This window comes from Ceratotherium simum, chromosome 12, assembly GCF_057802395.1.
Source record: "Ceratotherium simum simum isolate JZ-2026a chromosome 12, ASM5780239v1, whole genome shotgun sequence".
In the NCBI taxonomy this organism is placed as follows: Eukaryota; Metazoa; Chordata; class Mammalia; order Perissodactyla; family Rhinocerotidae; genus Ceratotherium; species Ceratotherium simum.
Window position 1 is genome coordinate 40,841,719 of NC_141911.1, and position 216,742 is coordinate 41,058,460.

At 38.5% G+C, this 216,742-nt stretch overlaps 3 protein-coding genes and 1 pseudogene across 3 annotated transcripts; 3 read left to right on the top strand and 1 right to left on the bottom strand.

Annotated features, from left to right (window-relative positions):
- The first annotated feature begins 31,545 nt into the window (after positions 1–31,545).
- FREM3 (FRAS1 related extracellular matrix 3) lies at positions 31,546–107,521 on the top strand. Its single transcript, XM_087437574.1, has 8 exons — positions 31,546–36,727; positions 38,148–38,237; positions 73,646–73,792; positions 77,012–77,242; positions 79,909–80,034; positions 89,634–89,885; positions 103,464–103,613; positions 107,019–107,521. Exons 1-8 carry the CDS (start codon positions 31,546–31,548, stop codon positions 107,258–107,260), a joined length of 6,420 nt encoding a protein of 2,139 aa, XP_087293700.1. The 3' UTR covers positions 107,261–107,521.
- A 2,178-nt stretch (positions 107,522–109,699) lies between these two features.
- Positions 109,700–116,871, top strand: LOC147915837 (FRAS1-related extracellular matrix protein 2-like). The gene is given in 5 exon segments (XM_087437209.1): positions 109,700–109,861; positions 114,093–114,189; positions 114,192–114,389; positions 116,132–116,225; positions 116,398–116,871. Coding segments are annotated over 5 exon segments (993 nt in total). The 3' UTR covers positions 116,840–116,871.
- A 967-nt stretch (positions 116,872–117,838) lies between these two features.
- LOC147915838 (FRAS1-related extracellular matrix protein 2-like) lies at positions 117,839–124,513 on the top strand (annotated as a pseudogene).
- A 4,078-nt stretch (positions 124,514–128,591) lies between these two features.
- Positions 128,592–170,449, bottom strand: SMARCA5 (SNF2 related chromatin remodeling ATPase 5). The gene is made up of 24 exons (XM_087437575.1): positions 169,885–170,449; positions 166,419–166,493; positions 159,827–159,993; positions 156,566–156,666; positions 154,946–155,046; positions 153,993–154,172; positions 152,262–152,417; positions 152,037–152,168; positions 150,499–150,567; positions 147,341–147,450; positions 144,957–145,183; positions 142,965–143,086; positions 142,731–142,883; positions 140,835–140,967; positions 137,918–138,066; positions 137,611–137,730; positions 136,355–136,465; positions 135,911–136,024; positions 135,600–135,722; positions 134,712–134,844; positions 134,002–134,120; positions 133,356–133,568; positions 130,668–130,775; positions 128,592–129,864 (listed from the first exon to the last, which is right to left on the bottom strand). Exons 1-24 carry the CDS (start codon positions 170,059–170,061, stop codon positions 129,799–129,801), a joined length of 3,159 nt encoding a protein of 1,052 aa, XP_087293701.1. The 5' UTR covers positions 170,062–170,449; the 3' UTR covers positions 128,592–129,798.
- Positions 170,450–216,742: the final 46,293 nt, after the last annotated feature.

The window sequence follows — 216,742 nt, forward strand, 5'->3', positions numbered from 1 at the left end:
GACTTTTATTTTTGGGGAGGTTTTTGATTACTGTTTCGATCTCCTTACTGGTGATTGGTCTATTCAAATTCTCTACTTCTTCTTGATCCAGTTTTGGAAGGTTGTATGATTCTAAGAATTTATCCATTTCTTCCAGATTGTCGAATTGGTTGGCGTATAGTTTTTCATAGTATTCTCTTATAATCTTTTGTATTTCTGAGGTGTCTGTTGTAACCTCTCCTCTTTCATTTCTGATTTTACTTATTTGTGCCTTCTCTCTTTTTTTCTTGGTGAGTCTAGCTAAAGGTTTGTCTATTTTGTTGATCTTTTCAAAGAACCAGCTCTTGGTTTTATTAATTTTTTCTATTGTTTTTTTGGTCTCTATTTCATTTATTTCTGCTCTGATTTTTATTATTTCCCTTCTACTGATTTTGGGCTTGGTTTGTTCTTCTTTTTCCAGTTCCTTTAGGTGCATTGTTAGATTGTTTATTTGAGATTTTTCTTGTTTGTTGAGATAGGCCTGTATCGCTATAAACTTCCCTCTTAGAACCGCTTTTGCTGTATCCCATAAATTCTGGCATGTCGTATTTTCATTTTCATTTGTCTCCAGGTATTTTTTGATTTCTTCTTTGATTTCTTCGTTAACCCAGTCGTTGTTCAGTAGCATTTTGTTTAATCTCCATGTATTTGTGGCTTTTCTGATTTTCTTCCTATAGTTGATTTCTAGTTTCATACCGTTGTGGTCAGAAAAGATGCTTGGTATTATTTCAATCTTCTTAAATTTATGGAGACTTGTTTTGTGGCCTAATATGTGATCAATCCTGGAGAATGTTCCATGTGCATTTGAAAAGAACGTGTATTCTTCGGTTTTTGGATGGAATGCTCTGTATATATCTACTAGGTCCATCTGTTCTAGTGTGTCGTTTAAGGCCAATGTTTCCTTATTGATCTTCTGTTTGGATGATCTATCCATTGGTGTAAGTGGAGTGTTAAAGTCCCCTACTATTATTGTGTTACTGTCTATTTCTGTTTTTATGTCTGTTAATAATTGCTTTATATATTTAGGTGCACCTACATTGGGTGCGTAGATATTTACAAGTGTTATATCCTCTTGTTGGATTGTTCCCTTGATCATTATGTAATGCCCTTCTTTGTCTCTTTTTACAGTTTTTGTTTTAAAGTCTATTTTGTCTGATATGAGTACTGCTACCCCAGCTTTCTTTTCATTGCCATTTGCGTGGAGTATCTTTTTCCATCCCTTCACTTTCAGTTTGTGAGTGTCTTTAGGTCTGAAGTGTGTCTCTTGTATGCAGCATATATATGGGTCTTCTTTTTTTATCCAGTCAGCCACCCTATGCCTTTTAATTGGAGCATTTAGTCCATTGACGTTTAAAGTAGCTATTGATAAGTATGTACTTACTGCCATTTTTTAACTTTTTTTTTTTTCCTCAGTGTTTTAGTAGTCCTTCTCTGTTCCTTACTTCTTCTATACAGAATTGATGGTCACTTTAGTTTGACCTCTGTCTGAAAGCTGTACTCTTTAACTCTCCTCCTCCCTCCTTTTATGTTTTTGATATCATATCTAACCTCTTTTTTGTGCATTTGTGTCCATTACGTTCTAATCGTGGAAATAGATTATTTTTCCTATTTGTGGTCTTCTCTTTTCCCCTTAAATCAGTCCCTTTAACATTTCTTGTAACACTGGTTTCTTGGTGACAAACTCCTTTAATTTTTGCTTATCTGGGAAAATTTTGATCTCTCCTTCCATTTTGAACGATAACCTTGCTGGGTAGAGTATTCTTGGCTGTAAGTTTTTTCCTTTTAGCACTTTAAATATATCGTGCCATTCTCTTCTAGCCTGTAAGGTTTCTGCTGAGAAGTCAGCTGATAGCCTTATGGGGTTTCCTTTGTATGTAACTTGACATTCTCCTGCAGCTTTTAGGATTCTCTCTTTATCTTTAATTCTGGACATTTTGATTATGATGTGTCTTGGTGTGGGCCTCTTTGGGTTTATCTTGTTTGGGGCTTTCTGTGCCTCCTGTACCTGGATGTCTGTTTCCTTCCTTAGGTTAGGGAAGTTTTCATCTATTATTTCTTGAAATAGATTCTCTGCCCCCTTGTCTCGCTCTTCTCCTTCCGGGACACCTATAACACGGATGTTAGTGCGCTTGATGTTGTCCCAGAGGTCCCTTAGACTGTCCTCACTCTTTTGAATTCTTTTCTCTTTTACCTGTTCACCTTGGGTAATTTCTTCTAGTCTTTCTTCCAGCTCACAGATCCGTTCTTCTGTATCCTCTACTCTGCTTTTGAGTCCCTCTAATGAATTTTTCATTTCCAGTATTGTATTCTTCATTTCTGATTGGTTCTTTTTTATATCTTCCATTTCTTTGTTGACATTCTCACTGAGTTCATCTATTCTTCTCCCCAGATCAGTGAGCATCCTTAACACTCTTAGTTTGAACTGTCTGTCGGGTAGATTGCTCATTTCTGTTTCAGTTAGTTCCTTTTCTGGGGTTTTGTCCTGTTCCCTTACTTGGAATGTATTCTTTTGCCTCCTCATTTTGCTTCTTTCCCTGTGCTTGTGTCTACGTATTAGGTAGGTCAGCTACGTCTCCTGCTCTTGGATAGGTGACCTTATGTAAGTGATGGCTTAGGAGGCTTCCAGTGTGCTTCCCTCAGTTCTCAATGTTCCAGGGGTGGCCCCTATGTGGGCTACGTGTGTCCTTCTATTGTGGCCTGTTTGCTCTCCCTGTAGGCGCCCAGGGAGGCTGAGTTATGCTCCTGGCCAGCTGTTGTAATGCTCAGCTGCTTGTAGTTGTTGTGGGCCCTTCAGTCTCTTTATCAGGTGTGGGGAGCCCCAGCACAGTTGGCTGTAAGTTCTAATACCACATTTGTGTTGCAGTATTTCTTTTAAGTGAGTAGGCCCCCAGTGTGGCAGGTTGTTTGGCTCAGGGCCTTACAATTGCTGCAAGCCTCTAGCCTATTATGTCTCTTGTCAGCTCTCTGAGGATTGCAGCTGGGTGGGGCTGGCCTCAGGCACAGGAACACCCAATTGTTTCAGGCTTTGGAAGGTGGGGCAAACCTCCTATGTGGGTCTTTGAGAAGCACAAGTCTTCTGCAGCTGACAAGCCCTGTTGCCCACAGGTCCACACACACAGTCAACACAGTCCTGCCCCGTGTGCATGCCCCGACCTCCCCAAGTGGACCCAGTCTCTCCACGGTGGGAGCCCCACACACTCTGCCACCGCCCCACACTCTCCACCCGCTCCTTGTGCACACCCTGCCCCGCTCAAGTCGGCTCAGTTGCCAGGCTGCAGAGAATCCAGCCACCAATCTATGCAGGCCCACACGTTGCCTGAGGGCTTGTTGTTGGGTGGGGCCAGTCTCTAGGGTGGGCTGCCTGCCCTGGCTGAGCTGGATTAAATCGGTGTTCTAGCGGGTGGGGCAGACCCTGGGCTAGCAGGTCTCAGGGAGAACTCCAATGGCGTCTGTGTCAGCACGCTCACACCAGGCCACAACAATGGCCGCCGCCAATGTCCCAGTCCCCGGAGAGGTCTCACCCCTCACTGAGATGCACTCAGGGCCTATTAGGTGAGTCTCTTGTCACCAAAGCACTGTGCACCTTTCTTTCTGGTGATTTTAGGATGCTTTCTGGAATGGGTGAGTTTGTGTGTGGGCCCTTTAAGAGCCAGTTTTAGTTTCTTTGTGAACCGGGTTTTCTGGGGGTACTCCCCAATGCTTTAGTAGCAGGCAAAGTCAGATATTATGCCGCTGGTGTCGATTGTGTTGGGTCCACAAAATGCCCACAGCGGGGGCGCCCCCCGGCTCAGGACCCCGCGCCTCCAGGGAGGCTGCGTACCTGTGAGCTGCTCCCGGCGGCCGTGAAGCTGGCGGCCTGTGAAGGCGGCGTTTTTCCTCTCCAGAAGGGAGTTTCTGCCTCTTCCACCTCAGTTAGGGTTGTCCGTTGTTGCAGGAGTTCCTCTCATCCAGTTTTCAGTTCTGTCTCAGGGGTAATTTTTCCACGAGTAGTTGTAAATTGGCTGTGTCCACGGGAGGAGGTGAGTTCAGAGTCTGCCTATGCCGCCATCTTGACTCCGCCCATCGACTTTTCTTCTTTAGTCGGCCTTTGGTTTTTGTAAGGTTAGAGTCCTGGAAGCAGTCAATTAATACACTGCTATGTTAATAGAGCTCCATTTTTTGAGTCATGATTCTAAGCTAAAACAAATTAAAAATATAATTTAATGATTGCAAACTTAACTGTTACTCTTTCCTATTTTCAGAGTTATTAACCTTTTTCTATCAAAAAAAAAGCCTCGAAACTGTATATATCTCAATGCGAATCTAAACCCCGTGTATATATGAGATATGCTAAATAGTAGCTCTTAGTTCAACTTAAGCATATCTCAGTTGGCTTTTCTAAATACAGTTGTTCATTATAGGATTGTAAAAGATAAAAAAGACATAAGTAATCTTTTAATTACAGCTATTTCCATTTCTGCTGAACTAAAATATTTATCTTAACTTCATAAATATATGTTAATAAACATTACAGATTTAAAGAAAAGAAAGTTTCCCCATACACTCTCACTTAAAAGTTAGAAAGCCCTACTTCTAAAATAATACAGACATTTTTCTTAGATTACACACAAGGCTTCAGTACCATTTTATGAATTCCTCACTTTGTAATATAAATAAGAATACTATCTAATACTTTGATTTTCTGCTTTACATTGCTTTTAATAAGCATTTTATACTGCATTCCAAAGAGATATAGACAAACTTTTAATATTAGTCAGTCATTCAATTGATACAGAAAGTTAACAATGTTTTATGCTGGGAGGAGAATTTTGTTGTTGGCAGCAACTTGCACTACTTTACAGAGAAGGCAAATGCTAGTAATTATTATTCACAGAAGTAAAAAGAATTACAAATATGTAGTAAAGCAGCTTTACATTTATTTCCAAATAGATTTTCTCTAATTTTTCTTCTTTAGTCCATTAGAATTTAGAATGTTCTTACTGGGGACATATTAAGGTAATATATTTTATGTGTTTGTTTTGTTTTTGTTTCTTTTTTTAAAGTCAGTTATATTGAACCACTTTTTTCCTTTTTTTATTTTCTGTTTCATACTACTTTTGTGATTATAGTCAGTCTTGTGTTTGATATCTTTGGCCAGAAAAGTATATCTACTATTTTAAATTAATTTTTCCCATTTTTGAAGGTCAGTCTATAAATGTGTCACTAAAAAAGAAATTACTTCAGTGCTCATTACTTGAAAACTGAAATTAATAACATATAAGATGAAGTAGATTTTTCTGAACAGAGTTTTTTACAATAAAAATTTTTATTTCTGGATCATAATTTGAAAGGGATGAAATTATTCCATCCATTTTTCCATTTGGATGGAAAAAAATGAAAGTGGATGTAGAAAATACCCTTTTGTGCTAGAGATAGCCACAATTCAAATTGTTAGTAGGTTTCTGTCCTGAAATCTGCTTTCTTTTCTTTCCTATACTTAATGACTTATTATTCTATTGATATTATGCAACAGCAGAGTTAAAATATCATTATACCTGTGTTCAATATGAATCCTATAGCTTTTCTAGTTATGAAAAAAATGCTCTCTAAAATATTCTTCTAATCTCTAAGTGTGGGCATTTTTTTGTGTACATCTTACCCATTAACAGTGTTGTGAATACCATTAATCACTTTGATAAAACACTGATAAGGTGTTTTAAAAATTAATAACTAGTATAAGCTACAGTCTTTGGTTGGTACTGATGTGTCAATGTAGGTTCAGCAATTGCAACAAATGTATCACTCTGGTGGGGGATATGGATAATGGAGGAGGCTATATATGTGGGCGGGGGCAGGAGGTATATGGGAAATCTTTGTACTTTCCTCTCAATTTTGCTCTGAACATAAAACTGCTCTAAACAATAAAGTCTATTTTAAATAATTGAAAATGTTACATATTATATTTGAACTAGTTGGTGAAGGGTAAGATAAAGCTGACTGACTTGAACTGTAGGTGTTCCCTTTAGTTAAATTTCAAAATTCTTAATAAAGGAACTTTCAAAGATAGATTGAAGTGCTACTGTATCCATGTAAACTAGCTTCTGTGACCTGGAAAAGACTCCCAAAAAGTGTGTGGGGGAGAGAGACGAGAGTGTATACTTGCCGTTGTTGTGGTTGTGGTGTGCTGCTACTTATGTGTAGGTAGTGACACAATGAGATTTTTATTGCCCAATAATCTAAAGTAGTTTGCTCTATGTATCTGTACTAAAATAAGTCTAAATTGTTGGAAGCTGCAAGGAGGAAACTTTTTAATGTTTCGGAGATCTAGATCCGTTTCCATGATATTTAGTATTTGAGGTTTAAAATATACTATTGCTAGAAGAAAAAAGACATAGCATTATTCCATGTGCTTAAATGAAAATTTCTTTATTCAGTTTTAGAAGAAAAATTAAATGAATAATTGTCACTTTATTAACTATATCTTTTTTGTGTGTGTGTGAGGAAGATCAACCCTGAGCTAAGGTCTGATGCCAATCCTCCTCTTTTTGCTGAGGAAGATTGGCCCTGAGCTAACATCCGTGCCCATCTTCTTCTACTTTAAATGGGATGCCACCACAGCATGGCTTGCCAAGCAGTGTGTCGGTGCGTGCCCGGGATCCAAATCTGTGAACCTCGGGCTGCCGCAGCCGAGCGAGCACACTTAACCGCTTGTGCCACCGGGCCAGCCCAAACTATATCTTGAGTTGGGAAATTGTGACATAAAGCTTAAACTTGTGTGTATCAAATGTGAACCATAGTATCACAGTGCTTTGTGTATACTATAAGGGCCACAAATATTCTCAGCACTGAAAATGTACTGATGCCTCTCAAATAAATGCAACTTTTGATGTAGGCATTTTGATATGTCTCTGATAGTCTGAGAATTTATTAATCTGTTTGATAATGAAGATAATTCCTATTTTTTGTTGAATATTTTTGTGTTTAAAATTTAATTTCTACATTTTTTACTACTATTAACTTAAATAAATTTGTCCTGTGTGTTTTGCTGTATTTTTATTTAATAAGGCCTTTAACCATTGATTAAATGAAGGAATGTATCTTTTTAAAGAGATTTATATTCTGTAAATAAAAATACAGTTGGATTCTAACTGCAAAAAATAAATCAAGATAATTTAACATATTCACAGACTTAAAAAAGAAAAACCACATGATCATTTCAATAGACCAAAACAATGCACTTGACAAAGTTCAACACCCATTCATGATTAAAAAGAAAAAACCTTTCAGAAAACTAGGAATAAAAAATCTTCCTCAATCTCAAAAAGATCATCTATAGAAAACTTACAGCTAACATCATACTTGATAGTGAAATATTGAACAATTTCTCCTTGAGTTGGGAACAGGGCAAGAATGCTGACTCTTTCTACCTCCACTCAATATTGTACTGGTTGTCCTAATGCTTCCAAAAAGGCAAGAAAAAAATGTAAATTCATAAAAATAACAAAAGAAGTAGGGGCCAGTCCTGTGGCCTAGTGATTAATTTCAGCGAGCTCTGCTCCAGCAGCCCAGGTTCATGGTTTTGGATCACAAGCACAGACCTACACCACTTGTCAGTGGCCATGCTGTGGTGGTGACCCACATACAAAATAGAGGAAGATTGGCAGTGGATGTTAGCTCAGGATGAATCTTCCTCAGGAAAAATAAATAAATAAAACTGTCTGTATTTTAAAATTACTTAATGGCTTACATTGAAAAATATAAGGAATATACAAAACAACTACTAGAATTAACAAGTGAATTTAACACAGCACAAGATACCAGGCTAATTTACAAAAGTCTGCAAAAATGTCCTGTATCTACATAAAGAAGTATCAATTTCAGATTGAAGAGTTTGTATCTGAATGGCAAAGCAGAACTATTAGAATAGACACACTTAAAAGTACACTTTTAAGAAGGAAAATAGGAAAAGATAAATCATATATTTTTTTTAGCTCTTTTTCTGGGTAAAAGCTATGATTCCTGATCATATTCTCTCACTTCTCAGCATTGGAGGAATATTGAAGACTACCTAGTTAAGTACATCTCAAACTACCTGTAGTAAATAAGTAGTTTTTTTTTTCTAATCTGTTTTGAATATAGGCTTTTATAAATATAATAAATTGTCATTGCAATGTCAAATTGCTACAGAAGTTTCTAACTGCTTAATCGCAATTTCTGTTCTTATCCCATTTGAGACTGGTAACCATGGCTAACAGATCAGTACCAGTTATAAACAAAAGTGCTGCCACTGCTAACACTCTCTCAATTTTCCCTAACCCAGGTCCTCCAACAATTACTTTTAAGTATTATTTCAGAGTTTTCCCTTTTTTCTCTACCAACTTGCCTCATCTCTTCTCACCATTTGTCCTTATGTTAAATTTATCCATGCTCATTGAATATAATCTGAGCAGTAAAGAGCATTTAACTCCATCATTCCATAAAATATATAATTGGTTTTAAAAGTCCAAAGCTGAATAAATAGGAATTGTTATTTTTTTATTTTATTTTATTTTTTTTGGTGAGGAAGATTGGCCCTGAGCTAACATATGTACCAATCGTCCTCTATTTTTGTATACGGGATGCCGCCACAGCATGGCTTGATGAGTGGTGTGTAGGTCCACACCCGGTTCCAAACTTGAGAACCTGGGGACGCCAAAGCAGAGGGTGCAAACTTAACCACTATGCTACTGGGCTGGCCCCAGGAATTATTATTATTAGACTAGTGAAGGTGACCAAGACCTAATGTATAAGCTGCTTAATTTCTCTCTGGTCAATTACATCAAGACTTATTATTAAATGCTTATTATATTCAAATTCACATCGTATTTCACATATGAATAATTAGTCACATATAAACAATCACATATTATTAACTGGGCTTGAGTTTTGAAATAAAATGAACACGTAAGGAAAACTGAAAGACAAAGTAGGTGGTCCAGACCGCAGTTGCTTAATGCAGAGACATAATCAGATGCTACCCCTCAGAAATATATAGAATAAAATATTTTTTCTTTAGAGTTTTGAAAGTACACTTCAAAAAACGGCTTTCTGATACCTATTCCCAATTCTCACTTACCTACGTGATTACAACCAAAACAAGAAGTGTAATTATATCCTATAGAAGCTTAGACATTCTACATTAAAGATCTCAATAAATTGCACTCTATAATTTTCCTTAGTACTCTAAACAATGTGTTTACATCTATCTTAACCATAGATGAATCATAGGGTTCTTCTATTCTACTGGTGATGTTGAATTTTGTATTCTGTATTTTGGCTCTGTTTAAGTGAGGCACATTTCCAGCTGATTTCTCATTAAAAGAAACCATAGCTGCTCCTTGGATTTTTCTGAACCAATCCTGCAAGTTACAGTTCTTCTCTAGAGCTCATAAAAGTCTTAGTTCTCCTGGGTGTCTTGGATTTCCAGGTTGTAGATTTACCCCCTGGCTGAATAGGAGGTGAGGAGATTGTCTCCACCCAGGTAGAGTCTCACCTGAATTTGCTCCTCATAGGTAGGTAATTCGTGATTGCTCTCCCCAGCTTTGCTTCCTCCGGAGGTTTCCATTTATCTAGAAACAACTTCATGTGGCCTAACCTATTAAACACCAAATAGGCTTAAGGCTATGTGCTTGGATGAAAAGAGGCATTCAATAAATATTTGTTGAATATAGCCTATTCACAAAATTATCTTAGAAGTTCCAACTTCTCACCTAGGTGGAGATTCTAACACTTGAGAAATAACTGTTGCTAGAAAAACTCTAAAAAGAAAAGACGATACCAAGTCCAAATTCTGTATTAAATTTTAAACTTTCAATATTTAATAATATTTCTTATCTAGGTGCCATGTAGAATAATAGCGGCATAGTCCCCCCAAGAAATAGCTGGACAAAATCAGATGACCTGATTATCATCAATTCTCCCTTTAGCCGTATAGTTTTATGATTATATAATATCCAGCATTTAAATTTAGCATACATTATCACCTTTTCCAATTCTAATCATGAATAAACATATTTCAGGGTATACCATGGAATGTAGGACAGATTTTAATATGCTATTTTGAGCCATATGTGTATATGTATAAGCAACTTGACATTGCATTGTATTTCTCTACTTTCAAATTCTTTGATGTTAACATTAGTTTCTTAGTTAGGAATAGTTTGGTTCCTATCAACAGAACTCGATGAACTAAGCTTAAGCAAAAGGAAAAAATATAAGAATGTCTTGTGGAACTCAGTGGTAGGAGATACAACCAGGCCTCACAAAGAACTGGAACCAGGGACTAAAAGTCAATAAATGAAGTCATTGGCTCTTGCTCTTCTGGAGTCACAGAACCCTCCATTTCTACTGATCCTCCATATATGCTAAATTTCTCCCTCCTTATCTCTCTCTCTCTCTCTCCCTCCCCCCCCACCCCTTGCTTTCTCTGTTTTGGTGTGCACTGGATTGCCTCGGACCCAGTTTTAAATAGTCTGTCTAGTTACAAGTCCCACAGAAATTAGCTAACGTCCCTAAATTCCAATTCTTAGGCCAGAGAACTTTATTGGCCTACTTTGAGTTAGATGTCCATACTGTTCCAGTCAGCTGTGGGTAGTGTAGGTGAACTCCCACATCCTCAGGAGAAGGGGATGTGTAGGTCATCTAGGAAGATGTTACTATGTTGATTTAAAAAGAGCATCCGCCTATTAGAAACATAGATATAAACCTACGAGAATATGTGTCTTTCCCCTTCTATGGTTACTGGTACTGAATCCAGCACATTGCCCCTCCTTGACCACTTGTCCAAGGACTGATTCTTAACTTTTTTAAAAGCTAAGTGAAGAATCTTGGGGGGAAACTCAATGACCTTGGAGGGATATAAGGTGATATAGGAAAAGTCCAGTTGTCTGAGGTGCAGTGAGGAAGCCCAGTGTTGTATCTGCCCACTCCCTGGGTTGTCCTGACCCTCCTCATATCACTAGTGACACGTCTATCAATAGTGAGGCACACACAGAACTTACAAACCCTTCTGGCATCTGTGATCTTTCTCTTTCCAAACTTTCTCTGCAGACTTATCCCTGCCTATTGAGCAACTCCTGGTATTAAACAAGGCAAATTCTCCTCTTCACAAGCCAACAGAGAAAGACATGTTATAGTGTTTTTGTTTGACACATAAAAATTAAATTTGGCCTAATCAGAGTCAGAGATCAGACGAGCTGACAAAATCTTGGCATACATCCTGCTTTCCATATTCATAGATACTCTTGCTGGCTGTCTGATCTTGGAAAAGAAAGTTCTTTGTTTTGTTGTTGTTTGTTTCCTCAGGGCTTAACTTTCTTCATTAATAAACGGATATAACTATAACCATAACTACCTCATAGTGCTGCTGAACATTTTTAGAGCAGTCTCTAAGACATGGTAAGCACTTAATAAATGTTAGCTATTATTATTTTTGAGCCAGCCCTGATGGTCTAGTGTTTAAGATTTGACGCTCTCACCACCAAGGCCTGGGTTCATTTCCTGGTCTGGGAACCACACCACCCTGTCAGCTATTGGTTGTCATACTGTGGTGGCAGCATGTTGCTGTGTTGTTGAAAGCTAGGTCATTGCTATTTTAAATACTAGCAGGATCACCTATGGGGACAGGTTTCAGAGGAGCTTCTAGACTAGACAGACTAGGAAGATAGACCTGGCCACCCACTTATGAAAAACTTGGCCATGAAAACACTATGAATAGCAGCAGGTATTATCTAATACAGCACCAGAAGGTGAAAGGATGGTGCAGAAAAACTGGGCAGGGTTTCTACTGTACACAGGGTCAGAAGTCAGAATCCACTCAATGGCACTAACAAAAAGTATTATCTTTGCCACAGATAAAGCAGTACCAAAAGAGAAAAATCCATAAGCTTAAATAGTTACATTAATAAGCAACAAAAAATAAAAAGCAAACAGAGTAAACACTAAACTCAAAAGGTTAGAAAAAGAATACAATAAACAAGAAAAGGACAGGAATTAGAAAATCAAAGAGAGAAAACAGAGAAAAGGTAGAGCTAATAAATATGTCTAAGAACTGAGTTCTTAGGGGAGAAAAGCTAATAAAATAGATAAACTATTAGATAGTCTAATCAAGAAAAGAGGGCACATAAAAGCACAAAATTAAAAAGAAAATGGTATCAAAAACCACAGATATAAACAAAATTACAAAATCATTGAAAAATAATTTTCTCAAATCTAAAATAAATTTGAAAACATGCATGCATGACTAATTTTCTGGGAAAATATAAATTACCAAGATTAATCCCAGAAAGATAAAAAATCTAAACATATGAATTACCACTAAAAATAGAGAAAACTGAGGCCAGCCCTGGTGGCCTAGTGGTTAAGTTCGGCATACTCTGCTTTGGTGGCCAGGGTTTGGTTCCCGGGCGCAGACCTAAACCACTTGTCTGTCAGTAGCCATACTGTGGCGGTGGCTCACGTAAAAAAAGAGCAAGATTGGCAGTGGATGTTAGCTCAGGGCAAATCTTCCTCAGAAAAAAAGAAAAATAAAGAAAACTACTCAACAGCAACCATTCCCCCAAACGGAGCAATATAATTAAATCATTTCAGAGTGGCATTTTACCAAATATTTAAAAAATTAAAATCTTGGTGTTCTTGAAGTATTCCAGAACATAGAAAAAGGATATTTTTTAGATTGTTCTTATAAAACTAGAATAACGTTGATTCTAAAAACCATTATGATCACATAAGAAAACTATAAACTGTACTTACTTTTGACTACTAAAGCAAAATTCTAAAAACATTAGCAAATATATCCCATCAGGAATTCAAGGATGATTCACTTGTCTTATAACTCGTCACAGTAGTTTATTAAAAGAAAAAATTCATATTATCATCTCTATAGATGCTGAAAAGGGATTTTTATAAATTAAATATCCATTCTTGTTAAAAAACAAATATACAAGTTTTTAATAGGAACAAAAGGATGCTTTCCAAAAATGATAACATTAGCCCGCACCCTGCTTAAATGGAAAAACCATGCAATTAAAGTTAGGAACAAGACAAAGATCCCACTATCACTATAGTACACAACAATGCAATAAACAAGGAAAAGATATTATCAGCATAAATATTGGGGGGGAAACTGATAAAATTATCTTTTTTTTTTGGTGAGGAAGATCAGCCCTGAGCTAACATCCGTGCTAATCCTCCTCTTTTTGCTGAGGAAGACCAGCTCCAATCCTCCTCCTTTGTTTTTTCCCCCCCAATGCCCCAGTAGATAGTTGTATGTCATAGTTGCACATCCTTCTAGTTGCTGTATGTGGGATGCGACCTCAGCATGGCCGGAGAAGCGGTGCGTCGGTGCACACCCGGGATCCCACCCCGGGCCGCCAGTAGCGGAGCGCACGCACTTAACTGCTAAGCCACGGGGCCAGCCCTCATTTCTGATAATATTATTGTACGCCTAGAAAATTCCAGAGATTCTCCTAAAAAAACCGTTCCAAATAATGAGACAATTTGGTATAGTGGTGGAGGAAATATTAATACACAGAAATCAATTGCCTACATGTACATAAACAATCACCAGTTAAAGGATATAAAATAGCTTAAAATATGCCACATTCAATAACAACAGCACAACAAAAAAATACCTAGGAAAATAATTGGCAATAAAAATACAAAATCTATATGAAGAAAACTTCATAATATGAAGGCCAAAAAAAAAAGCAAATGGAACAATTGGAAAGAACACATGGAAAGTCAAATCATGTTCTTGTGTCAGAAGGCCAAATATCATGTAATAACATAAAGGCTCCTAGCTTAATAATTTAACATGATCTCAGTAAGATATACCAACATGATTCTTTGGAAAGTGGGCAAGGTGATTATGATGTTCATATAAAAATAAACAAGCAAGAATAGCCAAATGATGAAATACATTATGACCCTACCAGATATTAAAATACACTATCAAGATGCTATAATTAAAACGGTGCAGTGACGTAAGATGGCAATGCAGGCATGGACAGAACAATGGAGGAGAACTAACAGTCCAGGTATAGATCTTAATGTATAGGGAAGTTTAGGATATGCTAAAATTGGCCTCCTGTATCAGTGGGCTATTCAACAAATGGTGTTTGGACGACTGAGTGTCCATCTAGAATAAAATATTAACTTGGTCTTCAATTTCATACACATCACCAAAATAAATGCCAGAATGATGAAAGCTTTAAATGAATAAAACATAGAACCATAAAAACCTGAGAAACAAATGGGAGAATTTTTTTAACCTCAGAGTGGGGAAGCCCTTTCTAGGTACACCACAAAGCCCCAGAAGCCATCAAAAAAAAATCACTCATTTCAAGGGCATAAAAATCAATGATTTCTGCACAGGAGGAAAAAGGAAAATAAAAAAGACAAAACAGTCAAAAGATAAACAACAAACTGGAAGAACAAGCTTAGAAAACAAATTTATAGATAGTCATTCTAAGAGCTCATACAAATCAAAGGGAAAAAGGTCAACATCCAGTAGAAAAAATGGTCAAAATATATTGAAAAACAATTTACCAAAATAGAATTACAAGGGACCATTAAATATAAAAAAAGATGTTTAATTTCACTGATAAGAAAAATTAAAATTTAAACTACACCAAAATACATGCAGAGCATATTTCTGGAATGTACACAGGAAATAGTGGTTGCCTCTAGGAAAGGAACGTGTATAAATAAATTCAGTACCGACATTTAAAAAGACCAAGTTTTCATAGAATATCCTATTGGGTTCCTTGTATTTCGTACCATATATATACAGCACCTACACAAATAGTAAGTGAAATTAACTTTTAAAAGGTACGAAAAAATACTTAGTGGAAAGAAACCAAACTTTGAAATGATATATACAGAGTTATGTCACTTAAGTGTATGTTGGGAATACAAAGTGATACTGTTGTTCATGAATGCATGCATATATATGTGGTAAATGTTTCAAAAACGGGTGCAGAAAGGACCCAAACTAGCTTCAGGATAGAGTGGCCTCCTTACAGAGAAAGCAGAAAAGGGGCTGAGTGCAAAACTAAAGAGGTCTTCCAATTTATCTATAATTTTTTTTAATCTAAAGCAAATGTTCATAATTTAAAAAGATTTTTAAAAGGTTTCAGACCCTAATCAGAAAATCAGTGCTATGAAAGTCTATGAAAGCATGCTGAGAGAAAATGGCATTTATTGCACATCATTTAAAGACAACATAATCCATCTACCCCTATGTGTACGTTAAATTTAATCTTTAGATCAAAGTGTATCAGCAGATGTCTTGTTACATACTTGGAGCAAGTCGCTTAGCCCCTCACAGAGTCCATATTACTGTTAACACTGTTGCTGTAAAATATTGTTACGGAGACTGGCTACTACATCCCTCAGGATATCCCCACATGAGAAATTTCCGTCTAGATTTTTCCTTCCAGGAAAAGCTCTGCTTCCCCTGAGGAACTTGTGCATTATTCTTTCCACATAAGAAACATCAATTGTGTGTCACTTTTTCTTTCGGCCACCTTGAATCTCCTGGTTAAATTTGAAGCCCAATTAATTCAACAATACTGTCTTTTGTGATTAATATTCATAATATCTTTTTCTGTCTCAATTTTCTATTTATATTTATTATTATATATCCTTGAGTCATTACTATGAGCCACCTACATCTACTATTAATATTTCAAAAGGCAAAGTATTAATAAATGCAGATAACATATCAAATTATCTCATCTAATCCTCAGAAATGCTCTTGTTGGGTAGATGGGATTGCAATTGGCCCATTTTATGAGGAAAACATTCTAGACGTGCTCTCCTGTGATTGCAGCCACAGGCCCTTGTCAGAGTCCAGCTTTTATTGATTGAGCATCGGGTATAGGCAGATTCTTCAGTTAGATACAATGAGAAAAAAATATCATAACAGACACACACATTCTTTTATGCAATTATATCTGGCATTATTTCTGGCAGAAAATTTTTAATTCAATATTTAGTCATTAAATATGTTTGTGTTGAATTGACTAATTTATGAAATTCATATGTGCCTTTGCACAAACTATTCTTTTTCTTGAAGTGTGCTTCCCCTCTTCTCCAGGCAATTGTCTGCAGATGCTTTGAAACCTTTCCTCATGCCCCCAGGCAGAACTAGGGGTACTCTTATGGGCTCCTGCATTCCGGTGGTCACCCCTCAGTCACAGCACTAGGTGATATTTGTTCCTTTTATGGAGACACACTAGTGACAGATTGATAAAGTTAAGAGTCCCCACTTACATTATTTTTTTATATAATATTGTTATTCCTTGTCCATAATGTGTTTCCTTCTAATAGAGAGCTAGACTCGATTATTATGTGTTCTCAAAGCTTCTATTGAACTCTGCAGTCCATGATGTTAAAAGGATCTGACTATTCAGTAGTATTTAAAAACAAACCACATACATTAGTTTTAACATTGAAGAAGGATAGAACAGTGCTAACTGCTATAATGTAAGTACTGTGCGAGCAGAAAGCTTCACTTTAGTTAGCATTGTTTTCATTTTCTCTTTTCTCATTGATATATCTTGAACACGTAGAACCACAGAGTAAGCACTCAATAAATATTTGTTGAATTAACAAATGCTGATGTGGAAGTGAGTTAATACTTCTTGATTCAACTTGAACAAATACTATTTCCCAAAGATTTGAAATACTTTCCTAGCAAGCGGAACCCCCTTGCTGATGACAAATTTAAAAACCTGCTGCCCTTTATACATAAAATGAATAACTGGATTTATGTCTTGATGTTGAATAGTGTAATTGTGATTTACATACTTGAGTGTTCAGAAGTTAAATTCTTGGTCTAAAGAACTTGGTAAAATACCACTTGATTACTTTCATATGTGTTTACAGTACCGTTTCATTTAACCAACAAATATTTACTGAGGCCTGGTCCGAATCAGGTACTGTTCTGGGAGTTGCACACTTAGTAGTAAGCAGAAGGGTTAAGAGCACAGACTCTGGAAAGAGAAGGTCTAATTCTAACCCTGGTTCCGCCATTAACTAGCTGTATAACCTGGGACACGTTAATTAAGTTCTCTATACCTCAGTTTCCTCAACTGAAAAAGGGGAATAAAAATTGAATTGACCTCTTAGAATTGTTATAAAGTTTAAATGAGTTCATCTCTACAGAGTCCTTAGAATAGTACCTGGCAAATAGTAGGTACTATATAAGGGCTTATTAAATAGAACTTTAAAAATCAAAATCTCTGCTATCAGGTAGCACACATCATAGTGGGGATGAGATGGAACAGAATGACAATAAATGAATAAGCAAAGAAATATACAATTTGTCAGGTGACGATAAATGTAATAAAGTAGGGTGAAGCAGAGAGATAGAGTGGGCCTGGGAATTACTTTTTTAGGTGGAGTGGACAGGAGAGGCCTCTCTGATGAGATGAGGGATGAATAAAGTGAAAGAGTGAGCCACGTGGAGTTAAGAACAACCACCCTTAAACATGTATAACATCCATTCTTTGAATGTCGTTATTAGTCATTCTCTCAGTCTTATTTTTGCATGGTAGAATATATCATTGTAGGAGAAGTATTCATTATAATGCTTTGTCCAAAATCTAAATATAGACATCGATTTGAAAACTCTAAAAACAATCACTCTAACATCTATTCTCAGATTTGTATTGTCTTAAAAGTCGGGTATAAACACTGCCATATACTTCTGTTCCATAAATGCCAGAGATGTCACATTACCATAATTACATGCTGGCTGTCAGGGAACCAAACCCACGGCTTCATTTCTGAGACGCTATTTTCCTTTGAGCTCTTGAAAAACTACACATATTTTCTCCAACATTGTAGATTCCTTTTATTTTTGAATAAATATTAGAAATAGACTTCTTTCCTAAATGATGACGCTCACCAATAGTCTCATGTTCAACAAAAGCTTACAGATAGGGCCGGCCCTGTGGCTTAGCGGTTAAGTGTGTGCGCTCCGCTACTGGCAGCCCGGGTTTGGATCCTGGGCGCGCACCGACACGCTGCTTGTCTGGCTGTGCTGAGGCCGCATCCCACGTACAGCAACTGGAAGGATGTGCAGCTATGACACACAACTATCTGCTGGGGCTTTGGGGGTGAAAAAAGGAGGAGGATTGGCAATAGATGTTAGCTCAGAGCCGGTCTTCCTCAGCAAAAGAGAAGGATTGGCATGGATGTTAGCTCAGGGCTGATCTTCCTCGAAAAAAAAAAAAAGAGAGAGAAAAGAAACAAGGGACCTCCTGGAATTGTAAAATACAAAGATGATCATTTCTTTGTGGTATTTTCAAAGTGAATAATACCAGGAAGTGAAACATGGTTGGGAAGAAAAGGAAAATTGCCTGTTTTTTGCAAAATGTAGAGTATTAAAGCCAAAGAGAAATGCTTTAAAAGATAAAGAAACCATAAGACCCCTTTCCACCAGTAGCCAAATGGAAGTTTAACTAATACATAATCCAAAGGGCATACAATAGTGAAACGTAGACATTTTCTCCAGCACATTTTGTTTGTGATGTTTGCCAAATTAACTAGTATAATCCTAGTGAAACTATTCCATTCTTATCAATAAAACTACATAACATAAAATAATGCTTTACAAATCCACTGGAAGTTATATTACTCCCAAATGTAACACAAGTAATCAAAAACCACATAAAAGGTCTACTCTCAATGACAAATACTTTAATTTTATTTCATAGTCCCATTTCCTCTTGCAGAAAGATCAAACATGCTCTTTCTGTCTGTTCCCGAAGACTTAGGTTATTTTGCAATAGCACACTGGGGAGATAATTATGATGCAATTTCTCCATCAGCAGACACTCAATATATAATTACTTCTACTTGCTTCACATTCTGGAAAACTTGGCACTTGTTCTTTTTAAGGAGTAAGTCCCAGTCTCCCAACACACAGTGAAAATTTTAACTCATTTCTATTTTTGCAAACATAGAACTGAGGCAAAGACCACATTACCTTCCTAATTATTATCAGTGTCATTACCTTTGGATGAACTAAAATCCTTTAGCTCTACTGAAGACCCTGAAGTTTTGAACTGCTTAAAATGAAGTGTTGCTGCATTTAAAAATCAGAAAGGATGGACTAGTGACAGCTGACTGCAAAGTTGGGTAAAATTTCAGTTCCAGACATTGGTGACCCAGAGACAAATAAATTCTCCTTATATTTAATGTTCAAATGCTGATGTGTTAACTGGATCTTTTGTTGTCTATGAAAGGGTAAAGAAGGCACATGGTGAGGGCAGCATCTAATCTCATAGCCCTTTACCAAATGTCTCTTTCAGGAATATAACACATCTGCTAAAAATTCGCAGCTCAACATTAAAAAACTACCGTAGATGTAATCTGTTGAGGAAGGGGATGCGAATGGGGGGAAGACTGTAGGGAGACGTTAATTTGTTGAGAAAAGCCGAATGCACCAAGAGTAACAGAAATTAGCTCAAGCCAGAGGACAGAGGACAGTCCCAGAGGACATAGGTCAGTGTGCAATACGGAATATGGGAAGGGTGTGGAACCTCTGGAGAGGGATGCAGAAAACCGGGCTCCAGATCTGGTTGTTATTTACATTATAGAGGATCTCATATACTACAAACAGCTTTCATGTACATACATTACTTTATTCAGAACTCCTTGTGGGGAGGAAGGTACTATTAACTACATATTGCAGATGGGAGAACAGAGACTCAGAAGGGGACTGTGAGCTGTGGCACTTGCCTCAGGGAACAGAACTAATAAGCAGAGTCCAGATCTTCCCACCACAAGCCCAGTGCCCTTCCCAGTACCGCAGATTTAGTCTCCACTGTCATAACCCGAGGCACCAATTTTACTGCTGGCAACTACAACAACTTCACTTAACATAAATTTTAGCTTGCCTCATCCGTGTAGGGTCCAATTTGTTTCTTTATTCTGCTTTGATTGCAGTAGGTAGGAAATCTGATTCAAACTGATACACAGTTGTAAACGATAACAGTTTTTTAACAGCTCCCCTTGCAATTTCAGGAAAACTCCAACTAAACAAAAACAGTAGGAAAAACATTTTTCCAATAACTGCACAAAAATGAGTTAAGCTGGCAGCACAAATTATAGTGTGGATTGTCTCCAATATGAAGGTACAGAATTCAATTCAATGTACCTATTGTTTTTATGACACAGTTTAAATAGTGTCTCTTTGTGTACACACACACTCTCTATATAGATACATATAGAGAGACATATATAGATATATACATATATACAATGAATTGAGGTTAGAATCAAACATTTGGAAAAAAGGTATTACTCTACGTATATGCCACCAAAGTTTGCTCTGAGTCCTTGAAGAAACAATAGGGGGAATAACCAAATGACTTTATCACAAGAATTAATTGGATTGTACAAGAAAGCTATGACAGAAGCTTACAATGGTATAGAACTGGTCTTAGATAATTATATTCCTGTGTCTATGCTTTTATGAATGAATGAATAAACAAATGAGTTAATTTATCTTTATTTGAAACAACCAATACATAAATGTTTACTGAGTGACTTCTGCTTGCAAAAAGCAAATGTTATGAATTCGAGGGGATATAAAGACACAGTCTAAATAGAAGCTAATGACGAAGTACGAACAGGGACAGATAACCAGCCTTACAGGGGAGTGAATGATTAGTATCATGAGAGTAGTCTGAACAATAGGTAGTCAAGGGGTTCAGAAGGAGAAATCACTTCCATCCTGAGCTCAGGAAAGGCTTTGTTGTAGTGGAGTTCAGCTGGTCTTTGATAGATGATTGAAACTGGATTCACAGAACAATGGAAGAAGGGCATTTCAGGCAAAGGAGATATCACAAACCACTTCATAGTAAACAAAGGTAGGCTGTAGCCTTCTGTGGGAGGCATACCTGACAGCCTACAGAGTTTGAACTTTATCTGAGATGTAAGAGGGAGCCAGAGGAAGCTTTGAGGGGAGAGAGAAACACGATCAAAGTGGGAGTGTGCAAGATGATTAGAAACTTGAAGAATAATGTAATATCCAGCAGAAAGGGACAAAAGTCTGAAAGAGGGCAGTTGCAGTGGAAAAGGAAAGGAAAGCGAAGATATGAGAATTCAGTAATAACTAGCCACAGCTCTGAATGGACTCTACACCTTCTAGAGGACGGAGACGGTGCTGTATTCATCACAGTGCCTGACACTTAGCAAGCTCTGGATATTTGCAGAGAGAGTGAATACAGAAGGCATGGGAGGGGAAAGATTTTACTGATTACACTTTTGCACTTGGGCAACTAGAGGAAAGATGGCACTGTTCATTAAAATGGGAAAATGAGTGGTGAGAAAATTCTGATTTTAAAAATAACTACAGTGAAATTTGGTGATGATGATGAATTGGAATATTTCTGTTACCCTATTCTCCTTTAGCACATATAATCTGTAACTGACCCACAAAATTATTTTTGGGTCCTGCTTGCATTTCTACAATAACATGAGTCATTCCTTTCCTGAGGATGACTGTCTTCTTTCCTGAGTTCCTAGCACCCATTAAAGACTTCTGTGACTCTATGAATTAAGAAGGCAAAGAAAAAAAAGTATGGATGGTGATCTGTCTGAAACCACCGAACTAAACAGGCCCCATAGGTGGGAGTGCCGTGTGGCCATGCTGGACATCCATGGGGATAAACGAGAACCCTGGCAATGGGTCTACAGACCTCAGATTCCGAGGACCTGCAATTATCCCAAACATGAACTATATCTGGCATGCCTTGGACTGTATCACAAGTACAGAGAAGTGGTTAAACTGTTGCCCAATGAGTACTACTCATGGATTTAGCTATTTTAAAACCAGAAAAAAATATTTTTACTCCAAAAATAGATTATTGGAATTATTCTCTCAATTGTTCACTATTTTTTATTAATGCTTCTGTGGACCTTTTTATATAAAAGAACATTCTTTATTTCTGCCAAGTCTGGACACATTATCCAATTCTTTCTCAGAAACACCACAGTTTGCAAACTGAGCTCACAAATTTAAATAACTGTGTAATTACCAACCACATCTTTAATTTAGAGCATCTGACATTATAAGGCAAACAAGTAAAAGTAATGGTATTGAACACCATAAATGTCTTGATAACAAATAAACGAGTAAAAATATTACTCAAGATAATGTGTGCAATAAAAAAAACCGTAGAGAATTTATATGTGTATGCTTAAAGCATCTATTCAAAATTTGCTTTTACAATCTCTTTAAATGAATAATAAACATGTTACACTACCAAAAATAAACTCATTCAACAATGATAACAAAAGAAAATAAAGCAGCTGGTATGGTGCGTTCCTCTCCCACTGCAGCTGTTTCGTATTATTAAAATTCTACATTTTGTAACTGACACAAAAGCAACCCAGACTTTTTAAAATGCTATATTGATTTGGACTACTTTAAAATTTTCTCTCATAACTCAAAAGTATAACTTTTTAAACTTAAGATAAATTTTAATCTGTATCTTGCAATGTTCATATTGCAGTGTCTACATGTTCAAAGATATGAAATGGATGCGGTCAAAAGCTTAATCAACTTCATACACTACATATTTTCATCTGTTTACAAGACACGTTTCAAGAAGTCCTAAAGAGGAAAATAGACATAATCTTAAAAATCCAAACTGTATTTACTCCTCTGCATATTATGTAGAGAATAAGGCCAAGTCTAGAAAGATCTATACATAAAATACCATGTAATTATGTGAAATGAGCAGCTACACATAAACTTTGGAATGATTAAATTAAAAGGTCTTATTGGACACCTACTTTGTGTTGGGGCCTGGGAACACTCATAAATGGAAAGCCAGTTCTTACTCCCAACTGGAAGGAATGAGCAAGGGAACCACAGATGTTGGGGGGCCCGAAGGCCTAGATACCAGGCCCTTTCCATATGTCATTTCATTTAATTCTCACTCTGGGTGGTTTGGTGAAGTGCTTCATCCTCTCTCTCCCTGTGAGTCTTCTCTACCCTTCTACTGTGTCTTCCCCTACAATTATCCATCTCTGTTTCCCTTTCCTCTCTCTTTTCCTTCCCCTAAAACATCCTAATTTTTTTCCCTATATATCCTCCGGAATAGAATGAGGCACTGAGTGGATACTGATCCAAAAAATGGCATGCATAGAAAACTAAAGATCAATCCACAGTGTACCACCACTATGGACCCCCCTTCTAGCTTCAACATCCCTGCTGCATCACAGCCCACCAAGGTCAATAACTGTGTGCTTGGGTAGCTTCCTTGCCATCTCTGCTATAGGCTCAACAGACACAGCTCTATACCAATGGTCATTTCTCACGATCCCTATTTAAAATGAAACTAAACGTACATGGACGTCCTTTCTCCTTGGTCCATGCTACACTGTACACCTTGGTGTGCAAAACATTCCCACAGTGCCTAAAAGATGGACATCTTCCAAAAATCTTACATCCTAGCAGGCAAAAGATACTTTGTGAAACATCATTGTGTCCTTTGTAGATGAAAACCATGCTTGATCATAAAGCATGCATTTTATGTTTTCCCAGCAGAGACTGAAATCTTGTCTCTCTCCTTTATTTTCTTATACTCTGTGGCTTAATTAATTCACGTCACCTGGCTAATCCTGTAAGTATTTGAATTTAGAGCTCCTTCACATTCTCCAAACACAGTCTGATCATATCTGTTAACCTTAGCAACCCTCCAAAATAATAATGACATTTGGCTTTAATGATTCAAAAATTCAAAAATTTTAATGATTCAAAAATGCTTAGGAGTTTTTCTCCTAAGCAAAATTTTTGAAGTGACTCCAAAGTGCTCACACCTATCCTTAGTGGCGAGAGAAGAATGCAAGGTTGTGCTACCTTCTGTGGCTTCGAGAAGCCCTGTCTGCAGGTCTAAGGAAGGCTGCCTTCAGCAAGTCCAGGATGTTTCTCCCTCGCTGAAAAGGAGAGCATGCACACACATCCATACATGCAAATCTAATCTCATTTCATCATCCTGCTACTCTTAGAATCTTCTTTTAAAAATAGTTTCGATATGCCAATTATAAATTAGTCTTAACAAATGATTAAATCAATTTCCTTTGTAATCCCTAATAGAAAATGTGTAATAAACCTTGTTCAGGTTTACTGAATGTATTGGAAATGCCCTTGAAAGCCAAAATTAAATAAATAAATTTACTGCCTTAAACATATTCTAAACGTCATAATTAACACCTCCTTGCAGTTATTCTGAATGATATTTCAAAACCAACAGGTCCACAGTGAAGCAACATATATATGACACCCTCTCCATCTTCAACCCTGGATCAGTGTAAATGGGGGAGTTGCACTCGTTTTTAGTCCGATCTGAGGAAAATACACATAACTATAACCTGAGGATTTCCACATGTCAGTTAAGTGTTGCTTAAAAATTTGGCTCTATAGAAAAAAAAATCATGGTAGGAATAAGTGTGACTACAAGTTATATAATTGATCATTTTTATCATCATTATTTCTAGAAAGAACCTAATAATAAGGTGATAATTTGCTCTCATATATAAGGGCTTCCAGAGTCGATTTCCTGCCTAACCACCCACGTATGAATTTACATTGAACATTGCCTTAACTCTAAAGATGAATGAATCAGCCCCTTATTAATCAGGTAAAATTCAAATGAGATTTTTTTTCTTCCTTCAACTTCTCTGACAAACTTTTTCCTACCATGTTAGCCTTTTTTATAGGTCACAACTAGTTCAGAATATTGTTACATGCCCACCCTAAACTGAGGGGGCGGGGCTGCTACTCAGCTAGGTCCAAAAAGTGGAGCAGACAGAGCACTAGCCAAAAACGATATTCTCGGGCCTTAAAATCTAATGGAATTTGCCCTGCCAAGTGTCAGACTTGCTTGGGACCCATAACTCTTTTTTCTTTTCTGATTTTACCCTTTTGGAATAGAAATGTCTATCCTATGCCTTTCCCACCATTGTACTTTGGAAGCAGATAAAGAGGAATGTTGCCCCTGGATGAATCATACCCAAATCTCACCCATAACTGATTTAGATGATATTTGGATATTTTGGACTTAGAGTTGATGCTGGAATGGTTTAAGATTTTTGGAGATGTTGGAATGGGGTGAATGTATTTTGCATGTACAAAGGATATGAATTTGGGGATGATAAAGCAAGAGTGCTGTGGGTTAAACTGTGTCTCCCCAAAATTCATATGTTGAAGTCTTAACCCCCATAACCTCAGAATATGACCTTATTTGGAGATAGGATCTTTACAGAGGTAATCAAGTTAAAATGAGGTTATTAGAATGGGCCCTAATCCAATACGACTGGTGTCCTTAGAAAAAGAGAAAATTGGGGCACAGAGATACAGATAGAGGGAGGATAATACGAAGAGACACTGAGAGGAGATGGCCGTCTACAAGCCAACGAGAGAGGCCTGGAACAGATCCTTCCCTCACAGCCCTAGGAAGCAACCAAGCCTGCTGACACCTTGATTTTGGACTTGCAGCCTCCAGAATTGTGAGACAATAAATTTCTGTTGTTTAAGCCACTCAGTTTGTGGTACTTTGCCATAGCAGTCCTAGCAAACTAATACAACCCCATTAATACTCACAATTTAACATAGAAAACATGTTAATATTTAAATCATAATGTTTATGTGATATTTTAACAGCTATTGATCATATTTTGCAGTAAGATATTGTTAAAGCTTTAATTTCCTCATAAAACATATTTAATAAAGGTACAATCATATCTTAATAGTCCTGTATTTCCTACACATATTCTACACTTGTATCACTGATTAAAGGGAAAAACTCAAAATAGAATGCTCTGAAAGCATATGCAAAAGAAAAAATAACTGAGGAGGTAATAGTAATTAGAGTTAATTGATAAATATACTAACAAATCATTTTCAGACTTTGGCTGAGCTTTAAATTTCAGAGCGGAAACCGTGATTGTAACGTGCAACAGATCAATTCTTAAGAGAGAGAAAAGCTGATTTATTAAAAATACATAATCCCCTATCAGGTAAAACTGGTAAACAAATAACTAGGACTATGCCTGAAAGCCAGACTTCCTATTAACTCATTCAAGCTGGATTAACAGAAAACCCAAATAACAAGCAAAACAGGGTCATCTTTAAGTTATTCTGAGATCAGATTCCACTAAGACTTCTCCAGAGAACACTGCCAATTAAATAATATCACTATTCTTCATCATGAGAGCTTTTGCTTTTAGAATTTGAAACTACTTAAAAGGAAATCTCTGCTTAAACAGACATTGTACCTACATATAAATGAACAAAGAAATCCAAGTAGATTAGAAAAACATCCAATCTTTTAGCTTTGATTCTTTTTTTTTGCATGCATTCTCAATGCCTTCCTTTTAAATAAAAAATAGTTACTTCTTTTATATGTTGTATGGTTTAAAGCAAGATGATCAATTATCATCTAGCAAATTAGTGCTGAATAATTCCTTTTGTTATCCCAGGGTATTATTTTCAACCAGGAATGAGGGAGGTTGAATCAGCTCTTTGTACTGATGCCGATCAGAAGAGAGCCTTCTTCTCCTACCTCTCACTTGCTCCTCTGCTCTTGTCTCCTTCACACCCATCATTTTCCCTGAGCAGCAGTAGCCTGAACAGGAGCCCTGGGAGTCAGGGATCACACATCCAAGAGCCTGAAGGATGGCTCCTTCTGGCGTGAGAGAGCCAGAGCCACCTGCTTTCTTCCAGATGCCAGTCGAAATCTCAGAAGAGGAGGCAAAATATTCTGATTCCCTTCTCCATCTCCTTCCCCATACCACCCAGTTCCCAAATGCGCTGACAGTCACAGTGTACTTGACATTAATAGGATGACTAGAAGTATTTGTTGGGGAAGTTTTAATTTAAAGTTAATGAATGCAGCGTCATATCTTTGATACGAGCTGTGTGGTTACTCCCATTGAGCATGATGATATTCTCCTTGCCCCGCTGGGTGGAGCCTGCCTTTGACAACACCTTGTAGTGTGTGGAGGCACAGAGAACAATGGCACTCATCCTGCAGAGCATGGAGATCCCTGTCCAGATCTCTGCAAAGGAAGATGTGGCCCTGGGATACAGTCATTGAGGTGGAGTTGCAGCCACTGCATTCTTCAGGCTAGGAGGGACTGATAAGAAACATAGGTGCCGGGGCTGGCCCAGTGGTGTGGTGGTGAAGTTCGAGCACTCTGCTTCAGTGGCCCAGGGTTCACAGGTTCAGATCCAGGGAGTGGACCTACACACCACTCATCAAGCCGTGCTGTGGCGGCATCCCACATACAAAATAGAGGAGGATTGGCACACATGTTATCTCAGGGACAATCTTCCTCAAGGAAAAAGAGGAGGATTGGCAACAGATGTTAGCTCAGGGCCAACCTTCCTCACTAAAAAAAAAATAGGTGCCTCACTGACTCCTTGTGTAATGGGGGCAAAGCCAGCTTGGCCACTGAGAGACTGTATGCTTAACTTAACTTCTCTTGAAGCTGCAGTCCTGACAGATGACAAATGACTTACACAGCCAATGGGTGCTATTTTAACGCTTTCTAGGGAAGGGAGTTTGTTTGTTTGTTTTAACCTGTAGCCTCCCAGGAGCATGTTCTTCAACATCTAAGAGTCCATTGCTGGCCCAAGTCCAATTAGAGTGAGGCCTCCAGGTAGGCTTGACTGCAGTATATTAATGTTCAATATTTACAAGCAACCTCATTCATGGCACTAAACTTGTGATATTTAGGGTTTAGGACCTTTTATTTCTCCAGCTGGTAGAGAAAAAAATAGCTTCAGCAAAGATCAGGTTGAATAGCTGCCCAGTCTTTGCTCCATCAGCCTTGATGAGGAGCACGGATACTGTCGTGGAACTTTCTAGTTCAGGAGACAGGAACTTTCCCTACCTGTTCTCTGTCACTTCTGAAAGCTGGATCTGACTTTTCTGAAAATGGACTGTCTCTCTGCCAAAGCATATGCAGGATATCTGGACACATAGTCTCCTAGTTCTATGAACTATTAAATGCCATTTATGTACTTCAGGGAAGAGGCAATTATTTACGGAGTGGGGCATGACGGAAAGTCCCCTGGGGTGACAGGGGCATGTGAACAGTCCTTCCCTATAAGACACACTTTTAGGGATAGTTGAATTAATTTACAAGGTAAAATTTATCTACTTAATTCCTATAAATCTCAATTTCCCATCTATAATTATAATAATAACTTACATTTATTGAATGCTTACTGTGTGCCAGGCACTGTTCAAAGCCTTTTAGGCGTAGTAATCCACTTAATTCTTGTAATAGCTGTATGAGGTGGGATCTATTATTACATATAAATTAGAAATAAGACAACCACCTTGCAGGGTTTTGCAAGGATCAAATGACAAAGGGCATATGAAAACCTTGAGCACAAGTTTGCAGTTCTTTCTTTCCCACTTAATGACAGACTTGAAATGCAGCTCAGGTTTAAAGGATAAATTTGGGATGACAAGAGATAAAAGAAATACAATACGAATAAGTGAAATTGCCCTGTGGAAAGAAAACTTTGATAAAATAGATATTTGACTAGAAATCAAATTTGCATTCTCTAAACAGAGCTGTCACCAGCCTCTGATGAATTGGCAGAGTCTAAGGAAGAAAATTCTCCTGCGTTTGTGCTGATTTCTTCTGCCTAGCACCTAGACTTCAGAACATGTCAATTACTACTTCTCATCCTCTTTCGTTCTATTATTCATTCAATCAACAAATAGTTATTATGTACTTGCTATGTGCCAGTCCTTGGCATACGCACTAGGTATCAGGGGTGAACATCACACACTCTCTGCTCTCATGGAGCTTAAAGTCTAGTGGAGAAGACAGACCTTAATCAAGTTGTCCATGAATGTATAATTGCAAACAGAGATTTAATATGGCTTGGGGAACATAGGAAAAAGGCTTCCTGAAGAAGTAGGGCTTGAACTGAGAAGAAAGAGAAAAAACAGATTGTGTGGCAAATGGACAATATGAGAAATAATCATGGGATTTTGCCACATGGAGGTTACTAACGACCTCAGCAAGAGTTTTGTTGATGTGTCTAAAGTGGAAGCTAGACTGGCGTGTTCTAAGAGGGAGTGAGCAGGTTAAGAAATGCAGATAGTAAATTTAAAAATTTTTAAAAGCCCTCTTTCAAGAAGTTTGGTAGTGGGGCCGGCCCCGTGGCTTAGCAGTTAAGTGCGCGCGCTCCGCTACTGGTGGCCTGGGTTCAGATCCCAGGCACGCACCACCGCACCGCTTCTCCGGCCATGCTGAGGCTGCGTCCCACATACAGCAACTAGAAGGATGTGCAACTATGACATACAACTATCCACTGGGGCTTTGGGGAGAAAAAAGGAGGAGGATTGGCAATAGATGTTAGCACAGAGCCGGTCTTCCTCAGCAAAAAGAGGAGGATTAGCACGGATGTTAGCTCAGGGCTGATCTTCCTCACAAAAAAAATAAATAAATAAACTAAAAAAAGAAGTTTGGTAGTGAAGAAGAGGAGAGGGAATGCTAGCTGGAGGGGGAGGGTCACAGGACAGCAATATAAGCTTAGCAGTTTAGCTTTCTGTCATCTCAGCTGCCCACCCCATCTCTGCCTATAATGAAAATAGCACATGGACAAGATAGTTGCCCAGAGTGACCGGTGTTTGGACAGCAACCAAAAGTGCACTCATACAAGAATATTCACTTGGTAAAATTTAATATATACAGACCAATAAAAATTCTATTATAGAAAAACTCCTTTGGACAAGGCAGTAGGCTTAGGAAATATAATGCCTCTTTCATTTACAATGGAATTTTACATGTGTTTCAATTAAAAATATTTTTTAAATAATATTTTCCAGACACCCTGGACTAGCATAATTAGACTAAACATACAATTGTTACAAATTTACTATCTCTTAATATTGTGCGATACGAACAAATCCGTGTGCTAATGAGGTGGGCTAGCATTCTACTTTTAGTGGATTATATAGACCCACAGTATTTTACTGGTTGATTAAATTAAATATTCAAAGAGAAAATTAACTCTTTCAAGCCACTAGCAGATTATTTCTGCTCTGGGAGTCAGTTGCTGCTGCTGCTGTTGCTGCTGAAGTGAATAAAACAGGCATCTGCAACATTGTAAAAAAGTCAAAAAAATAACTTGAGGATGACATTCTGCAGATTTATATTCCCCTTGAAGCCATTTATATCAACACAATTTTGAATGCATCTATTTTCATTGTCTTTCAACAAGTCATTCCGGCATTCACATTAATTGCATAAGAAAGCACATTAACCACCATTTTATTTATGAGAAAAGATTACTCTGCACTGTGGCTAAATGGACACCTTTAATAATTAAAAAATGAATATGAGACTAAAAGTACCTAACACTGCACCCACAGAGGGCAGTCACCCTCACCCAAAAGCCATGAAGCCTGATTTCATTCCCAGTATTAAATAGATAAAATCATAGAAATTGATCCAAGTTATTTGTGGTATTTTCTCTGCTACTGTTTCTCTTGACGTCCTCCCCTCTGGCTACTATATATTTTTCTACAAAGAAAATAACTAGGAAACAGCATGTCTAATAAACTCAGAGGCCGAGCACTGTTGATTAGATATGGAAACCACATTCTAAGAAAATGGAAGGAAGCCAGCCTGCACACCTGATTGTGGTATGTGAGACCCACTGACTAGAAATAGATTTTTTAAAGCTATTCAAGTTGGCCAGCCTGGATGCTAATCCCTTTCCCCAAAAACTGCGCAGAAGAAGAATGCCAGGGTTATTTTGGAAGCACAGAATTACAAGATCCGGAAGAAGCTGCTTCATCAGACAGACAGCTAGAAAATCCTGTTTGCAAAATAGCTCCCACTAGCTTCTTTTATGTCCGAAATGAGACTCAATTTTGGCCAGAAAATGCGCTCCTGTCAGCGGTAAGGAAGAGAAATGGTGTCTCTCCCTCCTATCGGAAACCCCATTGCCTGGATGAATGGACCGCGGGAGCGCAGTGTCTCATACGCAGAGCTGACCCGGGGAACAGTCATTGTCGGTCTCCCAGCCCTAAGGGACAATCCCTTTGAGGCGCCCGGGGAGGACAGTATCCAGACCAGCTGGTCCGAGGCAGGCAGCCCGGGCTGCACGGTGGTGGCCACCCCTCTGGGTGCGAAGGTCAGTGAAGTAGCGGGGGTAAGGGCGCCAAGAAGCGGAGGGAAGAACTTCTGCACCCTGCTAGGTTTCGGGGCGCTAGGGCATATCTGGCGGCCCTTGGCGTCAACAAAGGAGAGATGGGACGGGGGCGGGACAGAAGGTGGGCAGAGCCCCTTCCCCCCAGCAACTTTTACCTGCTGCGGCTGAAGTGTAGCCACCGGCTCTTGCTGAGTCGGCGCATCCGCTCCGGACTGGACAGCAGCCACTGCCTGCACCTGCAGTTGAGCTGGCCCCTCTTTGGACAGGGTACCCTCCGAGCATCGCAGCTCCAAGGTCCCATGGCTGGGACTTCTCGGCGTCCTGCTGCTACGCCCCGGCAGCTTGTCGCGGCGTTAGCCTACGTGCTGCTGAGCTGCCCCGTGCTACAGGGACAGGTACTCTCGCCTGGGACTGAGCCTCACCCGGCGCCCTACCCGCCCACCTCGGGTGCACTCGGCTGCAGCAGCCCCGACGGTCCCAGCGTCCTGATCGCCAACCCTGGGCTTCGGGTGCCCGCGGGGCGCTCGCTTTGGCTCGACCCGCTCCGGGACCTGGTGATTCGAGTGCAGCCGGGCGACCGGTGCCAGGTGATGGTGCTGGACGTCCTGCCGCTGCACCACGGCGCGCTCTCCCCGCGCCGCTTCCCCTGCGCCTTCGGGCCCCGCCAGGTCCAGTACACTCATTTCGGCTCCCGCAGCCCCGGACGCGCCCGGGTGCGGCTGCAGCTGCTCTATGAGGCCCCGACTTACACGCTGGCGCTGCCGTTCACGCTGGCGGTACTCGTGGTCTTCCCTCAGCTGGAGCTGGTGACACGCAACAGGCCTTTGGCGGTGGAGAAGCGGCGGGGCTGGAGCCAGGCCATCGACGGGAGAGTGCTGGACTTCGCCTCCCTGGAGTCCCGAGCCGCGGCCGCCCGCAGGTGCCGGCTCACCCCTCTGCCACCCGAGGGCGGCCCACCGCCCAAGTATGGGCGTCTGGTGGACGCCGTGGGGGTCCCTCTCCCCAGGGGCAAGGGCGTAGACTGTGAGGCTTTTGTCCGGGCCGGGGTGCGCTACCAGCACACTGCCACCACCCCCTCGCCCAACCGGGACTATGTGCCCATGAAGGCGGAGCTGCTAGCGCCAGAGGACGGAGGCGCTGGGTCAGAGGAGGTGCTGCTCCGTGAGCACTTCCAGCTGCTGGTGAGGATCCTCGAGGGAGCGGAGAACAGGGCGCCCAGACCCAGCTTCGAGGCCCTGATGATGATGGAAGTCGATCAGTTCCAGCTGACAGCTCTGACGCCTGATGCACTGGCTGCAGAAGATGTCGAGTCAGACCACGATGACCTGGTCTTCAACATTCTCAATGCCCCCACAACCACTCCAGGGCACCAGGGCTACGTGGTCAGCACTGACGACCCCCTGGGCCTTCCAGTTTCCTTCTTCACCCAGCGGGAGCTGCGGGAGCTGAAAATTGCCTATCAGCCCCCTACAGAGAAATTGGATGGGGAGCACCTCTTCCAGCTGGAGCTGGAGGTGGTGGACGGAGATGGCGCCACCTCAGATCCCTTTGCCTTCATGGTGCTAGTGAAGTCTATGAACACCCTGGCCCCAGTGGCTAGCTGTAACCGGGGACTACTGCTTTTTGAAGGTCAATCAAGGCCCCTGTCCAGCGCCCACAGCCTTCAGGTCAGTGACAATGATAGCCTGGAAGAGGTGAAAGTGGCTGTAGTCAGGGGCTTGAGACATGGGCAGCTGGTGGTGCTTGGGGCACCTGCTGGGTGCAAGCATTTCACACCAGTGGACCTGGCAGCAGGGCGAGTGGTGTACCAGCATGACGGCAGCAACACCTACAGTGACAACATCATCTTCCGGATGGAGGACGGGAACCACCAGGTAGAATTCCTCTTTCCCGTCACCATCATACCTGTTGATGATGAACCACCAATGGTCAATGCTAACACTGGGCTCTCAGTGACCGAAGGGCAGGTCGTCCAGATCTCCCCCTTTGTCCTGAGTGCTACAGATATTGACTCTGAGGACTCAACCATCTGCTTTGTGCTGGAGTGCCAGCCTCTGGAAGAAAAAGAGGAAGAAAGAGGGTGGAATCTGGCCGCTAGTTCCTCCCACTCAGGTCAGCACCTGGGGGAGATGCTGCTGCGGCAGGTTGAACCACCTCTGTCCCTTGAAGATAAAGACTGGCATTATGTGGAAAAAGAAGGACTTTATGAGAAAGTAGTAACTGAGTGGCTTCAGCGAGACATAATGGAAGGGAGACTCTTCTACCGCTATCTTGGACCCCATAGTCCTCAATCTGTAGTGACCCAGCTGACTTTCCATGTTCAGGATGACCATGACCCTCCCAATCTATCCAACCAGCACTTCTTCACCATCAAGGTCCAACCAGTGGATCTGCAGAGGCCAGAGCTGTTTCCAGGGACTACACTGGAAATGACCGTGCAAGAATACCAACTCACTCATTTCCGGAAGAAATTCCTCCAGTACATTGACCAGGACTCAGATGACCAGAACCTGTGGTACACCCTATTGACACCTCCAACTGACACAGATGGCAACCACCCAGTCCAGGCTGGAGAAATTGTGCTCACTGATTCACCAGACATGCCCATCATGCACTTTACCCAGGCCCAGGTAAATCACCACAAAGTTGCCTACCAGCCTCCACAGAAGAAGCTGGGTATTGTACCACGGGTTGTGCAGTTCACCTACCAGGTGGAGGATGCTGCAGGCAACAGTGTACCAGGCACATTCACATTATTCCTGAAGCCTGTGGACAGCCAGCCTCCAGTAGTCACCAACAGAGGCTTTGCTGTCTTAGAGGGAGAAAGCTTTATCCTCAGCAGTAATGAGCTGGATGTTACAGACCCTGACACAGACATTGACCAGATTGTCTTCTTGTTAGTCTGGGGTCCTCAACATGGACACTTGCAGTACTTAAAAAAATGTATGATTCCAGGGGAATCTTTCATGCAAGCTGATATTATTAATGGGAGTGTCTCTTACCAGCATGGCAGAGACCAGACTACCAGTGACACCTTCCATCTGGAGGTAAGTGACAGGGTGCACCATGTACCCATCACTGTCCAGATTTCTGTGCATCCCACTGCAGCTGACAAAAGTCCCAGGATCTCTTTTACAGGTAGTTCATTATTAGACTTTTCCATAGATGTACTAGAGAATAGAGCCACTGAGATTACCATGGGCATCATCCATGGCAAAAAGAAGGGTACAAGTGACTTGATGCTGTCTTTCATTGTGGAAGACAGTCCCAAATTGGGCACTATTCTGATGAAAGGTTTACCCACAGAACGATTCACCCAAGAGGACCTCATCAGTGGGACAGTAGTCTATGTCCACAATGGAGGTGAAGTTGGTTTCCAGAAGCAGCATGATGCCTTCAGCTTTGCTGTCTGCAAAGATTCTTATCAATGGGTGGTTGGAGACAGCATAGTGGAGAGAGTGCAGGTGCAAGTGGTAGTGCTGCCTGTGGACAATGTGGTCCCCAAGGTCTTGGTGAGAGAGTCATACGTTGTTTATGAAGGTGGGAAGAGCCCCTTGACCTTAGAACATCTCAGCATTGAAGATGTGGACACTCCGCAAGATGAAATCCTATGCATAGTGACTGGGCAGCCAGCCTTTGGCTACCTGGAAAATATTGCACCAACTCCTGGCTCAGATGTGTCGCAGGCTGGTAGCCCCATCAGTGCTTTCTCTATCAGAGATGTCCAGATGAAGCATATCAATTACGTACAGAGTATCCACAGGCGGGTAGAGCCACAAGACGATCAATTCACCTTTTATTGCTCTGATGGCATCAACTTCTCCCCAAATATCTTCTTCCCTATAATCATCTTACCCACCAATGATGAACAGCCTGAACTTCTTGCCCATAAGTTTGTGGTATTAGAGGGGATGAGCTTGGTCATAGACACCCCACTGCTCAATGGGGCAGATGCTGACTTGCCACCAAATGAGCTTCACTTTCAACTCACAGCCCTCCCTCAGCATGGACGAATCATACAGCAGCTGGCCACAGGCAGCCAGCCCATCCACAGCTTCACCTTACAGGAGATCCAAGAGGCCTCCACCATTGCGTATGAGCATGATGACTCTGAGACCACAGAGGACAGTTTTGAGGTCTTGCTGAGTGATGGCAAGCATACTACCCACAGGAAGGTACCCATTGTGGTGATCCTGGTGGATGATGAGACCCCTCGGCTGACCATCAATGATGGGCTGGAAGTAGAGATTGGACACACTGAGGTCATCACAAATCGGGTCCTCAAGGCCACAGATCTTGACTCAGATGAGAAGAGCCTCAGTTTTGTGCTCCGTTCTGGGCCTCAACAAGGGCTTCTACAGCGACTGAGACAAGCTGGAAGGGAAGTGGGGAATGATCTCACCCTGGGAATGAACTTTACCCAGGATGAGATTGACAGAGGCCTCATCTGTTATACCCACACAGGCCAAGAAGGAATTCTTGACCTTATCAAGTTTGATGTGACTGATGGAATTAACCTTTTGACAGATCGCTACTTCTATGTCACCATTGGCAGCTTAGACAGGGTCTTCCCTGAGGTGGTCAGCAAAGGGGTCACCTTGACAGAAGGTAGCAGAGTGGCCATCGCTGCTGATCTGCTTAGCACCAGTGACTTCAACAGCTCTGATGAAGAGCTTCTCTTTAGCATCACACGAGCTCCTAGCCTGGGGCACTTGGAAAGCTCTGACCACCCTGGGGAACCTATTACCTCTTTCACTCAGTTTCAGTTGGCTGGCAACAAAATATCCTATGTCCACGCTTCAAATGATGAGATAAAGATAGACAGCTTTGAGTTTCAAGTGACTGATGGACACAACCTTGTGTTCCGAATCTTCAGGATCTTCATCACAGATGTGGAAGATAAGAAACCCATCTTGACCATCCATAAACTAATATTGCAGGAAGGAGAAAGCAAACTGATCACTCCCTTTGAGTTGACAGTGGAAGACAAGGATACCCCAGATGATCTTCTGCTCTTTACCATCACCCAGGTCCCCATCCACGGCAGGATTTTGCATAATAGCAGCCGTCCTGTGACCACCTTCACCAAACGGGACCTGCACAAGAACCTGATTAGCTACTGGCATGATGGCAGTGAGGCAACTGAAGACAGTTTCTCCTTGACTGTAACAGATGGCACTCATGCTGATTTCTATGTCTTCCCAGACACTGCCCTGGAGACACACAAACCTCAAGTAATGAAGATCCACATAAGCTCTCTAGACAACAGGCTCCCTCAGATTGCCATCAACAGGGGTGCCCCAGCCTTGAAGCACCTTGACACTGGACACGTGGGCTTCCTAATTACTAGCAAGTCTCTGAAGGCAGAGGATCAGGACAGTCCCCACAGGCTCCTGAAGTATAAAGTGACCAGAGGACCAAAGCATGGCTTCATTATCAACACCGGCCTTGGAAATGAGAGCACTCGAGTCTTTACACAAGGTTAGTGTACAGTGTCCCCTGGTGCTTCTGTCCCTCTCCTTGAGTGGATCGGATCTCTTAGTTCTTTGTAAAATTGGCCTGACCTCAGTCCATTTGCAGAAAGAATGAAATACAGTGGAATGTGAAATTACTCGTATAATGAAAATGGCAGCGAGTCCTTTTTCAGCTATTTCATCAGAATCCTCATTTAATAGGAACGTTCAGACACTTAATAAGGCTTGTAGTTGTGCCTTAAAACTACAAACGCAGGTGGACAGCTTCTGCTCCTGAAATATTGTAAGATAAGGTTGTGTTAATTTTGATAATGTCAGTTTAATTTTGAATTTTAAGTAAAGAATGACATATCTAGGAACCATTTGCATAGTTTATCAGTAAGTCTAGACTTCCGAAGATGATATTTGGTATTTACATTTTGGATATAAGTATTACACTGCACATGTTATTATACTATTTGAATGTACTTTCTGCATCTAAATAAAAAGCATAGAACTAAGTTTGCCTAAGTATGTGGGGGGATATGTTTTAAAGATCAATTTTCTTTTATATCTGTTGTTACTACTAATGGTGAACTAGGGGCAGGTCCCTCTCCTTTCCCAGGTGATGTGACACCTGGTGCCTTTTAGCTGCTCTTTACGTTGCCCTAGACCGTTTTTTGTGTAGCTCTATGCATGAGATGTAAAGAAATGCATGAAATTTCCCACAAATGATACATATAAACCTAGATGCCATCTTAGAGTAAAACTTATGAAGGATGTTTAAAAAACAGTTTAGCTACATTTTCAGAATTGCTTCTAAAGCAAATGAAATCACCTGTGGTTCTATAAGAATTGTTCTTATAAATAAACACCCCCAAAATGCAAATTGTCTTTAAAATACTAGTAACCACCAATACAAAAACACAATTATAGACCCAAGTGATAAATTTTTAAAAATCCAAGAGAATAGGCAATCGAAAAATACCATGATTTTATTCTCATTTTCTTGTTTATTAGAATGCAGCAGATATTCTTGTTTAATTCATTTCAACAAACAGTTAATGAGTATCCACCATTATGTCAAGCTCCATACTTGTGCAGAAGACCTAAAACCAGATGGACTCAGCTCTCTGTAGAGGCGAGGATGTCATAAAGCATGCATAGCTAGAATATCCTCCTTGTTGGGCATGATCCCAGAGATCATGCACATAGTAGCACAGTAACAAAGTTTTGAACTAAAGTTCTATTTTCACCATTGTAACTTTAAGAAAAAGTTAGATTCGTGTTCACTCAGTCATTTTTAAACATTTAGATTCGTGTTCATTTGATCATTTTAAATTTTATTTATTGTAGTGTTTTTATGACCTATTAAAACACTGAAGTTCTTAACATACTCATTTTCTGTTGTGCCAATATGACTTGTGTGGTGCTCACTCTTTTATTAGCTGACATTGATGAGATGAGGATCCACTATGTCTTGAATGAAGGCAGCAAGGCAACAGAAGATGTCTTCTACTTCTCTGTTGAAGACAACGGTAAGTCAATATTGAAACCTTAAAAGGGAGTCTTGGTTAATTAAAATCAATATGAAATTGAAAAAAATTAAATCACTTATATAGTAATCACAATCAGTAATGTCATAATATCAACAAATGAATTTTTTGTTCTATTTGTGGTCCTATGCCAAATGATTCTTGACAATCACTTTTTAGGAAGGGAAAGCAATGAGGAATTTCAATAATGAGATATGAAGTATTTTACCTGACTTGTATTATGTGTGACATCCTAGAGGCAAGTAAATGTTCTCTTCAGGGGGTTTTGAGAATCTAGCTGGTGGTTTCTACCATTCTGAAACAAATTGGAAAATCCACCTTTAGATTTTGTTAGGATTTTCAGCTCCAGAACTGAATCTTAGTGGCTCCCTGATCTCAGAATTGTAATCTTCCTGGATGGCGTGAAAAATATGTTGATTGACATAGGGGAAAACTTGCTAAAAAAATTGCCTATTTATGCTGCACCTATGTCTGTTTACTGTGTCTTCAAAGTAGGATAATGGTCAGCAACTAGGTAACAGAAGGCATTCACTTTACACAGCTGGGGATATGCTCATTATGCGGTCAAAGAAAATCGTTTTGCAGTATGACAGGATAATTGCAGAAATTATGTCTATGTGCTGCTTGCCACTCAATAACCTCTTTCAGGATAAATCATCACTCATTCCCAGTAAGCAGCATGCATTTTCTTCCTAAATCATGTGTCATCAGTCAGGACTGTATTTATTGGAAAGCAGTCCTGTATGCAGTCCTGTATGAAAGGCCATATGATGTACTGAGTTTGGATCCCAACTTGCCCCACGTAACCTTGAATGAGTTACCCTGCCTGTGGTTCATTTCCCTATCTACAAAATGGTGATCTTCATACCTCTTTCAAAGGGTTGCCAAGAGGATTAAGTGAGATAATATATGTAAAGCATTTGGCACAAAGTAGGTGCCATTAATAGTTAGTTACCTTCTCCTCTTCTGATGAGACTAACTGCAGTGGGAACCACTGATCGCTCCTCTCCATCTTCTCACTTAAAGGTTAAAAACGAATCTTTCCTTCCTTCCCCAAGTTCTCAAGAATCAAAGTCACTAAAAAGATAAGGATGAATTTAAGCCTTTTAAACTGAAGCAGTAAAGTAAAGCATATGTAAGATTCAAATAGTTTACAGCGACTAATTTCCTTTCTCTTTTTGAGAAGGATATACCCTAAAAAGACGTGCGTCTGACTTGGATGCTATGCTGTCTGGGCAACATTAGAAACGAGAATCAGTCTGTGATGATAAATAATGTGAACTTTACATAGCTACCTTTTGTGAGTGCCTTCTGTGGGCCAGGCAGGGTTTATATCCTTTTGATCCTCACTGCAAAATATGAGGTAAATGTTATGATGCCCATTTAAAAATGAAGGCACCAAGGTTTAATAACTTGCCTGAAGTGATACAGGTAGTAAGCAGGTGAGCTGGAATCAAACCCAGGTCTTGCCGATTCCAAAGCCAGGGCTCTTAACCGCTAACACGATGCCACCTCTGCTTTGGCAAGCTGAAACCACAGACAGAAGGTGGAGAACAGGGCAAAGACAGCACTGACAAAGAGGCACCTTGTAATTTAAAGTGATAAGAATGATCAAACACAGCCTGCAAAACATTTGAAGACACATTTGCTCATATGCATATCCATAAGCTAAGTAAATATTTATGCATTCATTTATTCAGAAGATTTTTTTTATTGCCTTCTGAGCGCCATGCACAGAGCTAAGATTCATGTCTGCCCATGATGAGCATTCTTGGAATAGCTTACAACTGTTGGTGAAGGACTCATGAATCTATTTCTTTACAATAGTCAACTTAATCTCTTTTTTAAAATATCCCCACTTTTAAAATATTTCCCAAATGGAATGTTTAATGAATCTTACAATTTCCTCATCCTTTCCAGCTTGTAGAGGCTGTCCCATTCCTCCATCTTCAAAGCCAGAAGTGGCGGAGTCCTTCTCATGCTGCTTACTCTGACACTCACTTTCCTGCCTCCCTCTTTCACTTAAAAGAACTCTTGTAATTACATTGGTCTCATCCAGGTAACCCAGGCTAATCTCACCCGTCTCAAAATCCTTAATTTAATCACATCTGCAAAGTCCTTTTTGCCGTGTAATATAACATATTCTCAGGTTCCTGGAATTCAGATGCAGATGTTAGCCGGCCATTATTCTGCCTTCCACAAGTATTAAAGGAATCAACACACATAAGGCACTTCAAAGAGTGCCTAGCACATAGCAGCACTCAATAAATGTGATTATCGTTAGAATTATCAGCTGGAACACCAAATTTTTAATTTTTCTTCTTCTAGGTAAAAAGAAACTTAATCATTTATTCCCAGAAATCTATAATTAGATCACTTGATTATATAAGGTCAACTTTTAGACTATTGTGGTGAATTACCTTATGGGGGTACTGCCTGGAAACTTTGGTATCTCACCTCTTTTTCTCTGCCCACTTAAAAACTGATATCATATTCGTTACAAGTCCACTAAGGAGGCAAAGGAAGAAGAGGAAGTAACTTAAAGCCACGGTTCTAGTCTTTGCAGCTACATGTAAAGCTGCTGCACACGGGAATCTCTTGCCTGTCCACGTGTTGTTTTCTATATCAATTGCGCCTTTTTCTTTTGCTCTGCTATAGTTAAACTAGGTAACATATACCAAAAATGTAATATGATGCCTAGCATATATCAATTCCCCAATAAATATGAATTTTCTTCTCTTCTTTCCTCTCACATACTTATGAACATAATTATACTTGTGTACAAAGCTTAATTGGGAATTCAAATTGGAAACTTTTAACAATGAGCTTGGTTTGTATGTTCCATCAATTTCTGCAGTTTTGAGTAATCCTGATTAAGGGGATTTCAGTATAAGATCTCAGTCTACTTTATAACATTGGTGGTAAATTTCGTTATATGCAAGGTTATCACTCAAGCCACTGGTAAGATAGCATATTTTGGATTTCTAAAGCTCTTAACTGTACCAGTTAAGCATACTGCCCAAATCAGTAATCTTCCTCTCCCTAAGTCACTATACTCATAGATTTGTCTTGAAATTTTGTGTAACTCTCCTGTATATAATAATGAATGGGTCTTTTCCACTTACCATACAACAATATTACCTTAAATTTGTATAGCACTTAATATTCTTACAAAGTGTTTTACAGATGTTATTCCATTTGATCCTTACCACAACCTGTGAGATAGGAATTGTTATCTCAAATTTTAAGGTGAGGAAATGGGCTTGTGGAGTTAAATAATCCATACAAAGGAAACATTTGAGGAACCAAGTCAGTTCTTTTCAATAAGCCACACCACATGGAATAGCTATATGGGAGTGAGACAATTTTATTTTGGGGAGGTGTTGTGGATATTTAGCCTTCTTCTTGAGACCAGTATCAGATTGTTTCATTTTCTTTTAAATTTTTCAGTGTTTAATTTGATTAACACTATGCATTTTAACATTTGAATTTGACCTGATATTTGCCTTATGATCCATATGAGTACCAACTTCCTGTTTCAGTTGGCTGTCTTTTTCAAGCAAGGTATGAAAATAAAGTAAAAGGGATAACATGGTTTTTCCCAAGCCAGTGATAGAGCTAACCATAAATGCAGTGAGTCTGCCTTAACATTCAGTTAGGGTAACATCACACTTACTTAGAACTTTAAACTCTAGAATCCGTCTAAGAATTCAAAAGCAAGGCAGAAATGTCTCTGAGTAGTCAAACTGTCAAAATTCATGGCCCAAAATTTTCACACCTGACTCAAAGAAGCCCTTGCTTGGAGTCTATTTACTCTTATTTCCCAAACAATTCTACTTTTATTTTAAATAAAAACAGTGGGAAGAAGAGAGTAGGCATTAAAGGCAAAGAATGCAGAAGACATAGATAAAAAGGAGCAGATAAAGACTTCAAATTTGTGAGAATTCAAGAGGCAACGTAGTGATGGGACAAAATGCTCAACATATTTCTACATCTACTTATTATATAGCAGAAGGCAAAGCTGTAGTAAGACTAAAACATTTTGCAGGCCTTCAAGATGATGTCATAATAAATCTATATTTGTAAATATGGGAAAAGGTTCATAATGTGTTGTTTAATGCAGAAAGCCAGGTAGAAAACTGTGTAAAGATGTAAAGGAGGATTACATTTTCATACATACATATATATACACGTATATGCATCAGAAAAGGTCTAAAGTATATGTAGCAAGATGTTTAAAATAGTTTATAATAACAGTGATAGATTATGTTGTTCTTATTTCTTTTGACTTTTCTTGTGTAAATGCTTTACAACAACTACTATTATTATCAGAAAAAGCAATTTCCATTTAAGGAAAAAGAACACTTGAATACATCACAACCAACTTGGTTCAATAATATTGATTTAAATGGCTAACTATGTTATTCTGGCTTATAAATAATTCAAAAATGTCCCCCTTAATAATGTAATGGATTCAAAAATCCAAATAAAAGAGAATTAGGGTGGATTCTTCTCGGTGGGAAGGAATCAACAATTATACTTGCTGCTGACTCTTTCTTTCATGAGTCCTTCCTGCTTGTATCTTTTATTCCTTTATAAATGGTGACCAAAAATGAATTGTTAGCCCTTGGGCAAGCTACAAGCAAGGCAGGCCCAGAGGCAATGGAGCAGACAGCTAGGGGGACAGACAAAGCTCACCACCAGTGTTCCCAGGTTCAATAGAGCCAATCTGTGGAAGAATTAGTTCAGAGCCATAAAGTGTAGGAAATAGCTACTGAGGGCTGAGTTGCTGATCCCTTGCTAATCAAATTTTATATCATCCACTCTCCCTCATGAGATATGCTAGATAATCTTCCCTTTGTGCCACTTGTGATCCAATTTGATTTTTTTCATTTTTGTTTTATGCTGAAACCATTGATTCTTTATAGAAAGATGGAAAAAGTACTTCCTATTTACCTTTTGATCACCTTACAAGCCATCCAGACAGTCACCTCAGCCATGTTTCATGTTTTTGTTGTGGAGGCCAGGCCTGGAGTTCAACTGTTGCTGCCGGCGATTTTTTGCTACAGATTAATTCTTGTAGAAATGGCGATACCTTTTCACAACGCCCAGGATTGAGTCATTTTTAGGAGAGTATTTGATGAACGAGAGAATGGTAAGGAACAATATTGAAGACTACATTATTATGGTACACTATTAGAGCCTTGTTTTTGGCATTATTAATTATACTGCCAACTAAAAGCTTTAAATCTAAAATTCTGTGTAAAAATACATGAATCTACAGGCATTTTTAACATAAGCAGTCTAAAAATTTTTAAATGGCCTATAATTCCTCCACCAGGTAACTGCTATAAACATTTTGTGTGTGTGTATGTATATGAGGAAGATTAGCCCTGAGCTAACATCTGTTGCCAATCCTCCTCTTTTTGCTGAGGAAGATTGGTCCTGGGCTAACGTCCGTGCCCATCTTCCTCTACTTTATACAAGATGCAGCCACAGCATGGCTTGGCAAGTGGTGTGTCAGTGCGCACCCGGGAACCAAACCTGCAAACCCTGGGCCGCCCAAGCAGAGCGCACGCACTTAACCTCTATGCCACCAGACCGGCCCCCTATAAACATTTTGTAAAAATACCTAATCCCTTTTCCAAAAGAGGAATTGTTTTTTCTATTTTCTTCCAAAAAGAAAATTATTCACATAGCAGAATATATATGTTTATCCTTTTTTCTTGTGAGGAAGATCAAACCTGAGCTAACATCCGATGCCAATCTTCCTCTTTTTGCTGAGGAAGATTGGCCCTGGGCTAACATCCATGCCCATCTTCCTCTACTTTATGTGTGGGACGCCTTCCACAGCATGGCTTGACAAGCGGTACGTCAATCCGCGCCTGGGATGCGAACCAGCAAACCCCAGGCTGCCAAAGTGGAGCACAGGCACTTAACCACTACACCACCAGGCCAGCCCTTTTTATTTACATGAAAGAGATAATTTTTTATGCTTGACTCTGAGCCTTGCCTGCTTTTACTTAAAATGTATGTCTATAATATATATATATGTGTGTGTATGTATATATATAATGAACTAGCACAAACAGATCTACCTTATCTGCCTTACTCTTCTTTTTTTTGTGTGTGAGGAAGATCAGCTATGTGCTAACATCTGCCAATCCTCCTGTTTTTTTTGCTGAGGAAGACTGGCCCTGGGCTAACATCCATGCCCATCTTCCTCCACTTTATATGGGATGCCGCCACAGCATGGCTCGCCAAGCTGTGCGTCGGTGCGCGCCCAGGATCCAAACTGGAGAACCCCAGGCCGCCGCAGCAGAGCATGCACACTTAACCACTTGCGCCACCAGGCCAGCCCTCTATCTGCCTTATTCTTTTTAAACAGCTCTATAATGTTTCGTTTGATGGCTATATTGTAGCTTAATTAACTACTTACCTAGTAAAAGGTATTTTTTCTCTCTAATTTTCAACGCTGCTATGAGCTTAACCTTGGCCTACATTTGTGAATGCATACTTCTTCTTAGCAAAGGAAATATTGATTTAATTTGGATATTTGCGTGTCTAAAATATTCTACCATTTTCCTAAATGTCATAGTTGCTTCAGACATGGAAGGCTTTTTCATACAAAGATGCCAAGACAGGCATGTGGCTGAGGCAGAAAATGCATGAGCAGTTTATTCCAAAATTAACTATTAATCCTTAGAAGTTAAAAAGCATGAGCAGAGAAAAAAAAAACACAAGCAAAGGCTTTTTTGCTGGTAGATGCTCCAAGAAACACCCCCAAACTGTATGCCCAGTCGGTTCTTGCCTCCTTGGCTCTGCCAGGGCTGACTCTGGAGGAGTGTCTACCTTTGGTGTTTTCAAGATCTGTCGTGGTGAACTTGTGAGGATTGAGTCTGCAGTTTCAAATGAAGTCTGCAGGTACAGTGAACTGCCCAAGATGGACTGCTCCTGTGAGTATTAGTCAAAACAGGTTTTGCTAATTTCTAGCCCACTAGTCAGTGGGGTCGTGAGCACCACTCTGCAGTGACAATGAGAGAGACAGGGCAACCTCATCCTCTTATATGTCACATGGCAGAGCTGGGTGTGGTCACAACATTTTATAAAATACTGTACATCAATCCTGCGTGCGTGACTATTGCACCTTATTCAGAATGTGGGAACAAATAGCTTTCAAACCTTCTAATTCTAGATAATGCCCACACCTTATTTTGTATGATGTTGGCTTGCTTATGCTTGAAAAAAATAGCTGCTTTTGCCATATACTTAGAACTCTTTACACCTAGTTTCCACATAGAAAATTAAGTGGGGATTCGAAACAAAAGTTCTTCAGATATTGAGGTAAAATTGAGATGATTTCCAGATGGTTTTCTCAGTTCTCTATTTTATTCTGCTAGTGCTAAAACATCTCTAATGTTTTTTGCCATATTTTTTAAAAAATAAAAATAATATGTGCACAAATAAAATAAATTAAAATAGTACAGAAGAGTATAAAATAAAAAGCAAAACTCTTCTTTCCTGTTCCCATCCATAGCCCTATTCCAGAAGAAACTAAAAACGTGTGTATATGTGCGTGTGTGTGTGTGTGTGTGTTTAGCACATACACATAGCTCCAGCTGTAATTATGTTTTCCATTAATTTTTAAAGTCCTAGAAGTCTGGAACATAACAGATAAACTTAGATTTTATTTACTTATTGTCTAAGTTTTAATCTTTATGTAAGAGGAAGCTGTTTACAGCTTGGGCTGTGTATACTAGGTAAACAGGAAGAGGAGATAATCTGGCTTATTAAATTGATATGGACTATCAAATCATATAATCCTGATCATAACTTGTGTTAGAATTAAATGCCTGCCCGACAGTACCTGATATATAATAGGTGCTCAAACATATTGGTTGAATAAAAGGTTAAACACAAATTCATGAAAAAATTACCAAATCTCAAATTCATTTTGTGCTTTGCAGAGGCTGAATGTTTAGTTGTAGTTGTGATTTAAAAAATAATGTTGATCATAATTGTAGATGATTCAGAAGGAGGCTTTTTGAAAATAAAAAATAAATGTATTGCGGAGTTTATGATCCACAACAAATAGCCTGAAAGGAAAACAGATTTGGTCTCTTTATCTTTGAATATTTGCATGAGAGCATTTTTGTCCATTTTTTTCTCCACATCATATAAAACACGGGCTTATTTTTTCACCATAATTTATTTTTTTAAACCATGCAATTCCATGTATAAAAATAGAAATCCAGCTTGAGCATGCAATAACCTATGAAAGCTCTGGAACAAGAAAATAATCACACTTCACAAAGATGATTAATGAAAGGAGAAAACATTTCTGAAAGAAAAGAAATATTATGAATGTTGTTCTTTTAATATTCTCTACTACCAAATCAATACCTACTATACTCGGGAGTGTGGCGTTTATAGCTCGCTAATGTATATCCCTTTTCGTTTTCCAGTTGCTAAATATCCTGATTACCACATACTTAAATTTAAGAAACGTTTTATTGCTTGAAAAATCAAAGCTGTTCTTGTCTTGCCTTATGTAAGCAAACTCTCAAATAATCACCTCATGGATAAATTTAAAATAAAACTTTACAGCCTCAGGATTAGGTCCCAAATTCCATGGACATACAAATGTGCCTAATAAATAGATAATTACAAATCAGTAAATACATACGTGTGTATAAACACATATATGTGTGTATATTCTATATGACATGTATATGTACACACATAGCTTTCTAAAAAGAGAAATATATTTTGACTCATTTGGAATGGCTAGTTAACATGTATCTATCTTCTTGTAATGAGGTGAAATACTTCAGTTTAAAATTCAAGTTCAGCATTTATTGAACATCTATCTTGTTCTAGGTTTTGTGCTAGACATTTAAATACCTTACCTTCCATTCAATATCCATGGTACCATCATGAGATAGATATTATCCCTCATTTTATAGATAAAGAAGCTAAATCTTCATGATGTTGAGTGAAACGGTTGTTATTATTAATGTTGTTAGCACTTGAACATTCTAGGGAGTCATGTGGAAATCCTAATCCTGAAATCAGGTCAATATTAAAATTATCCTTAAATGTATTGATCTACTCTTAGTTCAAAAATTACAGGTTGCTCGGGAATGCAGGAGACATTTAATTTAAAGCAAAAATTATAGGCAAACATCTGGAAGCTGATGTTTACATGCAGTGCACGCGTAAAGACAAATCCTTTAGTGAGAGGAAGGCAAGCAGCACAAAGGACTGAATGACGCTGCTGCAACTTTTAGAAACCAGAAATCACTGCTTCAACTTGGGTTGGATGACTCATCTATAGTCTTGATTGACTGGCGTCAATAAAGACAATATTTTTAATAGAAAAATTATCTACAGATTGCTTTCTGACTGAGCTTCAAATAAGTTGGGCTGCTGGGCATTTTGCTTATCATTCTCTATCAGGACACAGACACACTGGGTTGTCTCCATGTATGATAATGATTCAGGCTTTTTTGAAGTAATTTGCAAAAAGTAGGAATAAATATACATACATCCATCTGCACACTTTCTCTCAGCATAAACTTATGAGAAACTGGCAGAAAAACAAAATATATGTAAGAAACATAGAATGGATATCAAACCCTGGCCTCATTAGCAGGAGACCATATAGTGAAATATGCAATCATACCTGGTGCTTAACCTGGACAGATGTCCAGAGGCCCACGCCCTAGCAATAGTGCAAAACTGGAAAGTTGGTAGTGATGTGATTTCAGCCCCTTGACGAAATCTCAAGCCAGCATTAAGGGTAAGGGATAACTGACTAAGGGATCAAGAATCACAGTGCTTTGTGAATTAGGTTTGTTATTAGAAATAGGGCGTGCAAGTAGAATGTTCTGCTTTTGCCTTTGTTTTATGACAGTTGTTTGAGAAAGTGAATACAGGAGTGTCTTGTTACACAGTGTGGCATAAGCAGAGGGAGCCTTGGGGCCTGCAGATCATTGTTAGTGATGCCACCTGTATTCCAGTTCTTTGCTTTTGCTTTTTTCTCCTTTCTATCTCTACTTCTTCCGTCAATCCTCATTTTCCTCCTCATTTGCTTTTAATTTCCTCGGCTCGGCTTGTAGAATTAGTGCTGGATGCTCATCGTACTCATCGTGTTCCCTGGTCCTTGGTTCTCTTTCCGGCCCTGCAATATGCTCCACCTGTGACATTGTTTACACTGCTTAATCCCACTTATGCCTTACTCTCCATTCTGCAAAACGTTTTTAGAAAATATAACATCCTTTGGTGTATTTATTAAAAAGCATTTGTATAAAGGTAACAATTCTATTACTAAAATAATCCCTATGTTTTATAATAAACAAGTTTCATTATATCTGACCTTAGTCATATCTAATAAATGTGCTGAGGAAGGTGTGCAATTTGTTATTTTTAGAAGTAAAAATTCTCTGAAACAGAATGGATGAATGAATGAATGAATGAATTATGATGTTTACCAAAACATGCCAAGAACGTTACAACACTCTGCTAGAAAATAAAGTGCTACTAACAAGAGGGAAATTGAATTCCCTTTGAGACTGGCTATGTAGAGTGTTTCATTCGCACAATGAGCTTCAAGGAGCTAGACATCCTCTACTTAGTGCTCAGGGAAGGCACTAAGCCATCTCCGGGCAGGCACTGCAGAGCTGGCAGTATTACAGCTGGAAGCATCTTTGCTCAGGAGAGCCAATTGAGTTACTCAATTGAAAAAGCTATGATAGACTGCAAATCTCTGTTTCCTGGGATGAAAGAGAAGTGGAATATGCATCAGATGGCAAGGCATTGGGAGAAAGGAAAGTGAGTTTCTCGAGACAATGACTTTCTAGTCTTTTTAAGTGACTGGATATAACTGCTGGAGTTAAATGATTATTGGGGGGAAGACGTAACAGATTTCCCATTTCCTTTTTTTAAAAAGGTAGTTTGATTTAATATGCAATGTTGGACTAATAAATGCTGCCCAGCATTTGAGACTCAGTGGCCAAAATTATATATGCAGATGAATTAAAGAGATCAAAGGCAAATCAATGTTTTCCTCTATGTAGTATATTTTCAATAGAATAAATCTGTAGATTTTAACCCAAGAGATCTGTAGATAGCATTTGGAAGGTCAGTGAGCCTGAATGGAAAAAAAAAAATCGTTATCTTTATTTATACTAACCTCCACTTAAAATATAGCATTTCCCCCATTTATAAATGTAAGTAACAGATGATAATGCTAATTTGTTAGCAGTGCTTGTGGCTTTCCAACCAATACAGACAACAGATATTTTAATATCAGATTACAAGCATTGTGGAGATGTCAAAATATCCTTTACACTCATCATTATTTTGAAATTTTGCTAGTAATTACTATCTGAAATTTCTTTTTTAATAGCTTTATGGAGATAATTCACATACCATAATAATTCATATTCACTCATTTAAAGTGTACAATTCAATATTTTTGGTAGATTATATTACTAAATTTTTTAAATTGTAGATATATATATATAACATAAAGTTTGCCATTTTAGCCAGTTTTAAGTGTACAATTTGGTGGCATTAATTGCATACGCAATGTCATGCAACCATCACCACTATCTATTTTCAAAACTTTCATCACCCCAAACAGAAACTCTATAACCATTAAATGGTAAATCCCCACTCCCTTTTCCCCCCAGCCCCTCTGAATCTCTAATCTACTTTCTATCTCTATGAATTTGCCTTTCTATGTATTTCATATAAGTGGAATCATGCAGTATGTGTCCTGTTGTGTCCAGCGTATTTCCCTTAAAATAACGTCTGCAAGGTTCATCCGTGTTGTAGAGGTATCAGTGCTTCATTTTCATGGCTGAATAATATTCCATTGTTTCTATATACCACATTTTGTTTATCCTTTCACCTGTTGATGGATACTTGGATTGTTTCTACCTTGTAGCTATTGTGAATAATGCTGTAATGAACACTGGCGTACAAATGTCTGTTGGAGTCCCTGCTTTCAATTCCTCTGTGTGTATATCTAAGAGTGGAATTGCTGGCTCTCATATGGTTATTCTATGTTTGGCTTTTTAGGTAACTGCCAAACTGTTTTCCATAGTAGCTGCAGAGATTTCTTCTTTAAAATTCTGATAATTGTGTTACAATATAATTGGTTTCTACATAATCCTATGCATTTGCTTGTATACATTTAGAAACATTGTTCTCAGAGAGGGACCAGAGGCTTCCCCAGATTGCCAAAGGGCTTCCATGGAGCAAAAGAGGTCAAGACCCTCTGCAAGCTGGCTTCTTTTTTGTCTAAGGCAAAATAATTTAAATCTGTAAAATTCTGGCGGGTGTTTGGTGTCTAGAACTAAAACAGGCAATCATTATAAAAATAGTGCATTTTTGCATTATCTTAGAAGTTTAGTATAGATGAGCTAGACTAATGACTAAAGTTAAAGAGTGCTTTCAGAACCAAATTTTCTGTGCTGGTAACATAATAAGCATCTTTACCAAAAACACATGTTGAGAAAACATAATATGCAATTCAATGAGTAAGTATAAATTCAGGCCTTTAATATGCCAGAGCATACGGGCTAGTTAGATGAGTACACTTTGAAAAGCCAGAGAGTTCTCGAAATGTGGTTGATTTAATCAATAAGTTCTATTGGAGTTCTGAAAAGAGAGATTGAAAAATGTGGAATGCTTCAACAATTTTCATCTCTTGCACAGAACTGTAGTCAATTTAAAACATCATAAAACTTGCTCATTCACAATGTCATGCACCCATCACTGCTGTCTACTTTCACAACTTTTCATCATCCCAAACAGAAACCTTGTAACCGTTAAACAGTATCTTACTGTTAGCATTACTGTGTCATTTATATAGGGTTTCACTTAAATTCTGTGTTTTTATAATGAGAAAAATACTTTAACCTCTTACTCAATTTAAATGTTTAGGATTCAGAATACGATTGTCATCAAGTATAAAAAGAAACACATAGCTAGATCTTGGATTCAAATTTCAGAAATGGCATAGTACTATTCTGACTTGACTATAGAATTATTCATTCAATTAACAAAACTTTTGAGTACCTGCTATATGCCAGGCACATGGGATATGACAGAAAAAGTCCCTGGTCTTAAGGGAACTTACAGTCTAATGGGGGATAAATTAAAAGGCAGGGTAAATCCTATATTAAGAGTCAGCTTAGGTTGTTATGAGAACAATTGGGAGAGGCATCTTATCCAATCTTTGAGGACTCAAGGAAGGCTTCCCAAGAAAGTGACATCTAAGCTGAGCTTTGAATGAGTAGGAGGTGGCCAGGTGAAGGAGAAAGAAAAGAACAGTGGGAAAGCATAAGGGAAGAAAGAGCAGAGGCAATTTGAGGAACTGCTGAGTTCACTCTGACTGCATAGACCAGAGTACAGAGGCTGGGCAGGAGCTGAAGCAGTGAGCAGGCTCCAGGCTGTGAAGGATGCTCTAAATATTGATGGACTTCATCCTGAGGGCAAGGAAGAAGCAATGAAGATGCAGACAGGGTGGTGACATGATCACCATGTGTTCTGCACACATAACTTTGTTTTTAGTGTAGAGAATAGATTGCAGGTAGAGACTAAATTAGAAAAGGGGAGATTGCAGGAAAATACGTAAGAAATGATGTTATATAAAGTTAAGTGCAGGCAGTCAGGGTGGACAGAAATGGATGGATTTTTTAAAATTTGTAGGAGCTAGAATTAACAGTTCTTGAATTTGAGGGAGTAAAAAGAAGTCAAGAGTGATGCCCGGGTTTCTGGCATGGGCCTGGGTGACATGGTGGCAAGGAATAATCTGCTTGGAAAGTGTTGAGTGTGAAGTTCTCATTCCAGATCCAGTACTTATCAGCCCTGTGGCTTTGAGCAAATCCTATAACCTTTCTGAACCTCTTTCTAAAACAGAGATGCTGAGTCCTGCCTGGTTCATAGGGTTTGATGAGTCCTTAATAAAATTATGTATATGGAAGCCCTTTATAAACTGTTAACCACTAAACAACTAAAAAGTACTATGACTGAGATTGGTGTTTCAGTAACTGATTCCAACCTTATTCAGTATCATCACTGCTATCGTGAATTACCATTTGGAGACAGGCTTAGTGGGCAAGTACAGGCCTGGGAATCAGAAGACCTGAATATCAGTCCAGCTCTGTATGATCTAGGGCTGGTTCTCCTCTGAAATATGAAGAGGTTGAACAGTTCGTCTGCAAAGACCCTTCCAGCCCTAAAATTCTAAGAACGCTATTGACTATTCTATTGAATTCTATTGAATATTCAGCATGATCCCAGTAGGTTTAAGTGGATTATTCTTATAGAAAGCATTTCAAGAAGAATTTTCAGTCATCATTAACCTACTTCATGGAGAAAAGAAGGCTTAGGCTTTCCGAGAAACCATTATTATACAAACAAGTACATGTGTGATTAATATGTTACTTGATAAATGTGAATGTGTTGCAGAAACAGTATACTTGAGTGTAACTAAAGGATGGTAAAATGTGATTCATTTGCTGCAATGAGTCAAGAAAAGTATAAAATAATTCTAGCATCTCTTGTTGAATTTCATTTTCTTGATACAACTACATGAAGCTTGATTTTTCCTTGTGCCTTTAATTGCAACAGCAGAAAGTTTATAAAGCCTGAAACAATTCCTTTCTAGATTATTATTATATTCTGTATTCTTGAATATAAATAAATCGGCCACTCCTGGGCTTCACCTTCTTCTTAGTTTTTATTTTGTTGTGTTTTTTTGGAAATCTATTTATTTATATGAAATGCATACTATACAATATTTTTAATAGCTTTGTTGAGGTATAACTCATATACTCTACAATTCACCCATTTAAAGTATACAATTCTATGGTTTTTAGTATATTCACAGTATGTGCAACCATGACTACAATCTAGTTTTAGTACATTTCCACACCCCAAAAGAAACTGGTACCTGTTAGCAGTCACTCTCATTTCCCCACACCCTACCTCCCACCCTGGGCCTTGGAAACCACTAATCTACTTTCTATCTCTATAGATTTGCCTATTTTAGCCCTTTCACTTAAATGGAATCATGTAATATGCCGTCTTTTGTCTGGCTCCTGTTACTTAACATAACATTTTCAAAGTTCATCCACATTGTAGCATATATCAGTACTTCATTCCTTTTATGGCCAAATAACATTCCATTGTATGGATATACCACTTTTTATTTATCTGTACATTAGTTGGTGGACATTTGGATTGTTTCCACTTTGGAGCTAATATGAATAATACTGTTAGGAACATTCATGAACAAGTTTTTGTGTACACATATGTTTTCATTTCTTTTTTTTTTTTTTTTTTTTTGGTGAGGAAGATTTGCTCTGAGCTACCATCTTTTACCAATCTTCCTCTTTTTTTTTTTTTTGTTTGAGGAAGATTAGCTCTGAGCTAACATCTGCACCAGTCTTCCTCCACTTTGTGTGTGGGTCACCACCATAGCACGGCTTGACAAGTAGTGTAGGTCCACACCCAGGTTCCAAACCCATGAACCCAGGCTGCCGAAGTTGAGCACACCCTGGGGCTGGCCCCTGTTTTCATTTCCCTTGGGTAGATACCTAAGAATGGAAAAATTCCCCTCAATATTGAGAGCTTCTTGATATCCACTCTCACTGATGCCCTTGGGGAGCCTTTTATTTCAGTAGGAAGAGTAATAATGAGTGTCAACTGATGGGAAAGCAATTGGCTTTCTTTTGAAAACATATCTAGGCTAGGGCACTTTCTAAGTATGTGTGACTCACTTCTTTTCAAGTTTATAGTTATGTTGGGGCAAGAAATTTGTCGTGCAATGCATGAGAGAGGTTTAGTAACCTAAGAATGTGATCTGTTTTCTTAAGACACCTCAAAACTTCAATAGCACTTGTTGTAAGTAATACTGGTCATTAACATAGGAGTTGTGTCCATGAGTTAGTCAGTGTGGGAAGTCTCAGTAAATGGCACAAATTTCCTGAACAGTTTTGCTTTTCTATTAATACAAGTTCGTATATTATGAAGCAGAATACAAAATTCATAGGAAATTTTTAAAGATATCTCTGAGACTTCAAAGCATATAGCCTGTAGCTATGCCCAGGTCCTGGTCCTTGCCCCTCCTCAGGACAGGTTCACTCTCATATGCCCTGAGGGTTATTTTGGGGTAAGGTTTGAGAAGCACTAATGGAATTAATCTATTTTTTTCATATGGTTTTGACATGACTTCAAAATAACTTAAATGGTATTTCCTGAATGGAATCCTGTGGAACTAGTTGTTAAATGGTGTTGCATTAAAAGAAAAAAGAAATCCTGTGTTTAAATAAGTTTAAAAAATAATGGGTTTAACAAATTTATAGTTTCTTTCATTTAAAACTTCTCAGGCACCAGAGAGTTCTTTTATCTCTTGCTCAAAAGGAAAGATCTTGAAGTACTTGCTACAGCCTTCAAACCACTGACCTCTGTCGGTAGCCTTTAAGCCTGTAGAGCATTTTGACAAAGTCACACCTTTGCCTTTTATTTTAAAAGTTAAATTGACCAAAACAATTGATTAGAAAGTACCCCAAATGTTAATTTGAGAGCACTGAGAAGAGATTCATGAAACAGTACTCTCTAGATGTAAAACACTCCAATTTTATGAACCACCAAATACAGTTTTGTTCACCTATGATGTTTCTTTTCTCTTACTTTGTCATGTGTGACAGTGTTGGGCTTGGTAATGCCCTTTCCTTAACTGTTTCACCTGAGCTGTTGTCTGATAAAATGGCTTCGTGCTGGCAGACACATTTTCTGTGATTCATTAAGCATGAAAGGGTGTTATTTTTCTACATAATTTCACCTTTCATGCTTTAAATTGATGTTCCTTTGCAGCTCCGATTTTTCTCTCCTGTGAATGCATTTGTTAGGAAAAAGAGTTCTGAGCAGGAGCCTGCTGGTGCACAGTATAACGGGGATATTTGAAAAGGGTCCCTGACATTCAGATTTCTACAGAGACTGTAGGTCCTAGCCACAGCCTGACGCCCCCCAGGACTCACCTGCTGGACCACCTAATGTGGAAATGGAGGGAACAGCTCCACTATGACTATTCCCACCAGACTTTTGCACGTCTCTGCTTGCTCCATTCCCTTCACTTGCAATCTCTCTTTAACTCTAATCTGCTTCCTCATGAGGCCCAACATACTCTCTGCCCAGTTCACTGCAAAGTAACATGGCACAAGAGAAAGAACACAGGTTTGGAAATACTGTTTCAAGAATCATTGCGTGTCAAGTTCAGGAAAGTTGACTCTTCCTTTTGGGGCAGGAATTCCAAATGCCAAGGAAAGTGGGGCCACTCCAGATCAATGGATGTCATGGCTTTGTTCACAGTTGTTAGGAAGAACCTAGTCTACAGATCATATGGCAAAATGTACAAACTACATTTAATGGGAAGCTAGAAGATTGGAAGGAATTGGATTCACTCTAATTTATCTCTTTTTTTTTATTATTACCAACAATCATTTTATTACTTTTTCCATTACACTCCAAGTTACTAATGTTAATTTGTAGACAAGAGTTTGTTGTACTAAATCTATATTTAAACCAGTAGTCCTCCTAAAGATATTAGCCCACCAGCTAGACATTGTTTTGCTTGTTCAAAAATTCATACTTTATGTACCTCCTACTGAAAAGAGCTTAATTTTTTTTAGAAAATTTTTGACGTTTCAGTCACTCTGGTAATCAAAAAAGGAGGGTCCCCTACTTCCAGAATTACTTAATAGACATACATGATACTTGTGACAATATTTGTTGTATAATTAAATTACCTGAGAAGTTTTATAAAAGCACAAGTCTGTTCCCAAACTTCCAAATATTCTAATTTAATTTGTCTGGGGTAAATCCTGGACATCAGTATTTTTAGTAACTCCCCAGGCAATTCTAATGTGCATTCAGGTTGGAAACTGTGGCGGGCAAAGTTCTAAAATAGCAGTCATGCACACTTTCTGTATAACCTCTCCCCCTTGAGCGTAGGTGGGACCTGTGACTTGCTTCTAACCAACAGGTATGTCAAAAGTGATGATGGATGTCAGCTCTGTGATGAGGTTTACACATATACATATTCTTCTGCTGGCCTTGAAGAAGCAATAGCCGTGTTGCAAACTGCCTGTTGAAACATCCACATGGTAGGGAACTTTAGGGGCCTCTTGGAGCTGAGGGCAGCCTCCAAGCAACAGCCAGTAAGAAGCTAGGACTCTCAGTAATACAGTCTCAAGAAAATAAACTCGGCCAATAATCTGAATGAGCTTGGAAGCAGATTTTCCCTACTCAAGCCTTTGGATGAGAATGCAGTCCAGGTATAACATCTTGATTGCTGTTTCGTGAGATTCTGAGCAGGGAACCCAGTTAAGCCGTGCCTGGACTCCTGACCCACTGGAGCTACGAGATAATAAGTGTGTGTTTTATTCAGCTCCTATGTTTGTGGCAATTTTCACATGGCAGTAGAAAACTGTTATCGGAACCAGTCTCTAATAATTATATCAGAGCCATTTGTGCTTCTGTTTTGCTCCTTATACCTTATAAAGTTTGCCCAGAATGTAAAAGAAGAGAGTTAAGCACCCTGATTTGCTGGACTCTAGGTTCAATTGTGCAGCTTTTTCTCTAAGTTCTTCATGTGCTCATTAAAAACAGGCGGGCAAGCATGCACGGTCTTCACTTCAATCCACCCAACTCACAAGACCCAAAAGGCCTGAATGGGCTTTATTTCTATATTCCATTTCATTTGCCAGCTTCATTTTCTATTGTTTCTATTCATTATGGCTTTTAAGACCCTTATGTATTATTCTCTTCTGTTAAAGACAAAAAAAAGCCCACTTGAATGAATAGCTTTGTTATTTTTAAAATTATTTCTTTAGGGCACACCAGGAAAACCAAATAAACAGGCAGGAAACTGGCAGCACCTAATGTTAAGCACAAAGTGGTGAGATGCTATACAGAGCTGGGGACTTACTTATGCAGAAATACTAAACATAGAAAGAAATGTTAAACTGTTTGTTCTTCAGAGACTAAACAATGTAGCTTCATGGACTGGCCCCTTGAAATGAAAATATTAATAATATTGAATTAAAGTACACAATTCCATTCAGCACTTAACTGATTCTTTTGTATGAAAGCAATCTACGCTATCTTTACCTCCCACTCAAGACCCCTTCATTTTCTAAGAGGTATAGAAAGAAATACATTTGACTTTAGGGTGACCTTTATTACTTTCTCACAGGTCAAAATATTTTCTGATGTCCTCGTTGAGTGCACACAATTCCAATTAATGTAGAAGCCAGGTCCTTGCAAGAGTCCTATCAACTCATTAATAAAAGAAACAGATTGATAGCATTTTTGGCTGACCACTTTCCTAATCGGTACCCACTGAAAAGAAAGCCAAGTTACTCTCTGTTAGAAAATGAATTCTAAGGCCCTTCAGGCTCCAGCATCCTGGTCTCTGTCTCTGCATTTCCACATCCCCATCAAGGTCAGTGGGGTGCTTGCCAGTAAAACTCTGGACCACTTTATCTGAAGTCTTTGAGTATATGAAAATTGGGATGTTGGTCTTTTGTAATGTGTTTCCACCCATCCTCTGAACTCCTATTGAATTGAGAGAAAAAAAGTCTCTCTCTTGCTTGGTTCATGTACAGCAAGCCAAATGCTTGAAGAGATTTAGAGAAACCATCTAATAGATGAACATTAACAATTTGCTTCTAGAGTCTGTGACATTTAGAGTAAAACTAGCAACAGTTTAAAAAGAGAGTGTGAGTGGAATGTGTTTTAAACACTACTCAAGGAATCTGTTGTTTCTTAAGTCCTGGTTTAACACTATGGAGGTATATAACTTGTCTGTGCTTGTGGCAAAAACCAAATAGGATTATCTCCTATTTAGACAGTGAGTAACATAGAAACATATATGAATATTATTAAAAGAAATATTAAGACCACTACAGTGATCAAATAAGTGCTGAGCTTATTGACTTGCCAGGTAAGGAAATACACAGCAGTGAAGAAATTCAGAGTGTTTCACTGAATAGGAGGAGTCAGGGACCGGTGTATCCCAGAAAGGGAAAGTTCATTGTGATTACGCTAATTAAGGACCAAAGTCTGCACATCAGAGAGGGTGGAATGATTCCACAGTGCTGACATAATTGATTAAAACAAGTCCTATTGTTCATTGACCCTTGAAGCCTCTTCATTTGGATCTGCTGGAAGTCTAGGATACCAAAGTCATTGATCTTTGGCTGGTGGATGCTTTAACTGCACAGTAGTTTATCAGCTATGGCTGGTTAGAACCAACTGTTAGGAGGTACAGCATCCAATTTTGAGATCTCCTAGGCAAGAGCTACTGCTAGTGGAAAGTTCTTTTACAGTCCCTCCTCTTAGTTTGCATCCATCCGGACAAAACAAGATGACTACAGAAGGATAGGCAAACTATCAAATTCTCAGGTTTATGCCACTATTTTGGTGAGGGGGGCTAATTTCACACAATATCATGTCTTTATCAGAGTCACTTCAGACTATTTGTTGTAGAATCATCAGATGTATGAACTGGTGGAATGGTGACTGTGCAATAGCATTTATGAGTTTGCTAACAGTTGACATGTCAACAGCCATGACAGATAGAAACAGCATAATTAATGTGTATAGAATACCCCCAACTAGCTTCCTGTTTTACCAAGCCTAAGCCGTGAAAGTAGATGCCATGAAAAATTGAAAGGAGTTGCTCAATTTGAACAACCAATTGGCTTGTTCTTAAATTTTATTTAAAGTCCCCTGCACTGGTCCTGAAACATTCATCCAGAAGCAACAGAAGGTGTTAACCAGTGTGGAAACAGAACCTCGATTTGCCAGTAAAGAATGTGGAGCAATTCTGCGATCTAGTACCATTGTAGCCAGCATGTAGATGCTCATTTGTTACGCCTACATTGCAGATGTAGTTTTACTTGCAACGACAGACAAGGTGTGAGAAAGATTTATATACGGCTTTATAATGCAAGTACTCCAAGCCAGGGAAGAAAGCTTCATGGGAAGTGATGAGTGTCTTCAACTCTTCCAGGAAGGCCTCTCTATCATCAAAAGTGTGGTTAGTAGGTATTATGAATGCCTCAAGGCAATGGAAAATTTAAATCTGGTGAAGGGTCTTATTAACACTCCCAGGTTGGCCTTTCTCTTTCCCTGGGTTGGCATTAATATATTTAATTTCCACAAAGGAAAAATAAACAAGAGTCTCTACACTCATGTATGGTGTCAGGAGGAATGCAGAGGTTTCCAGAAAGCTGAAGTGCTGATCTGAAGGTTGCCTGATCAACATGATGAGCAGAGGAGGATGGAAGAACATAGGATGTGGAACATAAGTGAGACTAAAGAGAAGGTAGTTACCATGAGGTGTTGAAAATTGCCCCTGAAGCTCAGATATGGCTGTTACAATTTTCACACTAGTCAGGCAGAATCTACAACTACGACTGAATCTCTTTAGAACTTTCTAGTGAAATTTAACAAATATGGAATCTCATTCTTATAAATTTTTTGGTAAATTTTATTCCCTTGTTTTACTAGTCTTATTAAAATGTAAAATTGGCTTTATTTTGTAAAACTAAGATTTGTAAGCTACAGAATTTAAGTTAAAAAAACTAATCCTTAGCTCCAGAAAATACATCAGAATATATCCTAGCACTTCAAGTAACACTTACTAATGCATCACTTTTACAACTCAAGTTTCCTCTGGAGGGTTTTTGATGGACATTAGGTATATTTTACATAAAAACACTCTTAAGCCTTTGTGTTACATTTCTAATCTTTCCTAGCATTTTCAAGCAGTTTTAAATGTTCAGTCAGTTTTATAAGCATAGATTTATTTTTCTTTACATCTATTATGTTTTCTTTTTTGAGGGATCTGGGTTTAAAGCTTCAGAAAGCTCTTTGGGCAAATTAGATAGCATTAAAATGGTTCATCTCTCTCACTGGGGAAGGGGAAGAATTCCCCCTACATAGAGTTCCTGTTGCAAAGGCTATATGGTAAATGCTTCTGACTGGATTAAAACAAGCAAACAAACAAGTTTCAAACATGTAAATATGATTAAAAGTAACTAGGTCAGGACATGTTGGAAGATGCTTGCATCAAGAGAAGTTTCAGGAAAAGCTTAATGTATGAGAGAAAAAGGTGGGAAATATTATGGTGACTGTATTAGTCAGGGTTCTCCAGAGAAACAGAACAGTAGGAGGGGTGTGTGTGTGTGTGTGTGTGTGTGTGTGAGAGAGAGAGAGAGAGAGAGAGAGGAAGAGTGAAACAGAGATTTATTGGCTCACACAATGGTGGGGGCTGGCAAATCTGAAATCTGATTCATGACTTCTGCCTGGACCTGCCTAGATAAACCAAAAGGCCACCTACACTAATATAACTATGGAAACTCCATGCTGGGCAAACGACCTTTAAGGGGCAGTCATATTTTTGTTCTATAGCTTTACCATAAAGTTTTAGTGGGAAAATGTTTCTTTTCTTTACGAACTCCAAGAAACAATTTTCAAAAGAAATTTATGCTTTTTAGATCGAGCCTTCACCTTATTATTTGAAAAAGAGCAAAATTAGGGGCCGGCCTGGTGGCGTAGTGGTTAATTTCACACACTTCACTTCGGCAGCCCGGGGTTCGCTGGTTCAGATCCCCAGCACGGACCTACGTGCAGCTCATTAAGCCATGCTGTGGTGGCATCCCATATACAAAATAGAGGAAGATGGGCACAGATGTTAGCTCAGGGCTAATCTTCCTCAGCAAAAAGAGGAAGATTGGCAACAGATGTTAGCTTAGGGCCAATCTTCCTCACACACACACAAAAAAGGCAAAATTATAGAAACTATCATCATTGTTGTTATTATACTCATTTAGAATTATAGACCTGAAGACTGGAAGTGACCTCAGAGATCCTGCCCATTTTTGTCTCTTTGTTCAATGAAAGATATGGGAGTGAAGCATGACCTTGAGATTTTATCACAAACTTCAAGGGAACTACTCGATTTGATTCCAGTGGTAGGGTAAAGGCAAAGAATAAACTGAGAAACCTCTTTGTAGATGCTGCTATTAAATAATCATTCCTTTACGTTTTAAATTTTAAAAAGATAGTGTATATAAATGCTAACTAGTCTTCTGGAAGCTGGGAAGAACTCATGTATACACAAAGACAAAGAAGTAGAAATACAGAAGGAGAACAGCAACGTGGGAGAGAGGCAAAGAAACAGAGGGAAAAGAGCTTTGGCAAAGGAAATGCACACACACAACCACACACACACAGCACGAAGGTAATAAGAGTGAAGGGAAGACACAGAGAGACAGAAAGCCTAGACTATTCTGTGTGTGTTTGGCCCTGGTCACATTTCCTTCCATATTTGAATATCTTCTGATCATTATATGATAGTATCTTATGTCAAGTTATCCAGCAGCATAATTCATAAAATAGTAAACATAATCCAAAGTCTTTAAAACAATTTTTGTTTTAATAAAATATATCTTAAGTGATTTTTAAACTGAATTTCCCTTTACCATTACTACAGGCAGTATCTAGGGTTCAGTCTGTCACTGGCCTATTAGCTATAACCTACTCTGCCCTTTTGTCTTCTTGCCAATCTATAGCATCATTCAACATGATGCCTGACAGATCCACTTCCGTTTTCCTTAAGGGTTTGTAAGATTTACGGATTTGACATTCGATCACTTTAGTAGAACCCACTGGAACCATTTATAGCTTGTGCTATAAAAAAGGCATTTTTATTTCTAGAAAATGAATATTTTACCCAAGAGTTTATAAGATGAGTAGAAGATTTTCATTTATCTAGTGATTGTTGATTTGTGGTCTGGCAGGAAGGAATTGCTGACATATGGAATGCTTCCCCTGGAAAGAAAAGGGCAGATTATATTCTTCGCCTGATAAGTGCTTGCCAAGAACTAGGCTAATGACATCTGTTGGCTCTCTGGCTTGACCATTTTTGTAATGCGTGGGCTAACAATGGAGATGATTACTACAAAGCTGGGCTGTGGTTTACTTCAACTTCCAACCTTTCCTCCCTAATTATCGTTTTGTCAGCCCTCAAGAACTCTCAACCGGAGGTCATCTCTCATTATTAAAAGGTTTGTTGAACGGTTCCAAGGTTCAGCCAAACACTCTTACAATGGTGTGAATACACTTGGTTCTAAAATCTGGCCTGTGATCGGTAGAACTTTGTTTTTATGCCTCACAAGGCTTCTTTTTGATCTCCTTTTTTCATGTGGACTTCCATGTGGCTCCTCCTTTCCTAACATTTACAAATCGAATTGCTCTGGGAACCATCTTAAATATCCTTTGAGCACACCATATACAAAAGCTGGGATGGGGATGTGACATTTTTCTCTTTCTTCTTAGGAGAATAAGTGATTCTGGCTTTCACATCCATTATTTCAGAGCTGCTAGTCACCAACATTAGCGTGGGGGCTGTGTCCAGTGTTGGACACCTATGGGAACTGTAGGGGCTTGGTTTGGTAAGGGATCACTTCTTCCTAAGGTGTACAGTGCATTACAGCTTTTCAGGAAATATTCCTTTTCGTTATATATGCATATGTATAATTTTTATTATACTATCTCATTTCTAATGCCAATCAAGCACAAACTTATATGACCAGTGTTATGTGATCAATTTCTAGCACATGAGAAGAATGCTGGACTCTGAAAAAAACTTAAATAGTGTGTACTATGGAAATGTAAAGCATTATTTTTATCATTTTTAAAAATATTTCTCTAAAACAAGACCCTCAAACTTAAAGATCATTCACAGCCTGTACACAGTATTTTATAGAAGAAAAAGCTCTAAGCTAAGAATCTAAAAGCCTAGTGTGGAGGTCTTGGTTCTGTTTCTAAGTAGAATAAAACTACAGCTTTATACTATGATATTACTAGAATTTTTAAAAACCATTATCTACATTCTTATGAAGCAAGGTAATAGAAGTAATACATTTACAATTTATTCATAGGTTAAATTATTAGCAGTGCTCATTCTATTCTTCTTTAAGTCTACGTTTAGGTCAATTTTTCTCCAGGAAGCAGTCAGTTACTCAGCGGGTATTTATTGAGCCCCTGTTAACTGCTAGGAACTGTACTATGTGCTAGGGACTCCATGATGAAAAGATACAAGCAACCAGCTCCAAATATAGAAAGAGAGCGAGACATGGAGACAATCAACTGCAGTTAATTGTGAGAGGCACTACCAAGTAGGGATACACATAGATAGCAGACATGAGGCGTTGCCCAGGGGAGTTTCATCAAGGAGCAATGCTCAGACTGGGCTTCGAAGGATGAATAAGCGTTTTCAGGGCTATGAAACAGTACCCTGAGCTTGACAAACTGCACATAGCTTAGTATTTAGCTAGCTCATAGACTCCAAAGGCAGCAAGAGAGGTAGGAGATGGTGGAGAGGTGGCAAGGATCCAGATTGCTGAGGCTTTGCATATTTTTTTAATTTGTTGACTAGCTCTGTGACCTTGAGTGAAGCACAGTCTCTGAACCGCGGGTACTTCATTTGTCAAGCAGGTGCTTCATTTGTCGAATGTCAAGTATGCCTGCTCCCACTCTTCAAGGTTGTTGTAAAGATTGGATTTTCACATGAGATGATGGATTTGAAAGGACTTGATTATAATACGCAGCTTATAATATAAGATCACGCCTCTTGATGTACCAGTGTACTCTGTACCCAGATGGTCTGTGTGCCTTCCTGAGAACTCATCCGCCTTGCACATGCTTGATCCTCTGGAGAGCTTAAAGTTCACATTTAATTTATCAAGTCACACTGACTTATGCTGATTAATGGTATTATTTGTCCTGGGAGCAATAATATGTAGCTGGGACCTAGTAAGTTCATATGTTTTCTCTATTGCTGTGATGGTGCTCTGTCTTAAACTAAGGGGGGTGGAAAGAATCATGAAATATTAAACCTGAAAAGGAACTCAGAAAGGTTCTAATTCCACTCCCTCATTTGAGAGAAGAAGAAATGAGGTCCTGAGAAGTCAGAGATTCATCCAGGGCCACATCTCTAGTCAGTGGTGTCCTAAGACTGCAGCACAGGGCTGCTCACCCTGAGGCCAGTTCTCTTCCTGCCACCTCTCCATATGTCAGGTTGAACGGTATGGAATTGCTGACATCCAACCACTTCTGACCTGAAGAAAACAATAGTTTCCTATGATTCCATCTAATAGAAGGTCTCGCCCAGCTGGCCGGCCTGCTGCCCAAATCCTGCTCTCCTTCCATCACCTCTACCGGTGGAGAAGGTTCTCTTCCCACTCAGATCCTTGCAAACTTAGGTTTAAGGAAATTCAAACTTTTCCAAAACTTCCACATCCATTATCCCTTTGATCCTTATAACAATCTCAACACAGAAGGGAAGAATCTCTGAAAGAAAAAAATGTACTAAAATATAACCAAATTAATATTTTGGAAATGAGGGTAAATTGTTTCACACAGTCAATAATCAGAAGAGTAAATATGAAAAAAATGATACTAAGCACAGATAATGTACCTGGATGGGGCACTTACCTAGGCAGCTACTGGTTCTCCATCATATCAAGGGCCACGACCCTTCTGGCCGCCTCAGCTCCCCCATTAGTCTGGTGGGTGGAGGTGGTATATGTTGCATCTGTATCTTCTCATTAGTGATAAATTGGGATGCTGTCATGGGCAATTTATTGAAGTTGCTAGATTGTTTAGGGCACAGAGAGCCCTGGTGTCCCTGGTCCTAGAACACAGTAGTCAAACATAGTCTTCACCTCCAACGTGGAGGGAAAATAAAATAGAGTGAGATAAAAATGGAGAAAAAGATTCTCTAGTTCAGTACATGAAATTACATAGTCACTTTCTCTGAATCTATCTAGAGTGTATCTAAAAAGAAGAATGATTATTCTGAACTCCAAATAGGAAGTTGATATATATATTACATTACATCCTTTGGGAAGAAGAGTTTGTTTCACATCTTCCTTGAATCCTATACACTCTTGAGAAGGAAGAAGACACAATGTTTTCTCCCCTCCAGTTGGACCATGTGGAGCCCCACCTCCCAAACAGAGATGACCATTGCATGTAATCAGTGTATTTCTCCTTTCCTACTAGTTGGAGACTTCTGCTAATGCCATCTCTTTATTATTATTCTCTAAAGTCTTGCTTTGAGAGGTCTTTGAGTAGCATCATTTTGTGTCAAAAGCAGTATGTGGTGCCCCTATTGAGGCATGCAAAAGAATCTAAGAAAAGCTTGCGTTCCTTATTTTTTCACACTGCTTCCACTGTACTTACATTAAAGAACTCTATTTTCAAAAGGAGAAAAAGGGCACAGAAAACTTGTATTGTTATACATAGCAGTAACATATTGGGTTTCTAGTCTCCAAAATGGAGAGCCAAATATATTATCAAAACAGTTCGGGACATCTCCAAAAATAATATATCAAATCCTTCTTTTTAAACCGCATTACACCTGCCATCCCCTGCTGCGCCCACCCGCCCACTGTGTAATCACAAAGATCTCTCCCTCCACCTCCTGCCCTCACATTTCCAAAGACTGAAGAAGTGGATTTAGAAGCATTGTCGGGAAGGTAGCACTGCTGTAGTTTAGGAGAACACAACGGGAGAAATGACTGCGGGTATCTCATTTGTTTGCTCTTGGTTTCTCCCCCCTTTTCTGAAAAACCAGATGTGTGGTTGCACAAAACAGCCTATTGTTGGAGACTCCAAGAGGAGCCACCTCTCCTTCCCAGCTCCGGAAGTGGGTGGCTGCACCCTGAGGCACTGAGAGGGGAGAATCAGGCAGACCCTAGGAATCATTGAATAGAAGTGAATTATGCAAAAGAAATAGGAGTGGAATAGTATCCTTGTGCAGGAAGGGGATATGGCATATTGCACCCAAGAAAGGACTTTTTTTTCCTGAGGAAGAGCTAACCTCTGTTACCAATCTTCCTCTTTTTTTTTTTTTTTTTGCTTGAGGAAGATTAGCCCTGAACTAACATCTGTGCCAATCTCCTCCACTTTATATGAGTGTCGCCACCACAGCATGGCTGATGAGTGGTGTAGGTCCGTACCCAGGATCCGAAACCGTGAATCCAGGCCACCAAAGTGGAGCGTGTCAAACTTAACCACTATGCCGTAGGGCCGGCCCTGAAAGCACATTTTTTAAATTACTACCCACAGCTCCAGGAACTTGGGAGACAAGGGAAGAAAATGGAGATCTGTCTGATATGTAATTTGACTTTTTCCCTTACCTAACTTTCTAATTCTTCTATCTATCATCTCAAGTTACTTTCTTTTCCCTTGATTTATAACTCCATTGAAAAAAAAAACCTGTTATATTTAGTCTGTAGACATGCAACTGGAACTATGCATATCAAGCCACAATTCAGAGTATCACATTTCCTCACACTGACATACTGTGAAGCAATTTTCAAAAGACTAATGATATTAACTGACACTATGTTGACAATTGTTAGTTATAAGTGTTATTTCCAAATGCATGAGTAGGTGCTTATGGAATTCAAATACATTTTAAAGTCCTATTATGCTGGCAGCTGTAGAAGCTAAATGCTTATGACAATGAAGCTATTTGAAAATGTCATGGAGTATTAGAAAACATAAGTATACATAATATTAGATTTTCATTGGGTAATTATTAAACATTTAAGATTGATTATCCTATTCAATTAAATCTTTTCTGAAGTTCAAGGTCATAAACCATTAACATTTGACGATGGCTGGCTACCTTATCATCGAATATTTGATTTTACCTATTTGAGAGTCAGCGTTTATTAGATGTATTTTCAAAATTGTCTTTAGCGGTATATGAGCTCTTCTTTTTCATTTTAAATTTTTATTTTTAATTTTAATTTTAAAATTATTGCATTTATAAAAGAAGAGATTATATCAGAAACTAGAATTAGTAAATAAATTACATCAAGATTAAATCTTCCTGAATACAGTATTTGGATAAAATACTTGGTGTAGTTTTCCCATTTTTTTTAACCTAATGAGAGATCATTGTGAAAAGGTAAATGCATTATACCCTTCAAATTCAAAAAGTTAGAAATTCTGCAGTGGGGTGTTTTTCCTCCATCATTCCTTTAATAGTTGCTTTCTAAGACATTCCTATTCCAAAATCCACCTTCCTACTTCTCTTCATCTCCCTGTGTACTCAGATCCTTTCCTCATCCTGGCTGATCCTGTCAGTGCCTGGTCACTGACTCGTGTCTCCTTCATCTTGTTTGCCTCCTGTTTTTCTTTCTCTTTTTTGTTGGCAGACTGACACTTCCTAGCTCAGCACCTAGAACATAACAGGCACTTGGTACATGCTGGTCCCTGTTTACCCTCATCCCCCGTTATAAGGTTTATGTCCTTTTTGGAACATTAGGACATCAATTTTGTTCTACTAGTTTTATTTTAAAACAATTCATTCTCCTGTCTCATGAAGGAAAAAAAGAAACTTTGTAGTGCTTAAACGATAAAAGTGACACTTGCCCACTCTTTCCTACATACAAGGCCTCTCAAATACAATGCCTCATTTACATCTGTCTTTACCCCCATTTTACAGATGAGGGAACCGAGACTGAGAGACTTGCCTAAGGCACAGAGATCATGTGTGAGAGGACCAAGCCTCAGGTCTTCCCATATAAACCTGACAACCTGATGCTTTCCTTTCACAGTGCTGCCGGGAAAAAGTGTGCTGGTAAATCAGCCCCCACTAAATAGCTCTTGTCCCCAGCTTGTAAGCTCTCATTTTCCCACACACACAAAAATAATGTCCTTGATACTGTATCCTTCTAATTTTCCTCGGATTAACTTAGGCTTGGACTACCTTCTGAATCCGATAGGGAGTGTTTGATTATCAATGCCAAATTCAAATCCAAAATGTGTTGTTCGTCAGTCTCCCAAAACACAGAAGTATGAAACACATGAAGACTTTTTATCAGAGACGCAATAAAATCCTTTAATTTCATCTACACCAGTGGTTCTCAACCGGAGGTGACTTTTCTCCCTAGGGACCTCTGGCAATGTCTGGAGACATTTTTGATTGTCACAACTGGAAGATGGGGGTGGGTGGGGCACTGCTATTGGTCTCTAGCAGGTAGAAGCCAAGGATGCTGCTGAACATTCTACGATGCACAGGACAGCCCCTCACAACAGAGAATTATCCAGCCCAAATGTCAACAGAACTGAGGTTGAAAAATGCTGCCCTAGAGTATAACTAGATGTGTAGATATGACAGTTTGATTTAGCAAATAACAAAGTGTCCTTTGATAGGAAGATTATACTTAGGTTTGAAACTGTTCTTTTACTTCTCGATGATAGTTTTATACCAGACTTCCACATTTTGATAAGACTAACTCAAATGCTTCTTATCTTCCATTCTATTCTGTTACTTGTCTTTCCTTCACTGCCCCCCAAATGTGACTGTTCCCAAACCTTAGTTCTTGGTCCTCTTTTTCAACAGTTACTCCCTCATTGAAGTACGTAGCATCAGCTACACAAAGTCCTTGACTTAGATCAATCGTACTTTCATGCAATCCAGAATCTGCACTCTTATTCATCGTACATTAAACCACCTCTCATATACGGAATGTAATTGGTAATGCATCAGCTGGCTGCCTGCCTGCTGCAGGGTCCAGGGGAGAAAGCTGTGCCTGTGCAAAGTGCTCCCAACTTAAGCCTGTAGGGGCACAATCTAGACCTAGGCAACCATCTCTCTGCCCCACCTGGAGAGATCACAGTCACATCCCCCGTCCCCTGTCCCCCTGAGAACTCCCTGACTTCAGAAGTCTAGGAGCCTGTAACTGACTCTCACAAGTGGAACCTCCATCTTGGCAGGGGTTCCCTGGCCAGCCCACTGCCTCTCCCTTTCTAATATTCCATTTCCTTCTCTCCTCTACCCTCTACCCTTCCCCAGCCAGTGATGTCACATAACCAGCAGGGAAGCCTCAGTCAGAGCCACACATGAGGAGGCAGGGTGATTGGCGGAGACCAAATCCCTTTCTCCACTTCGTTCCTGGCTTGGAGTTTCAGAGTCCAGGGGCTGACCGGTCTGAGAAGGTGGGAAAGGCAATGCCTGAATCAGCTTCCTCAGGGCCCCAGGATGTCTGCTGGCAACATTGATGCCTATAAATGTTCCTATCCACCCCTACGACTGGCTGGATCCTCTGAGAGGCAGTGCCTGACAAAATACAAAGATTGTAGATATGTATTTAGGTCTCTATTAAACTTTCAGAAATTTCACTTCCGAACTCCCTCTCAGAACCTCTTGTATGCGTTTCTTGCCTTTGCCTTTCCCCGAAACAGTTTTCTCATATACCCAAATATCCACATATCTGATGAACTTCTCCACTTGGACTTCTTACCATCACTTCAAAGCCAAATCTGAAACTAAGCTCCCAAGCTGTCTTGCCCTCCCGACTTCTGCATCTCTGCTCACACGGCACAGCTACTCCAGCTGTCCGGGTTGAGCTCCACGAGCCGTCTCTCACAGTCTCCTCACTTGTTCTCGGATCTCGTCCTCCCCCACAACCTGTTGATTCTCCTTTAATCTCTCTTTACGCCACCCTTTTCCTCTCCACTGTCGCTGCCCAATGCTTAAGCTCTTATTGTCTCATGAAATCTGTCCACATCCTCTCTAAAAAAACTACACCTCGCGTGTCTTCTGATCCACAACTCTTAGCACAGGTCTCAGCTCTGTGCCTGCTGTACGGTTTGAATTCAAAGTAACTGTTTATAAAATGTATAAATGAGCAAATAAAGGGTTCTCTGTGCCTAATTGATTTACGCATTCAAAAATATTCATTTCGGGGCCCACCCCGTGGCTTAGCGGTTAAGTGTACGCGCTCCGCTGCTGGCAGCCCGGGTTCGGATCCCGGGCGTGCACCGACGCACCACTTCTCCGGCCATGCTGAGGCCGCGTCCCACATACAGCAACTAGAAGGATGTGCAACTGTGACATACAACTATCTACTGGGGCTTTGGGGAAAAAAAGGAGGGAGACTGCCGATAGATGTCAGCTCAGAGCTGGTCTTCCTCAGCAAAAAGAGGAGGATTGGCATGGATGTTAGCTCAGGGCTGATCTTCCTCAAAAAAAAAACAAAAAATTGATTTGTACTTATTTTCTCCTGCCTCTCCTTTAAAATGTGCATCCATGTCAATGTAACCTGAATATACCCAGTTTCTTGAGTGCCTACTGTGTGCCAGGCATCGTGCTAGTTATTTTCACCTTCACTATCCAGCGTATCCTAACAACTTTGTGAGGAAGATATTATTACCGACATCATTATTGTTGTTATCCCCATTTAACATTTAAGGAATCTAAAATTCAAAGGTATTTGGTAGCTTTCTCAAGTTCATATAGCTAACTAGTGGCAGAGCAGCCATTTGACCTTATATCCAAAGTCCCTGCTATTTCTATCCCACCTATCTGCTTCCATGGATTATCTGTACATTTTATTTTGGAATCTGAGTACAGAAAAATTATTGAAGGCAAGAATGCAAAAGGGAAAGGTGGGAGGAGGGCAAAAGGGGTAAAGGGGCACATGTGTATGGTTACAGATAAAAACTAGACTATTGGGGTGAGCAAGATGCAGTCTATACAGAAACTGATATATAATAATGTACACCTAAAATTACACAATGTTATAAAACAATATGACCTCATTAAAATAAATTTTAAAAAGAGTGCAAAAGGGCTCTCTAGTACTTTCACCCAGTTTTTGTGTCCTGATATTGAAGATAGATACCATTTAGATTATCTCTCAATCTCTGAGCCCTCTTCTCTAAGAACTGCCCTCCTCCTCCACCTCACACTGTAGCCAAGGCCACAGCTAATTGCACCATAGCTAACCAGACCCAGGCTTGGCCACTGAAATGCCGAGATGCTAATCTATCTCTGCTGGTCACTTGAACTGAAGATAATCAAACTCAGGATGAGTGGGGCCACATGCGCGGGGAAGCGGAGAAGGCCAGCTGGTCTTCAGAGAATACAGAATGAAACAAATGCACAGAGAGAAGCCTTTACAAGAAACCATGTGGGCTCTAGGGGCAGAGACTCAGGGTAGCTATTAAGACCTAAAAATTTTCAGTTCCTAGGCCCAGTTTCTTGAGAATCCAGCTGTACTCCCTGCCATTGGGTTATGTCAACTACCCCCTCTGCCCTCCCCCTCAAAAAAATCTTCTATTTTTCTAACTGGTTTGGGTTCATTTATATTACTTTACAAGCTCAACTAAGAGAAAAACAAATTCATTAGTGTATCAATCAAGTTTCTTAATTGCAAACCTACTCTAGCTATTTAGGTAAAAAAGACATTCGTCATGGGATAGTAGTGAGCTCTGGTAGTATCTGTAGGAGGCTAGAGAGACAGAATGATAGTCTATGCAGCTAGAAAGGATGCCATCAGCACTCCATGGACTGCCATTACCAGTAGGCACAGACACCATAGTTGGCCCTGGACACTGGACCTCTGCCACCAATACCCATGAAGGTCAGATGCCTCCGTTACAACCCTCACCAAAACATGAGCTCCATGCAGCACCTGCATCCTGACGTTGCACACTTCTGAATCAGTTTCATGCTATTGACAGAGCCTAGGTGACATGCGGATGCCCCAGCTGTAAGGGAGGCTGCAAAATGATGTTTCCTGGCTTCTTCCTAGAGGAGGTGGGACTCATCAAATGTCAAATTCTCCAAACATAGAAAGGGACTTAAAAGCTGCTGGATAGTCAGAAAACAAAATCCTGTTAACTACATGGCCATAAAGAACACTAATGGCCTGAAAAAGCTACTGCACCTTCTTAAATACTGATTGACAGACAAGGAATGAAAAAGCCATCAGAAGGGACTAGAGCCCAAGTTGGTCATGACAGAATATTGATTACTTTTAAAATGTGGGCATAATTATTTTGTACTTGTTCTTCCCTCTGCCTAGAATATTCTTCCCCCTCATCTCTCATCAAATATCACCCCTTTAAAAAAGCTAAACTTAAACATTCTATATAAAATAGTCCCTTCTGATTTTCCCAGTCAGTCTTTATTCACCTAGTCTGATTATTTTTCTTCATAGCACATATCACCACCAAGCATATTACACATTATTTATTTGCCCCCGCTGGAAAGTATGTTCTGTGAGAATAGGGATTTTGTTGCTTCTCATTGCTCCATTCTCAACACTTAGAAGAGTTGACCAGCACATAGCAGATGCTCAAAAATATTTGTGGAATAATTGGATAGGTGATTTAATTTAATTAATTGTGATTTTTCATCAAGCATCCTTCAGAAACCTAGAATATAACTTATATCTACAGGAGAATTCTAGAGTGCATTAACACATTTTTTTACTAGAATTATCAAACCCAAGAAACTGAAACCTGGAACATTTTTAGATTATCAGGTTACTCTTTTTGTGGTAAATGTACTTAGGTATTTTGGCAATCAGAAAGTCTTCCACTTGCAGATAGATATGTTTTCTATGCATGACTTGAAAATATAATATTTGATACATATGATACATGATTTATGATACATAGGATATGATTATATTTCATATATTTGATCTATGAAATGTAACCAATAATCGTCTCTTAATTCTCCTCTCTTTATGGGCCATAAGTTGACATTAGGAATTGTCTTTCCTTTCCTCAAGTACATGATGATTATATTTACTGAGTCTTTATGGTTAATATCACAAGGAAATATTTAATGTATTCATTACTCTGGAAACCTATAGCCAATTTATGTGCATAATCAGTTTCTTTGCTTAGCATAGATCTTAAGGAGTTCATAGGTGGGCTGATGGGCTCCCATGAATCCCTTGGAATATATAATCCCCTGCATGTAAAATTTGGTGAATATATGCATTTTGAAGGAAGAAGTTTACTACCATGTGCCTAAAAGAAATCTGTGACCTCAAAAAGTTTGAGACTAGCCTAGTGTATAAATGACCACATGGAACTGAGAAGAAGGTAAGATGTTTAGAACCAAGTGCCAGTAAGCGAGGGCAGGAGGCAGGGAGAGAGGAAGCAAACAAGAGAGGCAGTGAGGAAAGGACGGCGATGTTGAGTACGAGTTGAATTTAAAACTACTAAGCTCTGACTCTTCGGAACCCTAGGGCATGAGACCTTGTAGGAATAGGAGGCACTGTTTCCCTCCAGCAGGGGAACAGGGCTTTAAATGGTGCTCATGAAATTCTCTAGAAAAGCAAAGTACTTTTCCTCTCTATATAAAAAGGAGGATTTATTTTAAAATCCTTGGCTTCAGAAGCAAAATGCAAACCCCAATCACTGATTTTTCCATCAAATATTCCATCTAACTTCTCCTTTGCCCCTATCAATTGCAGGAGGAAATAAGCTAACAAATCAACATTTCCATCTAAATTGGGCTTGGATTTCTTTGGAGAAAGAGTACTACATTGTGGATGAAGACTCCACGTTCTTAGAAGTGACCCTCACACGCAGAGGGTACCTTGGAGAAACATCCTTTATCAGTAAGTAACTTGAGATTGGTTGTTGCTGAAAGGTAATGGAAACATGATTCTAGGCTTAAAAATAATTATAAGAGAATAGATTGGGAGAGAATCAATAACAGGTTTTGGGGAACCTCTAAAAAATTATGTGTGAAACTGTGCCCTGATTTTTACTCCATGTGAGTTGTAGGCTTATATATACACACCAATTTTTTATCCTCCTTCTTCTGTTTTCCTCTTTCTGGAAGGTTACATTCTTTCTCTTTTCAACTCAAAGGATGCCGGGAAAATTAAAACATTTCACAGCCATATACCACAATCCCCAAGTCACTCAGTTTCTTTCAAAATTGTTTTTAAGCTTATAATATATTATTATGCTTAGTTCTAGCTATTTCTTTTGAAAAATTATTTATGAGTTCATGATACATTCTTGTGTTTTGTTGTAGCTATTTCTTTTGATTATGTGTAATTGTTTTCACCCTGCTATTAGGTTATAAATTCCTCCAAAACAAGTACAGTGTCAAAATTCTTCTAGTTCTATAAAGAACTATGCCTCCTTGGGGTAAACAGATATGTAATGCCTACACAACACATCTTATTATCATCATGAATAATTAACGATAATTGTCCTAATAATGCATTACATTTTTATAACACCTTTAGCTACCAGAACTTTCAGAGACCATTTTGCCTTTATTTTCGTCACCTGTTGAGAAGACAGATGGGGTGTGTTATCTTCATTTTACAAATGAGCATTCTGAGTTTACCAGACATTTGGGAGCCAGTCAGAATCTTGCCAACATCTCAACACTGTTAGAAGCCAGGAAGGAGATGGCTGAGAACACGCAATCAGGAAAAGGCAAGCATCCTCAAGTCTCCTCTCCAGGCTAGAGGCTTCTGGGTGAGAACTGTTCTCCTAGGAGAAGAGGTCAGCCAAAGAGCACCCTGATTTCTGGGTGGCTTTCAGCCTCCATCTACAGCGCAGGCTACTTTATCAACACACAGTGGAATTTGTTGCCAAGAACTTCAGCTGAATAATGCCTCCTTTCTCTTGTAGGGTTCCATCTCCATAATTCTTTATCTCAGGGATTTCTCATGGGCATAAAATTTGGGTTATTATGTCAAGAAATATTTTAATACCCTGCCTGGCTCGGGAAAAAACTCATCTATCTGCTCTGAACCATTTGGCTGTTTGTCAAGTAACTAAACTCTTCAGGGAGATGTCCCTTGGCCTCCCTATCTGAACCAGGACTTCCATATGCTCTATCCCTGTGCCCTGCTTTATTGTTCTTCACAGCACTACCCATCCCTGACATGCATATATGTCCATCTGTCCACTGTCTGTCTTCCTTAGTATATTTCCAGCTCCATAAGGGCAGGAACTACATCCCGGGTTACGCCAACCCTGAAAACAGCGTGGGGTATATGGTAGTCACCCAATATTTGTTGTTAAGTGAACTACAGTCAACTATAAAACACTACTTAAAACCACATCAACACCACAGAAGAAAACCTACAAACACCTTACCCAGTGCTCCAGAAAGCCCTCCTAATCCCCTCGCCCCACCCTATGCTGGGATTAATAGTCAAAGCCCAGGATCTAGAAGAAAACAAGACAAAACAACTGTGAGGTTTGAATTCCTCCTCTGGTACCTACTCTTTTTTGTGATGCTCTAATGACCTTAAATTTCCTTGTCTATAAAGCATCCATCTCAAGACTTGTTTGTGAATTAAATGTGATAATGAGTTAAATCAATCTAGCATAGTCCCTGGCACACATAAAATATTCAATAAATGTTGACTACCATTATTATTCCATGGCACACAGGGAACAGAATTGAAATCACCTGTTTATCTCCCCATAGACTTGTAAACCCCTTAAGGGTAGTGGTGGCTGTACCAAATTCAGCATTACATCCTCAGCACCTCGCACAGAGCCAATGCTCACCAAATATTAAGTAAATAGCCACATGCCCACTCAATTTATATAGCAGTGCCACCTACCTCTGTTTAAACCATAGCTGAGGATAACAGTCTCTCTTCTTTATCTTCTCCACTTCAGCGTGTGGCCACAGAAGTCTTTTCAAAATTAGACATTCACTCTCAGTCAGTAACTCGTATTAATGCAGGCTTTATTCAGCAGTTTAAAAAGTCCACACTAGCTCTCCTATTGTGGAAATTATTTTCACACTGTATAGCTTTGGGTGTCTTTTACAAAATCAGATTCTCTGAGAATGAGACAGAGGAAACAGCACAAGGGGCTATTAATCTCATTTTATGTAAAACTTTTCACAGTAGCTAGTGTCAGATCACAATATTTGATTTCACACATTCAAACAACCGCAGAGTCTAAACCTTATATTGAGATGTAGTGATGAGGCATAAGTATTCTCGCATCATGAGGCCTTCATTGGTTTGTTAAAATCAAAACCAAACAAAACTGGAATAGTGCCTGAATATGTTGTGGTGAGAGGAGGATCTAGCCAGTCTTGAGCGGTAGCACCCTTCACTCTTATATCTCACATTGGGTATTTTTAACAAAATTGGGTATTTTGTTGTTGTTCAGTTTCTTCAATAAGTCACTAATTCCTAACAGAGCTCAAATCTATCCCCACCTCCTAAATGTCTGGAAAATTACTAACAATTCTTTCACAAGCAAAAATCACTCAACACGATGAGTAAAGATCTGCATGAGAAAATAACCTAGAGTTATGCTCCCAGAGACTGCAGAAATTGAAATTATCAGATACAAAATAGTCACTCACCAAGTATTTATTGAATATCTCCTCCGTGCCAGGCACTGTTGCAGTCACGAGGAGTACATCAGTGAACAACACAGCCAAAGATCTCCACCTCCATAGAGTTCACATTCTAGTGTCTTCTCTTTTAGACTCTGAGCTTTCTGGGTGCTGGAACAGTTTGTCACTCATCTCTGAATCCTGAGCATCTGGCAGAGTTTGGCACATCAGATCCCTCAGTAAATATTTGCTACAATAAGCTAATGACTGTTTTCTGTTCTCTCTTTTCTGTCCTCCTTCCCTGCTTTCCTCTCACTTCTGTGCACTTCTGTTTACGTACACTCTCTCAGCCAATAAGTATAGTTTACAAGTGTCTTTCAGGGCCATTAAAAGAAGCAATTTCTATGTTGTCTGTTTTTCATCAAAATAGAATCCACTTTGAAATGAGAATATTCCTTCAGTCACTTGGCTTTATATTTATAGTTTCCTGATTTTTATTTAGGCATTGTAACCAAAGATGAAACTGCAAAAAAGGACAAAGATTTTAAAACAAAGGCCCAGAAACAGGTCCAGTTCAATCCTGGACAGACTACAGCCACATGGAGAGTGAGAATTATATCTGACAATGAATACGAGGCTTCAGAGACCTTCCAGATCATTCTGTCGGACCCTGTCATGGCTGCACTGGAGTTTCCCAAAATGGCAACTGTTGAAATTGTAGACCCTGGAGATGGTATGTGGTACCTATTGATATGATCTATTAACCAGCACAGCTTCCTGGGTCCATTTCAGGCACTGATACCTCCCTCAGGTTCCATAAAACACAGGACAAGCTCATACCATTTAGGATTTAAAGTTCATTAAATCACTTCAGGAGAGTTATTTTTCCTTTGCTCCTAGGATTTTTGAAAAGGAATATAGGAGATCGAAAGAGACATGACTTTACCAGTGTTCTTTTAAAATACGCACAAGTCCTCACTGTTAGCTCTCTGCACACTCAGTATGGTGCAGCTTTGCCCCCGGATGGCTGATCCTCAGGGCTCATTCCAGGCCCACTATCTTCTCACAATTTTCTGGGAGCTCCCCACGAGATCATGTGGGGACTTCAAATATCCCTGTCCTAGATGTTGCTACTGGAACCAGTCAACTCATTGGTTTCAGCATGTGTTCCACAAAGTTCTGTTACAGTTGTGCATCATATTCTTGAATTCACAGGTTCATTTTATTAATTTATTTGTTTGCTCATTCAGTAAATATCTCCTGGGAGAAATTAAAAAGGAAAAAAAAAAACCTTTGTGCTATTTGCTGCCCCTTTTTGTGAAAGTAGAAGAATATTCCCTAAAACGTTTTAGTATTCATCTTTGAATTTTAATTAGACACCTTGATTATCACAATAGTTGAAAGAATTCAGGTATCACCTAGAATTGCATGACTTACCACCAGGGAGTAAATCTTAGTTAAGTTCCACAGGAATCTGTGAAGAGTGCTATGGATTAGCATGTCCCCAATTGCATAACAGACAACAGTAGTACAACAGAATTTCTATAACAGGGTCAGAAAGCTTTCCCTGGACCAAAGGAGTCTAGGAACCGTTTCAAATATCTTCCCTTCTTGGAAGCATCACAATTCCCATATTAAGCATATTAAGATTTCTGAGAAACTCTCTTATAAAGAAACCTGTTTAACTTTGTTTGACTGGTTTTCCCAAATGAAGCTGTAGATTTTCTTTTTAATTTGCTGTCCCCAAGGAATACTCTTTGAAGTCTCTGAGTTCTAGTTTTTCTGAAACACAATTTGAGAAATACTGTTCCGTATGCTCTGCACTTTGGCAGACAAAGAAGAAAACACTGCCCCCACCACCCCATAAACAAGGTATCCAGTAAATTTGGTTGATAACAACACTTAGACACATGAATCAATTAGGAAAGCCAAATGTGAGGATATATGGCCAAACCAGTAAGAGTTCTGAGGTAAGAGAGTGGAGAGATCAGCATAGTTCCAAGCAACTAAGGCTTTTGGAGGAGGCAGGGTTTGAGCTGAGTCTTGAAGTATAAACGGGATTCAGATTTGTAGATGGATAAGACTAGGCTTTCTGGAATGGGAAAATAAATAGAGAACGTGACTGAATAACTCAGTCCTAATGTATCAATTTTTTTCACATGACACTAATAACTTTACTTTTAGCTTCTTCCATGATGCCAACATTTTGAATCAAGAGATGTCAAGATAGTAGACCATAGGGGGATAAATTGGCCAAAAGAAAATTATCACTGGTCTTTTTCCTCTGTCACTCAGGACCAGTGTTTTCCTAGAGGTCAATATCAGTATCTGTTGAAACTAATTAAGGCAGGAAAAGTAAGAAGAAAAAATTTTAATATATGATAACTGGATAATTCAGCATTGAATTCTGGGTTATCACTTAGTAATAGTTCCAAAAGAAGAAAGAAGGGTCTACTACAATATTTTTCCTTCTTGCTTATGTCACCAAGAGGAAGAAGCTATGTGTATATACGATATGAGGGAAAGAACTCAGTCAATTAAATACGGTTTGATCCAGATAGTTACTTCAGTTCTCTACTTGACTCTGTGAGTAGGAACAACTCATTTCAAAATTTTATTTTTTTCAAACACATATATTTTAACTACACAATGCATGCTTAATGAAAAGCCTTGAAAAACACTGAAAAACACAAAGAAAAATAGCACACATGATTCCGTCAACAAGAGAGGGCCAATATTCGTATTCACATTTCAGTGAATGTTCTGATGATGTGTGTACATTTCTATATAAGTAAATATACTCATATGTGTGCATGTGCACGTGCACACACCCACAAACACAGCTCAGTAAATTTCAATGTGAATATTATTTTAAAATTTAAAGGCAGGACCAGTAGCTGATTTTTCTCAGCATATTAAGTGGCCAGTGCTGTGTCTTACAAATCGCATCTGCACAATAAATGTTGATTAAAATGCTTGTTGAATAAAGCAAAAGAAGATTTTTCTTCATTAATGAATTAGATTACCTGATTTTTAAAAGCATTAAAAAAAATGAACAGTAAAAGTAAAGCAAGGGCATAAGTATATGACCTCTACTGAGGAGACTTAAAATGTGACCCCCCCAAAAAAAATGACACAGAATTCTGCAAGACTTTCCTTTCCATTTTAGTGCTGCATATCCTTTTCAACCTTTCAAAAAGGGTCTCCCAAACACAATTCCACTGCCTCTCCAGTTCCACTTAATAAAATATTTCCTGTTCTCACTGTATTTAATACAGTTGATCATGTTGGAAAATATGGGGGTCAAAGACTATGTACATTTCTACTCAGGTTAAAATATCACCAATATCACCAATCAAATTTAAGTCTTGCTGAAGAGTCTTCTACTCTCTTTTCTAGAATCAACAGTTTATATTCCAGAGGCAGAATACAAAATAGAGGAGGATGTTGGGGAGCTTTTGATTCCTGTAAGACGGTCTGGAGACGCAAGCCAGGAGCTAACGGTCATTTGCTCTACACATCAAGGTAGGAGGCTTTGCGGGGTACTTACTTTCAGAAATGAGGTTCTTAGTACAGGACTGTGGTGGTGCTGGGAGTACCAGGGTGGTGAACCCAGTGCTTGGGGAGTACTGGGAAGCCTGGGCCATTCATGGTCCATGTCCCACTGCTTAACTCCCTGGAAACCATGTGCAGGTGGCCTAACTCCTCTGAGCTGGTCTCCTCAACCAGGGATAAAATTTTACTCAAAATTGGGCTAAAAATATTTGTTGCAACTACCTCACAAAGTTTTGTCAGGGTCAAATGAGACATTTTATGTGGAAAGAGTTTATATATGCTGGTCAAAAATATAAATAAAGATTCTTGATTTTAATAGTCAGCATTGCATCTAGGAAACATTGTAAAATAGTCTGTATATATCACTCAGTCTCTCTTCTCCTCCCTCCCCCCCTCCCCACAACTAAAAATGCCCCCCAACCACCGGCCCCAGTGTCCTCACACCTCAAAACAACACCCCATTCTTTCTGACCTCAGCACTTCTCTATATTTTGTCTATAGACAAAAATAATGGAACTTCATGAAGACCATCCAAATGAGAACAAGAATAGGCTGTGAAAGTAAACTACATTTTTCTACACTCACACCAATATTTTACTTCTGACACTAGATGTGTGCGAGTTTTTCTCATACTAAACAATTCTCCAATTTCTGCAGCCACCATCTCAGTGTCCTATAGTTCAATTCAATTCTGACACTATCTACCTGGAGATAACACAGACTCCACAGGTTACAGGCTCTGTCCCACAGGACTGCCTCCACTTCAGATGCCAGTCGCAAGTCCAGGTTGTCACCTGTGCTTCTGACAGACCAGGTATAAATTGAAGGTTCCCACAGCCCCCTTTGGGTTTCATAATTTTCTAGAACAGCTCACAGAACTCAGGAAAACAGTTTACTTACTAGATCACAGGTTTATTATAAAGGATACGGCTCAGGAACAGCCAGATGAAAGAAATGAATAGGGCAAGCTATGTGGGAAAGGGCACAGAGCTTCCATGCCCTCTCTGGATGTGTCACCTCCCCAGAACCTTGATGTGTTCAGCAACCCGGAAGCTCTCTGAACCCCTTTGGTTAGGGTTTTTCATGGAGGTTTCATCACATAGACATAATTGATTTGTGATTAACTCAACCTTCCTCCCCTCTCTCCTATCTGGAGGTTAGGGGGTGGGACTGAAAGTTCCAACCCTCTAATCACCTGGTTGGTTCCCCTGGCAACCAGCTCCCATCCTGAGGCTATCCAGAAGACCCCAGCCACCAGTCATTTCATTAGCATACAAAAAGGCACATCACTTCAAAGTTTCCAAGGGCCATAGGAGCTGTGTGCAAGGAAACAGGGACAGAGACCAAGTATATATTTCTTATTATATCACAGGCTCATTTATTCAGAGCTCACTATAGCAAGGAGGTCAGCCACCATGACTTGCACTTGGCAGAGACTCGAAAGCAGGCAGAGGAGTGGAAAGCTCCATAGTGGAAAAAAGGGAAAGCTTCAGGTGTGCCCTGATGGGAGGTGTTGGCATGGGGAAACTGAAGACGGGCTCATCAGAAGCCTATGTAATTGATTATGGGAGTATATACAGCTCTCTGGTTGGTCCCAAATTGGAAGCTGGGGCAAAAATTAGAGAAGCTGGCAGTTATTGATTAAGTCCTACCATTTGGGGCCGATTGTTAACAGAGGCTGTGGTTTGACTTCCTAGACTGGTTGCTGCAGATTGTGGGTCAGAGTTCTGCTTTTATATATGGTCTGACCACTCTCTGTTCATATATCCAGTCTGTCAAAACCTATGCTCACACTTGCTAAACATCCAGCAATGTCCAGAACAGCCACCACATAAAGAATTATCTATCCAAAATATCAATAGTGCCAAGGTTGAGAGAAGAAATAAGAAAAAATTCTCCTCTGCCCTGGAGGACAGGGGATTTGGCAGTAAGCAGATAATTTATTTTGAGTTATTTAAAACCAACTACAAGGACAAGCCCTTGTACCACATCTTCAAGATCTTCATGTTGTGTTTGGCTGTCTGTCTAGAGATGGACAGTCATACAGCCTGTTCTTTACTAAGACTCCCCTCTTGAAGGCACCAGATACTGCAGCTGTGTGTAGTTTTCAGCAACTCTTAAGTTTAACCTAGTGTTCCCCATGGGGAAAGTGAAACGCAATGAGAAGAAATAACAAGGTGAGGCAGTCCTTGAGGTCTTCTCTGCCAGTTGACCCCTGGGAGGATGTGCCTAGCTCTCTCTCCCAAGTCCACACAGGGCTCAGTTCGAGTCTTACATTGAATGAGAGCCTGGGCACACAGCAAAATGGCTGCAGCTGGGCAGAGCTGCTGTTGGAGAGAGTACGCTCATTCTCTGCTCTAGGCTTCCAGCTGGGCTTCTTCTGGTACCAGTGGCACATTCCCTGTCCACAAGCAGAGTGTCTGGAAGGCAATGATTCTAGGGTATCCCAGATGTGAATGGGAGAAATAAAGGGGTAAACAGCCCAACTTGGAAGATTATATGTAATTGCTAAACTGGAAGGGACCACCAAAGATTCACCTATCCCTCTGCCTCTGGAAAGAGCTATGTTGTGGAAGGACAAGCAGAACGAACCAGGAAGATCAGAGTGTCTGGCAGTGAGCCAGCTAGGATAAAGAGATGCTTCCTCCCCAAGGGGGAGAAGCTACACCCAAATTTAGCTTCCCAGAGGACTCCCCTGTGCTACCCAACTTTCCACAAGTTCTCCAAGTTAAAGAGCTGGTGTTCCCAGAAAAGTCCCTGCAGAGCAGATACACAACTCAGAATGCTGTCACCTGAGCCTTGACCCTTGATTCCCCATACGAAAGACTGTTCTAGTGCTTGCAGTAAAAAAAAAGAGAGAGAGAGACAGGGAGGGTCTAACAGGATCAAGGTCCTTCCCTGAAGCATGAAGCCACGGTGTGCATAGTCACACCCTGATTCTTGCACAGTTCTATGGAATTATAAAGGAGGGAGACCGTGTAAATTTTTTATGCATGTTTAAGTGTCATTGTGGTATTTGTCCTCACCTACTCCCCACAGATACTTAAATATCTCAGAGCATGAAAGTTCAGTTTGGTTATTCAAACCTTTCTAGAATTCTTATTAAAATAAATGTTTACTAATTACTTATTTTCATGACTAAAATAAGCATAAGCTTATGTATAAACAGTTGAAAGGAAAGCAGACTCATGTTCTGTATGTTAATAATAATTCATAGATATTAAATGTGTTACACTTGCAGGTAGGTGAAGGAGGAGATTAGTTTTATGCTGTGCTTTGATGGGGATCTCAAGGTCTCTCCATTAAAGTTTCAGTCTGCCATGGCATTGTCTATTCTTGCTACCTCCGTAAAATGTCTGTCATCAATATTCTCAGACAATGATGTGGGGGTATAAAAAAACAAAAACAAAAACATTGTTTGGGAGAGGAAGTAGAGCTGGAGGAATAAACTCCCTCAATGACTGAGAACTATTGCTCTATAGCGAAATATTTTAAGCTCAAGGATACACTGGGAAAGGATGTGCAAATTAGATAGTTCTTGGCTCTGTTTTATTCTCAAGATAGATGTCATCCATCTTTTTTCTTCTCATTAGTCACTTTCTTGTTAGGAAACTGCTCTTTTTGAAAAACACAGACAACGAAGAGCAAACTGTGGAACCTAAAACCAATAGAACAGGAACAGTATTGAATCATCTTGTAGTTTTGGTCAGCCCCGAGTCAACTATGTTGAGGTTTTTGAATAATCAACTTTATCCAGTTGAAAGGGACTGTAAACCATAGCCATGGGCCAACCCCACTTCTCTAATTGGACTGCTTCTCTGTTAAGGAGGAGGTAGAAAGCAGACTATTCTGATAGAGTTTTAAACACATAGAGGCAAAAGTCTTTCCCCTTTCTTTCCATTTTAAAAAATATTCTGGGTGTATTTATTTCAGTTATAGGTGTGTTTACAGGTTATAGAAGTTATACCTTGCATCTCAGAGGGGTTCTTTGGATCGTTTAGAAGTTCTTTGAGTATAGGTCTGCTGGGGGTAAACTTTCTCAATCTTTGCTTATCAGAACATGTCTTCATTTCAACCTCAGTCTTGAAATTCTAGTTATTATTCCACCGTCTTCCAGCTTCCATTGTTATTGTTAAGAAGTCTGCTGTTAGTCTAAAAGTTGACTCTTTTCTATGCTTTTAAAATCTTCTCCCATTTATTTCATCCAAGTCTGTGAAAGATCTGGGGGCTTTACTTGAAGATATTTGCCTCCAAAGAGGATTTGCATTGCTTCTTCCAAGATCAGTGCTGACCCAGAAACACTCCTTCTCCCCGCATCCCCAGGCTGAGTCACAGAGTTTCAGATTCAGATCACTGACAGTGCCACAGGCCCAAGGCCCAGTCTCCCCTGTAATGCTGATTCTGTATCTGCTCTCAGGAGGACACCAGCTTCTGAGTGGGATTCCCTTCTCTAGCTTTATGGGGTTTGGGGTTTTTGGGGTGTTGTTTTTGTTTTTATTTTGTCTTTGCCTTTGATGATTTCTCTTACTTCCTGTGAGCACAGAAAACTCAGAATAATTGTTTCTTCTAGATGTTTTGTAGTGGGAGAGCATCCCAGAGTACCTAGCCAGCCAAGCTGCTGGGAAGAGAAGTCCCAAAGACTCCTCTAGACAGAGGCTCCCTTGCTGCTCCAGCCCAGCCTTCCCCACTTTCCCCTTCTCTCCACTCGCTTCCCCACCTCCCCCGAGTCATGGATCCCCCTGGGCATGAAAAGAATGGTGCCTAAATCTTCTGACACTGCCTGCTCTGACCAGGAGTTAGACGCTGTGCTTTTAAAGAGGGATGATTTCCTGTCTTGCTGCTCTATTAAAAATATATATTAAAGGAAATTTGTATGTTTAAGAGAATTTATAATCAAGTAACATATAACTGAAGACAACATGGGGAAGTAAAAAAGTACTCCATCAGGATATTGGTCTTTGACTCCTGGGCAAGACACTGGTGTTCTCTGCCTCAGTCTCTTCATTGATAAGGTGCCCTAGCCACCTCATGAAGTTATCAAATACCATAATATGGTGATTCAATTACCCTCTAATGTAGTTTCTTGATATCACTTTCTTTCTGATTTTAACTATCATTTATGGTTTTTATAAAGCAAATGTACTATGTAGCCACACAGACTGAACCACATATACCCTCTGTAAAGAAACAATTAATTTTTAAAATATCTTTATAGATTCTCAGACTCCCAGTGATGTCTGAGATGGGCACGGGCAGGGAAAAACTATGCCATCATCATCATGGATGGAGTGCCATGCTGATCCAGCTAGTAACAGCTCATGAGAGCCAATTGTGTGCATCTCTTCCCAACTCTGGGTTCAATGACTTCATGTTGATAGTGAAATTGGCCATAGTGGGAATGTTTACTTGACAAAAGTCAGCAAAGGCTACAAATCAGAGCTTTTGTGTGTTGTGTTTTGTTAAGTATTTACCAGTACACCACCATGCTTGCAAGGGTGGTTTCTTAGGTTAGTATAAAATGAACCCCCTGGTTCTAAATTTAATTTTGGAGAATTAAACCCATACTCAGTAAGACAGTCCATCCTGGCTCATAATCTACCTCTGCAAATGATGAGGGACATGTTGTGTGAGAGCCTTCTCTAACGTTCCTCATAAAGATGCTATAGTACAACTACCAGTCAAGCAATCCTAACAAGACTTGAAGCCCAATTGCTAAAGCATCTTTATGAAAACAGCCTGGAGACCACACATTCGTACTCCATGGAGACTCTTCACTGTTAAATAAGGGATACATACAGACCATCACCAGGGACCTCACCTTATATCTCAGATTATAGTTGATGTTTTCTGAACAGAATTTTCTCTCTAACTCCTGGAGATTCTTAACTTGCTATCAATAAAATAGAGCTTTTTTTAAAACTAAAATAAATACCAGTATTCTGTGTTCTTGACTATTGCATATAACTGATCAAATGGTTTCCCAAAATAAAATTTCCAGAATACTAGGAGGCATGAGCCATTTAGATAAACCAAATTTTTTTTATTAAATGAGATGTAATTACACTATCTTTTTTTCCATCAACTCTCGCTATTAGTGAAAGCTTGTAAAATGTATTGTTTTGCTTTCTGTTTCGGTGGAGTTCCACAGCCAAATGATTTTCAACAAGAGTTATATTTCAGTCTCTCATTTAACCCAGAAATCTACCTACTTAAATATATGTCCGTTTCACCCATGAGATCAGTCAGCTGAAAAAATTAAACAGAAAAAGGGAAAATCTCAATCACTTTTGTTTCATGAACTATGATAAGTCATTATTTGACTATTCATTAGGTGAAGAATATTGAGAAAGAGATTTGATAAAGATAGTTACTATTTAATAAAGATAGTATTAGATAATTACTAGGCAAGTCTAGTGTGTATCTGCTTTCAGTATTTATCCTCAGGAGCTAAATGTGCAGTTTCTGACAAGGACCTTTTTAACAACACCTGTCATACCAACACTCTGCATGCTAGATGACTAGGGAAAATAAAAAAGTGTATTCTCCAATGTATAATCCTTTTCAAACTTCAGGCTCTTAAAAGGAGCATTCCAATGGTTGGTTGTTATTTAATCAGATTGTTATAAGAGCTTACAACCTTTTTTCCTTTTTGTGTATGTATCCTGGGGCATAAAAAGTCTCCACAACAAACAGAGGGTCTCATCTTGTTCTGTGGACTTTCTATATTGCTAGCCACTTACTCATTTAGTTGGGAACTGCCCGACTCTAGCACTTGTTGATAGCTCTTGTCTCTGACATCCTAAGAACCAGCCTCTCTTCCTGACTCAAGTTCAGAGAGCTCTTTCATGCGTAGATTTCCCAGGACTAATGGAGAGGGAACGTCATGAAAGAATAAGGTTTCAAAGCACAGGCTGGCCCTAGAACTTGGCTAGCTTCCTCACCAAGTGATAATCCCCCTTATAGCTATCCATTTCTAGCAATTTCTGCCTTCTGCCCTTGTAAACTTGTTTTATTCTCATCAATCTCTCCAGCTCTAACTTTTGTTTAGGTTCCCAGAATAGCAAAACAGTCAATTTGTTATTTTCTAATAATTCTAAAATTTGTTCTATTGGAAAATCATCCTGAAACATTTTGTGAGTCAGAGTCCTTCTGAGCAAAGCCTCTGAAGTCCATTTGGAAACCATTTTCATTTTTAACAAGCTATATGTATACATGCAACACACTCGTAGACATCAACTTGTATGTATGTTGATTCATATTAGCAAGAAGACGGTGGACATTGGTGTTAGCATGCATATATGCACATACCATAGCCACAAGCAAGAGAGAACTTGCCAGACTAGAGTGCCAGTCCAGAAGCTCACTGTCATATCCTCATTGCTTCTTATTAAGGAGAAGTGTGGTGAGAAATATTTATGCTTTTCAAAAACTGCTTATTTAGTATATTGAGTTATTTTATACAGTCTTTGTTCTGCCTAAATCTGGTCTGCCCAAATCATTTAAATTGCTGTCAATAATTTTCACTTTTTTAGCTCTAAACCTGTGTGCTGCTATGTTTTTAATACTACAAAAAGTGCAGTGAATTGCCCAGTTGCTGGGATTGTAAGATGGTACAACTGCTATGGAAAACAGTATGGAGTTTCCTTAAAATATTAAAAATAGAACTACCATATGGTCCAGCAATCTCACTTCTGGATATATATCCGAAAGAATGGAAAGCAAGGTCTCGAAGAGATGTTTGCACACCCATGTTTGTATCAACATTATTCACAGTAGCCAAGAGGTGAGATGGATGCATACATAAACAAAATGTGGTATATACATACAGCGGATTATTATTCAGCCTTAAAAAAAGGAAATCCTATCACATGCTACAACATGGATGAACCTTGAGGACATTATGCTAAGTGAAATAAGCCAGTAACAAGAAGACAAATACTATAAATTCCACTTACATGAGGTACCTATAGCAGACAAATTCATAGATACAGAAAGTAGAATGGTGGGTGCCAGAGACTGGGGGAAGGAGGAAATGGGGAGTTGTTGTTTAATGGGTGTAGAGTTTCAGTTTTGCAAGATGAAAAAGTTCTGGCGATTTGTTTCACAATAATGTGAATAGACAATACTACTGAACTGTACACTTAAAAATGGTTAAGATGGGGCCGGCCTGGTGGCGTAGTGGTTAAGTGCATGCACTCCACTTCAGCGGCCCGGGGTTAGCAGATTCGGATCCCAGGCACGCACCGACGCACCGTTTGTCAGGCCACACTGTGGCAACGTCCCATATAAAGTAGAGGAAGATGGGCACGGATGTTAGCCCAGGGCCAATCTTCCTCAGCAAAACAGAGGAGGATTGGCATCGGATGTTAGCTCAGGGCTGATCTTCCTCGCAAAAAAAAAAAAAAAAAAGTTAAGATGATCAATTTTAGGTTAAGTTTATTTTACCACAATTTAAAAAAGCGCACTAAATCCCAGAAATCCCACTCCTAAGTAATTTACTCAAGAGAAATAAAATTATATACCCACTCAAAGACCTGTGCAAGAATATTCACAGCAGCATTTCTCAGAATAGCTAAAAACTAGAAACAACCCAAATTATCAACTGGTAAATGGACAAACAAATTGTGGTATAGCCATATAATGGGGAACAATATTCAGCAATAAAAAGGAACAAAATCTGGATACATGGATGAATCTCAAAAGCATTGTGCTAAATGAAAGAAACCAGATACAAAAGACTAAGTGCTGTATGATTTCATTTATATGAAATTCTCATAAAGGCAAATAAATCTATAGTGACAGAAAATGGATTAGTGGTTTCCAGGGCTGGGAGACAGAGAAGGAGATGGATTGCAAGGGGTACACGTCCCATTTGTGGGTGGATAAAAATGTTTTATATTATGCTCATAGTAATGATTACATGACTGTATGTATTTGTCAAAACTCATCAAATAGTGCATTTAAATTGGTGAATCTTAATGTATGAAAATTATTGTAATAAAATTTAAAATGCACTGCCTCTAAACTGAAATCCTCTAGTCAATCCTGCACTCCTTGTGAAATAACAAGTAATTTTGTAGCTATATTTTGGTGTCATGCAAAGAACGCTAGTCAAGGTGTGAGGGTCAGATTACAGAGATGCTACCTACAGCTCTGCCATCATGGGAAGGACAAGGGCAGGGAAAAACCAATACCATCATCATGGTATGGATTCTCCGGTCCTATTTCTCTGCACCTCAGTTTTCCCATCTATAACACGAACAAATTAAGCTAAACCAGGCCTAGCATCCTATGATCCTTCAGTTTATTTAGCCTCTAATCTAAACCAAACTTATTCAATGTATACCGTATTTAAAGACCACTAACTGTGGATCATGTCAAAATACCAAAGTCTGTTCTGAAAGCCTTCTAATTACAATGTTAATATTTGTGACTGTAAGAGATAAGTGTGCCTTTTAATTCAGATGGCTATTATCTAAAAATAGTTTAAAGAACCAGTGGGGGAACAGGTTTCCTGTCTGGAATTCCATTTCTTTTCACCTTCTCTGTTCTGTCTCATATTCCTGTAGGTTCTGCCACAGGCACCATTCCTTCCACAGTGTTATCTTTCTCTGACTACATCTCACGTCCAAAAGACCACACCAGCATCCTCCACTTTGACAAGGATGAGACTGAGAAGACCTGCCGGGTCCTGATCATCGATGACTTGCTTTATGAAGAGGAGGAATCCTTCAGCATTTCACTGAGCCTGCCAATGGGAGGGCAACTGGGAACCAAGTTCCCCACTGCCAAGGTGATTATCCTGGCTGATCATGATGATGGTAAGTCCATGTCCTGCTTTCAACTCTTGACAATAGCTGCCTTCTTCTCACACTTTCCCTCAAAAGTTTAAAGATAAATCTAGCTTAAATTATCTATTAAAGGAATATTTGATGTTCCTCTTTCTCCAAAGACTGTAGGTGGCTTTTCAAATACATAGATATTACCAACACCAAGGACAAAATAGCAAAGCGGGAAGATTAAGTATTTGTGTATGATTTTATTTAAAAAAAAAAAAAGGCACAGCCCAAGGAAGTGACCTAAGACTTAGAAGGAAGCCAAGAAGGGTACCTAAGTTAAATATCTGAGTACCCAACCAGGACTGCCCCACCAGGACCCTCATCTTAGCAGCACAAGGGGGCTCCCTAACAACATTAAGTATATGAGTCTTCAAATGGTACAAGGGCACCATGGAGCTTGCATGTGTATGCATCCAGACTTCTCTTCCTAGTCCTATCTGGCAAGGAGTTTGGCTCCAGGCCCTGGGGAGTCCAGCTGAAATTCAGCCAGAGAAAATGGGGGCTCGTCACTCCTCAACACCAACCCCCCACCCAAGACGTGATAAGAAGTATCAAGACCAATATCAGTTTCCTAGGTCTCAATTGCCATTTCTACAGGAGGAACTTTTAAGAAAAAATGTGATAAAGACAGGGCCAGGATCAGACTATTTTATTACTAGTCTTGGATTAGATTGACTGCTTATCTCTCAACCATTCCTCTGTCAGGATTTGAGTGGCTGTGAGTTGCTGTGATCAGATCTAGGCAGGACTAGACTGGGCTGCTATTACAGACTCAAAATTAGTATGACTACTTCATGGATACAGCATAGAGCTTACATGAAACTGAGAGTCGTGCCAAGAGATAAACACAGATTGAGGAGAGGTTGAAGAGTGTATATACTCTCTAGTTGAGTACGACAGGTTTATCATGTACTATATTGTTCTGGGTGAAATGTTGTCTTTAGAACAGCCATAGAACAAGGAAAAACATGAGTGAGATTAAACATGGTCTGTTTTTGGTTTGTTTGTCTAAACGGGTTTGCTTGTTGATATTGCTCCCTGTGGACCAGATCTTGAAATGGTATGATAGACCGGTTTTGCTCTATTAAAAAATTTTTTTCAAGGACTAGGATCAGTTCCAAAATATATAGTATCTAGGGCTAAGAATAAGTATGGACCCTGAGATCTATGCTTTCTTCATTGTTTACTTTTCTTTTCAAAAATTTCCCCATGAGAATTAAGATAATTGTTTTTCCTAAAATAATGTGTATGAATTTTTAAGATATTCTTTTACGGAAGTTTAGAATTTGTACTATATTCTCTATTAAACCAAAGAGGTATTATGGAGTGTCTACTATGAATATTAATCTTTATTATCTAATTTTATTGGAAAGAAATTTTTTGGAAAGAGAAATGTTCCATTGTCATATACATAGATTACCTGTTGTTTTCCCAACAGAGGAGAAGGGCAACTGAGTAATTTTAACTGTTTGAGATTCTGTAAAATCTCTGCATTGGTCAGGTCTATTTGATAACTATGAAGAGCAAACAAAGGAATAGGATAATATTTTTTTAAATATCAGCATTATGATTAGGATTATGGCCAGAGCACCTATTTCTTACTGAGAGGTCAGAAAAGGTTTGCCCGGACTGAGTTCTAGAGACTGAGAAGTTGTTAACCAGGCAAAGTGAGAAGAGAAAGAAGCAAAGTTATGGAGGTGGGGACTTTTTTACACTGTTCTACGTACTCCTCTGCATGCGTGTTCTTTCCTTTTATAACCAATTCTCAATTTTCTGTGGTGATGAGGAATTAACATGAAAAGGTTGAAATCTGTAAACATATAGCTTCAGATTCCTTTTCCATGCACCACTATATCGTTTCCATAGACAGAAAGAGTGATATCAGTACAATCTCAGTTCTCTTTCTCTGCTGGACCTAGTTATTGGTCAAAGTATGCAAGGAAAGAAATGGAAGGAAAAAGGAGGAGAATCTGAAAGTGAAAATGATAAAGAGAGAAAAGCCGGTAGAGTGAGAAAAGCTTGGACCGGGGACCTGGACACTTGGATTCTGAGCCTGGGGCACCACTACCTCTCCAGGTAGCCTTGGGCAGGTCGAGCTCTCTGGGGCTCAGTTTCCCAATCCATAAAATAAGGTTTAAATGAGTTGTCTCCAGGACCCTTCCAACTCTGGAATTCCATGACTCTTGAAGTCATCTTAAGAAGAAGGCTTCAGTTAACCACCAACCATATGCAGAAAATGATGTATCCTGTAGAATATTTGAGTTTTTTAATTAAACTTGTATCATGAGTTTAAAAATCTGCATCAAAATTTTACTCTAAACAAGTCAGGTGAAGAAGAGAGCTAGTCACTGAACTTGAATGGTCTTGTGTTTTAGGCTATCCATTTCGTCTTCTGTTTCTTCAAGGCCACCCCCTAATAAATGAATTCCTATTGTTTGACCATCCTATATTTTCCTACTTGAGAGATAGGAGACCTATAAATAATATGTCTATGCACTGTATCGCATTTTATGCTTAAACATTTTCCAAGCATATACTGAGTTACACTTTGGTAAGGAAGAGCATTATAATTTTACCCACATATTTAGGAAGAAATTCATCTTAAAAACATACTAAAAAATTAAAGCAAAAGGTAAGAATAAGATTGTCTGACCTTTAATGATGCTCTTTTTTTCCAATGAGAAGTTTATTTCCTGCCACCTCTTTACCCAAGACTGTTCAAGAATTTGTCAAAGAAACAGAGCATACCCAAAAACTACAAACATCAGAGATGAGCATAAATGATCCATCAGACATCAGAGCTAAGCAAGCAATTTCACAGGCCTCAGGCTGGACTGTGACTTTGCTGGTGTGCTCAGAAATGAGTTGACTCAGGACCTCCTCACAAAAGAACACAGACAGAGCTTCTTAACCCAAATCTCAGTGTTTGTATGTACAATAAAAAATTACTGGCTGTCAAAGGGGTGGACATTCAAGTCCACTGGTCAATGTTGTAGGCTGAATAATGGCTCCCGAAGAAGTCCATGTCCTAATCCCTAGAATTTGTTAGTGTGTTACCTTACGTGGGAAAACTATCTTGCAGATGGGATTAAATTAAGGATCTTGAGATGGAGAGATTATCCTGGATTATCCCGAGTGGACCCAATGTAATCACAAAGATCCTTATACGAAGGAGGCAGCAGGATCAGTGAGAAAAAGAAGATGTGATGATGGAACCAGAGGTTGGAGTGATGCACTTTAAAGATAGAGGAAGGAGCCATAAGCCAGGGAATGCCGGCAGCCTCTAGAAGCTTTTTTAAAAAGCAAGGAAATGGATTGTCTCCTGAAGCTTCCAGAAGGAACCTAGTCCTGCCAACACCTTGATTTTAGACTTCTGATTTCCAGAACTGTAAGAGAATAAATTTATGTTGTTTTAAGCCACTAAATTTATAGTAATTTGTTACAGCAACAATAGGAAACAAATACAGTAAGTATTGTTTCCAGGTGGGGAAACCTATATAAGAAACCAATTTATAATTAGAAGGTTGAGTGAAAAGTGTGGAATCCAAACAAAAAGATGACCTCCCAGTGTCATAAAGCAAATACAGCCTTCTCTGTTACACTCACAATCCCTACAAGAGTACTGCATATCGGAGGCTAGGCCAAAGATACACAACCTAATCCTTCATCTATGGGCTCCTCTCTTCCAGCTGCATGTCCTTTTCCTAATTCTTCAATCCCTATTTCAGTAACACCGTGAACTAATTTTAGTGCAAAGTAAAAAGCGATCATGGCAAGAGATGCCCTATGCACAACTGAGGGAATCTAGAAGAGGCAGAGATTGCTTCCAGCTAGAGGAGCTCAAAGAAGAAAGTACCATGTGTGCTGTTTGTGTGGGTAGGTGGAACTTGAAGATGGAAAAATGAAGGGCAACAGCATTTCAGATGGAGGGAACAACTTGGGAAAAGGTATAAATGAAGAGATACAAAGGGCATGAATAGAAACGGGCTGTGCAGAAATGCTGTGGGCCAACTCGTTTATTCAATAGGATTGAGAATTAGCTTCATGCTTCATGTTTGTGAAGAACCATTTGTTCATTAATTTATTCATTCCAAAGTATTTTTTGAGCCCCTACCACATGCCAGGGGCTGTGCTAGGCATTGGGAGACAGCAGTGAAAAACACAGAACTATCATATTATCAAAGAGGAACCACTGTTCTGGAGTTGTCCTCGAGACTGAATAAAAGATACAAGTGATAATTTGCAGCAATTGCAGCTCAGGTTTGACTTTAGGAAGAACTTTCTGGTAAAGTTATAGGTATCAAAATATACTACAGAGAGAAATTATATGGTTTTTTTTTTTTTTTTGGAAACGCTTTTAAGAAGAGCATATGCAATATAATATTACTTGAGTTGTTCACATATAAGCCTTGTCTAAGGACAGGAAATAGACAAAACTCCTTCTAAATTCACAGAAGCATAAACTCTTGGAAATAGAAGGGGAGCTAGAGATCAGCATCCTCATTGGTGAGGCCAAACACACTAAGCTTTTCCAAGGTCACCCAGCCAGTTAAAGCTCCGATTCCTGCCCCTGACTCCACAGCTCCTTGCACTCTGCTATGCCACTTTGGTGAGATGGTTCTGAGATGTATTTACCACCAAGAAATAGCCAAGCCTTCCACAGAGAAATCTTTTCTTTCTTTTAAGGTCACTCTATACACTGGCATGTGCTGGTTGTCTAGTGTTTTTGGTAACAGGAAGCTACCTTCACGTGGAAAACCAGCAGGAAACCGTCAGTCACTGCAGTTTGACCCCATCATCAGATAAAAATGTTGCAGCCTTTTCAAGTGTGTGTAAAGCTGTGCCTATTCCATAATGCAGTAACTCCACAGGTACCATTTGACAAGCAAGCTTCCTGAAGAACATGTTTATATATACACAGAAGCCAAAAAGTAGACAGTCTGGAAAAGTTGCCAGACCTTTGATGGTGGCTGTCTCCACACAGGTGAACAATTGGGTTTTGTAATGGGCCCTGATCCTCTTTAAATTCTGTGGGGTCTGTACCATTGCCTCATTTTACATGGGCACATGCTGACCGAGTGTGTACAACTGAACAAAGAATCCAGTTGCTCATCAGTGAGCTTTGAAGAAAGACATGCAAACAACTTGCTACTTTATAAGTGAACAAATATCTGAAATCAAGAGGGCTGGTGCATTTTGCCAATCATTTCATAGGCGGAACAAACTTGCATGTAGAAATGAAAACTGCCTGCAGTGAAAGGGAGAACCATGAGCCAATATAAGTAGCCTACCCAAGAAAACACTTTAAGTATGCTTGAATTTTCAGAAAAATAAAAATGGCATTAAATTAACAGTTTGTTTATGAAGTAGTGAGTATGTAAAAAAAGATTATAAAACAGTCAAAGGAGAATTTTTACTCACTTCTTATAAAGTAGCAAATTGTTTGCCTCTCAGAATTGGAGTTAAGTGGTAGGAAATTGAAATGATAGTGCACTCAGCTGCACGTAAAAGACAGAAAGAGAATAAAGAATGCAAACATCTTCCTTGCTGTCACTGCTTTCATCGTTAATCTTGCACATGTCCTGGTAATCCAATATGCATACGTGTTTCTCTCTCTTTGACTCTGTTGTTTATATTTCAAGTAATAAACTTACATCTGTAAATCATGGTGGCCACTGAGACAATAGGGTAATCAAATTCCAATAGTGAAAGCCAGAAACACCTGAAATGAATTTTGATTGTGCCACAGCATTATAGGAACAACAAAGTCATTATGTGAACAACAAAGTAAGATGAGCTGAATTGGACTAACCTATAAAGAGTAACTATATGCAGGAATATACAAAAATAAATAGAAGTCTTAGTATCTATTTCTTGAAGATATATTTTCTCTTTGAGCCCTGCCATATCCCCACTTACCATTTACTTTAAAACCTCAGCAGTTTTGAAACTTGCCATGTTCAGAACAGAGAAATTGCAAAAATCTCCAATGCCAAATATAAAAAGAAAGAAAAAAAAATAGAGCAAAAAACAGAAGAAAATTAACACAAAGTTCATGATCCAGTTGTTAACTCCCAATATTGTTTGAAATGGTTTTAGTAGATTCTTAACAAGCGATTAATTCATTCAAGAAACATTCATGGTGGCCTACCATGCACTTAGCTTAGAACCACAAAGTCAAGTAAGGTGTTTCTCCTGCCTTCTATCACATCTGACTTGATCTTTAATTAGATTATTCTCAAACTCATGAAAGCTTTTTAATGGGAAAAAAATTCACGTACAGAAATAATGGTGGAAGGTTCTCAGTTCAGTGTAAAGACCCTTAATTGCTGCATACTTTTCTGAACAAGTCACTATTAATAGTTGTTGGATCCAGGGAACTTGCATTCAGATTCTATAACATTTATTGAGGATCGAGCACTTTGCTAAGCTTAAAAATACCGGCATCCTCTGAAAGACAAACACCGTATGATTTCACTCATATGTGGAAGATAAACACATAGACAAGCAGAACAGATTAGTGGTTACCAGAGGGGAAGGAGGTGAGGAGGGAGGGCGAAAGAGGTAAAGGGGCACATACGTATGGTGAAGAATAAAAACTAGACTATTGGTGGTGAGCACAATGCAGTTTATACAGACACTGATGTATAATGATGTAGACTCGAAATTACACAATGTTATAAGCCAATATGATCTCAATAAAATAATTAAATAAATAAATAAAAATACCAGCATCCTCTGGTTAATATACCCTCTCTTTAAAGGAGACTCTACATGGGCAGCAACTTTATAAGCAGGAAATTTTTTGATAAGTATGGGATCCTAGCAATGCCATCAAGCCAACAGAACTGCCTCTATCTTGGGCCAATAACAGCCGTGGGTCCTGGACCCTCAAGGTCCATGGTCAAAACATTCTTTCTCTTAACATGGCTGAACCCAGGCAACCATTTTTTCTTCTTTTGGCTGCTTTGTCTTTTTAGGTTCCATGCAGAGTGAACTTCAGCTAAAAGAGTTGGTTATGCTACTGATGTGACCACACTAACCTAGCCCCACTCTCCTGGAGCTGAACGGTCACATTCCATTAAGCCCAAGCCTGACTCTCCTGAGTGAGCGCCCTAAAACATCTCAATCTCCATGGTCAGAATTAATGATGTTGCAGACCAGGTATTAGTTCTGTAAAATACTAAGGTGTGATGGGGGCGCTCAACTAGCAGTCGTCCTTGAATGACTTCTCTGGGTACTACTTCTGCTGTAGTCTCTAAAGATATTCATCGATTTTGCCATTCACGATGCTAACGGTTCCTTTAAATGGTACCGTTTTATTTTGGCCTTGAGGAAACAGCCACGATGATTATTAGCGCACCTACCACATGATTATAATCTTTTAAAATACTGATGTGAAACCGTAATTCCCCTCATTCAATTTTTAAGCATTAATTATCTAACAAATTCTATGTGTGATGTATCTTGGACAGTAGCTTAGTTGTATATCAGTCAGGAATAAAAAGGTGTGTCCTATGAAATTGACTATTTGAGAAAATCTTGGGGAAAGTACACACTCATTTCCAGGGTTAGGATTTTGTGTGTAATTTGCCACAGTCTGGGCACTTGTTAAATACCAGTAATGCTTCCTTTGTTCAGAAGTGTCAAATCCATTACCTTGTAGCAAAAGATGTTTGCATTGAAGCCAAGTGGTGACACCATTTCCAGCAACCTAAAGATGTACCCAAGCAGCTCAAAGGAAAACTTAGCTTTTCGGTTAGGATTGGGATGAGATGTTTTTATTCTGTTTGGCTAGACTCTGGGAAATGTTTTGCTTCCTTACACAGAGATTGAATATCCCCTTGTCAAATGGGTCACCTGCAGGAGTACCTTTGGAAAGGCCACTACCCTAGAGTAATGCTAAGGAAAGAAATCATACAGGGGCGGAGGTAACCCAACAACCCAAGACCCGGTCCCACACTGCCATGGGAACCATTGCAAAAAATCAGCTCCATGAGGGCAGAAGCCTCAGAATATGGCTAATAAAGCTTAGCTGGATGAATGCATGGCAGGCTTCACGTGCATTCACCTGGCTTTAGACTGCAGCTTCCACTGGCCCTGTACCAGGGGCAAATAAAGCTGAGGCCACTTTTAATTAGCAAAATGTGTCTGTTCTATACATAGACACTGTATAGCAGGTCTCTGCTTATCTACTGAAGACATTTCTTTCAGTTTTTAGTATTTGATTTGAAAACTCATGTAATCCGCCACAAAAAAAGAATTGATGTCCAATTTCACAGAGGGCACTTCGTTTTGTCCCGAGGCAATAGGATTTGTATAACATACATAAAATTTGCCTAGAAAGATTGCCAGCTAGATGAGTATCTTTGTCATTAAATAGGCATTTAACAGAATGATGACAGATTAAAAAAAACATTGTAAGGAAAAATTGGGCATAAAGTGTCATTTTGGTGAAATCAGCACATCCAACTTTTTAAAAAATGTGGTTAATACTGTTGCTATGCACCAAGATAAACTTCAACACGTAAATGTTTTTAAAACTTAAAAGACATGTTGCTGTGCTGTAAAACCCAAGAAACCATTCAGAACAAAGAGTATCACTATGCTTTATAGGGCTAGTTGTATAGTAGAGAAATTTTCATTTCAGTTCTTATTTTTAGACTTGGGCACTAGAGTTCACTTTATGCAACTTAAAGCTTCATAAGATGTATTTTGGTTGTTTTGCCACTGTTGGTTCACACATATCTTTCTGGATATGCTGGCTGCATGTGACATTGTGACCACTCATTCTTCTCAATATTCTCTACTCTCTTGATTTTCCTGGATCCAATCCTCTCTCTCCATCAGTCCTGGGTTTTTTTGTCTCTTTTCTGGGCTCCTTCCCCTCTGCCAGTCTCCCTAAGGATTGATGCCCCCTCACTACAATTCTCTTTACTGATTCAGATTGTATGATCATACCATCCCAAATGGGATCTATCCCAACTTGTGTGCTTAGGACTCCCAAATCTTATCTCCAGCCCTGACCTGATTCTTGAACCCCAGATTCACATATTAAAGCCTTTCTAGACCTATCTACTGGGATGTCCTACAAGCAACTCAAACTCAACATATTTATAACCAAACTCACCATCTTTGCCTCTCTTACCTCCTGTCAAGACTGTTTCTCCTCCTATGTTTCAAGTGAGTTAATGACAGTTCCACTGCCACACCTGCAGGGCATCTTAGAAGCCACCTACATCCAATCACTGGGCTCTGCTCAGGGCACTTAGCACACTCATCTCTTCTACTCCACCCCTAATACTAGTGCATGGTCCAAACCATCCTCAAGTCTCACTTGGATATAATTGCAATAGCTTTCTAATTGGTAACCCTAACTGTTCCTTAAATCTGTGGCTCACACTGAAGTTGGACAGATGTACAGAAAACAAAAGACCAACCAACTTTCCACTGCTTAAAATTGGTTCCCACATTCTATAGAGTCAAAAAGTAAAGTCCTCTCTATTTAAAATGGATCCGAGTTTTTGCAGTATCTGGCTTCTACCTTCCTCTCTAAACTCATTCCCAACATTCCCCTACTCTCATTTACACATTACTAAGAAACAAATTCTTATATTCCTTCCCAAACACTAGGATTTTTCATACTTATGTGCATTTTTCATACTAGCCAGTCTGCTTGGAACATTCTTCCCACCTTTCTTGTGGGTCAATTCTCATTCATTCTTTAAGATCTAGCACTATCTAGCATTATATCTTCCAGAACTTCTGAGCCTTGAGGGTGGTTCTTTCTTTTGTCATAGCACTCAAAGTTCAGCAGATTGAAATTGGTGTGTCTGCCCTGTTATACCAAAAACACCTCAACAACAAAGAATGCACATCTCTTTACATCCCCAGTAACTAGCACAGAGCTCAGAGCACACAGAGGATGCTCAATAGATATTTGTTTGACTAAACTAAAAAGAAATTGAATTTGACTTCACAAAACCTGATATGAAAGAACTAATATTGACTCAGGCATTACCTCTTTCTTTTCTAAGAATACAGAAAATGTTTAAATCAGCTGTTCTAGAATTTTTCTAGAGATTAACCTTACCAGTTTGTTTCTAGAATGTATATTCTCTTCTGAGGCAATTGAAAAAACATTTTCCTGTCTTCCATCTTTTGGCATCGGTCCTGTTCTGGGTGGTTTCTCAAAGTTTACCAACAGTGTTTCTGGCACTTCACCTGCAAGTCCTTTTTGGATCTTGGCATAAGATTTCTCTGAATCTAGACACTGAACTCATTTTAAGTGATGGTCATATCTCTTTTGAGAGCTTTACTTCCCACCTTATTATATTTGTTTTCCCTATTTATGCTTAAAAAACATTCTCTTTTAAAGGAGATAAAAACACATCTATGACTGTGAAATCCATTTGACATAAGTAAGTATAATGCAGTCAAAACATCATGCTGTCATAATTGTCCACCCTTAAGAATCATCACCAGTGTCTCCATTTTTTAGATAGAACTAGAGTAAAGATGATGAGGAGATACTGCTGGAGTTGTTTTCTCTATTTCAAATGTCCTGATGCTCAGTACGCAAAGCATCTCGGAAGAAATTCACAATTTTCTTCTAAGCGACACTATCCTCCTCTTACATTTTGTGTCTTACCGTATTCAGACAGGCTTAATTCTTACATTTTTTCTCTGAACAGTGTCATAACTGACCCAAATATTTTTTATCTTTCTCACCTCTCACCCTTCCCCAATACCACACAAAATAATTTCTCTGCTAAAAAATCAGATCACTTTGTCCCAACTTAGAAAAAAAAAACCTCTGTAACAACTTCAAAATATATCAGAAGTGAATTAAAATTATCCATTCGACAAATTCTTGAATATTTATAATACACCAGCCACTGTCTCACTAAGGGCAGAAGGACATGTGGAATATGGTCCCTGACCTTGAGAAGTTGGTAGGATTCTAATAAAAACACAGAAGAGGGGCTGGCCCCATGGCGCAAGCAGTCAAGTGCACAAGCTCCACTGCGGTGGCCCCGGGGTTTGCCGGTTCAGATCCCGGGCGCGCGCCAACACACCACTTGTCAAGCCATGCTGTGGCGGCGTCCCACATAAAGTGGAGGAAGATGGGCATGGATGTTAGCCCAGGGCTAGTCTTCCTCAGCAAAAAGAGGAGGATTGGCAGCTGTTAGCTCAGGGCCGATCTTCCTCACCAAAAAAAAAATAACACAGAAGAGTGTGTTAGAATGGTAGCCTTAACATTTTAACTTTTCAAAGAGGTGCTAAATCAAGAGAGGGGGTTCTAAGGAGACCACTTGGAAAGTATAATGTGTGTCACCTACAATGTGGAAGACTCAGTGAACTGGGGTCTGGCTCTACCTGGAAAATCTCAACATAGGAGATAAGCTGGTTGGCTGTTTTGATGGATGAGCAAAAGAGAGGGACTGCATAAAGATTAGGTAGTTTTTTTTTTTTTTTTAGTTTTACATCCATTTATGAAGGAAAATGAGTTGCTGAATACACTATAATACAACAACAAACAAACACATAGATACAGAGATTAGTGGTTACCAGAGGGGAAGAGGGGAGGGAAGAGGACGAAAGCGGTGATTGGCAGTATTCCTAGAGTTTATCGAGGCAAAGGATGCAGGAGGGTTGCTGTGGACCAGATGTGAGCCACGCATGCGAGAGCCAGAATGGACTTGTCTTAGGTCTTGTCCAAAAGCGCCATCTAGAGGGCTGAACAATCCTCAGCAGAAGCATTGCCAAATGCTAATGGGTTGAAGAAGGATTAAGTGACCAGCCAGAATAGATGCATCATCCTCATCAAGGGAACTGCAGGTAAGAAATACCCGACTGTGGGAGTGAGAGGTCTCCAAAGAGCGCACGAAAGTGCCCATGAGAAACAGAATCAGTTTTCTTCCATTTTCTGGGACCAGGGAGTGATCACCATGATAATACCCGTCAAGAAAGGCCCTTCCTGCTCCTCTTGCCTCTCCTCCCTCTTTCCTGTCCCAAACTTGGAAGCATCAGAAACATCCATTAGCAATAATGGGGAGACGGAATGGAAGTTCTAGGTAAGAAGAAAAGAGAGGATGACACGCTCCCCTTCTCTGAGTGCAGGCCTTCCACCTGCAGTACACCTGAGCTGAGCCAATGGCAAGTGTGACCCATCGCCGCAGTGATAGAACTGTTCAAAATATTGGGGATGCACAGGGTAAAGAAGGACTAATTTCTTGAGGAGATTATATACAACTTCCCAGAGCAGGTAAGTCTTAATCAAGGTCTTAAAGAATGAGTAGAATGTGTGAAATTGGCGTTTTAGGAAGAGAATTCAGCCCAGAGAACATAACCAGCACAGATGGAGGCCGTAACCACATGCCATGCTGGGTGCATGGTGAGCTGTTTGGTGCATCTGGGACACAGGATCGGGTATGGTACCCAAAGATTCCAGGAAAAATGGACCCAAGTCGGATTATGAGAGGTCTTGTATGACATGGTAAAAGTTTTAGTAAAACTTCCCTCAACATTAAGAGATCTACTAAAATACATCCTGAGCAAATAATACTTATTAAATTTGATTTCTACCTCCCAAATTTTTTAATTTAATTCAGATACACCTCTGTGTTGTATTGTGCTTGCAAAGGTGTCATCTGTCTAGTGTTGATTTTCCATTTATACCTCAGGGATCGTTCCTCCGTGGTGAAGCTGCTTCCTGCTATTTACATAGCTTTGCCTCCAGATTTCACAGTCCAAACAAAAACATTCGTTTCAAAACCTTTTCCAAGACAATATATCTAGTGTAACACCTAAGCCCGTGTAAGCTTTAAATAGTCAGCTAAGCTCATGGGCTGCTTTTTTAGAACCAAGAGAACTGGATATGGATAGGTAGATCTATTTGGCCAATCTTAACTTTCTCACTGTCAAACTTTTCCTCCCTTTAGAAGATATGCACTTCTCTTCCACTCGTCCCCAAAGCCTGGTGCCCACCCTGGCTTCCTTCAGCCTTCTCTTTTTGGGAATCCCCTTCTCTGCCTGAGGATAGTGTTGCCAGCATCTCAGCCCATAGGATCCCGCCTCCCCCCAGGACTTCTATCTATTCCCTTGATCAGCAAATGCCATGAGAAAAGGCACAGCAGCAGTCCTCTAATTCAGAACCCTGGCTGGACTGTCCCTCAGCCCAAAGAGCAATTTTCTCCCAAGAAAAAGCCTCCTAAATTCCCCACCATCTTTTCCCAAACAGTAGCTGACTTGCCTGAGTTACAGCTAGTTGGCCAATTTTCCCCAATAGGGAAATATCTACATGCAACAGAAGTCTCCTACAACAGAAAAATAAATGGAATTCCAACTAATTTGATCTCACTGCACTTCCTGGATTCAAAGTTGTGGCACCTGACTCTTTGATGTGGTTTTCTGTGTGTTTTGTTTTTCTCTCCTCGAGCCTGTGGCATCTGTCAAGTCTGATGATTGTGACAAACCCCGAGGCTCAGAGAGGGCCAGTGGGGACAGGAGGCCTGGGAGGCTGAAGCGTTCTCAGTCTGTCCTTTCCTTCCTCCACAGAGCCTGCCCTGCACTTTGGGGACGCTGAGTATCACGTCCATGAAAGTGCTGGCTCCGTGGAGGTCTGTGTCTGGAGGACAGGCCCTGACCTTTCCCAAGCATCCTCCGTCACCGTGCGCTCCAGGAGGACAGAGCCGGCGTCAGCAGAAGGTAAGAGGGCCATTTTAGAGATACGTCATTATCATGACATGCACATAGGGCAGGGTCTAGTCTGTCAAGTGTAGCATGCCCAGTCTTTGTTGATGGGCTCTGATTTACTTTCTTCTACCTAAGCATGTGAATGAATCTCCTATAAAATAGAATATTCAAACAAGAGCCTTTATGATTCATTTATTACCCACTTGCTTGTTATGGGCCCAAATTAATTTTCCAATGGTCAGAATATTTGTAGATACTGCAAGCTGCTCATAAATAGTATTTCAGACCAACGTACGCCTATATTGGCCGAGCAGTCCCGACTCCTAGGAGAATCCAGGCACCTATCAGACCCTGGAAGGGTAAGAGATTTTCACTTCTGATTCTTAGGCGTTTTCCTTGGCTTCAAGCAGTGCATCCTCACATCCCACTCACTTTTTTCTTTCTTGATATGGACAACCAAGGCTTGGCTTTCGCTGGGGCTAGACAGTTCTGAATCCCACTTCCTCTGGTGAGCCTGTCGGATGCTTTACCAGAAAAAAAACCAGGAGGATTCAACAGGAAAATAAAGAGATGTTTCCATCTACATTGATGCCCACATTTTCTCATTTACCAACTGGGACCTTTCAGTCTCCTGGGGTGTGGAAAATCAGCACAGGTCAGGATTAGCATCCTATACATCCAAGACATATGAGAATATTTTAAGACAAAAATAAAGTAAAAATACAAATTCTGCAAATAAAACACAGCAATCTGAAAACCTACACTAACTGACAAGGCCTAAAGAGAAAATTTATCAATGAAAATGTGAACCCAGAAACAGTTCAGGAAAATAAGACAGCTAGTTAGGTTTACAACCCAGTGCTTGCTCTTGGAAGAACTGACATGTTATAACACTTCAGTGAATTCATCATAGCATATAGTACATGAAACCAGTAATGATATCTATGAGTTTTTTTTTTTGTTTGTTTTTTTAATTTTTTTTCTTTCTTTTTCTTAATTTTCAGAGAGGATCATTTCTCACTCTGTATGTATTTGTGGAACCAAAAGTGAATAGACCAATTGGCTCATTGGACTTTTTTGCTTATGTTTGGAAAAGAAATTTAAATTCATTGAGATAAACCCTCTTGCATACAAATAATGACCCTGCTGCTAGCTCTCAGGTAGAAGGACTAATAGAAGTAAAGTCCATGCTTAGGGTATTGATTCATAGGTTTAAACAGGAAAGATAAGGAGGTAACAATTTAGACTTGATAATCTATGTAATCTAGTAAATATTTGACATGTGCTCAGGTTGGTTAATTAACAATAATAATTATGCATATACATTTATAAAATATCATAATTTGTTACATAAATAATAATTATAATTTCTATATACTAAATGCCTACTATTTGCCAGAGACTGTGCTAGCATCTTTGCTGTATTTTCTCTAATCTTCACAACAGCCTTATAAAGTAGCAATAATCAACCCCATTTTGCAGTTAAAGAAACTGAGGTTCAAAGAGGTTAGTTTGTACAAATAAGCAACAGAATCAAGATTTGAACCAAAGTGCAAAAGATCCAAAACCATCTTCCTCTTACTCTCCTGCCTTGGTACTTTTCACCATAATCTTGTTTTGTTTTTTCTTAATGTAATTACATAATGGCTTTTTAAAATTTTTTGAAACAATTTCAAACTTGCAGAAAAGTGACAAGTACAGTAAAACACCTTTTTTTCTTCCTGAACCATTGAGAGTAAGTTGTCAGTAAACTGGGAGCCATCTCTCTGAAAACTTACAATGCAATTCCTACAAAGACACATTCCTCTGTAACCACAATATAAGCATAAAATCAGGAAATTAACTGGATACATTACTGCAATCTAATCCCCAAACTTCACTCAAGTTCCACCAATCATTGTCTCCCAAATCATTCTTTATAGCAAAAGAATCCAGTTCAGAATCACATATTATATTTAGTTGTCATGTCTGTTTAGTTTCCTTCAATCTAGAAAGTTCCTTATCTTTCCTTGACTTTCATGACCTTGATATTTTTGAAGATTACAAGCCAGTTTGGGTAGCCTGTAAAATGTCTCCCAGTTTGGAATTGTCTCATGTTTCCTCATCATTAGATTCAGCCTATGCATCTTCAGCAGGAATACCACAGAGATGGTACCGTGTTCTCATTGCATTCTATCAAATGGTGTACAATTTCCATTTATTCCATTACTGGTGGTGGTAACTTTGATCACCTGGTTAAGGTGATATCTGCCAAGTTTCCCCACTATAAAGTTATTTTTCTTCCTTTGCAGTTAATAAGTATTTTGTGGAGAGATACCTGAGACAATGTAAATATTCTGTTCCTTGATTTATTTATATATTTATGTATTATCACTTGGGGTTTCCTATTTTATTCCATTAGTTGTAATTTGTTGCTATCATTACATTTGATGATTTTTTAAATAAGTGGCAAAGACATGTGTGTGGTGATGGATTGTAATTAGTATTTGGGTGGTGAACATGAGAACATGATGTAATCCATGCAGAAATAGAAGTATAATGATGTACACCTGAAATTTATACAATGTTATAAACCAATGTTACCACAATAAACAAAAAATAAAATAAAATAAAAATAAACTAAGAACTAGTAATAAATTAATTAATTAATTAAGTGGCAAAGAATCTATATGATCAGGTGAGCCAGCTTGCAAACTGATTAATAACCCAGAAAACAGCCGAAACTTTGTGGCTGAGTATAACTGAACAGAAGTTGTAAGATTAATCCAGATGTCTGACAAAGATGAATGAGTGAAATGTAATCAAAATAAAATTTCTGGGCCGGCTCCATGGCTTAGCGGTTAAGTGCGCGCGCTCTGATGCTGGCGGCCCGGGTTCGGATCCCGGGCACGCCCCAAGGCACCACTTCTCCGTCCAACCCGAGGCCGAGTTCCACGTACAGCAACTAGAAGGATGTGAACCTATGACATACAACTATCTACTGGGGCTTTGGGGGGAAAAAATGAATAAATAAAATCTTTAAAATAAAAAATAAATAAATAAATAAATAAATAAAATTTCTGATAGTTATCCTAACAGTTAAAAGTTAAAAAGGTAAATTCTTTCCTTACAAATTGAAGTTGCCTTCAGAGAGCCTTCAGTGTATCAGGGGGATTTTTGTGGAAGTCCTTGGAAGGTGATGTGCCTGGTCTCAACATGGAGAACACTGATGAGGACGATACATGGTCATGGATGAGTGACTATCATGGTATTTGGTAGAATATGGAAATTTCCTCTTTCTAGGGATCAAGCCCACAAAATATGATTCTGAAAGTGCTGTATACACAAAAGAATGCTAAAGACTTCTCATTTTTCTCTAAAGGAAAACTTATGACATGAATGCTACAGTCTAACTCTTGGCTTTTCCTTTCCCACTAGCTGGAATAGATTATGTTGGCATCAGCCGAAATCTGGACTTTGCTCCAGGGGTGCGTGTACAGATATTCCAAGTGACAATCCTTGATGACCTGCCAGAGCCCATGTTTGAGGGTCCAGAGAGGTTTGAATTACTTCTGCAGATGCCTATGGGTGCAGTGCTTGGAGAACCAAACAAAACCACCATTTTCATCAATGACACCATCACTGACTGTGAGCAGAGTGATTGTAATTCCTTTGATTGAAAGACTTTCAGGGGCAGGAAACAGCCAAAACACGTCTCCTAACAACAGAATGAAACTCTGTTTCTGGATCTTAGCAACTCTGGGATGTCAACAGTATTGTACTGTCATTGGTGTTATATATATTCTGGTGATATGTGCAAATATAGTTTATGTGACTGTATGGATAGAGAGAGAGATATATATGCAGAGAAAAGATTGCGCCCACAAAAGATTAGACTGTGCTCTTGTTTTCCTCTTTCTATTTTCTTTTACTTTGTTTCTCAGGCCGGTGAAACTCATTGTCATCAATTAAATCAACAGTTTAAGAACAAAAGGGTCGAGCCAGCCATGATGGCCTAGTGGTTCAAGTTCGGTGTGCTCCACTTCGGCGGCCTGGGTTCAGTTCCCAGCCATGGAACCACACCACTCATCTGTCAGTAGCCACGCTGTGGCGGTGGCTCACATAGAAGAACTAGAAGAATTTACAACTATACACAACTATGTACTGGGGCTTTAGGGGGGAAAAAGGAAGAAAAAGGAGGAAGATTGGCAACAGATGTTAGTTTAGGGCGACTTTTCCCCTGCAAAAAAAAGAGAGAGTTAAAAAAAAAATCCTGAGAACTAGATAGTATTTGAAAAATATGTCTAGTAAATTATAAAAAAAAAAAGAACAAAAGGGTTGATGTCCTTTTGCCCATTGATGCTAGACGTGAAGCACTTTTCAACTATATAGATATATACCATCATCCTCTTTCAGTTTTTCAGGTTATTGTGATAAGAGTGCCCTAACTGAAATTTGCAGATAAACCTACAGGTCCTTTTTGCCAATTGCTTGATTTTCCTCCACAACGAGTCTTTATCAGAGCCGCTTAGGTAGGGAAATGCTTTCATCAACTCTCCCTTCTTTTGCAAACTCCTTTATAAAAAAAGGATAGTACAAAATAAAGTGATAAAAATACAAGTGTCAGAAGGGAGAAGAAAGAAAAGTAGAAGAGTTGCATAATCCCCAAACTGCCCAATTAGTTCTTAACTAATTTTCACGTGACAATATAAATAACCAATAGTATGCCTCGGTTAATACTACATACATCGCAGTTTACAAATTATTGTGAAAACCACATCTTTGTGCTCCATCATTATCTTTTAGATAGTTCCTGTGCAAACCTTTTTTAAATTTGCGTTTCAGACGTGACTTAACCTATTCTCAAGCCAACATGGCAACAAGCCTGTATTTCAAGCCAAATGATGGAAAACATTTCAAGAAGCCTTTCCCTCAAATATTGAGGAAGGACTAAAAAGGCTCTTGACTGCCACATGGTCTGTATCTATAGGTAGAGAAGTCTTTATCTACCATCAGCCCAGGTTTTGCTTCCTTGCTAGACAATATCAGCTTCCCCAATCAGAGAGGAGATTTTTCCAAACTACTTCATATCTCTTGACCTCACTTCTCCTTCTGTAAAATGAGAAGTTTGGACTCCATTTCTGTTAAGATCCCTTCCAGTTCTGTCTAATTCCTGTCTGAGTAGATATCTACCAACAGAAAATCACCCTCTCTCACCTTGCAATTTGTCCAGCTACCAGGATCAAAAATCTTGTAAACTCAATTAAATTCAACAAACATTTATTGGGCTTCTCTAACATGTCAGAGAGATATGAACCCTTCATGAATGTTTTTTTAAAAGTAATAAAAAAAACTCCATATTGGCCAGGATAACTCTCAGATACACCCAATAGGCCCCACAGATGCCCTGATGCAGTCCCCAAATGAGGCAACCATCTTGAACTTCCCACTGAGTACCTCTGTGTCCAGGAAAAATTCACATTGTCAGCCTTGTAGAGAAAGCCATAGAAGATTCTGTTTTGAACCTGAAATTAATCCCAGTCTTTCAATGTTTTGCAGAAAATCACTCTCTTGCTCTCTCTGGTCTGTCTTTTATTAAGGAACTACATTCAGATGAATGCAGTGTTTATGCATACATCTTTTTGGGGGGAGGAGACATTAGCAACAGTGCTTTCTATGAAGTCAATCTGTTCCATTCTTTTCCTCCCTGTAAGATATGCCAGGGGAGTAAAACTACATTTTTTTAGGCTTCTAGGACAAAACCTAGTATATTCTAGATACAACCTATAGTGTATTCTATAGCTGGGTAGTGAAAGTGATCTGGTGGCCTAAAAGAATGAAAAATGCCTGATTTCCTAGCAAGAATGGAATTACACAGTATGGAAGATTGGGCTTATTTTCATTTCTCACATATTCTTCCCCTATGTTAACATTTTTATGGAAAAAAAGTATATACATTTTTTTCTCATTTAGTACTTTAGTTTTCTTAGGGATTTGGAAAGCATGATGGATATATACCAGGTGCCCCATGATGTCGCTGCTACTGTAAATTCTAAATGGAGAGGTGTTGTATATTTTATTCCAGTACCCAGGCCCAATTTAAGGAGCCAACTTACAGGATGAATGAAAAAGATAGGCAGCTAAGGTCAGTCATTTACCAGAGTAAAGACACCAGCCCTAGGTCCTTAGTGCACGGCTATACCTTCCAGGGCTCAGCCCAGGTGGTGATGACTACAAGGAGCTGCCCAACACTGATGACTCCGCAATTAGTTTTCTACCAGGTAAGCATTCTAAAAATTTTTTGACGCTAGGCACCACAGTGTTGCTCCTCCTAACCTTATTTATAATAATGAATAATTATAAGCAACCTAAATGCCCAATACTCAGGAAATGATTAATTGAATTATGGGATATCCACTTGATAGAATAATGTGAATTCTAGATTACCAGTGATCATGTTGCTATGGCAACTCTTAAAAATATAGAGAAGACTGAAAGGATATGCTTGGAAAAGATGATAACTTCATGTTAGAGTAATAAGATTATTAGTCATTTTTTTTCCAAACTTACTCTATAGTTGTATTGGTAAATATGTGTTCAATAGCAAGTTGTTGCTATTTATGAAGTTAAGGAAATTAAACAGGTTATAATGACCTTGCTCACTTATATTATCATAACTTGTGACAGAGTCTCATAGGGTCCCCTTGGGAACATCAGCCCTGACTTTAGAAAAATGAGCTAGATGCCAAAAGGTATAAGCAGGTCACCAAAACTAAGTACAATAGAAGTGAAAATAAAAAGAGAAGGTAAATGGAGTTCAGAAACTGGGTGTCACCAAGTGTGTCTCCAAATATGAGGTAGAAACAAAACAACAGAATTTGACACAGGTAGGAGGCTGAATAATGGCCCCCAAAGAATCCAGATCCTAATCCCTGGAACCTGTGAGTTTTACCTTGTATGGAAGAAGCATCTTTGCAGTTGAGTTTAAGTTAAGGATCCTGAGGTGGGAAGATTTTCCTGAGTAGGCCCCAACTGTATTCACAAGTCTCCTTATAAGAGGAAGTTGATGGAGATCACGCATAGAAGAGGACAGGGCGATGTGACCATGAAAGCAGAGATTGGAGTGACATGTCACAAAAGGCCAGCAGCCCCCAGACTCTGGCAGAGACAAGAAATGGATTCTCCTCTAGAGCCTCTGGAGGGAGCACAGCCCTGCCAACACCTAGATTTTGTCCCAGTGATACTGGTTTCAGACTTCTGGCCCTCAAAACTATGAGAGAGTACATTTCTGTTGTTTTAAACCATCAAGTTTATGGTAATTTGTTTCAGCAGCTACAGGAAACTAGTACCACAGGCAATTAGAGATCAGCAGAGTTTGCTGATGTTGGCTATGAAGTAAAACGAAAAAAACTATAAAACACACTCAGAGACTCCAGGCAGAGTCTGGCCCTCAGTGTTCTGCTGTGAGGTAAACTTTATACACAGATTCAAGACCCTAATCTGAAGACACAACTCAGTTCATCTTCCAGAGGGAATACTTGGCAAGCAGCATCAACAGATATACCATGTCATGAAAGCAATGTAAATTCCAACCTGCAGCTTCAGTAAAGCTGTGTTTAGAAAGAAACTGTGAGCCAGCTCTGATGGCCTAGCGGTTAAAGTTCAGTGCTCTCCGCTCTGGCGGCCTGGGTTCCTTTCCAGGGCATGGAACCACACCACTTGTCTGTCAGTAGCCATGCTGTGGCGGTGCCTCACATAGAAGGACTTACAACTAGAATATACATATAATATACATATAGAATATGTACTGAGGCTTTGGAGGAAAAAAAAAAAGAGGAAGATTGGCAACAGATGTTAGCTCAGGGCAAACCTTTCCCAGAAAAAAAAAAAGAAAAAGAGGCTACATGCAGCTATAGATTACTATATCTATAGTATACTAGTATACTATAGATTAAGTATACTAGTAATCTAAGTATTAAGAAATCTAGTGACTTCAAGACTGTAGAATAAGACTCCACATTTGGAGCATGACTGGAGAAAAAAACATATATACATTTCTCTTTATAGATATAGATATATTATCGCCCTCTATATATCCCTCTATAAATCAAATTCATAATGATCAGATGAAGGGCAAGTAATAATTTGATCCTCATATCCTTGAAAGAATATTTTCAGAGCAGGGGCCATATATGCAGCTCTATCTCCATTTTTTCCTTCACTCATTCACCAATCTCATTTCTTTTTTTTTCAATTTTTTTATTGAGATATAACTGACATATAATATTATATTAGTTTCAGGTATACAACATAGTGATTCAATATTTGTATGTATTGTGAAATGATCACCACAGTAAGACTAGTTACCCAATATCACTTCTTGACCTGAAGGTCATATTGTCATTTGAAAGACCAGTGCTTCAGACTCTTCCGTTCTTGGTATTGTGGCATATATTAACAGTACAATATGTCAACTGAATTCAATTGACAGCAAGCACAAATATGTTGGACTTTTTATAAAACTTTGTTCTTTGACTTTACAATGGAACATCAATGGAACATCAATAAGAAAAAAATGATAGGCAAAAAAATGATTGCCTTCCCCGCCTTACCCCCATTAAATTTTATATATTTTAAAGTTTAAAATATAATAAAACTCATCTATATACACCTTTGGATAAACAATTCACCCATTTAAACTATAGAGTTTGGTGGCTTTTAGTATATTCACAGAGTTGTGCAACCCTCGCCACAATGAATTTTAGAACATTTTCATCACCCCCTAAAGAAACTCCATACCCATTAGCAGTTTACTCTTCATTTCTCCCCAAACTCCCTCCCCTCAAGATTTAGACAACCACTAATCTACTTTATATCTTTATAGATTTGCATATTCTGGACATTTCTTCTAAATGGAATCATACAATATAAGATTTTTTGTGACTGACTTTCATTTAGCATGTTTTCAAGGCTTATCCACATTATAGTATGTATCAGTACTTCCTTCCTTTTTTAAGGCTAAATAATATTCCATTTTATGGATATACCACATTTTATTTAACCATTCAGGAGTTGATGGACATTTGGGTTGTTTCTACTTTGGGGCTATTATGAATAATGCTGCTATGTACATTCATGTACAAGTTTTTGTGTGGATGCATGTTTTCATTTTTATTGGGCAGGTACTTGGAGAGAAATTGGGAGACCATGTGGTAACTCTATGACTACCCTTGTGAGGGACTATCTTGCATATAGCCTTTTAACTTTTGCGGTTATGTTGGTAATCATGTATGTTCAACAGACGTTCACTTCTGAGGGCATTTTTCAACTCCCAAATCCTCTATCGCTAAGTGGCTCCCTGTATCTTGTCAATGGAAAATACATGGGCATGAGCAAGCCCTAGTTTTCAGAAACCACATTTGTGATGCTAAACTGGGAATCTGAATTCAAAATTATAACCAAAAGAAATATGTATCATAATTTTGTGCTAAGAATATTTTATTACATTATATTTCTTTAAAAATTGGTGATTCATGTGGCAACTCTCTATGAGCCAAAAAGTCTAACTAGAACTACTCTTAACCCATCTTTCTAGAGATTCAGTAGTTTACTTATTGTTCTTAACTATTATATGATCTACTTTGTTCTGTAAATGTTAAGATTCATGAAAAAAATATTTTACTGGTGTAAATAATGAGCACTGTGGATGTGATACTGTTCTGTAAGAAAATGAGATTGGAATATTATATATTATGCCTTATTCCTTTACTGTGAATATTACTAAGCACCTGCATAAATGCCTTAAGGCAAATGATGCATTCTAAATTCCTAAAGTGAGAGAAAGGATGAGTCTATGTCATATTACTCTTCTTATGTCCAACACCTAACCCCACACCTGGCGCATAGGAAGTGTTCCAAGATCATGAATAAATGATCAAATAAATTGATGACTCCAAGTGTATGATTAAATGCTATTCTTCCTAAAGGGATTTTTAAGGTCCCAGCAGGACAGCCATGGCACACTCAAAAGTGTTTAACTGAAGAGTGTTCCATGAGGGGAATGTTGCAGAGGTGCAGGCAGGATTAAGGGAGCCAAGACGAGTGCAGAAGCACCGAGGATCCAGCGGCAATGAGGAGCCATTGCCACCACGAGGCTTGGAGAGGCAAGGACAGAGCAGTGTGACCAGAACTGGAAAAACTGGAGCCCCATGGAGAGACGAGCCGCCCAGCAGGAGCCGTAGGTGGGTAATGCTCCCTCAAGCATTAGTGATACACATTTGAAACATCTTAATGAAAGCAGATATACTATGGACTAAAATAGAAAATTTGCCTTACTGAGACAAGCCACAAACTTTAAAAACATTTTGCCGTTTCTGCTTCTTGCTCAGATCCCCAGGGTGACACGTATTCAGTCTGTTTGCAGCCACAGCTACCGTCAATGGAAACATTTGATCTATACAGACATAAACTAAGAGAATGCATCTTTTTCTTCTATTTTTTATCCCATTTTAGGCCTGTAATCCCAAATCTTCCATTTATAAGAAGACAGGAGCCATCTGCTCAGCTGAGAGCATTAATGACACCCTGACCCTGTACCGCTGGCTGGTCGGCGCAGCAGTAATGGGGTCACCAGCCCAGAGCAGGAAGTGGACTTCAACACTTTGTTCACTGCCACAAAATCTATCACACTTGACCCCATCAGTTCCCAAGCCAGGTCAAGGGTACAGTGTGCAGCTCGAGCTGTCAGTGCCAGTGACGACGTGGGCCTTGAGCTTCTGAGTCCAATTGTCACTGTAAATAAAGAGGATGGTGTGTGGGGGTATCCTAAAAGGAAATCCCTTGGCACAAGGGCTCCATAACGCAAAGAGAAAATTATAACTGCTCGAAAACCATGGCAGTTGCTCCACGTAACATTCACTCTTCACCACTGAAATAACACGACTTTCCATTTATATAAAATATTTAAGAGCATATTAAACCAGATTTGGGAGTGGGGATTCTCTTACATACATTTTGCATTTTATTGTAATATTGTTAATAATTAATAATATTATTATTTTAAAAAGAGACAAATGGAAGATAGATTTTTTTTTAACTTTCCAAGATGTTATAAGTTTTGTAAATTTGACGTCCAGTCCCTACATCCACATTAGCAGGACTGTATGATATTAAGTTCTGTCATTTATTTTGAATTGACCATTGGCCAGGAACTGTGTTAAGTGTTTTACACACATTTTTTCATTTAATTCTCACAACATTTCTATTTGGTCTTCAAGTGAAGGAACTATTTTACAGGTAATGAAACTGAGGTTCCGAGAGGTTAGACAATTTGTCCAAGGTCATTTTGAGAATCAAGATTGCAGCTCAGTCTGATTCTAAAGCTCAAGTTCATTCCAGTTCACTTGATGCCTCAATACTGTATCACGCAGGAATAAAAACCACGTGTAATGATGACCCCAAGTACTTTAAGATCAGTAAGTATCCCCTAGACAATAATTTTTAGTAATTGTCAATATTGCTCTTACAATGTAAGGATCAACATATTTCTAATGTCTATTTTAACAGATTGCATTATGTATATCGTATATATGAGGTATTGTTTTGAATTGTAAGGTATCTACAGTTGAATTGTTTAACTCAAATAGACACAATGCTACAACGAATATATTCGCTGAGGAAAAACCTTGAAATTCACATGTCTTGTACCCATTAAAGGGAATGTTAAATCAAAGGGATAGCCACTTCCAGGCCACAGAATGCGTGCCTAGGGGCAGTGTGTGAGGTGGACAGCAACTTTCTCTAAGATAAAAAACCTATTCATCAGATAGTATGTGTAAAGGGCCAGGTCAGGGCTGAGTGGGCTGGGGCTCCCCTTGGAACTCATATCAATGCAAACCCCACGTAACAATTTTTAGCCCTAATGTTTTCTCGCGGGGTCCAGACCCCCTGCCCAGCTCTCCCCAGCTGGCTGGTCATCGTGGGCACTAAGTAAGCTTGGGCTTCCTCCTCTTTCTTTCTCAAGCCATTCTGAATAAGTACAGACCTGGCATGTGGGGGGTTTTTACATAATAATCAACATGAAATAATTTCATTAAATATGTGTGTGCACATGTGCGTGTTTATGATTTTCTAGGTTGACAATTATATCCTCCGCGGACTAGAAGAAACTCCAGTCACAGGGTCAGCTGAGCCGTCCGCTAAGGGAAGTGCCCCACACATTTGCATCTTGTTGAAGCAACAAGAAATCAGGCCTCTTTTGGACAAGAAATTTTTTGAGAGAAATGCATTATTAGATTATTGTTCTTAATCAATTTATTCCAAACCTTTTTCCCTTATAATATTGGGGTCAATAATTTACAAAGATATTTGTATCAAAGACTCAGTTTTCTCATCTGCAAAATGAGAATATCTCCTTTGTAGGATTGCGGGGAATAAATGTGATGATATATGTACATTGGTACTTATTAGGCATCAACAAACTGTAACTACTATTTTTTTATTTTCTTATTCTTATTAACCCTGGACTGGCCAGTCCCATACGTTTTCATTAGCATCTGTTTCCCCTCTGTCAGCCTCTATGCTTGGCACGGAACCTTTCCCAAGCAAGATTCAATATATGGGGCCTGATGACCCTGATTACCCCCAATCTGATCAAAATAACTGATGATGCAGCACACAGATGGCAAGTGTTACCGTAAAACCAAAGGTACAATCGTGCAGTCGCTGGGAGGAGAAGGGAACCTCAGGGCCATGCCTCAGGCCACGGGAAGAGCTGAAGATACAGGTGGCACTGGGTGCCCCTGTCCCCAAGCTTTGCCCTATGCAGGCTGCCTCTCCGTGTTCCCGGAATGCGGACCGTCATCTCCACGCGGCTTCTGGCCAACTGCAAGCTCACTCCCAGCCCTGATGGCACCCGTGTGGGCAACCACAAGCGCTCCAATCTCCTGGACGACAGCGAGCTGTGCATCAAGCGTGGCTGCACCAGGGCCCACACCAGGTGCCCCGAAGTTCTTGGACAGAGCGCCCCCTGTCGGTACAGCGCCTCCCTGAGATCGGCCCGCACTCGCTGCTTTTACCAGAACCTCAACCTTCAGGTTGAGGTTCCTCTCTGGGAATTCAGCGGTTCCTATGACACGTCGGAACTGCTGACTGAGTGTGGTGGCTGCGTAGGCACTGATGGCCAGGTCGCTTCTGAGAGGAGACCGTTGGGAAGGGACAGGGGGAAGGCTTGGAGCGGAGAGGCAATCTGGATTCTGTAACTGAAGACAGAACAATCCATGAAAGTTTTGGAGCAACCCTAAGTGTGAGTGATCTCTGGCTAAACTGGTTCATTGGAGAGGCCACTCCAGAACCATAATTCCAAATGGAACTTTAGACACCATCATCATCACTGTCACCAGTTACCTTATTTGAAGTTTACAAAATGCTTTCTTGTCATTTTCTCATTTAATCCTCCTTAGTCTCATGTGAAGACCCCCATAATAAAAATAAAAACACCCCTGAGTCGCTCAGATAATAGGGGCAGAATTAAGACTTGAACCCACATCATCTGATCGCCAATTCTACACTTCTTCCACATTGCGCCATAAAAAGTAGAGCATGCATCGAAGTGCTTGTGATTTGTGGATGAGCATATACATGTAGCTGGTAGGTAGGGAGTTATACAAAAAACCATGGAAGCGGAGAAAACTGAGGCTCTGGTTGATTTAGCTGAAATATACAGGCAAAAGTGCTTTAAAATGGTGAGTTCATATTCAATTTAAGCAAATTATTTTCCCCAGCATCACATTGGCTGCAATAGAGCAGAGACTAGGACTCTGTTCTCCGGGCTGCTAGTCCAGGGCTCACTGCTTCTGACGGAGAGTGATTTGAAAGATTATTCTTAAGCCTTTTTAGACTTCTTATCTTCTTTTAGAGTTAAAGCAAAGTCTCAGACTTAGGTAGCTTCTTCAAAACGACTTAATGTTGGAAGTGCAGTGTTCTGCTGGGCTCAAGTGTAAAAGTCCAACAGGAAGCCTCACCTGATCCAGAATTTCCACTGCTGAGATGCACCTGCATGCATGACCATGAGCCCAGAGCTTCTCTACAGCGTCCTTTGGGGCAAATGAGAAGCAGGTCAGACAACTGCAGGAGAGACATAGAGTTAGACATGAAAAACTTGAAAACTTCCCTTCTACAACTTATTTATAATGTAACCAAGAATCAAAATTCTTAACACCTTTCTTTGTTGGTTGCCTGGCCTCTAAAATGGCAAGAAGATGCCTTCTGTTCCTAAAGGTATGTCTCTTAGGAAAGTATCCACGACTGAGGTCTGCCACAAGTCAGAAACCAAGCAGAGTCAACCACCCAAGAGAAATATGTGCTTGCACATGCTGTCAGTGGGTGCCAACCTCAACCCATGATGGGAAACTTAAGCAATGGAAAAAGAAAAAGTTAAAAAGAAAAAAGCATGGGCCAGCCCAGTGGCATAGTGGTTAAGTCGCACTTCGCTTCGGCGACCCTAGGTTCCTAGGTTCAGATCCCGGGAGCGCACTGACGCACGGCTTGTCAAGCCATGCTGTAGCGGCGTCCCATAGAAAGTAGAAGAAGATGGGCACGGATGTTAGCCCAGGGCCAATCTTCCTCAGCAAAAAGAGGAGGATTGGCAACAGATGTTAGCTCAGGGCTAATCTTCCTCAAAAAAAAGAAAAAAGCCTTAGGGAGCCTTGGGGAGACCTCAGTGACCTGCAATTTCACTCTAACTGCTAAAACTATTCCCTCTCTTACCAAGCACCAGGTCCCAGTACCATCCAGGCACAATGGGGATGCAAATGTTAATTTTTTAACAGGTTCATTCCTGCTATGGAGAAACTACACTCAGGTACTTTTGAAGGAACTCCCTCTAACTTGTCTTATGACTATTAAGGGTGAGAAGCAGTGCTGCGGTGTCTGCAACACTTAGAGATTGGCAGGAGTATCCTGCAGGACATGTGCCATTCATTTCTCAAACTGGGTCCCCGGGAAAGAAAGGGACAAGAAATAGGGAAAAAACAGAAAACAGTACCCAGAGAAAAAAGCTTTTTACAATTTGAAATCATATTAAGAAAGCAAACATATTCATGGTCTAGGATTAAAGGGAATCTGAAATGAAAAAAAAAAGAGTGCAGTTACTCTTTGCAAAGCTAGATGACCGTATGGCCTCTAGCCACCTCTTAGAGAAACGTCAGGAAGTCAGCTAACCGCCTACCTGTTCATGAAGGAGAGCCAGGAGGAACTCTGCCTCTTCATAGTAAACCTGTATCACCTGTATTCTTCTTTTTCCCTCTGGTCAGGCTCCCTATCCCCAACCAGCATGCACAGCAACGAGGAAGGCAGGTTGGTGGTAAGTCGGAGGTTTGCTTCCAAGGGCCGCTGGTAAGGTCTCACCCAGGTAAGCTTCTAAGCAACAGCCCCGCCTCATCCAAAGAAGTCACCAATCTGCATGAGATCACAGAAGCTTTGACAAAAATTCAAACATTGGCTGCAGAGACACACCAGTGGTCTGTAGAAGCGGTGCTTGTTCCTTGCTGGATTTCTCTAGGCTTTTTGAAACAAGAGAGTGTCTGATGAGTAACGCTGCTGTTCACTGTGACTGAGCTCTGGAAAGACACTGCTGGTGTCTATGATCCATCCTTTTCCCAACCACCCAGGTACCTCTCTGTCCTCTTGGGTGATGTCTGCAGACCATCCTGATGCTACCTTCACACTGAGCCTCTTGAGGAGTGAACCCACCTTCCACCGGCCAGCACAGCACTCAAGTTTCATCTCAGATTTCGCAGTGAGTTTTCAGGACAGGATTTAGTTTGGGATGAAAAAGAAGTTTCTATAGTTATCAAGTATGGCATTCACATCCTGGATTTTCCAGTGATGGAGGGAAAGTGATAAAGAAAAGCTTGTGAATAGTCACATGGATTAGACAAATTGGGAATTCACAACAGTTTAAGGTAAAGAAATAAGGTCTACTTGCTCTGAATGCTCAGAAACAGTGCTCTGCCTACCAATAAACCATCCCACTACCTTATTTTCCTATTTAGAATCACATCATTTCAGTCTTTTTTTCTCACTTCAATATTGGTTCTCATATCATAGTCTCTTCTGATAATCAGTCAAGTTAATGCTACAAAACCTGTTTAATTATTTTAATAAAAACCTTAGCAGATCTGAGACCATTCTGGGATGTACACAGTGAAGTTAATTCCATGTATCATGCTCCACACCTAGAATACACTTTACCCACTATCTGTCACTTGAAGGATCTCATCACCTTTGACCTTGACGTCAGGTTCCAATAGGTAAGGATATTTTCTAGTAACAGCTGTGTATTTCAAGGTTTCTCCTCAGTTAATCCATGCCTTCTAGGATTCCCTTAGTTTGGATTTATCAGTTCGTATTGAGTTATCAATTCACTTGTTTAAATCTCCCCCCTTTAATCCCTATATTTTTAGGAGTGTCTAGCCACACACATGTTCTACCCCAAAACAATTGGTTTGAAATGTAACACATCATATCAAAGGATTTTTTTAGGCTAAAAAGGGATAAGAAAAGAAATTCTTTCTTTTTTTCATTCAGAGTTTTTCTGGAAAGCCAGAGTGGTATTTTATAATGCTTTTAAAAGTTGAGATTTAGAAATGTACCTAAGCCAAAGATAGCTTGTATAATTAAACGCAGATCAGTTCAAATGATCGGCCTATTTTAAATTAATATTCAAAGTACTCTATGCCTAGGAGCTGCTTCTCTCAACATTATGAATGACTTAGAGATATAGTGTTGCTTTTTGGTGTGTTTTGGTTACTTTTAAAAGTATATAATCCAGGACACATTCAGTTTGAGTATGTCAAATGGTTTCCAAAATATTATTTTATAGTTTATAATAGCTGCCAGCACTTTATTTTGTCAGATGTACAATTAAGCAACAGAAAAGGCATAGTTAATTAGTATTTTAATATTTAAGGCTTTACGGTAATCTTAGTAATTTGAGAATGTGTGAATAATGATATATGGTTTTGAGAAAAATAGAAATAATAATTTATAGCTAGTTTTCTCTACTTATTTTGGAATAATTTAATTTTGAAGACTATCTAAAAAAATATTTGGTTTGAGCAACCACAGATATCACTCTTTTACTCAAAATTCTTCAATCATTTTTCATATCACTCAGAATAAAAACACAAACTCCCACCATGGCCTACAAGACCCTACACCACTGGCCCCTGTCTCTTTGCAGCCTCAACTCACTCTACCCCTGTCTCATTCCTTTTTAGCCAGCAAGGTCTAGCTTGCTGTTTCTGGATAATTCTGTCTTCCTCTGACCTCACAGTCTTTGCACTTGCTGTTTTCTTTACCTGAAAATTTTACCCAGTTATTTGCACAAAGCTCACTCCCTCATTTCATGTCTCTGCCTAAATGGACCCTCTCAGAAAACATCCTGTCTAGGATAGCCCTTGTCTATTCCTCATTGTTCTCTAGTCCTTTAACAATTTTTTTTTGTTTATTTATTTTTTCCCCCAAAGCCCCAGTAGATAGTTGTATGTCATAGTTGCACATCCTTCTAGTTGCTGTATGTGGGACGAGGCCTCAGCACGGCCAGAGAAGCAGTGCGTCTGTGCGCGCCCGGGATCCGAACCCGGGCCGCCAGCAGCAGAGCACACTCCCTTAACCGTCTCTAGTCCTTTAAACCCTGCTTTGTTTTTCTTCATAGCGTGTATCACTTCATGAAAGTGTGATATACCCGTGGTTCTCAGTCAGGGATGATTTTACCCTCAGGAGACCTTTGGCAATGTCTGGAGACATTTTTGGTTGTCACAATAGGAGGAGTATTGCTGGCATCTAGTGGGTAGAGGCCAGAGATGCTGCTAAACATCCTACAGAGCACAGGACAGGTCCTCACAATAAATAATTACCTCCATGGTCCAAAATGTCAATAGAACTGAGGTTGAGAGACTCTTATATATTAATCATTTGTCTCCCCAAGATTAATATAAACTCCATGAGGGAGGGAACTGTGTATGTCTTGCTCACCTATTCTCAAAGCTTAGTTTTTTATACATATATATTAAAAAGAGTTTAGATCCACACTGCTTTCCAATATGCGATACCAAACATTTGTATAGTCGTCCTTACTGTTGTCTCAATGACTAGAAAAGTACCTTTAACTTTATTAGATACTCAGCAAATCCTGGATCAGTGTGGGAATACTGGCACTCACTCTTCGGGGAAGGTCATTTCTCCAAGAAGTTATAGTCTCAAATATATATTTATTAAAATATAATATAGGGGCCAGCCCCATGGCCTAGTAGTTAAGTTCAGCATGCTCTGCCTATGTTCGGCGCACTCCACTTCAGCAGCCCGGGTTCAGTTCCCAGGCACTGACCTACACCACTTGTCGGCAGCCGTGCTGTGGTGGCGACCCACACACAAAATAGAGGAAGATTGGCACAGATGTTAGCTTGGGGCGAATCTCCCTCAGCAAAGAAAAAACAATATATATATATATAATATATATTTATCCTTTATAACTTGTACTAGGAATTCTCAGAATATTTAACATGGTGATATTAATCATGTCTTTAAACCACAGTATCATTGGATCACTTTCATAGTGTTGCTTGGCACCTTGGATCGTATAACTTTATGTATGAGAGTAAAATATCTATATCGCTTACTAACTCATTTTAGATTTATAAATCATAAATCTATTTTGAATACTCTGGTTTTGCTTACATATCTGTCTCTTTTCCTCCTGCCTATTAGGTCAGTGACCCAGTTGCAGCTGAATTCAGTCTCAATACCCAGATGTTTCTCTTCTCCAAAAAGGAGCTCTGGATATCTGATGGGTCTGTGGGCTTTGAAGAAGGAACTGATATGATCTTATCTGAGGTTAAAGGCCCTTCTACATTTAAAGAACTAGAGTTATGTTCATAGCTCATATACGTTTCAGTCCAAAATGTCTAGCCCAGGGCTGGCAAATAAATGGCCTATGTAACAATGTGACATCATTCTCTCTTTCCAAACTTAAGACAAACATGTTAATCATGTTCCCCGGTTCTGCTGAACCCCTGAAATCTCCAAGTCTTCCAAGTGGCTACTACTAATCCTCAGAGTTGTCATGAGAAATGAAACTCAATACTATTTCTTTTTTTTTTTTTTTTAATTTTTATTTATTTATTTCCCCCAAAGCCCCAGTAGATAGTTGTATGTCATAGTTGCACATCCTTCTAGTTGCTGTATGTGGGACGCGGCCTCAGCATGGCTGGAGAAGTGGTGCGTCGGTGCGCGCCCGGGATCCGAACCCGGGCCGCCAGCAGCAGAGCGCGCGCACTTAACCGCTAAGCCACGGGGCCGACCCAATACTATTTCTGATTTAAAATACCGTAGAAGCAGCATCCATAAGTGTGCCTCCATTGGTCATGTGACCTTCTGGATTTTATCATTTCTTGGTAAAAGAAAACCTAAGTCAGTATGAACTTATACACAAGAATAATAAGACTTGGGTAATAAGACTTTGAAAGTCTTTCATTTTTTCAGGATAAGTAACCTATTTATTAACAAAATAAAACCTTGAGAAAGCAATGTCATCATCTATCTCAATAACTCATACAGTCATGCACCACATAACGACATTTCAGTCTATGATGGACCACATTTACAACAGTGGTCCCATAAGACTAGTACCATATAGCCTCGGTGTGTAATAGGCTATATTATCTAGGTTTGTGAAGTACATTCTATGATGTTTGCACAATGATGAAAGGGCCTAATGATGCATTTCTCAGAACGTATCCCTGTCATTGAGTGATGCATGACCATACAGTATTTCACAATTAGGAAATTCTAGGAAAACCCCATATTCAGCATCGGATGTATTGGCTGCTTTTGACAAAATCTGGAAAATATCTCCTTTAGGTCTCCATGATTTTTTCATTCTTCAGAAACACTTTCAATCACCAGATTTGCATTAAAAAAAGAAAACAGACGCCAAACTCATGAACACACTTTAGCACATGACTCTCATCTGATCTGACTTCCCCTATGGTCAACATGACATCAGACTTACATATTTTCTTTCAGGTTCAATGATCTATGGTTATATAATAGTAGACCCAGTTCAAAATGCAGGTGACTCTTTCACTTGCAACATGGCGAAGGTGTTCCCACGCACAGGAGCAGACGGATATGTTCCCAAATATAATCCAGGACGTAAGGGATATGGCTGCTTGGCTGATGCACCCTCCCTACTCTACAGGTTCAAAATCCTGGGATGTGATTTTTGATCTTATGTTAACCATCTGCTCTATGGTCAATAGCATACTACCTTAAGGAGAAAGAAAATGACAAACAGGGAATATTATTGCTACCAGTGGACAGTGTGGCTGGTCAATGAGATATGCTGAGGCCAGTTTCATAAATTTATTTAATGGTAATTCTTGAAATCAAAAGTTTATGCTTCAGTCAGGGAGAAAGTGGTGGACCATTCACTTTTTAATACTAGAGTTTAAAAGGTAATACCAAATATTTCATGTCATCTTCTAGGATAGAGCTCAGCCAGAGATTCAAGTTAGAAAATTTGGCAACGTGGATTTTGATACTCAGCCACAAACGACAAGGAAGCACTTCCTCTAGTGAGACAGCCAGGATCTAATGGTATCAGCCTGTCCTCTGCTGCCCTCTTTCAGGTGTGTGTCCTACAACTCACACTTTAATAATGGCCTCCAACTTCCCTGCCCCATATCACTTCTCATACTTTGTCAACTTCCTCAAAGCAAATTGGTCTTTTTTTTTCAAAGGTGGCAACTAGAAGAGAGTAGTATATCCATACAATTTATACTGTCCAATCAGGGGAGAATGCAGAGCATTTGGAAAGAGGAGACTGGAATATTATCAGTCCGCACTCTCCTTTGCTGGGGACAAAACCTTGAAATACAGAAGAGCCAATCCTGAGTTACTCACTCTATCTCAAGATATAGACGCTGATAAAAACAGGGGCACTAATATTCAACATTACTGCCCTGAACCGTTCCAGAAAAGCTGTCCTCACTCCAGACTTGTTCCCAGGTGGCAAGGCTCATGAGCAAATGGGACTAGAAATTGTAGGTATAGATCCTCAAAGCAGCACCATGTCCATTTTGAGGAGTGCATTTGGTCTCTTATTCCTGAGCTGCATCAAATTATTGACTTCACTTCTACTCAGACATAAGGTTTGTGCTCAGATGAGAAAAATGACCCATTGGTTAAGCAACTGTAACAGCAACCAGACAGTCACTCCACTCTACAGTTATGGTGACTCCTCAGAAGCCTAAACTATCTGCTGAAGTTTGAAGCACCTTCTCTGACAGCTTAAGCTTAACCATACCTAGAAGCAGATATTGTCATCTGTGCATCAACATGGAAACATAAGTTTCTGACTTCAAACCAAATCAACCACGTCTTAAAACAGAGGGCCAGCCCCGTGGCTTAGCTGTTAAGTGCGTGCGCTCCACTGCTGGCGGCCCGGGTTCGGATCCTGGGCGCGCACCGATGCACCGCTTCTCTGGCCATGCTGAGGCCGCGTCCCACATACAGCAACTAGAAGGATGTGTAACTATGACATACAACTATCTACTGGGGTTTTGGGGAAAAAAAAAAAAAACAGAATATACAGCAAGATAAATGTGCCAAGAATTACTTTTAGCTGTTTTGATGTTGTCCTTCCTATGAAGGAGATGACACAATCACCCCAAAATCATTCTCTATCAGCAAGTCTAGTTCTTTAACCACCATTTGTACATCAGACCAACAAGGAGAGGGGTCTTATAGCTTCACCAATGCCTTGCAGTCACTGTAAAAATATGAGGTTTCTCAGGTGTCATTTAATTACCCATGTGTTTAGCATTCTTCCTGTTATAGTCTCATAATTAGATTTATAAACTTGAGAGTAGAAGCAAGCAAGCCATCATCAAAAGTTCTGTAACATTTATTCCGTTTAAAGGAAAGGGAAACCATAATCAACAAGTATATTGAGATGTACTAACACAGTGCATCTCAAATCTCAGTATATGTGAAGATTTACCTGGAGAGCTTACATTTCAGGGCCACAGCCACAGATTCAGATTCAGCATATTGCAGTGTGATGGGAGAATTTGTATTTTTAACAAGAACCAGGTGTGGTAACTGCTGCTGGTCCTCGGATCACATGCTCTAACATAATTGGGATGTAGTGACTTAAAAATACTAGTATATTAAAACGCGCCAGAAAAATCCTCGGTAAAACAATCTGCATATCCAAAATTCAAGATAAAAACATTTTCTCTGAAATACTATTGAATGATCTTCCTCAGCTTAACTAAAAGAAAAAATTCATGTTACCCTGGTGAAGTCATGTTAATCTGAATATATCCGTTAAATAGGTATTAAGGGTTCTTTTCATTTTGCTTAGGCAAAATGTGTTTTAAAAACAGTGCTTTTCAAATTTTTCTGTGCATATGAATCACTTTTGAGGATCTTATTAAAATACAGATTCTAATTCAGTAGGCCTGGCATGAGGCCTCAGATTCTGCATTTCTAACAAGCTCCCAGGAGCAGGTCTTAGAGCATATCGCTGAAGGCCCAGAGAGGATTACCGTGATGTCAATTTTCAAAATACATCAGACTCAGGGTGACAGTTTTTTCAAGTGAAACTCGCAGTGCTGAGTGCTGCCTGAGACATAAGCAGAAGAGAAAATGGTTTCAGGGAAGAGGAAGAGGTGTAAATGGTGAGGACATTAGAACGCCACACTGCTTCTGCTGCCACGTGTCAGCAGTGACGAGTGACCGCCGACCTTAAGCAGTGATTCTAAACCTCGGCTGCACAAATCTGAGTGCAGAGCCTATGCAACAGTGTTTTGGATCCAGATAAACTGAAACAGGTTACACCATTATTATTCTTACCAAGAGCTGCTCCTTCCTTTAAAATGGTCATAGAAATCAGGACAACTGTGTTCTCTCCTGAAGCAAGTGCAATATTTTGCACTTGATTCAACTTCATACTTTTTCAACTTGAGACTGTCCAGTGAATTAATTCTCCCACAGAAAAACTGAACAGAAAATGGTGTCCCGTGTTAAGGGCTGGAGGCTTCTCAGAAATGGGATTTATAAATGTTCCTTAAAATGTTACTACACCTGAACCCAACTACCACTTTGTGGACATGCAGATCTTTAAAAAAAAAAAAAAATTAACATATAAGTTATTTTTAAAATACTCCATGAACACAGAATTAAATATTATAAATTCTGAGAAAAATAGTTTTTTGAAATCTATCGACAAATTGGTAGGTTAATTGGTAAAAGTGTTAAATACTAATATATTGACCAGTTTATTACTTTTTGCTATCATGTATCTACCACACATAACAAGGCACTCTGAGTATACTATAAGGAAGACTAACATTTAGAGGTCCTTATAAATGCAACTATCCTAAATTAGGGCAGTTTAGTTCAGATTTCCTAATTAATAAAACTTCAACATATTATAATAAGTATTATGTAAGCACTGCTATAAAATTGAGCACACTTTGGGGCCGGCACAGCAGCGTAGCGGTTAAGTACGCATGCTCTGCTTTGGCGGCCCCGGGGTTTGTAGGTTTGGATCCCAGGCGTGGACCTGCGTGCACACTGCTCATCAAGCCATGCTGTGGAGGCATCCCACATACATAGAGGAAGACTGGCATAGATGTTAGCTCAGGAACAATCTTCCTCAAGCAAAAAACAGGAAGATTGGCAACAGATGTTAGCTCACAACCAATCTTCCTCACTAAACAAGAAAAAAAAAATTGAGTATGTGAATGTGAAATACCCTGAATTTTAAAAAAATGTTTGCTACTGGAAAAATTTCCATTATCTTTTTTTCTCCAAGGTTTTAGCATTAAAATTTTAAATATTTTAGTTGAAAGTAATGATTATATTTTATTAGTTTTACCTGGATATCTTCCCAACAGAATATAATCTTCCTAACAAAAATAATATACAGAGCCTTACTCAATTATTAAATGAAATATTCTCAGTAACAGATCACTGTAACCCCAGTCACCTATGTAAATACCCAGCCTCCTCTAGGCTGGCTTTAGACACCATTCTAAACTAAATTCTAGTAAAGGTTTCCTCTTCCTCAACTGGAAATTGAGGAAATCAATTGGAAATTGAGTTCCAATGTTAAGTCTATCTTCTCCACCATCAACTCCTCTTTAAAACGGTTGATAATTTTTCTCTCCTTTAATTAACAAGATAAGTAAAAACTTGGCTTTATTCTAGATAAACATGCTGTAGTGATAGCCTAATTGACCTGTGCAATAGAAATATCTCATATGTTGGCTAGATTGCAAAGCTCAATCTGGATGTTGTTTCTTTCATCTGTTTTTCAAGTGTTTTCCTTTACGTTTCTTTTACATTTGAGTCCCCAAGCTCTCAAGGACTGGCACTACACGCGATTCATTTTGCATTTCCACATTCCACCTCCTCCCACTCCCCACCCCCAGCCAGTATGAGGCTTTCTCTTCTTGAAAACATCACTTCTTTTGTGACCTCTGTCAAGTTTTCTTCAGCCTTATATTTTTCCAATTATTTCTTCCAAGATGCAGTCACCACTCTTAAGAATGATAGCTCCTTTCATGAAAAAAGTAACCATTCCTCAAACTTTGCATATATTAGACCCATAACTGTTATTTTAAGAATCCAAGGTTATATAGAGGTCAATTTAGGGAAGCACAAAATACATTCAAATTACTCTACAACTTGCCAGAAGCGCTGTGTTTTGCTTGACATTGATAGCAGCAATCCTACATTTTGGAAAAGTAAGCAGTATTAGTATGACAACGGAAATCAGCATTATAAATAAAAATCTCAATTATTTGTGGGCAGATGAAAATGACAACTGACAGATATTTTAGAGGAAGAAATCTAATTAAGAGAAAAAGATAATGTCCTAAGGAAAAAAGTGAATAAAAATCATATAAGAAAATTACAGAAATGGAAAGAAAAGACCACTTAAGGATTATAAAAGTTATATTTATTCACGATGCTACATTTATTGCATTCCCTTAGAAAAATGGAGAACTGTTTATGTACCCAATTTGCACATATAAAACTTTATACAAATTATGTGTAGCACATAAAGGCCTCTGGTACAGCTAAAATCCTGACACTACAATTTGGGTAATCCTGCTTCAGGGTCTCCAGTTTATCAAATCTGTCCATAGAAAATAAAACTGGAATTATAGTCAGTCTTGCTACTCACATTTAGAAATTATTTTAAAATATAATAAAATAAAATTTTCAATTACTCTAAAACTCAAAAAAGGTAAACTGGAAGGGGATACACTTTGTTATCAATTTCAATTTAACAGTATGACAAATGCACACCTTATTTTGGCTGGGTCATTTAAAAAAAAAAAAAATCACCTTAGCTTTGACATTATCTTTCTAAGTTGTGGCTGCTTCAAAAGGTAATTTGTCAAAATATTTACCAAATGATTAAAAATAATAATAATAATATTCCTTTTACAAAATGGGACAACACCGTAAGGAACCAAAAAATACTAAATGTCTTTGGCTATACAACTAAAAGGCCATTCTTCTGCCAACAGAATGGGGCATATTCACCTCAGAAGCAACTACAGAAATAGCAAGCATGAAAGAAATATGCATAGAATTTAATGACTTTGTCTTGCCTTTTTTTCCCATCCTACTCACATAATAAGCAAGGAGAATGCAATTTACATAATCTTCCCAGATGAGACTCAATAGCACTACAAAGATACCCAAATTTCTGCAAAGGCAAAGTGAATTAAAACAATTACACAAGTAAGTGAAAAGTGATGGGACAAATGTTATTTGCAATTTTCTTTTTTTTAACTTGTTTGTTTTTAAGCCTTACGAGTGTAGAAATTATAGCTGATAAACAAAAAGTCACAATCTTCACAAATGGAACTATAATAGAAAAATAAATCAAATGAAACATTTATTAATAAATGAAGCCTATTTTATTATTCAAGTGTTAATGATAAAAAAAATTTCAGCACAGCTGTTGCATTTAAAAAAGTGAAACTACATACTATGTTTCTAGCTCGGTAAACAGATGAACCTGATGTCTTTGAATGACATAACAATTGAGCATTGTACAGTACATCTTATGAAGACCCGTAAATTAAAGAACTACTGGTTTAAAGTTAGTGATTATGAAACAAATATGTATTCATAGTTTCAGCTTCTTTTTTCTTCCTCGACCATCAGGTGCTCCGTCCATTTTACGTTTCTGTGTCTACAAACAAACAGAAGGATTACTTTCCATCACAAGAATAATATTAACGTGAAATAATTGGTAGACACACGTAGCACTTTACTAATAACTGCTATACAGTAACAAGTATTAGATCTTCTTACCCAGAATAATCTTAATTCTCCAAATAATCTTATCTACTTATTTTACTAACACAATAAAAAAATTTCAATGCTACTAATGAAATAAATGAATCATTCACAATTAGCAGTAGTAAATCAATAAACCAAATAAATGTATAACATGCCCTCTTACCAAAACAAAACAGTAATAAGAAGTATTTTGTGAAGTTACATAAATAACTAGATATTATCCAGAGACACTCATTTATTCATGCTTTTATAAAGTAACTATTATTTAATAACAAAATGGCTTTCTTCTCTTAAAATTTTTGCTGTCACATTACTAGGATATCCCTAGGACAATAAATCAAAGCTAGAAGTCAATAGCAAAGGTTGTAAAAGCCGTTGTTTTCCTAATATTTCTTTAAATATTCTAAAATTATAACTTGTATTCCCAACGTCAAGTATAGGCCCTTGTCATTCACAAGACATACCTTCCCATATTTTCACGAATCCCTGTACTATGGACTACCATCATAATGTGATTTTCCCCACAAAATGCAATCAAGTTTAATCTATACTTTAAGCTACCCAAGGCTATACCATTTACAAAAAAACAAAAAAGAGACTAACATATCAATGATAGCCAAGTAATGTTCAAATTCTTAAAAAGAAAAAAATTAAGTCCTCCAAGAAAATATTTACATATTCAGGAATACTTACTGAAGGCTTTGGTCCTCTTTTCTTTTTCTCTGCCTTCTCTTTTTCTTCTAGTTCCATGTTTTCTCTTTCAATCAAGGTAATTAAGGTGTTACACCTCCTCTGGAGCTCCTGAGTTGTAAATATAAATTTACATGGTAACCTTGTATTTTCCCTCTACAAGTGTTCATGATTACAACTTTAAAACAAAGGTATGGTTTAATAGGGTAATATAAAATCACTTACACACTCCTAAGAGATAAAATTTTACAAAGCAAAAAGGAACTGATTTCCATACACAATCCATGCTATGAGGATAAAAAAAAATATGTTTTTACTTCTTTATTTAAAGCCATACTGCTGTGTATTCTTCATAAATCCTTCCTTAAGAATTAAAACAGTGAAAAGGAACATTTCATAATATATCCAACACTGCGACTTAGTGGCTATGCCTGAGAACTATCATTTATATCCAAACTTAAAAAAATTAATAGTGCGTATATTTGAGGGTCAAAATCCACTAGAACTAACTTTAATAAAGGTGTACATAATCGTTGTCTTAAAAGCATTATCAGTAGAATTATGGTAGTCAAGATATCACATGCCACCTTTCCCAATTTTGGAAAAATAGCTGTGGAAATCTGTGATGAGTTCTACCTTCTCTCTCTCCAGCAATCTATGCAGCCTCCAGAAAAAAATTTAAAGTACAGTGTAGAAGTAGTAGATAACCCTGAAGAAAAAAGAAGTCCATCTGAATCACTGCTGGCTAGCAGCTCCCTTCCTTACTGAGCAAAATTGTTTTTTATTTTTCTTGTACTAAGTGATACTACTACTACACAATCATGACAAAATCATTTAAATTCTATTTTGTAGAATTTTTATAGAATACACCAAACAAGGTCTAGAAAATTTGTGATAGCATATAGAGACAGAAGGCAGTACACGACCTCAAAGTTCTGTCTTTCCCTTAACAGGTGTACTGAGGCACACATGCCAGAATGTGTTACAGATGTGCTAAGCTATGAACCCTCTTGGCTCTCAGGCAAGAATTATGCCTCAATGTTTATCACAGGGGGCCATACATATATTAACATTTTTTATACGTGCCTTAACATGAAACACGTTAGGAAGTAACGCTCAGTTTTAGACCACGGTATTGTACTAGTAAATCAATGGGACACTGCATCTTGCTTCCCTCACTACAAAATCATTCTTCCTTATTAACTATATAAGTTGTTCCTACTTAAAAAGACATAAGGTAGAGTTCACAGCAACTGAATCTGTCTTTCCTCGAAGTACACATTTACAGTGCATTTGTAGGGCAACATTTCCCAAACCAGGGTTTCAGAGAACACTAGTGCCCCCCCATCCCCTCTGATGTTTCCTGAAAAAAACAAAAACAAAAACAAAAATCCTTCAGTGGTCAAACACAAGACTGCACACTATCCCGCATCCTCCAGAGTGACAATATACTTTAAACACAGATGAAAATCTTATAAATAGAAAATGTTTAAACTTTAGATCCCAAACTTAAAAGACTACAGAACTTTTTTGGCATTATCACCATCCTGCAGAACTCAAGACAAAGTGAAAAGTTCAAAGGTGATAAAATACATAAGAAAAAGAGCAATTCATCAAAGCTCAACTTTTCTGGATTCTAATTCTAGGCCATTAGAAACAGAACTTCCTCATCAGAAATAGCCAGATATTGGGAATTAAAACAAAACCCAGCATTAAATCAGTACAAAGAGAGTTTTACTACATTAAGCTATTTTACAATAGCCCAGACTCAGCATTCTTATGGGCAGCTGCCTGAGTGCAGTTAAGTCCTCTCTTTATCAAAACCTGTTCATTTACAAAATCAAAACTCTGAACTGAGCAAATTTTACATTCTAATCATCCCATTCAGAAGTTGAAACTGATGGTGACATTTCCTCCTACTTAGAACCTGATTAAATTTAATATCAAAAACTAGCCCTATCATATAGTGATGTTAAAAGACATGTGATGTGTGTGGTGATGGATTGTAACTAGTCATTGGGTGGTGAACATGATGTAATCTATGCAGAAATAGAAGTATAATGATGTACACCTGAAATTTACATAATGTTATAAACCAGCGCTACCGCAATAAAAAAAATAAAATGTTAATAAATAAATAAAAACCTGCTTAAGTTCTCTAAAAAAAAAAAAAAGACGTGATATTAAAGGATGGGACCAATAACCTTTTTCAGTTGCCTATGATATTAGATCTTTAACTGTGGACATGAACTGTTTTCTAAGGAATTGATTTAACCTATGATACTACCAATACTGTAACAAAAATTAACTTCAAAAAGAATGGGGGGCCAGCCCAGTGTCGTAGTGGTTAAGTTTGTGTGCTCCTCTTCTGCGGCCCGGGGTTCACAGGTTCGGATCCTGGGCACAGACCAACGCACTGCTTATCAAGCCATGCTGTGGCAGCATCCCATATAAAGTAGAGGAAGATGGGCATGGATGTTAGCCCAGGGCCAATCTTCCTTAGTAAAAAGAGGAGGATTGGCGACAGATGTTAGCTTAGGGCTAATCTTCCTAACACACACACAAAAAAAGATAGAATGGAACCACAATCTTCTCTTAATAAAATTTAAAAAGTTACCTTGAAGAAACTAAAAAATATACTTACTCTGTAACCGTTTGCTACATTACACAAAAAGGCCACAAAGCACTCACCATTGCAGTTCTAGATTTAAGAAACCAGTCAAATCTGAACTGAGGAGAGTTTCGAATACACTGTCGCAATTCATCATAAACATTTTCTTTGTCGAATCCCAGCTTGTGAAGCATACAGATCAGAAAACGATCCTCTTCTTCAGTATAGTTTTTTCCTTTGTTAGTACCATATGATATTCTCAGCTGATGAAAAGGTGCTTTGTACCGTCCAATCTATCAAAGTCAGATTTTATATTATATAAAATATAAATCCTACATAATTTATACTTCAAATTCAGCTTTAGTAAAATTAGCTAAAATTGTTGTATTTCTAGTCAGAATTTTGTACCAAAAGCACCTCAATTATATTATATAATCGCTATCCTGAAACAACTTCATAGTCCTTATTATTCTAAAGAGAAATATATACTCAGACTTTCTGATACTACATAGGAAAGAGCTAATCCTAGTGCCTCTGACCCAGATATATCAACTGAAATACTGAGGTAAATTCTGTTGAGAATACCTATAACTTTTGAATGTTTTTCTTTGAAGAAAACTTTAATTCTAAACCATCATTCTTTTCCTTTATAAAGTTACTTTAACTCTCATATTCACAGGTAGGAGTTATTTTATTAACTATCATATTTATTAATACACAAAGTACCTTCGTGTCAAGTGCTTTTTTGATACTAATTCTTCTCTGAATTCTTGCCTCTCCCCTTTCAATCTGAGCCATTATCTTCTCTATGTCCTGGAGCTCATTGCATCTTTCCCAGAACACAGCTGTAAAAGAGTAAAAGTAAGACAGACAGGATGAGTGGAGCAAAGGGGAGAAATATAACTTATCGCAAATGCTCTTATTCTACTTGCTAAGGATTAAGAAATGTTTCCATTTCTTCCACATCTACTACTACAAAGTAAGTCATTTAAAATTTCCCAGTTTCATTAACTATAAAAAAATGAGATGAACTAGATGATTTAAGTATCTCTCAACTCTTAAATTTCTGCTATTTTGAAATTCTAAGCAGGTTCATCACAGCACAACTACACATATACACCTGACAATCCAACTGACTTCAGGAAATAGGCACATAATTCTTGAGAAGTTAGGGAGAGAAATGAAATAAAAATGAAAGCACCATTATTCAGTGACCTATAGTTAGTTACCTAGGGTAAAAAAACTTAAAAATTATGCCGTTTTTAAGAAGGGGACATTTTCTAACTCAATTTTTTAAAAACACAGAAAAAAATAAGGCACTACGTTGTGGCAAAATTTAGCTTATCAAAACATAATTCAGAGCAAGAAAATATTTCCAGCAGCTCTCCAAAAGCCTGAGAATATTCTTAGACCTGTTACAATAATAAAAGAATTACCTGAGTATTCAATGACTTCTTCCGGAGTTTTTCCTTCTACTTCTCTTGCTATATTTTCAATATCATCACGACCCCACTTCTCATTAGCTTTGATAAATTGGTTAAAATCTCTCTTATTCCAATTGGTAAATCCCTTCAAAGCAATAGAAACAATATTTAATCACAGCACACTGAACTTGGAAAAGACACTATCATACTTTACCAATGCTTCTAAGTATTACAGAAAATAATTTTCAGTCACTCCTGGTTTATCTTGTTTTAATTAAGTTCTTTTAAAGTGGTAACTTTTCATGTACATAGATATGCACTTTTAGCATTACATCACTTAGATACCCAAGCAATTAAATCTGAGTGGAAGAGAGTAAGGAATGCTGCCTGAAAAGGTGACATTTTTGCTGAGCTTTGAAGGATTAGTAGGAGTTTGCCAGGAAGAATGAACAGAGGCTAAGGAGTAGAGATAGAAGAAAGTGGGAAAATGGCAGGAAAATGAAGCTTATTTAAAGGTAGGTTACGGTCAGATTCTGAAAGGCCTTTATTGAACCCTAAAGGATGTTAAACAAAAAAGTACCAAGCAAAGATATGTAACTCAGAATTGTAACTCAGTAGCAATGTGAAAGATTCACAGGAAAAGAAAGATGAAAACAGAATGGTGATCAAAAGGATACCCACTCTGTCAACGCCAGTGCAAATCTATAATCTTTCTTAACTACCTCAGCAGCTACTAACAATCAAAATGTAGCATTTACCCATATGCCCATGCTTTATCGTCTCCAATTATTCCATTTTTGAAAGCAAGAACTTGTTACTTCTTTGTATACGGCAACACAACCTAACATAGTACCTTACAAAATATCGGTTACTCAATTTTGCGTTGATTGAAGGCTATACCTGTGTTAGAAGCTTCTCTTTTTCCTCTAACTCTTCATCATTAAGAGGTTCAGCTTCATCAATTTTGAGCTGTTCTTCTTTTTGTGCCTGTGCTGCATTTGGTAGGTCAGGATTTCGAGGTACCTAAAAAAAATATTTATGTCCTCAATCAGTAAATTTTAGAAAGTATGTGATAGACTGAATTCCTAACCAATTAAATGACATTTCATAAATTTTAATCCAACCATAAAAGAAAACATACCAATATCCTGTATTTGTCTTAAGTTAAACACAAACCAGATTAATTATGAACAAAGTATTATTTCTATTACCTTGTATCCAATAGTTTTTCTGTAATATAGAATTTCTTTTTCCAATAATTCAAATAAACGTGGAGGAAAGAACTGGAAATCCTGAACATTGGGTTGTTTGGGAGGTCGAGGAGCCTAAAGAAAAATAAAAGTAGTACTGTCCATAAAGAAGAAACTATTTTGCTTTAAATCTACCCCTAATCTTCTTTATTCCATAAACCATAGCAACTAATTCTCTAAGCAACTGAATGTATCTTTTAATAAAACTGAACATTAATCAAATTTTAAATGCATAGATTCAAAACTAATTTTTAGAAAACTTTTAACAACTACAATCTCAAGGAGGTACACTATTAGAAATCAGATAAAATGTCATTCTCAATCTGTTTTTATTGCAAGAATATGAGAAGAAAAATAATTTACATTTCCAATATCTTTAGAAACTTTTGTCCTCCGTCAACTCACCTTGGGTGCTTTAGGTTCACTGACACGAAGCGCTTCCCTGAAATAGGCATCAACAGCATAGTTGGCTTTTCTTTCTCGTTTAGGTGGTTCAATCCACTCTGTGAATGCAATCTAGCAAATGGGAAACAAATCAAATCAGCAACTTTTATTATATACAGTCACAAATCTTACCTGAATACAACACACACTAGGCACATCATTACAACTGTTTGTAAATGGAAAGATATTCATAAAATCCTGGACTAATAAGCTCTACGAGGGTAGGGACTGCAATATTTTCCTCAACACTGTAACATATAAGACAGTGTCTAGTGAATAGCACAGGCATTCAATAAGTATTTTTTGACCAAATTAATAATTCTGTTGGGTGAAAAAAAAAATGCTACAGAATGTATGCTACAACACAAATTAGGAGAAAAACGCAGATGTATATATTTAGCCTAGAAAAAATGTGGACGATATACATGTCTAAATGTTAACAAGAAAAACACTAGAATTATTTTTTCTTCTACCCTGTAGAAATTTTCTAATTTCTCTAAAATTCCAAGTATTACTTACGAAATTGGGAAATTTTTTCCTTTAATTATTACCAGTCATTTCTCTGCCGTTAAAAAAAATCTAGGGGTCGGCCCCGTGGCTTAGCGGTTGAGTGCACACGCTCCGCTACTGGTGGCCCGGGGTTCGGATCCCGGGCGCGCACAGACACACCGCTTCTCCGGCCATGCTGAGGCTGCGTCCCACATAGAGCAATTAGAAGGACGTGCAACTATGACATACAACTATCTACTGGGGCTTTGGGGGAAAAAAAGAAGGAGGACTGGCAATAGATGTTAGCTCAGAGCCCGTCTTCCTCAGCAAAAAGAGGGGGATTAGCACGGATGTTAGCTCAGGGCTGATCTTCCCCACAAAAAAAAAAAAAAAATCTAATAATGTGACAATTTTCTTGTCAATAATTTTAATTTTCAACTATCTCAAATTACTGTATTCACCCCACACAATATATTTCAGTATATTTCACAATATACTGAATGGTGTACAGTAAGCTTCATTACATAAACTTCTAAAACATTTCAGAGCTTACCAACTGAAAATTTTAGCATTAAATTTAACATAAAAATGAAAATAATTTAGATGTGAATAAATAGAAATGACTGCTGTTTGAGACAAACTTACAAAGCATTATACCTAACACTTAAAAATTCCAAGTTTCAAGTAAAATAAAGCCTTCAAGTAACCAAAAACTCTTTCTAAATTACCTTTTGTTTTTCTCTATAATCTTCCCCTTCAAAGTTATAAACACTTGACTCTGTATCCATGGTAAAGTTTCTAAGTGAGCTTTCACCCATCTTGGAGAGCTTTTCATTCATCTCTGCAGTCTAGGGAACAAAAGGAACACCTTATTAGATTGAGAATAGAAAAAAAGCACAAGAACAGTAGTCAAAATGCATTAGGCTTTACAGTACACAAAAGCTTCTTTTTATAATCCACATAACAAATATTTCCTCAGTTTTGGTTTAAAGTATTTTATATATTAAAAACATCATCATTTAATCTACATCTCACCTTCTTTGCACCTCTTTCCAAAATACCATCAATATCCTCATCAGTAATCTCACTTTCCTTGGAAGCAAATACATGTGTTGCCCCATGTCTAATCATTTGAAGCATTTCATCTTTCCCAATTTTGTTCAGATTCTGATCCACAAGTCTTCCTGAAAAAAGATTATGTTGTATACTGTTAAACTTTATTTTACTGGAAACTTGGAATTTTAAATGTTAGATGTAATAACTGTGTCATTTTGCCTCAAACATCAATCACTTCTCTTTATTCACATCTGCTTTCATTTTTACATAAAATTTAATGCCAAATTTTCTGTTGGAGGCTTTGAAATATTCCTAAAGCGTAATATGTAATGACACTGTTGCATACTGTTTCAATAAAATATAGTCTCGGGGGCCCGCCCGGTGGCACAAGTGGTTAAGTGCGCGTGCTCCGCTGCGGCGGCCTGGGGTTCGCCGGTTCGCCCCAGGCGTGCACTGACGCACCACTTGGAAAGCCATGCTGTGGCAGCGTCCCATATGAAGTAGAGGAAGATGGGCACAGGGCCAGTCTTCCTCAGCAAAAAAAAAAAAAAAAAAAAGGAGGATTGGCAGATGTTAGCACAGGGCTGATCTCCCTCACACACACAAAAAATATTTTTGTATGAGGTGAATAACAGTAATTTCGTGTATGTGAAAATTGATACTAGCAAGATTTTTTTTCAAGTGTTAACAGATGAGAGCACTATAAACAAAAAATTTCTGATAAGCAGAAAGATGTTAACATACTAATACTCCCAAATCGACTTTTTCTACTTAGAAAATTGAAGTACAAAAAACCTTCATAATGCCAATTTTTATGTAAGGACTGAAATATACATCATTTCTGAAAACTTTCTAATCTTAAGAACTGAAAACTGTTGAAAGCTTATTTTGATCATAGAACAAATCCAACACCAGAAAACTAATTAAGATCTTCCACTGGCAGGAATTTGGCCAACCCTACGATCTGTTTCCAAAAATACAGGCATAAAAACAAAATACCACAAAGAATTGTTTCCATCCTCAAAGGCCATTCACATAAAGCTTCAATTTTCGTACTCCAACTAACTTGTAATGAGTAGATAAAGATTCAAGTTGTTTTCTACAACTTCATTAACTACTTTTATCGTGGTTTTGGATACCTAAGAGAATGCACAACCAAACATCTGTTATGTTCAAAATTAGAATACATCCACAGAACATATTTCTTTGGACTGAAAGCTGTCTCACTGCAATCAAAACGTTCCTAGGTATACAGAAACTACTTCCCTGTTGGACAAGAAGGGAGCTTTTCAGACATAAAAGTGCTTCTGTGTATTCTCTGATTTTTAATTATGTCCCTTAGTCCATAAGACAGTAACGCAGAGGTATGCACATGAGATATGCACTTGCTGTTCAACTAATGTGTCTACAAATGAGGTTAACAAAACTACCAGCACAAAATTTTGCTCTGAAATTTGCCCCAGTAAATACTAAAAAAAAAATTAAGTCAAAAGACAAACAGCTTTTCTAAGTTGATTGTAAATGAATATTTTTTTAATCTTAATGTTTCACACACGAGAATAATTGAGAACAAGAACCACAAGGCAGGTGTTTTTCTAAAAACATGGGTGAATATGAAGGAGAAAAAAACTAGCCATTACGTCATCCATGAGAAACCTCACTGTTGGGCAAGCCCCAGAAGTCCCCAGTAACTTTTCTCATTAAACACTTCACTCTCATAGTTAACAGAGACGGACAAGTGACTTGCCTCTACCTCTGATGCCAATCTCCAACTACCATGAAGACTAAAGGAGATAAGGGATGTAAAGTATTTAGCACATTGCTTGGCACAAAGTAAGCACTCAATGTTAAGCAATTATTAACGAAAACAACGAATAATAAGCAAGTGTTAACTGTCTTCATGTATTCAAACATGTGGCTAACACTATGGTTGGCACTATGGGATATCAAAGAAACGTAATATTCCCTTACATACAAGGACGGATACTAAGAGACCGGTTGACAAAACCAAGACACATACATGGAATAACCAGGAACAGTCTAACAGTATACATTCTCAGCTTTACAGATAAAAAGTATACATTCATGATGCAATTTGAGAAGGAAAGAAACCAATGTGGGCTTGAGGTTATCAAGGGTTTCTTCCATTTTTCCATTTTACAAGTCCCATCGCTAACTTTATTGTGAGTTTCATGAGAACATAACCGTCTTCCTTTAAAGCTACTCTGACATGAGAACTTGACATTTCCTTCAATCAATCCAAAATAAAATCCCACTCTCACTCTCTAGTCCGATTTACATAAATGTTTATTCTGTGTCTCCCTCTCACTAAACTATAAACTCCTCTAAAACAAGAACACTTGTCAGTTTCATTCACCACTGTATTCTTAGCACTAAGAACAGTGTCTGGCATCTGGTGGGGGATGCTCAGTAAATTGCAGACTAGAAAAAAAGAATAAAATCAGATTCTTTGAGTATACTTTTTATTTCTTCAGTATCCCCCAGAGTAATCAATAGAGTACTTAGGACACGTAAATCACACAGACCACAGCTCTATTTAATCTGTACCACACTGAATACTGGGTATTTTATACATTATCACCTTTAATCCTTAAAAATCCTAAACAGTAGCTCCCTTTATGCCTATTTAATAGATGCAGAAACAGATAGTGTAAAAGAATTGCTAACTGGCAGAGTCAATATTAAAACTTCAACCTTCCTGAGCCCAAACCCACCCTCTTAACAACAAAACTAAAGCTCACTATCTGTAGAATATAAATATTGTTGGCTGCTAGCTTGAGTCAGCAGGTGCTTAGTAGTGAGAATCTCCTCAAAAATCCAGGGAAAAAACATGTATCAATCCAACTTGGTACGTTTTTAAAGTTTTAAGGCTCACCTTGTTGAATGACTATTGAATCCAATCTGAGTTTCATCTCAGCACGCTCCACTATTCTTTCTTCTACAGTGTTATCAGTTATAAATCGGAACACTCTGACAGTCTTGGTTTGTCCAATCCTATGTGCTCGGTCCTAGGCAAATTACCGTGTTATTTTGAATAGTTAAAAATTCACATAAATAACATCTGAATGTGTATACTAAGAAACAAAATTAAAATATGTTCACGTATACAATGGTTTTTAAAATACACATGTATACTAAAAACAGGTTCATAGTACATTAATTCTTCTTAAATTCTCAAAAATTTCTGTTTCAATCAAATTGGTTATCTCACAAGCAAAACTTAAGAGCGTACAGAATGTGTCACAGTTGCTGAATCTGTGAGAAACTAGCAGATTAACTTTACTAGGTTATTTTTTTTTTTTTTTTTAGATTTTATTTATTTTATTTTTCCCCCCAAAGCCCCAGTAGATAGTTGTATGTCATAGCTGCACATCCTTCTAGTTGCTGTATGTGGGACTCAGCCTCAGGATGGACGGAGAAGTGGTGCCTTGATGCACACCCGGGATCCGAACCCGGGCCACCAGCATTGCAGAGCGCGCACTTAACCACCAAGCCACAGGGCCGGCCAACTTTACTAGGTTATACCAAGATAACACACACATAATATCTCCAGACAAGACAAACAAAACTGTAATTTTTAAGTCTGATCATAAAGATTTTTTTTTTTAATCTTTTTTTCTTAGGTTTAAATTCAAAATGTTTTTCTACCTAAATCAAATCTAAATTTTCACGGCTATTAGGGAAAGAAGTAACAAACAAATGAACTCCACAAAGAATATAAAAATCCTAGTCTTTAAATATCACTCAATTAACTACATACAAGTAGCCCAATTAATTTGAATTCTATTTTCTGTTTAAATTCTGGTAAGTTCACGAAACATATTCCTACAAAACATCCTTATTTCTAATTGATCAATTTTCCCCAGTCACCCTCACAAAGAGGACAAGATTAAAGTGACCAACACCAGAGATCTAACCGTTGGGTTCATGGTCACCAACACCATGGGTCAAGTCATTAAAAGTATCAAACTGGGGCCTGGCCCGGTGGTGCAAGCAGTTAAGTGCGCACGGGCCGCTGCGGCGGCCCAGGGTTTGCCGGTTCGGATCCCGGGAGTGCACCGATGCACCACTTGGCAAGCCATGCTGTGGCGGTGTCCCATATAAAGTGGAGGAAGATGGGCACTGATGTTAGCCCAGTGCCAGTCTTCCTCAGCAAAAAAAGAGGATTGGCAGATGTTAGCACAGGGCTGATCCTCCTCACAAAAAGAAAAAGAATCAAACTTAAGAATTCATAAGTTTTCATATTAATCTACAGATCATAAATTTTCTCAACATAAGAATGATTTTCCTGATCTGGTCAAGGCACTCCCACACATGGACATAAATTTTAAGCATTTAATGTGGCAGACAGGTTAGTAGCTCACCAAACCAATTTCCTTTTCCTCCTAGGACACAACTACACTATCATTTAGCAACTCCCTGCAATCCGTTAGTGCTACATGATTTGAGTGCTGGCCCAAGAATGTGGGGGCACTTTCAGGCCTGACCCACAAAAAATTTCCTGGATAATCCTCAGCTCTCTCCTATCTCCCTTCTGGCATCAGGATACAGGGGACACAGCAGGACTCCAAGGTCCTAAGATATGCCAAAGCTGTAACACAGAAATACCCTAATTTAGATGGATGATCACCTGCAAAATACCCTCAATGAACTACTAGGTCAGAGAAAAATAAAATTCTACTAGGTAAAGTCACTGACGTTTGTAGATTGTTTATTAGCTTACTCTAACACATCTATTAAGCACAGAATATATTTATTTGTTATCTCTTACCATAGCCTGGAGATCTACTTGGGGATTCCAATCTGAATCATACAAAATTACTACATCAGCAGTAGCAAGATTGATGCCCAAACCACCAGCACGTGTGCTTAACATAAACACAAACTTCGTGCTGTTTGGTTCATTGTATGCATTGATGGACTCCTATGGACATAAATTAAAACAAATGTCAGAAAACTATTTAATCTGATGATTTTTTACCTCCCCTCCTCACATTTTACTCACTTGTCTCTCATCATGCGGTGTCTGCCCATCCAATCTGCAGTATTCATAATTTCTCCACATGCAATAATCTTCCAAAATATCCAATACTCTCGTCATCTGACTAAAGATTAGTACTCGTGAACCTATAGGTGAATAAAATAGCCCATTATCAGAAGATTCAAAGTAAAAATAATTTATTTAAAACTTTAAGGCCAACCAAAACTAAGACTAACCAATCACCCCTTAATTACAAGTTACCTAGTTGGTTATAAGAAATAAACTGTACATTATTTATTATCCAAATCAGTTATGCCCCACATCATGGCACAAATAGAAATGGGTAATATTTGTACAACACACTAAGGTAAACAGAAAAGGGTATTTGCCTCTGGCCTGGAAGGTCTTGCCATCCCAAAGGCTGAGACAATCATCTTTTTATCCCACATACATTTAAAAATAACATTCCATCCTCCAACACACACCCAACACCCTGGGGTATCATTCTAGTTCTGAAGACCATTCCAGACTGAAAGATCATAAAGGTGTGCCTCACATCTACACTGATTGCCCTTCACTTATGACATGATTCAAATTATTCAACTGCCTTCCAGCCAGCTGCACAATGCCTTCAAAAGAATGTATGAAGACAAAGGGATCATTATGAAAAACAATGACTATGAAATTATCTTGTCTTGGAAGCTGAGGCTGATAATCTGCTGTTGTCCCACGTTCCCATACCCCAAATGCATAAGAATGTTCAAAAGTCTCCATGTTCCCTGCAGAGTTTAATATAGCTTTCATTAATATCTGAGTATTTCTACCAAGTTCTCGCCACTCCTCCCCATCAATTCAATTCCTTTAATTACTTAGCTTCCAAGGAAAGCATTTTAGAAAATATATTTCCACAAAAAGGCACAAAAGGAACAAGAAAAAAGTAAACCAATTCACTGACAACTCTTACGATTTTTTTTTTTTGGTGAGGAAGACTAGCCCTGAGCTAAGATCCATGCCAATCCTCCTCTTTTTGCTGATGAAGATTGGTCCTGGGCTAACATCCATGCCCATCTTCCTCTACTTTATACGGGACGCCGCCACAGCATGGCTTGACAAGCAGTGCATCGGTGGGCTCCTGGGATCCAAACCTGCAAACCCCGGGCCACCGAAGCAGAGCATGCGCACTTAACCACTGCGCCACTGGGCTGGCCCCATCTTACGATATTTTTGATAGTCAGTATCCTACAGGAGATTCATCTACTGGTACAACTGTCATTCGTATCAAAAGATACAGAGAAACACAAATGGAGAAATTTGAAATCTGACTGTATACTTCATATTACAGAATGAGTCATTTGTGTGTAAAATGCCTTGATGTCTGGGATTTGCTTCAAAACAATCTGGGAGGAAGAAAGAAGTTATGGTATAGATGAAAACAAGTTTTGCCATGAGTTCGTAATTGTTGAAGCTGGCTTCATATTAAGTTCGCTCTACATTCATGTAATTTAAATAAGTCTGTACACATACCACAGACATACTGATTTTCATATAAAAAGTCAGCATGTCATAAATAAAATTGCTTTGGGTACATGCACATAATGTTTAATTAAAAAATCCACATAAATAATTGAAAAACAATACTATGAAACACACCACCACTATCTACCAAAGGATCTGGGATCTGTGTATGGGTAGGAAGAACATTCTTGGCATCTTATTAAAAAAACCCTGACACAGATTTCTAGGAAAACATATATAAAATAAGAACTCTCTCCCAAAATCCAGGGAGTGTGGCTGCCCTAACTACTGACCACTTTCTAAAAGATTTAAGGCCTAAAATTGCAGGGGGAGAGAGGAGAGATAGAGCTCAGATAATGGATCAAGTTTTTTAATGTCCCACACCTCAACTTTATCGAGCGCCAGAATAGTTATTTCAAAACGTAGCACTCCCTCATTTTAACAACAGAATTTTTAAACAGTTTTCATTACTTCTCAATTTAATACCATTAACACAGATACCTTGTTCTTTTAATTTAGGGAGCAGCTTGTCTAACACCACCATTTTGCCACTGTTGGTAACTAGATGCATATCTGTCGTATAAGGTGGACCAGGTTCAGCTCCATCAAATAGGTACGGATGATTACAGCATTTCCTCAACTGCATCAGGATGTTCAATAACCTCATTTTGTCCATCTTCCCTGCAGAGTTTAGTATATCTATATCCTTCATTAATATCCGAGTATACCTATTGACAAGAAAAATATTTTAAGACAGCTCAAGGGTTCCTTCACCAGTCCCTGCCACTTTACATACTTAATCTCCTTCCCCATCTCAACCCAAATACCTGTAAAAAAACAACCCACCAACTTGTAAGGGGTAGTTAGGAGTTTACTATCTATAACCTTCCTTTTTTCTTCTATTTCTCTTTATTGCCCCCAGTGTTCTAATGTTCACCGTTATGCTTTGGGCCTTGAGGCCCAAAACAGTATAAAATCGTCTCCTTGGGATGAATTCAAACAAAGCAATATGATACATTTTTAAGTAATTAAGCAAAACTTAAAATGTTAAGTTTTAAACATAGTTTTAATTTGTAGCCTTTTCCAACAGAAAAGTGCCACTATTCAATAACTATTCAGTGTAGCTAGTGTAGTGTCTGGGTAAGAACATTAAGACCTAAGAAGAGAGGAAGAATCATGAGAGGGTAAGGCAGGATGATGAGAATAGGATGAATACAATGTGATTTAAATATAAGTAAAAGTACATGGGAGCTGGGGGGAGATAGGAGGGCAATGAAGCTACAGCCATAGCCTAAGGTTGAACTGCAAAAAGTCTTGCGTGTATACTAAGAATTTAGATATTATCCTGCAGGAAGTAACAATCTAAGTACCAAAATCTCAGCACCTTGAATCCTCTGAACAAAATAACTTGAATAATCTAAGCAATCTATGCTTAACGACTCCAATTATGGGCCACAAAATATTCGAGGCAGACCTTTCCATCAAAATTCAGACTAATATAAAGTTCACTAATATGTTTAACTAAAAACATCTGTCTTCCCTTAGTACTGACTCATGTCTTAGTTCTGTACTTTAGAGCCATACAAGACAAGCCTAATATCTTTGCTACCCTATAAAAGCCTTTCAAAAGTTCTGAGGACATTTAGGATGCCTATCTTCCACAGTGGTCCTCTCTTTCCAGATAACATGCCCGTTTCTTTACATTACATCTTTTCTGTCCTGTTACGAACAACTCCAGCCCCTTGTAAATATTTATCATTATCAGTTATGGAACTGAATACACTTGAGATGTGGCGTAACCAGTAAAGAACAGGGTGGCTATTTATCTCCCTCCTTTGAACACTACACTTATATTATATGCTAAGGTAACAGTTATCTTTTTCTGCGGCCACTTCACATTGTTGATTCATGTTGAGCTTTCTATATACAAAAAATAAAAATTAAACACTAAATCAGTTGTTTCTAGCCTTCTGGATTTCATACATTCATAAAACTTTTAAAAAAAATGAAAAAGATAAAAGAAACATAACGTTTTTAACTTTTTTATTTTGCCCTATACGAGTGTTTAAAAATAGCTACCATGGGGGCCAGCCCCAAGGCATAGTGGGTAGAGTCGGGGCGCTCCACTTCGGTGGCCCAGATTCGTGGGTTCAGACCTCAGGCACAGACCTACACGACTCGTCAGCCATGCTGTGGCAGTGACCCATGTACAAAATACAGGAAGACTGGCAAAGACGTTAGCTCAGGGCTAATCTTCCTCAAGCAAAAAAAGGGGAAGACTGGCAACAGATGTTGGCTCAGGGCGAATCTTCCTCAGCAAAAAAATACACAAATAAGTAACTTAAAAAAAAAAAATAGCTACCATGTATCATCACCACCATTTCACAAAAAGACATTTTATCCTGCCTAAAATAAAACAACTCAGAACGGAGTCTTTTAGATTAAATAAATGTAACTTTATGGGGTAAAAGAAAGCACTTAAGTTTTCTCATATCTCTACAATCTCCAACTTCATCAAAAACAGCACTAATCCATGAACCAGTATTTACGAACCACCCAGTTATTCATGTCTCACATCTGTGCCACCATACCTTCTTTTTTAAAAACCCAAGTAGAGGGCTTTATATGTATCCCTGTTTAATTAAATGCCAAGTTTAATTTTTGGATTCATAAACCTCCCACCCTGATGCTGTCATCAAATAGTTTCAAGACTTCGTATCACAAATTTGATTAGCAAGCCCTACACTATAGGACCAGAAAACTGTTCAGGCTGAGTTCAACCCAGCAAACAGGAATTCCTTGAAGATGCAAATTAGGAAAACAAAATACAAATGAAAGTTAGTGAAGAATCAATAGTGATTTCAAAAACATCTCAGAACACATACCATTCCCTCTGCATTTTGCTAAGACCCACATAGATTTTCACTTCCTTCTTTGGAGGCAAACTCTTTTCAACATCAGCCTTAATTCGACGAAGGAGGAATGGACGCAAAACCTTAAAACAGCAAAAAGAAACGGAGACAACCTTATCTGTAATCTAAGTATTATTTCAGGATCCCAAAATTGTCTATTAAACACATGGAAAAGAAATTTATCTGCTTGAATATCAAGTGATTTTTAGGACTTCTCCCTTCCAAATATATAATAATTTATTATTACTGAGTTCCTGAAGGATAATAATAAAAGACCATTATTTATTCAACATATATAATGAGTATATACTTGCTATACTGTCATAAAATACTGAAAATAATAGTAAATTGTAAAGATGATGTTTTCAACATTCACTGCCTTTCAGGTTTAAAACTAGTTACTTGCATGTAGACTCACATAACTTAAGAAATGGCTAGGTCCACATTAAGATGCCTTTTCGGTTACAGTTTTTAAACTTACTTTTTCTTATGAAAGTAGACCATAAGGATACAAATCATGAGTATATAGTTCAATAAATTTTAATCAAGTAAACACACCCACGTAACCATCACCTAGATAAATAGAACACCCCAGAAATCCTTCTTGTAACCTTCTTTAACTTCTTGTAACCCAGGGGAACATTTTAATTCCCCTTTCCTCCCCAAGGGTAAGCAATATTCTTACATTTTATCATAGATTAGTTTTGCCTGTTATTTTTCTATACATAAGATTCATACAGTATATGCCCATTTATGTCTGGTTTCTTTTATTCAACATTATGTTTGTGAGATAGATCCATGTGGTATGTAGTAGTTCATTCATTTTCATAATAAACTGTAAAATACTTATAAAACTAAAGATAAAGATATCCCTTTATTCGTATCTTCCTTTGTTCTAGTTACACTAGCATATAAAAATATGATCATCACAAAACAAATCAAAAATTGGTGAGAAAAATAACTGGCAACACTTCTCTAATATCATCATGTAAGGACATAGTATAGCTCTAGCTGGTAGCCCGCACCAACTGTCAGACATGTGAGTGAAGACCTTCAGCCCCACTGGTCCTCTTCCAGAACTGTCCAGGTTAACGCAACTGGATGAATCCAGCTAAAACCAGCATAGAAACCACTCAGCCAATCCATAAACTCTGAGGTTATTAAAATATATACTACTAAAGTTTTTTTGGGGGGCGGGTTTGCAAAACTGATACATCAACTAAGAATTATCTCATTCCTAAATATACCCATGCTGATTCCAAATATCCTCTTCCATTAGACCACAGGAGCTGTGGTGGGAATTTCAAGACAGACTATAGGAAGGTAGCTACCAGACCTCTTCTCTCTGATTTGATAAGCATCTTCATACTACTCCCTGAACAAAATAAACAGATGCCAAAACTGGTTGATTCTGTTGTGTGGGTTGTTTTGGTCTGCTTTACCTACACGTACCAACATATTTATTAAAGCACAGTCTACATATACACTCCAAAATCTTTCAAATAAGTTAATCTAAATTGAGTGCTTACATGCTTAAATGCCATTAAACTTAAATATAATTGTCTAGGAGATCACCTTCAAATATTTAACAAAATTTCAGTATGTAAGAATTTTAAAGCACTTTATAATTAATTTATATAGGAATAAAAACTTGAACATTTACAAACTTAACTTTTTTTCCCCTGTTCAGATATCCACTATGAGCCCAGCACTGTGCTAGGGATACAAAGACTTAACATGTTTCCTGTCTTTGTGTTTACAATGTAGCAGGAAAAACACTTGTAAATTAATCATTTCAATACTCTGTGCAAAGTCCGATAATGTTAGAATGCCAAGATTATTAAAGATGGGGTAAAGTGTCTAGGCTGGCCTCATCTTGGGTATTGAGTGGAGAAGGTAACATCACCACTGAGCTTTGGACTAGGTATTAGAAAAGAGGGCAGGACAGGGGATACTATATGTGGTAGAAAATATAACCAAGGACAAAGAGACTGGAAGTAGCAGTGTTTACAGAAAACTGACAGCAGGATCAGCAATTCTAACAAATTAAAGCTTGATACAAGAAGTGAAATAGAAGCTATAGAATGTTAGGTTAAATTGTTGGGGGGGCAGGGGGCGATTCTGCCCCCCAGGGGAACATTTGTAACGCCTAGAAACATTTTTGGTGGTCACAAATGGGGGCATACTACTGGCCTCTAGTGAGTAGAATGTCAAGGATGCTGTTAAACAAGAAAACCAACTTCCCTGTCCTCCTAAAACTATCTAGACTGAAATGTCAACAGAAAATGAGAAACGCTGAGCTGAGTCATGAAAGGCCTTATATGTCATGCTTCCAGGGTCTGGCTTTATCTTGCTGGTCAGGTTATCTTAATCTGTGGTCTGTTAGAGAAATTTCTCTATCTACCAACCAACTTTTACTTGTGAATCTTCACAGAAAGGAACAAACCCATATATCACAGCAAAAACATATCAACTCTGCTCACAATGCACTAAATTAGCTGTTACTTATACACAGTCACTGGATTTAAGAACAACAGATGAACTTTTAGCCTTTCAGAACCGAATCTGTTAGATTTTTTTTTTTTTTTAAGATTTTATTTATTTATTTTTTTCCCCCCAAAGCCCCAGTACATAGTTGTATGTCACAGCTGCACATCCTTCTAGTTGCTGTATGTGGGACGCGGCCTCAGCATAGCCGGAGAAGTGGTGTGTCGGTGCGCGCCCAGGATCCGAACCCGGGCCGCCAGCAGCGGAGCGCGAGCACTTAACCGCTAAGCCACGGGGCCGGCCCCTGTTAGATTCTTCTACGGATCGTAAATGGAACTAAGCTTTGAAAACTTGTCTATATTAGTCCTTATGCAATTCTTACTTCCCCTACTGTTCTTGTTTTTAACCCTAAGGGATTACTTTTTTCCTTCATTAAGTTAGGATTCCACCAGAGGTTCTAACACTAAAACCACCGTATATCACCCGCTCCCCCCATTATAAGATTAAACAGTTAAGTGGCAGGATTCCAACAGATCTGATTCTAAAGCTACTATGCTTTTTTAACAGAAAAATAATCCACTAATTGAACCCTCTATCATTTTTCCCATTAGAAATATGCTTTAACCCTACTCCAAAATACTTACCATATGAAGCCTCTCAACTAGTTTTTGATCCCCAAGGCAATTATTTGTGTCAAACCAGGAATCAAAGTCCTAGATTAACGAACAAAAAAATATATTAAGATCAGAGATAATATTAACTACAAATACCCTATTATGCCAAATATAATGATTTCTAGAATTAGTTTAATATTTGAGTTGTGAACCACAAAAATCACTTAATTCAATCCCCTATTTTTCCTATGTGTCATTGTTAACAATTTTAGAACTAGTTTGAGAATCATATTACTTCCTAAACATTTTTCTCAAAAACATCAAGATGACAAGTTTCAGAGTGAAAAGAAAACAGCTGAAAAGTAAGTTTTATAGAATTAGAAAATTAATATGCTTCCTCAGTTTCAGAAAAGCTTAAAACTTAAAACCACTTTGCAACTTGTTCACTAGGCCACTCAGACTACTCAAATACAAGATTTCAGAGCAATATCCATTTTAATTAAACTTACTAAAAGTGAAATTAAGATTACCAGCATTTCATTAGTATTTGGGTACAATTTGAACAAGGATAGTTTCCCTATCCTTACTTCTTGAGCATATTTATTGTATATTTGCTTTGTTAGTAAACATAATCTTAGAATTCATTGTGTTAACTAAAACAAAGCTTTAAGAGATCATTAAACAAATGAAAGTGTCAATACAGTAAGAAAAAAAATTATCTCAAAAACATCAAAATACATAAAAGCAGAACTAAAGTAGCTTTCTGAGACTGCTTAAATATCTTTGGAGAACACAAATTTCTCTATTCTTTTAAAATGACCCTTAACACAACAAATCAAAATAAACACCTTTTAGAACTTACTTGAACAAACGTACTAATGTAAAGCTCTCCAAAGCCACAGACTCACTCACACTCTCCTTCTTTCTCTCTAGCCATGGGAACAAAGGTTCAAAAACGAACCCTGGTCCAGCAAAAAACTGAAATTACTAATAGCATAGACTCTTGACATATGTATTATGTTCCTAGGTACAACCGACAGTTCAAATAGCTAATTAACAATTTCTATCACTACATATCATTTACTAAAGGTAAAGGTTAGGTTCTATGTTTATTAGACCATAAAAAAAATGACTAGCCAGATTTCACCAAATTTGAAGGCCATCTTGGGGAGACACCACCTTGGACTTAAAACACAAGCCACGTGAAGTACGTAAATTCAATCGGGGAATACCCTGAGCAGCACCTTAAGAACATAAGCAGTCCACCTACAGCCACTGAAACAAAGTCAAGCCCAACATGACCATGAAACAGGAATGTGAATCTATGACATTCCATACAGAGAAAACAATGATTTATAAAAGGAGACTGAAATCAAAAGGCACCAAAGTAAACTCTGAGGATGCATAAAAAACTTAGTAGGTTACACCGCACTAACGGCCTAAAAGCATGAAAAATTAATGATTATCTCAAGCAATGCTTTGAAAGGCAAGCCAATTCTATCACAAAAATGTATAGCATGAAACAAAAATGTTATTATTCCAACCAGAAAACAGTAAGAAATACTTACATCAGCTGAATTAAAGACATCTGGCAACAAAAAATTAAGAAGTGACCAGAGCTCATGCAAGTTGTTTTGAAGAGGTGTTCCAGTTAATAATAGTCTATTTGTAGTCTTGAATTCCCTCACTATTTCTGACAACTGAAAAAACCAAATTCATCATTAGCATATTCTACACATTGATCAAATTCTAATGAAGGCACAAATGATTTTCATATATAAATAACAAATTACCTTAGATTTTTCATTTTTGATCCTGTGAGCTTCATCTATAACTAAGTACCTCCAATTAAATTTTTTGAAAACAGACTTCTCTTTAATAAGCATTTCATAAGATGTTACACATACATCCCATTCTCCTGGTAATAAAACGTCTCTGACGAAAGCAGCCTGTGTAGCAAGAGAAAAAAAATTACATTATGCAGAAATAAACTACACATTAAATTTAGTGATGACAAGTAATCTAATATAGTAGTCCCTCCTTATCCATGGGGGATACGTTTCAAGACCCCTCAGTGGACGCCTAAAATCACAGATAATACCAAACCCTATACATACTATGTTTTCTCCTATATAGATACCTATGATAAAGTTTAATTTATAAATTAGGCACAGTCAGAGATGAACAACAATAACTAATAAAATAGAACGGTTATAACAATACACTGTAATAAAAGCCATGTGAATGTGGTCTCTCAAAATATCTTAATGTACTATACATAGCCTTCTCATGGTGATGCGAAATGATAAAATGCCTACGCGATGAGATGACGTGAGGTGAATGACGTAGGCATTGTGACGCAGCGTTAGGCTACTACTGACCTTCTGACAATACGTCAGAAGGAGGATCATCTGCTTCTCGACCTCGGTTTAACTGAAACGGTGGAAAGTAAAACCATAGATAAAGGGGGTGGGAATATTAAAAAGGGATAGAGTCATCTATAGAATGCAAGCATCTAGAACAAGCTCAAAGTAACTTCATTAATCATTTAAGTGTCAGAGCCGTCTAGTAAAACATAACTGAAAAATTAATCAGTGCAAAACTCAATAGACTAACTCTTAAAACGTCTTCTTTCTTCAACTCCTCTAAGTGCTGAACTTCTTAGAAGTCAGGTTTAGACAAAAGAGAGCGGGGTTTCTGACATAAAGACAGAGGACTGAAAGATAGTTTGCAGTAAGCATTTTCATTCACGTTTATAGAGGTATTAAGACATTGCTATTATTATTCTCATTTTTCAGAGTGAAGAACTAAAGCAAAAAGTGATTAAATAATTGGGCTCCAAAACGTAAAAAGCAATTTGGTAACTTAAAATACCCGAAGTATCTATAAAGGGAGAAAAGAAATCTAGAATCATTACCGATAGCCTAAGGAAAGGAAAATAAAATTAAGTACATAATCCTTCAATATAGTCTGAGTAAATTTTTAAATCTGAACCTTATATTCTTAACAGTGTCATTATTTCCATTTCTTCTTCTAAAAAGGATGTATCAACTGATCAACATTTTAACTTATTTCCATCGATATCATACCAACTCACCAAATTACTATAATTGATTCAGTGCATCTTTAAAAACTACTATTCTATCACTATTATCATTATATATATCAATCTAAAAATCTGGCTCCTTACATTTCCAACCACTTGCACTCAAAACTTTTAAAAACAAGAAAATGCTTCTAGAATGAGAACACAGCCTTTGATTTTATACATCCACTCCCAAAAGCAGAACCAAACTATATTCTTACAGCTTTCTACAGTCTACAGCTCCTTTCCCCCAGTATGATTCTTAACCACCAAGACAAACTTACTTCATCTGTAATGAATCTGTAAATTACTCATTTGTGAAGACCAAGTTTATTATTGGACTCCTCCTGTTTTATCCCTTCTCTCGCTATCCCCCTCCCCCAAACCTAAATTCAAATTCTTTTAATATCAAAAATATAACAAAATACAAGCAACTTACTCTTTGTTCTTTATCGCCTATCAAACAAACAGATCTAAGTGTTGGTACCCATCTCTTGAATTCACTCATCCAGTTGTGTAATGTAGACTTAGGAACCAAAACCATATGGGGACCAGGAATGTTTCTATAGTGTTTCATGTACCCAAGAAGAGAAATTGTTTGAAGAGTCTTTCCTAGCCCCTGAAAAAATAACCACAAAGCACTGAAACAAACACAAAAAACAGACTTCCATGTTTATACTTCCTGACATATATAAGAACATTTAAAAGAAAAGCTATGTGTTTATAACAGCTATAATGGCAAGAAATTGATACGTGTCAAGTTTATAAATATGTCATTTAATCTTCACAAGTCTATGAAGGCGGTACTATTACCATCCCCATAAGGCCCAGAAGTTTAAGTCACCTTCCCAAAGTTACCCAGCAGAGCTAGAACTGAGACCCATTTCTTCTGACTCCATATTTTCTCCAAATAATTGTCTTAGCACTATAGCTATATGGAAAACTTTTTTAAACATTCACTACATAACTAGTAAGTGGTAAACAAGAGATAAAATGTTTTATGAGATGGAACTATATACAAGCTACCACCCTGGAGAAAATACTGATGATAAATCAAACATTCAATTGATCCCTCTTGTGTTTTATAGAAGTGGGGGGAAATGGCCAAATCATTATATTACAAAAGTCAAGCAAAAGCATGTTTCTCAAAATGTATTATTATTAAATTTATTATACTTTCATAGAAAATAATTCCTCGCAATTAAGTATAGACCCTGCTTATGCAACTAAAGCAAGCTGCTTATACCAGTTTGACAGAGGATGTTTGCTAACAGTTCTAGACTGTAATCAACAAAAACTTTATGTTAATACTGTCAACTTTTTATAAATTTAATGGTATAAAATATCTTAAATTACAAAAAATGGTATTCTAAAAAACTACCAAACACATACCATTTCATCTGCAAGGATACCATTGATGCCATTCTCATACAAAGAAATGAGCCAATTTAATCCTCGGACCTGATAATCTCTCAGTTTACCCCATTTTACATCTAAGAACAAAAGACAAAACACAATGCACATTTTAAAAAAAAGAAATACAGGCAGGCAGTCCCCTTCCTCTGCTACTCAGAGGTGCAACTTGGGCCTACACATGTTTACTCCAACTTTACTTTCTTTACTAGGTTTTAAGAAAGGGAATTTTCCAAGTTCCAAGTCACCCGAGATAGCTGCTGTGGTCTGGAGGGGAGAAGGAGCAGATGGATATGGAAGATAACCAAGTGCAGGAAACATGACTGCAGGCATCACAGTACTGACCCTAGTCACTCAGTTCCTATGTTACCTATATACTGGTCCTAGAGACTCTTTAGCCTCTTCATTTCGTTTTTTAATTTTATCACAAGTGTTTCTAACCAAGTGTTTTTCACTTTCCATGATGACCCAAATAGAGGTTCTCTGGAGGTTTTGTTTTCCTCCTAACAAAGGGAAAATAGAGGAAATAAACTGTGTTTTCCTTTACTCTCGTAAGTTACTTTTCCAATAGGTCCTATAAAGAGAGACAATATCTCTTTCATGCTTTACTACATAGTTCCCACCCCAGAATAATTACTAAGTATATGCATCACAGTCACCTGACTTTTTTTTAATACGTACATTCTGCACCTCATTCCCTTTTGAACACACTGCTTTAAAATGAAAAGCTAACCAATGCTGGGGAAAACTAATTACAATGTAAGAACATGAGAAAGAGATAACCCAAATAATTGAAATTTCCTTTCCCCCTTATACCATCCATCTGGCTCTGGCCTCTAGCTTTACGAAAAGAGATGGAAACTGGGTCCTCTACAGCCAAAGAAAAAAATCTGAAAGTACACACATTAAGTAGATTGCTGAATTTCTAATCAGGTCCTGTCCTGCCTGAAGCTCAGTATGCTAAGAGTTAAAGATTACAGATAATTAAATAACAAATCTAAATTTTATATCCCATATTGACCTTTATAAATTTGTTTGTTGTTCACAACCACCAAGACCACACAAACTGGTCATCAAATGAGAGAGGAGGAGGAGGCTGAGGAAAAAATGCTAGGCTTTATTAAAGACAAATGTGCCACCAAACAAGATAATATATAGGTAAAACGTAAACCTGGTTAACCATGTTTTATTCTGGAAAACCATTAATAACAAATACATTTCAGAAAAAAATTTAAAACAAATTAATACAAAATCAGGAGATGAGTAAGTAAAAGTCTTCATGAAGTACCTTCTTTTTACACATTAGTTTTCTTAGCTAGGGCAAAGAAAAAGGTAAAAACCACTCCTAGTTTTACGTATACATTCAGGCAACAATAAGCAAACACACTGGCATCTTATACCCCTCTGAAATACACCATTATACTAATATACTCACATTTGCATCAAAAAAATTTGAAGTATATTTCACAATCAACAAATTTCAAAAGACAACCAAAAAGTTCCTTTATAAATTATAGCCAAGACATCCAAAACATTAACCAAAGGATGCCTCAAAAGGGGATTTTTTAAAAATCAAGTAATTAAATACGTATAACGTACATGATGGAGAGTCTTCAAATCGAGTGCAAACATTGGTTGCTTTGGAGCTTTCTGTTAATAGTTCTTCATCCTCCTCTTGCTCTGTTCGACGGTGTCGGTAGCTGTCAAGTTTAAAATAAAACCAACTGATTTGAGTTTTGGCTTTAAATTTAACTACCAGCTACTATTTCAATGTAACACTCAAGTGGCTGACCAAGACTCCACAATAATAATTTTTTAACAGGCATCTAAATTAATAATAAAAAAAGTAAACAGTAAAAATTATTAGTAAATTTAAACCTGAAATGTTTTACATAGCTTTCTAAAACATACATACAATTAGAAATAGAGTAATACCTTAGGTTAACCAGAACCTGATAAAAGTTAAATGTGATTAAATGTTATATCTAATTTCAAGGAAATACGCTGTCAGAAAAATCTCATAATTTGTATTTTAAAGTTACCTTTTTAAGCATTTTTGTCAGGAAAAAAAGTAGTTCCTGAAATCACATTTTAAAAACTGCAACCTTCACCAAAAGCTGCAGAATATGCAGAACAGACTTAGGGCTTAAGCAATGACTCTTAACCAGAGATTCATCAGAATTCTTCAAAGCTTTTTAGATACACATGCTCAGATTCTACATCCCAAGAGTCAGATACATCCCCTTAAAAACTAATTTTCTGAAGTTTATAATATTGCCAGATTTCTTAATCTCTAAAGGGCTCAAGTTACTTCAACTACTTACTCCCCAATTCTGAAGCTTCCAATTTTATACCTTCATACAGTCAACAAATACTTCATTTAAATTAAAAAACAGTAGATTATGCCACTCTTGTGATCTCTAAATCTAATTTATAGCTTGAGGGGCCGGCCCTGTGGCTTAGCGGTTAAGTGCGCGCGCTCCGCTGCTGGCGGCGCGGGTTCGGATCCCGGTCGTGCACCGACGCACCGCTTCTCTGGCCATGCTGAGGCCGTGTCCCACATATAGCAACTAGAAGGATGTCCAGCTATGACATACAACTATCTACTGGGGCTTTGGGGGGAAAAATAAATAAATAAAATCTTTAAAAAAAAAAAAGGGCCGGCCCCATGGCTTGGGGGTTAAGTGCACGCACTGTGCTGCCGGCGGCCCGGGTTCGGATCCCGGGTGCGCACCGACGCACCGCTCCTCTGGCCATGCTGGGGCCGCGTCCCACATACGGCAACTAGAAGGATGTGCAGCTATGACAGACAACTATCTGCTGGGGCTTTGGGGGAAAAATAAATAAATAAATAAATAAATAATCTTTAATTTATAGCTTGACTTCTACCACAACTACATGGTTGATGGAAGAGGACAATCATCCTTCCCAGACAGAGAAGCATTCCTCAGAAATTCAACCCAATGTAATAAATATGCAAGGATCTTCTTGCTTGTTTTATATGCTTCTAATCAGAATGTCTCAGCGTGTTATTTCTTGTATTTCTCTGCATTCTAACCCTACGAAACTTAGTGCAAAGATCCACCCCCAACCCCAATTTATTCTCCATAAACTAGGAGAGAACTTGAACTTGGTTGCCTTTTTTTTTAATAAAATCTCCTTCACAATATATTTTCAAGATGGCTGATTATTATGGTCGTGAAACTGAAGATAAAGGCTGGAGTGTTCTGTATTACTTCAAACTGAGGCATCACTGAATATAACTGTGGATAACGGCATGGAAAATAAAGGCTGTACGTCCCTATACTCAAGTATAGTACCATCACCCTAATTACTTTACATAAGTTAACTTTCCATTTAAGATGGTTTGAAGGGTAGAGAAGAAATTGTTAACCGAGACTCCTTTTCCCCAATAACACTAATAAGATCAAGCTGAACAATTCACTATATATTTACCACAGAATATCTTTACTCATAGGATCTTAATAGGAGTATTTCTTTTCATGACATCATACTGACTACCCCATAACAACGTCTATTAACAGTAGTTGGCATTTTCAGAGCATGAGACGGATGCGATTTAAATAGCTGCCAACTTCTCAAGTCTGAACAATTTAAATACACGTGAAGTGCAAAGTTCTCTCTCATGAAGTTTCCTAAGTATTAAAAAAAAAGCACTTTGGTTATACACAATGGATAAAGAATAAGATATACTGGATGAGTAGAATACTCCAAATAAAATTAAAGTATTACGCTTTCTGATGAAAACCCCTTCAAGATAGAGCTCATACCTCCACGTTTCTGTAAAACGTGTAGCAAATTTAACATTGTTGATAACAGTTTGTAATTTCCTCTTTTAGATAACCTAGCATATTTTAATTACTGATCACATTTCATTTTTCACTTTGGGAATTACATACCATCTTTCCAAGAAGTTGAGACTGCTCTAAATCTATTAATTATTATTAATTAAACATCTCAGTTATCCAATCAGCACAAAAACTCTAAAAAAGAATTTATAAATTCAACATGTAAGAGTTATTTTACACATTTTGAACAACCATCTAAAGGTAGCATACAACTTGACACTTCTATTTATATAAAGACAACTAAGTATCTAACAAAAATTTTAAACAAACTGCCGTGGCATAAATTATCACAATATTCCACACACTAGCACAGACTTCAGATAAAAGTAACACCCTCAACGCATGTATGTGGTTCAGGAGACTAGAGCATACACCAAATCAGATCTAAATTCAAGCCTGGATTATTCTAATTACTTCTACGTGATGTTAAATAGGCAGCTTAACCTCTGCCTCTGTTCCTCTCAAAAGAATGGATAACATCTGAATTTCCTACTCCATGTGGTTGTTACAATCCATAAACTGTATAATGCTATAAAATATAAGGCATTATGCATAATTTTTATTTATTTATACATGCATGGCTTCTTCTTGCCAAGCCAACTGGGACCAAATAAATAACAGCACTAAAATAATTTTTTTATTGAAGTGATTTGATGCTTCTAATGAAGATTATCAAAAATAAATTGAGGGCTGGCCCCGTGGCTTAGTGGTTAAGTGCGCGCGCTCCGCTGCTGGCAGCCCGGGTTTGGATCCCGGGCGCGCACCGACGCACCGCTTGTCCAGCCATGCTGAGGCCGCGTCCCACATACAGCAACTAGAAGGATGTGCAGCTATGACATACAACTATCTACTGGGGCTTTGGGGGAAAAATAAATAAATAAAATTATTTAAATAAATAAATAAATAAATAAATAAATAAATAAATAAATAAATAAATAAATAAATAAATAAATAAATTGAGTTCAACTATGAAGTACAAACTATTACTCACTCGCCAACTGATAGCAAGTTCTGTTTTTCATCCTTTTTTATTCGTGGGCGCCCTGGTTTCATTTTCAAAGGTGAGGTTGGAGTCTTCTGAGCAGCAGGTTGAATGAAATGTGCAAACAGTTCTGTCTGCTTTAATAAATACTCAAATCTATTCGCTCGATCAGTTTGCTACAAAAAATTTAAGACATATTTTATCAGAATGTTACTATAACTTCAGAAATCAAAGTTTCAACATGCCTCTATACAATGAACTCAGCAATAAAAAGGAATAAACTATTGACACATGGAACATACAAGAGTTTCAAAATCATTATACTAAGTGACAGAAGCCAAACATAAAACGCCACATACTGTATGATTCGCCTTATATGAAGTTCTAACTAGTGACAGAAAACAGATCTGAAGTGGTAAAGGGATGTGGGCTGGAGCAAACTTTTTGTGGATGACACCACTGTTCTACATTATGATTGCAAGGTGGTGAATGACTGCATTTATTTGCCAAAACTCGATGAATTACAAACTTAAAACAGCTGTGTCAATTACGCCTCAATATAGTTGACCAAAAAATATCAAATAAAAAATTAAAAGACATTGGGTAATACATGTGAATTTATTCAGTAGTGGGGAAAAATGCACTGGTCATTCATCAGGCAGTGCCAAATTTTAAAAAGGTATCAGGCTTGAAAAACATCTATTAAGTTTATGAAATATTCATTAACCCAATGCAGGTCTTAACACTATTTCTTCCTTTCATATCTAACATCTGCTACTTTGAATGTTCCCTATTATCACAACAAGAGAAGGGAAGAATTTGAACAAAAAAACTTAAGATCCTTAAAATCAAGTTTTCATAAAATTAAACAATAAAATCTAGAGCCTTTACACAACAGACTTTTTACAGACACACTAATATAGTTTGGTTAAAAAAAAGGAGAAACAAGAAGACAAGAGCAGCTCAATAAACAGAAAAACCAGTTACTCAACATCTCTGCCTACAAATGTTTAAAATGTGGGTTTTAGAATGAATTACAAAAATGCATTTTACTTGGTAAAGCAAACACCAGAGGTATCCAAACATCATAATGTTGTAAAAGTTATGTGTTTTTTAAAGGAAAACACAAATCTTTAAAATCACACCAATGTAAAAACTGAAGACCAGTTTGCTATCAGGAAGGCACATGGTGATAGTGTTTCACTGGGTCACAAATGACAGTCATCAAAGTAGCGTAATCTGCACAATTAACAACAGGCTGTCAACATGCTTCTCCCTGGTAACGTCTATAGGTGGCGAGCTTTAGTTTGTTTTTGAAGATTACAAATTGTTTCAAGTACTGAACTAAGAGACATATATCTGTGTGTATTTTTCACAATTTCATTTCTTGATTCATATGTAATAAAAGAAGAGCCAAGAACATGCAACTAGAAGATGCTGGGACTGAAAAAAGATTATTCAATTATTGTGATTATGTTTGGAATCAATATAAATAAGCTCTGGAAATAAATTCAGATATAGTCTAGACATTTTAAGGTAAAAGCTATTCTACAATATTCAAATCACTAAGCATTCTTCACTTCTTTCAAAACATTTTCAAATCAACATTATCTTCTTAAATAGCTGTTCAATTCAACAAGTACTTTTGTGTGTCTACCAGAAAATGCACTTTGGTTCTTAATGAAGTTTTCATTACAGTTCAATATTGAAAATAAACATAGTAAGTAAATTATATAAGACTGTCAGAAGGTGATAAGTGCTCAGAAGTAAAATAAAGCAGGGTTAAGGGAGACGGGAAGTGGGAGTAGCACTGAAATTTTCACCAGGATGATAAGGAAAATCCTAACAGAAGCGATGTTTCAACAGAGAAGGGGGGGGAGACTTCCCTAATTCTTAGGTCTTATCACACCTCTCTAACGCTCAACAACGTTTAAGGGCTCTAGATATCTTAATACAGTATTTGTTCAAAGTATAGTTCATGACCCATCAGATCAAAAACATCCAAGATCCTTGTTATCTTCTACAGGATCAAGTTTGAGAACTACTGTCTTAAGGAATTAAGTATCAATTTCACTAGGGTTCTATCTACACAAGACTCAATGGTTTCAAAATTCTCTCCCACTACTCATTCATTCAAGTAGTGGTGGGGTTATAAACTAGTTACAAAGAACCAAGGAGTTCAAAACAATATTTACCGAACAAGCTTTCAGCAAAATCATGGCAAAGATTAGGGGGAAAAATCAGCAGACTTTGTTGCTCGAGAGAATGAGAAGGTTAAAATTAAAACAACTTGACTGCTCTGGCTAGGAATTCCAGTACTATGTTAAATAGAGGTGGTGAGTGTGGGCATCTTTGTCTGGTTCCTGTTCTTAGAGGGACAGCTTTCAGTTTTTCACCATTGAGGATGATATTAGTTGTGGGTTGGTCATATACGGCCTTTATTATGTTGAGGTACTTTCCTTCTGTACCCATTTTATTCAGAGGTTTTATCATAAATGCATGCTGTATCTTGTCAAATGCTTTCTCTGCATCTATTGAGATGATCATGTGATTTTTATTCTTCATTTTATTAATGTGGTGTATCACGCTGATTGATTTGCAGATGTTGAACCATCCCTGGAATAAATCCCAACTGATCATGGTGTATCTTTTTAACGTATTGTTGTATGCAATTTGCTAGTATTTTGTTGAGGACTTTTGCAATGATGTTCATCAGTGACAGTAGCCTGTAATTTTCTTTTTTTGTGTTGTCCTTGTCTGGTTTTGCTATCAGGGTAAGGTTGGCTTCGTGGAATGAGTAAAGGAGCTTCCCCTCCCCTTCAATTTTTTGGAAGAGTTTGAGAAGGATAGGAAGCAACCTAAGTGCCCATCAAGGGACAAATGAATAAAGAAGATGTGGTATATATACACAATGGAATACTACTCCACAATGGAATACTACTCAGCCATAAGAAACGATGAAATCCAGCCATTTGTGATAACATGGATGGACCTTGAGGGTATTAAGTTGAGCAAATAAGTCAGAGGGAGAAAGTCAAATACCATATGATCTCACTCATAAGTAGAAGATAAAAACAAACACATAGAGACAGAGATTGGACTGGTGGTTACCAGAAGGGAGGGAAGGAGGGAGGGAGGAGGGCGAAAGGGTTGATTAAGCACATGTGTGTGGTGATGGACTGTAATTAGTCTTTGGGTGGTGAACATGATGTAATCTATGCAGAAACAGAAGTTTAATGATGTACACCTGAAATTTATATTATGTTATAAACCAATGTTACTGGAATAAAAAAAAAAATTTAAAAATCTAAAAAAAAAATTAAAATGACTTGAGATCTTAGAAAAGAGGTAAAAGGAGAAAAACTAACAGATCCTAAAAAAAACAGAAACAATAGAATAAGATCAGGAACCTGAAAGAAATGAATCATGAAATCAAATGGAAGATTAAATCAGTAGCCTTGGACAAGCTTCTTTCTCTGAGATAGGAGGAAATGACACAGAACAGTAGAGGCCACACATGTTTGGAAATACACTGAAGACAGGCCTGCAATTCTTTGTGGAGGAAGACTGAAAACGACAGTGTGGCAGAAGTGGAGTGGAAAGCTTAATCGGAGTGGTCAAGTTTTAGAAGTGCTAAATGGAATTGTTGAGCAATAAATATTGAGAGGCTAAGAGAGTAAAGACCATACATTTATTCTGGTACAAATCAGCACTATTAGTTTTCTCAAATAGTATTCAGGACCTGGCTTCAAGAATGAAGAGTGGGAGCCAGCCCTGATGGTCTAGTGGGTAAAGTCTGGCATGCTCCGCTTCAGTGGCCCAGGTTCAGTTCTCAGGCACAGAACCACACCACTCATCTGTCAGTAGCCATGCTGCCGTGGTGGCTCACACAGAAGAACTAGAAGGACCTACAACTAGAATATACAACTATGTACTGGAGCTTTGGGAAGGAAAAAGAGAGAGAGAGAGAGGAAGATTGGCAACAGATGTTAGCTCAGGGTGAATCTTTCCCAGCAAAAAAAAAAAGAATGAAGAGTGAATATCAAGACTTACCTATGGTTAGGAACTAGCAGGTGATAAGGGAGCTTGCTTAGAAGAAAACTGTTAGTCAAGATCATGATGCTGAAAAAGGAAATGAAACTAGGAGACTGAAAAACTTGGAAGAAATGAGAAAACATTTACAATAAAGGCCCCCATGAAGATGAAAAGCACTGTAAAGAACCACTGAAAATCTCCATTATATAACAAGACTTGTGTCATAAATATACTTTGCAAAAATATGAGATTTGGAAGAGGCCAGATCATAACAAAGGAGGCAAATAAAGAAGCCAAGGATGGGGCCGGCCCCGTGGCTTAGCGGTTAAGTGCATGCGCTCCGCTACTGGCAGCCCGGGTTCAGATCCTGGGCGCGCATCAATGCACTGCTTGTCCAGCCATGCTAAGGCAGCGTCCCACATACAGCAACTAGAAGGATGTGCTACTATGACATACAACTATCTACTGGGGCTTTGGGGAGAAAAAGGGGGGGGGGGAAGGAGGAGGAGGATTGGCAATAGATGTTAGCTCAGGGCCGGTCCTCCTCAGCAAAAAAAGAGGAGGATTAGCATGGATGTTAGCTCAGGGCTGATCTTTCTCGCAAAACAAAAAAGAAGCCAAGGAAATAATGCACGCAATAGAACGCTGAACTGATGGGACAAAGAGAAATATTTATGAGGTTGCAAGGACATGAGATTGTCACGGACAGCTTGGGTAGATATTAAGAGAAACTTTCATTCATTGAGATAACACTAAGTAGATGTGTGGAGTAGACAACGAATTCAGTTTTGGATATTCCCAAGTAAAGGGTACCAAACGGAAGTACATGCCCAACAAGCAAATGAAAACACAATGGCTGGAGACATCTGAGCTAGAGAGAAATATTCAGAAGTATTCAGTTTAAAGATGGCAGATGAAAACCAATGATAAGGATCAAACTGTCCAAGAAGAAATGTTCAGAATGCAATGAAAAAGAATAAAGAGACAGTCAAGTAAACAGGATATCACCAAGGGAAAAAAAGGTCTCTGAAGGCAAGTAAAAATTTTGAGGAGCGTTCAGCAATATCAAACACAAGTGAGTCAAGAATGAAACTGAAATGAAGCCACAGAATTGGCAATTTAGATTCACTAGTACAGTGTTAATGACAGCATCTAAATTGTGAAGGATTAAATTAATGAATGAGAAAAATAGAGCCAGCAAATTTATCTTTTTCTTCTTTTTTTGTGAGGAAGATCAGCCCTGAGCTAACATCCATGCTAATCCTCCTCTTTTTGCTGAGGAAGACCGGCTCTGAGCTAACATCTATTGCCGATCCTCCTCCTTTTTTTCCCCCAAAGCCCCAGTAGATAGTTGTATGTCCTGGTTGCACATCCTTCTAGCTGCTGTATGTGGGACGCTGCCTCAGCATGGCCGGAGAAGCGGTGGGTCGGTGTGTGCCCGGGGTTCCGAACCCGGGCCGCCAGTAGCGGAGCACGCGCACTTAACCACTAAGCCACGGGGCTGGCCCAATCTTTTTCTTTAAATAAGTTTGACAGCAAAGAAAGGAGATGGGATGGTTACAGATATACATATATATAAAATGTAATAGAAATCATATAAAATAATCTCATATTTTACAGTTATTATACGTATTACGCACATTATGTATGTGTATACATATACATGTGTGTACATAAAATACACATCATACATTTTTAGGATTTTAAAGCTATTTAAGAGATCCAAAAATATTTACTGATCTTGAAGAGAAAGTCAAAGGACAAGAAGAAAGTAAGTTTCAAAAAATCTACTATGTTAAAATCTACTATGTGCCAGATATTGTTCTGGGTGCTAAAGACAGGAAGATTAAGCCACTGTTCCTACTCTTAAGGAGCATACTATGTTATGTTGTGTAGTGTAGTGGGTGTTATTATTTACCATATGTTATTTTAACTTTTTAAGATTTCAATACAAATAAATGAGTTTAATCCATATAAAGCACTCAGAACAGGGCCTGGTACATAGTAAAGTATTCACTGTTAGTCATTATTATTATTGAATCTGAATTTAAATTTAAAGCTCTTTGTAGGTATTGGTTAAGTCATGGTTTAAAAAAAAGTTTCCTAAGAAGTATGAGATGTGAGCCAGGTCTTTAAGGATTCAAGCATAACATCATATGCTCTTTTGTAAAGATCCCATCCATACTGTAAGAACGCTGTGGGTAAGGAGCATGTATTATTCTCTTTGTAACCAGTCAAGTACAATGCTAGACAGATGCAAAATAAACACACCTTAAATAACTATTTCTCTGGTCTTTAACTCACCTCACTCCCAATACTAAATCTTAAAATCAAGGGGGTGTTAATATAAGCCATATATTTACCTAATATTACGTGAATTCATGTAATACTTCTATATTTGCTTTACATCGGCAAACAAGATACAAATGTTACAGTAGCCCACATTACACATATTTCAATTGTATATCTGTGCCTCAATTATAAAAAGTAAGTAAATGTAGACGTGTGGTACATTTAATCACCTAATAAAAAGTTATTACAGACTATTCATATACCTAGAACGTACCATTTTTTCTTCGTAAGTAGGATCTGGTTCTTGGATTTCTTTTTGCTTTCCGGGAGAGGCATCATCAAACACTTCCTGGTAGGAGGGAAAAATCATGGATTGTTCTTCAAGAATAGTCAGTACACCATTATCAAACTGATTTCTGCCCAAAACACATTCTAGTAATAGACTCCTTTCCCAAACTTCCTAGATACGTAAATGGCTGTCATCTAACCTGATAGGAAACCTTCATGAAATTCAGTAACATGATGATAACAATCTATTTAACCCACATATGTAAACTGCATGGCTACTGGCAATATTAAAACACAAGACTTTTATCTACATCATCCTAATTACTTTCGGCAAATCTCTTTCCTAATCAATAAAAATTATGAAACCAAATTAAATAGTATAAAATGTGAAGAAAATATATTTCCTTTTAATCATAAAATCGCAGGGTACCATGCTACTACACAAATGTACACCCGGAAAGCAGCATTATTAGTCACCCTGATTTCCATTTTCTGAAATATTACAAAAAATTTATCATGTAGCCTAAATTGAACACTTTTAACTACAATCTGATTCCTAAATTGGTAATAAATGTGCTATTCTTGCAAATTTATTCACCCTGACATTCAAAATGCCACAAACAACAAAAAAACAGCAACAACTTCTACACTGCAAGATTTCACTCATCCATTAAAAAACAACATAAGAACAGCTAGTAAAGTATAATTTTCATTAATGATGTACAAATCTGTGCTTGCAATATACACTATAATAACGCTATCTCTGGTTAAAAAGTTGGGGGTGGAGGCTGGTACACTACTAGAATTAAGAGGTCAAATGACCTCAATTCAAGTCTAACTTCATTGCTAAGACCTTTAGGCACCTGTGTAACCTTAAACTCATCACAAATCTCTGGTCTCCACAAGTAAAAGTGACAAAGCTACCTACCTAGCCTACCGGAAGACCATGAAAGGTCAAATACACTCCAAAAAAATAAAATGTGCTTTCCAACAGTAATCATCATTCCTTCCATAGTTGGGAGGAAAAAAAAAGATTTGGATTCCAAGACTCCTGAGGTCATATGATTATTGGCATACAGAGTGCCTATCTATCAGTCTAGTCAATAGTGAGAGCTGAGAAGAACAAAGACAGGCTCCATCCACACTGCCAAAAGATGATAATAAACAAAAAATGAGATTGTTTCCTTGATCTATCAGTACCAAGCAAAAAGGAAAAACTAACTGAATACATAGGAAAGGTAGCTAATATTTCTGGGAAGGTCAGCTTTGTCAGAAAAAAATCATAAATGAAAGATTTCATTTATTTTCTGATTTTGGGAAAACCCACCTTAAATTCTACTTTCAAAAAGAAAAAGGCATTTTAAAATATGTTTTTCAACTGTGAACAGATTGCCAGATATAGCATGCATGTATACTCAAACCTAGTTTTTACCATTGATTTTACTCAATGACTTCTGAATTCAGTTAAGGAAAAAAAGCAGACAAGTGACATTTATTTTAAAAGACCAAAAAAAAAAAAATCACACTATAATGTGAAAAGAAAAAAATCACAACTAAAATTAGTCAGTGAAAAAGAGATTGATAAAAGATAAAATTACTGTAACGCCTATTCTGACAAGGTAAAAGTAAGTAATTCTTTAATAAATGACATTGTCAAATATCTCCTTTGTAAGAACATGATAAGGCAAGATATGTGGGAAAAGGGTCAGTTTCAGAGCAAACATGGGTTCTATCACAGGTTCTACTTATCAGAAGACTCAGTTTCCTCATGCGGCAAATACTAAAAATACCACTGACTTCATTTGGTACTTATTATCACATCAATAGTAACTTAAACTCTAATTCCACTTTAATTTAAAGATAGCAACTGAAAGCCAAAATAGTTTAGGCTTTAAATTACTCTGTTTTTTGACATTTAAATAACATCTCTAGTGAGACATCGATTATTATTCTAAAATTTAAATGACAGACTCTTTTGAGAAGCTAATGAAAACTCTGGATACCACTTTGTAAACAATTGTGCATTTAAACACAACTGCTTTCAGCGTCACAGATTTTCAAACCCCCTTAAGCCATGGAGTAGGACCAGGTTAAAAAGCCCTGATAATCCAAAAGAACTATTTAAAACCTTGAGGAAAAGAAACAGGCAACACTAGATAGGAAATGGAAACCAATCTCAAATCACTGAAAACTACAGAATATCATATGTCCTACTTCACTAAAACCTACCCTCATCACTAAAAGTTCTTTGAAAAACTAACAACATAATGTTACTTTACACTGGATTAGACCTTTGGTGCCCAAATAAAAATACTGAACCAAGTATTTCAATGGTAACCTGCGCTTCCATTTCCTTATTGTGTTAATTCTGCATCAAGATTCATTTTTAGAGCAGTATTACCTCCATTCCGTCTATCTAAGGATGGAAAAATCCCCAAAAGCCTTGGGCTGCGACTATAAAATATCTCAAAACAGATCGAAGGCCAAGAATGAAATTTGGAAGGAGCAAGCAATCACTTTGTTCCCAGACATCGCAAAGCCTTGGAGCACACCCAAGAGACCCGCCTGGCCGCTCCCCAATCTTTCCACCCCCGCAGTACTGTCACCATTCCCCGGCCAACCCTAGCCAAAAGGCAGGGTCGGCAGCGAGCGGGACCAATTTTCAAAAAAAGGCCAAGGCCCAAAAAGAGGAATTGCGCCGCACTGAAAGCCAACTAACCGCCCTTGGCTCACTACATTCATTCATCCACCCATCCATTCCCTCCCCCTAAATGAGAGGGGGGTCCAAAACAGCTGCTGCTGCCTTGGTCGCTTCCCTCCCTAAGGAACAGTGCCTGGGAGGGGCCTCCTCTCCCTTCACAGGAGCAGCTGCGCCCCGCTTATCCCCACTGCGCACTCGGCCATCCAGCTCTCGCCATTGTTTCTGCCCAGAACAGATACCGCCCCCGCAGGGACCGGGACGAAGAAAAGCAGGCCCAAGTCCTCGGATGCGCTGCTTTTAAATGCCTTCCCCACCCCGCCCGTCTATCCCTCACTCCTAAGGGGCAGCTCCCTCGCCCTTCCCCCAAGGTTAGTGGAAACTAAAACCTAGATTCAGAGATGAGAGAGAGAATTACAGGAGTCTAGAGGAAAAAAATTAAAAAACCCGGGTAAGTCCCTCTTGGCCTCGGTAATCAAGAACATCTGTTTAATAAGAGAGTTCAAGGATTTGGCAAGATTCGCTCCAGAGACAATGTAAAACGGGAAGTGCAGAAATCCATTTCAGCCTCGTTGGGTAGGTTAAGCACAAGGGCGCAAGGGTGAGAGCATCATTTCGGATCCAAAGAGTTTGAGGCCGAGTTTGGGTGCAGAGAGGCTAAGCACAGCTCTGCGTCCGATCACTAAAATCCAGGCGAGGGAACCAGCTCCTCCTCCCCACGGCGCCCTCTCCCCAGGCCACAAGCCGCCCTCACCTCCATCTCGGAGTCCGCGGGGCCGGCGCTGGCCGCACAGGAAGCCACCTGGGCCGCGATGCCCTCGGGGCCGCCTTTGTTGCTGGTGTTGCTCCCGCTGCTGGCGGCCGAGGCTGCGGGCTTGGAACGCGCGCTCTCGGGAGGCGGGGGTGGCGGAGGCTCGGCCGCGGACGACATGATGTTCCTTCTGCGTCACCCGATGCTGCCAGAGGCCGGGCCGGCAGGGAGGAGGAGGAGGCCTAGGCCTGGCCGGCTACGTCGCAATGAGCGGACAGAAGAACGAGAGGACCACCCGAACGCCCCCCGCGCCGCGGCTCCGCGCCGAGCCTGAGCCGGGCCCAGCAGCCTCCTCCTCTCGTCGTCCTCCTCTTCCGCGGGGCTCGGGGTTCGACCGGCGCTTACCTCACGGCGGGAATCACGTCGACGAGAGTGGGCGGGGCCACCCGGGTCACTGAGGTCAGGGAAGGCGGGCTGAATTACAGGAGGGCAGAGGGTTGGAGGAAGAGGAAGGGAAAGCGAAAGAGAGACCGAGGCGAGGAACTAGCTTCGCCCCCTCCGCTTCTTCCTCGTAGATAGCATCTATCTCGCCAGCATCCCAGACAACTACCTACGCCACCGACTTTCAACCCTCGCGAGATTGATAGTTGGCTAATTGACTGAGTACCGAGTGCGCATGCGCATTCTCCTCTCCTCACCCTAGCCACGCCCCCTTCAGGGCCCCCAGCGGGCTCTAGGGCGAGGAGTGGGCGGGGCCTCGAGGAAGAGCTCGGAGACGCAAGTCTGTGCGTCGGCTCCCTGGCGTGACGCGAGCCCAGTCTTCCATGCGTTGATAACGGCTGGGTGCGCTCGGCGGCCGTGTCTTCTTGGCTTGGCTGGTTCGGCGGACTCGTGGGAAACTTGCCCAGGTTTTGCGACGCTTACTGAAACGGAGGCCTGTGGTGGCCTTAGCACTTCGATCGCCTCGGCTTATAGGCGTGACGCCACAGCGTTGACGATATTATAGTTATCCCAAGTGACGTCTCACGTTTGTGTTGTCTAAAGAAAAGGGCCCATTAGGGTGATTTTGTTTTGTTTTGTTTTTATCAGTCATTTCTAAATTTCTTCTACTTCCCTTAGGTACAGAAACAATAGTTCCTCTGAATTTACGTGGTAAAAGTAAGCAAATTATGTTCACTCTACCATATGAGAAATCAATAGATAAGGAAGAGTGGCGGTGAGTTGTAATTTATCCTCGATCACCAAATATTAAATAAAAATGCACATCCTTCTCCTTGTTAAAGGTAATCACCACTAATTATTTTGTACACTGCCTTAGGCTATCTTCAACGTAGCCTAAGGGTCTTGTGCATCCATCTACCACAGAATTTAAGCACATTGTATCTGTCAACTTTAAAATAAAATTGCCAGTTATTTTACCAGCAAAATGAGTTTATTTGGGAATAGCAAAGGAATTGCAATTTGGACATGTGCACCATAGGCAAGGCTGAAGAACAAAGGAAGGGAGCTTGCTGTTATACAGAAAAAGGAGTGTTGGGACAGTTCTAAATGAAAGTTCCTTAAATGAAAGTTCCTTAGAGGAGAGTATGAGTTCAGAGCAGCAGAGATCCTCATTGGCTGAGCTGCAGTGTTTTCCATTGGTGGGGCTTGTTGCCAGGCAAGAAGAAAATCTTTCCTCCTCCTAGAGAAGTAAGGTAGTAGGCAACTTCCTGTTGGAGATGTAAGGTAGTCTCTTCCTGTTTGGGGTAATTGAGGAAGAGTAGTAGGGCACTGGTGCTCTCTCTACAGGCCTTCCCAACTCCAACTTTAGTTGAGGTTTCTTTTGCTAATGTTCATATATTCTATTTAATGACAAATCTGCATACTACACTAAATTGTTGTCTGCCCTGTACAGGCTGTTATTTATCTTTGTATCTCCACGTCCAGTATTCTATCAGTGTTTATTGAATAAAGCAGGCACGTTTTTCAAGAGTTAAGGTTTGAGCTAACTGGTTGATTATGTTGAATTTCAAACAGAAGAGATCTCCTTTGAATATATAGCCTGCAAACTTTTACCTAATAGAATGATAATTCTTTAATTGAGATCTGGAAAAATATCCCCCAACCCATTAGAAATGCTAAGGATATGTGAAAAGAAAAATACCTACAATGATGTTCATCATAGTCTTTGCTAGTAATTGCAAAAAACTAGCAATAGGCTAAGTCCAACATTGAAAAGTATGATTCTAGAACTATTGTATACCCACAAAATGAACTATTATTAACCTTTAACAACCGTTAATGTAGAAGAACATGTATTCTGAAAAAAACTTTAACTGAATGTTAAAGTTTCAGTTAAAAAAATGTTTAACTGAAAAACATTTTAACAGTTCAAAAATATAGATAAAAGTTTGGAAGGATAATAAAGTTCTGAAAGTGATTGTTGTTGGTGTATATTTCCTAATTCTTTTTTGCTTTTCTGTATGTTTTTATATTACTAAAATAATTTTGTATATTATTATATTAAGAAGACTAATTTTTAATATTAAAAATGTTTTCTCACCAAAAAAAATTGTGTGGAAGGATAAAAATGGTAGTATCTAGGGTGGGACCTGATGTATAGACAGTCAATAAATACTTATTGAATAAATATTTATTTAATATTGACATTGTTAAGTAGAAAGAACATAACATTTATTTAGTATTCAGACTATTTCTTCACTCCATAGTGATACATAAATATCTTGGGTCCTGGTTTGGAAACCCTAAAAATATACTTAAGTATATAAATGGAAGGGTCTTAATTCTGACAACTATTTAAGGAAAGCAATAAATAGCAAGAAAAGCAATAAATTAAATTATCTCCAAAACAGCAATTGTACTTGAACATGTGCATTTATACTGTGAGTTTCTCATGTGAGCATGGGAAAGCTGTATCAGAATCTTGCTGGGGAAAATTGTAGAGGAAAGATAATTAGAAAAAAGGACAAAGAGGAGACAGAATGTTTGAATCCACGAATCTAACGTCAGGGACAAAGAAACAGATTTTGAGCAGAGTCTAGGAGCGGTGAGAAAGAGGAGAGGGGAGCTACAAAAAAGATAGGATGCCTGGAAACTGAGCTATAGGGACATTAGCTGAGTTAGTCAGACAGACAGTAGTCTTTATATGGTGGCCAAATCACGAAGGCTCATTTCTCTTAAAGACTAATAGGCTAAAACTAATAGCTACTTCTGGAATTGATAGTATAATATAGGATTAGTGTAGTGGCAAGAGAGTAGGCTGGGGAGTCAGTCAAGCCTAGATTCCAGTGCAGGCTCAAGAACTTAGTAACTGTGCGAATGTAGGCAAGTTATCTAACTTCTTTGAAATCAATTTTCTCATCTTTTTATTATTATATTATCCTAACTTTATATTGGGGTAATCTTATAATGATGTCATAAGAATTAAATGAGATGGTGCATGTAGGGTGTTTAATACAGTGCCTGAAATATAGTGAGCCCTGTGTTCAAGTGTTGGGTATTCCAATCTTGAAGAATCATAAGACTAAGGGTCAGAGTCTAGTTGGAGGAAGAGTAAGCTAATGGTTTTTTAATAAGTAGGAGGATAAAGGAAATAGTGTCAAGGAAACTCTAAAAGAAATTACTGCTTTAACCATGTTCCCAGAAATAAAATGCTACAATATAAAACCACGTTAGTGTTCTATCTCAAATATGCAAATAGGTATTGTTTATGCCTAAAATTCCCTCTGTTAGATTTAGTGTGCTAGAACAGCATGTGCTGTGCTGAATAGAGTGGAACAAAGAGATATTGCCAAAGGACAAAAGATGTCAAAGAGCCAGGACTCTCTCAGCATTTTTACCTTGAATGGTAACAAAAAGGACTTAAGTTTATCAAGGAAAAAGTAGGAATGCTGAGCCTCTCTTCATCACATACTCATTTTATTTTGTGAAAGCCTAGGAGAATAAAATCTGGTTACTACATAACAACAATAAAACGGTATTGAGATTGTGAGTATCTAAGAATGGGAATTTCCAACACTAAATATCAATGATCACATCTTGTCTGTATCTTGCTCAGAATTCTCCTACATACGTCATTTGCCATGTAAGGGAATTTCAATTAAACAAAAACATTAACTATGCTCTTAATAAAAAAGATAAGTAAGGTTTAAACACATTTCACTTCCTTGAAAAATATAAGCTAAAGTAACTCAGACAATATGAAATAGATAACTTGAATAACGCTATAACTATTTAGGAAATTAAATCATAACTAAAAACTCCCCCAAAGAAATCTCTAGCCCCAGATGGTTTCAATGGAGAATTCTGTCAAATATTTCCACACAATTCTACACCAATTCTACATAATCTCCTCCAGAAAATAGAAGAGAGTACACGTGCCAATTCATTTTATGAAGCTGCTATAACCTTGATACTAAACCGAACAATGCCACTATAAAAAAAGAAAAAGGCAGATCAATATCACTGATGAATATAGATGCAAAAATCCTTAACAAAACTATTAGCAAATACGGTTATGCAATATGTAAAAATAATTGTGTACGCTGACCAAATAAGAGATTCCAGAGATGCAAGACTGGTTCAATGTTTGAAAATCAATCAGTATTATCTGCCATATTAACAGATTACAGAAGAAAACTCACATGACTATATCAATCGACGCAGAAAAAGCTTTTGACAAAATTTTAACACCCATTCAGGATAAAAACTCTCAGAAAAAAAAAAAGAGGGAGACTTCCTTCACTTAGTAAAGAGCACCTACAATACCTGCAGATAGCGTTATGCTTGATGGAACTGAATGCTTTCCCTCTAAGATCAGAAACAGGCAAGGATTCTGCTCACACCACTGAGATTCAATACAGTGCTGGAAAGGAAAAACAGAACTGTCCCTATTTGCAGATGACGTGATTACCTACACAGAGAACGCCAAGAAATCTACAAAAACATCCGAAGGCCTAATAAGTGAGTTCTGCAAAGTTTCAGGATACAAGATAAACATTCGAAAAATCAACTATTTCTGTAAACTAGCAATGAACATGTGAACTCAATGCAAATAGATGTTTTAAAAAACGGTCCTGGAGAAATATCCATCGGCAAAAAAAATTGAACCTTGACCTAAGTCTCACACTTTGTACAAAAATTAACTCAAAATGGATAATAGATTTAATGTGAAATAAAAAACTATTTAAAAATGTAGGAGAAAATGCCAAGGACCTAGGGCTAGGCATAGAGTTCCTAACCTTTGACCAAAAGCATGATCAATGAAAGGAAAAACAGATAAACTGAATCACAAAAGTAAAACTTTTGCTCTGTGAAAGACTGTCAAGAAGTTGAGAAGACAAGCTACAGAGTGGGAGAAAATATTTTCAAAACACATAGACCAAGGATGAATATTAAAAATATATAAAGAATTCTCAAAATTCAACAGGAAAAAAAGCAGTCTATTTAGAACATGAGGAAAAGAAATGAAGAGACATTTCAGTGAAGAAGATATGCAGATGGTAAATCAGAACATGAAAAGACGGGGCCGGCCCTGCCCATAGTGGTTAAGTTCAGCACACTCCACTTCTGCAGCCTGGTTCACAGGTTCGGATCCCAGGCATAGACCTACACTACTCGTCAGCCATGCTGTGGTGGCAACCCACATACAAAATAGGCGAAGACTGGCACAGGTGTTAGCTCAGGGCAAATCACCCTCAGCAAAAAAATAAAAAGAAAGTGAAAAGATGATCAACATCGTTAGCCATTAGAGAAATGCAGATTAAAACCACAATGAGATATCACTTCACATCTAACAGAATGGCTAAAATAAAAAATAACGGCAACCCCAAATGCTGGTGAGGATACAGAGAAACTGAATCACTCATACATTGCTGGTGGAAATGTGGTGCAAAGGAGTTTATAGACCAAAAAACCTTGAGGATGGCTGCTTTAGGGAAAAAAATACTATTTTCCTTGAAAAACAAAAGCATGTACAAAGTTGTATTTCTCTGAAACTATTGTCCCTTAGTCTCAATCATTTGTATTAATAGCAACTTTTAATCAAAGTAATTTTTATTTCACAAAAAACTGGAGGGTGAATAATTGTGAACTCTATATTATACACTGGCATTTTAGCAGACTAGCAAAGCTCATGAATACATGTAACACAACTTTCTACAGCCAGACACATCCTTCATAAGGCTTCTCTAAGTACAAAAATAAGCACATTCATTTACAGACCCAAAAAAAGTAGCCTCTTGGTAGCATTTAAAATACAAAATAAAAACATATCAACTGAAAATTATGCTTAGTAATCAATGTTTCAGTGTCATATCCTACTTATAAATGATTTAGGCGGGCCGGCCCTGTGGCTTGGTGGTTAAGTGCGCGCGCTGCAATGCTGGTGGCCCGGGTTCGGATCCCGGGTGCGCATCGAGGCACCACTTCTCCGTCCATCCTGAGGCCGAGTCCCACATACAGCAACTAGAAGGATGTGCAGCTATGACATACAACTATCTACTGGGGCTTTGGGGGGAAAAAATAAAATAAATAAAATCTTTAAAAAAAAAATAAATGATTTAGGCATCTAATGAATATCTGGGAATTAATAGAAGTCCAAGGTTTTAAGTTACCTAAAGAAATTATCTTCAAGCTAATATACTACAAAATGTAACTACTATTGAAAATCAGAATAATGATTCAATTTGACTAACATGAATTTTTATTTTTTATAATCTTAAACATTAAGTGGAAGTAATGCTAGCTTATTTGCTCAATAAACTAGTATAAATTTAGAAAGAACATTCCCAACTAGAATAAAATATAGACTTGCATTATACTTAACACTGATAAATTGGAGAAAACATAGCTGGATTTATTAAACCAAAAGTTTTAAACTAGTTTTGTTTGCCAAAGATTCACCTAAATTTTGTAAACTTGGTTTCTTAAAAAGTTACTTGTTAGTTTTGCTGAGAAAACTTTTCTTTCCTTTTAGATTCTAGCACATTTAAAGTATTAGAAGTGCATTATTTTCTGGGAATTTCAGGAATATTCAACCCACATAAGTGCTTATTTGCCTCTATCAGCAAATCAGAACAGGACTCTTTAAGAGTTTACAATCTAGTCTATCAGTAATATCTTGAGATGGAAAAACATCACACACTCACACAATGAAAAGTAAAGTTCTTTCCGAATTACAGACATAGATAAGAGAGCACTTACATTTTCAATTCTAAAATTTCAGCCACAAGTCAACCGAGAGTAAACACACCACAATAAGCCTCTGGTCCAAATATGAAAGAGTTCTTCTTCTTCCTGGTGGGCAGGAAATTCTTAATTGATTTGAGCTCAAAATAGATAAATAGGCAAACAAACAAAAGACTAACAAACCCAATACTCTGTTGTCTGTCACCCAGCAGAGAATAGATCTCTATAAAACACTAATTCTTTTAGAGAAATCACCAAATGGGCAGACCATAAAACCAAATTACCGATCATTGCTGCCACTAATAGAAAATAACTTATCAGATGAAAAAGAACCAAGAACAAAACACAAAATTAATAGAGAGGAAAAATAAAAATAGGAAAATAGCATGAGCAAATTTGCTGCTTTGGATTCACCTCTGGGAGCAGAGAAAAGACATACATGGGCTTAAACTACCCATGAGGTACACTTCCCTAGTGACAAAGTTTACCTGGCCCTGTTAGGGGAATCTACTGGGCATCTTGGTGGAAGACTTCCAAAACTGTGTACAAGAAAATTTTCAAAAAAGTAAAGTGACTCTCAAATATATATGAAAAAGAATGCTTGTTAAATGCATATTTTATTTAACTCATTAATGGAAATTAGTGAGGTGTTACAATGGGTTCAAAGGAAAACTCAAAAAAGCACAAATTTATATGGAGTAAAGGATTGTTGAAAAGGATGTGTAAATGGAGGTAAAACCAGCTTCTTCCACAGTGGGGAAGGGAAGTTAGTGTACTCTACTGAACTGGACAGTGTTTGCATTGCTATAGACAAGAATTACTTTGGATTTGTATCACTTATTTGTAATTTAGAATTGTAAAATAGCTCCCGTAGAATCAAAAAACCCAGAAGATTATCCTCTAGGCTCTAGACAATTCACAGTTTTCACTGAATTACATTTTTCCCTACACACGATTGCCCTAGATTATTATAAATAATTCTCATTTGGACTACTAAGTAGCCTCCTAACTGGCTAATTTTTCTTTATTTTACACTAAGTGGAAGAACTGAAATTCAACGCAAGTCCGTGCTGGTAGCCACTGTCCTAAATTTTTTTTGTCCTTCTCCTGCATCTTTCTCCAGAATGGCTTTCTCTACTTTCTCTTGGTTTCTCTGCTCCTGATCAAGTGCACTGTCTTTGGTCTGTCCCAACTCTAATCAGCTATGTGTTGTAGTACCTCATAGATTACTATCAGTGTTTCAATTCCAAATTCCTCGTGTTAGGAGACAGAATCACCCAGTTTAGATCAAGTGCCCATTCCAGACTGATTAGGTGTTAATAGGGGTCAGGCCACTGGATACAGACATAGTCATCTAGGTCTACTTCCTGAGCAGAAGCCAGGATGGGAGCAGGTTCTCTTAAAAAGAAGAGTGGTGGATGAGAAGCATTGACTGGCGTTGATACCGAACCTCTTAATCACAAGTTCACATGCCCGATGCTCAGCAAGCCAAACACTGAGACATCAGTGCTTGGAAATGGAGAAAGATTTATTCGAATTGGCCAAAAGGAGTAGGTGAGAGCCTGAGTTTGCTCAAATCTGCCCCCCCAAGAACAGAAAGCAGGGAGGTTTTATAGAGCTAAGGGGCTTGGCAGCAGGAGCTTCAGGGAAACAAAGGGGTCACTCCGGATAAGCCCGTGGGCAATCTGACTTCTGGGCTTCAACTGGCTGCTGAGGGCTGGCCATCAGGTGATCACAACCTCCCCAAAGGCATTCTCTTTCTTCTGCAAAACAAGCTCACAAATCTTCTGGAAAATATCCTTGAGACCCCTGAGTTACCCCTCAAGTTACACAGGAGAACAGCAAATTGGTTTAATATCTGCAGCACCCCTCAGGTACCCGGCTTCAGCATCTCCAGCGTTTGTCTACAATCTATTTATGTCACAGAAAGGAAACTGTTTTACAGAAAAAGCTGTTAGTGTTCCCATTCAAGCACTATGATCCTTTTAATTTTCATTCATGGTTTAAATTTCATCAAAGGTGTCAATTCTAAGCTCACTTGCACTTGAAATACATTCAGCTAAATTGTATTTGAAATATGTTTTTGTGAGAGCTGGAGATTAATTTCACCCATTGGAAAATTTGATTCTTACCTTTTTATGTATGTAATTATTATTCTACAATAACTCATCATGAAAGAAAATATGAACTTAGTATCCTATAAATTCTAAAAAATTCTTTACAGTTTTTAGCTTATCTCAAAATAGACACTCTTCACTAGTGCTGAACTTAATCTTCTGTCTATAGTAAATGCCCCAGAGGGCATGCAAGGGGAAAATCCTGTGACTCTCCGTTACCAGTCAGGAGACACACTCAGTTGCATGCTTAAGAACATACCGCAACTTTTGGTTCTGCCCTAGGAAGATGGGCCACTTCAGAGCCTAGCTAGTGGAAGGAAGTGGAGATTTTGTAAGTCTCACATTCAGACGTAAAAAAGAAGGCTAGAAGTCAAAGGAGGCCTCCACTTACTTAGAGAATCAGAAATGACAGAACAGGGACCTTGACAATAAGAACTTTGTAAGGGCCAGCCCGGTGGTGTAGTGGTTAAGTTTGTGTGCTGTGCTTCAGCAGCCTGGAGTTCCAGGGTGCGAATCCTGGGCACAGACTTACACACTGCTGCGGACCTACACACTGCTCCACAAGCCATGCTGTGGTGGTGACCCACATACGAAAAATGGAGGAAGACTGGCAAAGCTGTTAGCTCAGGGACAATATTCCTCAAGCAAAAAGAGGAAGATTGGCAACAGATGTTAGCTCAGGGACAATCTTTCTCACCAAGAAAAAGAACTTCGTAACCTTTGCAGGCCGCTCCTGCTTGCTACTTTTGTCACTGCTTTTGATGAGCACTTAAAATCTAAATTCTTTTACTACTGAATTTTCTTCTTCTACAGTTCTTTCAGTACTCTGCATTGATGAAACATGATTTGGAAATAGACTGAATTTTAATTCTGGATTTATAGTTAAACTCACAATGAAGTTATTATTTATGATGCTGTAATTCCCTTTGCAAAACTAGTACATTTTAAGCACTTTAATTTCAAACCAGAGCCTTAAAGGGGTAATTGTGACTATAATGGTATCTTCCAGCTGGTTTGCATTTTATTTACATATTGTGTTCGTGTCCTCACAGAAGCAGACACCAAGACAGGGTCAGACATGCAAGAGATTTACTGAGGGGAAATGCCTATTAAGGATCAAGGGAGGACGCAGGAGCAGGCAGGGAGTACCTTCAGATGAAGACACAGGGCTGACACTTGTAAAGAAGAGGGGAAAGATGGAGGAGTAGGAAGAAAGAATTCCAGCTTAGAGCAGAGCTCTAAGAGAAAGTTTCGACCAGGCTGATGGGGAGTCCTCAGGCTACAGTCTCCTGTTAGATGAGTCTCATGTCCCATGGTAATGTTCCTGTTCTAGTACCACTGCCTGCTGGGACAGCCTGGAAGTATGCCCTAAGCAGAACATGGGGGTGAGTTTTTTTTGAGGGGAGAGGTGGGTAATGAAAGGATCAGGGATTGGGAAGGTGGGTCCAGAGGGGCGGCCGCTGGGGCTACCACAGTTGAGCTGAGCAGCATGGTTTTCATGGTGGTGTAGGAGAGCAGAATATGCCACTCCGAAATATGTCCCTTTGGCATGAGAATTATTTTGAGCTGGAGGCAAATAAGAATCAACAGAAGCAGAAAGAAGGCTTCCCAGAGCATCTCTTATCTGATTAAAAACAGAAATTTCTGAAACACAAGGAGTGCCATACATCCTCCCTGCCGAGGAAGTTTTATGGCAATAAAGACGAAAAGTCAGCACCCAGACGGACCTGAACAAACAAACCTTCCTTCATTAGTTTCCCTGATGTGTTTACCTTCCCACAGTTTGCCCCTCCTGGAAACCTAAAACCCTTTTCCTTTGTCTTGTCACTTCTCTACAAATTTATTGTTCTTTTGTTAAGATGCTATATAAGCCCAAGTTCTAACCACACCTTTAAATTACTCTTCATTGAGGTTTCTCCTGCGTGATGTGTGCTGCACACGTTAATAAATTGTTTGGTTTTCTCTTGTTAATCTGTCTTTTGTCAGTCTATTTTTACAGGGCTCCAGCCAGACAACCTAGGAAAGTAGAAGGAAAAAGAATTTTTTACCTCTCTATAGTCACCACAAACATATACGACATGTTTTGGAAAGAGAAAGAAATGCACTTTTAATCAATTTGTATTCTAATTTTAATTAACTAATTTCAAATAATTTTATACACGTATGTATGCACACACACACACATACACACACACACAACACAATCTTCAGGATAGAAAAATAAAACATAAACTTTTCATTGAACCCTTATTTTGGACTCACGAAGATCCCAGGTACTCAGAATAAGATAAAATTTAGACGAAAGAAGACTTGGACTTCAATGATGACGATGATGATGATATTATCATTATCACAGTTGATAGCTAAACATTTATTTGTTAGTTACATGTATTGTGCCAAGTACTGGTCCAGGTGTTTTACATGTGTTGACTTATTTGGCCCTCACATTAGCCCTTGTGAAGTGGGTAATATTTGTCCCAATTTTGCAGAAAGGGAAACAGACATAGAAGGTAGAGTAGTTTGCACAGCATTGTACAGCCAACGTGTGATATGACAGATTAGTTCAACCAAATTGCATAAGAGTAAAAGAAGAAACATATAGCTCAGGACTGGTAGCTTATTATTAGTGTGGAAATAAATGAAGGCTGCCCAAATGAGGACACAGGCTATTTATTCAGAGCTTGCTGAGTACCAAGGAGTTAACTACCATCACTTGCTCTTGGCAGGGTGAGAAAGTGGCCGAGTAGTGGGGTGGGAAAGCTTCACAGTGGTATGCTCTGATTAGAGATTGTCAGCATGGAAAAGCTAGAAGTGGATTAACTAACTAGAAGCAGGGCATCTTATATGATTGGTTTGGGGAGCATATCTGGCTTTCTATGGTTGGTCCTGAGTTTGAGGCAAAAAATAGGTAAGTTGGCAGTCCTTGATCAAGATCTGATCATTCTGGGCAAATTGCTATAGAGGCTGTGGTTTAGCTTCTTAGGCTAGTTGATACAGAGTTTGTGGGTCAGAGTTCCATCACCATATACGATCAGTGTGTATATTCAGTCTCTCAAGAGGAAAAAGAAATCACCCAATTTATCTTAATTCCGCTAATAACCATTTTGGGTTTTTTTGTGAGGAAGACTAGCCCTGAGCTAACATCTGATGCCAATCCTCCTCTTTTTTGCTGAGGAAGATTGGCCCTGGTCTAACATCCGTGCCATCTTCCTCTACTTTATATGGGACGCCGCCACAGCATGGCTTGACAAGCGGGGCATCAGTGCGTGTCCGGGATCCGAACCTGCGCACCCCGGGCCACCAAAGCGGAGAGCGAGCACTTAACCGCTGTGCCACCAGGCGGGCCCTTAATTCTGCTAATAACAATTTACTTCTATTTAATGGTAATGCTGATGAAATGCTATTTGGGTTATCTTACTATATATGCATGCAATGAGGTTCTCTGCAGTAAAAAGTTAAATAACACAAGATATATGTATACATACACATACATATACACATATACATTTATATATACACATATATATAAATAAAATTGTAAAGGAAGGTTAATTCTAAGAAAACCCAAAAGGTTAGCACCTCTACTAGTTCCTATATTATTTTTACCTGAGAAAGTCTGTTTCAAAATGTGTGATTATGACAGGCTGAGAGTTGTTCTCTAACAACCATTCTCCAGTGCTCTCATTTTAGCTGGGCATGTGGCCACACTGAATAAAAACAGCACTTCCCATCTTTCCTTGCAGCCAGGTGTGGTCATGTGAGCGAAGGACAAGTTCTCCTCCTTCACTTACATAAGAGAGAAGTAAACCTTTATCTTGTGCAAGCCACTGTTATTTTAAGCCCCTGCTACATGCCACAAAACTATGTTCAATAATACAGTGTTTAATTTCTCTCGTGTGCACAATTCTGCTCTTGAGACTGTGATTTTTTTAAACTAATTGAGATCGAGGGGAAGAAAATTTAGAGACAGAGACTCAAAAATGATTTTCTGCATGGAGCATGTGCCCTTCAATGGAAAACAAAAGGCCATCATCAAGACACAAAATTGGTACTTCTCAAGCGTCTAAAAATCAATTTCTTTTTAATATTTCTACTCTCTCTATAAATGTGTGCGTGTCACCTGTCCAGATGAAAAGGTAAATGTTTGGTTAAGATACATTCATAATTATAAGTTTCATCCCTTCCCAGGGTAAGCCATAGTTCTTAAGCATACTGAAATAATATTAAGACATTATGTCAAAATATTAAATTATTTACTTTCCTTTTCATATATAATTTTGTTTAAGTAAGGATTACTTTCTTAGGCTGAGATTAGTAGGAGAAGTTAAGCACATGGCTGGGAACTACCAATTTTTTAAATCTTGGAAGAGAAAAAAAAAGAATAATGGCTTATATTAGCTTTCAAGCTCGCCTGTGGCTTCTGTGGTTTAGAGATGGGGGGAAAAGGAAGGTTGGAATTTGGGACTATCCCTTGCCACTTCTTCAGTGAAAGACGGTAGGGTGTTAAATGACCAGTATTAAGGAGGAAAAGCATCTTTTCAATTTGTTAACAAGGTATTAGGCACTCTGCCTCCAGAAATCTGGCAGAGGAATGGGCCTCTGAAGCAAGCTTGTGCCGCCCTACCAAGAAGCAGAGCTCCAAGCAGACCACAGTGTCCATCGGCCCAGCTCCACACCACATAACTAGGAAGGACTGATGAAACAGAAGCTGTATCCCCAGCTTTTTGACGAGGGAAAAATTCAAATACAAGAATGAAGAGGGGAAAAACAGGCTCAGATGAGAAATTGCTCAAAACCAAGCACATCCCCAGGGGCGTGTCAATTCTGTGCCAAGGCAGATATCAAGGAAGAGGCTAAGTATTCCCATCAGCAGAAAAACATTGTCAGACTGGACAAAATAACAAAATTAGTCTATATGCTGCTTATAAGAGTCACACCTTAAATATAAGGATACTCAAAGGTTGAAAATAAAGGGATAGAAAAAGATAGTTCTTGGAAATACTAATCAAAAAAAAAAACTGGTATAGTTATAACGGCAAGAAACATTACTTGAAATAAAAAGGGATGCTTCATAATGATCATAGGGTCAATTTACTGGGAATATATAAAAATTCTAAGTTTGTATGCATCTAATGACAAAGCCTCAAAATACACAGAGCAAAAATGTTATAAGGAGCACTAGAGACATCTACAATCTAATGGGAAATTTCATATTCCTTTCTTAGAAACTGATAGAACAAGCAGCTAAAAAATATCAGTGTGGGTATGGAAGACTGATTGATGAGATTAATAAACTTGACCTAATTAATGTAGGATATTGCACCTATCAACAGCAGATACTCCCTCTTTTCAAGAACACATGGAACACTTACCAAATGTGATGCTATGCTAAGTCATAAAGCAAGCATTAACAAATTTCAAATTATTAAAATCAGAATATATTCTCTGACGATAGGGGCATAGAGCTAGAAATCTGTAACTAAAAAATTACTATAAATCCCTCATGTTTGCCTATTAATCAATTCTGAAGACATCAAAATGGAAATGAGAAAATATTTTGAATTAAATGGTAATAAAAATATGACATTTCAAATTGTGGGATACAGCTAAAGTCAGTAATCCAAGTATGTATTCATCTCTATAAATTATAAAAAGAACAACAAATCAAACCCAAATAAACTAAAAGGAAGGATATCATGAAGATAATATTAGAAATTAATGAAAGAGAAAAGAGATATCGGCAATGCCAAAAGTTGGTTCTTTGAAAAGACTAATAAAATTGATAAATCCTTAGAAAAGCCAATCAATAAAGAAAAAGAGAAGGGCAAGCCTGGTGGCATAGTGGTTAAGTTCACACGCTCTGCTTTGGCAGCCCAGCGTTTGCTGGTTCGGATCCCGGCCACAGACCAACGCACCACTCGTCAAGCCATGCTGTGGTGGCGTCTCAATCTTCCTCAAACGGAGGAAGATTGGCACAGATGTTAGCTCAGGGACAATCTTCCTCACCAAAAAATAAATAAATAAAAAATCAGGAATAAAAAAAGAATATCAGTACAGACCCAACGGGCATTAAAAAGATGATAAAAGCATATTATGAAGATTTAGCCAGTAAACTTGAAAAATTTATTTGAAATGGACAGATTCCTAGAAAAATAAGAAATCTCAAACTGACAGAAGCAGAAATAAAAGTAGAAATTTTGAATAGTTTTATGTCTACGTAGAAGTATACCTGCTCCTATCAAAGTCTACTTGGGCTCTGAATTCCATCTGCAGCCATTTCAAGGAGTTCACTCCTACAGTTATTTCTTCTTTTCCCTGTGTCATAGATTTTTTTTTCCTTCTCTGCTGGATCATTGCCATTTGCATGTAAACATGGGCTAGCATCTAATACTTTAAAAAGGAGGGGCCGGCCCCATGGCTTAGCGGGTAAGTGCGCGCGCTTCCCTACTGGCGGCCCAGGGTTTGGATCCCAGGCGCGCACGGATGCACTGCTTGTCCGGCCATGCTGAGGCTACGTCCCACATACAGCGAGTAGAAGAATGTGCAACTATGACATACAGCTATCTACTGGGGCTTTGGGGGGAAAAAAAAAAGGAGGAGGATTGGCAATAGATGTTAGCTCAGAGCTGGTCTTCCTCAGCAAAAAGAGGAGGATGAGCACGGATGTTAGCTCAGGGCTGATCTTCCTCACAAAAAAAAAAAAAAAAAAGGAAAAAAACCACACATTTTTGATATCACACACCCCCCTCAATATTTCTGAATCTTTTCGTAGCAAAGCTCCTTAAAAGTGCTGTTACACTGATGTCTCTTCTTCTGCACCATCTGGACCACTCTACTCACGCTTCTATCTCCAGCACGGTGCTAAAAGCGCTCTTGGCCTATTTTCATGGGCCAAATCAAACGGCTGCTTCTACGTTCTTATCTTACTTTACGTCTCAGTAGGATTTCACACTTTTGACTACTCCCTTTTCCTGAAATACTCTTTGTCCATGAGACCATATGCTCCCAGTTTTCTTTCTACTTTACTACCTGTTCTTTCTCAGCCTCCTTTGCTGACTCCTTGTCCTGTGCTTGATCTCTACATGTTGGACTTGGTTACGCAACCAATTCTCTTCTCTATCTACACATTCTCCCTGGGTGCCCTCATCCATTTCCAGGACTTTATATACATCTATATTGTGAGGACTTCCAAATATATGTCATGATCCTTGCTCTCTCCCTGAAACTCTTATCACATTCAATAGCTTATTGTCTTTTCTATGGGAATGTTTAGAATGTATCTCAAACTTAACCTGGTAAAACAGAACTTTGTCCCCAAACCACAAGCACATCCCATCTCATAAATGGGTCCACAATCCATCCAGTTAATCACACCTGACATCTAATCTGCCAGGACCTTCTGTTGAAGCTATCCTATATGTACCCTGAACCCATTCGCTTCTCTCTACCTCTCCACCAGTCCAAGACAATATCATCTCTTGCCTTGATTACTGAAACTCCGAACTGGTCTTCCTACTTTTGTTCTTGCTTGTTAAAATCATTCTCCATGGGACCAGCCCCATGGCAAAATGGTTAAGTTCCATGTGTTCTGCTTTGGCAGCCCAGGTTCACGGGTTCAAATCCCAGGTGAGGACTTACACCACTTGTCAGCCACACTGTGGCAGTGACCCACATATAAAGAGAGCAAGATTGGCACAGATGTTAGCTCAGGGCTAATCTTCCTCAAGCAAAAAAAAAAATCGTTCTCCATAAGTATCCAGAGTAATCATTTTAAAACTTAGATATGTCATTTCTTTACTTAAACCTCTCCAATGGCATCTTTAAATTTAGAACAAATTCCTGTGTAATCTGGTTGGCCCTGCCTACCTTTTGGACGTCATACCATACCCCTCTCTACCTTATTCACTACATCTCACCACAATTCTCAAATTGATTATATCAATTATTGATTTCTGCATAACAAATTACCACAAAATTAGGGGCTCTCACACATTTATTGTCTCACAGTTTCAATGGGTCAGTCTTGCTCATCTGGTTGTAGGGGGTGGGAGTAGGTGTGAAAGTGGTCAAAGGATACAAACTTGCAGTTATAAGATGAATAAGTCCTGGGGAGGTCATGTACAGCATGGTGACTACAGTTCACAATACAGTATTGTATAGTTGAAAGTTGCTCAGAGAGTAGATCTTAAAAGTTCTCATCACACACACACACACAAATGGTAGCTATGTGAGGTGATGGATATTCTAACTAACCTTAATGTGACAATCATTTCACAACTTGTACGTATATCAAATCACCACATTGTACATGTTAAGCTCACACAATACTATATGACAACTATATCTCAATAAAGCTGGAAAAAATATTGTTTATGAGATTCCCACATCCCACTGCATGCCACAGCAGTTCATTCATTTTTGTTTCTGCATAGTATTCCATTGAATTAACATACCATGATTTTCTTAATCTAGTCTACTGTTTATGGACATTTGGATTATTTCCAGTTTTTGGCTATTGTGAATAATGCTGCTATGAACCTTTTGTGCATGTTTTTGATCCACATACACATGCGTTTCTTTTATGTACATGTCTAAGGAGTGGAATTGCTGGGTTTTAAGGAATGTACTGCTGAGCATTCACAATACTACCAAGCAGTTTTCCAAAGAGGTTGGACCAATTTATAGGCTCATTCATTATCTGAGAATTCCAGTAACTCCACTCCTTGCCAATACTTGATATTGTCAATCTTTCTAATTTTAATCATTGTGATAGATGTGTAGTAAATCATAATGTGATTTTGTTTTACTTGAAAAATAATGAAGTTGGGAATAACTTAGGTTATTGCCGTATGTGTTGCCGTATCTCTTAAGTGCCAATTCAAGTCTTTTGTCTTTTTTTCTACTGAGTTACTTGCCTTTTCGTATTGATTTGTAGGAGTTTGTTTTATAGTTTGGATATGAGTTTCTATCAATTAGGTGTATTGCAAATATCTTCTCCCACTCTTGGCTTTTCTTTTCATTCTATTAACGGTATGTTTTGATAAACAGAGTTCCTAATTTTAACATACTACAAGTTAACAATTTTATTTTTCAGTCTTTTACAGTTAGCACTGTTTGAGTTCTATTTAAGTTATAAAACCTCTCTGATCTAGTGCAACCATTTTTCATCTGAACAAATTAAGATTAACTTTCTAAAGTTATCTGGGCAGTTAGTGGTCCACTCAACCCTTTGGACTCTAAGTCTAGTGCTCTTCTCACTTTTTAAATTATCATTTCCCTCCTGGAATTTATTAATATAGATTTTTAAATTCTAAACTTCATTGATGAATCACTAAAATTCTCCTATGGTGTTAACAATATGAGTTGTATTTGGTTTTGATGTTATTTATTATAGTCTAAATGATGCACATTATACTAAAATTCAAGTTTGCTCTGACTTTATGGGGTTTGGGATTACAAAGAAAACATCACTGGGCAACTATAGAACAATGGTAACTATAGCACAATATCACAACTAGGATATTGACATTGATGCAGTCAAGATATAGAAGTTTACATCACCACAGTATTCTCATGCTTTTTTATATTCACACCCACTTCTTCCTGCCCCTAACCCTTCCTTATGCCCCAGCAACCATAATCTGTTCTCCATTTCTATAGTTTTGTTGTTTTAAGAATATTATATAAATGAGGGGCCAGCCTGGTGGCATAGTGGTTAGGTTCACACGCTCCACTTTGGTGGCCTGCGGTTTGCAGGTTCAGATCCCAGGCGTGGACCTACTCACTGCTTGTCAAGCCATGCTGTGGTGGCATTCCATATAAAGTAGAGGAAGATGGGCACTGATGCTAGCCCAGGGACAATCTTCCTCAGCAAAAAAGTGGAGGATTGGCAACAGATGTTAGCTCAGGGTTAATCTTCCTCAAAAAAATAAATAAAAAATAAAGTTTATTAAAAAAAAGAATATTATATAAATGGAATCAAACAGTATGTAACCCTTTCAGATTGGCTTATTTCACTCAGCGTAGTTCTCTGGAGATTCATCTCGGTTGTTATGTGTGTCAAGGATTTGTTTCTTTTTATTGCTGAGAACTCTCCTAATTTGACACTGTAGGAACAATGACATTTATCAATAGGAGACACGCTTTAAGGAATCACACAGCAGTGATTTAATGATACCATTTGTTACTTCTACTCCGCATAATTCTGAACGTCAGTGTTGAAGAGTTGTTTAGAGATCACTTCAATAGAGATGAGATACAACGCCAGTGGAATCCCCTTGGCAATAATTATGCCTTTCCATATACATTTACACAGTTGTAAATTTTAGAAAGTATAGCTTTAATTTGACATAATTGTCTCATATTTTTAAGGGCTCTCATATACATAATTATTACCAAACACCCGGGCTCACCAGCAAGTCTGCTCGTTTGCAGTCGCCATGATGGTATGAAGTGTTATACTGAAGTGATATGCTGACTGTCATGTGCTCTACTCCCTTGGGGATTACCTACTTGTCTTTTTTAATGAGGATTTTATTCTGGAATGCTCTGGCTGCCTCAGAATGCATATTTGGGTGTGTCCTCTCTCTTCCTCCCTATCAGCTAAACCTCAACCTCCAAGCCAGGGTTTGGAAGGGCACAGTCTTCCTAGCAGAGGCACAGCCTGGAAGCTCATCCCCAGAAAGGCCTACCGGCCCTGGAGGGGCAGAAAAGTCAAGGACACATGGGGCTATGTTAAAGTAAAGGAAGAGAGATGGGGAAGAGCATTCAGAGACGTAAAAGCAAACGGGGGCAAAGAGTGAATGTATTCATTTTCTGTTGCTACATTAAAAAATTACCACAAACTTAGCAGCCTTAAACAACCTACATTTATGATCTCACAATTGCCGTGGGACAAGATCCTGGCCACGGCTTAGCTGGACCCTCTGCTTGATTCACACAAGCCTGCAATCAAAATGTCAGCCAGGGCTGGGGTTCTCATCTGGAGCTCCGAGTCCTCTTCTAGGCTCAAGCGTCAGAATTCATTTCTTTGCAGCTGTAGAACTCATGGCAGTTTACTTCTTTGAGGCCAGCAGGCGAGCATCTCTCTGATGCTTCACCTTCTTTTAAGAGGCTCACCTGATTAGGTCAGACCTGCCCAGGATAATCTCCCTTTTGATTAAGTCAAAGTCAACTGATTAGTGACCTAATCATGGGCGGGAAATCCATCATATTCTCAAGCCTGTTCACACTGAAGAGGGGGGAATCATACAGGGTGTGTGCCTCAGGTGAAGGGGATCTTGGGGCCATCTCAGAATTCTGCCCCCAGTGAAGAACATCGAGCGAGGAAGATTCAAAGAGCAGGGGATCAAACACAATAGGCAACCTGAGCACACATAGCTTTGAAAACACATTAAAACATAGCAAAGTTTTAAATTATATATATTAAGATATTTTTTTAAAAATTTAACACAAAGTTTTAATTTGCAATCTTGCAAAACTTCAATAGAAAAGAAGTAAATAAGTTAGGATTTATAAAATTACTAATTTAAGTTCTTAACACATGACTAAAATTGAACTCAAGAATCTATTATGTACATAACTAGGAACATAATTTATAGCCAAAAAGCAAAAAATAGGAAGCACAAGAATAGGAATCCTATTTTAGGATTATAATTAAAAGCATTGAAGAAGAGGAAGAGAGTAATGGAACAAGTACTAAAAATAGAGGAGTGGAGGGAAAAAGGCACGTACTTTGGAGTGTTTAGAAATGAGCTTACAGGTAACCTGAAGCTCAGAGGTCGTAACCCAAAGTTCAGAGGTCAGGGAAAAGCATTTTGATGACTGTCAGCCTTTCACCAATGTTAAAAAAAAGTAGAATCTGATGGGTTATGATTAAATCACATGAAAACTAATCGTGAGAAAAAATGGCTCTAAGCATTTTCGTATTTGAGTTAAAAATCACTGCCCAGGGCCGGCCCCGTGGCTTAGCGGTTAAGTGCGTGCGCTCCGCTACTGGCAGCCCGGGTTCGGATCCCGGGCGCGAACCAACGCACCGCTTCTCCAGTCATGCTGAGGCGGCGTCCCACATACAGCAACTAGAAGGATGTGCAACTATGACACACAACTATCTACTGGGGCTTTGGGGAAAAAAAAAGGAGGAAGATTGGCCATAGATGTTAGCTCAGAGCCGGTCTTCCTCAGCAAAAAGAAGAGGATTAGCATGGATGTTAGCCCAGGGCTGATCTTCCTCACACACACACACAAAAAATCGCTGCCCAATTCTATTAGACTGTAGCAAGAAGGCAGGCAGCCAAGACAGGAGGAGGGAAGGAAAAGAAAAAAGAGAGAGCCAGAGAGAGAGAGAAAGAAGAGAGAGAAAAAGAGGGGAAGGAGAAAATGGGAAGGAAGGGAAGGAGGAAGAAAGAAAAGGAGACGGCAAGGAAGGAGGAAGAGAGGGAGAGAGAAAGGAAAGAAGGAAGGAAAGAAGCACTCCAGCAATGGAGTGTCATTGGGTATCTTACCACCGGGTATCTTTCAAATTTTGAAAAGAATTTCAAAAAGAAAAGAATTGAAAAATGGTTCTTTTTTTGGTCACTGATTTCCACTCTTATATGATCTATCAGATCACCTATAACACATAGAAGTTCCCTATAATATTATTAGGGTGACCATGTAATTTATCATTTAAATCAGGACACTTATGAGGAACAAATAGGCAACCTTGGTTTTACCACACAGAGTTTTGTTTGTTTGTTTGTTTTTTGCCCTGAGCTAACATCCATGCTAATCCTCTTCTTTTTGCTGAGGAAGACCAGCTCTGAGCTAACATCTATTGCCAGTCCTCCTCCTTTTTTTCCCCCCATAGCCCCAGTAGATAGTTGTATGTCATAGCTGCACATCCTTCTAGTTGCTGTATGTGGGACGCCGCCTCAGCATGGCCAGAGAAGCGGTGCATCAGTGAACACCCGGGATCCGAACCCGGGCTGCCAGCAGCGGAGCGCGTGCACCCAACAGCTAAGCCGCTGGGCCGGCCCTGCCACACAGCGTTCTTTAGCTTTCTTTCCATTTCCTAGGCACTCTTCCACCCAGGTCTTTTGTTCGCTTTTCTCCACTTGACAGTTTCTCAGAATTAGCACCACCAGCCTCATTAAAGCCTCTAAGTCTTTTATCCAAATCAAAGAGTTATTGGTATGATAAACCAACCACACTGGTGACTAAAATCTGATTAAGTAGGTTATAAAGTTTAAAACTATGCAAGTTACAGTTAGAAGAGTGTGACAATTTTTGACTTTTTTTAAACAATTGTTTCTCTATCAATAGAATAAGTCTATCCCCTGTTATTAAAAATACATGGCTTAAATAATATTTAAAGAGTGCTTTTAAATGAGTTCCAAAATTCTACTTTTCTGTTTCTTAAGTTTGAACTATTACATTAAATTGAAGGTGAGGAAAAAGAGTAACTAAGACCATGAATTGTACCCATTCTTTCATACTGCATTAACAAATAGGCAACCTTGGTTTTTAACATTTTACCTGAATGCAGCCACCTTCTAGGAAAGTTATCACTCATTTTCAATATCATAAAGCCAACTGATATTATAGGAATAATGCCTGACTTGTGTGGTAGTTTCACTTTTGTGTTTATTAGCTCAATCATTAGATAAACATCTCAAAATACATTGACAGGGGACATAATGTAGTCCTTGTTATCCAAAACAATTTGTAGAATTGAAATTTTTTTTTTTTTGGTTACTGTTTTGCACTCTTATATCAGATCACCTATAACACATAGAAGTTCCCTATAATATTATTAGGGTGACCATGTAATTTATCATCTAAATCAGGACACTTATGAGGAAGAGAAACTTTCAAAAATTACACGAGTTCTACAGGTATAAACCAGGAGATAGAGTCATCCTATCCAGAGAGGCAGTTTGTGTAGAATCGATGGTTTTAGAACACTTATTTAAGGATGTTTAAAACTATTCATTAATTAGATGTTAGCTCAGAGCCAGTCTTCCTCAGCAAAAAGAGGAGGATTGGCATGGATGTTAGCTCAGGGCTGATGTTCCTCACAAAATAAATAAACAAATAAATGAATTTCAAAAAAAAAAAAGATTCAAAAAAAAAAACCTATTCATTATTAAAGAAAATTAGTAGAAAAACTATCTGTTTGAATGAAGTAGAGAGTCAAAAAGGGAAAATGAAATAAGACTAAAAGAAAACGAAAAGAGTGAAAAATAAAACAAGATACATTAGGACCAAGAGGAAAGAGATATTAATACTAGCGAAATTCATGTACTATACTATGAGGTACAGAGACAGAAAAAGAACACATTAAGATACAATAATACAGGAAAAGAAAATATACAAAATATACAAATTAAATGAAAAACACATTAGGAAGAAAAACTTCAGAAGTTAGGAAGAAATCTTACCTATCAAACCAGTTTATTGCTCAGAGAGATGGAAAACGTCTTCTCTGGAAACACTGTATATTGTTCAGTGTGGCCGCTTGAGGCTGCCATGCACGGTTGCTCAAGTTGTGCACTACACCAGGGTGCCAAATGAGTGCCACTCATATCATAGACAACGTGGTAACCAGCTTCTAAGATGGCCCCCAGTGATCCTTGCCTCCTGGTACTCATGTTCATGTGTAGTCTCCTCCACACTGAGTTGGGCTGACTATGTAACCAGTAGGATATCGTGGAAATGATGGTGTGTGACTTCTGAGGCTATGTCTTAAAAGAAATTGAGGCATCCACCTTTTTTCTCAAATCGCTCACTCTGGAAGAAGCCAGATGTCACAATTTTAGGATACTCGAGCAGACCTAAAGAGAGATCCTGGCTGTGGAACTGAAGCCTCCTGCCGATAGCCATGTGAAGGAGCCATGTTGAAGCGGATTTTCCAGCTTCAGTCAAGCCTTCAGATGACTGCAGCCCTGGCTGACATCTTGACTGCAGTCTCAGAAGAGACCTCCAGCCAGAACCAGCCACCTAAGCTGCTTTCAAATTCCTGACCCACAGAAACTGTATGTGTGAGAAAATAAATGTATATTTTTGTCTAAGGTCACTAAGTTTTCAGGTAATTTGTTAGGCAACAGTAGATAACTAATACAAACATCTTCATTATTTTGGATGATTTGTATAATTACAGTGATATTTTCAAACAGACAGAACTCATGTATTGTAATCCAACAAAACCAGTATAACATAATTTGTCAACAGACGGAAGTTAAGGGTCATTTTCTAATTTGATTGATACTTTGCATTCCACTTTAGGAAAGAGGTGAGACTTTGATAACTGAAAAATCTCATTGGTTTAATATCTAAAATAATATGTGCTTATAAGCAAAAAGCTATTTTTCTGGCTGATGTATAGATTACCAAATATCTTGAAAATTTAAAAAAGAGAAAGAAATCTCCTGTTGGTACTGGTACGCTGGCTAAATTTTATAGTGTACGTGACAGGTCAGATATTCTTCTATTTGTTTACGGAACGAAAATGCCATTACTGAGTCCCAATTTAAATAGACAAATATTTTCATTATATAATAAATCATCATTAATGATTAAAAAGGTAACTATTGTAAAATGTATTTATTTATAATATAAATATTTTAATAATATGTGTTATAATATGCTATAATATAATGCATATCACATATGTAGATAATATATTTATGTGAATAAATATATGGATACAACATATTTCTTTATAAATATAGATAAAAATATAAAATTATATTATAAAATATATTACTATATGCTATATGTAGTACGTATATTAGTCTCTCTAATATAAATACTATGTTACATAAAAGTATTATATATCATATATGTGGATAATGTATTTATAAACACATCTCATAAACAAATAAATATTTATGAAACATAACATATTTACAACATAAATATATGTTATAAATATATAGCATAAATATGTATTTCCATTACATAAATATTTATAATATAAATACTTATAATGATAAAATATTATTATACATAAGCTTATTGGGGAGTGACATCATCATCATGGTGGTATGAGACACTCCCTTTGTCTCTTGCCTTCAATCTACAAATAGTAAAACATCCATAACTCAACAAAGATTCCTGTGCTCAACATACCTGGATGCCAGAGCGATCCACACATCTGTATATCTAAAGGTGGGTGGGTTGGGACACACAGAGGAGGCAGAACCAGGGGAAGAGCAGAGGTGGTGCCTGCAATCCCAGTCCGCCCTCCCCACCTCTGTTGTAGTGGCTATGTCTGCAGCCCCAGTGAACCTGGTAGCAGCAGTGGAGGCAGTGCACATGGCTCTGGCCTCCAGAGCACAGTGGCTCCTGTGGCCACAGGGAACCTGGCAGCAGCAACAGCAGCAGGGCCTTCAACCTTGGTCCCTCCAGTCACGATTGTGCCTGCAACTTAGGCCCCTCTGCCCGTGGCGATGACTCTTGCAAACCCAACACCACCAGACATGGGAGAGGCACCTAAAACCTGACTCCCCCCACACCTACCCCCACCACAGTGGCAGTGCCCATGATCCAGGTTACCCCAGACATGGAGGAGGCACCCGCCATCCCAGTGCCCCCAGCAGCAACACTGCCAACTACAATGACACTGGAAGCAGTAAGGCACCAGTGATCTTGGAGGCACAAGCAGAGGCACTGGTGACACCTCTGGCAGAGATGGTGGAGGATGGAAAGTGCTGATTCTCAAATATAGCCAGAGGCAGCTCAGGTAAGAGAAACCAAAAATTAGCACTATAGCGCCACCTACTGAGAAACAAAAGAAAGTCTTCTAATCTCCAAGTAGTTGAAAAGTTTGAATCAAAACAAACAAAGCTATACCTAAATAAGAAAAATCTTGCTGCTTCAAATGACTGGCAGAGGAACAACTCAGCAAGCACCATGAAAAACCACATAACATAGTATCACAAAAAGAAAATGACAGTTCTCCAGAAACTAAACTTAAAGTTGCAGAAGATTGTGATCTAACTAACAGAATTCAAAATAGCTGTCATGAAGAAACTCAATGAGCTACAAGAAAACTCAGAAAGACAGTTCAATGAGCTCAGGAATAAATTAATGAACAGAAGGAATACTTTATCAAAGAGACTGAATCTCTAAAAAAGAACCAAGCAGAAATTCTGGAGCTGAAGAACTTAATAAATGAGATGAAGAACGCATTAGAAAGGGTTGGAAATAGAGTAGACCAGATAGAAGACAGAATTAGCGAGCTCAAAGACAGAAATCTAGAAATGATTCAGGTAGAAGAGGAGAGAGAACTAAGATTTGGTAAGAAATGAAGAAATTTTATGAGAACTATTCAACTCAATTAGAAAAGGCAACAAAAGGATAACGGGTATAACATAAAGACAAGAGAGTAAGAAGGGAGCAGAGAGCTTGCTTAAAGAAGTTATAGCTGAGAACTTCCCAAACCTGAGGAAGGAATTGGGTATACAAGTCCACAAAGCAATAGAACACCTAATTATCTCAACACAAAAAGACTTTCTCCAAGACACATTATATTAAAACTGTCAAAAATCAATGATAAAAAAAGAATTTTAAAGACAACCAGGGGGAAAAAGACAGTAACCTACAAAGAACTACCATTAGGCTATCAGCAGATTTCTCAGCAGAAACTCTAGAGGCCAGGAGAAAATGGAATGACGTATTCAAAATATTAAAACATAAAAACTGTCAGCCAATAATGCTCTATCTAGCAAAGCTATCCTTCAGATATGAAGGAGAAATGAAGGCTTTCCCCCCCCCCAAAAAAAGCTAATAGAGTTCATTGCCACTACACCTGCCTTACAAGAAATGTTGAAAGGAGCTCTTCTGCCTGAAACACAAAAGGCAAAAGTACACAAAACTTTGAGTAAGGTGATAACTAGACAGACAGAATCAGAAAAATGCAACTCTATATCAGAATAGGATGTTAAACACTTAATTATAGCATAAAGATTAAAGGGGGGAAGCATTAAACATAACTATAGCTGCTTCAATTTAGTAACAAACTCACAACACAAAAAGGGATAATTTGTGGCAAGAAAAATATGAAAGTGGAAAAGGAAAGGGACAGAACCTCTACAAGCTAATGAAGATAAGATGCTATCAGCAGAAAAGGACTTATTTTATCTACAAGATGTTTAATATAAACCTCATGGTAACCACAAAACAAAAAGCTAGAGCAGAAACAAGAACATAAAAAAGAGGAAACTGAGAAAAACATCATAGAAAACCACCAAACTAAAATGGCAGACAAAAACACAAGGAAAAAAAAAATGAACATATAGAACAGCCAGAAAACAAAAGATAAAATGGCAATACTAAGACCTCATATATCAATAATCATCATAAATGTAAAATGGATTGAACTCATCAATCAGACACAGAGTGGCTGGATGGATTAAAAAACAAGACCCAACTATATGCTGCCTCCAGAGACCCATCTCAGCTCTAAAGACAAACATAAGTTCAAAGTGAAGGGATGGAAGATGATACTCCAAGCAAATGGCAACCAAAAGAAAGTGGGTGTAGCCATACTTATATCAGACAAAATAGACTTCAAGACAAAAAGTTAACAAGAGACAAAGATGGACATTATATAATGATAAAGGGGACAATCCATCAAGAAGACATAACTTTTTTTCTTTGTGAGGAAGATTAGCCCTGAGCTAACACCTGTTGCCAATCCTCCTCTTTTTCCTGAACAAGATTGACCCTGGGCTAACATCTGTGCCCATGTTCCTCTACTTTATATGGGACACCACCACAGTATGACTTGACAAGTGAGGTGTAAGTTCACACCCGGGATCCGAACCTGCGAACCCTGGACCACTGCAGTGGAGTGCACACACTCTACCACTACACCATCAGGCCAGCCCCAAGAGGACATAACTTTTATTGATATACATGCACCTAACATAGGAACACCAAAATATATAAAGCAATTATTAGCAGACCTAAGGCAAGAAATTGACAGCAACACACTAATAGTAGGGGACTTTAACACCCCACTTACATCAATGGATAGATCATCCAAACAGAAAATCAACAAGGAAACATCAGCCTTAAATGAAATATTAGACCAGATGGACTTAAAAGATATATACAGAACATTCCATCCAAAAGCAGCAGAAAATACATTCTTCTCAAATGCACATGGAACATTCTCAAGAATATAGCATATTTTAGGACCCAAAACAAGTCTCAATAAATTTAAGAAGATTGAAATCATATCAAGTATCTTTTCTGACCACAACAGTATAAAACTAGACATCAAACACAAGAAAGCTAGAAAAATTACAAATATGTGGAGACTAAACAGCATTCTACTGAATAGCTATTGGGTCAATGAAGAAATCAAAGGAAAGGTAAAAAAATACCTGGAGAAAAATGAAATTGAAAATATGACATACAAAAATCTTTGGAATGCAACAAAAGTGGTACTAAGAGGGAATTTTATAGCAATACAGGCCTACCTCAAGAAACAAGAAAAATCTCAAATAAACAATCTAACCTTACACCTAAAACAACCAGAAAAAGAAGAACAAACAACCAACAATCATTAGAAGGAAGGAAATAATAAAACCAGAGTGGAAATAAATGAAATAGAGACTAAAAAGGCAGTAGAAAAGATCAATGAAACTAAGAGCTGGTTCTTTGAAAAGATAAACAAAATTGACAAACCCTTAGCTAGACTCACTAAGAAAAAAAGAGAGAAGTCTCAAATAAATAAAATCAGAAATGAAAGAGGAGAAATTACAATGGATACCACAGAAATACAAAAGATTATAAGAGAATACTATAAAAAGCTATATGCCAACAAATCAGATAACCTAGAAGAAATGGATAAATTCTCAGAATCATACAACCTTCCTGAATCAGGAAGAAGTAGAGAATCTGAATAGACTAATCACTACTAAAGAGATTGAAACAGTAATCAAAAACCTCCCAAAAAACAAAAGTCCAGGACCAGATGGCTTCTCCAGTGAATTCTACCAAACATTCAAAGAAAATTTAATAACTATCCTTCTTAAACTCTTCCAAAAACATGAAGAGGACAGAATACTTCCTAACTCATTTTATGAGGCCAACATTACCCTGATACCAAAACCAGATAAGGACAGCACAAAAAAAGAAAATTACAGGCCAATATCTCGGATGAAGATAGATGTAAAAATTCTCAACAAAATATTAGCAAACCAAATGCAGTGATACATTAAAAGGATCATTAACCATGATCAAGTGGGATTTATTGCAGGGATGCAAGGATGGTTCAACATTCACAAATCAATCGACATGATACACCACATTAACAAAATAAAGGATAAAGATCATGTCATCACCACCATAGATGCAGAAAAAGCATCTGACAAGATTCAACAACCATTTATGATAAAAATTCTTAATGAAGTTGGTATAGAAGGAACGTCTCTCAACATAATAAAGCCATATATGAAAACCCACAGCTAACATCATACTCAACAGTGAAAAAGTAAAAGCTATCCTTCAAAGATTGACAACAAGACAAGGATGCCCTCTTTTGCCACTCTTGTTTAACATGGTCTTGGAAGTCCTAGCCAGAGCAATCAGGCAAGAAAAAGAAATAAAAGGGATACGAATTGGAAAGGAGGAAGTAAAACTGTCATTATTTGTGGACAACATGATTTTATATATAGAAAACCCTAAAGACTCTACCAAAAAGCTATTAGAGATAATAAACAAATACAACAAAGTTGCAGGGTATAATATCAGTATAGAAAAATCTGTTGTGTTTCTATACACTAACAATGAACTAGCAGAAAGAGAAATTAAGAAAACAATCTCATTTACAATTGCATCAAAAAGAATAAAATACCTAGAAATAAATTTAACCAAGGAGGTGAAAGACCTAAACACTGAAAACTAGAAGACGTTGTTGAAAGAAATCGAAGACACAAAGCAACGGAAAGATATTCCGTGCTCTTGGATTGAAAGAATTAACATAGTTAAAATGTCCATATTACCTAAAGCAATCTACAGATTCAATGCAATCCCTATAAAAATCTCGATGACATTTTTCACAGAAATAGAACAAAAAATCCTAAAATTTCTATAGAACAACAAAAGACCCTGAATAGCCAACAATCTTGAGAAAACAGAACAAAGCTGGAGGCATCACACTCTCTGATTTCAAATTACACAACAAGGCTATAGTAATCAAAACAGCATGGTATTGGCAGAAAAACAGATCAATGGATCAGGATTGAGAACCCAGAAATAAACCCAAACATATATGGACAACCAATTTATGACAAAGGAGCCAAAAAGCATGCAATGGAGAAAGAAAAGTCTTTTCAGTAAATGATGCTGGGAAAACTGGACAGCCACATGCACAAGAATGAAACTAGAGTACTATCTTACAACATACACAAAAATGAACTCAAAACGGATTAAATACTTGAATGTAAGACCTGAAACCATAAAACTCCTAGAAGAAAACATAGGCAGTACACTCTTTGACATCAGTGTTGGCAATATCTTTTTGCATATGTTTTCTCAGGCAAGGGAAACAAAAGCAAAAGTAAACAATTGGGACTATACCAAACTAAAAAGCTTCTGTATAGCAAAGGAAACCATCAACAAAACAAAAAGACAACCTTCTGAATGGGAGAAAGTATTTGCAAATCATATATCTGATAGGCAGTTAATATCCAAAATATATAAAGAACTCATACAACTGAACAACAGAAAAACAAACAACCTGATTAAAAAATGGGTAGAGGATCTGAATAGGCGTTTTTCCAAAGAAGACTTACAGATGGCCAATAGGCACATGAAAAGATGTTCAACATCACTAATTACTAGGGAAATGCAAATCAAAACTACAATGAGATATTATCTCATACCTGTTAGAATGGCTATTATTGGGCCGGCCCCGTGGCTTAGCGGTTGGGCACGCGCGCCCGCTCCACTGCTGGCGGCCTGGGTTTAGATCCTGGGCGCACACTGAGGCACCGCTTCTCTGGCCATGCTGAGGCTGCGTCCCACATGCAGCAACTGGAGGGATGTGCAACTATGACATACAACTGTCTGCTGGGGCTTTGGGGAAAAAAAAAGAGGAGGATTGGCAATGGATGTTGGCTCAGAGCGGTCTTCCTCAGCAAGAAGGGGAGGATTAGCACGGATGTTAGCTCAGGGCTGATCTTCCTCACAAAAAAAAAAAAAAAGAGAGAGAGAATGGCTATTATTAAAAAGACAAGAAATAACAAGTGTTGGAGAGAATGTAGGTAAAGGGGAACCCTCATACACTATTGGTGGGAATGTAAATTGGTGCAGCCACTATGGAAAACACTATGGAGATTCCACAAAAAATTAAGAACAGAACTACCATATGATCCAGCTGTTCCACTTCTGAGTATTTATCTGAAGAATGCAAAAACACTAACTTGAAAAGATATATGCGCCCCTGTGTTCACCGCAGCCTTATTTACAAAAGTCAAGACTTGGAAGCAAACTAAGTTCCCATCAACAGACGAATGGATGAAGAAGATGTGGTATATATATTTACAACAGAATACTACCCAGCCATAAAAAAAGATGAAATCTGGGGCCAGCCCAGTGGCATAGTGGTTCAGTTCATGCGCTCTGCTTTGGTGGCCTGGGGTTTGCAGGTTTGGATCCCGGGCGTGGACCTGCACACCGCTTATCAAGCCATGCTGTGGCAGGCATCCCACATATAAAGTAGAGGAAGATGGGCAAGGTTATTAGCCCAGGCCACTCTTCCTCAGCAAAAAGAGGAGGGTTGGCAACAGATGTTAGCTCAGGGCTAATCTTCCTCACCAAAAAAAAAAAAAAAAAGATGAAATCTTGCCATTTGTGAAAACATGGATGGACCTCATGGACCATCACCATAACAGCCATTATGTTAAGTGAAATAAGTCAGCCAGAAAAAGACAAATACCATATGATTTCATTCACAGGTGAAATATTAAAAAACGAAATAAATGAACAAATAAGACAAAACAAAAACAAACACATAGATACGGAGAACAGATTGGTAGTCACCAGAGGGGAAGAGGGCTGAGGGGAGGGTGACATGGGTGAAGGGAGTCAATTGTATGGTGACAGATGGAAATTAGAGTTTGGTGGTAGCACACTGTAGTGTATACGGAAGTCAAATTATTATGTTGTATACATGAAACTTATACAATGATGTAAACCAATATTTGCTCAATAAAATAATTATTACACATATATATTACTATAAGTAAATAACTCTTATTATAAACATATAAATGAAAGATTGGTAGATAATTATAAAAATTGTTTTTATGAACATTTCTTCAGTATAAAAATTAATTGCTGGGGCCGGCCCCGTGGTGTAGCGGTTAAGTGCGTGCGCTCTGCTGCTGGCGGCCCGGGTTTGGATCCCGGGCATGCACCGATGCACTGCTTGTCAGGCCATGCTGTGGCAGCATCCCATATAAAGTGGAGGAAGATGGGCACAGATGTTAGCCCAGAGCCAGTCTCCCTCAGCAAAAAGAGGAGGATTGGCATGCATGTTAGCTCAGGGCTAATCTTCCTCACACAAACAAAAAATTAATTGCTATTAAAATTTCACTAGTATTGCTTACATATTATATTAAAACGCTACAAATTTTAAGTTAAAATAGTAGGCTATTATATTATGTTCCATGATGTCAGAAAGAAAATTTAAAAATATGTATACATATCAGAAAAAGAAAAACATAAAGCCATTAGAGACGATATTGAAAGAAAATTATTGCATTTCATTAATTCTAAGATACATATTAGTAATGTATTTATTATTCATGGGCTCAGTTCCACAAGACTAACCCCCACTTTAGACGCCAGTTGTAAGTCCCAAGTTGTCACTTGTACTTCTGACCAACTGGCTGTAAATCTATAAATCAGGGGTTCCCACAACCCTCTCCTCAGGTTTGATAATTTGCTATGACGGCTCACAGAACTCAGGAAAACACTTACGTGCATTTACTGGTTTATTATAAAGGACACAGATGAACAGCCAGATGAACAGGTACATAGGGTGAGGTCTGGAAGGGTCCCCAAGTGCAGGACCTTCTGTCCCCATGGAGCTGGGGTGCACCACCCTCCCGGCACGTGTATGTGTTCACCCAAGTGGAAGCTCTCCAAACCCTGCAGTTTAGGGATTTTTACGGAGGCTTCAATTCTTAACTCAATCTCCAGCCCCTCTCCCCTTCTGGGAGGATGGAGGGCAGGGCTGAAAGATCCAAGCTTCTAATCATATCTTGGTCTTTTTGTGAGCAGTTCTCATCCTGAAGCGATTCAGGAGCCCATTAAGAGTCGCCTCACTAGAGCAAAAGACGCTCCTATCATCCAGGAAATTCCAAGGGATTTGGGAGCTCTGTGTCAGGAACTGGGGTCAGAGACAAAACATTAGAACAAAAGATGCTCCTAGCACCCATATCACTCCAGATATTACAAGGGTTTTTAAAGGAGCTCTCTCAGAAACCAGGGGCAGAGCCCAAATATATATTTCTTATTATGTCACAGAGACCATTAAATCTTTCTAGAAAATGGTCAAGTAATTTGAATGTTAAACAATGGTACACTCTTGTTGAAAATTATCCAACTAAAGTAAGAAATTTTAACTTTTCAAAGGCTCGTTCAGACTGAGATTTCTCAGAAAATTATTACAGATAAATTCTTCCTAATGGTGGGGCAGACAAAACAGGGGAAAACTTGACCTTCACTACTTTATTTTATCTTGGAAGACTGTGGATTTTGTCCGTATTGCAACCTCTTTGGGAATGGGGAAAAAAAGCAACTGAAGAATAAGAATGGACATAAAGATTGTTAGATTTTATATTATATTCTTAGTAAACATGAAGTGTTATAAACATTGTAAAGTATTCAAAATTGATATAAAATTTAACTTCTCTGCAGCAGAACAGAGATTATACTGGTTTGACATTGTCAAGTGCATAACATAGATGATGCAGTTTTTGGCAAGGCCATGTTGAACATTCAGAGGATCATCCAATAAATGTTTGAGTGAGATAATAAGACTTTTTTCATATCTCAAAAACCACAGCAAAAGTTGATAATATTATGGTATATATTTATGTAGAATACAAACATTGATGTGAAATAATATAACACAATATATAGGGAGTGAAACACAAAGACAATTTAAATTATAGCAACTGAGATTCACAAAATCATTTTTGCTTTTTTGTTTTTTGGTGAGGAAAATTAGCCTTAAGCTAACATCTGTTGCCAATCCTCCTCTTTTTGCTGAGGAAGATTGACCCTGGGCTAATATCTGTGCCCATCTTCCTCCATTTTATATGTGGGATGCCTGCCACAGCATGGCTTGATGAGCATTGTGTATGTCCGCGCCTGGGATCCGAACCTGCAAACTCTGGGCCGCTGAAGCAGAGCACACAAACTCAACCACTATGCCACAGGGCCAGCCCCACAAAATCATTTTGAATAAAGTAAGATGCTAAATTTTACCCAGTTATTTTTCAATTGATGTAATAGATGTAAATCATGTGAAATAGTTAAAAATTATTGTTAGACATATGGATTTAAAATGCAAATATTGGGCTGACCCAGTGGCGTAGCAGTTAAATTCACGCATTCTGCTTTGGTGGCCTGGGGATCGCCGGTTCAGATCCTGGGTGCAGACCTACTTACCGCTCATCAAGCCATGCTGAGGTGGTGTCCCGTATAGAAGAGCTACAACTCTACAGCTATGACACACAACTATGTACTGGGCTTTTGGGAGAAAAAAAAAAAAAAAGAGGAAGATTGGCAACAAATGTTAACACAGGGCCGATCTTCCTAAAAGCAAATAAATAAATAAAATGCAAATATTTCTATATTGAATAGTTTTGAGGATTTTGTCCAGTAGAAGACACAACTTAAGAAAGATTATGCACATTTTTAGTAGACTACTTAAAGAAATTTGAATCTTGTCAAAAATAAGTTGAAAGTTCAGGGATATGACAATGCCATATGTCTGTGGCAAACGTAACACGTTACAAAAAAACACCTTCAAACAACATTCTAGGGCATTATATTCCTTGTTCTGTTTACTCTTTAAACTTGGTAATGAATGAAGCAGCAGAAGAATGTCTTTTGACACACTGAATTTCTTTATATCATCCAATAATTTTACAACTACTTTTTGGTTTCAAGGACACATTGAAATGTATCAAAAACACACTTACTAAACACAAATTTGAACCATTGTCAATACACTACTGGAAAGTTGAGATGATACCACCAGGCTGCTAAAAACTCAATTATAGCTAATATGCAATGCTTTTGTAGAAATTATTGACGATATTATTACAGATATAGATTCTAGAACTCAAGCTCTAGGCATAAATAGAAAATATCCACTTTAAAGTTTTCTTAGGACAAAATTGATACAATATTTTAAGTAAAAATAATAGTATAATCAAAATCATACAGGACTAGGCTCAATGTAAATAACGCCCTTGAAAGCATGAAAGGAATTTACAAATTCTATAAAGATAAATAAAGTGATATTTACAAAAGTGTATGTTATTATGCCCACTGTGCAGCACATATACAAAAATTGGACTGATAAAGATGTGGTTTAGTGGATATTCTGACTCTCTGTGTGCTGCCAAGCTTCCTCTCCAACTTTTCTCCATCTTTGCTCCAGCTTCCTCTAGCTACAGAAACAAGGAGTTAGAATGGACTTGAGTGGCACATTCCTTAAAAGCTGTTATGAAGATGCAATGAAATTATCCAACTAAAATATCACAGGAAATCATCAAAAGCTGTTAAATCTATCCCATCCAATGTGGGACCTGGTTGTAAACTTTATTAATAGTAACAAGAATTAAGTAAATTCTGCCAATTGTTTGTTTGGTGAACTGGCCTGATTCTGCAAGATCTAGGATGGAAACGTGGCGATGGATGGCTGAAGCAGGTGGAGGAAAATGTTTGGAGTTCAAGGAACTGAGAGAAGCTAGTGTGTTGTGTGTGTTGCCCGGGAGGATATTAAAGTCACCCAGAGCTTTCAAGGAATAGAGATGAGGGAAGACAGTGAGCTGTGGGAGAGCGAGAGGGAGTGACCACTGAATGAGAAGGGGTGACCAGGAGTCACTAGATTATAACAACAAGAAGGGTGGTGTCTTAAGTTCCTAAATTGCTAGGGTTTTGGGAGGAGGAAGGAGAACCTGTTTGAAGCTGTGTTGGAGAGGAAAGGGACTCACATCCTGTTCCCAGGGCCTGGGGTATGAAAGGAAACAGTTCCACATGAAAGAGTGGGGGAAGTGGTATCCTCAGGGGAGCCTGCATTCCACCGTGCAAATCGGGCATGAAGTCGAGATCAAGTTTTTCAGAGAACCAGAGGAAAGGCTTGGGAAAGGGATAGGAGTGGGAGACTGTGGCAGCTGATGGATGATTATTTGGGGGGTGAAGAACTGAAGATGATAGACGACAGGACCTCAGGCGAAGGCTGAGGTGGTGGGATGTGAGGAGCCCTCAGGTGCGGTGGCTGCCACAGTGGTTGGAGTGGTGTTGGCAATGGGCAGAGTCGAGTTCTGAGGAGGACACATCTTTCCTTCTATTGCAAGCCCTCGAGTTATCATTTCAGCTCAGGAGGCTTCCCTCTTTGCAACTGTAAAAGGAGAACAACTGAGCTCTTGCAGCAGCGTTATTCATGAGAGCCAGAGTAGAAACAATGCAAATGGCCATCCACTGACAAATGGATAATTAAAATGTGGTGCAACTCTACAATGGAATATTATGCAGCTATAAAAAGGAATGAAGTGCTGATACACGCTACAACATGGATGATCCTTGTCTACGTTAAGCTAAGGGAAAGAAGTCACAAAAGACCACACTGCATAGTGGATGATTCCGTTTATATTAAATGTCTAGAAGAAAGAAATCTACAGAGACAAAAGTAGAGTAGTGGTTACCTAGGGCTGCAGGTAAGGTAGGGAAAAGGGTAGTGACTGCTAGTGGGTATGGAGTTTCTTTTTGAGGTGATGAGAGTGTTCTAAAATAAATTGTTTTGATGGTTGCACAACTCTGAATATAATAAAAACCATTGAGTTGTACACTTTAAACGGGTGAATTGTATGGTATGTGAATTATATCTCGATAGAAAATGAGGCCAAGAGGCTGGCCCCGTGGCTTAGCGGTTAAGTGCGGGCGCTCCGCTGCTGACGGCTGGGGTTCGCATCCCGGTCGTGCGCTGACTCACTGCTTCTCTGGCCGTGCTGGGGCCGAGTCCCACATACAGCAACTAGAAAGATGTGCAGCTATGACACACAACTATCTACTGGGGCTTTGGGGGAAAATTAATTAATTAATTAATTAACAAATAAATTAATTAATTAAAAAAATTAAAAAAGAAAAGGAGGACAGTAACTCCTATTTTCATCAAACAAAATACGGATGTGAGAGTTCTTTGGAGACCAAAAAGGAGCACATATGCGTGAGATCACTAAGGCAAGTGTGGGGACATCTTCACTGAGGGCTTAAAAACAAGGCCTGATATTTTGGGGCTGGTCATAACCGAGTAACTGAAAGTATGGTGACAGACCATAGGGCTTCAAGGAACTTTGACAGTTGCAATTCCACGAGAGAATATTCACGTAAATTTATTCCACTTTTTTGTCAGGACTTGCCGTGCCGATTCAGTTTTATGCACAAGAGGGCGCTGTCCACCAAATAACAGACTTGTTCATAGCTGCTGGAAATCTGCAAATATCATCTCAGGGAAAACACGCAGTATCATTAGACAACTAAAGTTTACAAGTTCCGTCAATATATATGAATTTGCTTGTGAGTGCACAATATATAGAAGGACAAAAAAACGTAGACATGGGTATCTTAAGAGGGATACTTTTTGTTGTATAATACATTATGTTTTGAATTATATGATTGTGTTATTCATTCAAAATATTATATAACAAACAATACTTTGTAAGGAAAATTACTTTGTGATCTTATTTAGACTAAGATATGAATTTGAGAAAAGAGATGTAAGAATATATGCAAAATATAAAGAGGTTATTTAAAAAGTGTTTTTAAAAATGATTGTCAATTCATACTAATAGCTTTTAAAAATAAAAATCATGTTCTTCTAATGAGCTCAAAGATTTTCCCATGTATTATTTATTTTACCATTCTGTTTTCTCTCTCTTTCCTTCTTATGTCTTTCCTTCCTTTCTTCCTTCCTCCTTTCCTTCCTTCCTTCCTTCCTTTTTGGGTATAGAAAAGATCATTTAATTGATCAATTATTTTTTAATTTTCTAATATGAAACTCTTCAATAGAAAGGTTGAGAAAATATTACAATAGGTACCCATCACCTTGACTCAACAATTATTATTTTGTTTTATTTGTTTAAATCTGTTTCTCTACATATATGTATATTGTGAGCATTTATTTTAGATGCTCTAACCCTATGTATTTCAGCATGCATCTATTTGATGAAAGATATTCAGCTACATTGCTATAGTATTATTACAGCTAAGACAATTGAGTAATTATTTAATATCATTTATTATCTACTCCATTTAAAATTTCTTATTTTTGCCTAAAATGTCTTATATAGCTCTTTTCCCCCCATCAAGGTTTACACATAGGATTGTGGTTGTTATTTCTGTTTAGTCTCTTTGTTCTAGAGCATTCCCTCACTTTTTAAAAAATGACTTTGGTTTTTTGTAGAGATTAGACAAGTTGTTTTATGTAGAATGTTCTATATTTTGTCTGATTGTTTCCTAGTGGTATCAATTTAATTGTTCCTCTGTCCTCTGGAGGTTAGATTCAGATTCAAATTTTTTGGCAATAGTTTATTTTTAACCTTTTTATTATGAAACAAAACACATAGAAGTGCACAAAACAAAATAAACCCACCTATATAACCACTATCCAGCTCAATAAATGAAACACTGCCAGCACAACAGAAACCCTTCTTGTAACCCTTCACAACTGTTGGCCCCTCCCTCCCCCTCCAACGCGACCACTCCTCTTGTTTTTATGGAAATTGATTCTTTCTTTATAGTTTTACCACCTAAGCATGCAGTAAATGCCATGATTTAGTTTTCCCTGTTTTTGAACTTTATGAGTAAAATCATATATTAAGCATTCTTTTTGTGTCTGGCTTCTTTTTAGTCAATGTTGTATTTGTGACATCTATGTGTGTGTGAATGACTGTAGTTCATTTTCATAGCTTAATTGTAGGATTGTAATATAGTTCACATATCTTTTCCACTGTTGATGGGCATTTGGGTTATTTTGTTTGTTTGGTTTTTACAGATAATGCTATCATGAACATTCTTGTGCATGTCTCTTGGTACACATGTGCATGTGTTTCAGCTGGGCCTATACTCAGGAATGTAATTATTGGGACTTGGGGTACGCATATGCACAACTTTTGTAAATAATAACAGTCTTTCGAAGTAGTCATACCAATTTGAACTCCCAGTAGCACTATATGAGAGTAACTGTTGCTATACATCCTTGCCAATGTTTGGTATTGGGGGTCTTTTTAATTTAATATTCTGGTGGATGTACAGTAATATGACATTCTGGTTTTAATTTGCATTTCCCCATCACTGGGAAGAGCGAACCATTTCATAAGTTTATTTGAGCCTTTTTATATGTTTTTGTGAAAATTCTGTCCGTTTCTTTTGTCTCCCCCCTCCCCTTTTTGGATTACTGTGTTTTTCTTATTGGTCTGTAGGAGTTCTGACTATATTTAGGTTATGAGTCCTTTGTCAATTATGTGAGTTCCAAACGTAACCCACAGTGTGTTTTGCTTTTGACTCTCTTTAAGGAGTCCGTTGATGAACAGATTTTCTTTATTTCGATATAACCCAATCTTTTCTTTTTTGGTTAATTCTTTTTTTGTCTTCTTTAAGAAATCTTCTGGGGCCGGCCCCGTGGCTTAGCGGTTGAGTGCTCGCGCTCCGCTGCTGGCGGCCCGGGTTCGGATCCCGGGCGCGCACCGACGCACCGCTTCTCCGGCCATGCTGAGGCCGCGTCCCACATGCAGCAGCTTGTGCAGCTGTGACATACAACTATCTACTGGGGCTTTGGGGGGCAAAAAATAAATAAATAAAATCTTTAAAAAAAAAAAAAAAGAAATCTTCTCTTATTCCAAATCATCATAAAATTATCCTACATTAACTTCATTATTTTGCCTTTCACAATCATGTCTATGGATTACTTGGAATTGATATTTCTTTATAATAGAGCTAGAGGTCAAGGTTCTTCTTTTATTTATATGGATATCCAATTTGTCCACCACCATTTATTGAAAATACAATGATTTTTCCACTGCTCTGCAGAGTCACCTTGTGATAAATCAAGTATCCATATATGTGTCATTTTGTGCTCTCTCTTAAGTTCCATTGCTGTATTTTTCTTTCCTTGTATTACCAATGTTGCACTGAATTAATTGCTATGTCTTTGTAATAAATCACGGATTTTGAAGAGTACATCTTCCACGTTGTTTTTTCCAAGAGTATTTTGGCTATTCTTGGTCCTTTGCACTTCTATAAATATCTAAGAATCAGCTTCTCAGTTTCATTGAAACACACATACACACACACACACAAAACCCTCCTGGGATTTTGAATGAGAGTGCATTGAATTTAAAGATTAATTTGGGGGAAAACTGACATCTTCACATCACTGAGCTACCCAATCCATGCACATTGTATATTCTTCCCTTTATTTTGATTTTATTTATTCTTAATAATGTTTTATAGTAAAGGTTTTTGCACATTCTATTTTAAACGTATTCCTAAGTATTTCACATTCTTTGTGTGTGTGTGAGGAAGATTAGCTCTGAGCTAACATCCGTTGTCAATCCTCCTCTTTTTGCTGAGGAAGATTGGCCCTGGGCTAACATTCATGCCCGTCTTCCTATACTTTATATGCAGGACGCCTGCCACAGCATGGCTTGATAAGCGGCTTGTATGTTCGTGCCTGGGATCCAAACCTGTGAACCCCGGGCCACCAAAGTGGAGCACGGGAACTTAACCACTATGCCACTGGGCTGGCCCCAGTATTTCACATTTTTTGATTCTATCATTATCTCTATCTTAAAAAAAAATTCATATTCAAATTGCTTGCTCTGGGTACCTAAAAATACAATTGATGTTTGTATATTGACCTGGTCGGTAGCAATCTTTTATCTGTAGATTTGTTTGGATTTTCTACATACATCGTATCATCTGTGAATAGTAGCAGTTTTATTTATTTTGCCCAAATCTTACACTTTTCACTGGCTGGGTCTTTCAGTACAATAAGAAATAGAAGTGGTAATAGTGGACTTTCTAGTCTTCTTTTAGGTCTCAAAGAGAAAGTTGTCAATGTTTTACCATTAAATGTAGGTTTGCTGATGGACTTTTAAATAGATATTCTTTTCTTTGTAATGAATTTCCCTTTTACTTTATGTTGGTAAGTTTTGTGTTTTCAGTCATCCATAGAATTTGAAATTCATCAACCAATTTTCTGCGTCAGTTGAGATGATCATAACTTTTTCCCCATTATTTTATTGATGTGCTGTATTACCTTACATTCCTGACCTTATGTAAGATTGGCATTATTTACGTCTTAAATGTTTGGTGGAATTCAGTGGAGATTTTATCTGAGTGCAGAATTTTCTTTGTGAAAGATTTTTAATTCTAAAATTCATTTTAGTCAATACAAGGCTATACAAATCTTCTTTTCTTTTTTCAGTTTTAGTAAGCTGTCTTTTCTAGCAATTTATTCATTTTATGTAATTTGCAAATTTATTGGCCTAAGGTTGTCCATAATATCTTTTTATCATCATTTTAACGTCTGTAATATTTGTCATGATATCCTGCTGTTTTAATCCTACTAGTTACATGCAAACAGAGGACTATATTTAGTCACTTACCGTTAATTTTTGCACAGCAGTATATCTTGAAAAAACATTCACGACATCAAATATTCTTTTATTGCAACAGTTAGAACTTTTTCTAGTAGTGGAACCTATTTTTCAAATAAAATCTCACATTTACCTTCCAATGTAGAAACAGAAAAAGTGAAGGTACTCTAATTAAAGCAAGGTGAAGCGGGGTTGAATCTCCCAAACTTGGTCTCCACTTGGTGTCAGAGGTCTCTCCTATTGGAGGAACACGCTTGAAAATTATTGTTCTGTATTATAAATGGCTACATACATATGTAGGTACAATTCAACTAATCCCCCTCTGTTGGATACACTTCTAACTCCTTGGAGATAAATTATTGTCCAAACCTTGGTTTAATTCTTTAGGGTTAATTCCTTGAAATGCAATTGTTATGTTAAATAAAGGTTAAGTACAGTTTCAAGACTTTAAAATTGTATTGATAAACTGCTCTTTAAAAAAGTTGTATCAATTTATGTTCCTTGCAGTAGCATACACTAGTGTTCTAGTCCCCACACTTGTATCAATATTGGATACTATCACTGAGTATTTTAAAATCTTTGAAGGAATATTATGCAGTCTTTAAAGATGACAATTCAGGTGCTTAACACCTGGGAAAATATGACAGTAGTCAATGCAAAAAGCAGAATCCAACTGCACATTCAAGTAGATAGGGAAGTAACACAGTTTGTGGGCGTTTTTCCTCTTTGTCCCTCCGATTTTCTTTAATTATACAGTTTTACAATATAAGAATAAGAAAAAAAATATTCCAGAATGCAAGAGGCAGAAAATTGGCCCCTGTGTCAATTTTCAACAAACTTAAGCCCCTCTAGTAACTTTAAACAAAAAGGAATTTAATGTAAAGAATTAAGAGTTTACAGTCACCGGCAGGTGTGTAGGGCCTTTAAGGACTGATTCTCAGAACAACGCCACAGAACTGCCCGACATGGGAACAATGAGGAATGTGGGCTCAGGAAACCACCGCACCAATGGTTGAATCCAGGATCACGAGCCCATTGCACCGTGAGGGTGCAGGAAGCTGTCACCACAGATGTTGGCTCCAAGAACATATCACCTTAGCTGTGGACCAAAGATCAGGAACCTATTGCTTCATCTACTAAATGCAAATGGCTAGATTTAACAATATTTATACCTCATGGAGTTCTGCCTCCCTCTCCACTGAACTCAGTTTCTGAATTTAAGTGAAGATGATTGGTGGAAAGTCAATGACAGGCAGAACCCTAGCTGCAAGGAAGCCTGGAAAATGTAGTTTTTATCCTTACTGCTTCTGGAGTGCAGGATGGCATTCTAGAAAGAGGTTGGATCAGCTGTTAAGGAAGCCAATCTTCCATAGATCCTTTATTTCCTTGATGGTTTGCCATAGTAATAAATATGAAGATGGTGAAGGATTTTCTCTGTTTGCTCTGTCTAATCTGCCTGCCACCCCTCTCTATCTTGCCATGTGCCCTGGGGGGCTGACCTCCATGTTTTATATCTCCTGGGTTATGTCTAGCTGCTGATAGGTTTTAGCCAATGGCAAGTGACAGGAGAGGTAACCTGACTCCGTCCCTGCTGGTCTGCATTTGGTAGTGGTTGTGTCCTTCTACCTAAGACCAAAGTATCTGCTGGTGGACAGGTCTTGCTGAGTGTCAGTAACAGCGCCCTCCATTTACCCCTTTAGTTCTAGAAGTGGTAATAGCTTCTTACTCTTGGCTTAGGGTTTTTAACCATCCCTGTTGCAATAGTTATGCAATAGTTCCTTCATTCAACTGTCTTCAATTACTCCTTTGAGTGTGCCATCTTTTACTGCCAGGAATGTGATTGATGTAATGATGGATAAGACACTGTTTTCATTCTAAGGTGCATACAGCCAGGTTGATGAGATATAAATATAGCTATCTATTATGGAATGAATTGTGTCACCCCTAAAATTCATGTTGAGGTTCTAACTCCCAGTCCTCAGAATGTGACTGTTTTTGGAAATAGGGCTTTTAAAGAGGTAATTAAGATTAAACGAGGTTGTAAGGGCTCTCATCCATATGACTGATGTCCTTATAAGAAGAGAGACATCAGGGGTTGTATGCACAGAAAATAGGCCATTGAGGACACAGTGAGAAGGCAGCCATCTACAAGCCAAGGAAAGAGGCCTCTGAAGAAACCAAACCTGCCCACATCTTGACTTTGAACTTTCAGCCTCCAGAACTGTGAAAAATTAAATTTCTGTTATTTAAGCTACCCAGTCTGTGGTACTCTGTGATGGCAGCCCTAGCAAACTGATACACCATCACAAAGGCCAAATATGAAAAAAGGAAGTTACCAATTTTGTGACTTTCAGAGGAAGGAGCTATCAACTCTGGGTGAGGGAGTTGAGAGAAAGCTTCATGGAGTTTAGTTGGAACTTGAAGGTTGGAGAGAATAACAGTAACTACCTCACAATGTTATGAGGATTAGGTATGAGTAAATATAAAACACAGTGTCTCAGTAAGTGTTGAATAGCTTTGTAATTTATAAGAACACAGTTAAACTCATAGACCTAGGTTTAGAACTGTCTCCTGACTTCCTATGGCCTATTCTTTCTATGCTTTGGCTTGTTATTCTGACATTTTAAAGTCCTTAATACTCAATGCACTTGAGTTCCACTTGGTTCTCAAGGCCTTCCATCCTTGGCCTCATCTCTTAACACTCAACTCTGCCTTTGTGATAGCTAGCCTCCAAGATGCTCCCAGTGATCACTACTTCCTGGTATTCATATCCTTGTAAGTCTCCTCCCACAATGAATCAAGAGTGGACTGTATGATCCATTAGAGTACAGCAGACATGACAGTGTGTGGCTTCCAAGTGTAGGTCATAAAAGGTAATGAAGCCTCTGTTTGGTCTCTGGGATCAATAGTTTCGGGGTAAGCCCGCCTCCATGCCATAGGATACTCAAGCTGCTCTGGAAGAAGCCCACATGAAGAGGAACACAAGCCTCCTGCCAACTTGCCAGCCATATGAGTGAACCACGTTGGAAGCAGATCCTTCAGCCCCAGCATGACTAGTCTCAGCTGATCTGACTGTCATTTTGTTAGAGATGCTGAGCGAGAATTGCCCAGCCAAGACACTCCTAAATGTCTGACCATGGAAACTATGAGCATAGCTCATCATTGGTACCTCAGAAGTAATTATTTACCGTCCCATATCATTTATTATTTCACACATACTAATTTGTAAAGATAAAGACGATGTAGATTTCTTCTGTGTTTCCTACAGCACCTAGCACAATGCCACAAGTGTAGGAGCTACTCTAGTGAAATAATTTTTTTTTTTTTTTTTTGGTGAGGAAGATTAGTCCTGAGCTAACATCTGTTGCCAAACCTCCTCTTTTTGCTGAGGAAGACTGGCCCTGGGCTAACATCCGTGCCCATCCTCCTCTACTTTATATGTGGGATGCCTGCCACAGCATGGCTTGATAAGGGGCACGCAGGTCTGTGCCCAGGATGTGAACACACAAATCCCGGGCTGCCGAAGCGGAACGTGGGAACTTAACCACTACACCACCGGGTTGGCCCCTAAATGATTTAATTTTTAAATTTGTCATCTAGTAGAATCAAAATCTGAGACAACAGTACTTTCTCCTTAGTCTGAATTCCACAATTATTGCTTTGTCTACGGATTGGAATAAGCAACTTTCAGACTTATTGTTTTTATAAAGTTCATACAAAGTTGATTAAAAAATAATTTTAGAGGTATACAGAGGTATATATATTTCAAATTAAACCTTAAACTCTTTGCTCGGTATATGTGTAAAAGGCACTCAGATTAATGAATTAATACCTCTATTGGTCAGGGTTCTTCAGAGAAACAGACTAATAGGATCTATCCATCCATCCACCCATCCATCCATCCACCCATTCATCCATCCATTTATTGGAAAGATTTATTTTAAAGAATTGGCTCACACAATTATGAAGGCCAAAAAGTTTGAAATTTGAAGGGTATGCTGGCAGGCTGGAAATTCAGGCAGGATTTCTATGTAACAGTTTTGAGGCAGAATTCCTTTTTCTGTGGGAAATCTCAGTTTTTGCTGTTAAGTCCTTCAACCGATTGGATGAGGCCTATCCACATTACGCAGGATGATCTGCTTTACTTAAAGTCAAGCAACTGTAAATGTTAATTACATCTACAAAATATCTTCACAGCAACATCTAGACTAGCGTTTGAACAAACCCACGGGCACCATAGCCTAGCCAAGTTGATACATTAACCATCACAATACCATATTTGAGAAAGTGGGCTTTTTGGGGGGATTTATTTGATTTTTTTTTTCTTTTCTGTACCACTATACATCCCACACATTGAGTATTCCAAATGTTCTGGGCATCACATATGCCACAAAATCAGAGGCACATTATGCTAAGAGTTAATCACCAACATAACCATTAGTAATAGTAATAAAAATCCTGTCTAATGAAGTATAGAAATACATCTTAGAAACTTAATTTTCTATAAGTGTTCATTTATGAAAAAAACAATTTTTTGTAATATTAAAACAGGGAATCTAAGGCAGGAATGTTACCCATCACAACAGTTAATAAAATGCCTCCCATCACAGACTCAGCTTTTAAATATGTAGTAACACACATTCACAGAATTGCCAAGTT

Excerpts from the sequence above, each read along its gene's own strand:
- FREM3 (XM_087437574.1), top strand. The coding sequence starts at position 31,546 with ATGGCTGGGACTTCTCGGCGTCCTGCTGCTACGCCCCGGCAGCTTGTC. Across the intron at positions 38,238-73,645 it reads CTTCTCTGTTGAAGACAACG|GAGGAAATAAGCTAACAAAT; the intron begins GTAAGTCAATAT and ends TATCAATTGCAG. Across the intron at positions 103,614-107,018 it reads AGAGCCGGCGTCAGCAGAAG|CTGGAATAGATTATGTTGGC; the intron begins GTAAGAGGGCCA and ends CTTTCCCACTAG.
- SMARCA5 (XM_087437575.1), bottom strand. The coding sequence starts at position 170,061 with ATGTCGTCCGCGGCCGAGCCTCCGCCACCCCCGCCTCCCGAGAGCGCG. Across the intron at positions 155,047-156,565 it reads ATTTGAAGACTCTCCATCAT|ATGTAAAATGGGGTAAACTG; the intron begins GTACGTTATACG and ends TTTTGTTCTTAG. Across the intron at positions 134,845-135,599 it reads AAGAGAAGCTTCTAACACAG|GGATTTACCAATTGGAATAA; the intron begins GTATAGCCTTCA and ends ATTGCTTTGAAG.